The 288,358-nt window shown below is 36.2% G+C and overlaps 2 protein-coding genes and 1 pseudogene across 18 annotated transcripts; all 3 read right to left on the minus strand.

The window, feature by feature from the left end:
• Window positions 1–411: 411 nt before the first annotated feature.
• On the minus strand, window positions 412–158,047 carry SCFD1 (sec1 family domain containing 1). 14 transcript variants are annotated; one of them, XR_014810666.1, is made up of 27 exons: window positions 157,977–158,028; window positions 152,548–152,618; window positions 148,178–148,266; window positions 144,500–144,590; window positions 140,381–140,503; window positions 139,087–139,174; window positions 135,924–136,013; window positions 132,878–132,933; window positions 131,512–131,597; window positions 128,678–128,777; window positions 123,212–123,351; window positions 120,089–120,179; window positions 119,429–119,502; window positions 118,582–118,663; window positions 103,734–103,830; window positions 98,427–98,497; window positions 95,756–95,835; window positions 91,504–91,566; window positions 88,753–88,828; window positions 79,794–79,847; window positions 69,792–69,844; window positions 67,075–67,108; window positions 66,484–66,549; window positions 58,597–58,665; window positions 23,937–23,993; window positions 23,226–23,378; window positions 20,466–21,996 (listed from the first exon to the last, which is right to left on the minus strand). XR_014810666.1 is itself a non-coding variant. In XM_084969023.1 (26 exons), the coding sequence occupies exons 1-26, from the start codon at window positions 158,032–158,034 to the stop codon at window positions 833–835; spliced, it is 1,995 nt and encodes a 664-aa protein (XP_084825149.1). In that variant the 5' UTR covers window positions 158,035–158,047; the 3' UTR covers window positions 412–832. The 14 variants fall into 14 exon arrangements, 10 of the variants coding, with proteins under 10 accessions (XP_084825149.1, XP_020955561.2, XP_084825151.1 ...); XM_084969023.1 differs by lacking the exons at window positions 20,466–21,996; window positions 23,226–23,378 and adding an exon at window positions 412–847 and having other exon boundaries at window positions 23,916–23,993; window positions 157,977–158,047; XM_021099902.2 differs by lacking the exons at window positions 20,466–21,996; window positions 23,226–23,378 and adding an exon at window positions 951–1,657.
• Window positions 158,048–160,098: 2,051 nt separating this feature from the next.
• G2E3 (G2/M-phase specific E3 ubiquitin protein ligase) lies at window positions 160,099–224,090 on the minus strand. Of its 4 annotated transcripts, XM_013989056.3 has the most exons (16): window positions 223,980–224,090; window positions 213,455–213,561; window positions 210,772–210,812; window positions 205,508–205,605; window positions 202,372–202,473; window positions 197,547–197,671; window positions 196,372–196,537; window positions 185,300–185,406; window positions 184,104–184,220; window positions 181,246–181,370; window positions 181,011–181,140; window positions 179,814–180,121; window positions 177,414–177,595; window positions 172,662–172,834; window positions 164,908–165,098; window positions 160,099–164,009 (listed from the first exon to the last, which is right to left on the minus strand). In XM_013989056.3, the coding sequence occupies exons 3-16, from the start codon at window positions 210,806–210,808 to the stop codon at window positions 163,753–163,755; spliced, it is 2,118 nt and encodes a 705-aa protein (XP_013844510.1). In that variant the 5' UTR covers window positions 210,809–210,812; window positions 213,455–213,561; window positions 223,980–224,090; the 3' UTR covers window positions 160,099–163,752. The 4 variants fall into 4 exon arrangements, 2 of the variants coding, with proteins under 2 accessions (XP_013844510.1, XP_001927828.4); XM_001927793.7 differs by lacking the exon at window positions 213,455–213,561; XR_014810665.1 differs by lacking the exons at window positions 160,099–164,009; window positions 164,908–165,098 and adding an exon at window positions 169,913–171,157 and having other exon boundaries at window positions 172,027–172,834.
• On the minus strand, window positions 168,679–170,764 carry LOC106507716 (large ribosomal subunit protein uL6 pseudogene; annotated as a pseudogene).
• Window positions 224,091–288,358: the final 64,268 nt, after the last annotated feature.

Below are 288,358 nucleotides of genomic sequence, written 5' to 3' on the forward strand. Positions count from 1 at the left end.
GTCTGCTTGCTTCTGGATGCTGTCAGGCTGTATGTTCCTTTTCTGAGTAACATTTATTTGGTCAGCTTGCCTATAAAGATACTCTCAACGGACACTCTCATCTGCCTTTGCATCCTCAATAAGAAAGAGCTTTGACTAGAGGAAATCGTGAGTGAGTTAGAGAGAGCTGGTGCTCCTTGAGATCCAGGGCTAAAATGCACTAAGCTCCTGCAGGTGCAGCTCTGTCCAGTCCTGAGTGCATGGAGGAGCTCATTTTTATGTCCCCAGCAAGCGCATAATCATAGGCAAACAAACAGTCCTGCCAGAGAGGCATCCAACAGCTCCTCAAGACAGAACAACAATTCTTGGCTCCTGGATCAGTAAAATTATCTATTTTCAAAACAATCCTTTTTTAAAAAAAGAAACCAACAAAGGGGATAGTGTTGTTTATGTAACTTTTTTGTAAGGTTATAAAAAGTTTTTCTCTCTGGGTACAAAATGGGTACGGTACATGTTCCCAAGCCTAGAGAGTTTGTTTGAGAAGGAAAACTCTCTTGGGATTTCCCTTTGCTAATGATTTCAGACTCTCCCTTGTGGAAGAAAAAAAAATTATTTAAATATTCTGCTCTGAAATTCTTTGGAATGGCTGGGACCTGGATATGCCGGATCCCCCATCTTGCCTGGCAAGCTGGACAGACAGGAGTGATCCTTGTTGAAGGTGGGACGGGGTGTGGCAGAGTGCTTGCAGCAGCTCCTGGTCTCTCTGGATGCCCACCGTAACCTGGGTGGAACACACTTTTCTTTCAGATTTCCTTTTTCTTATGCTCCTTGGCCATCAGCTTCTACCAGTAGCCTAGCGGAAGCTCACCTGGAAAGAGGGCAGCAGTCAATATGGGTTGGAGGAGGGAGGGACTTCATAATAGACTTCGAGAAACCTTAAAAATGGAATTGAAAATGGGAAAATACACAAATAAGAGATTCAAAAACTTTATGAGCTCAGAAGTCTACTGTAGAGGGAAAAGCAGAGATGAAAGAGCACAAAGGGCATGCTGCCATCTTAAATAAGGAAGGCAGAATAAATTGCTGTGAAGGGCTCTTTGTAGAGGGAAGAATGTTGAAAAAGAGAGGCTGTTCAAATGAGGCTGACTTGAGGTCCAGGTGAAATGGAGTTGATCAGTCAGTGACTTCTCACCTAACACAAGGATCAGTGACCCAGCCTGGGGATGTGCAATGTGGGAGGCTGTGGGCTTCCGGTGGCTGCTGTCCCCACAATGCTGTGCCCTGGGACGTTCCCTCACTTCATGCCAGTTGCCTGGGTCAGTCAGTGGGGACAGAAATGACAAAGGCCATTATTTCCATTTCAGGCCAGCGGTATCCATTAGTTATATTCCATTTGTCTCTTTTGCAGGGAGTAGTTGTTGGCTTCATTAGTTATCGGTGAGAAGCATTTCATAACAAATGTCAGCTATATACCAAGTTGTCATCTTGGCTTCGGGCTTGGACTGGACCTGGTCTTGGGCCCCTTTGGGACCTGAGCGTGTTTTATTTCTTTGTGTTTCTTGGATAAGTGAGAGTTTCCAGATAGGTCTTAACTTTACTCATTTGTTCAGGGAGAATCTTCAGGGCACAGTGAAGAATAAGGATATTGGGCCAAAGGTCATCTGTTGGTTCAGAATTTCTGGAAAACAAAAATTTTTGTTACCACTTTTGATGATAAGTATGAGTGGAATTTAAAATGTTTTTTTAATTGTATTTTAAAAGTTTGTCCTTTTTGATTTTGGAGGATGGTTCTTATCTACCAATCATTTATTAATTTCATACTTACTAAGTGCTGTCATGGAGCAGAGTATATATAGGGCCTTGTTTGAGTTGCCCATAGATTTGGGTAAGGCTTCCATGAAGTAGGCTTTGATAAATGAGTAGGAGCTCCTCAGATGGAGGCGTGGGAGGAGGACATTTCAAGCATAGGACAGTCCATGAAAGTGAACAACCTGCAGGGGGCAGTAGCAGTTCCTGAGTGATTGCAGCCAGTCTGGTGGTGGGGTGAAAGGACGCTGAAGTTAGGAAGACAGAGTGGGGGCAGGCACTGGACATTAATGTAAAACTTTTAATCAGACTCATGATATAGGTAGAATGACCAGCTATATCTTTTTCACTCTTCTTGGCTGCGCAGCAAAGTATTATGCCAAAGAGACGGTGGGAAGCCTCTTTCCTGTGTTAGAGGAATTCCCCACCTCGTGATGCAGAGTTTGCCTCTCTGGAGAAGCTCAGAGTGTGTGTATTCTCTTTCCCAGTCTCCCTTGCAGTTGAGGAATGGGCATATGACCTGGCCCCGCTAATCAGATGTCTCCACTGCTGAACTTAAATAGTGCCACGAAGAAGCTGGAACCCCAAGAAAAATACAGTTTTGGAGATGGAGCCATAAATTTCTAGAGGCAGCAGAGGGCAAGGATCTGAGTGTCAGGACCAAGTGTCTGCTGTTTCAGGATGGTAATGAGAGCTGTAGTGTCTCTGCCCAGCACCAGCAATGATGTCTTTACCTAACTGTCACCCAAGCATGGTTTGGAACATTGCTTCTGGCTACATAGCCTCCAAACCTGGTTCTCCACCTTTCTAAAAGATCCTGTGAACCGTCCAGTCCAGTTTCTTTCTTTCCTTTCCTCTTCATTCTTTCCCCTTCTTCCCTTCCTTCTTTCTTTCCTTCCTTGTCATGTTCGTTGCGGTATAACTTACTGACAGTAAGATATACGCTTTTATTTATTTATTTATTTATTCATTTGCTTTTTTAAGGGCTGCACGTGCAGCATATAGAAGTTCCCACGCTAGGGGCTGCATTGGAGCTGCAGCTGCTGGCCTACACCACAGCCACAGCAATGCAGGATCCAAGCCACATCTGCAACCCTACGCTACAGTTCACTGCAACACCAGATCCTTAACCCACTGAGTGAGGCCAACGATTGAAACCTCATCCTCATGGATACTAAGTTGGGTTTGGTACTGCTGGGCCACAATGGGAACTCCCTAAGATAGACTCTTTTAAAATTTATAATGTAATGAGTTTTGCCAAGTGTATTCAGATGTGTAACCAATATCATAAGAAACAGACTAGTCCAATACCCCAGAAAGTTCCTTTATGCCTCTTTGTAGTCAGTCCACTCTCCTTGTTCCCAGCCCCTCATCTGATCTCATTTTTTGTCCTTGGAGTTTTGCCTTTTCCAAGTCATATAAATGGATCATACAATATGATGTTTTTGTGTCTGACTTTTTTTTTTTTTAACTTAGTGTAATGCTTTTGAGATTCATTTACGTTGTTGTGTGTAAAAATTCATTCCTTTTTCTTTTTTGTCATTTTAGGGCCACACCTCTGACATATGGAAGTTCCCAGGCTAGGGGTTGAATTGAAGCTGCAGCTGCCAGCCTGAACCACAGCCACAGTAATGTGGGATCCAAGCTACATCTTTGACTTACACCACAGCTCAGGGCAACGCTGGATCCTTAACCCACTGAGTGAGGCCAGGGATGCTGGTCAGATTCTTAACCCACTGAGCCACAATGGGAACTCCCTTTTTATTGTTGAATGATATTTGGTTATATCAAAGTTTGTTTATCCAGTTACCAGTTTATAGATATTTGGTTTCATTCCAGTTTCTGCATGAGTCCTTGTGTAGATATACATATGTTTTTATTTTTCTTAGATAATTACCTAGGAATAACACTGGGTCGGAGTTCCTGTCGTGGCTCAGTGGTTAACAAATCTGATTAGGAACCATGAGGTTGCGGGTTCAATCCCTAGCCTTGCTCAGTGGGTTAAGGATCCAACATTGCCGTGAGCTGTGGTGTAGGTTGCAGACGAGGCTCAGATTCCACGTTGCTGTGGCTCTTGCATAGGCCAGCGGCTACAGCTCTGATTCGACCCCTAGCCTGGGAACCTCCATATGCCACGGGAGTGGCCCAAGAAATGGCAAAAAGACAAAAAAAAAAAAATTGTTCATTTACAATGTTCTGTCAATTTCAGCTGTACAGCAAAGTGGCCCAGTTATACATATATATATTACATTCTTTTTCTCACATTATCCTCTAATTGTACCATCACAAGTGATTGCATGTAGTTCCCTGTGCTTTACAGTAGGACCCCATTGCTTATCCACTCCAAATGCAATAGTTTGCATCTACTAACCCCAAACTCCCTGTCCGTTCCACTCTCTCCTCTTCCCCCTCCCCCTTGGCGACCACGCATCTGTTCTCCAAGTCCATGAGTTTGTTCCTTTTCTGTAGATAGGTTCTTTTGTGCCATACATTAGATTCCAGATATAAGTGATATCACATGGTATTTGTCTTTTGACTCTTTCTGGCTTACTTCACTTAGTATGAGAGTCTCTAGTTCCATCCATGTTGCTGCAAATTGCATTATTTTGTTCTTTCTATGGCTAAGTAGTATTCCATTGTGTATATTTACCACATCTTCTTAATCCATTCATCTGTCCAGGGACATTTAGGTTGTTTCCATGTCTTGGCTATTGTTAATATTGCTGCAGTGAACATAGGGATGCACTTATCTTTTTGAATTAAAGTTTTTTGTCTGGATAGAATCTCAGGAGTGGGATTTCTGGGTTATATAGTAGTTCTATATTTAGTTTTCTGAGGTACCTCCAGACTGTTTTACATAGTGGTTGTGCCAATTTACATTCCCACTAACAGAGAAGGAAGATTCCCTATCTCCACATTCTCTCTGGCATTTGTTATTTGTAGACTTATTAATGATGGCCATTCTGACTGGTGTGAGGTGGTATCTTATTGTAGTTTTGATTTGCATTTCTCTAATAATTAGTGATGCTGAGTATCTTTTCATGTGCCTGTCGGTCATTTGTATGTCTTCTTTGGAGAAATGTCTATTCAGGTCTTCTGCCCATTTTTTGATAGAGTTGTTTGTTTTTTGCTGTTGAGTTGTGTGAATAGTTAATATATTTTGGAGATTAAGTCCTTATCAGTTTCATTGTTTGAAACTATTTTCTTCCACTCTGTAGGTTGTCTTTTTTTTTTTTATGGTTTCCTTTGATGTGCAAAAACTTGTCAGTTTGATTAGGTCCCATTGGTTTATTTTTGTTTTTATTTCTGTTGCCTTGGGAGACTGACCTAAGAAAATATTTGTAAGGTTGGTGTCAGAGTATGTTTTGCCTATGTTCTCCTCCTGGAGTCTTATGGTGTTTTGTCTTATGTTGAAGTCTCTAAGCCATTTTGAGTTTATTTTTGTGCATGGTGTGATGGTGTGTTCATTTCATTGATTTACATGGAGCTATCCATTTTTGTCAGCACCACTTGCTGAAGAGACTGTCTTTTTCCCATTTTTTTTGTTCATGGCTCCTTTGTTGAAGATTAATTGACCACACGTGTCTGGGTTTATTTCTGGGTTCTCTGTTCTGTTCCATGGGTCTGTATGTCTGTTTTGGTACCGGTACCACACTGTCTTGACTACTGTGGCTTTGTAATATTGCCTGAGGTCTGGGCAAGTTATGCCTCCTGCTGGGTTTTTGTTCCTCAGGATTGCTTTGGCAGATCTGGGTCTTTTGTGGTTCCATATACATTTTTGGATTGTTTGTTCTAGATTTTTGACAAATGTGATGGGTAACTTGATAGGGATTGCACTGAATATGTAGATTGCTTTGGGTAGTATGGCTATTTTAATGACATTAATTCTTCTAATCTGGGAGCATTAGAATATCTTTTCATTTCTTTGAATCCTATTTAATTTCCTTGATTAATGTTTGAAAGTTCTCAGCACATAAGTCTTTCACCTTCTTGGTCAGGTTTATTTCTAGGTATTTAATTTTTGGGGGTGTATGTTAAACTTAAAAGACACTCCCAAATTGTTTTCCAAAGTGGTTATATCATTTTTCATTCTTATAAGCAAAGTATGAAAGGTCAGTTTGCTCTGTATCCTCCACAGCACTTGTTGTTGTCAGTTATATTAATTTTAATTATTTGGTAGGTATGTAGTGGTATCTTATAATAGTCTTAATTGTTTACATTTTATAACATGCTTGTGAAAGATATGGGTTTTAAATTCCAGTGTGGTTCATGGCTAGTATACATAGTTGATTTTTGTATATTGACTTTGTGTCGTGACCCTGCTACACTCTCCTATCAATTCTTAAATCTCTCTAATAATTTCTTTAAGATTATGCAGATGATCTTGTCCACTGTGAATAAAGGCAGTTATATTTGTTCCTTAGTAATATGTCTGGTTTGTATTTCCTTACCTTATTGTTGTTCCCAAGACCTCTTCTTGAAGTTCATTGAATGGAATCAGTGAGAGCAGACTTGATTTTTGTTATTCTTGTTTAATGTTTAATTTATCAATGTCTTATAGCTAATAAAATTTGAAATTAATCTTTTGAGTATTTAAACATTATTTACAAACTTAAGAAATATCCTTAAATTTTTAAACTGCAATTAAAATTTTAGTATGGCTGATTCTTAGGAATATTTCAGATATCTTAAGGAGCAGACAAAACATACAAATGATGGTTTACATATGATGTCACTTATATGTGGAATCTAAAATATGGCACAGATAAACCTCTCTACAGAACAGAAACAGACTCACAGACAAGGACAGCAGACTTGTGGTTGCCAAGGGAAAGGGAGAGGGAGAGACTGGGAGTTTGGGGTTAATAGAGAAAACTATTACATATAGAAGGGAAAAGCAACGAGGTCCTGTTATATAGCATAGGAAACTATATCCAATCACTTGTGATAGAACATGATGAAAGATAATAAGAAAAAAAAGAGTATATGTGTATATTCTTCATATATACATATATGTATATATATGACTGGGTCACTTTGCTGTCAGTAGAAATTGACAGAACACTGTGAATCAACTATAATAAAAAATTGATGATTTATTATGAAGCTAATGAAGTTTTAAGTTTCAGGGCTCCTCACTTCACAACTTCTTATAAGGCCCCTTGCTTTGTCTAGATACATATTTACTCTTATACTTTACTTTGTGTGTCCTGTTTAAGAAAAAGAAGGCAAATGGTAAAAACCTAAGGCTCCACAAAATCTAGAGATTCCGGCCCTCTGCTTCCTTGAATCATTGCTTTATTTATTTAGTTATCTTCCTAGGCAGTCTGTAATATTATTTTTATTCTTTTCTGGGCTTTCAAAAATCTGATCAGACTAAAAAAAAATGTCACTTTAGTCCAATTACGGTTATTGCATCAGGGTGTTCAATTAATTTATTCTTGAGAGTTCCCTGGTGGCTCAGTGGGTTAAGGATCCAGTGTTGTCATTGCTCAGTCCTGGGCCTAGGAACTTCCATATGCCATAGGTGTGACCAAAAAAAAAAAAATTGATTCTTGGTCAGGACTCCAAACTTGTGCGGTCCAAGGGGATTTTCACTGGGCCACTGATCATCAGTTAAGCTTCCTTTTTGTTATATCTGTAAGATTTTTAAGTCATATCTTTCTCACAGGTCTTAATTTTTTGCAATCTGATGTCTTTCTTCAAAACCATGGGTTTTCAGCCTCAATTGGACAGCATTATGTAACCTATATTTGTTTGATACATTGACAGAGACTTTCGCAATTTTGAAAATTAATGTATTGCTATACTGATAGATTATTTTGCTACATTTATTGGGCCATCTGAAGGCTTTACTTCCCAAAAGAGGAGGAATTAAGTGTGTGGAGTTAGCAGGACTCTAGGAGAGTTGGCTAATTTGTTCTTGGAAGGTACTGTGACTTCTACTTGGTTATATTGTATGTGAGCAGCACTGTCCTTGTTCTGCCCACAGTTCCTATTGTTGGGACTGTTTGACTTCTCATAGGACTATGAGTTGCTTTCCTTACCTAGGTGGAAACATATACTTTTTAAATAGATGTCTACTTAATAAAAGAAGCAAAGTGTCCATGTATGTTAACATTATTCACCAAAATTAAGAAGTTAAACATACCCTATTATAGTCATCGTGTGTGTGCGCGTGTGTTTCACCTACCTTTTTGCACTCTTTTTCTATTTAGAACTTTTTGGATTGTCATCATCAATTCATGGTCTTTCACAGATTCCACTTGTCCAGTAAAAATAACAGTAGTAATCATAAAATAATTATCATGTTATTATTTATGCTGCAGGGAGAGTTTGGTTGGTTTGTTCTATTAGCACAGCTGATGTTCTTTAAAGCCTTATGGCTTTCTGACAACAGGAGAATGTTCCAACTCCATCTACCTTGATTTTTTCCTCCAAGATGTGGACTTGGTACCTTTGCTTTGAATCAAGAATGGTAACATGAGACCTATAAGAGTTGCTTATGGGGAGCAGACTTAACTATATGTGTGTGTGTGTGTGTGTGTGTGTGTGTGTGTGTGTATACAGTTCTATACGTGTGTGTGTATATGTATATAAACACATGTATTTATTTATTGAAGTATTGGTGATTTACAAGTCAGTTTCAGCTGTAGAGCAGAGTGATTCAGTTGTACCTATATATGTATACAATTATACATGTATATAAATGTATATGTATATATTCCTTTTCAGATTCTTTTACATTATAGGTTATTGCAAGATATTGAATATAGTTCCCTGTGCTATACGGTAGGTTCTTGCTGTCTATTTTATGGAGTAGACTTCATTTTAAAGGGAAAACATTTGGTTTTTCACCATTAAGTATGATGTTAACTATCGATTTTCTTACATTTTCTTTACCAGTTCAGACACTTCAGTTATACCAGTTTGCTGATAGCTTTTATCATGAATGCATGTTGGATGTTAGGTGTTTTTTCTGCATTTATTGAGATCATCATGGTATTTTTCTCTGTTAATATGGTGAATTAAAATGATTACTTTTTCAAATGTTGAACTAACTTTACATTGACCGACCCTACTTGGCCATGTTTTATCCTTTCTTTTTTGTACTGGATTCAATTGGCTAATATTTTGTGAAGAATTTTTCATATTTAGTTTTCTTATAATGTCTTCATTTTTGGTATCAAGGTAATGCTGGCCTCATAGAATGAATTAGGAAGAGACTATATCATTGGTACGATTCATCAATGACCTCATCTGGGCACAAAGTTTTCTTTGTGGAAGTTTTACAACTAGAGCAACAATCTCTTTAGTAAGTGTAGAGTTATTCATGTTTTCTTTTTACTTGAAGTGATCTTTCAAATAAATTATATAAATCAATCCATTTTATCTGCTGTCAAATTTATTTGCCTTAAGTCTTTTCTAGTTTTTCCTTATTATCTTTTCAATAACTCTAAGATCTGTAGTGATATTTCTTCTTTCATTCTGATTTACTTAATATTGATAATTTGTATCTTCCTTCTTTTAAAAAATTTTTTATTAAAGTATAGTTGATTTACAGTGTTGTACCAGTTTTTGCTATACAGCAAAGTGACCCAGTTAAACATATATAAAAATTCTTTTTCTCATATTATCTTCCATCATGTTCTCTCCTGAGACTGGATATAGTTCCTTGTGCCATACAGTAGGATCTCATTACGTCTTCCTTCTTTTTTCTCGATTAGTCTGGCTAAAGGTTTATACATTTTATTGCATTTATTTATACATTGAATTTTACAAAGAACTAGCTTTTAGTTTCATAAATTTTATTTATTAATTTTCTTTTTTATTTCTTTTGTTTCTGCTTTTTATCATTTGCTTCCTTCTCATTTTGATATAAACTACTCTTCTGGAGTTCCCATTGTGGCTCAATGGGTCAAGAACCCGACATCTCTGTGAGGATGTAGGTTCAATCCCTGGTCTCACGCAGTGGGTTAAGGATACAGGGTTGCTGTAAGCTGCATCATAGGTCACAGATGTGGCTCAGATCTGGTGTTGCTGTATCTGTGATGTAGCCTCAGCTGCAGCTCCTATATGACCCCTAGCCTGGGAACTTCCATATACCACAGCTGTAGCTCTAAGAAGAAAAACAAAACAAAACTACTTCTTTTTCTAGCTTTTAAATATAGAAACTTAGATTATTGATTTAAGACTTTTTTTTTTTCAGATGTAAGCATTTAATGCTATAAATTCTCCTCCAGATACTGTTCTAACTGCATTCAACAAATTCTGGTACATTGTTTTCATTTTTATTCCATTCAAAATATTTACTGATTTCTCTTGTGATTTCTTCTTTGGCTCAAAGATTATCTAGGATTAGGTTGTTTAGTTTCTAAATCTTCAGGGATCTTTCTATTATTGATTTCTCATTTAATTCCAATATGTTTAGAGGACATATTTTTCTTGATTTCAATACTTTTAAATTTGTTGAAAGTTGTTTCATGGCCCAAAATATGGTTCATCCTGATGAACATTCCTTGTTCACTTGAAAAATGTTTATTCTGCTGCTTCTAGGTGGAACATTCTATTAATATTAATTAGGTCAAGTTAGTTGATGCTCCTGTACAAGTCTTTATCATTGCTGATGTTCTTTTTGTACTTCTATCAAATACTAAGAGAAAAGTACATTGAACTCTTTGTATATAGTTAAGTATTTGTATATTTTTCTGTTTAGTTCTATCATTTGTCCCTTACGTATTTTTAAATCTTTGTTATTGGGTGCAAAAACTTTAGGATTGTTATACCTTCTTGATTGACCCCCTTATATATATAAGTAATGGTTCTCTTTATATTTGGAAAGCATTTTTGGTAAAGTCTACATTTTTCCTTTTCTTTTTTCGCTATTCCCATGCATGCAGAAATTCCTGGGCCAGGGATCAAACCCATGCCACAGTGGCGACCCAAGCCACTGCAGTGACAATGCTGGACCCTCAAACTGCTGCACCACAAGAGAACTCCTGTAAAGTCTACTTTGTTGGACAGTAACATAGTCTCTCTACCTCCCTTTTGAGTAGTGTCCACATATTATAGTATATCTTTTCCCATTCTTTTACAGTTAATATAGCTATTAAAAGTATGTCTTTTATTTAAAGTGGCATTCTTTTTTGAAGGCTTTTTCTTTCAATTTAACAATCTCTGCCTTTTTTTTTCAATCTCTGCCTTTTAATCATAGTAGACCATGTACATTTTATGTAATCATTGATGTGTTTGGATTTACCTTTATCATCTTGCTAGTTATTTTCCACTTGTCCCATCTATTCTTTGTTTTTATTCTCTTTTCCTGTACTTATTTATTTATTTATTTAAATTTATGGTACTTGTAATAATTCCATTTGTTTCTATTATTTGCTTATTAGCTACCTGTATTTTTTAAAACATTTGCTTTTGGGATCACAATGTACATCTTTAACTTTTCACATTTAACCTTCAAGTAATATTTTATAACAGTATGCTTTCATTTCTTCTCTTCCATCCTTTGTACTGTTCTTCTACTTTTTTGCTTCTACATATGTTATTTCCCCTCCACCCGGAAGCCATCTAGTTTTATTTATTATTATTATTATTATTTGCTTTTTTTAGGGCCACACCTGCAGCCTATGGAGGTTCCTAGGCTAGGAGTTGAATTGGAGCTACAGCTGCCGGCCTATGTCACAGCCACAGCAATGCCAGATCCAAGCCGCGTCTGAGACCTACATCACAGCTCACGGCAACACCAGATCCTTAGCCCACTGAGCGAGGCCAGGGATTGAACCTGCAACCTCATGGTTCGTAGTTGGATTCGTTTCTGCTGTGCCACGATGGAACTCCTATTAATTTATTTTTAATTTTTATTTTTTATTGTGGTATAGTTGATTTACAATGTTGTCTTAGATTCAGATGTACAGCAAAATGATTCAATTATACATATACATATATCCATTCTTGTTCAGATTCTTTTCCCATATAGGTTATTACAGAATACTTAGTAGAGTTCCCTGGGCTATATAATAGGTCCTTGTTGATTATCTATTTTATGTATAGTAGTGTGTATATGTTAATCCTAAACTCCTAATTTATATGTTGCCCCCACATTTGGTAACCATAAATTTGTTTTCGAGGTCGGTGAGTCTGTTTCTATTTAGTAAATTAGTTCATTTGTGTCTTTTTCTTAGATTACACATATAAGTGATATCATATGATGTTTGTCTTTCTCTGTGCGACTCACTTCACTTGGTGCGATAATCTCTAGGTCCATCCATGTTGCTGCAAGTGGCATTATTTCATTCTTTTTTTCTGGCTGAGTGATATTCCCGTGTGTGTGTGTGTGTGTGTGTGTGTGTGTATCTTATTTTCTTTATCCGTTCCTCTGAGAATGGACATTTAGGTTTCTTCCATTGTAAATAGTGCTGCAGTGAATATTGGGGTACATGTATCTTTTTGAATTATGGTTTTTCTAGATATATGCCCAGGAGTGTGGTTGCTGGATCATATGGTAGTTCCCTTTTTAGTTTTTTAAGGAACCACCATACTGTCCTCCATAGTGTTTGTACCAATTTATCTTCACACCACCCTTGTAGGAGGATTCCCTTTTATCCACACCCTCTCCAGCATTTATTGTTTATAGTTTTTTTTTTTTGATAATGGCCATTCTGACCAGTGTTAACTGACATCTCTTTGTAGTTTTGATTTGAAGTTCTCTAATAATTAGTGATGTTGAGCATCCTTTAATGTGCTTATTGGCCAACCGTCTGTCTTCTTTGGAGAAATGTCTTCTGCCCATATTTTGATTTTCTTTTTATATTGAGCTACATGAGATGTTTGTATATTTGGAGATGGATATCTTGTTACTTGCAAAGATTTTCTCACATTCTGTAGGTTGTCTTTTCATTTTGTTTATGGCTTCCTTTGCTATGCAATAACTTTTAAGTTTAATTAGGTTCCATTTATTTATTTTTTGTTTTATTTTCATTACTCTAGAAGATGGATCTGCAAGATATTGCTGCAATTTTTGTCAAAGAGTGTTCTGTCTGTGTTGTTCTCTAAGAGTTTTATAGTGTCTAGTCTTACATTTAGGTCTTTAATACATTTTTAGTTTATTTTTGTGCATGGTGTTAGAGAATGTTGTAATTTCATTCTTTTACATGTAGCTGTCCAATTTTCCCAGCACCATTTATTGAAGAGTTTCAATATATATAGTATATAATTTTATTTATTGAATTTATTTATATAGAATAAATTTATTTATATGTAGTATATATAGTATATATAGTTTATTTATATATAGGATATATATTTATTGAATTTATTTATTATTATTTATTTATTTATCTTCATTTTTTGAAGAATTTCAATATATAGTATCTGGTCTTATATTTAGGTCTTTAATGCATTTTTAGTTTATTTTTGTGCATGGTGTTAGAGAATGTTGTAATTTCATTCTTTTACATGTAGTTGTCCAATTTTCCCAACTCCATTTATTGAAGAAGAACAAACAAAACCTAAAGTCAGCAGAAGGAAGGAAATCATAAAGATCAGAGAGGAAATCAATACAATAGAGATTCAAAAATAAATAGGAAAAAAATCAAAAATCAGTAAAATAGAGATTCAAAAATAAGTAGGAAAAAATCAAAAATCAAATAGAAATAAAACCAAGATCTGGCTCTTTGAAAAGGTAAACAAAATTGACAAACCTCTGACCAGACTCACTAAGAAGAAGAGAGAAAAAAACCCAAAAAAACAAAATAAGAAATGAAAAAGGATAAATCACAATGGATACTGCATAAATACAAAAAACCATAAGAGAACACTATGAACAATTATATGCCAACAAATATGACAACTTAGAAGAAATGGACAACTTTCTAGAGACTTACAGCCCGCCAAAACTGAATTGAGAAGAAATAAATCAGAGTTTCCATTGTGGGCAGTGGAAACGAATCTGAGTAGGAACCATGAAATTGTGGGTTCGATCCCTGGCCTTGCTCAGTGGGTTAAGGATCTGGTGTTGCCGTGAGCTGTGGTGTAGGTCACAGATGCAGCTTGGATCTGGCATTGCTGTGGCTCTGGTGTAGGCTGGAGGCTACAGGTCTGATTTGAACCCTCACCTGGGAACTTCCATATGCTGTGGGTGCAGCCCTAAAAAAAAGAAAAAAAATAAATAAAAAGAAGAAATAGATCATCTGAACAGACCAATCACTAGAAATAAAATTGAATACATAATAAAAACACTCCCTACAAACAAAAGTCTTAGGACCCAATGGCTTCACAGGCAAATTCTACCAAACATACAAAGAGGAACTTGTACCTATCCTTCTTAAACTTTTCCAAAAGGTTGAAGAAGAAGGAGTACTCCCAAAGACATTCTATGAAGCCACCATCACCCTAATACCAAAACCAGACAAAAATACTACCAAAAAAGAAAATTATAGGTCAATATATTTGATGAATATAGATGCAGAAATGCTCAACAAAATTTACCCAACCAAATCCAACAACATAAAGAAAAGATCATACACTATGACCAATAAGATTCATCCCAGGTTCACAGGGATGGTTCAACATATGCAAATCAATCAACATCATACACCACATTAACAAAAACAAAGTCAAAATACACATGATCATCTCAATAGATGCAGAAAAAGCAGTTGACAAAGTCCAACATCTATTCAGGATCAAAACTCTTAGCATACCTTAACATACCTTAACATAATAAAAGCCATTTATGACAAACCCCTAGCAAATATAATACTTAATGGAGAAAAGCTGAAACCCTTCCCACTAAAATCTGGAACAAGACATGTATGCCCAGTCTCACCACTTTTTATTCAACAGAGTATTGGAATTCCCAACCACAGCAATCAGGCAAACAAAAGAAATAAAATGTATCCAAATTGGAAGAGTAGAGGTAAAATTGTCTGCAGATGACATGATACTATATATAGAAAACCCTAAGGACTCCACACAAATGCTACTCGAACTGATCAACAAATTCAGCAAAGTAGCAGGATACAAGAGACTGTCTTTTCTCCATATGTATTCTTGCCTTCTTTGTCATAGATTAATTGACCATACCTGCATAGGTTTATTTCTAGGCTCTCTGTCTTTTTCCATTGATCTGTAAGTCTGTTTTTGTGCCAGTGCCAAAGGTACAGATGACTGTAGCTTTGTAGTATAGTCTGAAGTCAGGAAGCCTGATTCTTCCAGCTCCATTTTTCTTTCTCAGGACTGCTTTGGCTATTTGGGGTATTTTTTTGTTGTTGTTTTCATATAAATTTAAAAATACTTTGTTCTAGATTTATAAAAAAAATGCCATTGGTATATTGATTGCATTGAATCAATAGATTCCCTTTGATAGTATAGTTATTTTGACAATATCGATTCTTCCAGTCCAAGCATGTGGTATATCTTTCCATATGTTTGTGTTATCTTTGACTTCTTTCATTAGCATCTTGTTTTTTGGAGTCCAGATCTTCTATTCCCTTAGGTATGTTTATTCCTAGGTGTTTTATTCTTTTTAATGCAATGGTAAATGAGATTGTTTCCTTAATTTCTCTTTCTCATCTTTTATTGTTAATGTATAGAATTGAAACAGACTTCTCTGTATTAACTTGGCATCCTGAAACTTTACTGAATTCATCACTCAGCTCTAATAGTTTTCTGTTAGTATTTTTAGGATTTTCTATATATAGTATCCTGTTATCTGTAAATAGTGACAGGTTTACTTCTTTCCAATTTGGGTTCCTCTTATTTTTTTTCTTCTATGATGAATGTTGCTATGTTGAATAAAACTATGTCAAATAAAAGTGGTGAGAGTGGGTGTCTTTGTCTTGTTCCTAATTTTAAAAGAAATTCCTTCAATTTTTCTCAGTTGAGTATGATATTAGCTGTGGGTTTGTCTTATAGCAGTTATTATGTTGAGGTAGACTCCCTCTATGCCCACTTTCCAGAAAGATTTTTTCATAAATTGGTGTTGAATTTTGTCCAAAGCTTTTTCTACATCTATTGAGATGCTCATATGGATTTTATTCCTCAGTTTGTTAATGTGGTGTATCACACTGACTGATTTGTTGATACTGAAAAATGCTTGCATCCCTGGGATAACTCCCATGGTATAGAATCTTTTGAATGTAATGCTGGATTCAGTTGTTAGTATTTTGTTGAGAATTTTTGTGTCTGTGTTCATCTGTGATATTGGCCTATTTTGTGTGTGTGTGGTATATTTATCTGGTTTTGGTATCAGGGTGATGGTAGTCTTACAGAATGAGATTGGAAGGGTTCCTTCCTCTGCAATTTTTTGGGAATAATTTCAGAAGGGTAGGTGTTAACAGTTCTCTAAATATTTGATAGAATTCACCTGCAAAACAATCTGGTATTACTTTTGTCCGTTGAGAGTTTGTAAATCAAAGTTTCAATTTCGGTACTTGTGATTGGTCTGTTCACATTTTCTATTTCTTCCTAGTTCAGTCTTGGGAGGTCATACCTTTCTAAGAATTTGTCCATTTCTTCTATGTTGTATATATTTTTCACACAAAGTTGTTTATAGTAGTCTCTTATGATCCTTTGTATTTCTGTGGTGTCAGTTGAAATTTATCCTTTTTCATTTATAATTTTATTGATTTGGGCCCTCTCCCTTTTTTTCTTAATGAGTCTGGCTCAGGGCTTATCAATTTTGTTTCTTTTCAAAGAATCTCCTTTTAATTTTATTGATCTTTTTTATTTTTCTCCTCATTTCTATTTTTTTTATTACTGCTCTGATCTTTATAATTTCTTTCCTTTGAATAACTTTTTTTTTTTTTGGCCTCTCTGTGGCATATGGAGTTCCCAGGCCAGGGATCAGATCAAAGCCACAGTTTTGACCTATGCTTCAGCTGTAGCAATGCTGGATCCTTTAACCCACTGTGCTGGGATCAAACATGTATCCTGGCACTGCAGAGATGCTGCTGACCTCATTGCACCACAGTGGGAACTCCTAACTTTGGTTTTTGTCCTTCTTTCTCTAGTTGTTTAGGTGTAAGGTTAAATTGTTTATTTGAGATTTTTTTTCTTGTTTTTTAAGGTAAGATTGTATTGCAATAAAAATTTCCTTTTAGAACCACTTTTGCTGTATCCTGTAGATTTTTGAGTTGCCATATTTTTGTTTTTATTTGAGTAAGTATTTTTTATTTCCTCTTTTATTTCCTCATTAATCCATTGGTGGTTTAGCATATTGTTTAGCCTCCACTTGTTTGTATTTTTTATATTTTTTTCTTTGAGTTGATTTCTAATCTTTAGACTTGTGGTTGGAAAAATGCTTGATATAATTTCAATTTTCTTAAATATACTGAGGCTTGCTTTGTTGCTCAACATGTGATCTATCCTGGGGAATGTTCCAATGCACTTGACAATAACATTTTCTACTGTACTTGACAATAATATATTTTCTGCTGTTTTAAGGTGTAAAGTTCTGTAGATATCAATTAAGTCTGTATGGTCTATGGTATCATTTAGAGCCTTTGTTTCCTTATTGATTTTCTGTCTGGATGATCTGCCCATTGTTGTAAATGATGCATTAAAATCCCCAGCTATTAATACGTTACTATTGATTTCTCTTTTTATGGCCCCATTATCATTTGCCTTATATATTGAGGTATTCCTATTTTGGTGCATATATATTTACAGTTGTTATATCTTTTTCTTGGATCAATCCCTTGATCATTATGTAGTGTCATCCTTTGTCTCTTGCAACAGTGTTAATTTAAAGTCTATTTTGCCTGAATATTGCTAATCCGGCTTTCTTTTGATTTCCATTTGCACATTATACCTAGATCTGAAGTGTAGACAATGTATACACATCTTGTTTGTATCCATTCAGTCAGTCTGTGTTTTTTGGTTGGAGCATTCAATCCACTTATATTTAAGATGATGATCAGTATGTATGTTCTTATTACCATTTTGTTAATTATTTTGAGTTTGTTTTTTTAGGTGGTTTTTCCTCCTTTCCTTTAATGCTCTCTTCTCTTGTGATTTGATGACAATATTTAGTGTCGTGTTTGAATTGCTTTTTCTTTTGTGTCTGTATCTATTGGAGATTTTTGGTTTGTTGTTACCATGAGGTTTTGATATATATATAATGGTTTAAAATTGCTGATCTCTTAATTTCAAAAGCATTTCCAATATCCTACATTTTTGCTCTCCTCTTCTCACAATCACTAGTTTTGATACCACATTTATGTGTGGATTATTTCCAACCTTTCCTGTATGTTTGCCTTAACTGGTGAGCTTTCCCATTCATAATTTTCTTGTTTCTAGTTGTGGCCTTTTCTTTTCTACCTAGAGGAGTTCCTTTAGCATTTGTCATAAAGCTGGTTTGGTGATGCTGAATCCTCTTAGCTTATGCTTGTCTGTAAAGCTTTTGATTTCAGTGTCAAATGTGAAGGAGAGCCTTGCTGGGTAGAGTATTCTTGGTTGTAGGTTTTTCTCTTTCATAACTTTAAATATATCAGGCCCTTCTGGCCTTCAGAATTTCTGCTGAAGTCAGCTGATGACATTATGGGGTTATTCCCTTGTAATTTGCTTCTCTTCTCTTGTTGCTTTTTAATATTTTTCTCTTTGTCTCTAATTTCTGTCAATTTGATTAATTTGAATATGTTTGTGTTCCTCCTTGTGTTTATCCTGTATGGGATTCTCTCTGCTTCTTGGAGTTGGATAAGTATTTCCTTTCCCATTAAGGAAGTTTTTGGTTATAATCTCATCAAATATTTTCTCAGGTCCTCTATCTTCTCCTTCTGGGACCCCTATAATGTGAATATTTGTGTGTTTATTGTTGTTCCAGAAGTCTCTTAAACTGTTCTCATTTATTTTCATTCTTTTTTCTTTAGTCTGTTCTGCAGAAGTGATTTCCACCACTCAGTAATCTGGCTCACTTATCCTTGTTCTGCCTCATTTATTCTGCTATTGATTACTCCTAGTGTATTTTTCATTTCAGTTACTGTGTTCTTCAACTCTTATTTGTCCTTTAAATCTTCTAGCTTTTGTTAAACATTTCTTGTATCATCTCAGTCTGTGCCTCCTTTCTTTTTCTGAGATCTTATATCATCCTTACTATCATTAATCTGAATTCTTTTGAGGGTAGATTGCCTATCTCTACTTCACTTAGTTGTTCTTCTGGAGTTTTATCTTGTTCCTTTGTCTCCGACATATTTCTTTGCTGTTTCTCTGTTTGCAGTCTCTGTTATGTAGGCTGCAGAAGTGTAGTTACCCTTGATTCTAGTATCTTCCCCATGGTGCATGAGGATAATCTAGAAGCTTGTGCAAGTGTCCTGGTGGCAAGGACTCATGCCTGGCCACTGGTGGGTGGAGCTGGCTCTTATCCCTCTGATAGATAGGGTCACATCAAAGGTGTGTTTAGAGGCATTTGTGGGCTTAGGACAACTTTAGGCAGCCTGTATGCTGATGGGTGGGGCTATTTTCTCACCCTGTTGTTTGTTTTGGCCAGAGACATCCCAGCACTGGAGCCTATAAGGTGTTAGGTGGGGCCAGATCTTGGTGTCAAAATGGCAACCTCCAGGAGAGCTCATGCTAAGATCTTTCTCCCTTATTATGTAATGTTATTATTTCTCTGGCTGCTATCTAGCTTTTTTATTTAACATTGGTTTCTAGCAGTTTGACTCTGATGTGTCTAGATATGTATGTGTGCTTGCATGTGTGTTTTAAATTTATTCTGTTTGGAGTTCTTTGAGCTCCTTGGTTCTGTGGCTCACTAATTTTGGAAAATATATGGCCATAATCTCTTCAAATACTTTTTCTGTCCCATTCTTTATGTCTTTTCTTCTTGCATCTTTGATTACTCTTATTTGGTATTATTCCAAAATATCCTAGATGTTTTATTTCCCCTCACACTTTTTCCTCCTTGAGCTTTAGTTTCCACAATTCCTATTTACATACTTTCAAATTTACAAATTCTTTTATCTGTTGTGTTTAGTCTGATGATAAACCTATTAAAAGAATATTTCATCTCTGATATCATGGGTTTTTTTTTTTCAGAATTTCCATATGACTTTAAAAAATTAATTTCTATCTATTGACTGAAATCCTATATCTGTTTATGCCTGTTGTTCACCTTTTCCACTAGATCTTTTAACAAATTAATTATAGCTATTTTAAAATTCCTTTCCTGTAGTTTCAATATCTGGTGTACTGGATCTGGCCTATGGGTCTAGTTCTGTTTATTGCTTTGTAACTTGAGAGTTATGTTTTATTGCTTTTTGTAATCTTGTAATTTTAAATGGCTGCTGGACACTGTTTATAGAAGAGTAGAGAGTGAGGTAAATCAGAATCAGGTGTAATTTTTATTCTGTTAGGCCATTGCTATGGAGGGTTGAGTCAGTCTAATCAGTAGTTTAGATGGGCTTGAGTTTTGTTGTTTCTATTGTTACACTGAGTGTACCACAGACTTGAAATTCCTAGTGGTGGGCTGCTGTTACCTTATGCTTTATAAGTGGTCCAGGATGCTAGAAGGCTTTTCTCAGTGTGTATCCTCTACTTTCAGCTTTTAGTGGGTCCCTTTGATCAGAAGTCTCACCAAAAGTTAAAATTTTATATACTACATTCAGTTTTTTATAGAGTTATGGTATCTGATGATTTTCTGCATTCTAAGGGAAGCAGAACTACACTTAGTATTCTTTTAATAAACCACTTTTATTTTTAAACCAGCTCTATACAACAAAGAATTTTGGCTGAGAGAAGAGGCAAAGTATAGTAGTAGTTAAAGTCATACAAAATAGGATTCTGATACAACTGGTTTTGAAACCCATCTCTACCACTTACCTTATCACTAACTTTACTTGCTAGGTGGTCTTGAGAAAATTATTTGACTCTGTCAATATTTCCTCATTTATAAGGTAAGGAAGAATAGAATAATTTATGTAAAATGGTTAACATAACTCCTGACACCCAGGAAGTGCTAAGTGAGTGGTCATTATTGTCAGATTGAATTTTGTATGAGTAAGCCTGGTGACAGAGTGGAGAGGAGCTTATAGGGAGGAGAGCCTAAGAAGATGGAAGGCCAGTTAACGAATAAGTTCAGAAGATCAGATGAAAGTCATGAGGGGTTGAAACAGGGCTCCAACAAAGGAAATGGAAGAGAGAGACTCAGTAATCAACAGTCTTATCATGTGATGTCATGTACTTTTTGTTCTTCCATCTTCCTTCTGCTTCTCTACCTTCTCCACTAGCTTCTGCTCGGTCTAGTATCACTCAACCTTATAATTTTTTTGGATGTCTTTGTCTACTAAGTAGGAATCCTCTGAGGGATTGGCCAAGTCTGATTCATTAATATATTCCTAGTGCTACACACAGTGTCTGGCATATAGTAGCATCAATAATTTTGTTATATTAAAGTTGATAAAAAGTTGTTCTGTCCTCTTCCTCTTTCAGCTACTGTTCAAATTGTTTGTATTTTAATGTGCAGTTGTTGGAATGTTTCTATTCTAGTAGCTGTGTCAAAAGCTGAATGACTCTTCCATTTTAATTCTAGCTAGTTCCTAGATTTTCTGGTGATCTTATCCTATCACTTGGTGTTCTGTAGAGAAAGACAAGGAGAGGACAGAGGCTAATTGTGAAATGTACTGGGGACTTAGTCCCAAATTAAACAGCTTGACTATCCCCTTGCTTTATTTGGTAGCTTTATATTCAGGTATGTCAGATCCCCCAAAGATACTTTTCTTGATTTAAGTCCCAATTTTATTGATTAATAGTACACAATTAACCAGTTAGTTGCCTGAGGGGCAGAAATTTGTGAGGCAGTGAGTGTCCTTTCCTTTATCATAGTAAATCCATGTGTGATTTCTAACTTCTTGGGTTTATCAATTTATTGCCCTATGCCAGTTCTACAAAGGTCTTTATGTAACAAGATGAAATTATATTCAGCAGAATTCCTTTCAGCAAGAGGAATGTTTTGTTTAAAGGAATTTCCTTGACCAAGTTTCTTGGGGTTAAAAAAAATGAGACCTCAAGGAACCTCACTGAGAGAACAAATCTGAGTGAAAAGATGAGAGATCTGTCTGTGGCCCCTGCAGGAGACCAAGCATCTGTAGCCAGAGGAATGGTGGGAAGAAGCTCATTTGTAATGTGACACCTCATGATTCCTCTTCATGATCTCCTATGTCATCAGCAAAGTTACCCTCTTCATATCATGCTTGGAATGAGAAGCTTAAAAAAAGAAAAAAAATGTAGGAAAGAATTGAAAACAAATGTTCAAACAAAAAGCTTGTACATGAATATTAGAAGTAACCCAAATGTCCATCACTGGAGGAATGGACAAATAAAATGTGGTTTACATCCATATAATGGAACATTATTTTGCCATTGAAAGGAATGAAGTACTGTTACATGTTACAACATGCACAAACCATGAAAACACTCTGAAGTGAAAGAAGCCAGACACAAAAGGCCAAATGTATCATTGTAGTATCCCATTTACAGGAAATAACCAGACAAGGCAAATTCATTGAGGTAGAAAACAGATTACTGTTGGTTGCTAGTGTTTAATGTGGTTTGACTACTTAATGGTTATGGGGTTTCTGATTGAGGTGATTAAAAAAAGTTCTAGAACTAGATAGTGGTACAAGTTGTACAAGACTGAGAATGTATTTAATATCACTCAATTGAACACTTTAAAATGGTTTTGTATTTTAACATACATGCAGATAATAGAAGGGCTAGGCTCTGAACACACTTGGGTTGGAGATGGGAGCCAGAGCAAACAAGGGAATGTGGAATCAGTGAGAAAAAGTAAACTGCAAGAACACCTAGAAAGAAATGGAGGGCTTTTATCTATTCAGCCTGACACTAGGATTTTGGGCCAAGGTTAACCAGGTCTCTGACAGCCCTGATGGAGACCCAAAGAGAAAGGAGACATTATAGAGGTTTTGTTTTTTGTTTTTCGTTTTTATCTTTTCAGGGCCATGCCTGTGGCATATGGATGTTCCCAAGCTAGGGGTTGAATTGGAGCTGCAGCTGCTGTCCTAGGCCATAACCACAGAAATGCCATTTACGAGCCACTTCTGCGACCTATACCACAGCTCATGGCAATGCTAGATCACTGAGCTAGGCCAGGGATAGAACCGCTGTCCTCATGGATGCTAGTCAGATTTATTTCCGGTGAGCCATGATGGGAACTCTGAGGGTTTTTTTAATTTGAAAGTGCAAACAGCATCTGAATGATGAAATCATGGTGTATAGGCAAATATAGATTTACAGTTATTTTAAGTTTATAATATTGTTAAAATGATTTTTACAGTGTTAGGGAGTGAATGTCAGTGTCTCCTTGGCATTGATGTTTGTTGAAATCATGATCCCCTATGCAATGGTATTAAGAGGTGGGGCCCTGGGAGATAATTAGATCATAAGGGTGGAACCTTCATGGATGGGATTAGTACCCTTTTAAGAAGAGTCTTGAGAGAGCTTGCTTCCTCCCTCTGCTTGTTGCTGCCTGAAGGTACAAGAAGACAGCCATCTGCAATTTAGGAAGCCAGTCCCTGTCAGACACTCATCAGCCGAAACTTTGATCTTGAGCTTCCCAGCCCCTAGAACTGTGAGAAAAAAGTGGTTCCTACAAAGTCTGTGGTAATTTGTTTTTTGTTTGTTTGTTTGTTTGTTTTGTCTTTTTGCTATTTCTTGGGCCACTCCCTCGGCATATGGAGGTTCCCAGGCTAGGGGTCACATCAGAGTTGTAGCCACCGGCCTACGCCAGAGCCACAGCAACTCGGGATCCAAGCTGTGTCTGCAACGACTCACAGCAATGCCGGATCATTAACCCACTGAGCAAGGGCAGGGACCGAACCCGCAACCTCATGGTTCCTAGTCGGATTCGTTAACCACTGTGCCACGATGGGAACTCCAATCTGTGGTAATTTGTTATAACAGCCCAACTGAGGAGACAGAGAGTTGGGTAATCCCACAACCTGCTGAAAATTATCATTTGTAGGTATGATTTAAGTCTGCCCCATGGTAAAACTCTCAAATCAAAGTTCAGTTTTGCACATATGTAAATAAGACCTGATATCAATCTTCATCACCATGGCTGTATCTCAAGTATGATTATACATATTTATTTAATAAGAATGGACCTGGTATAAATCTTCTCTTACAGTTATCCATGGAGGATGATGCCAGGGACCCCAAGTTAATACAGAGGCAGCTGGGAGCTGTGGAAAGAGAAGGGACTTTGTCATTAGAACACCTGCTTTTGTCCTAGCTTACAAACAACTCTGACATGCATGGTTGGGAACCAAGGCCAGCATCTTACTCTGATGAAGAGCAGAGAATGAATGAATGGATGAATGAATGAACATTAGGCCCATACATCAAAACTGTAAATTTCATACTATAAAATCTGAACATATCTGAGTTCCCCGGTGGCTCAACAGCTTAAGGATCTAGTGATGACACTGCTGTGGCTCCAGTTGTTGCTGTGGCATGGATTCAATTCCTGGATTGGGAACTTCTGCATACCACATGGCCAGAAAAGAACCAAAAACAAAACCAAAAAGCCGAACACATCCATTATCAGGTAATAAATTGATGAAGCACTAACTGCCTATCTTAGTCCTGACTTTTCCTGATATCCACAAAAAGTCATCTTCTTTCAGGTCTAGTTGATCGCCTATCTTCTTTTCATCCCCTTCTCTCTCTATTGGGATCCTGGGAGCCAGTTTATCTTGTCATGGGGGCAAGACTCGTTTAAAAAAGAAATCTCACAGCACTTCTTCAAGGCTTCCTCTCCTTCAAGTCTTTAGTCAACTCTGACCTTTTTAAACAAAGCCAGTCCTGGACTACCTAATACTACTTGTCTCCAACACTTTGTCCAGCCCCAACCTTGTAGCACTTTGTCTTTTTCCTAGAATCTATAATCTTTTAACACAGTAGGTAATTGATTGAATTTGTTGTTTATTTTCTATGTCCTCGCTCTAGAAAACAACTCTATGAAGGTGTCCCTTCACTTGTGAGGGAGTGGTATCCTTCTCAGTATAAATGGTATTGGCCTTTTGCCACGTTAGAGATGACTTTACCTACATAATGTCAGCTTGCTATGTGAGCTGTTGGGGATAGTGTTCTCACTGTTGATGTCTGCAAGGTCAATCCTGCTAAAATCTAGTTCAGAGACATCTGACTTCTGTGGAAATCTCCTCAATAAAAATTAGCTTTTATTTTGCATGTTAATCATGTTTATTTTGAACTTTACTGAAATACTGGAAAGTGCAGTATGTACAAATTTTCAACCACATTGGAAAAGCTAGATAGAGATGTTGCCAATTCTTAAAATAGAGCTGTTTGGCTAGTAAGAGTCACTCTTTTTTTCAAGTTTCAGCTACATAATTTAACATTTAAATTTTAGCTTAAAAGTAATTCATGTGCTTATTATAGTTAGTGTAGCTCTGTTCTAGCATAACTCTTAGCGGGGGGCATTTAAGAGGACACCCAGTAAAACCACACAGCCAAGTGACATCTCCAAACATTTCCTTAAAAATATGAAGAGAATAGCCCCATTGTTATAGACACAAGCGGGTCAGTTCTGGTCCTTCTTAGAGGCCAAGAACTTTGATGATTTAGTGTATTTTTTCACATTGCAAAATTTACATATTTCAAAGGATTATTAGGCCTGAAAAAGAAGGATTTTCCTGGGGGTCAGGAAAGTCAGGACTAAGATAGGCAGTTTGTGCATCATCAGCTTTTTTACCTGGTAATAGATGTGTTTTTTTTTTTTTTTTTGTCTTTTTGCTATTTCTTTGGGCTGCTTCCGCGGCATATGGAGGTTCCCAGGCTAGGGGTCTAATCGGAGCTGTAGCCTATGCCAGAGCCACAGCAACGCGGGATCCGAACCGCATCTGCAACCTACACCACAGCTCACAGCAACGCCAGATCGTTAACCCACTGAGCAAGGTGCAGGGACCGAACCCGCAACCTCATGGTTCCTAGTCGGATTTGTTAACCACTGCGCCACGATGGGAACTCCCTTTTTTTTTTTTTGGCCTTGTGGTATATGGAATTTCCCAGGCCAGGTATTGAATCCATGCAACAGCGCAATCTGAGCCACAGCAGTGACAATATTGGATTAATTTCCCCCCCCTCCACGGGACTGTCATTTATTTTAAAAAAATTTTTTTATTATAGTGGATTTACAATGTTCTGACAATTTCTACTGTACAGCAAAGCGACCTAGCCATAGATATATATATTCTTTTTCTCACTTTATCCTCCATTATGTTCCATCACAAGTGATTAAATATCGTTCCCTATGCTATACAGTAGGATCTCAATGCTTATCCACTCCAAATGCAATAGTCTACATCTACTAAACCCAAACTCCCAGTCCATCCCACGCCCTCCCCCTTGGCAACCACAAGTCTGTTCTCCATGTCCATGAGTTTGTTTCTTTTCTGTAGATAGGTTCATTTGTGTGCTGTATATTAGATTCCAGATATAAGTAATATCATATGGTATTTGTCTTCCTCTTTCTGACTTACTTCGCTTAGTATGAGAGTCTCTAGTTCCATCCATGTTGTTACAAATGCCATTATTTTGTTCTTTTTAATGGCTGAGTAGTATTCCATTGTGTATATATACCACATCTTCTTTTTTTTTTTTTGTCTTTTTGTTGTTGTTGTTGTTGTTGCTATTTCTTGGGCCGCTCCCCCGGCATATGGAGGTTCCCAGGCTAGGGGTTGAATCGGAGCTGTAGCCACCAGCCTACGCCAGAGCCACAGCAACGCGGTATCCGAGCCGCATCTGCAACCTACACCACAGCTCACGGCAACGCCGGATCGTTAACCCACTGAGCAAGGGCAGGGACCAAACCTGCAACCTCATGGTTCCTAGTCGGATTCGTTAACCTCTGCGCCACGACGGGAACTCCCACATCTTCTTAATCCATTCATCCCTCCATGGACATTTAGTTTGTTTCCATGCCCTGGCTATTGTGAATAGTTCTGCAATGAACATATTGGTGCACGTATCTTTTTGAATGAAAGTTTTGTCTGGATAGATGCCCAGGAATGGGATTGCTGGGTGATATGGTAGTTCTACATTTAGTTTTCTGAGGTACCTCCATATTATTTTACATAGTAGTTGTATCAGCTTACATTCCCACCAACAGTGAAGGAAGATTCCCTTTTCTCCACACCTTCTCCAGCATTTGTTATTTGTTGACTTGTTAATGATGGCCATTCTGACAGGTGTGAGGTGGTACCTCATAGTAGTTTTTATTTGTATTTCTCTAACAATTAGTGATGTTGAGCATTTTTTCATGTGCCTGTTGGCCACCTGTATATCTTTGGAGAAATGTCTATTCAGGTCTTCTGCCCATTTTTCTATTGGATTATTGTTTTTGTTTTTTGCTGTGGAGTTTTATAAGTTGTTTATATATTTTGAGGATTAAGCCCTTATCAGTTTCATTGTTTGAAACTATTTTCTCCCATTCTATAGGTTGTCTTTTTTTTTTATGGTTTCCTTTGCTGTGCAAAAACTTGTCAGTTTGATTAGGTCCCATTGGTTTATTTTTGTTTTTATTTATATTGCCTTGGGAGACTGACCTAAGAAAATGTTTGAAAGGTTGATGTCAGAGAATGTTTTGCCTGTGTTCTCCTCCTGGAGTTTTATGGTGTTTTGTCTTATGTTGAAGTCTCTAAGCCATTTTGAGTTTATTTTTGTGCATGGTGTGATGGTGTGTTCCAGTTTCATTGATTTACATGGAGCTATCCAGTTTTGTCAGCACCACTTGCTGAAGAGAATATTTTTTTGTTGTTGTTCTTGGTTCCTTTGATGAAGATTAATTGACCACAGGTGTCTGGGTTTATTTCTGGGTTCTCTATTCTGTTCCATTGATCTGTATGTCTGTTTTGGCACCAGTACCACACTTTCTTGATCACTGTAGCTTTGTAATATTGCCTGAGGTCTGGGCAAGTTATGCCTCCTGCTTGGTTTTTGTTCCTCAGGATTGTTTTGGCAATTCTGGTTTTTTTTTTTTTTTAATGTGTGTGTGTGTGTGTGTATATATATATATATATATATATATATATGTATGTATGTATGTATATATTTGTCTTTTTAGGGCTACACCCACAGCATATGGAAGTTCCCAGACTAGGGGTCAAATTGGAGCTGTAGCTGCTGGCCTCTGCCACAGCCACAGCAACATGGGATCTGAGCTGCATCTGCAACCTACACCACAGCTCACGGCAACACCAGATCCTTAACCCACTGAGCAAGGCCAGGGACTGAACCCACATCCTCATGGATACAGTCAGGTTCGCTAACCACTGAGCCATGATGGGAACGTCCTGGTTCCATATATATTTTTGGATTTTTCTAGTTCTGTGAAAAATGTCATAGGTAATTTAATAGGGATTGCATTGAATCTGTAGATTGTTTTGGGTAGTGTGGCCATTTTAATGACAAGAATTCTTCTAATCTAGGAGCATGGAATATCTTTCCATTTCTTTGAATCCTCTTTAATTTCCTTGATTAATGTTTTATAGTTCTCAGCCTATAAATCTTTCACCTCCTTGGTCAGTTTATTCCTAGGTATTTAATTTTTGGGGATGTGATTTTAAAAGGTACTGGCTTTTTATATTCCTTTTCTAATATTGCATTCTTAGTATACAGAAATGCAACCAGTTTCTGAATGTTAATTTTGTGTCTTGCTACTTTGCTTAATTCACTGATCAGTTCAAATAGTTTTTATGTGGAGTTCTTAGGGTTTTCTATATATATAGCATCATGTCATCTGCATTGAGTGACAATTTTTCTTCTCTTCCAATTTGGATACATTTTTTTCCCATCTTTTTGCTTTTGCTAGGGCTGCTCCCATGGGCACATGGAGGTTCCCAGGCTAGGGCTCCAATAGGAGCTGTAGCCATGGGCCTACACCAGAGCCACAGCAACTCAGGATCCAAGCCACATATGCAACCTACACCACAGCTCACGGCAATACTGGTTCCCCAACCCGCTGAGCAAGGCCAGGGATTGAACCCACAGCCTCATGATTCCTAGTCAGATTTGTTAACCACTGCACCACCACGGGAACTCCTGGATACCTTTTATTCCTTTTGTTTATCTGACTGCTATGGCTAGGACTTTCAATACTATGTCGAATAAAAGCAATGAGAGTGGGCATTCTTGTCTTGTTCCAGATTTTAGTGGGAAGGCTTTTTGCTCCCCTTTTTTCCATTGAGTATTATATTGGTTGTGAATTTTTTTTTTTTGCTTTATAGGGCCACACCCATAACATATGGAAGGTCCCAAGTTAGAGGTTGAATCAGAGTTGCAGCTTCCAGCCTATACCACAGCAATGCCAGATCTGAGCCTTGCCTGCAACCCACACCACAGCTCACAACAACAGTGATCCTTAACCCACTGAGCAAACATGGGGATTGAACCCACATCCTCATGGATACTAATTGGGTTCATTACCACTCAGACATGATGGGAATTCCTGGGCTGTGGGTTTGTCATAAATGGCTTTTATTATGTTAGGGTACGTTCCTCTATACCTACTTTGGTAAAGAGTTTTTATCATGAAAGGATGTTGGAGTTCATCACATGTTTTTTCTGCATCTATTGAAATGATCATGTGGTTTTTTACTTTTCTTTGTTAATGTGGCATATGATGTTGATTGATTTGTGTATGTCAAACCATCCTTGTGAAGTTGGGATGAATCCCACTTGGTCCTGGCATATGATCTTTTTTATATGTTGTTGGATTCTGTTTGCTAAAATTTTGTTGGGAATTTTTGTGTCTATATTCATCAAATATATTGGCCTATAATTTTCTTTTTTGGTAGTATCTTTGTCTGGTTTTGGTATTAAGGTGATGGTGGCTTCATAGAATGTCTTTGGGAGTGTTCCTTTTTCAGTCTTTCAGAAAAGTTTAAGAAGGATGGGTATAAGTTCTTCTTCCATATATCTGGTAAAATTTGCCTGTGAAGCCATATGGTCTGGACTTTTGTTGGTAGGGAGTGTTTTTATTACATATTCAATTTCATTTCTAGTGATGGGCCTGTTCAGTTTGATCTATTTCTTCTTGATTCAGTTTTGCTGGAATGTATGTCTCTAGAATGTTTTTCATTTCTTCCAGGTTGTCAAATCTGTTGGCATATAATTGTTCATAGTGTTCTCTCTCTCTCTCTCTCTTTTTTGTTTTTTTGTTTTTTGGATTTCTGTATTATCTGTTGAGATTTCTCCTTTTTCATTTTCTATTTTGTTTATTTGAGTTCTTTCTCTCCTCTTCTTGGTGAGTCTAGCCAGAAGTTTGTCAATTTTGTTTACCTTTTCAAAGAACCAGCTTTTGGTTTTATTGATTTTTTTCCCTGTTGTTTTTTGAATCTCTAGTTTATTGATTTTCTCTCTGATCTTTATGATTTCCTTCTTTCTGCTGACTTTAGGTTTTGTTCTTCTTTTTATAATTCTTTTAGGTGGCAGGTTAAGTTGTTGATCTGAGATTTTCCTTCTTTTCTGAGGAAGGCCTGTTATAGCTATGAGTTTCCCTCTAAGAACTGCTTTTGTGGCATCTCATAGATTTTGAATGGTTGCGTTCATTATCATTTGTCTCAAGGTATTTTTAAATTTCCCTTTTGATTTCCCCATTGGTTTTTTTTTTCTCCACTGTACAGCAAGGCAATCAAGTAATACTTATATGGATACATTTTTTCCCCACCCTTTGTTCTGTTGCAACATGAGTATCTAGACATAGTTCTCAATGCTATTCAGCAGGATCTCCTTGTAAATCTATTCTAAGTTGTGTCTGATAAGCCCAAGCTCCCAATCCCTCCCACTCCCTCCCCCTCCCATCAGGCAGCCATAAGTCTCTTCTCCAAGTCCATGATTTTCTTTTCTGAGGAGATGTTCATTTGTGCTGGATATTAGATTCCAGTTATAGGTGATATCATATGGTATTTGTCTTTGTCTTTCTGGCTCATTTCACTCAGGATGAGATTCTCTAGTTCCATCCATGTTGCTGCAAATGGCATTATGTCATTCTTTTTTATGGCTGAGTAGTATTCCATTGTGTCTATATACCACATCTTCCGAATCCAATCATCTGTCGATGGACATTTGGGTTGTTTCCATGTCTTGGCTATTGTGAATAGTGCTGCAATGAACATGCAGGTGCACGTGTCTCTTTTAAGTAGAGTTTTGTCCGGATAGATGCCCAAGAGTGGGATTGCGAGGTCATATAGAAGTTCTATGTATAGATTTCTAAGGTATCTCCAAACGGTTCTCCATAGTGGCTGTACCAGTTTACATTCCCACCAACAGTGCAGGAGGGTTCCCTTTTTTCCACAACCCCTCCAGCACTTTTTATTTGTGGACTTATTAATGATGGCCATTCTGACTGGTGTGAGGTGGTATCTCATGGCTGTTTTGATTTGCATTTCTCTTATAATCAGTGATGTTGATCATTTTTTCATGTGTTTGCTGGCCATCTGTATGTCTTCCTTGGAGAAATGTCTATTCAGGTCTTTTGCCCATTTTTCCATTGTGTTGTTGGCTTTTTTGCTGTTGGGTTGTATAAGTTGCTTATATATTCTGGAGATTAAGCCCCTGGCCGTTGCATCATTTGAAACTATTTTCTCCCATTCTGTAAGTTGTCTTTTTGTTTTCTTTTTGGTTTCCTTTGCTGTGCAAAAGCTTTTCAGTTTGATTAGGTCCCATTGGTTTATTTTTGCTCTTATTTCTATTGCTTTGGGAAACTGACCTGAGAAAATATTCATGATGTTGATGTCAGAGAGTGTTTTGCCTGTGTTTTCTTCTAGGAGTTTGATGGTGTCCTGTCGTATATTTAAGTCTTTCAGCCATTTTGAGTTTATTTGCATGCATGGTGTGAGGGTGTGTTCTAATTTCATTGCTTTGCATGTAGCTGTCCAGGTTTCCCAGCAATGCTTACTGAATAGACTTTCTTGTTCCCATTTTATGTTCTTGCCTCCCTTGTCAAAGATTAATTGATCTTAGGTGTCAGGGTTTATTTCTGGGTTCTCTATTCTTTCCATTGGTCTGTCTGCCTGTTTTGATACCAGTACCACACTGTTTTGATGACTGTGGCTTTGTAATATTTTTTTGAAGTCTGGGAGAGTTATGCCTCCTGCTTGGTTTTTGTTTCTCAGGATTGCTTTGGCGATTCTGGGTCTTTTGTGGTTCCATATAAATGTATGGATTGTTTGTTCTAGTTCTGTGAAAAATGTCCTGGGTAATTTGATAGGGATTGCATTGAATCTGTAAATTGCTTTGGGTAGTATGGCCATTTTTACAATATTGATTTTTCCAATCCATGAACATGGAATATCTTTCTATTTCTTTACATCTTCTTTGATTTCTTTGATGAAAGTTTTATAGTTCTCGGCATATAGGTCCTTTACCTCCTTGGTCAGGTGTATTCCGAGGTATTTGATTTTGTGAGGTGCAATTTTAAAAGGTATTGTATTTTCATATTCTTTTTCTAATATTTCATTGCTGGTATACAGAAATGCGACTTACTTATGAATGTTAATCTTATATCCTGCTACTTTGCTGAGTTTATTAATCAGTTCGAGTAGTTTTTGGGTTGAGTCCTTAGGGTTTTCTATGTATAGTATCATGTCATCTGCATACAGTGACAGTTTTATCTCTTCTCTTCCTATGTGGATGCCTTTTATTTCTTTTGTTTGTCTAATTGCTGTGGCTAGGACTTCCAAAACTATGTTGAATAGCAGTGGTGAGAGTAGGCATCCCTGTCTTGTTCCAGATTTGAGGGAGAAGGCTTTCAGTTTTTCCCCAATGAGTATTATATTTGTTGTGGGTTTATCATAAATGGCTTTGATTATGTTCAGGAATGTTCCCTCTATACCCACTTTGGCGAGGGTCCTGATCATGAATGGATGTTGGACTTTGTCAAATGCTTTTTCTGCATCTATTGAGATGATCATATGATTTTTGACTTTTCTTTTGTTAATGTGGTGTATGACGTTGATTGATTTGCATATGTTGAACCATCCTTGTGAACCTGGGATGAACCCTACCTGGTCATGGTGTATAATTTTTTTGATATGTTGTTGGACTCAGTTGGCTAAGATTTTGTTGAGAATTTTTGCATCTATATTCATCAAAAGGATTGGCCGATAGTTTTCTTTTTTGGTGTTATCTTTGTCTGGTTTTGGAATTAGGGTGATGGTGGTGTCACAGAATGTCTTTGGGAGTATTCCTTCTTCTTCAACCTTTTGAAAGAGTTTAAGGAGGATGGGCACCAGTTCCTCTTTATAGGGTTGATAGAATTTGCCTGTGAAGCCATCTGGTCCTGGACTTTTATTTGTAGGGAGTGTTTTTATGACTTCTTCAATTTCATTTCTAGTGATCGGTCTGTTCAGTTGGTCTGTTTCTACTTGATTCAGTTTTGGCAGGCTGTAAGATTCTAGAAAATTGTCCATTTCTTCCAGATTGTCAAACTTGTTGCCGTATAGTTGTTCATAGTATTCTCTTATGGTTTTTTGTATTTCTGCAGTATCCGTTGTGATTTCTCCTTTTTCATTTATAATTTTATTTATTTGAGTTCTTTCTCTCCTCTTTTTAGTGAGTCTGGCCAGGGGTTTGTCAATTTTGTTTACCTTTTCAAAGAACCAGCTCTTAGTTTTATTAACTTTCTCTATTGTTTTTTGAATCTCTTATTGATTTCTTCTTTGATCTTTATAATTTCCTTCCTTCTGCTGACTTTAGGTCTTTTTTGTTCTTCTTTTTCTAATTCGTTCAGGTGGAGGGTTAAGTTGTCAATTTGGGATCTTTCTTCTTTTTTGAGAAAGGCCTGTATCGCTATAAATTTCCGTCTGAGCACTCCTTTTTTTTTTTTTTTTTTTTTTTTTTTTTTTTGTCTTTTTGCTATTTCTTTGGGCCGCTCCCGTGGCATATGGAGGTTCCCAAGCTAGGGGTCAAATCAGAGCAGCAGCCACTAGCCTATGCCAGAGCCACAGCAACGCGGGATCTGAGACGCCTCTGCAACCTACACCACAGCTCACAGCAACGCCGGATCGTTAACCCACTGAGCAAGGGCAGGGACCGAACCCGCAATCTCATGGTTTCTAGTCTGATTCGTTAACCACTGTGCCACGACGGGAACTCCTGAACACTGCTTTTGCAGCCTCCCATAGATTTTGAGAGGTTGTGTCTTCATTATCATTTGTTTCAAGGTATTTTTTAATTTCCTTCTTGATTTCCTCATTGACCCATTGGTTTTTTAGTTGCATGTTGTTTAGTCTTCATGTAATCAGTTTTTTTCTCATTTCTTTTCCTGTGGTTGATTTCTACTTTTATGCCATTGTGGTCAGAGAAGATACTTGAAATAATTTCTATACTCTTAAACTTGTTGAGGTTATTTTTGTGCCCCAGTATGTGGTCAATCTTTGAGAATGTTCCATGTGCACTTGAGAAGAGCTTATACTGTAATTTTTTTGGATGTGATGTCCTGAAAATTAAGTCAATTAAGTCAAACTTTTCTATTATGTCATTTAGGATCAGTTTCCTTATTGATTTTCTGTCTAGAGGATCTATCCATTGATATGAGTTGGGTGTTAAAGTCTCCTACAATTATTGTATTCCCATCAGTTTCTCCTTTTATGTTGGTTAGTTTTTATTGTAAATATTGGATTCATAACCTGATGAGCCACCAAGGAACTTGGATGTGTTCAGATTTTATAGCATGAAATTTACATTTTTGATGTGTGGTCCTAATGTTCACTCATTCATCCAGCCCTCTCTCCTCTTCCTTTTCTCTCTCCCTCTGTCATTCCATTATTTCTGTCATTCTATTATTTCTTTTTCATGTATCAGGCATTGTGCTGGGGGGAGAGTGGTGGTGGGGGACTGAGAGGAATTAAATTTTGTACTAGAGGGGCCCATGGGGTAGTAACAACTTAAGGTTTAATGAGTAGCTAGGTTAGTATATGGCAAACTTCATCATTTAGATTCTCTAACAGGCTTTGTCAAGATCTGGTATGGTGGAGAGAGACTTAGGAATAGTACATTAACAGTTTCACACATGAGGAAACATTATTTTCTTCAAAATAAAGTTTTAAATATTTCTAGGTCTTCCTAATAATTATGGCCAAAAAATCAGAGTCCTGGTGAAGGGGTCACTGCAATTTTCCTAGCCATCCCAAGTCCCAGGCATGAGAAAAGTACAACATAATTTTTGGTTGAGGTCAGCAGTGTGCCTTGGAGGTGGGTCAGCAGTCATGTTAGTTAAATTTCAGAAGAAATTAAACACTTTAGTGGCAAACCTTGACTAGTATGGCATGTTCTGCAGGGCCTGAAAAGGAGGCCAGACCACTGTTGCCTTTGTTTGGTTGTCAGCTGGCCCAGGGAAGCAGACAAAAGCCAACAAAGACAGGGCAAAGTTCTTAGGAAGGAGATGGTGGTAGAAGACTCCAGCTAACATAATAGTTTTATTTTCCAGTGTTTTGCTAAAAAAAAAAAAAAAAAAAAAAAAAAAAAAAAAAAAAAAAAAAAAAAACCCACACTTACAAAAAAACCCCCAGGAGTGTCAGAATCTCACTGTCAGATAGAAAACAAGGTCATGAATGTGAACAAGTTGATGGGGGCTAAAGAGAAGTGCTCATGAGATTTGGGGTAAGGATCGTGAATATTAACAAGACAACATCAGCATGGAAAGCCAAGCCAGATGCACTCCCCATAAATCATGCCATCTGCAGCTATTGTCTGCTTTTAAGCTTCACCACTGTTGGGTCTTGAAGGTATATTGGAAGAAGTGACCGTTCTCAAAATATTTGTATTGAAATATAAACTGATGCTGGTTGATTGTTGATTGAACAATACAGTTCTTTTGATAGTTGCTAATGCGTGTCTGGAAGCTCACTCAGACTAAATCAATGACGGATGACTTCACCTCAAGGTTCACATAGACCCAGGTTGTAATCACAGTGCCAGGCCCATGGAGATCCAGGGACTGTCCTGTAGCCAGGCCTCTTGAGTCTGGAAAATAGTTCTTTCCCCAAACGGTGACTCAGGATGCCTCATGATGCTAGTGGCAGAGACTTTTCTTCTTCCAGTATGAGGACTCACTAGATCAGCTCTAGCTGTCTGCCATCACCCACACTCAGCTACTCTAGTGCTCTTTATTCTGACTACCTCTGAATGTCATTCTGCCTTAGCACCTGCTACCAACTTCTCCCTCTTTCTGCAAACCTCTTAAGAGAGAGGATCATTTGATTCGGATCCCCATCCAGTACAGGTTCCCTTCTTGAGCTAAGACTGCTCCCCACCAGATTATAGGTTGAGTCTAATCACCGATGGCCAGGGTGGTAGGTCGTGTATTATAGAACCAGGCAAGGAAGCAGTGTCTGTAAATATGGTAGTCTCCCTCAGAAAGAGCCAAAGAAGAGGTGGGTGCTCAAGATTCTTGCTGGAGCCATTTCACTGTGACTGGAAGGCAATTGGCCATTGTCTCATGCCCAGGGTAGGGAGAAAGAGATCACATGCAAAGGGATGACTAGGATGCCAGACTCTGCTATTCACAAATAGGCTGGATAGCACAGAATTCACACCAACACATCTCTTGTCTCCCTACACATCTGGGCCTTCATCCAGGTATCGTGAATTCTGCTAAGAGAATGGGCAGCAAAGTGAGGTGGAGAGCAGAGTCCCTGGAGTCATAGCCTTGGCTTCTAGCATTGTGACTTGCCTGTATATACCTATCATGTTAGAAAAGCTCACTATGCCTCAGTTTTTCTCACTTGTAAAGTGGATATATAAGTACTTGTCTCATGGGGTTGTAGTAAGGCCAGGGGAGAGATAGTACGTGTTTTTGAATGTTCTAGGCTCACCAGTGTAAAATAGTCCGCCTAAGGTCACCTGGGTGGACCCTCACCTGTTTGTTCTTGTGCTGTTTTGGAGTGTCCTCCCCGTGCCTCCCCACCCCGTGGGGCCTGAGGCGGTGACCTACCCTGTCTGGGTTACTTTCTGTCAATCTGTAGTTTGTCTGAGTTACTTTCTGTCAATTTGTAGTTCTTCAGACATGATAGTTATTTTAGTGTATTTATTCCAGCCACCTGGCCATCTTCTCACTGATGTCTTTCTCTCCAACCAGAAGGAAAATACCTTTCCCTTCTATGTCCTAGTTGGGAGAGAGCCATACCCATAGTGGTAGCAGCTTATATTGAGCACCTCACCTCCCTGGAATGGGGCACTTCCAACAGCATGGGTTGGGCTTGAATGGCATCATTTATTTTTAACCCCAGTATCCTTCCTTTCCAGGACCCCTAGATAGTTCCCAGAGGGCTGGTTTCCCTATATTTTTTTCCTCATTTAATGGTGATTTCTTTCTTTCTTTCTTTCTTTTCTTTTTTTTTTTTGTCTTTTTGCTATTTCTTTTGGCCGTTCCTGCGGCATATGGAGGTTCCCAGGCTAGGGGTTGAATCGGAGCTGTAGCCCCCGGCCTACGCCAGAGCCACAGCAACATGGGATCCAAGCCGCGTCTGCAACCTACACCACAGCTCACGGCAACGCCGGATCGTTCGTTAACCCACTGAGCAAGGGCAGGGACTGAACCCGCAACCTCATGGTTCCTAGTCGGATTCGTTAACCACTGCGCCACGACGGGAACTCCCGTGATTTCTTTCTTAAGTAATTTCTTTTGGCTCTCCTCCTTGTTCCTTACCTGTATCAAAATCCAAGTAATGACAGGGATTCATTTCTCTCTCATGTGGCTCAGAGAAAACCACAGAGGTGCTCTCTACAGGCAAGGAGTTCTTGCTGTGGTGCGTACCCAGAAGGATTCTCCAATAGTGATGCTTTAACTTCACAACTGGTGTTTTTAAATCCTCTTCTTCCTGGCTGCAACCCCAGGGCACATGTGTGAAATGCTTGGCTAGTTCCCAGCTCATGGAAGATGCTTAGTCAGTGGTTGTTACAGTCATTATTTTTACTGATGCCCCAGGCCTGCTTTGAAATTACTGTTCTCTGGTTATATCTTTCTTTCTTTTTTTCTTTTGTCTGTCTGTCTATCTATCCATCCATCCAACCAACCATCTATCATGTGTCTGTACTATGGTCTCCAGAGAAATAGGAAACAGAATCAACAGTATGTATATATATATATATATCCAGACATACCCTGTCTTATTGCACTTTTTATTGTGCTTCGCAGATATTGCTCTTTTTTCTGTTTTGTTTTTTGTTTTTGTTTTTTTTTTTTAAACAAATTGAATGTTGTGGCAAACCTATGTCAAGCAAGTCTCTTGGTGCCATTTTTCTTTTCTTTTTTTTGGTGGGGGGTGGCGGGCTGTACCTGTAGCATATGGAAGTTGCCACGCCAGGGGTTCAATTGGAGACCTATGCCACAGCAACACGGGATCCAAGCCATGTCTGTGATCTATACCACAGCTCACAACAATGCCAGATCCCCAGCCCACCGAGTGAGGCCGGGTATCGAATATGCATCCTCATGGACAGTAGTTGGGTTCGTGACCTGCTGAGCCACAAGGGGAACTTCCTCTTTGTGGCATTTTTCCAATAGCACTTAGCTTACTTTTGTCTCTGGGTCACAGTTTGATAATTCTTGGAATATTTCTAATGTTTCACCATGATTGCTATGATGATCTGTGATTAGTGATCTTTGCTACTATTTAAAATTTTTGGTTTTGTATTTTTAAATTAAGATACATACTTTTTTAAGGCATAATGCTATGACACACCTAGTAGATCCCAATATAGTATGAACATAATTTTTATTGTATATAGTGGGAAACCAAAAGATTGATGTGACTGACTTTATTGCAATATTTGCTTTGTTGTGGTGGTCTAGATCAGCAGTCTCTCAAAGGTCTGCCTGTATACACATTTATATGTGATACAGTCTTACATATATAATATGTATATTACATATATGTGTGTGTGTATTATTATGAGTAGGTTGAGAAGTTGCAAGCTGGAGATCCTGGAAAGCTGGTGGTGTAATTGCAGTGTGAGTCTGAAGGCCTGAGAACCAGGGCAGTTGATGGTATAAGTTTCAGTCCAAGGGCAGGAGAAGACCATTGTCCTAGCTGAAGTAGGTGGGGAGCAAAGGGAGCAAATTCCTTCTTCCTCTGCCTTTTGTTCTATTCATGCCCTCAAGGGATTAGCTGATGCCCACACACACTGGGGAGGGCAATCTACTTGACTGAATCCACAGATTCAAATGCCAGTCTCATCAGGAAACACCCTCAGAGACATACCAGAAATAATGTTTAATGTGGACACTCCATGCCATGGCAGCATCAAGCTGAACAAAATTACTTGTCATGCTATTTGGTATGTGTGTGTATATTTACATATTCAGAATACGCACACATTATACGCACACACACCCCTACCCACACACCTACATGTAATCAGTTCTCTGAAGTAACTGCCAACTCCTGCTGGTTCCTCATCATACTTGGTATGTTCCTGGCTTTCCATATGGTCCGTATTAAGTTTTTATTACTTTAGCAACTCTTATATGAGGCAGAAATTTCTTAAGGAAGGATTAAGTGTAAGATCTTCATTATTTATTCTGTGTGTGTATGTGTATACTATTTATTCTGAGAGAAACTCATACCTTGGAGGTAAAATAGGCAGCACTTTTCCAGAGCACTTAGATTTTCTTATTTTTCTCCTTTAGACATAAATGAATATCACCAAAAGTTAAAGTGAGTGAAATGCTGAGCCCACTGTAGTTTTTGCCTGCTGATGACCACAAGGCCCATTTCTTTAGGTACAGAGGGCACCAGAGAAAGCATAAGACAGGAAAAGGCAGGTTGGCTGCAGTCTGACACCTGAGTTTCCCATGCTGACACAGCATTTCTAGTATTTGCCTCCTTACGGCAAGTGCTTTCATGTGGGAGGAGGCCAGCAGATCTTTTTATTATAGGAATATGTCTGTGGATGCTGTTCTTCATATATACCTATGCTCTTCTGCAGAGGAGATGCTTTCAGTAAGTGGGACTCATAAACGCGGTGGCAGGATCCAGCGTGGCTTTGAAAAAGAAAACTTGGAGAATTAGTAAGGCTTCTGCTTCAAGGTGATTTATGCTTATCCATGTCCCAGCAGTTCTTGAAATACCTGCTCTCTGATGGCTGATGGATAAGCATTTCCTTCACGTCATATTGGTACTTTTATAGTCAGGTGATGAAAAGGAGCATGGTGCTGGAAGTCTGACCTGCTTGTGCATATGTGAAGGTGCAATTTCCTGAGCTTTCTTATGGCCTGGCTCAGCTGTCCAAGGATGTCTCTGGTATCTCAGGAAGAAGGTACAACCCTGATTCTGAAGGACTACTGGCTGGGGTCAGGGCAGGACTGGTGCTGGTGTCACAGAGGAGAATTGAGCAGTTAAACTGGGCCACCTGGGAGCTCCTTCAGTCCTGAGCTTCTTCAATCTTATAGTTCCAGAAGTTTTTATTTGAGAGACTTAATAAGGCAATTATCCTGATGCTCTCTATTCACTTATTACCATCCTCTCTTTTTCTTTCTGTTAAAAGGAAATAACTTTATTAAAGTTATTGACAACAAGGACACAGCCTGAGGTCAGATGATCTGATGCTCTAAGTCCTTAGTGAGCAGGCACAGGGACATGGGGGTTAGAAGGTAAATGAAGTTGGAATATTTAGAAGCAAGTGGAAAAGCTCCCTTAATTTTGCATATCCTTGGGCATCTATTTTCTGGATATATTTGGGGTCAATCTATCAATCGTGGAGTTCCCTGTTGACATGAAAGGCGGGTTTGTGAGGAGGTAAAGGAAAGGAAGAAAACATAGCTGAGAAGGGCGTTTGCCTCCTTGATGTGGGAACTTATTTCTACATCTTATAAACTATTATCCCTATTTTTACCAACTTCAAATTGAAAGTGGTCTCTTTTTCACTCTTGCCTTTGGATGACTTTCCTCCTAAACACAAGCAGTTTATTAGAAATCTGATCACCAAATACTCTGGAGCCAAAGGATTGTTTCCGGGGCTGAATCTTGATGTCAGCACAAGGGTCCTGAGCCGTCAAACATTTCTCTGAATTCAAGGTGCCTGAATGCCGGGGCTCGTAAGGCTGAATTCTTGAGATGCAGGAGCTGCCTCTTGATGTCATGTTAGGATTCAGAGTCTGTGCTGAGGCAGATCCATGGGGTGTAGACACTGACAGTTTAGCCACATGGGCAGCCAGGAGAGAGGTGACAGCTGGTACACAGTACCCACATACAGCCCACACGGGGGATCATGTCACATGGGGCCAGGATGGGGGGCAGAGCAAATCAGAGGTGACATTTGGGAATGAGAAAATTGGTTGACTTATTTCCTTCCCTTCCTGTTACTACAGCATGGGGACAACTTGGGACATTTTGTGGTTCTTCCAGAGGAGATATTTGAACTGCTGCCTACAGAGAGGCGGTGAGGGTCCTACCTTCCTGACGGAGGGAGGAAGAAGATTGTGTACATAGAGGAGGACTGTGCCTTTGATACAATGTTTAGCAGCTGGCAGAGGTGCAGAATGGGCCAGAGAACTTTGCTGTCTGCAAAATCTTGCTCCTACTCCCAAGAGCCTGTGGCCACAGAAGGCGAATGGCACCGGAGTCTATAGGAAGGTCTTAGGTATATCCCTGATGTGGCCATGTGGAGCCCAAAAGCTGCAGAGCTGAGGGCCTTGCTCCTGGGTTCCTGTCTGTGAGAATCACTCCCAAGGCACTTACAGCACCTGGTGGCAGTAGAGGTCTCTATGGGACCAACCAGCAGCCCCCTGAATGGATGGCAGAGCCCTGCCCTCCAGAAATTTACGAAGTGGGATGTGGTTATAGCTGACGTGCACTGAGCTTTGGACCTTGTAACTACCACTTTCCTGGATTTTATGTCATTTTAATCGGCATAACAATCATATGAGGTTATAAAATTCTTTTGTCTTTGTAGAGGTGAGGAGTTGAAGCTTAGAGAAATTATTACCTGGGACCACATAGGCAATAAGAGATGAGGCTGGGATTGAGTTCAGGCAGTCTGGCTCCAAAGTTCAGTTGTAGATTAATATTTTTAAATAGAGACATTAGTATCAATCAGTGTAGTGCTGAGTAGCTGTTCTTAATTTTTTTCTAATGGTAAGATAGGGTAAAACCAGCTGTCCCTATACAAAGTATTCTGTGACAAATCCGATGACACTTTCTCCCCTTGATTCTCATCTAGGATGTCTGAATCTCAGGAGTGATAGGAACAGACTACAAATCAAAAGGTACTTGGATGTCAAGGGGACTAAAGAAGGGGAATTTCAAGAAGGGAGTAGACAACAATGTTAAATGCTATAGAGACAGGAAGTAAAATGGGAATTTAAAAGATCTTATCAGATTTGCAATTAGATTTTGTGAGCTGAAACAATCTATTATCCCCTGATATATCACAAGAGCTCTCCCCCCCATTCTCAATTTTAGTGAAATAAATAACACAATATGGTAGTAAACTCAAAATATATAAAAGTTAGACAATGCAAAGTCTCTAGGTCTCCCTCCCATCCCTGTACCCCAGGCACCCAGTTTCTTTCTAGGAAGTCAACACTGTTACCAATTGATATGTATCCTTCCTGAACTACTCTATGTAATAAGTAAGTGTATTCCTTTTTCTTTTTTACACGTAGAGTATTATACTATATGCAATACTTTGTACCTTAAAAAAACGAAACAACCGTAGTCTTGTAGACTGTTTGGTGACAGCACCGCAAGTGTTTCTTTATTAGTTTTGCAGCTGCACAGGGTTCCAAGGTTTGGTTCTGTTCTAATTATTTAATGAAGGTATGTTTTGAGCTGGCCCTAAGAAAGCACCAACATCTAGGAAAGATACTGGAAAGGTCTTTCTCCTACAAGGACAGAAAGGCAGCTATCTGAAGGAACTATATGGAGCTGAGGACCATTTATGTTTAGGGGTGCTTATCCCAAGTCTAATTGAATCCAAGAACTAGCTTACTTCTGAGGGGTGTTCTTACAAGGACCACCCTGCACTGTGATTTAGAAACTTTGTTTCTGAAAATGGTGTAACTTCTTAGACATTGGCTAGAAGAAGTCAAGACATTGTCTCCAATCTTTTGGGAAATGAGGGATGTTATAATTGTGTCTTTTTGACTTTGTAACTCTAGCATCCCCAGAGTATCTTGCACATAAGAGGCTTTTCATAAAAGTTTGTTTACTTGAATGAATGAATGAGAGCACATGGCCACATTGGATTTTTGAAGTAGAGTCAGTGAATGAGGGTTTGTGGCTAGAATCTTCATTCATCTATCATCTGTCCTGTCGAATGTTTACTTTAAGGACCAGCTTCTGCTAATCAGTCCTGGTTACTGGGCAAACTTATACAGTCTTTCCTCCAGCTCCTACGAACTGAACCAATTGTGGATCAAAAATATATTTTTTAAAAAATACGGAAAGTTCCAAAAAACAAAACTTGAATTTGCTGCATACTGGCAACTATTTACATGGTACTTACATTGTATAAGGTATTATAAGTAAACTAGAAATGATTTACAGTATAGAGGAGGATGCATATAGGTTACACGCAAATACTATATACAATTTTATACAAAGGACATTAGCATCTGCTGATTTTGGTGTCTATGGGGCTCTTGAAAACAATCCATCCACCGTCCCCAGAAACCTAGGGATAGCTATACCTAGAGAAGTTATCAGGCTGAAATAACTTGGTCAAAGTATCTCTAACCTCTATGTCCTCAAATTACTACTATCGTAATACCTCGAATTCCTCATTTCAAATGGAAAAGATATAGACTCTGTGCAGTACAAATTCCACCACTTACTAACCGAATGACCTTGGATAGTGGCTGAACTCTGAATTTATATTTCCTCATATGCAAAGAAGGAATAGTATTACCTGTTTTCTTAGGGGTTTTATTAGGATTAAACGAGCTAATATTTAAAACACATAGCAAAGTCCTTGTCTGATAATAGAAGCTTAAAGCTGTTGATTTGCTCTTCTTTGCTCTTCTGTTTCTCATAAAGTATGACCCATGCAACTGACCATTGCTGACTTTTAGTGTATGTTAATTTATAAATAAATTGGAATATAGATTTATAAATCAGTTTTCTGTGTTTGGCTGTAATCTTAGAATGTTAATGATGGTAAGGCACTTGAAGATTGTGTAATCCAAGCTTTTTGTTTTCGTTTTGTTTTGTTTATTGCTTTTAGGGCTGCACATGTGGCATATAAGTTCTCAGGCTAGGGGTCTAATCGGAGCTGCAGCTGCCACACCACAGCAATGCCAGATCTGAGCCATGTCTGTGAACTACAGCACAGCTCATGGCAAAACTGGATCCGTAACCCACTGAATGAGGCCAGGGATTGAACCCACATCCTCATGTTACTAGTCAGGTGGGTTACCACTGAGCCACAATGGGAACTCCAGTTTTTGCTTTTTATTTTTTAAGTAGAGGATACATGATCAGAAATTTGTGTGAACTGAATGATGTAAAACATTACTCAAAGAATTAACAACTACAAACATTTTAGCAGCACAAAAAGTAGTCCATAAACAGTTTTATTCTCAAGAAGGTTCATAATTTTAGGCCTAGTATATGTAATTAGCCAAATATAAAAAATCAGTGAGAATTCTTATATATTTAAAAGACTAGGGAGTTTTTGAATTGTAGCTTATATTCTACAGGCATATCTCAATTCTGAATCTACATTCATGTTCCTGAGTAGGTATAAGCATTGGTTTTAGCACTTCTGTGAAAGACAATGTGTTTTCTCAGAATTGGTTAGACCGATGTAGGTATGATTTCTAGAATTTGGCAACTATTTCATTGTTTTTTTTGTTTGTTTTCTGGTTTTTTTTTTTGTTTTTTTGTTTTTTTTTGCAAATGGTAGAAAGTCCTCTCAAACTGTCTTAAGCCAAAAAGTGAATGTAATGACTCAGGTAATTAGAAAAAAAGATTCAGGCATGTCTTAAGGCTGTCACTGTAAGTTTTTGGTCACAGAAAATATTTAGGAGTCATTTTTGTTTAAAGAGTTGACTTTTGGTTCATTAAAACTAGACTGAAAAAACCCAGGTCTTAACTTCAGTATATAAATTTTATTCTTCATATATGTCTAGAAAATTTTTAATATCAGACAGTGAATTTTTTGTTTCTAGTTCAATTGAGGTTTCTTTCTTTCTTTTTTTTAAATGGCTGCACCCACAGCATATTGAAGTCCTGGGCCAGGGATTGAATCCGAGCCATGGTGCCAGGCTGGGGATTTAACTGGTGCCTCTGCAGCGACCCAAGATGCTGCAGTCTGATTAACTCACTGCACCAAAGTGGGAACTCTGAGGTCTTTTTTATATCTTCTACATATATCTATTTTAAAATGCTTGGAGGTCCTTGGTGGGAATAATTGTTTTAATGTTTCAGCTCTGGCATTTCTAGGTCTGTTTCTATTGAGAATTTTTCTCTTCATTGTACTCTTTATTGTCCTATAATCTTATCTGGTAAGTTTGGACACTGTAACTTTTTATCTTCTTGGGGGCTTAGATATTTCTGTACTTCTCTATTCTTACTTTCTTGTACATGGTAAAGTTACTTAGAAACAATTTAATCCTTTTGAGTCTTGCTTTTAAGGTTCCTTAGGTAAGACCTCAAGAGCATTTAGTTGGGCTAATTTCCTCCATGACTGAGGTAAAAACACTTCTTGAGTACTTGACATTCCCCATGAATTGGGTATTGGGTATTGGGAACACACCCTATTTGTGGGCTAACAATTGTTCCTGCTCTTGTGTTAACTCTGAGGTAGTTATTTCCCTGGGCTTGGGCAGTTTCCTTACACACTTGCACTGACCAGTATTCATCTGACCCTCTGAAGATCTCTAGAACTCTCTTCCTGTGTAGCTTTCTTCTTTCCATTACTCCACCCTATGACTGCAAACTGCCTTGACCTTCCCAGCTGTCCAACTCTGTCTCAACTGAGAGACCTGAAAATAGTCTCTTTAAGAAATAAGCTGAGCAATTATAGGGCTCATCTTGCTAAGTTTCTCTTCTCTTAGGGATCATTGTTCTGTGCTGACATCCATTATCTGAAAATCACCGTTTCTTAAGTTTTGTCTGGTTTACATTTCTTTGGCTCTCAAAAGATGTTTAAATAATCTGCTGGATTTTACTGTCTGTCTCTGGCTCCAACACTCAGATTATACTAATGATAGAGTGGGGGGTTCAAATGATGTCATTAGGATGTCTTTGGGCTCCGTATTGGCTTCATTCTCACGTGTCACATGGCAGTATTTACAGCCTCATGTTTAAACATCTCCAGTTTAAGTGTAGCAGCAAAGAGAGTACTTCTGCAGGAGTCTAATTGCCTCTCCTCGGTTGGGTTTACTTATCTATCCTGTAACCATTTACTATTGTCAGGAATGCTGTCAGCTCCACCTGAGCCATACAGATGAAAGGAAAGGAAGAAAAGATCAGGGTGACAAAAATTAGGGAAAACGATGTTGGCAGAAAAATCAACATACGTTATTTATGATAGTCATGTAGTCATGGTCCTTTCTTAGTCCTAGAATTGATGTAGTTCTCTTTGATTCTTAGGATACTTGAAACAGAGAGCTTGCTTTTAGCTCAATCTGCTTTCTTTTGAAATTGAGCCATATGGAGCGGTTGATGCTTGATAATTTAGAATCATCCTGAGGTTTCCATTATAAAAGCAGCTACCGTCATTTAAAACCCAGTACACATTCGTCAACACCCAGACATTTCTTTGGATATAAACTTTTGAGACTCCCGATTCTGTTGAACCCTGGGCAATTCAACAAAGTGAAGTTGAATGGTCCCTAGTTCTGTTAATTCTATGTCTGTTTTATTGTGGTTGCCACAACAAACCAGACATTCAGTTTCCAGTGTTCTTTAGTCATATGTCACCTCAGTACAATCTCATCAGCCTCTGGAGTCAGGTTGCTCTATGCCTAGCAATTTTAAAAAATTGAGAAAAAATTTGTCCAAATGCCCGTGGTGTGATGATTTGGCTCTATTTAGGTAAATTATAATCTCCACACAGCTTCAACCTCTTTTAACTATTACCTAAAAATGGCTAAATTTTAAGGGAATGAGTTGAAAATTTACAATATTGAGCACACTAGGATGGGAGTCTGTCTTCCAATTTGTCACAGTTATGACTTGATGGTGATGAAATGGAAGCTTTCATTTCAGGGCAAATTTCCGTTTTGACTTGAATTTCTGCAGCTCTTTTTTATTTTGCCTTTTCCCAACTGACCTTTCCCATGTTTATGCCAAACTACTCAAATTCTTTCATATGGGAGGCTAAGTCTGCTGGTTCCTTATGAGCTCAGTGGTAGGGAGTGCGTTTTGTTGAGCATCCTGAGCTGGCCAGTTCATGTGTGCTGCATTGCCTGGAGGGTGCCTGCTCTGTACCCATGCTGGGTTACCCAGACCAGGACAGATGGGACTAAACTATGGACTGTTTGAGAAAAAACAAAGTTTCTCTGGCTTTTTTTTTTTCCCCTTCATTTTAGACTCGCAGCCATGGCTGTTGGAAGTTCCCAGGCTAGGGATTGGATTGGAGCTACAGCTGCCGGCCTACACCACAGCAGCATGGTATCTGAGCTGTGTCTGTGACCATAGCTCATGGCAACACCAGATCCTTAACCCACTGATCAAGGCCAGGGATCAGACCCGCATCTTCATGGATACCAGTCAGATTCATTTTCGCTGTGTCATAAGGTAAACTCCTAGGATATCAACCTATCTACCTATATGTATTTTTAAAGGCCTCAAATCTTTATAGTATCTATCATCTATCTATCCATATGTATTTTTAAAGGCCTCAAATCTTTATAGTCTCACAGAAAGGTTTCTATCTCAGAACCTTGGCAATGACCTTTTATGTGAACTTAAGGCAAGCCTGAAAGAAATTACTGCACGTTCAGAGACTACTTTTCCAACCCATTTTAAACTGCACAAAGATAACAGGAAGAGACCACTTCCTTTTGTCTCTCATGTAGTTTTAACATATTAACATGTTCTTAAATTAACTATTTAGAGCCTGACTTCTCCAATACTGAGGAAACAGGGACACTGCTTTTGCTCTTCTGTAGCTTATCATCTCAATCAGCTGTGTTGTCTCTGCATAATGTTCTGTCCTGAAGCCCTGAGCACCAACCACTTTGACAAATGTAGTGCAATGGATTGAATGTTTGTGTCTTCCACAAATTCATATGCTGAGGCCTCAACCCCAGTGTAATGATAGTAAAGGCCTTGGGTGGTACCTGGGCTTGGATGAGATCATAGGGGTGGTACCCCCATGATGGGATTGGTGCCTTCAAAAGGGGATGAAGGGACCAGAGCTCTCACTCTACTTCTACCATGTAGGGATACAAGAAAATGACTGCCTGCAAACCAGGAAGAAGGTTCTCACCAGATAATGGATCTGCTGGGACCATGATCTTAGAATTTCCAACATCCAGAACTGTGAGAAATACATGTTTGTTGGTTAAGCCACCCAATCCATGGTAATTTGTTATGGTAGCCCAAACATACATCCCAGGACTAGGCCAGATTAGCCAACCACTACACAACTAGAATTATTTTTCTTGACCTGTGCTTTGGCATGATGGCACTGATGCATTGTGGATGGGGGTGCAGAATGTTTATTATCAGGATGTTGCCTGTAATGCTCCAGATTCCTCTTGATGAGGCTCATTAGGAGGAAAAGCTCCCTGACCTTTATAATAGGAACAGTTTGTTTTTCCAGAGTAGTTGGTTTGCTTTTATCTTATGACTGCCCTGGGCTATATGATGGATCAACATTTCTTCTCAGTGCTGCACCCCAGGCAGATAGGAAGGTTAGAACCAAATTTAACACTCACTTGTACATATTTTTAGAACTTTACAGGATAAATGGTTTGTATCTTTCCACTCTAGATGTTGTTAATGTTTGATTTTGACATTTATAAAGGAGAGACGATGTGATAAAATGTACATAGGTGTGCCAGAGGGAGAAAAGACATTTAAAGTGGCTTTAAAATCTTCACATTAAAATCTAGAGGTGTATTTCCCGCTGTAACACAGCAGGTTAAGGATCTGGTGGTGTCACTGCAGTGGCTTGAGTTGCTGCTGTGATGCAGGTCTGATTCCTGGCCCAGTAACATCCATGTGCTGCGGACACGGCAAAAGGGAAACAAACTATGTTAAGGTAATTTTATGATTAAAATACGTATGTGTAGCAGAGTCATGAGCAAATCGAATAATACTTGTGTATTCTTAAACTTGCACTAGCTTCAATCATATTAATTATATTAGTATTTTAACATTATATTTAGACAGTTTTCCTTCTGAAGCAACTTCTTTCTCACTTGTCAAACATAATAGGAGAGAGAATGTACGATGTTAAAATTTATTTCTGAAATGCTTTATTCTTTTAATCAGTACACATTATATTAAGTATAGAATTTCCTGAAAAATTAACAAATAACTCTAAACTTCACCGTTAGGACTTTGATATGGAGAAGGAAACATCGGGCTCTTTTTACATTTATCCAAGTTCTATGTAGATTCTCATGTTAGGTCCTACATTATTTTTGTCCAAGTTGTGACAGCTAAAACAAAATGAAACATAAAATCATAAATGTTACCTTTTTTTAAAATCACAAAAGAAACTTATGCATTTAATCATATTTATAAAGACCTTAAATGCACACTTTATCATGGTAAAAATTCAGGCTATTTCATTCATCACATTTTTAAAACAACAGAATATCACCACTAACTCAAATGTTTAAGATTCATGATATTTAAAAAACTCATGGCAAAAAATATGAATAAATATTATAGGTGCAAATTCAATTAATTGAAAATAAAAACCTGAGAATAAAAAAGGCCCCCTCCCCTACAGTATCTGTTAACTTTATCAAGAGAAACTATTCCTTAGCCCAGATATTCATAGCTCATAGATTCATAGTTTAGGATCACAGCTAAGTGCAAAACTTCCCCAGAACTCAACCTAAAGAAATTATATTCCAAAATCACTTTGCACTTTGAAAGATACTAGCCCTCCTCATCTCAAAATTTCTCACGGAATCCTAATTTCTGTAGAAATCTGCATATGCCTTCTTTCTTGGTTCAGCCACAGAAAACTTAGAGAAAGCTGCAACTCCCAGGGACACAATGAATTAACTCAGTATGAAAAATGTAACGAAAAATGTCGTGTGTGACTTCCCTGCTGACAGTTCACTTTTTAAATATATTTTAATGTATTTCTAAAATAAATCAGAAATATATTTAATATTTCTAAAAGTTCATTAAGAGGAAAGGAAAAGGCTTTCAAACCTGAAAAGCTAGGTAAACTCCTACTGGACCAAGTCTCTCAGAGACAGAAATGATAAACTTTAAACAAATAGAAAAAACAACTACCTGAAGGCATGGAGAGCAACTGAAAGCAGGCAGGTTCTATTACAGAATCAACATTTGGAAGGAAGAATAGCACTAGCTGAGATTTCTGGTTCTGCTCCTCTTAGTCTGAAGGCAGGCCGCCGCTGGAGCTATACTGACAGTGAAAATGTACAGAAAACTTGCAGGCTTTCTGGTCTGAAGTTTGGGAGCAACTAAAGCCACTGGAAAGTGAGAGGGAAATCCTGGAGAGGGCTGGTGTGAGTGAGCACTAAATTCTGTACAGACTTTTTCTAAATCTATGGTGAAATCTTGAACCACTCCTGAATGAGAGGGACTAAGATCTGAGCTGCTCCCCAAAAGACAGGTTTTTATTTTATTTTATTGGAGTACACTTCTTACAATGCTGTATTAGTTTTGGGTGTATAGCAAAGTAAATCAGTTATACATATATAAAGATCCATTCTTTTTTCCCATATAGGTTATTATAAACTACTGAGTAGATTTTCTCTATGCTATAAGTAGGATCTTATTAACTACCTATTTTATACAGTAGCATTCTATGTTATTCTCATTCTCCTAATTTATTCCTCCTGCCACAGTTTCCCTTGTGGTAACCCTAAGTTGGATTTGGAAAGCTGTGAGTTTGTTTCTGTGAACTTGTTTTGTTAATAAGTTCTCTTGAATCCTTTTAAAAATTAGATTCTACGTAAGGTGAAATCATATGATATCTTTCTCTGACTCACTTCACATAGTATGATAATGTGTAGGTCCATTAATGTTGCTAGAAATGGCCATTATTTTGTTCTTTTTATGACTGAATAATATTCCATTGTATACATGTACCTTTAGCCATTTCTCTATAGATGGATATTTAGGTTGTTTCCATGTCTTGGCTATTGTAAACAGTGCTGTAATGAACATTTGGGGTGCATGTCTCTTTTCAAATTAAAGTTTTCTCTGTATATAGGCCCAGCAGTAGGTTGCTGGATCATATGGTAGTTCTATTTTTAGTTTTTTAAGGACCTCCATAGTGGCCATACCAATTTAAATTCCCACCAGCCAACAGTGTAAGAGTGTTTCCCTTTCTCCACACTCTCTCCAGCATTTACTGTTTGCAGACTTTTTGATGATGGCCATTCTGACTGGTGTGAGGTGATATATATACTTCATTATAGTTTTGACTTGCATTTCTCTAATAATTAGTGATGCTGAGCATCATTCATGTATTTTTTTTTGGCTATCTTCTTTGGAGAAATGTGTATTTAGATCTTCTGCCCATATTCTGATTGGGTTTTTTTTTGCTATTAAGCTGCATGAGAAGTTTGTATATTTTGGAGTTTAATCCCTTGTCAGTTGCTTCATTTGTGAACATTTTCTCCCCCTCAATGGGTAGTCCTTTTGTTTTCTTTCTTTCTTTTTTTTAATGGTTTCCTTTCCTGTCAAATAGCCTTTAAGTTTATTTAGCTACCATTCGTTTATTTTTTTTTTACTTTCATTACTCTAGGAGGTGGATCAAAAAAGATACTGCTGTGATTTATGTCAACAAGTGTCCTGCCTATGTTCTCCTCTAGGGGTTTTATAATTTGGTTTTAAATTTAGGTCTTTAATCAATTTTGAGTTTACATTTAGGTCTTTAATAATCAATTTTGAGTTTATTTTTGTGTATGGTATTAGAGAGTATTTTAATTTCATTCTTTTGCACGTAGCTGTCCAGTTTTCCCAGCACCACTTATGAAAGAGACTGACTTTCTTCCACTGTATATTCTTGCCTCCTTTACCAGATTAGTTGATCATAGGTGTGTGGGTTTAATTCTGGGCTTCCTAGCCTGTTACTGTGTCAGTACCACAGTGTTTTGATGACTGAAACTTTATAATATAGTCTGAAGTCAGGCCTATTGGAACTGGAATTGGGTTCTTCCAGTTCCAATTTTCTTTCTAATGATTGCTTTGGATATTTGAGGTCTTTTATGTTTCCATATAAATTAAAATTGTTTTTATTCTATGAAGAATGCCACTGATAATTTGATAGGGATTGCACTGAATCTGTAGATTGTTTTGGGTAGTAGAGACTTTTTTTTTTTTTTTTTGCCTTTTTTGTCTTTTTAGGGCTGCACCCACGGCACGGCATATGGAGAGTCCCAGGCTAGGGGTCTTATTGGAGCTACAGCTGCTGGCCTACACCACAGCCACAGCAATGCCAGATCCTTAACCCACTGAGCAAGGCCAGGGATCAAACCTGCAACCTCATGGTTCCCAGGTGGATTTGTTTCTGCTGCACCATGACAGGAACTCCAGTAGAGTCATTTTGACAATACGGAGTCTTCCAACCCAAGACCATCGTATATCTTTCCATCTGTTTGTGTCACATTTGATTTCTTTCATCAGCGTCTTTTAGTTTTCAGAGTACAGGTTCTTTTGTCTCTTTAGATAGGTTTATTCCTTGGTGTTTTGTTCTCTTTGCTGCAAAGGGAAATGGGATTATTTCCTTAATTTCTCTTTCTGATCCTTCACTGTTAGTATACAGAAATGCAAGAGATTTCTGTGTATTAATTCTGTATCCTGCAACTTTACTGAATTCACTGATGAGCTCTAACAGTTTCCTGGTAGCATCTTTATCATGCCATCTGCAAACAGTGATAGTTTTATTTCTTTTTTCCAATTTGGAGTCCTTTTATTTCCTTTTCTTCTCTGGTTTTCGTGGCTAGTACTTCCAATCCTATCTTAAATGAAAGTGGTGAGTGTGGACATCCTTGTCTTGTTCCTGATCTTAGTGGAAATGCTTCAGCTTTTCACCACTGAGAATAATGTTAGCTGTGGGTTTGTCATATATAGCTTTTATTATGCTGAGGTATGTTCCCTCTATGCCTAGTTTCTGGAGAGTTTTTTTTTTTTTTTTTTTTTTAATCATAAATGGGTGTTGAATTTGTCAAAAGCTTTTTCTGCATCTATTGAGATGATCATATGGTTTTATGCTTCAATTTGTTAATCGCACTGATTGATTTGGGTATTTTAAAGCATCCTTGTAACCTTGGGATAAATCTCAACTGATCATGATGTATAAATCTTCTAATGTATTGTTGGATTTGGTGTACTAATTTTTCTTGAGGATTTTTGGGTCTATGTTTATCAGTGATATTGGTCTTTAATTTTCTTTTTTATGTGTTATCTTTGACTGGTTTTGGTATCAGGATGATGGCAGCCTCACAGAATGAGATGAGGAGTGTTCCTTCCTCTGCATTTTTTTGGCAGAGTTTCAGAAGGTGTTAACCCTTCTCTAAATGTTTGATAGAATTCATCTGTGAAGTCATCTAGCCCTGGAATTTTATTTGTTGAAAGTCTTTTAATCACAGTTTCAATTTCAGTACTTGTGATTGGTCTGTTCATTTTTCTTCTTGGTCTTGGAAGGTTGTACCTTTCTAAGAATCTGTCCATTTTGTCTAGGTTGTCCCTTTTTTTGGCATATAGTTGTGTTAGTAGTCTATGATCCTTTGTATTTCTGTGGTGTCAGTTGTAACTTCTTTTCCATTTCTAATTTTATTGAGACCTCTCCCTTTTCTTTCTTGAGTCTGGATTGAGGTTCATCAATTTTGTTTATCTTTTTAAAGAACTTCTCAATGATCTTTTCTATTGTTTTCTTCATCACTATTTCCTTTATTTTTTTGCTCCAATCTTTATGATTTCTTTCTTTCTACTAACTTTGGGTTTTGTTTGTTCTTGCTCTAGTTACTTGAAGTGTAAGGTAAGGTTGTTTGATACTTTTCTTGTTTCCTGAGATAAGACTGTACTGCTAGAAACTTCATTCCTAGAACTGCTTTTGCTGGGTCCTGTAGGTTTTGGATCATTATGTTTTCAATTGTCTCTAGGTTTTTTTTTTTTTTTCTTTTTTTACTCTTTAATTCCTTCAGTGATCCATTGGTTGTTTAGCCTTCGGGTGTGTGTTTTTTTCTTGTAGTTGACTTCTGGTCTCATAGCATTGTGGTCAGAGAAGATGCTTGATATAATTTCAATTTTCTTAAATTTACTGAGGCTTGATTTATGGCTCAAGATGTGATCTATCCTGGAGAATGTTCTGGGTGCACTTGAGAAGAATGTATATTCTGCTGATTTTGGATGGAATGTTCTTTAATATCATTTAAAGTCTGTCTGGTCTACTGTGTCATTTGAGGACTGTATTTCCTTCCTGATTTTCTGTCTGGATGATCCATTGCTGTAAGTAGGGTGTTAAAGTCCTCCACTATATTTCTCTTTTCCAAAAATTTAAACTTCAGGTCTGATTAATACTCTTTAAAGAAACAGAAATCAGTTCCAAAACATAACATTTACAATGCAAAAGATACAATGTAAAAGATACAACCTAAAATTAGTAAATATATGAAGAAACAGGAAAATGGGAGCCAATCTTTAAATGGAAAAACAATGGAGACCAGCAGTGAGACGACCCATGTAAGGTAGTTGAAAGATCAGGTTTTAAAAGCAGCCAGGACAATATCCTCAATGCTCACAATGAATGAGAAATAAGAAATCTCAGAAAAATGCAAACTATGTTTTAAAAAACTCCTGAAAATTCTAGATCTGGTAAAAACATCAAACAGCAATATGGAGAGAGCAGAACTAAAACGTAGTGAATCTGAAGACACAGCAACTGAAGTATAGACTTTAAAGAACAGAATCCTCAGGGATTTGTTAGACACTATAAAAAGTTAGTTATGTAAATGGAATCTCCAAAGGGGAGGAGAAAGAAAACTGGACATAAAAATATGTGAAGAAATAACAGCTGAAAATTCCTAAATTTGGTGAAGGTATAAACTTAGAGATTCAAGAAAGCTCAGTGACTCCCAAGCAAGATACACAGAAGTCACGCCTAGATACATCATAATTAAATTGCTGAAAACCAAAGATAATATTTTGAAAACAGCTGGAAATAGATTAAACATTTCATATAAAGTTACAGTGCTTTGAAGGACTTCCATCAGAAACAAAGAAGGGCAGAAGACACTGGAATAACATCTTTAAAGTGTTGAAAAACTGACAATCTAGGATTCCGTATCCACCAAAAATATTCTGTATTCTTATCATTAAAGAATGAAGGTAAATTAAAGACATTTTCATCTAACAGAAAATTAAGAGGACTCACTGTTAGCACACCTGAGCTACAATGAATGCTATAACAAGTTTTTCAGTCAACAGAAATTAAAATCTATACATAGTGATAAAGAGCACTGGAAATCATACCTGTATACATGCAAAAGATCTATGTCTTTACATACACAACTATTTGAAGCACAAATGATAACACTGTCCACTGTCTTGTGAGGTCAATGATGTATGCAGATGGAAAATATGATGATCACAGCACAAATGCTTAATGTCTATAATGTCTAAGTTGCAAGGTTTCTACATTTAATGCAAGTGGCGTAGTAGCCAGTCTATGAACAGTTAAAGATGTATATTAATGGGATCTCTAGAGGAACCCTAAATTAATAAAACAATTTATAGCTAAAAAAAAAAATCTGTGGATGAATTAAAGTGGAATTCTAAAAAGTGTTCAAATAATACAAAGAAAGGCAGGAAAGGAGGACCAGAGAAAATAGTAAAATGATAGACCTAAATCCAAATCATATTAATAATTTCATTAGATGTTAGTACAATAGATTACAATTAAAAGAGAAATTGTCAGAGTGGTTTAAAAAAAGCACAATAAGATCCAGATATATTCCACCTACAAGATACACACTTTACTTTCAACTCATATATGAATTTATATTTAAACATGCTGTAAGTATAAGAAGGCTAGGATGGCTATATTAATAACTGATAAAGTAGACTTTGAGACAGAAAGCATTACCAGATATGTAGAGTAATAGTATATAATGACAAAAGAGTCCATTTATCAGGAATATAGAACAATCAAAATCTGTATGTACTGAATAACAGAACTAAAAAATGGAAAAAGCAGAAATTGGAGTTCCTGTCATGGCGCACTGGTTATCAAATCCGACTAGGAACCATGAGGTTGCGGGTTTGATCCCTGCCCTTGCTCAGTGGGTTAACGATTCGGCATTGCCATGAGCTGTGGTGTAGGCTGCAGATGTGGCTTGGATCCCGTGTTGCTGTGGCTCTGGCATAGGCTGGCAGCTACAGCTCCAATTAGACCCCTAGCCTGGGAACCTCCATATGCCACAGGAGCGGCCCAAGAAATGGCGAAAAGACAAAAAAAAAAAAAAAAAAAAAAAAAAGAAAGAAAAGAAAAAGCAGAAATTGATAGAACTAAAGGAAGAAATAATCCCACAATCATAGTTGGGAGATTTTAATACCAGTCTTTCAGTATCTGATAGAACTAGATAAAAAAACAAGTGCGAGAATCTAAGTAATGCTATCAACAACCTTGACCAAAGTAATGTTTATAGAACTCTTCCCTCAACTTCTGCATAATGCACATTCTTTTTAAAGTACATATGGAGTGCTTAGCAAGATGGGCCATATGTTGGGCCAGGAAAGGGATTTAATAAATTTTGCAATAATGAAGCCATGTACAGAATGTCATATGACAACAAAGGAATTAAATTAGAAATCAATCAGATATCTAGAAAACCCACAAACACTTGAAATGACAAAAGATCTCTCTATAAATGAGGTAAAGAATAAACCACCAGGTAAATTTAAAATATTTCAAACAATGATAACAAAAATATATCAACATTTGTGGAATGTGGCTAAAGCAGTGTTTAGCAAGAAACTAAATTTTATGGTTTTCAATGATCTTTTTTTTTTAAAAAACTTGTTAATGACTTAATAATTATCCAATATCAGAAGCTAGTAAAAGCACAAAGTAAACCCAAAGTAATCAAAACACAAGAAATAATAGAGTAGAAACGAATGAACAGAAAAAAATAGAAAAAAGAAGCATTAACCCTATCTAGTTCATTAAAAGGATTAACAAAATTGATAGAGTTCCTGTCATGCCTCAGTGGTTAATGAAAACGACTAGTATCCATGAGGATGCAGGTTTGATTCCTGGTCTCACTCAGTGGGTTAAGGCTCTGGCGTTGCCATGAGCTGTGGTATAGGTCACAGACATGGCCCGGATCCCACGTTGCTGTGGCTTTGGCGTGGGCCAGTGGCTACAACTATGATTGGACCCCTAGCCTGGGAACCTCCATATGCCATAGGTGCAGCCCTAAAAAGCCAAAAAACCCCCAAAACCAAACAACAACAAAATAAAAAGAAAACCGAGAATCCTATCGTTAACCAAGAAAAATTCCACTTACATGATGTTCTAGAATAGACAAGACTAATCTATGGTGGAAAAACACTAAGACTATTTTGGAGGCAGGCTTTAACCAGGAGCAAGGATTAACTGGCAGAGGCCATAAAGGAATTTATGGTGTAATGGTTCTATATCTTGATAGGGGTTTAGGTTACTCTGGTGAATAACACATCTGACAAAGCGCAAGAACGTACACTCAAGATATGTGTATTTCAGTATTGTAAAGTTTAGTCCCAAAGGGTAAAACAAGAACAACAAAAAAACTAAACAAATAATGAAATCTAGTTAATATAACTGGCACTGAAGTATTAAGGGGGAAGTGTACTGATATCTACAATTTACTATGAAATTAATAAGGTAAACTGGAGCAATGAATAGAATGACGAATGGAGACACAGACAGCATATAAAGCAAGTATGATAAAATGTTCATGGGGAATACACATGTGTTCCCTGTAAATTGTCTTTAAATTTTCTGTATGTCTGAAATTCTCATAAAATTACTGGGCCACCATATGAAGGTTAAAAATACAAAAAACTACATAATGTGGGTAAGAAAGCTGTGCTGGACAAAGGTGAAAGGAAGAACTGCAAAAAACAGGGTAGTTATGATGCTGATGGCAGCCAATGAAAAAATAAATTATGGATATTATTGGTCAGTCTACTAAGTATCCAAGCAGTTTAAGCTTTAAAAGTTAGTTAATATAATTACTTGAGAACATTAATGAGACTAATACTAAGAGAATGTTAATACTTTGTACACTTCAGCTACTGCTGTCATTAACTGTCAAGGTCAATGTAATTCTGCTGTATCACTGAACACATATAACCACCCCCTCCCCAAGAGTTACTTAATTTCTCAGCCCAATTTGTGATATGCTTAGACAGTAAGTATAAGGAAATGCTGAACTGAATTTTGCCTGAGTACACTATACCAATTTAAAAATTTTTGAATTAAAAATAGATTTGGGATAAGGGAAATATTATTATTTATAACAGTTTTCTTTAGAGTCGTCCATGGCAAAACCTTACATTCTTTAGCTCTACAGCCTTTAGTTTCAGCTTTCAGATGAATATGATCATCTTGCTCTCTTTTGAAAAATATCAAAAGCAACTTAGAAACAAACTAAAAGGTACACTTTACCTGTTTTATGAACTGTGTAGCATTGAAAAGTTCACTGCAACCATATAAAATGTGCTTGCCTTGTTTCCCCTGTAAAAAATCAGAGAGAGAACTTAGATAAAAGTAGATATAAGTAACAAGTAATATTTTAAATATTCCCAAGAAAAGGGATTAACCGTAAGAAGACTTTTTGTTATTCTTAAAAGTTGTATTTTTTTAGAAGAGTATCAGATTTTAATGTACACATGTCTATTCTAAAATGACATGGAATAATGTAGTGAAATGGGCATAGTTTTTTCTTTCTTCTTCAAAATACATGTGTTGGGTATACTCTCAGTGCCATTTACTCTGAAAATAGAAGGAATATGGTAACTGACACATTTCATATGAGCACCAATCATTTGTAAAATCTTAGGCCAACATTCTTCCAATGTAGGATCTGTAACTACTTGAAAACATTTTTTGGAGTTTTGTTACGGTGAAAATATATAGTGTGAGTAACATGGAATGTCATTTCAGACTCATTTGTGATAATAAGGTATTTATACCCCATTCTATTCTGTAACTCTATGAATTTCATTCTTAATTTTGATAGAATGTTGGAACCAATTACAGCAGTCAAAATTTTGACTGGACTCCCAAGGCAACAGAAATGAAAGCAAAAATAAATAAATGGGACCTAATCAAGGAAACCATAAACAAGTAAAAAGACAACCCACAGACTGGGAGAAAATAGCTGCAAGTGATAGAACTGACAAGGGTTTAATTTCCAAAATATACAAACAGCTCATACAATTCAATAAAAAAAAAAAAACTCCAACCAAATTGAAAAATGGGCAGAAGACCTAAATAGACATTTCTCCAAAGAAGACATACAGATGTCAACAGGCATACGAAAAGATGCTCATCATCACTAATTATTAGAGAAATGCAAATCAAAACAACAGTGAGGTACTACCTCACACCAGTCAGAATGGCCATCATTAAAAAGTCTACAAATGGAGTTCCTATAGTGGCTCTGCAGTAACGAACTCGACTAGGATCCCTGAGGATGTGGGTTCAATCCCTGGCCTTGTTCAGTGGATTAAGGATCCGGTGTTGCCGTGAGCTGTGGTGTAGGTCGCGGATGCTGCTCAGATCCTATGTTGCTGGGCTGTGGAGTCACATCTCACTCACCTTTTTTTCAAAATGAGATGGTCATGTGCAACAATTACATAGGGTCATATAATCAGGATTCTTGAAGTGATATTCACATAAGGTTAGAGGTCACAGTACATAAGGAAACATTCCACAGGTCCAAATTCTAGACAGAGCTCCCAAGACCCTGTATCTCAGTAACACAACACATATTTCAGTAGAGATACCTTGGTCTCAGGGGAGCCCCAGTCTTGTCCAAGGAGGGGTCCTTAATGCATCTCTGATTACAGAGCTAGAAGCAGGGTGCATGACCAGGCTTAACAGCAGAATCAAAAAAATATGACACAAAACAGGAACGAACCATTGATCTTTACATTTTCTATTAAAGAATGCTGACAAGCTAGTGCCAATTTCCTCCTAGTCTATCTTGGAACCTGGCGCCGGCCTATATTAATCACTAGTTAGTACATTTCATTCAGGGTTGGCCAAACATCAGCACAGGGTATTAACTGGCTGAGATTAATCTTATATAACTGACACTCCCTCTATCCCCCCTCTCCACCCTTAAGTTTTCTTTCTTTCTTTCTTTTTTTTTTTTTTTTTTTTTTTTTTTTTTGTCTTTTTAGGGTCGCACCTTTGGCATATAGAAGTTCCCAGACTAGCAGTCAAATCAGAGCGGTAGCTGCTGGCCTACGCCAGAGCCACAGCAACACAGGATCCGAGCCAAGTCTGTGACCTACACCACAGCTCATGGAAACACCGGATCCTTAACCCACTGAGTGAGGCCAGGGATCGAACCTGCATCCTCAAGGATGCTAGTCAGATTCATTTCTGCTGAGCCACAAGCGAACTCCATGCTTTCTTAACTCTAATCATTTGTCATCATTTTTCATCTTTCACAGCATTTACAGAATACAAAAACAAGGACAGATACAAAAATTATCATTTTTGTATCATCCAGTCCTCACTAATTTAACATCGCAGCTTACCAATATTCTGGTGTAAAATTCTTAATTATGTACAAACTTGATACTTCCTCCTCCCATTAAAAACTGAACTGTATGAAATGTACCAAAATTTTGATTCAATGTGACAATTATTAACTAAACCTAGTTCATTCTCTAGCCAATCACCTTCCATCAAAAGAACAGCCTGTAATGTCTTGAGGTCAAATTCCCAATACATTTATTTGGTCACTGATATCAGTATTATCCAATGTCTGGTTAAAATACAAATCATATTAAGTTTATGAAATATATCAGTGGTATACTAAATAGCAGTTACATTATGAGCTAGAGTAACATCATTACTAAATAAATCAGCTAGAATTATTATAGTATTTTGTCTTCCCAACAATAATGCCACTTGCCTTGCCTCTTGTTTTGTGAACTTATAAATCAAGAGCCATGTTAGATTACTCTCAATTAAAAATTTCTTGGGAGTGCCTATTGTGGCTCAGTGGGTTAAGAACCCAAAGCTGTCTCTCTGAGGATGCAAGTTTGATCCCTGGCCTTGCTGAATGGGTTAAGGGTCCAGCACAGGTCACAGATGCAGCTCAGATCTGGTGTTGCCATGGCTGTGATGTGGGCCTGCAGCTGCAGTTCTGATTCCACCCCTAACCTGGTAACTTCCATATGCTGCAGATGTAGGTATACCCATAAATTTTGTCTCATACTACAAGGTTGTACCAACTTGGGTTTCTAAATGTCATGAGGGAGGCTGTCACAGACCTACTAGCTCAGTTTCCCCTGAATGAGGCTGAATGTTACCAAAAAAAAAAAAAAAAAAAAAAAAAAAAAGAGGATTATTCAGATCAAAGAAAACAGTAAGACCGAAAGGGATTTTTTTTTTTTTTTTTTTAAAAAGCATTCTCAGGATAATTAAACCAGGTAGCTCAATAGATACTAAACATTAATGGTTTTAAAGGGCATCTATTAAAAACCCATAACTAACATCAAATGGTTAACGTTTGGACGCTCAATGATGAAAGACTGGATGCTGTGCCCCTAAGATCAGCAAGATAAGGAGGTCTTCTCTGGACTCTGGACATTGCATTTGAGGTTGAGCTAAGGTGGTTAGGCAAGAAAAGGAAGGGAAAACATTCCAGATAGGTTAACGAAGACATTAAATTAACTCTGTGCACAGAAAACATGATCTTGTATACATATATATATATATATATAAAACCAATTAGAATAAATGAGTTCAGCAGGGTTGCAGAACACAAACCAAAACTTAGATTTCTATACAGTTGCAATGAAAATCCAAAAATGAAATTGAAACAATTCCATTAAAAATAACATAAAAAATACACAGAATAAACCTGATGAAAGAAATACAAAGCTTATACTCTGAAAGCCACAAAAACTGCAAATCAACAACAAAAATATTAAGATCTAAACAAATGAAAAAACATTCCATGTCATGGATTATTAGATTTAACAGTGTTAAAACACTTCCCAAAACTTATCTACAGATTCAATGCAATCCCTATCAGAATACAAATGGCATTGATACTGATTCTCAAATTCACATGGAAGTGCAAGGGACCCAGAAAATCCAAGATAATCTTGAAAAAGAAGGATAAAGTAGGAGGACTCATATCTTGATTTCAAAACTGACTACAAAGCAATGGTAATCAATACTGGCTCAAGGACAGACCTATGGATCAATGGAATAGAACTGAGAGTCCAGAAATATACCCATACACATATGGTGAACTGATTTTCAATAAGGCTGCCATGACCATTCAAAGGAGAAAAAATAGTCTTTTAATAAATGGTGCTGGGAAAACTTGGATAGCCATATGTAAAAGAATGAAGCTGGACTTACTTCGTATCATACACAAAAATTAACTCAAAGTGGACCTAAATGTAAGAGCAAAAACTATAAAATCAATAGAATGAAACTACAGAAACTATAGAAGAAAACATTAAGGGTAAATCTTCATGACAATGGCTTTGGCAAAGAATTCTCAGATATGACACTAAAAGCACAAGCAGCAAAAGGAAAAAAAAGATAAATGTTTATACTTCAAAGGACACCATGTAGAAGGTGAAAAGATCAAATAATGAGAAAAAATTTTGCAAACATTTATCAAGATAAGGGACTTGTATCTAGATTATATAAAAAACTCTTACAACTAAGCCAACTGAAAAATGGGCAAAGGATCTGAATAGATATTTCTCCCAAGAAGATATACAAGTGACCAATAAGCTCATGAAAAGATGCCTGAATCACAAGTTATCAGGGAAATGCAATCAAAACTGCAATGAGATACCACTTCAAATTCACCAGGATAGCCAGAATAAAAAACTCAGATAACAAGTGCTGGTAATGATGTGGAGAAATGAGAATCCCTATACACTGCTGGAGGGAAAGTGCATTCACTCTGCAAACAATCTGGCAGTTCCTTACATGGTTGAATAATAGTTATGATGACCTAGCAATTCCACTTCTGGGTATATACCTAAGAGAAATGAAAATATATGTTCACACAGAATTACAATGGCCTTTTACCTACTGTTCCAGGTGGAGACCAATAGGTTTTATCCAGAACACACACTCACTTTGGATGTGGATTTACATACCTGGTGAATAAAGCAAATACCTTTAACACCACAACAGGAACTGTTTTAATTTGGTAAGGAAACCCACTGTGGTGCAGGTGCAGTTCAACAGCATGCTAAGAAGCATCTTATACAACAGAATGACATGATAAAACTTATCAAACACAAAGCAGCAGACCAACTGAAAACTACAACTGACATCTGAAATATCTACTTTCTAAATTAGGCACATCCCCTTCTAATAGGAGAGAGAAAAAGCGGCTTGCATGATAGGATGTGTGTTAAAACATAACAGACATTTAATTAAAGGGGGAAGTGACAGCAGAGAGATTGTTGAGATACTGTAGGAAAACCAGGGGAGGGATGAAGTGGGATCATAACACAGAGACCAATAAAAATTTCTTCTGCATTTCTAAAAATGTTTCTTTTTCTCTGCCTGATCCTGTATACAGGAATATGAATTCCACTTACAAGGTCTGAAGAAAGAATTAACTGCAAATAAGACATCGAGATGATCTCTCTAGATCTGTCTGAGGAAGGATAGAATGGGCTGTTTCTGCTTTTCACCTGTATAAAGTGGGATTATTAGTTTCTGTATCCTTACTAACCAGTGGACAACACAGTTCTATAAACTTGCACTTATCCCACCTACCTCCTGTGACTGGGAATTGAAAAAGGGAAAGTCCTGGCCAATCTCATACTGTTGCCAGCTATATATCAGCTGTCTTGCTGAATCTGATAGTCTTTTAAACCAGGGACCAAATTCTGAGTGAAAACTATTGACACATGGGAAGATGGAGAAGTCTTAAATCTCAGAAAGGGAGCCAATAAGTAAATAATACAAAAAAATTAAAGCTAACATTATCTTGGTACCTTGTAAGAGGCTGAGAGCAAGAGAATAATGCTCTTGGCTATATTTATAGATGCCCATAAGACCTGCAGAAATAGCCTACTTTATTTGAAGCTGAACTCCAGATGGGTTCTGAGAGACTGATGGAGGATTTTATCTGCACTTTATCCATGTGCTATCTTGATGATGTTAGTAACATCTAGGGAATAAACACTTAGAATAATTTTTATGCTTTTTTTTTTTTTTTTGTTCTACAGATTCTCATTTTCCAGGTTTTATATATTCCAGAGGATCCCTTTTGAGAGGCAAAATTAGGACAGTGTTGCTGCTCAAATGAATACAAAAAAATTTTTGCCCAAAAATGAGCCAAAGGAGTTCCCATCATGGCTTGGTTAACGAATCCTATTAGGAACCATGGGGCTGTGGGTTCGATCCCTGGCCTCGCTCAGTGGGTTAAGGATCTGGTGTTGCCGTGAGCTATGGTGTAGGCCGCAGATGTGGCTTGGATCCTGCATTGCTGTGGCTCTGGTGTAGGCTGGTGGCTACAGCTCTGGTTGGACCCCTAGCCTGGGAACCTCCATATGCCGCAGGAGCAGCCCCAGAAAAGGCAAAAAGACAAAAAAAAAAAAAAAAAAAAAAAAAAAAAAAAAAAAAAAAAAAAAAAATTGAGCCAAAGACCATTGTGTAACTATGAACCTAAGTGATAACCTGTTAAGAAACATACATGGATACAGTGACATAAAACACCCACTATATCCCTGATTAGTCATAGTATCATGAGCCCTGCTACCTATACAACATGTTCTTTGTGGGAGGAGGAAATAATCAATGTTAAAAACCAAAACTCTAAACTGAAACCAAGTAAAGGATAACTTGGTGGGCTTACATATCATATCTACCATTGATAACCCTGATGTTATTCTATGAAGGTGACTGATGAAAGAACTAGACTTAGTTAATAAACAATTGTTATACTGAATCAATTTATTAATACATTTCACAAAATTAAAATTTCTGTGGTGGAGAGAAGTAAGAGTTGTGAGGCCTGTGCATTAAAAACAAGTTTGCACTGGAATATCTGGTTAACTGCAGTGTTTCTTTAACATTACACCTGCATTTCACTCACTATACTACACAAATGATTAGTATTTTGGTTTTTATCTTTCTTGTTTTTCTATTTATGTTAAATGTTAAAAATAATGCAGAAAGAATGCTGCAAATGTAATTAAGAAAGTTTATCCAAGGATGGGAATAAGTACAGGATTAACTTGCAACCCTGTGTTTATCCCTAGGAACACACCTGGAACCAGTCATGTTACTAACCCTTGGCCAAATCCGAAAGAAATAGGTTAATAAAGCCCTGCACAAGGGTCAGAGACTAAGGGAAAACCTGCACTAGCTTGTCAGACCGTTTATAGAATTGTACAGACTGACTGACGGTTTGCACCTGGTTTCTGTTATGTTCTTTTGGTTTCTGTTTTTGAGCCTAGTCATGCAGTCTGATTCTGGCTATAGGATGTTCCCTTGAGACGAAGGTATCTGACATAAATCTTGGTGATGGTTCACACCCTGAAGATGAAGCATGTTCTGAGCAACTGGGATAAGATCCTTGGAGTTGTACTGGTAGTTTTGAAGCTCTGTGACATCTGCCTATATATTTTTCCTCCTACTACACAAAAAACTTCTACCTCTACTGAAGTCATGTAATACAGGAATAAGGACTAATCATTATTTAATGTTAAGTGAATAGAGGAAGATTACAAAAGGTCATTCTAACAATCACTAATTCTGTTACCTCTCCATTTTAAATGGTGTTTTTGCTCTTCAAGTTTCATCATTTCACGTTCTTTTGCTTAGCTGTCTGTCACTCCCTGCTGCTGTTAGCTCTAAATAGCACATACTTCTAATGTGCTACCTTTAAAGTCCCTGTATACTGAAAAGGCAGACACTCCAAGTTTGTTGCAGACTTAGGTCAGTAAGATGAGACAAAAGTGCTCATTATTCAGGTAAATGGGGTTCAGGAAATCATTTCACAAAGGAGACTTTTTTGGAAGAGGAGCTTATTTGAGGTCTCTAAACATTTAAAGTCAAATCAAGACAGGTAACTGCAAAGCACATTACATCAACAAGATATATTATTTTCCAGATCAAGTACAATTTTAGGCTAGAAATGAATGTGATAGAAAAATAATGAACATATGGGCCTTTCCCCCTAACTGCCAGGTCTTCAAACTACTTCTAGAAAAGGGGTTATGTAAGACTCAAGAGAGCCAGCAGAAAATGCTAATATGTTGAAGACACAGAACAATTGTGAAACTTAAAATGATAAAAGAAAATAAAGGCCAAATGTACCTTTATGTAGTCAACAAGATTTTGATATTCAATGTAGTTGCCTCCTCCCACCACAAAAACAATTGCCTAAAAATGCAAACAGAAAAAGGAGGTCAGTTTAAAGAAATATGTAAAACAGTATTTTAGCTTTCCAGCAACATGGTGTGTATGATGGAGTCTATTCCACAACTTAGGATGTTATCTTTTGCTAGCTAGTACTTTTTTAATTACGTGCTTGACGCCACTTTAACTGTAAATGAATTTATTTTCAAAAAAGTCTGTTAAATTATAAACTTATAATGTCTAATAATAACTTATAACCTCTAATGTCTACTGAGTAGTAAAAGTAGAGATTTTTCAGAAACAATTCAGAGGAAAATAAACCTCATTCTTCAATTAAACAACACCGAATGAATCCAAAGAGCTTTTTCTAAAAGTCATTTCAATTTGATGTTATTTATAAGAATCTTGGTTACTCAGAATTGGATTTATCAAGACTGGCATACAGTAATCATCATAAAGCCATATTTAGGATAAAGATATTTTTCATGACTAATTGGTCACCTTTTCATCTTTCCATTTTAGGGGCAGAGAAGTTTTATATGAACTTACCTCTTGGAATGGATTTTTATTCCTTGGAACTGAGCTGTAACAACAACAACAAAGCCATACTGAAAATTTCACCCAAAGCTTTTCTTACAGATAAAATAGGCATGGGAAACGCAAACATGCACATGTACTCGTGCACTATTAGCTATGTATTTATAATTCTTCTTCTTTCATCTCTTTGAGCCAGGTGGTAAACTGAGATGCAGAGGAACAAATGAGACAAAGTACATGTTTCCCGTCTAGATGGGAATGGGGCAACCTGCTGACTTTAAAATTCTAGAAGACTGAGAGGAAAAAGGAAAGAATGAGCAGCAGCTTCCATAAAGAGTGGAAATCTGGGTATAAGGGGAATTGAAAAAATATATTCTGTAGTGATAAGCTATGTGAAATTTTTAACATATTCAACAGATCATACCTAGTCTGTATCTACATTTGTGAAAAAGCTATGTAAAAACATGTATGGGGAGGATAACAACTTAGGAAGGAAAGTGGGGACTGAAGGAGGGATCTGTATTTTGTTGTAGCTTATTTACTATATATTAATACTACATATATTAATTACATATTTATTTATATATTTATAGTATATTTCAAAAATACATTCTTGGTGTCCAAGAGATCATTTAATATAGACAATTATATATATAACATATATAAATATAAAATATATTTATATAAAATTTATATAAAATATATTAATAAATATAAATATTTATTGGCTGTAACCACGGCATGTGAAAGTTCCCAGGCCATGGTCTGAACCTGTGCTGCAGTTATGGCCTGTGCTACAGCTGCAGCAATACCATATCCTTAACCTGCTGCACTACATGGCAACTTCTGACACATATTTGTTTTAAGTGATAAAACAGGCTATACAAAGATAACTTAGGTTTTCTTCATAAGTCATTTTTAAAAACCTCAACCAAGGGGAGATACTTATTATACCCTCTCAATTATTCAGAGGCTGATTCCACAGTTCTGTTTTTTCCTCATTTCTGTGGCCTGTCTGAATACTCCACAGAAGAGGCCAGTACCTGCCTTGACTGAAATGCCTCATAATGTTTAACTTCCTTCCAGAGTGCTTTAAGTTTCTCTAAGTTTAGAGAAGAGATGGGGAGAGGTGAGACTTAAGTAGCACAGCATTACTAGTTTTTTTTTGGTGGGGTCTTTTTGTCTTTTTAGGGCCACACACGTGGCATATGGAGGTTCCCAGGCTAGGGGTCTAATTGGCGCTGCAGCTGCCGGCCTACACCAGAGCCACAGCAACGTGGAATCTGAGCTGCATCTGCGACCTACACCACAGCTCATGGCAATGCCAGATCCTTAACCCACTGAGCGAGGCCGGGGACTGAACCTGTAACCTCATGGTTCTTAGTTGGATTCATTTCCGCTGTGCCACAAAAGGAACTCCGCATTACTAGTTATTAAAAACCAAGATCTAATTGTGACAAGACAGCTCAGGAGAAGGCTAAGTCCATTAAAAATAAAACTGTGTTTCTCTGTCAATGCCAATATTCCTCTTCATTATCATATATAAACTAGAGGGAGGATTAAAATAATTCCTCAGAAGTTTCTGAGAAGCAAAATATAACTATTAATGCAAATGCAAGGAAGGAAAAATTGTAAGCTGGAGAACATCAAGATAGGAAAAGAGTTGTAAATCCACCATTTTAAAGCATACGATTGGTGCTCCCCCCCCGGCTCTTTTTTAGTATATTTAGAGTTTTATAACCATCACCACTAATTTCAGAAAATTTTAATCACCCCCCAAAGAAGTCCCATACCCATAAGCTGTCATTCCCCATTTTCTCCTTTCTATGATTTTATTCTTTATCACATTCTCTCCTGCCAGCTTCAGGTGTTATCAGTAGCGCTTTTTCAAACTACCAATGTTAGCATTTCTGGGGAAGTTCAGAAAAGAGAATACCAAAACAATCTAAAAATCAACTATCTAGTAACTAGATTATGTGTTCAGACTACCTACAAGGATGTGAAAGCTTGGGATAAAGCAAAGACAAAGTTCTAAAAATCCCAAACATAAGATGTAGGCAAGAAACAAGCGTCACCCAAGTTTTGGCACAAAAGATCATCCCTACAAGAAGGTTTTTATTCTTCTCCTAATGTTGCCTATTCTTTCTCTGTATCTTGTAGGCTATTTTTCATACCACTAAAAAATTAAATCTTAAAAAATAATATCCATAATTAAGTTAACAAATACCATACTATGTTTGTCATAAAATACAGAAATTATTTGTAGAATGTTTCATTGCCATAAAAAGTATTTACGGTAATGGTTCCCAGGGGCTTAGATATTATGGACAAGTTAAATAAAAAACAAAAACATCTGGTATCTAACATAAAGCTTCCACCTTTTCATTTGGTCCAATAAAAGTATACATTTAAAAACACACAGATTATTCAAATTCTCCTCCCCAACACATAGTTTCTAACACCCCATCATTTCATTAAAAACAACAAACATTTAAATGTATTTGTGTGTGTGTGTATATTTGGATGGAAAAGCATCAAAATGTTAAGTGTAATTACCAGTGATTATCTCTGGATAATGAGATAACCCATACTCTTTACTTACCAGTCTGAATTTTTAGTAATAAACAGCTACTGATTTATAACAAAAAAAAAAAATCAATAAAGTTATTTCCATTTCTGGTGGGGATGGGGACACCTACAACATATCACACAAAACAAGAACTGCTTACCTGTCATTGCCCCGTAGCATTTTGGGATCAAAATATCTATAGTCATCAGTTTCCTATTAAAAAATTGAGATTTTACCATGACTAGAAAATTTCTTGTTAGAAAGTTCAAATTTAACTTACAGTATTTTAAGAATATTTGATGAATCTACTAATGAATCTATTAATTTAGTTGAGTAGGAAACCACCGCCAACACTTACTGAACACTTATTATGCATTAAATGTTATTCTAAGTGCCTTAGATGAAATTAAATAATCCCATAACATCTGTGAGGTTGTTATTACTGTTATCCTTATTTTTCAGATGGGGTACAGAGAGGTTATCTAACTTTCCTAAAGTCATATAACAAGTGTGGGAACTCTAGGATTTGAGCCCAGGTAGTCTAGTTTCAATGCCACAGGTCTTAACCACTTTGTACAATGCTTTTCAAAAATATACCTGTTTTAGGGGGTTCCCCTAGTGGCTCAGTGGAAACGAATCTGGCTAGTAACAGTGAGGTTGTGGGTTCGATCCCTGGCCTTGCTCGGTGGGTTAAGGATCTGGCATTGCCATGAGCTGTGGTATAGGTCATGGACATGGCTTGGATTCTGTGTTGCTGTGGCTGTGGCGTAGGCTGTAGCTCCAATTCGACCCCTAGCCTGGGAACTTCCATATGCTGCTGGTGTGGCCCTAAAAAAAGGAAAAAAAAAGAAAAAAAAATACTTGTTTTATAAGCTAATGCACTTAACTATTTTTGTTTTTAGAATTTTATAGTATTATTTATGTCTATGATTTTATTGAATATGCAGAATACCTAATAACAGGTTTCATAGTCTCTCTTAATTGAAACCAGATATACTTTGGAATTCTGAATTTAAAAAATTATAGCTAAGAGTCCCCATGGCCTAGTGGTTAAGGCTCTGGCACTGATACTCCTGTGGCTTGGGTCACTGCTGAGGCACAGGTTCTATCCCTGACCCGGGAAGTTCTGTATGCCACAGACCTGGCCAAAAAAATCCTAGATAGATAATATCATGCATGAACTATATATAATCTATTAATATTTTTGTAGCCAAATATATGAATATTAACATAAAATAGGATAAATAAAAACTGTAAAGTGGTTCAAATTAATGTTAGGTATGCTACCAAATGACTTATACAAAATCTTCTGGTTTTCAGAACTTTTTGGATTTCGGAAGTTGTGGATAAAGGGCTATTGGCCCCTACAATAAACTTCTTGATATTAAAGGATTTGGAAAGTACCACTTTACAGCCTGTAATGTAATTACTTCCTAATCTCTGCCTCTCTTTCCTTCCATAGCACCATCAGCCAAAGGAACTCATTCTTTCTGGATGATAAGTGACAAACAATGCATTGTAGCCACTATCTAGTCCCATTGGATGGTGCTTATCAATCACAGAACTTATTGAATTCAAAGGCAGTGTTCTAATCCTTTAACACTTTGCTCCAGGAAACCCTATTAGCCAGAACCACAGGGAAGGTCAAACCTATCTAATATCTTACCTAATCCTTTTCTTTCAATTTATTGAATCAAGACAAATCAAAGGAGAACACTTAATGAATATAAGAATGCATCCAGAATTAGATTATAGCATTTTAAAGCCTTTGAGATAAGATATGTTCAAGATTACCAGTCAGGTCTAATTTAGTACACTTTCGTTAATCTCTTCAATGCCTCCAAAGCAGTTTGTCAATATGGGAGGGAACAAGACAGGGATGAGAGAGGCTGCAGCTATCTGATGGATAAAAAAATGCTTTCAAAGAAGAAAAATTTTACTTTTTCTAATTAATTAAAAAATATGTGTAGTAATATACCTTAAGTTAAAAAGTGAAAGTCAACAGAACTAGTAAATGAACTTATAGAACTTGAAGAAATATTTGAATAAGACCTATTCTTTAGATACCCATGTGTCTATGAGAGAAATGTGGAAGATATGTATATGTTGGAATGAGCAGCTGGTAGGAATACAGGACTAATGGGTTTTGGTTCTAATTCTGCTACTAAAAATAGTGTGTCCTCTGAAAAGTCACTTAATGTCTCTTGGTTTCCTCTCCTTCAAGGTGGTAAATCACTTCTAAAGTTTCCTTAAATTCTAAAGTTCTATGATTCCATGAAGGGCATGGCATTTCCCCTAATCAATACAGTACACTGGTGAAAAATGTGGCCTGCCTAGCTCTGCCATTTATTAGCTGAATGTATATTAACTTGGGTAAGTTAATTTTATCACAATTTCCTTGTCTATAAAATAAGAATATCAAGAGTTCTCCTGTGGTGCAGTGGGTGAAGGATCTGGCATTGTCACTTCAGTGGCTTGGGTCACTGCTGTGGCATGGTTTCAATCCCTGACTCAGGAACTTCTATGTGCTGCAGGAGGAGCAAGAATGGTTCCTGGCACAAAGTACACAAGAAATTTTAGTTATTATCATTTTTCATCATCTCAACGTCTACATTAGAGACAGTAACAAAATATCCTCAACTTGCTTATATTAACCCCTTGTGGATTGGCATTTAAAATTTTGTGCACACACCACACACACACATACATATATTTTGTCATTTTAGGGCCACACTTGCGGCATAGGGAGGTTCCCCGGCTAGGGGTTGAATCAGAGCTGAAGCTGCTGGCCTATGCCATAGCCACACCAGATCTAAGCCAAGTCTGCGACCCATACCGCAGCTCATGACAATGCCAGATCCTTAACCCACTGAGTGAGGCCAGGGATCAAACCTGCAATCCTCATGAATATTAGTCAGATTTGTTTCTGCTGAGCCACAATGGGAAATCCACATTTCTTTATATTTTTAATCTTTATTACTGTTTGGGATAATACCTTCCAGAAATTTACTGCCTATTATGAGTAATATTCCCTAAGACAATTAGTCATAAATGTATACTTTTTTCAGGATTTTCAAGATGAGCTCCTTATATATTCTAGGATGTAGTAATAACAAGGTCCACTATTACTACACTGTATACCACTTTCTCTATATTGACTCCAAGACAGAACAATATGATCCTTTTTAGCTTATCAGTACAGACAATTCTCTCATTCCTTTCATAACTGCGACTGACTCCTTTGGGGCCTTTTTTTTTTTTTTTTTTTTTTTTAATAACACTACATCTTTGTTTTCACATGGGCAGATATTAAAATTTGTTTTTGCTAAATTCCTTTAATGTTGTTATAATCATGTTTTAACAATTACAACATAAGGACACATTATTCTGAAGATTCTGTTCTCACTCTCTTTCTTAGCTTGGTATCCTAAGTCTTGATGCCAAGGTTATAGTGATCCAGATCAACCCACACTAGGGTTTTGATGTGGGCAGGTTCATCCAGCCTCTCTCTATTCCAGATAACCACCTTCTCTCTAGTTGCCACAGTAACAGGATGGGCTGGCTTATGAAACAGATTTTGATGATTTTTGCATTCCTATCTTAAATTATAAAACAGCCTAAAAACCCATTCTTTAAGTAAATGCTAACATATTTACCTATTTGTCTCTCATCAAACAATTTCTCTCTCAATTTACTTTTTTAGTTCAAAAGAGTTTAGTGCCCTCTGAACAGATACACTTTTTTTTTTTTTTTTGCCATTTCTTGGGCCGCTCTCGCAGCATATGGAGGTTCCCAGGCTAGGGGTCTAATTGGAGTTGTAGCTGCTGGCCTACGCCAGAGCCACAGCAGTGCAGGATCCAAGCCACATCTGTGACCTACACCACAGCTCACGGCAACGCTGGATCCTTAACCTACTGAGCAAGGCCAGGGATCGAACCTGCAACCTCGTAGTTCCTAGTTGGATTCGTTAACCACTGCGCCATGACGGGAACTCCTGAACAGATACACTTAAAATTTTTACTGTGCACTCCTCTCCTAATTTAATTTTCATAAAATTAAACTGATCTGGTATTCTTTATATTCTACCAACTGATCCTTACTAGATCTCTTTTATTTACAAAAAATTGCTCCTTAGGATATATACATAGAATATAATTTACACTTACTTTGGATGAGAGCTGCTACAGTGGATGCAGCAGCTGAAACAATTCCCATTATCTGATTATGGCTATAAAGGCTCTTTGAGAACATGCTGTCTGCTGTGACTAAGCCCACAACAAACTCTGAGTTAATCATCTTTCATACAGTTTGTCTGGTACATTCAAGGATTTAGAAGTACAGGACAGAGGAGACAAGATGGCGCAGTAGGAAACACCTTTCACCTCCTTTCACGAAAACACCAAAATCACAACAAATAACCATAAAAAAAAAAAAAGAAAAGAAAAACTATTGAACAAGATATTCTACACCCAGAGTCAAAGAAGGAGCCATAACAATACAGTAGGAGGAGCGTTTCATGATATAATCAAATCCTATAACTGCTTGGTGGGAGATCCAAAAACAAGAAAATAATTATATCCCAGAGGTTCTCACACAGGAGTGAGAGTTCAGAGCTCCATGTCTGGCTCCCCAGCATGGACTGGGAAGAGGAACCCTTGGACCATTGGCTTGAACACCAACAGGGATTATGTGCAGGAGCTCCACAGGACTAGGGAAAACAAAGACTCCAGTCTTACAGGATCCACACAGTGCTTCACATGCACTATGTAATGACCTACAGAAAAAGCAGTGACTCCACAGGAACCGGGCCAGACCTACCTGTGGGTCTTGAAGAGTCTCATGGTAGGCTGTAGCTCACTGTGAGGGCAAGGCACCAGGACTCTTGGAGAGTCTCACTGTAGGTTACAGCTCACTGTCGGGGAAAGGCCTGCATGAGCTCTCTTAGGGGTGCCATATTTGCACTAAGATGTAGCCCCATTCAAGTGGCCTGTAGAATCTAGCACTGGGATGGTACCTCAGGCCAATCAACCAACAGAGTGGGAACACAACTCCACCCATCAGTAGACAGGCTGCCTAAAATCACCCTGAGCCCACATCTGCCTCCAAACACACCCTCTGATAAGACCCTGACCACCAGAGGGATAAGACCCAGCTTACCTACCAGTGGGCAGGCACCAGTCCCTCCCACAGGGAAGCCTGCACAGGGCCCTGGACAAATCTCACCCACAGGGGGTAGACACCAGAAGCAAGAGTAACCTAATATCTTACAGCCTGTGGAACAGAGACCACATACACAGAAAGACAAAATGAGATGGTGGAGAAATATGTTCCAGACAAAGGAACAAGATAAAACCCCAGAAGAATAACTAAGTGAAATGGAGATAGGCAATCACCTGAAAAAAATTCAGAGTAATGATAGTAAATATGATTCAAGATCTTGGAAAAAGGATGGAGGAGCAGACTGAGAAGATAAAAGAAATGTTTAATAAAAAGCTAGATTTAAAAAATGATATAATAACTGAAATGAAAAAATACATAAAAGGAATCAATAGTAGAATACATGAGGCATAATAATGAATAAGTGAGCTGGAAGACAGTGGTAGAAATCACTGCCACAGAACAGATTTAAAAAAGAGAGAAAAGAAATGAAGACAGTCTAAGAGACATCTAGGGCAACACTAAATGCACCAACATTTCTATTGTAGGAGACCTAGAAGGAGAAAAGAAGAGAAAGGCCAGACGAAAGACCCCCTTCAGATCTAGGGACACATACAGGCTGAGAGTGAGGAGAAGGAAAAAGGTATTTCATGCAAATAGAAATCAAAAGAAAGCTGGACTAGCAATACACAAATCAAACAAAATAGACTTTAAAGACTGTTATGGGGATAAAGAATGACACTACTTAATGATCAAGAGATGAATCCAAAAAGATATAAGAATTGTAAACATTTATGCACCCAACATAGGAGCACCTCAGTATATAAGATAAATGCTAAGAGCTGTAAAAGTGGAAAATGACAGTAACACAACAATAGTGGCGGACTTATAACCAACTTACAGCAATGGACAGATCATCCAGACAGAAAATCAATAAGGAAACATGTGTATTAAATGACACGTTAGACCAGAGGGACTTCATTGATATTCACAGAGCATTCCACCCAAAAGCAGAAAAATACACATTGCTTTCAAGTGCACATGGAACATTCTCCAGGAAATATCACACACTGGGCCACAAAGCAAGCCTTGGTAAATTTAGGGAAACTGCTATCTTGTCAAGCATCTTTTCTGATCACAATGCTATGAGATTAGAAATCAACTACCAAGGAAGGAATAAACTGTAAAAAAACCCACAAACACATGGAGGCTAAACAATAAGCTATTAAATGACCAATGGATCACTGAGGAAATCAAAGAGGAAATTAAAAAAAAATACCTAGAGACAATGACAATGAAAATACGATGATCCAAAACCTATGGGATGCAGCAAAAGCAGTTCTAAAAGGGAAGTTTACAGCCATGCAATCTAACCTCAGGAAACAAGAAAAAATATCTCAAACCACCTCACCTTAAACTTATACAACTGAAAAATGAAGAACAAGCAAAACCCAAAATTAGTAGAAGGAAAGAAATCATAAAGATCAGAGAAGAAATAAAGGAAATATAGATAAAACAATAAAAAAGATCAATGAAACTAGAAGCTTGTTCTTTACAAAAATAAACATACATGATACACCTTGAGCTGCCTCATCAAGAAAAAAAAAGGGCTCAAATCAATAAAAAATGAAATCAATAGAAATAAATAATAGAAATGAAATCAAATAGAAATAAAAAATCAAATCAATAGAAATGAAAAAGTTACAACTGACACTACAGAAATACAAAGGATCATAAAAGACTACTACTAACAACTATATGCCAAAAAAATGGACAATGTAGAAGAAATGGGACACATTCTTAGAAAGGTACAATATCCCAAGACTGAACCAGAAGAAACAGAAAATATGAACAGACCAATCACAAGTCTAAAATTAAAACTGTGACTTAAAAGCTTCCAAAAAACAAAAGTTCAGGACCAATGGGCTTCACAGGTGAATTCTATCGAACATTTAGAGAAGAGTTAACACCTGTCCTTCTGAAACTATTCCAAAAAATTAGAGGAAGGAACATTCCCAAACTCATTCCTGATGCTAAAAGCAAAGATACCACACACACAAGAAAATTACTGGCCAATATCACTGGTGAACACAGATGCAAAAAATCCTCAACAAAATACAAGTAGAGCAAATCCAACAATGCAGTAAAAGGACCATGCATCATGATCAAGTGGAATTTATCCCAAGGATGCAAGGATTTTCAATATGATACATCACATTAACAAACTGAAGAATAAAAACCATATCATCTCAATAGATATAGAAAAAGCTTTGGACAATATTCAACATGCATTAAAAATTTTTTTTCCAGAAAATGGGCATAGAGGGAACCTATCTCAACATATTAATGGCCGTATATGACAAACCCACAGCTAACATACTCAGTAATGAAAATCTGTAAGCACTTCCTATAAGATCAGGATCAATACAAGGATGTCCACTTTCACTGCTTTTATTCAACATAGTTTTGGAAGTCCTAGTCATAGCCATCAGAGAAGAAAAGAAATAAAAGGAATCCAAATTGGAACAGAAGTAAAACTGTCACTGTTTGCAGATGATATGACATTGTACATAGAAAATCCTAAAGATGCTACCAGAAAATTGCTAGAGCTCATCAATGAATTCAGTAAAGTTGCAGGATATAAAATTAATACACAGAAATCTCTTACATTTCTATACATTAACAACAAAATATTAGAAAGAGAAATTATGGAAACAATCCCATTTACCACTGCATCAAAAAGAGTAAAATACCTAGAAATAAATCTAGCTATGGAGGCAAAAGACCTGGACTCTGAAAACTATAAGATGCTGATGAAAGAAAGTGAAGATGACACAAACAGATGGAAAGATATATCATGGTCTTGGCTTGGAAGAATCAATATTGTCAAAATGACCATACCGCCCGAGGTAATCTATTGATTCAGTGCAATCGCTATCAAATTACCAATAGCATTTTTCACAGCACTATGACAAAAAAAATTAAAAATTTGCATAGAAACACAAAAGACCCCAAAGAACCAAAGCAGTTCTGAAAAAGAAAAACAGGGCTGGAAGAATCAGGCTCCCTGACTTCAGACTATATTACAAAAGTACAGTCATCAAAATACTACGCAACTGGAACAAAACAGAAATACAGTTACATGGAAGAGGATAGAAAAGCCAGAAATAAACCCATGCACCTATCTATGGTCAGTTAATCTATGCCAAAGGAGGCAAGTATATACAATGGAGAAGATACTTTCCTCAGTAAGCGGTGCTGCGAAAACTGGACAGCTACATGCAGAAAAATGAAATTAGATTATTCTTGAGGAGTTCCCCTGTGGTGAAGCAAGTTAAGGATCTAGTGTTGTCACTGTTGTGGCCTAGGTTGCTCTTGTAACACAGTTTTGATCCTTGGCCTGGAAACTTCCACATGCTTTGGGTGCAGCACCCCCCACCCCCCCCCAAAAAAAGAACATTCTTCAATATCATAGACAAAATTACACTCAAAATGGATTAAAGATCTTAGAGGAAAATATAAGGAGAACACTCTGACATAAATCACATCAATATCTTTTTGGATCCATGTTATAGAGCAATGAAAATAAAAACAAATAAAAACCCCAAATGGAACCTAATTTAACTTAAAAACTTTTGCATAGCAGACCAAACCAAAAACAAAACAGAAGGACAATCTACAGAATGGGGGAAAATATTTGCAAATGATGCAACTGATAAGGGATTAATCTTCAAAATATAAAAACAGCTCATGATAGGGTTCCCACTGTGGCTTTTGTAGCTTAGTAGATTAAGAACCTGACATAGTGTAAGTGAGGATGTGGGTTTGATCCCTGGACTCACTTAGTGAATTAAGGATCTGGCATTGCTAAAAGGTGCAGCACAGGTTACAGATGTGGCTCGAATCCAGTGGTGCTGGGGCTGTGTTGTAAGCCTCAGCAACAGCTCCAAATCAACCCCTAAGTGGGAACTTCCATATGCTACCAAGTTCATCCATAAAAAGAAAACAAGGAGGAAAAAAAAAAAAAAAAAAAAAGCTTGTGCAGGTCAATTAAAAAAAGAAAAAAGAAACCCAACAACTCAATTAAAAAATGGACAGATGATCTAAACCGACATTTTTCCAAAGACATACAGATGGCCAAAAATACATGAAAAGATGCTCAATATTGCTAATTATTAGATAACTGCAAATCAAAACTACAATGAGGCATCACCTCACACTGGTCAGAATCGCCATCATCAAAAAGTCTATAAACAATAAATGATATGCACTGTTGGTGGGAATGTAAATTGGTACAACCACTATGTAGAACAATATGCAAGTTCCTTAAAAAACTAAAAACAGAACTACCACATGATCTAGCAATTCCACCCCTGGTGATATATCCAGACAAAACCATAATTAGCTAAGATACATGCACCTCAATATTCATTGCAGTACTATTTACAAAAGCGAAGTCATGGAAGCAACTTAAAACACCCATCAAGGGAGGAATGGATAAAGGATTTATGGTACATATATACACTGAAATATTACTCAGCTATAAAAAATAACAAAATAATGCCATCTGTAGCAACATGGATGGACCTAGGGATTATCACACTATGTGAAGTCTGTGAAAGTGATATCATAGGGTATCTATCATACAAATGAACTTACTTACAAAACAGAAACAGTCTCACAGACCTTGAGAACAAACCTATGGTTACCGAAAGGGAAAGGTGGGGTATGGAGAGATAAATTAGAAGTTTGGGATTAACATGTACACATCCCTAGATATAAACAAAATAATCAACAAGAACCTACTCTATAGCACACAGAATTTGCTACTCAATGTTCTGTAATAACTATATGGGAAAAGATTCTGAGAAAGAATGGATATAGGTATAACTCAATCACTTTGCTGTATACCTGAAACTAACCTAACACCATAAATCAACCATTTGCTAATATAAAATAAAAATTAAAAAAATAATTTACAAGTACAATGTTTTACGCTACTCACAGGGTTTGACTTCATCTCCATGAGATTGTCCAAAATACGAGTAACTGGTAGATTCTGTGGATGAGAATAGTATTTTGTTAAATATTAAAAGACATAACAAACAAAAATTCTTCTTAAGTAACAAAACAATCTATCTAATTAGTCTATAGTTTAGTATGCCTACCTTTCAATTAAACACATTCTAAGTTACACTTTTTGTGAATGGTGTCATAGATGTAAATATCCTTGGCACTACTAAAGTTTCCATAAATAAAAAGCAATTTTTAGAAATATATAGGTATACACCAGTTTTACTACAAATACATATATTTGAGTTTTTCACTTTTTTGGTTGGATGTTGGCCTTTTTTGTGTATGAATGTCTTTTTAGGGCCGCACGCATGGCACATGGAAGTTCCCAGGCTACGGGTTGAATCAGAGCTGTAGCTGCTGGCCTACGCCACACCCACAGCAACACAGGATTCGAGCCATGCTGTGATCTATACCACAGCCCATGGCAATACCGGATCCTTAATCCACTGAGTGAGGCCAAGGATCGAATCAATATCCTCATGGATACTAGGCGGGTTTGTTACAACTGAGCCACAATGTGAACTCCAATAGTCCAGAAATCATACACTGAAATCTTACATTTGTTAGTTTGATTTCTGTCTTTCTCCCTCATAGGAACTCTAGATGTTTGCTTTTTAATAATAGTCATCATAAGATTTTGTTTTGATCAAATAAGAATCCCATATTTTAATCTCCTTTCTTCAGATTGAAGTTTCTTTAAAACTATTATACTTACAGTTTGTGAAAATATGAGATTAAATGTTCCATCAAAATTTAAAAAAAATTTTAATGTATATTCTCCTAGTCAAAAAGATACTTGTGCTCTTTGAAAAAATGGGGAGGTGGATGCATACACAATTTTATTGACCATTTTTATTTTGCCTGGAATTAATTCCAAATTTTCAGTGACATACTGCATTGTCTTCTTATAGAACAAATCCCGCTTTGAACACGAAATGTAGAACACTGGTGTTGGCTGAAGACTGCCTCTTGAAATGCATAAGTACTCTGGCATAAAAATACTACTGTTACATTTCAGTCTGACCATTTTAATCATTATTTTGAACATAATGACACAGGGGTACAGAAAGTTTACCAAGTGACTATTATGTCTATTTAAATTACACTCCTACTGGGATGGTATTCTGCCCACTTTGAACTGCTATTTCCTTTGTGAACTGTGCGGGATATTCTGGAAAGGACAATTTTGTATCTTAGAGATTTCACACAACAGAGGCAGCAGTAAATCTGAATCATGCAAGTAACTATAGATAATATACTACCATTTTACAGGTTTTACTTTCTTTAGGTCATAAAACATTTTATTGTTACTAAAATGGACAATCACTAAGGAAAATGCTGCTTTGCTCAAACAGAAAATATGCATTTTTTTTCTTTTTCTACATAGACAAGGAAAAATCTTTTAAGATAATCTTGGGCAAGTAAAACTAAAGCTTTTTCATTATGCTCTGATATTTGTGTTGGCCAGGAACTTAATATAAACATAAGCACCAAATGTTCAAGCTGACTGAATGTACTTCCTGAATTACATTTAGAATTTTTACAAAGGTAGCCCAAAATTTTACCCTTTAAATTTTGTTTCAAACACACTTCAGTTTGTATGTTTCAAATAAACTTGTATTTGTTCATATAAGAATAAGTCTAAACCATAACTTTCTCTACAGAATAACTGGGTGCAGATTTAAATCTATAAAAATGCTTTATCCAAAAAAGTTACATATTTATTCCAAGTAACACTAAAAGAAGATGAAATACTTTGCAACATAAATGGAAGAAATAATTTAAAAAATTTTGGCATAAGGCAAAATTATAAATTATAACATTTTACTAAAATTAATTTAATATCCATTTCTCTATTTACATTTAACTCTCTGTTTAGCTCCCTGAATTGTACTATTAGATATGTACAACGGAGAAACATTCAAAAAGATTTATGTAATTGATAAAGCCGTAAGAGTCATATTACTTTTATTGTATTTGTGAAAATAACTGGAAATTTGAATATTTATACAAATATTTCATGATAATTCATTTAGTATAAAGATTTTTCTAAAAGGCACCATTATATTTTACTTTGTATTTTATAGCTCTGCTGTATCTGAACGTAAGCCTGCCAAAAAACAGTTCATTAAATAAGGAAAATTTCCTTCTAACAGTTCAAAAGTTTAAGAGTCCTGAGACAATTTTTTACGTTTTTCTTTGATCATTACAACCAGATAACACCAAAAGAATCACCTACCACTGCCACACCATACAATATTTGCACACTGTCATACATTAAGGAAAACTTTCAGTACAGACAATGATAAAGGAAATACATAGTGTCTTTTAAAAGGCTTAATAAGAAAGAGTACTTCAGGAAACAACTTCTGAGATCTGTCACTGACTAATGCTCTCCCTAGCCTAAATGAAGACTTGAGTTAATCATTAAAAATTAATTTTATATTAAAATTTATATACAAGATTTTTAACTTCTGACTAAACTGAACTGTGGCAGCTAACAGGGAGAAAACCAAAGAACAAAATGATATAATTTTCTTCACTCAACAGATGGTCTGTTTCACTCATCTTTAGATACACACAAAAAATTATGTACCTCAATAAAAGAGGTATAAATGAAATTTAATTAAAAAATTCCCAAGCATATTTTTCATTGTTTTAAGAAACTGTTTTAAAAATAAAATGAAAAACATTATTGTATAGGTTAGTAACATTGTATACACATACATATGAATGTCCTAAATTAAGAGTCCCATACACATGAATATCCTAAATTAAGGATCACTATTTCTAAAATGTTCAAATTTCAAATATATGAACTAGAAATATATATTACTTGGAGGAAAAAAATACAGTGAGAAATCCATTTCTAAAAATCTTAAATGGTTTTATGACCACAGTCATGTTTTATGATTTTAATCACTATAAAAATTTAAATAAAAACAATGTTAGCATTTCTGCTGTGGCACAACAGTATTAGAGTGTCTCTTTAGCAACAGGACAGGGGTTTAATCTCTAGCCTGGCACAGTGGGTTAAAGGATCCAGTGCTGTTATAGCTGTGGTGTGGGTTTCACCTGTGGCTAGGATCTGATCCCTGACCCGGGAACTCCATATGCCATGCCCCCTGGAGAAGTAAACTTTGTCTCTGATGATATAACTGCATAAGAACAAAATTGAAATATGCACAAATATTTTTTAAAAAGACAATCTAAAAACACTTCCCCCTGTAGTCCTAGAATTGGCTACTTACTGCCCTATATTGCCATCTAGTCTATGGTTACTATTTCCAACTACTCCTGCTGAGGAATCCCATCCTTAAGCTTGGGATGATACTCTGATGCTGAACTTGGCAGTGAAGCTGGAACAAGAGTTGCTGCTGTCTTGATTATCAAAGTCCTAGAGAATGAAAAGCAGTATGTGTACCTCCTTAAAGAGAATACTTATCTTGGAAGACTGTGTTAGCCAAGTAAAGAGTAAGACGGGAGTATGCAGATACTGGAAAGTTGTCAGGGAAGCAGATTGGAGGAAGGGGAGTAAGACAGATCATCTATTTCCAAATTTAAAATTATAAATCAGAAAAGGATCTGCAGAGTGAATACAATATCCATATCTTACAGATGAGGAAAGAATAAAATATATAATGTGGTATTTCCCCAAAAACATAGCATATTAATGGCAGTAAAATCAAGAAACAGGATTACATGGACCCAATAAAACACATCCAATATTCCATCATTCAGCTTCAACAATTATCAACTCATGGCAAATTCTTATTTTATCTATACTCTCATCTACTCCCCACTACCCTAGGCTGTTTTAAAAGAAGTCTCCAGCATCAAATAATTTTAGCAATAAGTATTTCAGTACATATCTCCAAAATATAAGAATCCCTAAAATAAAAACAAAACAAAACAAAATACACCCTTGTAACACTACTATCACACATAAAATAGCCAGCAATAAATTTTTTTTTTTTTTCTTTTTAGGGCCGCACCTGTGGCATATGGAAGTTCCCAGGCTAGGGGATGAATTGGATCTGTAGCCTGCTGGCCTACACCACAGCCACAGCAATGTCAGATACAAGCTGCGTCTGTGACCTATAGCACAGCTCACAGTCTTTTTTAATCAACTGCATTCTACTGCTTGCAATTTGTTTCTAGGGTGTTTTTTGCTGGACTCAGAGCGGCAGCTACAGGCCTACACCACAGCCACAACAATGTGGGATCCAAGCCATGTCTGTGACCTACACTACAGCTCATGGCAATGCTGGATCCTTAACCCACTGAGAGAGGTCAGGGATCGAATCCGCATCCTCAAGGATACTAGTTGGGTTCATTATTGCTGAGCCACAAAGGGAGCTCCTCTGTTTTTAGTACATTTTTAAAAGAGGAAGTATTTTAACAAACAAGCCAAAGAAAGTGAAACAGAAGACTTTTAAATTACGCAACTTTGCACTAAATTATTCATTGACACATTCTTGTACTATTAACCTCACATAAATGTATTTCAAATCTGTGACTATCATTCAAATGGTTTTATGCGATAGCTGATACTTGTGATGTACAAAATTATGCTGCCCAAGAAACAAAAAAGTAAAAAAAGCTCAAATAAGTGACCTAAAAAGTGGACATAAGATACTCTTATTCTTTCTTATAGCTTAAAATGCTTACTGACATAAAAAATCCAAATCAATAGAGATTTAAGAGGCATAAATTAATCAAAACTTATGCAAATGTAAAACAGAATTCATTTCTATCATTTTCTTCTCTGACATTTTTCTTTTCCCAACCTGCTTCATATCTCCCTGTAGCAGTTTCTCTAAATTTTAGAACTTTAGGAGAATATAACTTTTAAAACGGCTTTCTATAAGTTTAAATATTCTAGAATGAGAGTTTTTTTAAGTATTAAATTAACAAAGATTACACACATACACACAGGTCCGATTTGGGAAAGATGTCAAGAAACAGGCACTGGAAATCACTGCATATTGGTACAACTTTTCTGGATGGCACTCAGGTAGTATTTACTAAAAACAATTAGAAATGTTCACATTTTAGATGCCACTAGTCAGTTCTAGTAATTTATCATACGGAAGTAATCAGAGATGAGTATTCTCACCCAGAAAAAACTAACATTTAAAACCTCGTTGGTTGGGGAGTTCCCATCGTGCCTCAGTGGTTAACGAATCTGACTAGGAACCATGAGGCTGTGGGTTCAATCCCTGGCCTTGTTCAGTGGGTTAAGGATCCGGCGTTGCTGTGAGCTGTGGTGTAGGCTGCAGGCGTGGCTGGGATCCCGCATTGCTGTGGCTCTGGTTGTAGGCCAGCAGCTACAGCTCCTATTAGACCCCTAGCCTGGGAACCACCATATGCTGCGGGTACGGCCCTAAAAGGACAAAAAGACAAAAAACAAACACCTAGTTGGATATCCTTCAGTTTCTTCTATTTTTTCTTTTTAAAAAACAATGAAAAGATCACACTGAATTTACTGTTTTATGACTTCTATTTAACCACTGTCCGCCAAATCAAATATTGCCTTGAATTCTGAACCTAAAAAGTCTTATAAATGTCTATGTTAAAAAAATGGCATGGTTCTCCTAGTATTGGTGACAGAAATGTGACAGAGATAACCACCAATCATTCCCAATTTTACTTCTGTGAGAAACTGCCCATATCAAAGCAGTATATTATTTACTATGTTAAGAACAGGAATGGGATTTGAGGTCACAGAGGATAATCTGTTTTGATATTTATTAAACTTAACTCTAAATAAAACAAACTTTTGTGTTAGCAGAATACATATTTAAGTCAGTGAGTTTAAATACTTCTTACAAACATGATTCCAGGACATATACCATGTTACTCTAAGGCTATAAGTTCAAAAAGTAAGTATGATCATCTCAAAGATTTAAATTTATAATTTTTTTTTTTTTGACTTTTTGCCTTTTCTAAGGCTGCTCCCACAGCATATAGAGGTTCCCAGGCTAGGGGTCGAATCGGAGCTGTAGGCACCGGTCTACGCCAGAGCCACAGCAACGCAGGATCTGAGCCGCATCTGCAACCTACACCACAGCTCATGGCAACGCCAGATCCTTAACCCACTGAGCAAGGGCAGGAACCGAACCCGCAACCTCATGGTTCCTAGTCAGATTCGTTAACCACTGCGCCACGACGGGAACTCCATAATTTCTCAATGCTATCAAGTATTCGTGATAAAGATCCTTTTGTTTAGGGAATTTTACTATTCTAAAAGTGACATGTTAAGTAAAATATGTAATTCTCCTTAAAAATAAATTTAATCACATGTAGTTATACAATAGCCAGTCTATCTAGCAAAAGACAGACATAATCTTAGCAACTGATGGTTCTCCCTTTGTCTCACATACAAAATCATCTTGTCCACAGTTGGTAATAAGCAGAATGGTATGACGAAGATTTCTCTCCTACACAAGACTCTACACAGGCTTCTTCTAAACTCTTTTTCAACTGGGCCTCAACTTTTGGACTTCTGTGTCCGTCTTTGAATTGTCCAATTTTAGAAAGAATCCTGCTAAGTTAACTTATAGGTAAAATCCCTCAATCCTTGAAACCTGATCACCCTTGGTATCTCATCAGGTTTCTCACCTTCCACCATCTTCCACGCGTTGTCTGATCACACTAGCCTGCCTTTAGCAAGAATCCTGTTAGGCCGGGTTAGCTAGAATCACTTTTTTGTCTTTTTAGGGCTGCACCCACAGCATATGGAAGTTCCCAGGCTAGGGGTCAAATCGGAGCTGTGGCCATTGGCCTACTCCACAGTCACAGCAATGCCAGATCCATTCTGCATGTGTGACCTACGCCACAGCTCACGGGAACGCTGGATCCTTAACCCACGGAGCGAGGCGAGGGATTGAACCTGTGTCCTCATCATTCCCAGTTGGATTCGTTTCCATTGTGCGATGACGGGAACTCCCCAGAATCACTTTTATCCCTGATGTTTCCTCTTAATAATTTTCCATCCACTGATCCCTATACTCTGTTTCTTGACTATAAATTCAGACTTTTCCTTGATGTATCTGGAGTTAAGCCAGTCTCTCTCTCAGACTGCAAAACCCCATGGTGGTGGTCCTAACATCTTTCACAATGGTCCCCCTGAATAAAGTCTGCATTACAGTACTTTAACAAGTGTCATGACTAATTTTTTCTTTAATAGGTGCTGGGTTAAAATGTAAAGTACATTATGTTCCCAACTCAGGAAAGTACTGTGAACCAGTAAAAAAAGTGAATGAAGTATTCAGGAGTAGCCCCTTACTAGAAGAGAGAGAGAGAATGGGAAGGACTGAAAATAATTCCTAAGAGAGACAATGAAGTTTTTCGCTTTCCAAGTACTACTTAGGAAATAATGCAACCTGGAATGTCTCTCAAGGGAAGTTAGGAAGTAATAAACCTTTTAATTAAGGACAGCAAATTAGGATTTTTCACTGTTCTTTACTAACACTACATGGTTTTTACAATAAAATCTTACTTATTCAAAAATTGAAGCCCTCCTTCATGTAAAGTGCTATGGAAAATTCAAAGATAGGCAAAAAATTTTCTTGCATTCAAGGAACTTATCAAGAATTAAAACAATATATATCAACTGTATCTCAATAAAACTGGAAAAAAAGAAGTAAAATATAAATATATAACGCTAATACAAATCACCATAGGTAAACATCATTAGAAAGATCAAAAGTGTGGAGAAGTTCAGAGAAAGAAAAGATCTAGTTTTTTATTTTTTTTCCTAAAAACAAGTAAACACTCAATATTCAAATTGAAATAACTGAATAGTTAACTCTATTTCTTTTTTTAATTTGGGCTTTAAAATCTTTCTCATTACAAACTGAAGCATTTATGTGTGAAATATTCTATCTCAGATTTGCCTTAAAATATCCCAGTAAAAATAAACAAAATAAAAAAAATATAAGTGGAGCGATGAAAAAGATTAGCAGGAAGTTGTGTATTGAACCCTGGTGAAGGGTTCAGAAGAGTTTGATATACTAATGCATATTTGAAAATTTGCATAATAGGAAGTTAAAAACAAGATTTTTTTTTTTTTTTTTTTTTTGGCTTTTTAGGGCCTCATCCATAGGCACAGCATGTGGAGGTTCCCTCTAGGGGTCAAACTGGAGCTACAGCCATCGGCTTACGCCACAGCCACAGCCACAGCAGATCCGAATTGTGTCTTCGATCTACAGCACAGCTCAAGGCTACGCCAGATCCTTAACCCACTGAACAAGGCCAGGGATCAAACCCACAACCTCATGGTTCCTAATCGGATTCTTTTCTGCAGCGCCACAATGGAAACTCCACAAGCCAAGTTTGGTAAGAAACCAAATCAATTAATTAAATATCTACATATTAGAATAACAAAAACAAAAGAAATGCAAAAATCATTAAAAAAATCTTATGTTTAAAACCAAGATTATTCTAAAATGAAGTGTGAAACCAAGCTATAGTTTTATTATTCTAAAACATAAATTCTACTAAAAATATCTGCATTTGAATTTATACAGGACTTTAAACTACTAAGACTACTAGTTTATTAATATTCTCCAAACATGTTAAAATGCAAATGATATACATTTATGTAATAGTACATTATTCTAAGTTTTCATTTTTTTCACAAATCTGACAGTAAACAAAAATGTCAGCAGTCCATTGAGCTGATTTTTTTAAAAAAGCATAAAATCAGAGTTCTGAACTATACATATAAAATACTCTTATTCTTAAATAAACCAGTAAAGGACCCCCTGATTTTATTCCTAATATTTGTAATTTGAATACATCTAGGAAGCTGCTCCAGCTGAGCAATCAATCTGTCAATATTTGTTCAAAAGTTACTAGTGTTTCCCAACAAGTGTACTTACTTGCTGTTTCAATACTAGGTTCTTCACTCCTTCCATCACAAACTGTGATCCTGTATTCATGACTCGTGATAAGAGACTAGGCAAAAGAAGAGGACCACATTAAGTATAAATTACCTCTCCAATTTATCACAGATAAAATACTTATTTGATTACACAACACATGCTGATGCTCACTGCAGTGACCACCTTTGTTTTCACTAAACAAGTGTCCTGAGAATTTCTGCCTCCATGGAAATCGCTGCCACAATTTTATATAACACATTTATTTAAAATATTCTGACTAGTCAATATTAATAAGACATAAAAATAGAGCTGCCCTCAAACATTTTAATTGCTAAGCCTTAGCTATAGTATTTAGGCAAATTAATAACTGAAGAGAATTCCTTGCTTACCTGATTGTCTTAATGTTAAAACAGTAAATTAAAGATAGTAATTCAGACGACTTGCTTTAGGATTTTAAAGCACACTAACACACTGAAAATATATATGCTTATAAGGATTATGAATAGGTCAAAAGTTACTATGTTCGTTATATCACAGCAGCTAGAGCCAATCCTTTGTTGTATACCCTTTCCACCCGTACATAAAATCTGATATAAAAATGTGAAGCGCAATACACCTGGTGAATTTTATCCTGATTCTGTTTATTTATATGAATATATTTATTTGAAGAATGATTACTATCTGAATTTTTAACAACAAAATAACACACACAAATGATCTGCCTTCAAAGGATTTTTTTTCTAATTTTATTTATTTTATTTTATTTTTTGTCTTTTGTCCTTTTAGGGCTGCATCGCGGCATGTGGAGGTTCCCAGGCTAAGGGTCTACTCGGAGCTGTTGCTGCTGGCCTACGCCAGGGCCACAGCAATGCCAGATCCAAGCCGCGTCTGCAACTTACACCACAGCTCATGGCAGCACTGGATCCTTAACTCACTGAGCAAGGCCTGAGATCGAACCTGCAACGTCATGGATCCTAGTTGGATTCTGCTGCGCCTCGACAGGAACTCCCAAAGGATGTTTTGCAGGACGGAATGGTCATATTGCATTTTGATATCAGAAGGATAGAGAAAGCCTTCAAATCATCCAAGATTTTCTTAGAACACATTTTTATTAAAATCCTCAACTGTGAAATCTAAAGATATCTAATAGGCTTTTAAAATTCCAATAAGATTTTAAGACATGGGACTGGAAAAGTATTTTACTAAATACATGAAAATAATTTCCCAAATATATTTTAATTTTTCCTATCTTGTCCTACTCTCCTCTGAAACGAAGAGATGGAAATCATTTCTTGCAGGACAAAAATAAGAGAAAGTAACCTCTGTTGGAGTGACCAGTTCTGAGGCAATTCCCAGGCACCATGTAACTCTGAGGGAAGGGGTGTGCTGGACAGTACTGTCTGAAGGTGAGGCCAGCAGGATTCATTTCGCCAAGCACTTACAAGGTGCTGCCTTGCCTTTGTTTTTTGGAAACTGTTTCATTAAAACCAGCACCTCGGGGTGGGACTAGGAAAAACCTATTCTCCTCTGTGCTTCCTGCTTTTGTTCAAGGCTCTAAAAAATAAGCTAGGATTTTGAAACTAGGATGGTATGGATAAGAACAATTAGAAGTCACTTTGTTCACCTCCTTTGAAAAATCACACACGTTACACAGTTTCTCTGCAGTCAGAAGTTGTACCCAGCCTACTATTTTAGAAGTATGCCTCCTTAGTAGTAAGCTTAGTTCCATCTTTTTTGGGGGGGCCCCAGGTACAGCATATGGTTATTTTCAGGCTAAGGGTCAAATTGGAGTTGCAGCTGCTAGCCTATGCCAAAACCATACCAATGCAGGATCTGAGCTGTGTCTGTGACCTATGCCATAGCTCATGGCAATGCCGGATCCTTAACCCACTGATCAGGGCCAGGGATCGAACCCATGTCCTCATGGATACTAGTCAGGTTTGTTTCCACTGAACAACAATGAGGAACTCCTAGTTCCATCTTGAAGCTAGGCCTTGAGTGTCTAACTTCGAGTCTATATTATCAACATTGATACAAAAACAGTTTTAAGCTTCATGCATCTTCTGAAAATGAAAAATACATTTTAAGAACAAGGAAGCATATGAAACCATACCACATAAAATACATAAACTTCACTTATAATGTTTGGCTAATTTCTGCTATACAGCAAAGTGACCCAGTCATATGTATATACACATTCCCTTTATTATATTATCTTCCACCATGGTCTATCCCAAGAGACTGGATATAGTTTCCTGTGCTATACAGTAAAACCTCATTGCATACCCATTCTAAATGTAATAGTTTGCATCCAGTAACCCCAAACTCCCAGTCCATCCATTCCCTTCCCCCTCCCCCTTGGCAACAAGGCTGTTCTCTGTGAGTTTTTTATTCTGTAGATAGGTTTCTCTGCACCATATTTTAGATTCTACATACAAGTGGTATCATATGGTATTTGTCTCTTTTTTGACGTACCTCACTTTAGTATGATAATCTCTAGTTGTTCCAGCCATACATTTTAAAATGACAATTTAAGGAAGCCAAAGGCATGGTGACATTTGTTTTGTATCAAACTGAAAGAATTCTACATCCAAAGTGTCATACATTATATTTTTAAGGCATTAAAGTTCAATTATGGTACGGAGTACCAGACTTGTTTGATCAGTTATTAAAAATAACACCAAATAAAATTAAAACATTTTTTGAAAGAGGAAAAAAAATAAACAAAACAATAAAAAAAATACTTACCCCATTGGTTTAGTGGTAGTGTTGCCGTAACTGGCAGGAGCTGAAGCCATCTTGGCAAAAGCCCTATGAAATAAAAAGTTATATTTAATAACTGATTATTTGAGCTTACATTTAGTATCATGGCATTAAAATATCTACTCACTAACCATAACTTTTACTATGCAGACAGTTTCTGAAAAAAAATAATTTTTCTGGAGCTCCCGTCATGGTGCAGTGGTTAATGAATCCGACTAGGAACCATGAGGTTGCGGGTTCAATCCCTGGCCTCGCCCAGTGGGTCGAGGATCTGGTATTGCTGTGAGCTGTGGTGTAGGTTGCAGACGCGGCTCAGATCCCACGTTGCTGTGGCTCTTGGCATAGGCTGGTGTCTACAGCTCCGATTCAACCCCTAGCCTGGGAACCTCCATATACCGTGGGAGCAGCCCTAGAAAAGGCCACAAAAAAAAAAAAAAAAAAAAAAAAAAAAAGACCAAAAAAAGAGAATTTTTCAGTAAGTAAAACAGTGTTTCAGCACAGTGTTTCAATTGTCAAACAATTATACAAACATTGATTATGTAATTTGTAAACATATAAAATAATGCCCAAACATAGAATAGGTAGTAGTAAAATACTGAGATTCTTTAAAAAACAGAAATATGTTAGTTGCCCAAACTTCACAATTTTTCTTTTATATCTGATTATTAATGTGAGATGAAGACTTTATGTCTTAAAAGAACAATTGCGTACTAAGTTTAGTCTCTTAACTGTTCTCCACATTCCATACTCCCTCATTCCCAGACATATGCCTTTGCTCCTATTGTCCTTTGGGGTTATAAACTCTCCAATAAAAATTGTACATTTCCTTTTAAGATTCAACTCAAAATCACTTTCTTCATTAACATTATTCAGATTCAATGATTTTTCTTTTCAGTTACATACACACTTTTATAATGAACTGCATATAGTCATTTATTTTCAAATCTTTCTAAATGTCCGGAGTATCTTTTAACTAAACTACAGAATTCTTGAAGGCTGGGCAAAAATATGGCAGTGAGCTGTGTCTTAAATATATATTTTCCTTCTGGGAATATGTTCACTGTAGAGGATCCGGAAAACAGAATGCTCCCAGAAAAACCCTAACTTACAGGTAACCACTGTTAGGATCTTGGCATATATTCTTCTCATCTTTGGACACATGCATATATAATATATATAATTTATAAACAAAATGAGTATCTTATTGTACATACTATTCTATAACATTTGTTTGGCTGCACCTGAAGCATATAAAAGTTCTCGGGCCAAGAATCAAATCCCAGCTGCAACCGCAACCTACACACACAGCTGCTGCACTGTTGGATCCTTAACCCACTGCCCTGAGCCGAGGATTGAACCCATGCCTCAGCAGTGACCCAAACCTCTGCAAAGACAACACTGGATCCTTAACCTGCTGCACCACAGCAGGACCTGCTATTCTATAAAATTTTTATAGCAGTGTGCCACAAATATTTTTATGTGAATCATAATGATTTCTAATCATTTAAAATGCTTGTGTAGGCAGTTCTGTTGCAGCTCAGCAGTAACAAACCTGACAAGAATCCATGAGAATGCAGGGATTGAACCTGACCTTGCTTAGTGAGTTAAGGATTTGGCATTGCTGTGAGCTGTGGTGTAGGTTATAGACATGGTTTGGATCTGGTGCTGCTGTGGGTGTGGTGTAGGCTGGCAGCTGCAAGTCTTGACTTGACCACTAGCCTGGGAACTCCCATATGCTGCAGGGGTGTCCCTAAAAAGCAAAAAAAAAAAAAAAAAAAGGATTTTGTAAATGGAAAAAAAAAATCTATCTAAATACTAGAAAATCTTGTGAGAGTAAAAAAAAGAAGGAGAATAACTAAGGTGCGGAAGATGAAATGATAAAAATATTCTATTTCAATCTGGACAAAATTTGCTATAATAAATACTATTAGAGAAATCCCAAACGCACAATTCACAATTTTGTTCAGAAAGGAGGATGTCAATCAACTGTTTCTAGCAGTTGACTGGAATGTCTGCCTTTAACAAAAATGAATTTTTCACCAGAAACAATACCTAAGTGTAAATAAGATATACCCATCTTTTAATAATGAAGAAGGGTTAAAGAAAGAGTATTACATTTATATGGCTGAATATTATGCAAGCACCAATACTACCAATGAAGATTATAGCTGATCCTTGAGAGACATGGGTCTGAACTGTCAGAGTCCACTTACTCATATTTTTATCAATAAACATATACTATATTACTACATGATCTGCGATGGCTTAAATCCATGGCTGTGGAACTGAAAATACAGAGGGCCAGCCCATAGTGAAGTAATACTTGGACTTCAGCGTCCCTAACCTCCAGGTTGTTCAAAAGTCAGCTGTATTTAAGACAATGAAAAACTGGCATGAGGAAAGTTATTGGGAAACTGGAATGCAAATTGTTATCTATAACAATGATTCCCCAATTAAAAAATAAATATGTAATGTGCATATAAAAGGATATAGACTAATGTTTACTTGTAGACTCTGGATGGGGAGATTACAGGTAAGTTTTTACTTTTTTTATACCTTTATGAGTTTTCTAAAATTTCCTTTGATAAATTGGTAAAACCCTTATAATTAGAAAGAAAAATGTTACAAATTAGAAATTATATACTGTGTAACATATAAAATGATGCCTAAGACTGTCTTTCCTCTCATAAAGAATGAAAGGAATAGAATGAAACATCTCACCAATGGTTTGATTAAGGAGTTCCAACGAAGTTATAATGTAAAACACAATGAAATATACAACAACCAAATGTGTTAGTGTCTATATTTCATAAAAATTAGAAAAAAGGGTTTTTAGGTTTGTCTTACTAAACTAAGGTTTGTTATACATTTTTTCTTATATAAGAACACAATGAATTAAAAGCAAATTCAAAAAAACAAAACAGAGGTATGGATAATAAAAAGCACCCATAAACTCACGACTCAGAGATAACCACTGTGTGAACAATTTTTATAGTTCTCTTACTATGCATATTTTTTTATATAGTTGGGATCAGAATGGATATTCAATCCTCTAGCCTTAAGAAATTAATTACACTAATATCTTGAAGGTACTGTTGTAGAAAATTTAGAAAATAAAGAACCCAAAATGAAAAAAATTCTACTACTTGGAGTTACCCACTATTAGCATTTAAGTGTACGTCACTTTGCTATCCAATTATATGTATATATGTGGTATGTCTACATACACACACACACATAAACACACACAGGTGAATGGATTGGGATCCTACTGTTAAAAAAGGTCAGCTAAGTTTTAGCTCAAAAGAGTATACCTGATTTCAACAAATTAAGGTAATACTGACAACAAATTATCATCTTACCACTTTTATTTTCTTTATATCACTTAATATGGTTTAACACTATTCTGTTCATTTGTTTGCTTATTTGTTGATTTGCTGTTCCCTCAACACAAATGTAAATTCAATGAGTAGGGGCTTTCCACAGAATGTTCACTATTGTATTTTTAATGTCTAGAAGAGTTCCTGGTCACTGAGACAAAGGAAATATTTATTAACAAATTACTGACTAATAAACTGTATTTTCACTTCACCATATAACATGGCCATTTCCCAATGGTATTAAATAATTAGTCTTCCATAACATGATTTTTAATGACTCAGTTGCATTCCTTATGGAAATGACATAATTCAATATTACTGCCAGACATTCAGGTAGGTTTTCAAAATTTATTACAATAGCTTCTAAGATTTTACAACTCCAATTACTTCTTTGGGATTAACTCTTAAGAGAAGTGCTAGGTCAAGGCTGTACTTCATCATTAGGTAATTTTCCTGCATCCTTGGCACAACATTTTCTAAATCTTTGCATTATGTTAATCTGTACTTTTCTGATTACTAATGAAATAAAAAAATTTTCTTTTAATATTTTTTGAGACATTTGACCCAAAACATTTCAGTCTTTGACGTTCTCATCTCATCAGTGAAGAAAAATATAGGAAAAAATACGTCTAGGAAAGAAAGGTATCACCACTTTATATAAAACTATCGATAGGGTGGGGGAGATAAGGAAATATTTATGCCTATTAATTAAAAAAAAATAATAAGACACTGTTCAGTTTTCTTAGTAATATTCCCATCTTCTTGGAAACTTAACTGCCACTGTATTCTCTCTCTCTCTCTTTTTTTTTTTTGTATTCTCTTAAACTATAAGAACTGAAGAATAAAATAAAACTTACTTCCACTGTTTGATATATTGTAAGGGATTAAGGTTGCATCCTGCATCAGTTAAAGCTTTTTTGTACTGCTCCAAATCAGCCTGAAATAAGAATGATATAACAAAAAAATTTTACTTTCATCAAAGAGAAGACCATTTTTTTGTTCATTTGATTATTCAAAAAGTTAGACCAAAGGCATGAGTACGTAAGTAGAGTAAAGCGGTATCTTACTTAAGTGGGTACCTAAATGAGCACCTAAGACAAAAATCACATTTAATGAAAATTATTTTTGACAGGCTCCCAAATCACCTATAAAATACAGTATTTTGCCATCCCTCAGGAAGTCCAACAGTGTTTTTCCTCCACTGTTGACACAGATTGTTTGTCCCTGGGATAAGCATTAAGAAGACTGGCTTGACCAAGTATATTTCAAACTGGAAACACGAGGGGAATGACCTCAACTTAGGGGAAATGCAGATTTAAGTTATCCCACCTTATACTCACTATAAAGGTCCAAAAATATTAACTGAATAGCTGGCATCCTACAATTTTTAAATCATTTTCTCTTTCTTACTCCTTTTTTACTGATGAGTAAAGTCTAGTTGAATTCATGTATAAGAGTCTATCATAGTGACTGCACTGTAAAATTTTAAAAGAAAGAAACTCTTAAGCTCACTCTCAATCAGAGACATTCACTATTTCACATTTTGGGGGCTATCAATCTAACATCAGTAGTCATAATTTGCTTTAAGCTTCTTAATGACCACTTAAACTTATGATAAGACATAATTCTTACCAAAAATAAATAATATAACGTGGTTAAATTAAGGTAAACTGAATTAATCATAGGTTCCTAATAAATATTATAAATAGGCTATTAGAATCCCTTAAGATATAGGTACAACCTCATTAATAAGAGCAATATTTCTGGAAAAAAAAACTATAAGTAGTACCCTCTCATCAGAAGTTTTGCTTTCCATGATTTCAGTTACCTGTGGTCAAGTGATGTCTGACTAAATGGAAATTCCCAGAAAAAAAAATTCATTACATCTTATTTAAATTATGTGCTGTTTTGAATGTCATGATGAAATCTTGCCCACTGCCCCAACCAATGACATCATCTCCAGACATCTAACCATCTGTCAACCTTGTCATGGCTTGATGATACATGATCATGAAGCAGATGATCCTCCTTCATGTCAGAAGGTCAACAGCAGCCTAATGCTACATCTCAATGCCTATGTCATTCATCTCATTTCACCTTATCATGCAGGTTTTTTTATCAGGTCACATCATCGTAAGAATGAGTACAGTACAATATATTCGGAGAGAGTTGTCATTCACATAACTTTTATTATAGCATATTGTTTTAAGTTATTCTACTTTATTATTAGTTATGATTGGTAATTTCTTACTGTGCCTAATTTACAAATTAAATGTCATAGATATATATAGAAAAAAATACATGGGGGGGTTTGGAACTATCCACAGTTTCAGGCATCCATTGGGGGCCTTGGAACGTATCCCCCTTTGATAAAGAGGAGACTACTGTACTTTGTTACTGAATTAAAATAAAAGTCAAGAGATGTATACCCAGGACAAAGCTGAATTGACCTAAAACAAATACTGGGTTTGATTTGCTATTTGACATGCCAAAAACAAGAAGCCTCACAATCTACTAGACATTAGAAAAATAATTGCTACCAGCAAAGGAAAGGAGTTTCCAACAGCCATATCATTCTAAGTATCATCCCTGAGGTCCTTAGGCTTGTTGCTCATCCAGTAAAATTAAACTAAGTTAACACTAGAAAGAGTTAACAGGTCACTATCCCAGCAACAAGACTGATACCAAAGTCATGACTTTCCTTCACTGTAAGTCAGTTACCTCAACATGGTTAAAAAAAAAAAAAAAAAAAAAAAAATTTTTTTTCCTCAAAAGCATCTGATGGCTCAGTACAGAAAAACAACAAAATATCCCACAACCTACTCTTCCAAAGAGAAAAAAAATCTTCTAGGACTGAAAATTTGTCATTTTCCAATCATTCTTAGAAATTCACTCAGATATCAAAGTAGCTATTTTACTGCAATACAAAGTGTCTCAACTTTATATGTATCATATGAAAGATATGAATCTGAAGTTTAATCTTATTAAATTGCAGTATTTATATAACTTTTGAAACTTTAGGTATTTGCTTCCAAGTAACTCCTCTATATTTTATAATGGACATTAGTTTCAAAACAACTGCAAAATATTACTAAACTTTTCCTTTAGGTTCAAGATAAATTCCTCAGAAGGAAAATAGGTATTAATGGCTATATCTTAAAGAAAAGGAACTTTTAAGATCACCATGAGAAATGATAAGACCAATCTTTCAAAAAGCAGAGTAAACTTGGTTAACTTATTTCACAATAGTTATTTTCCAGAAATAAGAATTTTGGCTACTTACGCTCAGTTCACATTCCAACACTTAAAGAGAGTGAGACATTTCTTGAGTGGACAGTTTTCTGGGCCACCATAAATACTGCTATAACACTCAGCAGTAAATAGAACCAGCCTTAAGAAACTGTTTTTCTTTTAAAGGAAGGCGGGAAGTAGTTATTTGGCTATAGTGATTTTTACTACTATTTTTTTTTTTTTTTAAACAAATGAGTATTCCCCCTTCTTCTCAATAACTGAAAACAGAGAACATACCTCAGAAGGTGCTTGCTGTGCACTTATATAATAGATAAGAAACAGCCTCATTTTATCTTCTGGAGTTCCTGCTATAAAGGGGAAAACAGATAAAGAAAAAGAAACTTTTAGAATTCTATTTATGTATTATATAGTCAATGCTGTAAATTCAAGGCATACACAAATGTGACAAGACAAAATAAAGTTATTTTTTCTGTTTTTTGCTTTTTTTTCTTTTTAGGGCCACACCTGCAGCATATGGAAGTTCCTGGGCTAGGGGTCAAATTGGAGCTGCAGCTGCTGGCCTAGGCCACAGCCACAGCCACACGATATCCATGACACATCTATGACCTATGTTGACCTATGTAATGTCAGATGCTTAAGCCATTGAGCCAGGCCAGGGATCCAACGTGCATCCCCATGGATACTAGCTGGGTTCTTAACCTACTGAGCCACAATGGGAACCCCAAGTTCTTTTTTATTAGTAGTGATTTTTGGGTACCCCCAAAGCACACAGAAGTTCCTGGGGCAGGGACTGAACCTGAGCCACAGGTGTGACAACACTGAATCCTTAACCACTAGGCCATCAGGGAACTCTGACAAAATAAAGTTCTTGATTCAACTAATTTAAGACTATATAGGCCCTAAATTACAACTGTGTAAAATGCAGATGTGGAAAAAGATTAAATGCTGTAGGATTATAGGGATGAGATATGGAAGTACTTTCATTCTATCTTCAAAATTGTCTATAATGTTGAAATTTATCTTTTGGATATAAACTCATGGAGAAAATAAAGGTATAGGTAGGATAATCATACAGTTCTAAAATAGCATACTTTTGAGATGAAAAGGGAGGATACTAGTAATAATTATGTAAGGCCAACAGGTCTAAAAAATGGGATTATCCTAGGAAGCCAATTGTATGGTCTCCCTAAGTACTGGGTTATGCAACTATGCTAGCTAAAATCATCTAGCTGAACCTAAGGTCATACTTCTGAAATTGGAGCCACTAAATATACATTTACCCTCTTTCTGAAGAAAAAGGGTTATGAAGATTTGGAAAACTGCTATGTTTATGGTAAAATAAACACTGTCATATTATGCATACTATATTTGCCTGAATTTTAAGACAAAACATAAAATTTCAGTGAAATTTCTTGCTTGCAGTGGGTGCTTTGAGTTATTACCTCTATTACCCAAAGCCCAAGACTGACCTGAGAAACTTATTCTTTCTCCCCTTAGTTACTGGGTGTACTCTGGTGCAAAGTAGTAAGGCAATGGCCATGTGTAACTCAGTTGCACTATTCAACAAATATCAATATGCACTCTCACTTCAAAATGTGTCTCGATATGCAAGAACTCAGGAATGTTAATACTTTATTATAGAATAAAAAAGAATTTTTTCAAAACATATGAACATGACAGATGAACCACTGACTGTTTTGCCTTCAAATTATTCTTACTCCCTAAGTATGACAAAGACTGGTAATAAAGATCAATGACAGGTTCTCCAAAGTTCTCATGTTAACAAATAAATATTGTATTTTAGACACTTTGAAGTACGTTATGAGTCAAGGTCTTGTGTAAATACTAGGAGGAAGCTGATATTTTTATTTTAGCAGGTAATTAGCCTGGTTGGGTTCAGGCCATAGTTTCTATCAGCTTCTGTGAGTGGTAGTCCCATCATGGATTCTATTTTCTGTCCCACTGCCCGGAAGCCATTATGGGAACTGGGAGGTCATCTAGTCCGTCACCTCCCAGTCTCTGGAATGCTGCTTAGGATCAGAGTCATGCATGTACAAGTGAGAGGTGAGCCTAGGAATTCATAAACAACTTTATGGGATTGCTTTTCCGATTCTCTACAGTCTCCCTGGTGCTTCCTAGTTTCCTTGGCTTTTTCCTTTTTGGTGTTCTAGCTTTGGCTTTAGTTATTCTGCTCCACGGCATGTTTCCTGCAACTATGACAAAGCAGTTAGAGCGCAAACTGAAAAAGTCTTTGGAAGCAATGGTTCCTAAGATCCAAGAAAAAGGTTCCCCTCCCTCAGAGTTTTAGGGGTCTTTGAGTCACTGCTATTGCTTTATTAACAGTGCAGTGTTTTCTAAGAGTAGGCAGTGTTTTCTAAGTATTCTGCTTAAAGAAGGAAAGGTTTCCACTCTTCTTCAAGGAGAAACATTTTTTTTTTTCTTTTTTCTTTTTAGGGCCGTACCTGTGGCATATGGAGGTTCCCAGGCTAGGGGGTCCAATCAGAGCTGCCAGCCTACGCCACAGCAACACCAGATCTGAGCCACGTCTGCAACCTACACCACAGCAACACCGGATCCTTAACCCACTGAGCAAGGCCAGAGATCAAACCCACAAGCTCATGGCTCCTAGTCAGATTCATTTCCGCTGCGCCATGACAGGAAGTCCAAGGAGAAACATATTTTATAATGGCTGTAAGTATTAATAAATGCCCTAAAACCTCTGCTAAGGTTTTTAAGAATCATATGATGCTAAGAATTGGAGGGCATGCAGTGGTTACAATGACATTAATCACAAGGGAATCAATGGAAATTGTAAAAATTTATGTATCCTTTACAACTGTGAATACTCCAGAGCCTGTAGCTACAGCCTGGATCTTCTGCTGCACATAAGTTTCTACTGCAGCTGCTATTTTTAAACTCAGAGTTTCCTTACTGAACAATCTGATAATTTTAAGTGTAATTAAGAGAGCTTCTTCCTCCCTGGAAAATCTGAGAGTAAGCTGTTGATCTGTTGTCCCATCACTCCACATGTTGAAGACATTCTTCAATATAACTGTCAAAATCAGAAAATTAGTGAACCCTCTAATCCTCAGATGTCATTTCAAGTTTCACTTATTGTCTCTATAACATCTTTTATGAGAAAAGGATCAGTTTCAGAACCCTATGTTGCAAAGAGCTGTGATCCCTTACATAGAGTTATCTTCTCTAGGAAACAATTCAAGTCTTTCCTTGACTTCATGGCCTTGATGAAGATGACAGTTTTTTTTTTTTTTTTTCTTTTGGTAGAATACCCACAGTTAATTTTTGTCTGATATTCCTAATGATTAGATTCGGATTGTACATCTTTGGCAGGAATATAACAAAAGTGATAATGTATTTTTTTGTACTGGATCCTATTGGGTGTATACTATTTCAATATGTCTCATTGCTGATGATATTCACTGTGATAACTTAATAAGGGATCTATCAGGCTTCTCCACTGTCAAGTTTTTCTTCCTTTATAATTAGTAAGTATATTGTAGGGAGGTACTTTGAATCTGTGTAAATGATCTACAATTTTCTATTTATTCAATTAATGTATCTGTACAGATTCATGGCTTTCTATTTCATTCAGTATGTTATAATCTGTTATTATTTATTTTGATATTATCATAATCTGGCCATAGGGGGCCTCTTCAAGCTGACTTCTGGGTTCTTTTGACAAGTTCCATCATGTTTGGGTTACTTTCCTTGCCTTCTGACACAATGAAGTGTTCTAGGCTCATTTTATACTTTCTCTCCCTGGAAACAATTTCGTCTCCAATGAGTTCTAGTGGAAAGCTGAATTTATAAGCTAAAATGTACTACTGGGGAATTGTTGCTCCTAGCCCTGCTCAATTGGCAGAGTTAGGGAATACATACATTTGTGTACACACACACAGATATATCTATATTTATTTATCTATTTGACAAGTATTTAGTGAAAACATCTAGTCTACATGAGCACCTCCAATTCCAATCCAACATTACAGGGTTCATTCCAGTTTTCTTCCTTTCCATATTTATAACTTCTTCTCTGACAATGGGAAACCTGGCTCCCTTGACATTATCTGATATATTTATTTATTTAACCAGTCCTTTGTGTGTAAGAAATATCCTATCTTTGCTACCGTCTTCTTGCCTGCATGGATGCTGTCTTACTCTATTTAGGCTCTGATTCCCTTCAATGGAGCCATCCCCATGCCTGGCTATAACTCTCACACTGCCTAGGCCGATGCTTGGTTTGTCCTATGCAGGGTCACCCTCCTTAATCTGACAGGACTCTTATACTGTGTACTGAACTGCCCCCACATGTGTGCACCCCGCTCACTTCACCTGGACTTTGACACCTCATGCCAGATTACCAACCCTCCTCCCTCTATCGAATGTGTGGATGCCCTTCCCATCCCGCTCAGGTTCTGACATCCTGTTCTGGGCTAAAGTGGTAGTAGACTGTGACTTCACATGAATGCCCACCTTGCTCTGTTCTACTTAATGTCTTTAAAAATAAATGGTTTGAAAAAGTAAGGGAAAGGAAAAATAAAATTAACACAATTATTTGCTTCAACTTTACTCAAAGCCTATAGTAAATAACAAGGAAAAGCTCTGAAGTGATGGGCTTAGATGTATTTTTTTTTTCCATTGTGAAGTACATATACCTGCAAAATGCTATGTTCTCCCCACAAACGTAGCTTTCTAAAAGTGTGAGCAATACTAGGGCTTCTCAGAAGTTTTTATGAATAGAATCTTTTGATTATAAACAATTCGAAATTTTTTTTATTACTTTCCACCTTGGAATAAAATTGAAAAGTCAAACCAAAACTGTAACTCAAAAACCATGATCATTCAGCTGAAGAGTTTGTATATAAAATTATAAGCTGAATGGCTTATATGCTTTTTATTCGTTCTTGAGAAGAATATTTGAACTGAAAATTCTTCTGAAATCATCGACAGGTCTTTAAAGTTTAGAGAATTTTAGAGGCTAAAACCTATGTAGAGCTTATGATCATTATAACTGAAAGCAATAACTAGATATTTTCTAAGTACAAATAAATCTAACACATATTTCAATAAATATAAATACAAAGGGACAGACTACAGAGTTTCTTTAAAAGTGAATTTCCTAAATATTTAAAACAATTCAGTTTTACATACATCTTTTTTTAGGAAATTCCTTAGGGTTAAGCAAAGGAATCAGGAAGTGTATCACTTAGAGATGCTTGCTTTGAATGTTTTACCTTCAAATCTTGCTGGAATCAGCAGAAATTGAACTTCAAATGTATCACTTTAAACAAATGAATATAAAAAGTGCTTAAGTATCCCTCCCCGCAAAAAGGTGTTTACATACTACCAAAGAAAATTCAATAAAATAAAATGCAAATTATTTTTCTACCTTAGAACTGCTATGCAACAAACTTTTCGACAGGGATCTAGCTCATTTTAATTGTCTTATTAAGTGCAAAGATTATGAGAAAAACAATAATTCTATTCAGATTTTACTCAAATTGAAAATACTGGATTCATCAAATGTAAAACTTGTATTAACCTTAAATTTATGGTACATACCATCAGGATCTGATATTATATCTAGAAGAGATTTATCCAGAGTAGTTTTGCTCATTATCTTTTCTTCATATTCAAAATAAACATCCAATTTTCTTGCCTATTTCAAAATAAGTTTCAGATTAGAACACATAAAGTAACAAAAACATACTAAAGGCCTCTCAGCTTAAAAGTTTCTATTTTCTATGATCAATTTGAAAAACAAATGTTCACTTCCTAATAGAATTTAAATTTTCTTATTTTTGATCATACACAATGTAAAAAACAATAGACTATTTTATCTATTATATTTGACTTATAAATTCAGAATTAAGTGTGAATGTCATATATTAGCCAAGATAAAAATCACACAAATCTCAATTATTATATTAATTAGTAACTAGCATACAAATCACATCATATTCCATGCGAGTTAATGTCAGGTAATCATGTTATGTCTATTTTTTAGTAAGCAAATCCACAGATTTTCATCCTAACTGGAAAGACTGTTACTCTAATTATTTTCAATGGTTTTTAAATAAATTGTGGAATTTCCTCATTAATTTTCCTACCTAATACTTTGAAGTTTAGATAACAGAAAAGCAGTTAAACTCAGCTTTTCTGTATGGCAGCTTTTCTCATCTAAAATTTGTTGATTAATATTATCCAAATGAAATTAACATGTTAGAATATTTCAAGGTAAACAAAAATCATCAACAAGTATCAAAGTATGCTTCAGATAAGACAAAAAAAAGAACATGTTTTACTACTGAAGGTATTAACAATCTAAGTGAAAGTAGAAACCACTCATAAAATAAATGAGAATACTTAAGAGATACCAAAAAAGAACGATAAGAGAAATAGAGAATATAAATAAATACATTAAGCTAAGATGACAGAATGAGATAAATAATTAACCAACTGTGGAGAAGGAAGTGATGAATTTTGAACTGTTCTGAAAGTGACTTGGGGACATGGATAGAGTTCATTTCAGTTAAAGGGATCAGACCAAGGCATCACCAGAGTGGAGAGATCCGAATGGCAGACTCAGGAGTGCCTTCACATATGAGGCAACAGGCAATCAGAGTCCCTTATTCCTATTCCTCACAGTGGCACACAAGGCCAGAGCTTTATTATTTTTTTTATTTTTTATTTTTTTGGTCTTTTCGCCTTTTCCAGGGCCGCTCCAGCGGCATATGGAGGTTCACAGGCTAGAGGTCTAATCGGAGCTGTAGCTGCCGGCCTACGCCAGAGCCACAGCAACACGGGATCCGAGCCGCGTCTGTGACCTACACCACAGCTCACGGCAACGCCGGATCCTTAACCCACTGAGCAAGCACAGGGATCGAACCAGAAACCTCATGGTTGCTAGTCGGATTCGTTAACCACTGAGCCATGACGGGAACTCCGAGGCCAGAGCTTTAAAAGGATGAAAGGTTCAGTTTTAAAATCAAAACAGGAGTTCCTGTCGAGGCGCAGTGGTTAACGAATCCGACTAGGAACCATGAGGTCGTGGGTTCGATCCCTGCCCTTGCTCAGTGGGTTAACGATCTGGTGTTGCCGTAAGCTGTGGTGTAGGTCGCAGACGCAGCTCAGATCCCGTGTTGCTGTGGCTCTGGCGTAGGCCAGGAGCTGCAGCTCTGATTCGACCCCTAGCCTGGGAACCTCCATATGCCGTGGGAGCGGCCCAAAGAAATAGCAAAAAGACAAAAAAAAAAAAAAAAAAAAAAAAATCAAAACAATGTGGAGTTCCCACTGTGGCGCAACAGGATCAGCAGCATCTTGGGAGCGCTGGGATGCAGGTTCAATCTCCTGCCCAACACAGTGGGTTAATAAGGACCTGGCATTGCTACAGCTGTGGCTTAGGTTCCAACTACAGCTCTTCTACAGTTTTCCAGATTCTTTATGCAAAAGTAAGCAAATACTGCCTATACCCTAGCAACACGCTGTTTTTCTGACACAAAAGGTAACATACTATATTCTTCTGTCTCATTTTCATTCAACAATGTATTCCAAACCAGTACGTGGAGAATTTCCTTAGGTGAGGTTTAGATAAGAATTAATACAATTCTTCATGAGTTTTTTTTTTTTCTAAACTCTTTGGCTCTTCATATTCTTCAGATTCGCTGAAACAGGAACTATTTTAACTACTGTTTAAAAACTACTTTGAAAAACAAAATAAACAGGAGGTGAAGTTCTAGGAACTGAAAAATGTGGTATCAAAAATGAACAGAAGAAATAGATGATCATTATACAACTACAGATGTGATAAATTCATTTGAGTAATAAAAATAAATAAATAAAATAAATTTAAAAAAAAAAAGAAATAGAAAGGAAATCCTAGGAAAGAGACCATGGTGGTGACCATGAGAATGAAAAGGAAGCGGCAGATATTTAATAATTAACATAGGAATGTACATGGGAAGGAAAACAGTGAACAAAATCAAAGATAACTCCTGCAGAACTAGGATTATGACAGTAGGAACTCTGTTAATTTAAACATTAGATTGGGAAAAGCTAAATTATCTGTAGAGTAAAGCCAGGAATGGAAGGGGGAAGGTGATAAATAAAGTGTTAGGCTGACTTTCAGGCCCTTACAATCTGTTCTAGCCAACTCTTCTGTTTCCCCACTATTCACTAGGTTCAGTTCCTTCTGGTCACATCTGTTAACTCAATGACTTTTCGTTAAACACAGGATATGCTTTTAATCCTCAAGGTTTTGGCTAAGGTTAGTTTCTTAGCTTTTTTAGAATATATTTCTTCTCCATCACTTGCCCAGTGAAATCTACTCATTTTTCAAGGTCCAGCGTCTTTGGAGCTTCTAACTCTTCTGTTCTTTTCCCCTTTCTGCTTTTCCCCCAATTTTCTTCCTCACTGGAAGAATTTATTACTCCCTGAAGTGTGTACTGACAGCACTTTATACACTTCTCCATAATAACCATGATCACACCACATTACTCTCTTTGGTTTACATATCACCTTCTAAAACTGCATATTCCCTAGATTGTGTCTAATTAATTGTTTAACCCTAGGACTCTCTCTAACCAGCACCTCGCTCATAACAAGTACTTGATAAAATATTTGTTGAATTTCTAAGCTAAAAACAAGATATACACAGATCAAGTCATCATCTTTAGAAGTTATGAAAGTAGATAAATGAACTTTTAGAAGTGAAAAATGTAAAGGATCAAGTCTTTAGTGATTTAATACACAAAATTAAGTACGCTAAATGCCATAACAGAATCTAATGTCTGTACTTACATAAATCAATGAAGAAACATGACCCACTGATTTTGAAGATACAGCCATTAGATTCATTTTGCTCTTCTTGATGTATTAACTTACCCATGGTTTAACTTCTAATGAGGAACAAAAATAGAATGTAAAAGCAAGTTATTTTGACTGCTAATGGTTAGCACTTCTTTTGGAGGTGATAGTAATATTCAAAACTGCATTGTGATTATGGTTGCATATTTCTGTGAATATACTAAAAATTACTAAATTATACACTTTAAATAAGTGAACTATATGGTATGTAAATTATATCTCAATAAAGAAGTTAAATAGAAATAACGTAGCATTTCAATATACTGATTGGGAGAGAGCCCCATGTAGGAGCGGAAGGAGTAAAGCAGAAATTTTCTAATCTGCAGAGGAGAACTAGCATCTGTTTATGTGTATGCATTTTACTTACAGCTATGGCTTTCAAATGTTTTTAAACAGAGTACCTTAGGACCCTCTTTCTCAAATCAAATCTTCTGCAGAATCCTAATCATAAAATAGATACAACTGACCCAATAAATGTCTCTAAAGAGCTGTAGGGTACCAGAGAACAGTGTTTAAAAACTAAGAAACTTAGACCACCTTATTTAGTTCCCCAGACAACATTATGAGCTAGGAATTATTAGTCTCATTTTAAAGATGAAGAAAAAGAAACAAAGAAACATAAATTTGTTCAAGGTTACCAGAGTAGTAGTAGTAGAGAGCTGAGATTCAAATCCAGGTCAGACTCCAATGTACACCACAGATAAAGAGTAGGGAAAATTACATTTTCCTCAAGAACAATTTATTGCTTCCTTTGTATGTGCTTTATGAAAGAAAGTACATTTGTCAATTAGTACATATTTGGTTTTTTGGTAATACACATAATTTATGTATATGTGATAAGAGGTTATTTTGTCTAGAGATATAGTAAGTCCTTTCTCAATTTCTTGAAATAAGGGAAAATACTATGATAAACAACTTCTGTCCAAAAGATTAATTATCCTTGTACAATACAGACTTAAAGGAGAACACAAATTGGAAAATAAGAGTTACATCAAATTAAAAATATAAAATAACAAGGTCAAGATAATAAACAGATTTTGTTAGCTTCAATAAACTTCAAGAATGAACAAGAAGGGAAAATTAGAGAAAAACAAAGGACTATGTATGGAATACATATCATATCTAGTGAATATAAACTCTGAGCCATGGATTTCTTAAACATCTCTTTAGAAGAGCTATGGGAAGAATCTGATTTTTAAAAAGTCCTAGCGTTTTTCGCCAAATTTCAGAGTTATCAGTGGACAATCAGGCTGATGTTTTTCATTTTTCAGTGCACTGCCTCAACATTTACATCAAATTAACCATATATATTATCCAACTAAATGTACTGAATTTTCATCTACCTATAACTGTGTTTATCACTTTGTCAATTTTAAATAAAGTATAAAGTGTTATGTGTGTGTGTGTGTGTGTGTGTGTGGCATTTTTCGACTGGCAACAGTCAATAGCCTACTGGGTTTGGAAGTTCCCACTGCAGCTCAGCAGGTTACAAACCCGACTAGTATCCATGAGGATGTGGGTTTGATACCTGGCCCTGCTCAGTGGGTTAAGGATCTGTTGTTGCCCTGATCTGCAATGCAGGTTGCAGATGCCACTTGGATCTGGCAAGGCTGTGGCTGTGGCATAGCAGCAGCTGCAGCTCCTATTTGACCCCCTAGCCTGGGAACTTCCATATGCCAAGGGTATGGGCCTAAAAAAAGAGAATGGGCCACAGACCCGAACAGACATTTTTATGAAGGAAGATACACATATGGCTAATAAGAGTATGAAAAGATGCTCCATATTATAAGATATCAAAAAATTCAAATTAAAATAAGACACTACTATATACCTACTAGATGACTAAAATCCAACACTGGCAACACCAGATGTGGAGCAAAAGGAACTCTCATTCGTTGCTGATGGAAATGTAAAATGGTATAGCCACTTTGGAAGACAGTTTGACAGTTGGCAGTTTTTTACAATTCTAAACATACTCTTGCTATATGATCCAGCAATCACATTCTCAGGTATTTACTGAAAGGAGCTGAAAATCTATGTCCACTCAAAACACATCACATGGGTGTTTACAGCAGTTTTATTCATAAATGCCAAAGGCTGAGAGCAACCAAGATGTCCCTCAATAGCTGAATAAATACACAAGCTATCGTACATCCAGACAAGGGAGTGTTGGTTAACAATAAAAAGAAATGAACTATTAAGTCATGAAAAGACATGGAAGGGTCTTAGGTGTATTTTACTAGGTAAAAGAAACTAATCTGAAAAGGCTACATATTGTATGATTCCAACTCTCTGACGTTCTGGGAGGTAACACTGTGAAGACAGTAAAAAGATCAGTGGTTGTCAGGGATTTGGGGGAAGGGAAGGAGGAATATATATGTGGAGCACAGAGAATTTTTAGAGCAGTTGAAACTATACAGTATGATATTGTAATGACAGATATGTCATTAAATGTTAGTCAAAACCCATAAAATGTACTGCACAAATGTGTACCCTAATGGAAACTACAGACTTTAGTTAGTAATAATGTATTAGCTTATCAATCATAACAAACATACCACATTAATGTATATGGGAAACTGGGGATGGATGGATGAGAGGATATATGGAAACTCTCTGTATTTTTCACTCATTTATCTGCAAAAATAAAACTGCCCTAAAAATATAAAGTTTATTAATTTAGAAAACAAAATCCCAGACAGACATGTATCTAATGGAAAAAAAAAGGGCGGGCCACATGTAAAGAGCGGGCCACCATCCTCATTACAGTTTTTGGTGGTTATCTTTTAAGGAACTATAGTATAGCAGACAGACTGTGAGATTTAAAAGTCAAAGCCAAAGTTCACTTTCAGGCTCTGGCAGTTGGTTTCAAGTATTCAGTACCTCTAAGATTCATTTTTCTCCATAGAATGAGGGAACATCTATTATGTCAAATTAACTGACATATAAGTGCACAAAAAAAGTTTGTTCTCTTTAAAAACAAAAACAAAAAAAATCACATATTCTTATTTTTCAGCCAAGGATTATGATCTGAGGATGCTATGTTTGATAACAAAGTATTTATGAAGTACAAAAGCACTCTGTAAGGCACTGTAGTAAAAACAAACTCATTTATATAGTATCTTAAAATGTCATTTTTAAGACACTCTAATACTCCTATAACAATCAGCGTGTGAATATTTTCACTGGATTAAAATACGAACCATCCACGGTTGGAGTTCCCGTCGTGGCGCAGTAGTTAACGAATCCAACTAGCAACCATGAGGTTGCGGGTTGGGTCCCTGCCCTTGCTCAGTGGGTTGACAATCTGGCGTTGCCATGAGCTGTGGTGTAGGTTGCAGACGCGGCTCGGATCCCGCGTTGCTGTGGCTCTGGCGTAGGCCGGTGGCTACAGCTCCGATTCGACCCCTAGCCTGGGAACCTCCATATGCCGTGGGAGCGGCCCAAGAAACAGCAAAAAGACAAAAAAAAAAAAAAAAAAAAAAAAAAAAAAAAGAACCATCTATGGAACTGTACATTGCAGGTAATCAATATGTATACAGGAAAGAAAGCAAAAATGGCACTATTAGAAGGAGTCAGGTGAAAGAACGCAAAATTCTTTAAGGCATTTCATTAGGTGAGACATTCTTGCTTCACCTGATAAAATGAACTGGACTGAAACTGAGTAACAATGATAAATGGCATGGTAAAAAGGTAGCAAGACAAGATACAAAACATTCCAGATCTGAGTTTCAACTCTGACATTAATTAGGGAGCATTTTAACATTTTTTGGAGATAAGAGAAAGGTATCTTAGTAACTTCACTGATTAACTGAAGAACATTTCACAAAATATGTTCTGTAGAATGCTATTTCTCAGATTGGTTATAATAAATAATCCCTAAAAGTGTTCCAAAGTCAAAGAGTTTGAGAAATACTATTTAAATAAGTTTTTAAAATGAACACATTACACTGCATTATGAACCTCCAAGAGGAGCATACAGTAAATTTACTTCTAGCCTTATTTGACCAAGGAAGAAACCTCACTAATTTGTGGAATCTACTAAGAAATCTGTCCTAAGGTTCCTTCTAGCTTGAAAGTCCTAAGTCCCAAAGGAGGTTCGCAAAGGACTCTAGGAAATGGAGTCCACAGGACTAAGGAATTAAGTGCTAAATTTGATTTTTTACTTCTACTCTGATTTACACATCCTAGATGATAATTTTTCTCCGTTCTGCTATTCTTGGTGTTATGATAAGGGACCGCAAATTCTGTAGAAATCAAAGTGTAAATGAATAAGTAAATGAAATTTGAGAAATTTTTAAAAATAAGCAATATATTTGACTGTTCATCACAATTCTGCTTAACTCTCTGCATTTAACCTTCTGCATATTCCTTTAAGGGAAAAAAAAAACTGTAAAAAGAGATCATTTGCAACAGATCAGTCAAAATCTAGACAGGGAATTCTGATTTATAGTACAGTAAATTTCTTCCCTCCTGTGATTAGCAGGGTAGGGATCAGTTAATCAAAGTCAGTTAATAAAAAGAATAAAAAAGGATCTGTGTTACACATTTTAACACTGCCTTTTAACTAAAGATCTAAAATGTCTGTTTGTCAATCTTGATGTAGATCCAAGAACTTTCCCTTGAGTACTGAGGTCCATTGTCTGAAATTTTTTTCTTTTCTTGCTTTTGCACACCTATCAGCAATCACCTTCTAGTTTGTCTCTTTGAAGTGAAATAAAGAAAATTATAGACATTTACAAAGCAATTTTAATTATTTTTTCAAGATTTTCCAATGTTTTACAGTCTTTTTACCTGATAAAAATTAAGTCATCATCTTTGAGTCTAACGCATGTAAATTAGTTTTATAGAAACAATCCTCTTTTTCTACTCATATAATTGACATAGATTGGAGTCAAATACAAATAACTCTTTGGTAAGCAAAAAATTCAACCTACTAAAATTCATACCAGCTGTCAACTGTCAGCATGTCAATAATGTGGCTAGCTACTTCTGTTTTATCAAGGGAATAAAGGGCATCAGTTAATGTAATGTGTTGACTAGTGGAGATGAGTTCAGTTTCTACTTTATTTTTCCCTAGGAAAGATAAAGAAGTTGAGCCAAAGAAAAAATAGTCTTCTGAAAGAGGGGTTGTAGTTAAAAGACAGTATTGCTACCATGGGCTAAGTTTTCTTTAGAATGTAGATCTAAGACAGTACATGTTTGCTTGATCAGATGCTTGCTATCTTTAGACCTAGTTCAAGACTTCTTAACTTTCTCTACAAGAAGAAGCAAAACAATAATGAAGATTCAGTACCAACGAAACCTTGATCCAAAATAGCTTACTAACAGCTTACACTTTGCCAGCTACCTTGGGATGGAGCATTCAATGAGAGTGCTTCCTCTCCAGTGTGAGCATTAGGGGAAAGAGCACCTGACACCATTTCTTTCTCTCATCTACTATGTCTTATATGCAGGTGACTTTTCCTTTTCTTAGGTTTCTGATGGTTAGAGAATATCTAATTCAGTGTGACTATGCAGGTGAGATACAATGATTAAAATACATTAAAATTTGTTTACAAATTATTTAAATAATCTTAGAATCCACCTAACAACCAGCAAGTACAGAAAAGTCTTAAAATATAGATTCAACAAATGAGGATTCAATAATTTAATCTATTAGATGAAAGTCAACTATCCAAGCCAATAAAATTCTTAGAACATCAATAAATTTACATGATAATATTTGCCAAATTTGTCACAAACTCCTGTGCTCCTTCTAACTTTCCACCAAAACATCAACTGCTGGACAATTACCAGGATGTCTAAAGAAGTTAATCTCTTCTAGTATTCTGCTTCAGAAAATGATCTAAGGAAATATATAAAGCATGCACTCCCCCAAATTAAATATCTAGGAATAAACCTGACCAAGGAGGTGGAATACTTCAACACTGAGAACTATAAAACATTAATCAAGGACATTAAAGAGGATTCAAAGAAATGGAAAGATTTCCCATGTTCCTGGATTGAAAGAATTAATATTGTTAAAATGGCATACTGGCCAAAGCAATCTACAGATTTAATGTGATCCTTATCAAATTACCTATGACATTTTTCATAGAACTAGAACAAGCAATCCAAAAATTTATATGGAACCATACAAAAACCAAAATTGTCAAAACAATCCTAAGGGAAAAAAGCAAAGCTGGAGGCATAACTCTCCCGGACTTCAGACAATATTACAAAGAAAGCTACAGTAATCAAGACAGTGTGGTACTGGCAAAAAACCAGATATATGGACCAATGGAATGGAATAGAGAACCCAGAAATAAAACCAGACACCTTTGGTCAATTAATCTTTGACAAAGGAGACAAGAATAAAAAAAAAAAAAAAAATGGGAAAAAGACAGTCTTTTTGGCAAGTAGTGCTAGCAAAACTGGCTAACTGCATGTAAATCAATGAAACTAGAACACACCACACACCATGCATAAAAATAAACTCTAAATGGCTTCAAGACTTAAACATAAGACAACACACCATAAAATTCCTAGATGAGAACAAAGGCAAAACATTCTCTGACATAAACTGTACAAATGTTTTCTTCAGTCAGTTTCCCAAGGCAATAGAAATAAAAATAAAAATTTAAAAATGGGGACCCAATCAAACTTATAAGCTTTTGCACAGCAAAGGAAACCATAAAAACAAAACCAAAAAGACATCCTACAGAATGAGAAAATAGTTGCAAACTATGCAACCAACAAGGGCTTAATCTCCAAAACATACAAACAATTCATACAACTCCACAGAAAACAAACAAACAAGCAAACAAAAAAACAACCTAATTGAAAAATGGGCAGAAGACCTGAATAGACATTTCTCCAAAGAAGATATATGGATGGCTAGTAGGCACATGAAAAGATGCTCAACATCACTACTTATCAGAGAAACGTAAATCAAAACTACAATGAGCTACCACCTCACCCCAGTCAGAATGGCCATCACTAATAAGTCTACAAATAACAAATGCTGGAAAAGGTGTGGAGAAAAGGGAACCCTCCTACTCTGCTGGCAATGTGAATTGGTACAACCACAATGGAAAACAGTAAGGAGGTTCCTCAGAAAAATAAATACAGACTACCATATGATCTGCCAATCCTACTTCTAGGAATATATCCAGACAAAACTACAATTCAAAAAGATACATAATCCCCTATGTTCACAGCAGCACCATTCATAATAGCCACAACATGGAAACAACCTAAATGTCCAGCTACGGATGAACTGATTAAGAAGATGTGGTACATATACACAACAGAATACTACTTGGCCATAATAAAGAAAGAAATAATGCCATCTGCGGTAACATGGATGCAACTAGAGATTCTTACTCTAAGTCAATTAAGTCAGAAAGAGAAAGACAAATACCATATGACATAGCTTATATGTGGAACCTAAAATATGGCACTAATGAAACTCTTTACAGAACAGAAACAGACTAGAGACATGGAGAACAGACCTGTGGTTGCCAAGGAGAGAGGGGGAGGGAATGGGATGGACTGGGAGTTTGGGGTTAGTATATGCAAACTATTACATCTAGAATGGCTAAACAATGAGGTCCTACTGTATAGCACAGGGAACTATATCTAATCTCTTATTATGGAACATAATGGAATATGGGGAAAAGAATATATATATTCTTTGCTATACAGCAGAAATTGGCACAACATTGTAAATAGCTATACTTTAAAAAAAGGAAAAAAAAAGACAGAAAAAAAGGGAAATGTAAGCAGCTATAATCTAATAAACATCCCAAAATAAGAAATACGCAAAAGTGCAATAAAGACAAATACTAGGAGAAGGGTTCTAAGATCTCTGCATAAAAAGTCATATTATTCTGGCTAATAATAATAATAAACATTTACTCCTTAGTTGAATAAATGTTTACGAAGAAGTGATGGTCACCAAATTTTAGTAAAAATAATAAGAGATACTGCAGAAAAATACTTCTTTATTGACATTACAGTCAGAGGCATACTGTATGACAGTAATGGCGTACATAAACATGCCACTTAAAAGTAAATATTTTAAAGTTGGAAATGTAATAATTATGAAAAACTGTAAGAACAAATTTTATAATTAGGAGTAATGAGAAAAACTGGAACCAAGAGCATTTACGGAGTACAACTTTAAAAAGATAGTCCATATTAAAACAGGACTCTGCACAGAAACAAACTTCAATTTTTCTATACTAATAGAATTTCTTCTGTTAGGATAACTCAGAGTATGTGGTTTATTAAATACAACTATAATTTACATGTAAATATTTTAAATAAATATGCTTATCTATGACTGAAAAAAAAAAAGCCTTCTGATATTAATTGGGTTTCCTAGAATGACCCAATGAGGAATACTGTGTCCTACACATATTATTTTCCCTCTGCAAGTTTATATAATGTCCTTTGAAGATGCTTTATATCAGATTCGATCAGGAAAATGGTTCTTCCTTGAGTTACAGCAAAACAATTATTCCAAAATAAGTAGCTTTTACATACAACTACTTAACAACTTGAACAACAAAGTAGTTTCTTAAGATGAAGGACCATTAGCAGCCCTGAAGAAACAAGTTATTTGAAGAGAGCCAAGCGACCAGGTCTTAAAGCAGAATTTTTGGGTGAGGCATGGTGGCATCCATTAGGACAAACTGACTCTGAAAAACTCATATAAAATCATTAGTGTAAAATTATAAATAAGTATCACAGAAAACTTCATAGGTAAATTTTGCCTTAAAAAACACCATTTTTCACCTAGATAGGTGTAATGGCCATTTTCCAGTTCTCCATTTACTTCTAGAACTCACCCATCCTTTACATCTTCAGGCCATTCTCTAGTTAAAACATAAGTCAGATCATGGCATTAACCTCCAGTGACTTCCCATTACACTTAAATCCCTATTTCTCTTGATCCCATAGTCTATCACTCTTTCTCTCCTCACTGTTAAGTACATTAGTCTTCTTCTAGGTCCTGCAAAACACTAAATTTGTTCCTGTCTTACGTCCTTGGCAGCTTTATTAGTCCCTCTGCTTTAAATGCTTGGGCCCTGAGACTTTCACTAACAGGCTCTTTACTGTGATTCAGGTCTCAACTTAATCATCACCTCATCAAAGGTGATTTCCTTTGATGGTGATTTCACTCACTCTAGAACAGCTCTCTAAGCCCTTATCACTTCACATCACCCCATTAGCCTGTTTTCACATCATCTAAAAGCCAGACATGACCCTGTTTTCTAATTTGCTTACTTTGTTTACTGTCACTATAGTATTAGCTCCAAGAGAACTTTTCTGTCTTGTTTACTATAGAACTCTTGGGCCCAGCACAATACCCACAGAGCCACTAATAATACATAATTAAATAAATAAATACTTTAACCAGAATTTTCTCAAACCATAAGCTCTGGTCTCTGACCTAGAATATATTCATATAAATTTGTGGCAGAATAATGTATAAAGTTTTATGAATTAAGATGAAAACTGTGAACTTTCCAAAGGTACAGTAATTAGTTACTTTGGGTTACACAATTCAGTTTGGAAGTGGAGCTATGCTTGGTACTTTCCTGGTTTTATAGTTGCAAGAACTGAGGTCAGAAAGTAAAATATAAGAATTAACAAACTTGGAGTTCCCATCATGGTGCAGCGGAAACGAATCTGACTAGGAACCATGAGGTTGCGGGTTCGATCCCTGACCTTGCTCAGTGGGTTAAGGATCCAGGGTTGCTGTGAGCTGTGGTATAGGTCACAGATGCGGCTTAGATCTGGCATTGCTGTGGCTGTGGTGTAGGCCAGCAGCTACAGCTCCAAACTGACCCCTAGCCTGGGAAACTCCATATGCCACAGGTGCGGCCCCCAAAAAGACCAAAAAAAAAAAAAAAAAAAAAAAAGAATTAACAAACTTTTAATAATAAAAAAAACTAAATGCTAAAAAAAAACCCCCACAGAATTGTTTCAATTTCAAATCACTCGAAGGACTATTAACAGCTATCATAAACAATCAGCATGTACTCAAAAAATATTTGTTTAATATACCATGAGATCTTGATTGCATAATTAATTTTAGCTGATGTAAACTAGAACCTATATTTTGTTTTAATGCAATAAATTTTTGTTTAATGTTTTATATTAGGTTCACAGTCTTCATATTTAGCCTTGTAAGCTAAGCCTTTACTCTCCTACTGAAAGAAATTCTCAATATACCTCTCTGCTGCATTTCACTGGTTATATATATTATCTCCACAGGAGACAAGACTTTTTCAACTTCACAGAGATGCTACATGTGAGGGTGAAACTAACAACAGCAGAAATCATGTACAGACTGTACTATTATGTTTCTATTTCTATAGGTATATGAATATAGCAAGCACCAATATCAAGATGTAGAACAGAAAAAAATCAGGTTGTCACCTCAGAAATTATGCAGGTTGAAATTCTATACAGTATAATGTTCATTATCTATATTAGCTCCTTTATAAGTCATTTTAAATCATTTAAAAAAAGTTTAGGAATTCCCGTTGTGGCACAATGGGAACGAACCTGACTAGCATCCCTAAAGATGTGGGTTTGATCCCTGGCCTCACTCAGTGGGTCAAGGATCCGGCATTGCAGTGAGCTGTGGTGTAATTTGCAGAAGTGGCTTGGATCTGGTGTTGCTGTGGCTGTGGCCGGCAGCTGTAGCTGATTGGACCCCTTGCCTGGGAATTTCCAAATGCCACGGGGTAAAGCCCTAAAAAAATAAAAAATAATGATAATAAAGTTTAATCCCCTTTTCCATAAATCCAAGTTGTTATTGACACCTTGACAGGCAGCAAGCATATTCAGTTTCTTTACACTGCTTTTTCAAATGTATCATCTCAAATGGAAAGCAGGGGGTCAGTAATAACCACGTTCTGGCATAATGTCACTCTGTCATTGGAATTCAGTTCCATGTCCAGAAAATAAATGATAGTATAATACTGAAGAATGGATTAAATCAAGCCAATACACATTAATCATCAATAGTTGTGAGAAAATGAACTATAATTACGTATACAGAAAATCCAATGCATTTGTTTCAAAATTACAGTTTAGCAGGAGACAGAAGCTGTAATGCTAAACAGACTAATCTAAACCTAAAAAGTTCAGAACCAAGTTACATCATGAAGCGATGTTATTAATAGATATTTTAGAAAGTACTATAGTAAAAGGTGTGTCTAAATCTGTATTACTGACGTTTACATACAGGTCTACTGTTAACAAAGTAATTATGTGTAGAGGCAGTTCTGAGGCAGTAAAACAATAAAAATACCACAGATGCTAACTTCTCTTTATTGGAATGTGTGATCTTGGACAAATCACTAATCTTCCTAAACTGGTTTTCTTATATGCAACAACGAAGGTAATAATGCTGCCTTTGATAATGAGATCTCATAACATTATAGTGAGGGCTCAACAAGATAATGAATATGAAAGAATCTTAAAAGTCTAAAACCCTACAAAAACAGTAGTTATATTGTGGGGAGGGAAAAGTTAGATTTACCTTTATATGTTCTAAAACAGCAGTGGCAACATTTGTATGGAGATCAATAAGTCTTTTTTTTTCAAGAAGTTCTGGCAAAGAACTACAAGTATCAAAAAATTAAAAGTTAAACATTAAATTAGCTAAGGAGATAACATAAATTTTAATAAAACCCACACATGTCTGTTTCCTATGATGAAACTTGGAATAGTAAAACAGGGACAAAATGACATGTTAAACTACCAACTAAATTTAATCTCTAAGCTTGAACACATACAATATTTACCACTTTAATACAACTGAAGTGCTTCTTATTTTGAAATAATCTGCCTTCCAAATATCATTATTCCACCTAATACAAGTGAAGTGCTTCTTATTTTGAAATAATTTGCCTTCCAAATATCATTATTTCACCATTTCACTTTCTGATTCCAAAATTTGGAGGTTTAGAATAAAATCAGATTAATGGAAAAATTTTAGCTATATTTCTATAAAGCACGAAATGTTCTCTCCCTGATGACATGTAAAGTATCACAAAGATACTGCTTAAATTTTAGCTAATTAAGTAATAGAAGTAATAATCAAATTAACAATAACTCTCATTACTGTATTACTTATATTATCTTGTTGGCAAAATTATTCCCATTACACAATTCTAACTAGTAAAAGAAACAAATGATCTGCTATATAAAGGAGAGAACTGAAATCAGCTTGAACATGTTAAAAACACATTTAGTTCTTTAGCTTTAAAGGTATATGCCATAACTATTATTTCCTATCATGAAAAACACTAACCAAGTTTTTAATCTGAAAAATAAATCTTATCAACAGAAAGACTTCAAAGAGGATATATATACTGCTTACTTACCTAACAGCTGATGTTAGCTTAGCAGTATTGTCAGAAAGCATACTTATGGCGCCTTCATCTTCCCCTTCTAGTCCCTGGGAAGAGGAAAAAAAAAAAAAAGGTACCAATAACTACCCAGAAACCTCAAGCCCAAGCATAAAATCTATATAATTTTAATAAACAGATAAGAGTTAGGCCACCCAGAATAATAATAATTCTAAGGAGCAAGCATCTGCATTTTTGACAGTTATAGAAAAGTTCTAGTCACCATCAAGTTAATGAGTGGTTTGATGATTAAAATAAGGATCAGCTGGCATTTTCAGATAAATAAGCCCAGAGACTTGTCACAGGTCACACAATAATAAACAGTAGAGCTGAAATTTGAAGTTAGATCAAAGTATAGGAAAACAAAGAGCACTGGAACATATATCTCTAAAATAAAGTCATATTACTTTTTCAAATCATAAATTCATATTATTCCTTTAAAAATGTTTGCTATCTGCACAGAACTTCCATTTCTTTTTTTAAAAAAAAGATCTTTTATATACATTGAGAATATTTTTGTTATTATTAAAGCAATGAAGAGCCTTGAATTTTTGTAAGGAAAAAAAAAGTTAATCTTTCTCCCTCTAGATGTCCTTTTGCTTCCCTATATTTTCTAGAAAGCAAACAGAATCCTACCATAATGCTTTTAAGTCGCTTAACTTCATCTTCCTGTGCTCTGTAAGATTCCAGTTCTTGCTGAACTGATTCTGCTACTTCTGGAAATGGACTGAAACAGAGGAACTGAGTATGAGATTAAAAAATTTATTTTTGTGTGAATTTTGAAATACATACAATGAGGATTTATTATTATTTTAAAGGTACTTTTTTGGATTTAAACACATACATAATAAATATAACTATCATTATATCACTAACTTGTGATATCTTTAAAATGTATATCATAATGCTTATATATGTAAACAAATTTAAATTTTATTTCCTTTCTTTTCATTACTCTATTTTCTCTTCCCCTAAAAACTATTTGGGAAAAAAATACATTTAGACTGAAAAACAAAAGAAGAGAAGCCATGGCATATTAAACATTAATTTAATATTACCACCCAAATGAACATATAGTGTCAAAGTACAACTACAAAGATGCATTAAAAATATCATATGCAAATATCTGTGGAAAAAAACTTTTATTTCTGTAAATTTGGTATCTAGAATACCACTGGTTAAAAACAACATAAGCTACAGTTTTGCTGCTGCAGGCCTGATAATCTTCCCAGCCAGGGCAGTTTAGCAGTGATTTCCACAGATTTCATATATAACTGATCTGTAATCATTGAGAAGCTCAAGTAGAAAGTGTCACGCAGCATTAATCTTGAATAATTCTTGATGAATGTCTGTTTACCATGAAATGGTTCCTAAGTATTTTCATTTACAGCCTTAGGGGAGGCCAGAAGCTTTTTCTCTTTCAGGAAAGAAACGGTCATGTCTCACCAGCAATGAAACAAAAACCTCTCCCCTTCCTCCATCCTGACACTTCCTAACACTCCCTCCTAATGATCAGCACAGAAAGGACAGAAGTTCCTGAAAGGACTTTGAGAAACAGAATCCAGTTTTACCTAACAACTGCAGGCCCTAACCCCAGGTCCAGCAGAATCTGTTGGAACAACATACCTTAGAGTGCAAACAGCAGTGAGCCTGGGCTGGCTGAATTAAACAATCCTTAAAATCTTCAGTACCTTTAGGTCTCAGAGCTAACAGACAATAACAACTGCTTAAATTTACTGAGTGCTTATGTATGCCAAGCACTATGCTAAGACTCTGTCTCTATGGTCTCATTTAATTTTGATCACAATCTTGGTGAGGTACATACACATTACTGATAATTAAGACCAGGGATTTTGGAATCTGCCAGAACTGGGTTTTACCCCTGGTTTTACCAATGAAAGCTGGATGATTTGGGGCAAGTTACTTATTTATATTATGTCAAGCTTGAAAACAACCTTCTGAAACAGGACAACAGAATTATCATTCCACATTTTACTGATAAGGACATTAAGTCACTTGTTAACTCTATGCTTGTCTCCCAGTGTCTATTACCACATCACTACTGTAGCATGATATTCAGAGTGAGGGCTATTGAGGAGGGCTATTCCCACTTACCAAATAAAAAAAAATTAAAGTTTTTACTATTTAACTGACCTCTTACTTTGTTCCTAACCATAAGGAACAATGTTTCTTAAAGAAAATGTTCAAAATTTCCATATTTGAATAAAGAAGCTGTTTTATTAATGCTTTTTTTTTTCTATTGGGGAATCCTGCATCCTTCATAAACACTGTAAATTCCTATACTTTACCATTCTAAAAGGAAATGTAGACTATGCAATTGCAAAGAAAGAAAATAATTTAAAATAAAGTTAATTATAACAGTACCCAAAATTTCTATAGTCAGAGAAAAGAAGATAGTGACTTCTCACTGTAGAGTAACCAAAATTCTTTGTTATAGCAACGTAATTTTCCAGTATTAAAGTCTATATTTTACTTCTCTTTAAACATTAATGAGACCGAAAAGAACAGCCATGTCAAGGACATAGACATAAATGTATAGATACAGTAACAGCTGAAATAGTGAAAAAAATTATTATTAACATGGTATTTCCATAATTGTTGATGAGCAATATTCTTTTTTTCTCAGAGGAATTATTTTTGTTTGTTTAGAATGATTTTTCTAGCCATAACTGGATAACTTTTTGTTTTTAATGGCCATACCTGCGGCACATAGAAGCTGCAGACCAGGGGTTAAATCCAAACTATACCTTCGACCTCTGCTGCAGCTGCTGCAATGCCAGATCCTTTAACCCGCTGCGCCGGGCCAGGGATAGAACCCCTGCCTCTGCAGCGACCTGAGCCACTGTAGTCTGATTCTTAACCCACTATGCTACAGCAGGAGCTCTAATAGATAATTTTATGGCAGTTATTGAGCTCATGAAGTACCCTCAATTTTAAAGGGACAAAGCCATAAACGGGATCTGTACATTTGCTTATAATAAATTACATGGTAAACTGCTACAAATTTTTTCACCTATTATTTCTAATGTACACTGAAGAAATCTGGTTCTCATGCTTAGGTATTTCCTCCACAGATATGAGTTCTTGTTGTAGCTCAGCAGAAATGAACGTGACTAGCAGGTTCCATCCCTGCCCTTACTCAGTGGGTTAAGAATCTAGTGTTTTGTCGTGAGCTGTGGTACAGGTCGCAGATGAGGCCTGAATTTGATGTTGCTGTGGCTATGGTATAGGTAAGCAGCTACAGCTCTGATATGACCCCTAGCCTGGGAACCTTCATATGCCACAGGTGCAGCCCTAAAAAAAAAAAAAGCAAAAAATAAATTTAAAATTAAATAAAAATAAAAATAAAATAAAATTTGCATGAAGGCAAACATGGAACAAAAAGGGAAAATCACAACCTGATGTCTCCCTACCTCAAAAACTAATTTTAAGACAAAAATAGTGCTACAGAGGGTGAATGGGGATAGAATGGAAATTTAGAAAGACTGCCTATAAATTGTCAAAATTATATGGTATGAATTTTGAAGAGGGAAACAAAACAACAAAAACAACATAGAAACTAGGAAATGAATAACAGAGACACAGGTCCATAGACTATTTAATTATAGTTCTTATTCATTGTGTAAGATATACTCCCATGGCCTGTTTAGATTTTTTTTAATTCAAACTCATTAAGTCAGATGACATCTTCATTTCTTTTAACGGGGTGAATCTTTCACTTATTAATGTTTTTCTTACCTTCCTTTATGTTTCTGCCAAAATTTATCAACTGGAGTTAAATCATAAGACTTCTTGTTTTTTCTCTTTGGTCTAGCACCAGCTGGAGAAGTCTCTGTTCCTGAAGACTCTTCCAAATTAACTCTGTTTAAATGGAAGTCCTAGGAAAAAGTAATCCCGTTTTAAATAACAGTTTTCCGAAATTAAGAACCATAATATTTCCTACAAGAAAAAAAACATAGATTCTTGCTGCCTTTTCTACTATTTCTAAGGACATAATACAAATCTGAAATTTAAAAAAACCTTCCAATGTTTGTTACATAAAGGTACTTTTAATTATTTATGTATTTTTAATTAAATAAGTAGATGCATATGATACCAAATTCAAAATATGCATAAAACCATGTTAAGGTTCTTGTATATCCTTTTAGAAAAATATTTTTGCATGTCAGCAGACACATATCCTTCAAATTCGAAAGAATAGGACTACATTATACATACTTTGTATTTTTACTTTTCTCATTTAATGATGTACTTAGAGACTTCCTCTATCTTACATGTACATCTACCTCATTTTTATCACAGCTACACAGTAGGCCAATATTTGGCTGTATTTATTTGACCAAGTCTCTTGATGCCTAGTTGTTTCCAGTAACAAACACAATGTTAAACGTAATTTTTAAACTCTTAGAGAGTCTTTAACACTCTGATTTGTTACTTGATGGACTGCACTAAAAAACTGCAACAGAAACTACAATAATAATAACACTTCTTTTCATATAAATTTTAAAAGGTAGTCAGACCAATAGGTACTAAACTTTTTTGCCTAGATGTAAGTTTACTCATGTGAGGCTTGATTTTTTTCCCTTTCTCAAAAAAATGTATGAAAAACAAGATAAAAGTGAGTTATCTTTTTAAATTTTTCTATTATAGTTGATTTACAATGTTCTATCAATTTCTGCTCTGCAGCAAAGTGGCCCAGTTACACACACACACACACACACACACATACTCTTCTTCTCAGAGTTATCTTTTCTTTAATCTCCCCTTGATAAAAAAAAGGTCATTAATACTGAGTTTGGATCCTTAAACATACCCTGAAACTTTCTCAAATCCTTTACAAAAGCTTACTTCCTTGCGCTTTTCCCCTAAAACAAAAGAGTGCAAAATATATAGATGTCTGAGAGTATTAAGTCTATTGACAAAGAGTACACTACATTATATTTCAACCTGTTAATATTATGTCTTTCCTACAGACTCCTTATATTATCATAGGATAAACATACTATAACCCTATTTAATTTCTTTTCCCATCCCATATCTCAAGCTCACCTTTGCACAACAAATTATCCATGTGGGAAGAAAGTACAATAAAAAGATAGCAACAACTACATTTTTTGTTTTTAAAAATTATCTAACAAAACAAAGATACTGAAGAAGAGAAACATTTTTAAATAGTTATGCTTTATTAACTATAATTTCTAGTGAAGTACTATTTCCATGATGATGACACAGTTCATCCAAATAAAAGTAACTTGTTTGCAAAATTACTGCTCTAAAAATAGGAGAACATAATATTACGAAAGTATGGGTGGAACACTTAAAAGCACAAAATGATAAAGGAATAAAAGATGTTAAGAGTTTTGAGAAATAATGTAATAGCAGCAAGAATATTCCCATTGTTTGCATAATAGCCAGGCAAATAAAGAAAAGTAACTTCAGTCTTGAAAATTGGGAAATCAAGACATTCTGTGCTGTACTCGTTCTTGTTAAAGAAACTGAACATTTATACACAAAACAAAAGAATTAGTTTTAACATGGCAGAGTCTAAGATTATTTCCACTGGTGTTCACACTTTCCTGACTTAGAAAACTGGACAACAGTATGCCATTACCAGATATAAATAAATCCCAAAGGGAGGAGCTAAAAAGATGGCTATAAGTCTTCAGAAGTCCTGTTTCCTTTCACAGGTTAAAGCAGATCGGTAGAGGCAGACAGAGCTACTGTTAACAAAATTACATTTGTGTAGTATAGGTGACACCTATTTATGCAGAGCTAAGATTTATATTCGCATGAGATAAAAGCCAAGTAAAGTACAAGTAACTTAGCAAGGAATTGAGACCAATCTAATTAAGTCTCTAAATCTATCAGTTTACAGGAAATTCTGGGGAAAAGGGAAATATGTCAAATTGTACCCAACAAGGAATCCACCAAATGCAAAAATGTCATATATCTTTAAGAAAATGAGTGCTTCTAAGATGTTCTAATAACCTTTTAAAAGTATACATTAACTTGGAAATGACTTCCTTTTTTGCCTTAGTGTCAAGAAAAAAATAAACTTTATTAAAATTTTTATGTGTATCAGTATAAATTCTGACTTAATGTTTTAAATAGTCAGAGTCAGTAGCAGAGGGCCAATGGCACAAAAAGGGCACCTAAAATTTGAAAGAACAAAAGACAACTAAAGGACAAGACACTGCCCAAAACAAAATAATTTCCATCCCTTTGCTTAAAACCAATCACTGCAGTCTAACAATCAAATCTACCCCTCCTGCAACCAAGACACAATAAAAAGGAATCATGATTTCCTAAATATTTTCTTTAAATAATGATTTTACTTCTCACATCCTGATAAAAGTAAGGAGACACTGCAAAAATTTTCATCAGAAGAGTGTTATTTCCCATGTTAAACAACAACAATCACCTTTCTGACACAGTAGTTTCCAAGGTCTGATATATAAATATTATCAAGGTTCTGGATTTTCAGGCAAAGATATATAATATAAAAAGCAACCTCTAATTTCAAGTTAATAGTTCCCATCTAGAACATTTACTCCATCTTGTGGAGGTAAAGAGTATAATTAGTAAAGGATTTTAAAAGCTTAGAAGAAACTTCAAAAACAGCACTTGTACAATCAATAGAAAATGCCTTCTTTACAATTGGTTATGCTATCTTGGTTGTAGTTTTTTCACATATAGAAACTATATTAAAATTAATGAACAGGATTAAGTCAATATAAGTTGTGTAGGTTAGTAAAACCAATCCTTTAAAAGAGACTTTTCATAGGACCTAAGTATTCTAATAAGAATGTCACTGAGAAGAGACTGCTTAAAGAGAACCTAGCCTAAGAAAGTTAGAGATGTGCACTGCACTTTTGTAACAAAAAATTTAAAAAAATGATAACCCAAATGTCCACAGGAATCCACCATTCTAAACTCCGTATGTTCCATTTACCTTGTATCCCACTGACTAGCACAGTGTCTGGCACAGAAGAGGCACTTAATATTTGTTAAACTGTATTCCTTGGAAATACATGGTTTCCAACTTTTTATTCTGTGAGGATTAGTACAAAGTCCCAAAACCCCTTCCATATTCTTTTATCGTCTTGTATTTTTAAAAGGATATTCTAACTTTAAAGAGTAGGAAATAAAAATTAGTATATTATACCTTACAAGGATACTAAAAGGTAAAGCACTAAAAAAAACTACTATAAAGATCAGTCTAAAAACTCATTTCATATTCTTTAGTATTCTAATTTTACTCTGGAAGAGTTAAAACCTCAAAAACAGTATTAACCTTGTCTAGTTTTGGGGAATGTCTGCTCTAAATTGTTTCCAAATTTATCTTCTGACAATGGGGACTCAGCATGTTCCTTTATATTGCAATTACCTGTATATATGTCCTATCTCCTGTACTCAAAGTGTATTTATTTTCCTCCAGGAACTCTTCAAGTTCAGAAATTAGAAAAGATCCCAGGATCTCAATGCTCCATAAGCCTCCATGCACTACTGGCAGGAGTGAAGAAATGACCCCTGGTCTGTATTCCTTACTAAGACCCTTGCTCCCACCCAATAGTCAGAACCAAATCTAACTTGAGACTATCAAAACTATCTGATTATGCCCATTAGTGCCTGCTTGCCTCTATACTACCCACTCCCACTTCAGATACCATCTCTCATTCTGACCGGATTCCTGAAACTATTTTGCCTACTCTCTGGAAATCATATTCAGTCATCAGCAAAATCTCCTACTCTGAACATCTACCCTCAACTTCTACTGTACTTTCTTGTACTTTTGCTTTTTTTTTTTAATTTTAATTTTATTTTTTGCACTTCTGGTCTTCCACTGTCCTTTCTGAACTTGAACTGGCTATCCCCTATAGCCTTCTCAGATGGTAACCACCTTTTTCTTTCTTTTTTTTTTTTTTTGGCTTGTCACACAGCTCATATCACTAGACCTGGGATTGGGCTATCTTCCTTGTTACTACCAGACTCTTTACTTGTCCTCTTCCCTAAAACAACTCCAGCTTTGAAACACTTGTCATCAGCCTATAACAGTAGTTCTTGATCAGAGACAATTCTGCCCCTCTCTCCCCCTCTGGGTATATTTGGCAATATTTGAAGACATTTTGGTTGTCAGAACTAAGGATTGCTACTGGTAGCTAGAAGGTAGAGGTCAGGGATGCTGCTAAACATCTTATGATGCACAGGACAGCCCCTACAACAAAGGATTATCAGGCCCAAAAATATCAATAGCGTCAAGGTTGAGAAATACTGGCCTGCAGGCATCCTGGTCACTAATGCCTCCCAGAGACCTACAGGACACATGTATCTCCACAATCAACTCTTCTTTCAATCATCTTCCAATAGGGAATATATATAAACATGCTATACTTTCCCTCATTTAAAAATCTTTTTGACCTTATGCCCCCTGCCAGCAGTCACATCTTTTCTCTCCTATATAGCAAAACTCTTTTAAGATTTGTCTATATTCACTCACTTATGCCTCTCCTTCCAGTCTCTCTTAAACTCACTTCAGTGTTTAGCACCTATACTGTGGAAACCTGGTCTTACCAAATTCACTAATAACCCTGACACTGCCAAATGCAATGGTGACTTCTTAGTTCTCAGCATTTGCACAACTTAATTTTTGCCTCCTGTTTGAAACATTTAATTAATTGGCTTCCAAAACAACAGACTGTTTCCATATTGCACTGGAATCAGATTACAGCTTTAAACATGAAATTACCTATGTGGAATTCTTCAGAAAATATATGGTGTAATATTAAAAAATACTATTTACTTTTACCATAAAATGAGGCTTAATTTTCAGAAAAAAAAGGGGGGGGGGGATAAATTACAGCTTTTCTCCTCAAGGAGAACAAATTTATTTACTTACTCAGTATGGGGGGAAAAAGCCACTCATTTTCCTGTTCTTTTTTTCCCCATCATTCCAACAATACCACTGATTTACACTGTTATTTAAAGACCATAAATTTGGAGCTTTAAACCTCAAGGTCTCACTATTCTTTAGCATCCACATCCAGTGATACCAAATCCCATTGTTCCTATTTCTTTTTGTTCCTATTTCTCAGCTCCATCCTTCTCGTGTGTGTTTCTATAACCCTGATGCTAATTTTAAATTAAGAAGACCACTTACTGAATGTTACTACATTTTAGCAAAAAGTGGTATATTTAGCCTCTTACCAGTACATCATGCACCAAGGCTTGATATGTCCAAGTATGGTGTAAAGGAGTTGCCAAATCTATGTTTCTGTCAACAAGGACTAATAAAGGCCTTTGGAAGCTGTAAACATATTAAAAAAAATATGTAACTCTTGATACCAGTGTATACATCTAAATTATTCTAATACTTTCAGTATATGTCATTTTGATATGAACAATAAGCAAGCTAATATTGACATTTCATAATACTTAGCTTTCTAAAAAAATTCTAATACAATCAGTCAAGTAAAGGAATACTTTGGGCTACTTAAGAGTCTGAATATGATGCTAGATTATAAGTCTTACTCTGGAAACTCTTTTAAATGAAAAAAATCTATACAACTACTTTTACAGAATAACTTTTATAGTTACCAAAATAAGTTCTACTCAGATTTATATTTTACATTTTTGAATAAAAGGAAAAAAGCCTTTGTCAGTTTCAGGGAAAACAATTACAAAGAGTATGATCTTAGAAATTTATACAAATGTTGGATAGTTTCATAAATTATCAATTCTAATTTTTTCTATAAATACAAATTGAAAAAAGCAGACTTAAGAATAAAGCCTCACAAAACCCTATCCCATTATAATACATGAAGCTAAAACATCATGCTACAATGGCAACTAATTATATAATCACTCACTTACCAGACATTTCATTTATTGTTTAACTCCATCATTATCATTTAGATGTGAAATAAACTACACTTTGAGCAAATTGAGGCACAAAGTCATCTGGTTACCATGTGTCCCCAAAGTTGTAGAGATTTTGCTTCAGAGGCACTATACTGTGTCAAGAATGCACATCAAATTTCAATAAGCACTGGTACCTGATTATATTAACTATATATTTACATATAGAGGGGTGTGTGTGTGTGTGTGTGTGTATTCTCCTGCAGGAGACCTCTAACCATTTCACTGCACCCTATTATGTGTAAGACAGTGAACTTCCAACTGCACTGACTATAACACTTGGCGATAAAAAGTAGGGGTGGTACTCTTACCATCTATGATTTATTACCCCAGAGATACGTGGAGGATGGGGAGGAGAGTCTACGAAGGCTTTCTTCACTCAGCAATATTGACATTGGGGGGTGGGATAATTCCTTATTATGGGAGATGTCCTGTGCAGTTCAGGATGTGCAGCAGCATCCCATAATACACCCTGCTAGATTCCAGTAGCATCTATCCAGTTGTGACAATTGACATGCCTCTAGACATTACCAAATTCTTGTTGAGAATCATCAGCCTACAACTGGGTACAAATACATTTAACAATAGTCCAATAATGCTGCTGACCCCTAATTCAAATAATTTAGAAACGTACCCAACAAACTAAAAATAAGGTAACTACATTATGCTTATAGTGAATACACTAAAAAAAATTATCCAAATAAAACGGTGCTTTTTTTTGGTCTTTTTGTCTTTTCTAGGGCTGCACCTGCGGCATATGGACGTTCCCAGGCTAGGGGTCTATTTGGAGCTGTAGCCACTGGCCTACACCAGACCCACAGCAACACCAGGTTAGAGCTGTGTCTGTGACCTACACCACAGGTCACAGCAACCCCAGATCCTTAATCCACTGAATGAGACCAGGGATCGAACCTGCAACCTTATGGTTCTAAGTCAGATTCGTTAACCACTGAGCCATGACGGGAACTCCAAAACAGTGCCTTTACATTGGTTTCTAAGACCTATACCAGAGCACAATAAAAAAGGAACTATTAAGTAAGATATGACATAGTAGTTGCTTCTGTTACCAAAAAAAAAAAAAAAAAAAAAAAAAATCAGGTGAAAATTTGATGTGTCTGCTCTACTTAATAAGAAATATTTAGAATATTTAATGAAGTTACAGAACAGTTTACATAGGAGGTGAAACAGCTGAACAAACAACTGAAACACAATGTTAGTGACTCCAAATTGTAGAAACAGTATATAATACTGCAGAGAGCCATCGAAATTGACTTGAAGTCTATAGAAGGTTCCCATAAAATTGTTATTCCTGGAAGGCAGATATACTGAGTATCAATATATTTTCACAGGCTGTATTTATTAATTCACCCAAAACTAGGGGTAAAAATTATTTTTCCAAAATACTGTCTATTCCTCTTGAAATATTTTTTATGTACTGGTTTAGGTTTCTTTACTTCTTCGTTCCAATACTGTTCATTATTTTTAATAATCAAAAGTTAAATGTACTAAGATGGATGGTTTTTTGTTTGTTTGTTTGTTTGGCCACACCCACAGCATGTGGAAGTTCCGGGGCCAAGGGTCAAATCCAAGCCACAGCAATGACAATGGAGGATCCTTAATCTGCAGAGTCATCACAGAACTCCAATGGATAGCTTTTTTAAAAAGGATTTCTTTCCAATAATAATTGAGCAGTCAGTAACTTTGTCATTATCCATTCATGCAAGACATGCTAACAAAAACAAAAATATGATTATTTTAGTGTAAAAATGGAAATCAATTAATAGATAGGTAGAAATAGACATGGAATCACAAGTTTTTCACTTACTTTTTTTTTTTTAATAATAAAGAGGCTTAACGATAATTAAAAAGAAATGTCTTTTGACTGTTAAAGCTGTATGTCTAAACAGAAAAATTTCTCCTACAGATGAAAAAAATGCAAAACAGGAAATTCAAACAAAAGAAGGTAATTTAAATAAAATATTCCATTTGTATTTTTGAGAACTATCTCAGTCAAAACTCTGGTCCTGATTTTCCAGTATAAGGGTATTCTATTAGAAAAGGAAAACAATGCAAAAAACTCTAAAAATGTTTCATTTTCAAGTGTACATTAATTAACATAATACCTGAATTGGCCAGCTCCAAGTGTGTCACCTGTAAAAAGACTGTTTCTTGCATCTCTTAGATTTTCCCGAAGTTTCTTATCTAGTTTCTGAAAAATGAAATTTTAAATTAATTCTTAAAGACCAGTTTCAGCGAACTTCATACAGGGTAATACACAGGTGTTCTTCATTTCATAACTAAGGAACTTAGAATTTACTTATAAAACAGCAATTCTAACATTTTAGCTTCTTTACTATTCAATATCATCCTAACTTGGACTTGGAAAGACCAATGCTTTTTTTTGTTCTATTCTGACTCAGACCTGATTTCACTAACAATGACTTTCTGCTGGTTATTTTTACTTTAGATACAGGAAACACTTTGCAGTAATGACCTATCTTCTCTCCCAAAGCATAACTCTCCTGTACCAAGGAAGCTATCTAAATAGTGGTGGCTGCAAGTGGCTCCAGAATAGAAATGGAGTATGTGAAAGAAACCAACTCTCCATCAGTCAATGATTCATTTAGGCTAATAAAAACTCAAAAATCTTCCTCTAGCTTTCCATACCATTTACCTTCTTTTCAGTAATTCTGTAATTTCTCTAACACCTTATTTATCTTTTATATTTAAAGCAAAATTTTTTTTGGGGGGGGGCAGTGCACGTCCATAGTATGCAGAAGTTCCCAGGGCAAGGATCGAACCTGTGCCACAGTTACAACCCGAGCCACAGCAGTGACAATTCTGGATTCTTAACCTGCTGTGCCACCAGGGAGCTCCTAAAGCAAATTTTTGAATGCTTATTTTATTTTATTTGTTTTTTTGGCTGTGCCTGTGGCATGTGAAAGTTTCTAGACCAGGGATCAAACCTGCACCACAGCAGCCACCCAAGCTGCTACTGTGACAATACCGAATCCTGAACCTGCTACAACACCACAGGAGATTTCAAATGCTTATCTTATACTGAATATTTTACCCCAGTATTATGGAAAAGCAAAATATAGTTCACCACTTCAAAAAATGATTATAAGTATTAATAAATGTCTGCTAAATGAAGTTAAACATTAAGTGATTTAGGGGATCAAATAAGTATAAAATAATACTTAGAGACACAAATCTGAATGAGGAATATACACTTTAGTGAAAAAGAAACAGGGCTGAAATAGCACACTCACATTAGAGTAAATCATTTTACTCCATCCTATGATCACAATGATTACTTTTTATTTTTGGTGGAATCCCAATGTTATAAAATAAAAATATTTGCCTTTGGTTCTTAATAACCTATAACAATTATATACATAGTTAATATTAACAAAAACACTTGAGGTAATTAGGGAAAACAACTGAGACAATATTATTTATCTCCAATGGATATTTGCATGAACTCACCACTGCTACCATTTCTGCTGCTGTTCCTCTTGAACATCGGATTATAGGAACAGCACCTATTTTAATAAAAGATATTAGCAATGATCTCAGCTCTTAATAATTAAAATGGATACATATACACTAGCATCAAATAATACCATATGAGAGATGCATACAAATTGAGGCTACAAACATAAATGGATTTATAATCTTGAGAGTAAAAGCAAGGTATCAGAAATGGACCTTCCCATTTATAAAGACAACATTGGGGGTCAGAAAAAGATGATTTTTATATTGTGTGGGCCAATCAGTGTGACCGTATTTTTTCAATGGGTTGACTGATCCCCCCAAAAGCAGTTTCGAAAAGTCTACTCTACTCACAGGGTTCACTACAGTACTTAAAAAAATGAAAAGAGCTTATCTAATTTAGCAATTTGGCATTATTATTTTTTTGTATTAAAAATTAATAATGAAGGATTATGGCCTTTTAAAAAAAATACTAATTTAAAAGATTAAACACATTCTATGCATAATGTAAAATGCTACTCAAGTTGATTTCAATTTATTATCAAATCATTTTGGACATTTTAATTTCTCTTTATTATTCCAAGTTTTATTGAAGTCTGAAATTCTAAAATGAGAAAAAAAAATCAAACTGCATCAAAAATCTCATAAAACACAGAACATTGTAATATTTATATAGCTAAGTTCTTCCATTTAACCTCTATACAAGGCATGTTCAGTCAATTGCAAAAGTAAACATGTGAAATATTAGTACATTTTTAAAAACTGTTTTCTTCTGATGGCATGCTACACATGTCTGTCCTAAGAAAATCCAAATATGAGATGTATAAAGTTAAACCTCTTGATTCTAGCACCCCAAAATAATCCCCTAAGAATTAGATACAAATGTTTTCAGGTTATATTCTATATACAGTCTAAATAAGTGTGTATGTGGAATGTACAAAAAAACAAAAATAGGATATTTTACATACCATCCTTCAATTTGCTTTATTTATTTATTTTTTTTTGCTTTTTTTTTTATTTTTAGGGCCGCACCTGTGGCATATGGAAGTTCCCAGGCTAGGAGTCCAATCGGAGCTATAGCTGCTGGCCTACACCACAAGCCACAGCAGCGCAGGATCTGAGTTGCATCTGCGACCTACACCACAGCTCATGGCAATGCCAGATACTTAAACCACTGAGCGAGGCCAAGGATCAAACTCGCAACCTCATGGTTCCTAGTCGGATTTATTTCTGCTGTGCCATGATGGGAACTCTAAATTTGCTTTCTTTCACTTAATTTATTGATATCCTTCTATGTCAGATTGGCAGTAATTTCAATTTTTCCTCTGGAAAAAAATCACTTTCTGACACTCTATGTAATAAAAGTGGCTTCTAACACTTCAGTGGTCTTTGTATTTCTTTTTCAATCTACTCTTCTTTTGGAAATACAGTTATCATCAAGCAAAAATAACCTTAATGTCCACAATAAACATAGTACGCGGCAAAATTCTGGATACTGTGTGGGACGGCAAAAAAGAGAGATTAATTATGTCTGTTTAATGACTAAAAGTGGTATACATGAGCTTTCTTAAAAACAAACAAACAAAAACCAAACAAAACCTAAGATCAACCCCCATTTGAAGGTACTGAAAGCAATCAAAGGCAGGCAGAAAGTAGAGGAGAGTGAAACTTATCAAAGAAGAAATATATTTGAAAAGTGAGAGATAACTTCTAACCACCTTTCCTCCTAAAGGTACTTTTCAATTTGCACGGCACACAGGAGAATAATCTCAAGCAGAAAACAGAAGACTTACTGAGCTGAGAAATCAAAGACTGGAAATTAAAGGGAAAAATCCTTGAAAGGAAGGAGCCCCCAAACCTGTACACAAATTCTTCTCAAATTTTTGTCTATATCCTAAACTATGCATGTATCTTTCTTAATTTTCTCATTTTTGAAATGGAGAGAAATTTTATTAAGTTACTGTAAGGATCATTTTAACTGAAAGGTTTTCTGTGTCTGAAAGATTAAAACTGCAATGAGAAGGCTTCTAAACAGATTCATTATTAATGAATAGTAAAGAATAAAGTCATACAGGCTTCTAAACAGATCCATTATTAACGAATAGTAAAGAATAAAGTCATACATTGGATACTAAATACAGTGTACCTATAAGTAAATTTAGATATTCCAAAGAAATGCTTAAATTCTGAAAGTATGTTGGATTAGTATTATACGTAAATTTAGCGTTTCCTAGAGCCTTGGAAGTTTGCCTTAATAGTTACCGGACATACATCTCTCTAATTAGAAGTATATTTTCAAAATCAAATATCAACAGAAAATTAGAAGGCATACAGGTAAAGTCACCAGCAAATATTCGAACAATAGAAAGTTACAATTACCAAAGACATCTAAGGTGGTAACTCGAGATCTGCTAAGTGTTAGCTACATCTAATTATTAGAAGAACCATGGTTTTATATACAGTACAGAATGTATATTTTATTCTTTTGTGTGTGTGTGTGTGGCCCCCTTTGTTTTTTGGCCTAGCCTTTGGCATGTGAAAGTTCCAGGGCCAGGGATCAAACCTGTGCAACAGCAGTGACTCAAGCTGCTGCAGTGACAACACCAAATCCTTAAACCGCTGTGCCACAAGGGAACTCCAGAATGTGTGTTTTATTCTAATTCCAGAGAAGGCCTTTAGAAATCCAGATAAATAGGGGGTCATATCACAGTATAACAGGTTAAGGAGTTCCCATCGTGGCTCAGTGGTAACGAACCCGAGTGGTATCCATGAGGACCATGGGTTCAATTCTTGGCCTTGCTCAGTGTGCTAAGGATCTGGCACTGCCCTGAGCTGTGATGTAGGTTGCAGATACGGTGGCTCAGATCCTGCACTGCTGTGGCTGTGGCCCAGGCTGGCAGCTTAGCTCGGATTGACCCCTAGCCTGGGAACTTCCATATGCTGTGGGTGTGGCCCTTAAAAGACAAAAAATAAATAAATAAGGTTAAAAAGAGTTGTTAATTTGCTTTGAAGAAATAAACAGAAAGATCTGAAAACTTACCCAGTGTGACAAAAAAGCAGAAGAGACTGTCAACAATAGTGTCCATAACAGTTTCCATTTCTGTGTCTGTGATATCTGTCCTGTTAATGGCTAAAATGACATAGGTAAAGGAGAAAAAAACAACCAAAATTTGTGCCTTATTTTTATTAAATTCTTAAAATTATTACTAAACACCTAAGAATATGCAATTTGATATTTATAAACTCAAGTAAAAATTTTTATGCTTTAAACTTTAGGTGAACAAGTATGCACTAAAAATTATAATACCTGAAAAAAATTCCACTCAATATCAATAATGAGTAGCTCCAAAAATAGAATGAAAAAAACTCACCACATAAATTATACAAAATTTTTGCCAGAATAGGAAAATAAATATCATATTCTATAATTTTATTCACAAACATTAGATTGCCTCAAGAAACTAATGATCTTATTCAACTACTGCCAGAAAAACACAATGCAAATCAGTATCTAAGAGTAACATCACACACATTTTCTTTGTATTATAACAAATTATATGAACTTCTTTTCTAATCTACTAGACTGTACATAAGTGGTTCTCAAGCTTTAGTGGGTATAGGAATCACTCTAAGAATATATGAGAGAAGAGAAGGCATTTTCTCTGGAAGCTATTAACAATTAAAGATCCTTAGCTCTTTCCCTCAGGGATTCAATTCAACAGACTTGGGACAACTCTAGGAAATCTAAAATTTTGGCAAACTCATCAGGTGATTCCTGGAGCTACATGTTTTTTTCTTTTTTTATACTATTTCTTGCTTAGAACTTTAAAAACCAACATTTCAAATGTTTTTAAAAGATAAAAGTAATAATCATCCATAGCCAGGAGGGAAGAATAAGTGGAGAGGTAGTAAGCCTACTTACTTTGACAAACAGTGACTGTGAGGTCCTGACTACTTTACTATACCCTGGCTTCCATATTTGAAAAATAATTTGGTGGGGCTACGCTTTAAGAAACATTGCTGTGAAGACTGTGTGAGACCCTACCTTATTCATCTTCCTGCCTCTCATAGTACTCAGGCCCAGTGTCTGACAAGTAGATGCTCAGTGATTACTTGGTAAAAGACTTACCGGGCTAAAATATTATCTATTTAATATTTTTTAATTTCCCAAAATCCTGAATATGAAAACAAATATAAAATTCAATACAACTCATGGTCAGCATGAGAGGAGAAACAATATTAATACCTATTTCATAAAGTTATTCTGAGGAGTAAATGAACTTCTATTGTAAAGTGTGCACAGGGCAATCTATTATTATTATGGTACTATCATTTTATTATTGAGAATCTAGGCAATTAACTGTGACTATACTTTAAAATTAATAAATTAAATTTATCCTTTAAATTCAATAATTAATAATTAATTTCAAAGGTGTGATTTTGTTTTTGTTTTGGGTTTTTTAAAATCGTCACACCTACGGCATGAAGTTGCTCCCTAGCTAGAGATTAAACATGCACCACTAGTGTCAATGCTGGATCCTTAACCTGCTGAGCTACCAGGAAACTCCCAGATGTATGTTTTTAAGTTGAGAGATAAAGGAAGATAAATTTATGTAAACACTTGAATGTTTAATGAACTCAGACTCCCCATAAATTTATCTTTAATATTTATTAAAATACTTGGACAAACTTTATTTGACTTATAAATTTGTCTGCTCTGGCATATAAAGTACCTAAAACTGCTCAGTCATTAAAAAAAATCATGAAATTTTACTGTTTGCAGAAACATGGATGGACTTGGAGGGTATTATGCTAACTAAGTCAGTCATACATAGAAAGACAAATATTGCATGCTATCATTTATATGTGGAATCTAAAAAAATACAACAAACTAGTGAATATAAAAACAACGAAAAGCAGACTCACAGCTATTGATAACAAAAGAGTGGTTACCAGTGGAGAAAGGGAAGGGGGTGGGATAACTTAGCAGCAGGGATTAAGAGGTACAAACTATTACATATAAAATAAGCTATAAGGATATACTGTACAACACAGTGAATATGGCCAATATTTTATAATAATTATCAATGGAATATAACCTTTAAAAACTGTGAACCACTATACTGTACACCTGTAACTTACATAATATGTACATCAACTACACATCAATTAAAAATAATCAGAAAATTAATGTGCTGAATTTATAAATGCAACTTATAACTGTTTAAGCGAATTTAACAAACCAAGTTTACTAAGTTTGTTAAATCAGACTGATCAGAATTCAGTCAGTTCAATCTGAGTTAAAAGATCAAAGAAAAAGTAAGGTATTTGTTATCATGTAAACCAGATTTATAAATAACGGCACAAAATTTACAAGTTTAGCTTAAAGGTTTAAGGAAACCAGGTTTTAAAATGTAATTTAAGTAGGTAATTAATTTAAAAGTCAACTATAAATAGACTTCTGTAAATAACTACAGTACTGTCAAAAATCTATTACATGGGCACATTAGCAAACACACTGGAGTTTAGAGATGTTGCTTAATTTCAATAACAAGGCTCAATGAAAGCAAAAGGAAACTAAAGCACAGAAAAGCAAAGTAAGCTCCTCTGTCAAGTACTAAAAGATTACCTGAATCCTACTACTAATATACCGTCTTGTCATGAGTGAACCCATTTATTCAAGTTGCTATGGTCAAATAACAGGTGTTTCATTGAGCTGACAAAAGATTTAGTAAATGCTGTTTATAAGTGACAGAATTCAGTCTGAGGAATGTTTTCTTTGTGTGCTTAAAAAAATCTTTTAGGGGAGTTCCCGTCGGGGCTCAGTGGTTAACAAATCCAACTAGGAACCATGAGGTTGCAGGTTCGATCCCCAGCCTATTTCAGTGGGTTAAGGATCTGGCGTTGCCCTGAGCTGTGGTATAGGTTGCAGATGTGGCTCGGATCCTGCATTGCTGTGGCTCTGGCATAGGCCGGTGGCTACAGCTCCAATTGGACCCCTAGCCTGGGAACCTCCATATGCTACAAATGCGACCCTAGAAAAGACAAAAAGATCAAAAAAAAAAAAAAATCTTTTATAGCTCCACTGCTTACAGCAGTAACAAAGCTGGTTCTGGTGTTCATTAAACATGTTCACTATTTTTTTTCTCACTACACTGTTCATTCTGTTAACAATGAATTAAAATATTCCTATTTTTACATACCACGATATGAAACAATCTCCTTATTTTGATTACATAATACAAACATATCATCTTCCAAAGTAATAAAGTTGAGATATTGATCAAAAACCTAAAAACAAAAGAAAAGGTTTTCAAATCAGTTTTACAATATTGAACACACATTTAGTTTGACTTAATCTACCACTGGTAAAATGGAAAAAATTACAATTATATTCAATAACTAAAAAATATGCAATGTAACAGATTATCTAATTGGGCAAGATTGAGAAGTTAACATTAAAAAGCAATCAAAAACAAGTCTTCAGGCAACAAATCATTAAGGACAGTAGTATTTTGAGAAAACAAAATTTAAGAAGATATAAATTTTTTTAATTGTGTCTGGGATGGGAATGGATATCAATTTTGAAGATAAACCACAATATCAATTTTTATATTCATTTTAATCACACTTTCCTAAGAAAGTCATGTCAAATGTTTTTCAACTGTAAAGGATATTTATAGATGGGGAAAAGTTATACCAATTCTTTAGAAATGCAAATCAGGAGGAAAAAATACGAAAACTATTTGAGATGTTAAATTTAGTTAAATTGAAAACTATTCCTATTACTTCATGAAAATTAATGATAAAATTTTGGAAGAGAAAGAATAATAAGACACAAGCCTCAAGAACTAGACAGAAGTAGTAGTGGCTTATCTAAATCTAGGAATTAAAAAAATCTATTAGTGTGGAAAAAATGGAAAATAAAGGCATGGTTTGTCCTACATCATTCTGTAGAATTTTCCATTGTATCTTGCCCAAATTCAAGAAGGGCAAACCAAGAATATATTTTACAAATTTATTTATGATTAAGCTGAACTTGACTAAAAGTCACCATGATATAAAATTGTTGGCCTGTTGTGAATTCCTTCTTTTAATATGCAGCACAGCCGTTCTAGATACTCTCAAATTAAAAGGGATCTGAAGATGGTATGGTAACTACAGTGATTGTAGATAAAACAATGTCAAAATATTCTGAGTATGATTTATGACAACACAACTAAGTTGAGCTATAAAGATAATGCAAATCCCAGCCTAAAACAAAAATTGATTCAGCTTTTTATTTTTATATTTCAAATTAACTAAGTCCCTTTAGTTTGGTTTATTTTGCCTAGTTCAAGCTGAAGATAATTTACATGATCAGAACTCTTTCTAAAAGTATTGAGTCTTAATATTTCTTATATTGTTCTGGTCCTACGTAAATTAGACACCTATAATGATTTTACAGGTTTCAGAATTACATTAACAAAATGCTGTCAACTAACCAAAATCTCTTACCTTGGCTACTTGCGTTACTGCACTAGCTGCTAATGCTGCATTTGCAATATCTTCCAGTTTACTTCTTGAAATAGCAGAAATAAAATTTAAATAATATGATTCATAGAGTTGATTTCGAAGATCCTAAAAGTACAATGAATACTTCATTCTTATAGGATAGTATAAAGGATGATGATAATTTAAAATCTTTTAGACACATTAAGATCAAGGTTTTAGTGGGTAATATTCATATTTAAAAGATAAGCTATATAAATGATACAAAAAATGTATCCCAAGAGAACAAAGTTATGAAGAGGCACTGGTTACTTCGTTATCAGATGTAACTGACATGTACTTTAATAATTAAAGTTATGATATTATATTAGTAATAAAATGTTATCAATTACAACAGTGCACAAAACTGCTCTGAAATAGCATATCTGTGTTTTTCTTAAAAGTATCCATAAGTGGCTCTCTTATATAGTTTAAATGCTTATTATATTTAGCAGACACTAGACACTACCTTCTACTTCTTCAGTCATGTGATGAAACAACAAATACATCTTTCACTGTACACAGACATGTTACAATTCCAAAGCAATTCTAAAAATATTCCTTTTGATCATCCAAAAATATTGTCATTTAAAATTATGTTAACACTTAAATTTACTTATCTTCTTAAACTCTAGGCAAATACATATCTAAATAAGCATTCTTCTTCAGATCCAAGATATTGTCAATTATAACAGGCACCATATTTCATGGAACATTAAGCAAGAATTAACACTGTCGATATTATACGCACCATCAATTTTAAAATGCTATGATTTCAGAGATGGTGAAAGGTGAAAAACTGAGGGTTTGAAGGCTGGGTGAAGAAGGTGGCTAAGCAGTGCAGTGGTTCAACGAAACCTGAGAGGTTGGATAAATGGAGATTGATAGAACTAAGAAAATAGTATGCACATTGAGAATATTGGGAGCCTGCTTCTCACTGTCAGAGAAAGGAGAAAGGAAAAGCTGGAATGAATCCAATACTTCTGAACTAAATCAATTTTGGAGGTTATCTGTCTGTCTGTCTATCTTAGATAAGTAGCAAGATTTACAGCATTAAATACTGATACAGACAAATTACCCATGATATTTTTCACAGAACTACAACAAACAACCCAAAATTTATATGGAACCACAAAAGACCCAGAATTGCCAAAGCAATCCTGAGAAACAAAAACCAAGCAGGAGGCATAACTCTCCCAGACCTCAGGCAATATTACGAAGCCACAGTAGTCAAGACAGTGTGGTACCGGTACCAAAACAGACATACAGACCAATGGAACAGAATAGAGAACCCAAAAATAAATCCAGACACCTACGGTCAATTAATCTTTGACAAAGGAGGCAAGAATATAAAACGGGAAAAAGATAGTCTTTTCAGCAAGCAGTGCTGGGAAAGCTGGAAAGCTGCATGCAAATCAATGAAACTGGTACACACCCTTATACCATGCACAAAAATAGCTCAAAATGGCTTAAAGACTTGAACGCAAGACAAGACACCATCAAAATCCTAAAAGAGAACACAGGCAAAACATTCTCTGATATCAACTGTACAAACATTTTCTCAGGACAGTCTCCCAAGGCAACCGAAATAAAAGCAAAAAAACCCAAGGGGACCTAATCAAACTGACAAGCTTTTGCACAGCAAAGGAAAACACAAAAAAACCAAAAAGACAATTTACAGAATGGGAGAAAACAGTTTCAAATGATGCAACTGACCAGGGCTTAATCTCTAGAACATACAAACAACTTACACAACTCAACAACAAAAGAGCCAACGACCCAATGGAAAAATGAGCAAAAGACTTGAATAGACATTTCTCCAAAGAAGACATAGAGATGGCCAACGAGCACATGAAAAAATGCTCAATATCACTAATTATTAGAGAAATGCAAATCAAAACTACTATGAGGTACCACCTCACACCATTCAGAATGGCCACCATTAATAAGTCCACAAATAACAAATGCTGGTGGGGGTGTGGAGGAAAGGGAAACCTCCTACACAGCTGGTGGGAGTGTAAGCTGGTACAACCACTATGGAAAACAGTATGTACTTCAGAAAACTAAATATAGAACTACTATATGCCCCATCAATCCCACTCTTGGGCATATATCTGGATAAAACTTTGATTGAAAAAGACACATGTGGAGTTCCCGTCGTGGCGCAGTGGTTAACGAATCCGACTAGGAACCATGAGGTTGCGGGTTCGGTCCCTGCCCTTGCTCAGTGGGTTAACGATCTGGCGTTGCCGTGAGCTATGGTGAAGGTTGCAGACACGGCTCGGATCCCGCATTGCTGTGGCTCTGGCATAGGCTGGTGGCTACAGCTCCGATTCAACCTAGCCTGGGAACCTCCATATGCCGCGGGAGCGGCCCAAGAAATAGCAACAACAACAACAACAAAAGACAAAAAGACAAAAAAAAAAAAAAAAAGAAAAGAAAAAAAAGAAAAAGACACATGCACCCGTATGTTCACTGCAGCACTATTCACAATAGCCAAGACAAGGAAACAACCTAAATCGCCATCAACAGATGAATGGATTAAAAAGATGTGGTATATATACACAATGGAGTACTATTCAGCCATAAAAAAGAACAATAATGCCATCTGCAGCAACATGGATGGAACTAGAGACTCTCATACTAAGTGAAGTCAGAAAGAGAAAGACAAACACCATACGATACCACTTCTATTTAGAATCTAATATATGGCACAAATGAACCTTTCCACAGAAAAGAAACTCATGGACTTGGAGAATAGACTTGTGGTTACCAAGGGGGAGGGAGTGGGATGGACTGGGAATCTGGGGTCAACAGATGCAAATTATTGCCTGTGGAATGGATAAGCAATGAGATCCTGCTGTCTAGCACTGGCAACTATATCTAGTCACTTCTGATGGAGCATGATGGAGGATAATGTGAGAAAAAGAATGTATATATGTATGTATAACTGGGTCACTTTGCTGTACAGCAGAAAACTGACAGAACACTGTGAACCAACTATAATGAAAAAATAAAAATCGTTTAAAAAATAATAAAAGGAAAAAAAGAAAAATGGCATAGTTGGGTTTATGCAAGATAAAAGAGAAAGCTGAGCATTATCAGCTATATAGGATACAAAATATGTGACCTTCACTAACAAATAATAATTTGATTCAACAGTCAATAATAAGTAAAGATGTCTGTGACTTCTGGGAGGCACTGTTAGCTACTTATCCAGTATCAACTATTTTCTCCTTCTCCCTTGCTAAAAGGATACAGATTTTATTTGGGGGTGGCAATACACTCATCGAAATATTAATGTGTACTCCCTTGAAGCTAATTCTGTCCAGGGAGACATAAATGGAAGTTTTGAGAGTTTCTAGGAAATTTTAGTTTTCCTGATCAAAATTAATACAGCTTGCATAGTCCATTTCCCCATTCTTGCCTTGAACATATATGTGTTGTCTACAGTTGCATCCATGAAGCAACAGGCAAGACAATGAAAAACAACAAACTGAAGATGACACAGATCATCTCGTTGGAGTTTCTGCTATGGCATCATGGGCTAAGAATCTGACTGCAGCAGCTCAGGTTGACCCTGAGCTGCAGGTTCAATCCCCAATTCCCAGCCCAGCACAGTGGGTTAAAGGATCTGGCATTGCTGCAGTATGGCTCAGAGTCAACCCCTGGTCCAGGAACTTCCATATGCTGAAGGAATGTCCATAAAAATTAAAAGAAAGAAAAAAAAAAAGACGGCAGATCAAAAAGATAGAAGGGCCCTGAATCTTTAATTATCTTTTAGAGCTCCTATACTAACTTGGACTTCCTATTATCTTTGGAAACTAAAACCCTATTTTTAAAGCTAATATAATTAGGTTATCTATTTTTTAAAGCCAAACTCAGTCTCAATCAATATAATGCTTCTTCAGTCAAAAATTTTTAAATCTTTCAGTTTATTTAAAATTCAAAAGGAATCTCAAAGGTCATGGTGGGAAATTGGGTGAGGGAATTTCTGATTTTCTGCACTGGACATCTAAGAACTTTTTTGAAGAAAAAAAATCTGTTTCTACCTTTAAGAATCAGGAAAACAAAAACTCATATTACCTGACACAGTCTGTCAATATTTTCTTCAGTTGGCATTACAAAATACACTGCAGGAACATCTGGAATAGGATCTCGATCAGAGTGCAGAAGCCTAAAAGACATAAAGAATGTAAAACAATTTTTTCTTAGTCACTTATCTAAAAAGATAGATAAAACAGTATTTCTCAAACTGGAAGTTCAGCAGTTCAAGGACAGTGATCAGCTCTTGCTGCAATTAATCATTTAACCCAGCTTTCTCCTTGTATCAATGTTAATATTATTTATTAGTAAAATCCTAAAATTAGTCTTCATTTCTACTCCAATCACGTTACTTCTAATATCTCTTATGGTCAGGCAGTCTCTTTTACCAATATTCTTCTTGATGAAAACTAAAGCACATTCAAAATCAACTGTATTCCCAATTTTCATAGGAATATGTAAATTTTATATGTGGGGGAGTAAGTGGGAGGAAAGTGCAGCTCTCCATGAGAGGAAAATAGAAAGCTAGAACTGTCTTTAGAAGCAATGAAAAAACTTAACCACAAGTAAAAATAAATATTTTTAATTTTTTAAATAAAAGGTATATGAATGCTTCTTTTACACTTTAATAAGACAATCTATATTTTTCTATTTACTGATTTATGTGAGAATGCAAAAGATTCAGCTAAGCATTTCATAGAGTACATCAGTTGATAGTTTTCTCTTTTACAATTCAGGGAATCTATTAATTCCAATATCACAATATCAAACAACAAAATGTCCTTGGTAAGATTTTACCACGCTTCAGGAATTCCCATTGTGGCTCAGTGGTAACGAACCCGACTAGTATCCATGAGGATGCAGGTTTGATCCCTGGCCTCGCTCAGTGGGTTAAGGATCTGGCATTGCTGTGAGCTGTGGGGTAGGTCACAGACGCAGCTTGGATCTGGCGTTGCTGTGGCGTAGGCCAGCAGCTGCAGCTCCGATTATATCCCTAGCCTGGGAACTTCCATATGACACACATGAGGCCCTAAAATGAAAAGAGGGAGGGAGGAAAGAAAGGAAGGAGGGAAGTAGGGAAGGAAGGAAGAGAGATTTTACCATGCTTATATCAGGAAATATGAGTAACTTCTATTTCTGAAATATTCAAGTCCCAATTCTACAAGCAATATTCTATATATAGTCTTCTATATCCATCCTTCAATATGTACATTTATTTAAGTCATCCTTCTATAAAGAAGAGAGTCAAAGAGGCACGTGTTGCCAGTGAGTTCGCATTTAATAACTTTTTTCCATCTGTTTGGCCTCAGCTACTGACACCAGGATTACAATGTGCTGGCAGTCATTGGTTACTGTGTTCTTACACTGGCTGTCCAACTACCTAAAGGGCTACAAACATCATTTCATGTTCTGGGAATTTGTAACTACTGTTTCCTACAAATCATCCTAAATCGGATTGCAGAATATAAAGTAACTAATGAAGTATTCTCCAACAAAGAATAGTCAGAGGCAGAGTGAACAGAAATTTACCAGAGTATCTGTGTAATCTTTTCATGCTCTGATAGCAACAGCAACAGGTGGGGAGAGAGAATGCACAACTCTCAAATTGACAGACTATCTTGTTACTCTTTAAGGAAGTACTGAGGCCTCGTTTTTGTTAGTCACTGTTTCTGAGCCACTATGGTTCAGTAGATAAACAGCCCAGAATCAGTGGTTAAACAACCTGGCCACAACTATGCTATGAATTACCTGTATAACTGGGGGACAATCACTCACACTCTATAAAATTTAGTCTTTTCATTAGTAAAATAAAATAAAGGAGTTAAGTAGTAGGGAAGCAATAGCAACCAATTCTTATAATAAACCATCATATCCAAAGATGGCATCAAGCTTAACTTTAGTTCAGCTCCTAAGTATTAACATGTTACCAACAACAAATTTGTATTTTAAATCTGACATAAAAATGAAAGGAAAAACCTGTCAAATACCATATTTCATCAAACTTAAGGTGCTACTGATTTTAAAACATATTATTATTATTATTATTATTATTGGCTGTGCCTGTAATTTAATTCCCAGGCCAGGGATTAAAGCGGTGCCACAGCAGTGACAATACCAGATCCTTAACCTGCTGAGCCACCAGGGAACTCCAAAAAATATACTATTAAAACAGGCAGAAAAACGCTGCCAATTAAACTATGTCATGGCATTAATGGGAAGAGAGACTCTAATTTCAGAAACATGAAAAAGTAAAAAGTGTATTTTAGAGTTAATGCAATGTTCTATTAAATTAAAACAAATATGCAATATAAAATTGAAGTGAACCAGATTCTGATGTTATTCACTGGAAATCTAAAACCACATTCCCAAGAAAAGAACACATTGTATTTCAATATATTATAATATCACAAAATGAAAATAGATAACATCATAAAAAGAACTACAAATAGGTTAGAATACCATAAATTTGGACTCCTTTAGTACATAAAAGTATTAGTATCTATTCATGAATATAGCTCCTCTCTAAATGTTCTCTTAGGCTAATTCTACAAAATAATGCAATCTGTCTTATTTATCAGAGATGTCATAAGCAATATAATCAAATAAATTCAGTAGTTTAGAGGACAATATAAATAGCTCCCTAAGGTGCTTAACAGTCATTACTTCCTACTTACTGAAATTTTCCATATTAATGATACACTAATTTAGATATTCCTCTTTTTAAAAAGTCTATTTGGGAGTTCCCGTCATGGCTCAGTGGTAATAAACCCTACTAGCATCCATGAGGATGAGGGTTCAATCCCTGGCCTTGCTCAGTGGGTTAAGGATCCAGTGTTGTTGCAAGCTGTGGTTTAGGTCTTAGATGTGGCTCGGATTTGGCACTGCTGTGGTTGTGGTGTAGGTTCGTCCTCTGACTCAGCTCCTAGCTTGGGAACTTCCAAATACTGTGGGTGCGGCCCTTAAAAAAAAAAAAAAAAAAAAAAATATATATATATATATATATATATATATTTGCATTCAAGGAATAAAAAAGTTTTTAGAGCTGAAAGAGACCTTGAGACAACCAGTTCTTTCCATTTATGTAAGAGAGTAAATGAGTCTGTAGGAAAAGACACAAGAGAGAAAATTTAAATTCTGAAATTTTAAAGCTTCAGACTGGACCTCCCCTGTGGCCTACGGCTTAACTATATGGTGCTATCTCTGCAACAGTTCTGGTTCTGGCCTTGGAACACCTACATGCCATGGGTGGGGGGAAAAAAAGCTTCAGACTGAGGATTATTTTCAACTTCAGAAATAAAAGGTTGAATAAAAGAGGAGGAAAAAATGTTGTTCTCTTAACAACTTGACACTATTTTCTTGGTAAATTTCCCTTAATAATTTGATTTCAGGGAGTTCCCTTCGTGGCTCAGCAGGTTAAGAACCCAACTAGTATCCATCAAGATAAGGGTTCAAGCCCTGACCTTGCTCAGTGGGTTAAGGATCCTGCATTGCCATGAGCTGTGGTGTAGGTTGCAGATGTGGCTTGGATCCCACGTTGCTGTGGCTGTGGCATAGGCTGGCAGCTGCAGCTCCAATTTGACCCCCAGCCTGGGAACTTCCATACGCTGCGGGTATGGCCCTAAAAAAGACAAAAAAATATTTGATTTCGGGGTGGCTAAAGGCATTTTTAACAATGTATTTGAAAACAAATGCCTTTACGGGAAATAGGTTAAAACTCACAGATGCAGAGTGATTCCCATATCTCTCAGCTCCTTCACAGATAGCAGAGGAGAAATGATATCTTGTCCAAATCTGTCATAAATGAGCACCTAAGAAAAACAATCATGTTTTTTAAACATCATTATCAGTGAACAGTCAATAGAACCCAATGTTAAGATAATGCTGAAGTACATTTTATTTTAATATACTGAATTCTTATACTTACTGCAATTTAACATTTTCTACAATTATTTACTAAAATGTCCATTCATCTAGTAATCCATTCTTTTATTTTTTGGCCATGCCCACAGCATGTGGAAGTTCTCCCTCTAGGAAGAGAACTAGAACCATAGCACCAAGTAAAGCTGCTGCAGTGACAATGCTGGATCCGTAGCCTGCTGTACCACAGGAGAAATCTCAGTAATTCATTCTTAAAGGCATTATTACTCAGGCTAATGTAAATTGTAATATAAATATCTACTTATAAAATACTTCTTCTAGGTTAAAAAACAGAGACTATAAAATCTTTATCTTAAGCTAAAATAAGACTTTGAATATACAACAAACTCCCCTATCTAGTTCATATATAACCTTTTCTAGAAAGAGAAGTAAAAATACAGTTACTCTCAAAACTAATGCTTAATAAGTTCTAAAACTATAAAGAAAATTTGTTAATTTAAGTATCTCAGGTTAGTAGATATACATTTTAAAAAGTAAGTCCCTAAAACTTCCTTATTCTCTCACAGTTATTTCCTCACATTCTAAATGCATTAAAACTGATAACTTTGATGAGTAGTAAGGATTCCAGCTGGGTCTTCTAACTCAAAATTAGTTTGAGTTAAGGCAAATAAAAAAGACACTTCAGCCTAGTAGATATTTTTCACAACTACATCAAAAATCCATTATGAAGTAAGAAATTGCTAATGAGAGGATGAAACATACAAAAATATGCTTTTCTTGAATGCCAGCATGTCCTTTAGAAAAGCTAAAAATCTTCCTGCTCCAGTTATAAATGACTGGATGTTGCAACCTTCAAAAATATTCCTTCTTTAAACCTCAATATATGTGTATTATTAATCCTATGATAGAGAAGTGATAGGGGAAGAATTTAACACAAATCTGTACCCAAGAAATTATCAAATTATTTAATTCAAATGCTCAATATAGGCTCTAAAAACAATAAACAAGTATAGTTTATACTAGGAGCGATAAGATGCCCACAAATAAACAGGAAGAAAGAGGAAAATGAGGGGACACGCTGAAGCCTTAACTATGAATTCAAATAGATGACTTTAATTACCTTTACAGTTAACCCAAAGGACTTATAAGAACTCATGAGAGTTTTCAAAACAGTCCAAACTGTAACAAGTTGATTTGTTCTTTTTTTTTTTTTGTCTTTTTTTTGTCTTTTCTAGGGCTGTACCCACAGCATATGGAGGTTTCCAGGCTAGGGGTCTAATGTAGCCACCGGCCTACGCCACAGCCACAGCCACAGCCACGCAGGATCTGAGCCGTGTTCTGCAACCTATACTACAGCTCATGGCAATGCCAGATCCCTAACCCACTGGGCAAGGCCAGGGATCAAACCCGCAACCTCATGGTTCCTAGTCGGATTCATTAACCACTGAGCCACGATGGGAACTCCTGATTTGTTATTAATTCTTAGAAGTATAAAGTGACTGTAAACTAGTAAATTTCAATCTAATCCACTGTTTTATAATCTCTATGAAAAAAAGATACATTCATCATGCGATTTAGAATGAAGAAGCTCAAAGATAGGAATTTTTAAAGGTTCTCTAGCATTTCTTGAAGGAGAAAGATTATAGATTGCCTTTTGGTCCAATTAACAGTTTTACTCACAGTTTTATAAATCATAAATTAATAAAATGGCATGCTCGTTTATAGATCACTTTCTCATGAATTGGTTAAAATGGACCAGTCGCCCTAAATCTGACTAATCTTAAGGAAGCTTGCAAGATCCAAATTCTGGATTTGCAAAGATAAGGAACAAAACATCAACTGGAGTAAAGACTTATCAGTGAGGCCCCAAAGAAGAAATCAGTTGGATTCTCTCCATGAATATTACTATCACTGCCTGTCTCACTCCATAAAGTATTTACCCAAAATAACTCACGTGAGTTCCCAACGTTGCTCAGCGGAAACCAATCTGACTAGCATCCATGAGGATGCAGGTTCAACCCCCAGCCTCACTCAGTAGATTAAGGATCTGGTGTTGCCATGAGCTGTGGTGTAGGTTGCAGAGGCGGCTCGGATCTGGTGTGGCTGTGGCTGTGGTGTAGGTCAGCAGCTATAGCTCTGATTAGACCCCCTAGCCTGGGAACTTCCATATGCCGCGGGTGTGGCCCTACAAAGACAAAAACAAAACAAAACAAAGCAAAAAAACTCACATTTTTCTCTCATCCTTTAAGATGTCTTTTTTGTTTTGTTGATGGTTTCCTTTGCTGTGCAAAAGGCTGTAAGTTTGATAAGGTCCAATTTGCTTATTTTTGCTTTTATTTCTTTTGCCTTGGGAGATCCATAAGAAAATACCCTATGATTTATGTCAGAAAATGTTTTGCCTATGTTCTCCTCTAGGAGTTTTATGGTGTCATGTCTTATTCTGAGGTCTTCAATTCATTTTGAGCTTATTTTTGTATATGGTTGTGAGGGGATGTTCTAATGTCATTGATTTTCATGTAGCTGTCCAGCTTTCCCAACACCAATTGCTAAAGAGATTATCTTTTCTCCACTGTATATTCTTGCTTCCTTGGTCATACATTAATTGACCACAGGTGTGTGGGTTTATTTCTGGGCTCTCTACTCTGTTCTATTGATGTATTTTTATGTTTTTGTGTGTAGTACCGTCTGAAGTTTGGAAGGGTTACGCCTCCAGTTTTGCTCTTTTTGCTCTGGATTGCTTTGGTGATTCTGGGTCTTTGGTGGTTCTATGTAAATTTTGGAATTATTTACTATTACAGTTCTGTGAAAAACACTACAGGAGAAAATATTTGCAAACGATGTGATCGACAAGAGGTTAATATCCAAAAAATACAAACAGCTCAAAAACTCAATATATAAAAAAAATAAAAAAATGGACAGACATCTCTTCAAAGAAGATATACAGATAGCCAACAGGAATATGAAAAGATGCTGAACATTGCCCATCATTAGAGAAATGCAAGTCAAAAAACCACAATAAGGTATCACCTCTCTTCAGTCAGAATGGCCATCATCAAAAAATCTACAAATAGGAGTTTCCGTTATGGCTCAGTGGTTAACGAATCCAACTAAGAACCATGAGGTTGCGGTTTCGATCCCTGGCATGGCTCAGTGGGTTAAGAATCCGGCATTGCTGTGAGCTGTGGTGTAGGTTGCAGACGTGGCTTGGATCCCACATTGCTGTGGCTCTGGCGTAGGCCGGCAGCTACAGCTCTGATCGACACTTAGCCTGGGAACCTCCATATGACGCAGAAGCGGCACAAGAAATAGAAAAAAGACAAAAAAAAAAAAATCTACAAATAATAAATTCTGGGGAGGATGTGGAAAAAAGGGAACCCTAGCACAATGTTGGTGGGAATGTAAATTGGTGAAGCCACAACTGAAAACAGTATGGAGGTTCCTTAAAAAACTAAAACTACAGCTACCATATATGATCCAGGAACCCCACTCCTGGGCATTTATCAGGAAAAGATGAAAACTCTAATTTGAAAATTTACAGCAATGTTCACAGCAGCACTATTTACAACAGCCAAGATATGGAAACAAGCCAAGTGCCCATCAACAGAAGAGTGGTTGAAGAAAATGTGGTATATATACACAATGGAATATTACTCAGCCATAAAAAGAATTCAGTGTTACTATATGTAGCAACATGGATGACCTAGAGAAAATCATACTAAGTGAACTAAGACAAAGACAAATATTATATGATAACACTTATATGTGGAATCTAAAAAATAATATGAATGAATCCATACATAATTCAGAAACAGACTTACAGACATAAAAAACAAACCTATGGTTACCAAATGGGAAAGTGGGGAGGAAAAAACTAGGAGTATGGAATTAACAGATATAAATTACTATACATAAGAAATATACAACAAGCATTTCCTGTACAATACATGGAACTATATTCAATATCTTATAATAACCTATAATGGTAAATAATCTGAATAACTGAATCACTTTGCTTTACAATTGAAATTATCACAATGTCATAAATCAATTACGAAAAAAAAAACTCACATTTAGAAGCCACGCTAAATAAGATATTCATGCATTACAACTAAAATGTGCTACTGTTCAGTATTAACAAGAAACTCCACCCAATCACCATCAATAAGAGCTAAGAGAAAGAAAACAGTCCCCACTAAAATAACCTTTCTTACCTTCCATACTGGTTCTCCAGCGCTGTTTTTAACATGAGGCACATTGAAATTCAACATACGCTTCAAAGCCACTGGAAATGAAAAGTCTTATTAAATATTACCAAAGTTTTTTAGGATTTCATTTCCCCAACATTTATTACCTACTACCTCAAAACAAAATGCATAAACCACTCTAGTAAAACTAATACATCAAATGGCTGGTGTGTAAAAGTAGGGTCAGACTCTGTAAGACCATTTCATGAACAGCTAATGGGCATGTGTCTGGAAGATTTTCTAACATACAAAAAGTATCTGCCTCCAGATGAAAATGTGCAAAATGTTCAGGAAGAAGCCTTTTCCATGTCTCCTGATGATATCACACCACATTTTATATGAATGCAAAAAGTAATTCTGCCAATTGTGAACTTGCAGTGGCCTCAATATATAACTAGTGCTATTGTCTATTTACTGTGTGACTGAAAGCACAGATTAAGATCAGTCTTTCTAAAAACAAAAAATCATGTATATTTAATTGATTCATATACAAAATCTTCCTACAGCAGATCTATTTTTCAATTATCCTGGAGTGTATTCTATGACCTATCAGATTCACTCTCTAAATTGTTAGATGATGTTATGATGGTAACTGGTTAACTCCTGCTAAAAAAAATATACAATTCTATAATCATGGCACTTATACCCTATGGGTTACAGTATTTTGTAGTTTTAACTGTTCATCTGTTTATGTGTTACAGCAGACTCAGAAATATATTCAAAGGAAAGCAAAAATCTTGATATACTTTTATATGAAGTTGAGATGGCCAAATATTCAAGGGCTAGTACTGATTAGCTGATTTAATTTTTAAGAGATTGGTAACCCTAAAATCTACTTGATTTTTAAAAGCACTTGGGTTAGGTTTTAATAATACAAAATAACCTACAAGCTAAACACCTACCAGAGAACTTTAAAATACTCAAATCACCTGGTTATGAACTTATAGCATATTCATTCACTCACTAGTAAAACTTCTATTAAATGCTTATTTCCCAGAGTTCCCATCATGGCACTGTGGAAACAAACCTGACTAGGAACCATGAGGTTGCAGGTTTGATGCCTGGCCTTGCTCAGTGGGTTAAGATATTCACGCATTACAGTGCTGCCGTGACCTGTGGTGTAGGTTGCAGACATGGCTCAGATTCCGCGTTGCTATGGCTATGGCATAAGCTAGCGGCTATACCTCTGATTCAACCCCTAGCCTGGGAACCTCCAAATGCCGGAAGTATGGCCCTAAAAAGCAAAAAAAAAAAAAAAAAAAAAAAAAAAATGCTTATTTCCCCTTTTTTGGCTGCGCTCATGGCATGCAGAAATTCCTGGACCAGCAACTGAAAATCCATGACATAAAAGTGACAATGCTGGATCCTTAACCCACTGAGCCACTGGGGAACTCCAGAATGCTTATTTCTTGAGGCAGGTAAAACAGTAAGAGATTGTACTTGAGTAATATATTTATATGTGTGTAGATAAAGAGATAATTTTTTGGTTAAATGTTAGTATCTAATGTCCAGCCAATAATACATATTGCCAATAATTTAGACCTACCAAAGAAGCACCCAGGTATTATATTACACAAAAAATACATAAATAAAAAAAACTCTTTGGCACTTAAAACTGAAATAATGCAGGAAGAATACAGGGTGCTCTAGAATTAATTCTTCTACTGGGCTTCAGCAAAGCTCTTCCTCCCACCATCAGGCAATACAGACACTACCACCTGGCTGGCACTCATGGCCCAAGAGAGAAAAATCTTGTTTTTAGAAACAGCTGTTCACCCTTTTGACATAGGACAACTAGGAAGAATCACAGCCTGGGTTGCTTATGAGCCCCAGGTGAATGGTGTTCTCCAGAGGTAGGTCTTTGTTAACTCAAAGAAGCCAGTATCAGCAGATATTCCCAGAGCTACCTTCTCAGATCCATCTTAATGAATTTCCTCAATTCTGAGCCTTGGGTAACTTGCTAATAGGGATTCTGACACAGTGGATTTGTTAACAGAGTACATGGCCAATATGTAAGAATGAGGGGTTCCTGTTGTGGCTCAGGGGTTAAAGACTGATGTTGTGTCTGTGAGGATGTGGGTTCAATTCCTGGCCTCACTCAGTGGGTTAAAGATCCGGTGTTGCCACAAGCTGCATGCAGCATAGGTCATAGATGTGGCTTGGATCCAGTGTTGCCCTGGCTGTGGAGTAGGTCACAGCTGCAGCTCCAATTCAGCTCCTGGCCTGGGAACTGCCATATGCCACAGGTGCAGCCTTAAAAAGAGAAAAAAAGAATCTTTAAGAATGTAATTTTACATTATTTTACATTAGAGTAACTCTCTAAAGGCTTAAATTATTGCTTTTAACTGAAATGATTAAATATACCATACACACCTAGACTTGGCTAATGTACTTTCACCCTCACCTGGAATGTTTTTTCTTTGCTCACTATATATTCAACTACACGTACTATCACTCAGCAAATGTTTAGTGAGTGTTTGCCACCTGCCAGACATAGCTCTAGCTGTTGGTACTAAACAAAATGGACTGAATAAAAGTGACCTATCTTCAAGTAACTGTCATTCTAGCTGGGGGAGAAAGACAACAAAATAGTAAAACATATGATACGTGAGATCATGATAAGTGCTATGAAGGAAAACAGGGGAGGAAGGAGGAAGAGGGAGTTGTGAATTTTAACTTAAGTAGTCAGGAGAGGCCTCCTGAGAAGGTAACATTTGAATAATGACCTACAGGAGGTGACGGAGTGAGCCATGCAGATATCTCTGAAAGAGTATTCCAGAAAGAACACAAAAAGGCTCTGAAGTGGAGCACTCTGGTGTGTTCAAGGAAAGGGGAGAGTAAAAGGGATTGAATCAGAAAGTTAAGTGGAGAGCAGATCATACAGAGCCTTGTAGACCACTGTCAGATTGCTTTGGCTTTTACCATGATTGAAACAGGGAAACTAATAAATGACTTAAAGTGCTAGAGAGTTTTGAGCAAATATGTAACATGATCACTTGGGATACTATGTGAAGAAAAATGAAGGGAAACAGAGTTTTAAAAGCAAGGAGACCAAATAGGAGATTACTGCAGAAACTCATGGTGGCTTGGACCTGTGTGATAAAGGTCAGATTCTAGGCGAATTTTCAGAGCAAAGCTGGCAAGATTTACTGACAGATCTGATGTGAGATATAAATGACAGAAGTCAAGAAAGTGTCAAGGTTTTTGACCTGAACAACCACAAGAATGGAGTTGTCATTACTTGATATGGGGTAGACTGAGTCTGAGGAGAGGTCCAGGCTAGAAATATAAACGTGGGGATCATAGCATATAGAAAGTACTGAAAGCCAAGAAGCTACATGAGATCACTGTAAGAGAGAAAGCAGTTGATTTGGGGTTCTCCTCTAAGAAATGGGAGAGTTGAGCAAGAACCTGCAACAGAGAGGCATGCATGAATGACAACGGTAACATAGGATTCTGCCTGTTGAACTAAAGGATAAGACTAGAGTGTTTCAGGAAACTGTAACAAAAGACATGATTTTTGAAGTGACTTTAAAAGATGAATAAAGACTCTTCAGGCAGGCAAAGCAAAAAACTGGCTAGTTAAACTTTCTATAACTTAATTACCTGGAAAATGGAGATAAAAATACATGTAAAAATCACTTAAAACAGTCTCTGACAATACTAAATGTTCAATAAATATCAGCTATTATCTACCCAAATAGACTGCAAACTCCTTTGTACCAGAGTCTTATATCTAGAATATTTAAGAATCAACTGTGATCTATTTTCCAAAACATTCTCAATGGGCATCAGGCAAATGTTTACTTCTGCCACTACAGCACATATAAAGATGTCTGCCTTTCTCCCAAAATAAGACAGAACTCAACTGTAGTACTAATTTGATAAATCTGGAATAACCTATGTAGTAATGATGTGAAATATTGCTACAATTAAATTTATTACTGCAGAAATCCAAATTATGTGCTATTAGATTTTAATATTCTACAAAGTTTCTGCATATAAAAATTACTAACAAATTTAATTTTTCAAAAAGCTCCTTTATATTGGCATAAAGTCTTTCTTAACATGTTTTTTATTTTAATATGCAGTATGACCTAATTCACTGAGGTTCAGTAAGATGTTGGAACCATACTGCAAAGACAAGTGGGGTTTCTATTTGTTTATACAAATAAAATGAATGGCAGGTATTCCTCAAATTTTATTTGGACTTTCATGTATTTAAGTTATGCCTGACTTCATCTGATAGTTTACACTAAATTATCCATTGGTGGAAAGCAGAACATAACTCATTATGCACTGTGTATCATTACTACATTAAGGTCTACCATTAATTTTTTCTTTGAATTCCAAAGGAAGGAATCAAGCATAGCCAAAATCCTTTCTATAGACCATATTAATTGTAATCAGTTGTTTTCCTACACAGATTTATATGCAAAAGAACATAATTACAAGAGACAGAATTTCCAAATATGCATATTCTTGATGGCTTATTTCTACTAGCTCCTCAGAATTAACAGTTTGCCAATTTTCGAGACAATTAGCTAACAGGTATAATCCATTAGTTTGTAGCTAACAGGTATAAACCAAGTTGTCATCACAAGTTTCCAAAAAATATGGCAAAACTAAAATTATCTAAGATGGAAAAAATACCAAAGCTCAAAGAGAAGGAATGTGTATTTTTTAAAACCGTATTTCACAATATACACAGGAGCTATATAATTACGTTCTATTAAACATGAAACTAATAACGCATAGTTTAAGAACACTAATTTGCCAAATAATTAAAATGGGAAAGGTTAATTCATTTATTTTGCCATTCTTATACCTCATTCCAGCATGCTGAAGACAGAAATCTTTTAACACTGAGCATTTCTCATCTGGTACCCCCAAAGATTGGTCCAAAGGAGAGAAATGGCAGAATGTAATCTGCTCTGAAAAGAACACTTAAATTTTGTTATTGTGGTGGAAGTGCCGGAAGATGCAACTCTAAATATTGAAATGGGAGAAAACTGAACCATGCACAGAAACAAATCCGAAAGACCTCATAGGCAGCAACACAGGGAGGGGAAATGCCAGCTGCTAAATCTTGTCGTAAAGGCCTTCTGAGGTCCAGTAGGAAAGCGACAAGTGCAGGACAGGACCGTAGCAACCTGCTCACCCGAGAAGCCACTTCTCTGGCACCACTTCCGAGGGCCGAGTTTTCAAGCTAATGGAATCTCTTCCCTAAAAACTCAAGAGGGGAGGGGCTCTCGATGCTCGGAGAACAGGATTAAACTTTTGAAGGTCCACCTCTGAGCTGCACGCACCGCGACCGAGTGAGGGCGACAAGCATAGGAAGCTTGTCCTCACTGCAAGCATGAAACCTCAGGGAAGAGAAGAGAATAAGTCGGTACCTGTTTGTCTCTCGCGAATACTTGCTGCCGCGGCCGCCGCCATCTTGACTCCCACCATTCACTGCCCGGCTGGCAAGCGGAGCCTGTGGATGACGTGGCCGCCCCGACCGCCCCGGAAGCAAAGCCCGGAGGGGCGGGATCATAGAAGGCCGAGCCCCGCCTCCCCTACGGTGACCCTTCCGTACCCTCAGCAACAAAACTTGCCGAACAAAGAATGAGGGAATCATTTTTGGACACCTAGGCAGTTTACTTTTCGGAGGCGGAACAGTGGGAATTTTTATCCTATCAAGCCGCAGGTTCTTAAAGAGTAGCTGCCTTAAATTGAGCTCTTAGGGTAGAAACGTGTTGTAGTGCCAAGAACATATTGACTGTTAGTTTGGTCGTTTGCATATCTCTTAAGTGTGATAATACTCCTGGGGCTTAAGGGTCACAGGACTAAAGTAAATGAAGCTCCTGGAACAAAATCGGCACTTAAATGCCAGCTCCCTTTTCTTTTTACCAGCGCAGCTTGTTTCCCTTTTGCTCCCCTTTCCAGGGAAACGGTCAGCTTTGGTGTATTGCTCTCATTTGGCAGATTTCTCAACCTCACGTGCAGGTGTCTTCTTAATGTACGCTTAAAGCCATGTGATAACAAAATATATCCGATATTGATGACTTCTAATCCATAGATTTTTTATTGGATGTCAAAAATGGACACACAACTCTGTGCATTAGCTATTGTTTGTTCTGAAGCTGCACCAAATTCTGAAATTACAGACCCTGTACCTTAAAAACTGGTTTGAAAACTTAAATTTTCAAATTTTTGAGACTATGTTTAACAATTACATAAACAGCAAAATCTATAATAAAACACTACTCCACAAATAAGTTTTTATGAAACTTAAGACTGATAACCTTAATGTCATCAGGGAACACCCTAGAACTGAATCTATTTTTTTTTCCTTCCATATTTTTTTCAGCTTTATTGAGAGTGTAATTGACAAAAGTGGAAAGATCCTTGAAATGTACAGTGACAATTTGATATATATACACATACATTATGAAATAATGTCCCTCCATCTAGTTAACTATCACATCTATCAACTCACATATTTTTCTTTGTGTGTGAAAAATACTGATTTCTCCTCTTAGCAAATTTCATGTATACAATATAGTTATATCTAGGAGTTCCCATTGTGGCTCAGCTGGTTATGAAGCCAACTAATAGCCATGATTAAATGAGTTCAATCCCTAGCCTTGCACAGTAAGTTAAGGTTCTGGCATTGCTGTGAACTGTGGTGTAGGTCACAGACATGGCTGGGATCCGGTGTTGTGTGGCCAAAGAGCTGCAGCTCTGATTTGACCTCTAGCCTGGGAACTTCCATATGCTGCAGGTGCGGCCCTAAAAAGCAAACAAAACAGTTATCAACTATAGTCACCATGTTATATATTAGATGCTCACACCTTATTCATCTTATAGCTGAAAGCTTTTTACTGTTTCATACATGTGGAATTTAAAATATTAAAGTTAAAACTCATGGAAACAGCAGAAAAATCACTATCATTTTTACAGCTAATTGGCATATTCAATAAGAAATTAACTGGAATATTTACTGCTTTATTCAGTGTTATCAGTAATATTTTGAAGGAATCACCAATGAACTAGGTGTGCTATAATTAAACAGAAATGAGAGTTCCTGTGCTATGTGAAAGTTTTACTTCATTTTTTGTTTTCATGGAATATATAATAAACAGGCTTTCCCACCTTCAACATCTGAGAGCCTAATCTTGTTCATTTTGGTGCTTCCACTTTCAAGTGCAAATCTATAATGTAACCATTTCAGCTCCAGTATAGACCTCCCAAAATTTGAGTCATACTGATATGAAATAAGACATATTTAATGTTTATATACAGCATATACATTTGAAATGATAAAAACTGTCTTGACCAAAGAGTGCACAGTGTGGGCAAACAAATGTATAAAAAAATATGTCCCACAGAACAGTGGCAGTAAACATAGCTCCTGTGAGGCTAAGACTAAGGTATTTATTATGTATTATTACACATAAGGAAAGAAACTACAGCTGTTAAAGAGTGTCAGTTAACCCAACTTAACCTTTTAACTGACTCAACTTATCCAGATTTTTGGCTCAAAAATTTTTTTTATTTTGGCAAACTATTATTTTACATTGGGGATAGACAGTTTTAACACAAAAAAACCTCAGTTCATTCAAGAGAGTTTCCTAGGTGTCAGCCAACAACTGCTTGCTGGATCTCTCAAATGTGTAGAGGAAAAGATCTTGTATCTTCCTAGTATTGTTTAGAATCTAAACCTTGTTAAATCCTAACAAGTTACTTAATTTAGTTCACATAAGCATTTCACATTTAGTAGCATAAACATATTTATTTAGAAAACTTCATTATAAATGTTATATTTGAGGCCTTTTTTTTTAATTTAAAAAAAAGGACTAGGCTGACATATTATCACCTAACATAATACCCAGCACAATATTGGAAGAAGTTTGGCAATTTGAAATAACAGCCAAAATGAGAACTTGAAAATTGAGTGTCTTGAAAGCAATCCAAATTTTCCTAAAGTACAGGTAATACATATTCAGGTAATCCATCAATATGTTTTTATGCTTTACATTGCATTATTTAGAGCATAAAACCTAGTTTAATAGCTTATTTAAAAAGTAACAAAAAAGAAGTTCTCTTGTGATGCAGCAGATTGGGGATCTGGCATTGTTGCTGTAGCTGCCTAGGTCACTGCTGTGGCACAGGTTCAACCCCTGACCCAGTAACTTCTACATGTCCAGGGCATAGCCAAAAAAAAAAAAAAAAAAAGAAAACAAAAAACCTACAAAATAAAAAACCCAACAACAACAACAAAAAAACCCAACATAATATGTGATAATCGCTATACACATGAATTATGTATTTATAAATAGAATCTTCTAATCATTTTCTTATAATGACTGACTGTAGAAGGCAAAATCACTGAGAAAATCTACTTTACACTCTTTTACTGCATATTTAGCATTGAGTATAAAAGTTCCAACAGTTTCCATACAACTGGGGGGAGGAATTATAAGAAGTTTGGAATAAAGCAGAAGCCAAAGTGAATTCTCAGGTTAGTAATCAAATGACTTTTTACTTGACCCAAATAATGTCTTATTTATAATATGGAAATTAAATATTATAAAGTATAAAATCATGAGCTAGCTTATGTCTTAAAGAATCTTTACCTTAAATACTAAAATAGTAGAACAAGAATAGTAAGTACTTGTACTAAGCTCAAGAATAGAGAATTGTATAAAATGCCTTAAGATGAAGTTCACAAACCAAAAAATGTAAAACTGTTTAAAAACAATGAATATAAAACTAACCTAAGACCATTATCAATAGATGCCTAAGAGGTGAATTTATAGTTTTTCTTGATATTGAGGGCAAAAGAAATCAAGCCTGAAATATGACATTTAGATGATTGAAATATTTAAGAAATACATACACACATTTTAAAACTTTATAATTCCTTTTTTAAAATCAATGTCAGTAAGAACCGTGCATTGGCTATAACAATGAATAGAAAAAGAACAATTGTAATACCAACCATTTGACACAGCAATGCAGCAGAAAATAAATTAACCTACAGGTTTCTGATATATCTTGACTATAAAAATTAATCTAAAAATCACCCTTCTGGAACATCCTTAAAACCAGAAAATATTTTATAATATGAATATTTATACTTCATTTTAACATATGAATATCCTAAATTATTACTTATACCACCTATCCCTAAGTCTCTATTTACACATAGAAGAGGAAATGAAATACTGTTAATTGTAGCTAACCCAAGCACAATGGATCCCTAACAGCCCTCCCCACTCAAAAAGCATGTAAGTATTTAACAGCTTTAATGCTACTGCAGGAAAAATTAATTCAAAGTACAAATAACCAGAATATAGCTTTAATTAGGTTTTCTGGTTTGTACTGGTTTAAGGGCTTTTTAAACTTTAGAAAAACTAGGTAGGTTAAGAAATAAAATGTCCAATTTATCAACACATTTGGAATAAAAGCTATACAGTGAGGCTGAGGTTTATATTATATATTAAACCTCTTTTTTGATAACTGATGCTTTAATTACTTTTGATAATGTAACAGAATTCAACACGAGACAAAGAAATCTTTAATGTTTTAAAACCTTCAACTTAAAGTGTTACTTTAATTGCTGCGTCTGTTAATAAATGTAACAAAATTATAACAGGATTGTTTTAGCTTCCCTTTGGTATTAAGAGAAATATTACCAGTAATAAACCAATCCTGTCATTTGCCTTAAAAAAATACCAGTAATTTGGGAGTTCTCTGGTGGCTCAAGGGGTTAAGAATACAGTATTGCCACTGCTGTGGCATGAGTTTGATCACTGGCTTGCAGAACTTCCACATACTAGGATGTGGCAAAAAAAAAAAAAAAAAATCAGTAATTTGTGGATGTTTCTTGAGGATTAGAATATGATGGCTGATACCTGCACCTTATACAGCAAGAAAAATGTGTTTAAAACCAAGCAATTTACCTCTTATTTATTTTGGTGAAAAACCCATTTATAACATAACAGATTAGGGATATTAGACTTTTCCAATCTCTTCTTTTGCAAGAGTACAAATATGGAGAAATAAGTATGGCATTATGTATCTTCAAATTGTTATTACATAATTTCTTGTTACTTCTAGATGTTCTTTGACTTTTAGTAGCATTAGTAAGGTTAAAAAAGAAAGGAAACAAAGTGTTTATGGACCGCTACACAGGGACACAATAGTTAATTCTGCATGGTGAGATTACAATGGGTTTTTTCATTCCACTTCTTACATATTTCTACATTGTTTATATAACAACTAGATTTCAAAAGCAAAGATAACTATAATGCAATGGTGCCAGCTTACCTATCATACAACCATCTTGATAATAAATAACTGTCAAATAGCAAAGCCTACCAAATGGCAATCCAGAGATCATTCTATTCAAATACCTAAGTGATTGTGGATCAGACATAATGGGATAAAGAAACAACAACAAAATGCCATGATTTTAAAGCCAAGGCTTTAAAGACACTTACTTAGGAATTTTCAACTATATTCTAATCTACCTCACAAGTGTTTCAAAACTAAGGAAGGTCCATAGATTGTAGAATATTTGTGCAATTCTGCTTTTTATATAATACTTCCCATTAGGTATAATCAATTGCAGTGTGGATCTATTTTAATATAACTCAGTAATCTAAAAACATGTTTAACAACTAATTTAGTGCCATCCCAGAAAAGGATACATATAACATATACCCCAAAATATATGCCTTTGATTAACATAACAAGATTTATCATTTAGCTTTCCTTATTTAATGCTTTAAAATAAAATAAGTAGCAATTTGAAAATTGCATAAAATTAGAAAAGTCATTGTGGCATCCTATAGCCACAAGTTATCATCCTAATTTACAAAAACAGTGAGTCAGGTTTTTTTCTTATATATACCACGCTACTTGGAGAAAATCTGTACAGCCATTTTAAAAGTATTTATATTGAGGATTATGAAGCATGTATACTAAGAAAATAGAAAAATATTAACTTTGACTGGTACATCTTAACAAAAAATTTTTTTAGTTTAAGCGGCCAAAACATTCCTTTATATTCGTATGGTAATTTTTATTGGGCCAAGCTGGTTTAAAAGTGATGATGGACAGATCACTGAAACAAAGTGTCAATAGCAGCTTTTAAAGAAGCATCTTTGTTCAAAACATTTAATGTCCACTGAAGTGAGAATTTTCTTCCTTTTCTAATCTTAGAGTGTTTTTTATGGCAAAGTCCATATTTTCTTGAAATTCTTTGTATGTACTGGTGATTGGAAGAGCTAAACAGTTATTACACTTGTTTCCGACAGGAAAATCCATATGAAGGCACTCAATTGAAGGAGTAGGTTTAAATCCAGCAGGTGGAATGGAATTGCAACCAGTTGCAAAAATAAGAATATCTTCCATTGTTACTGTAGACTTACCATCTGAAAAGAACACCAAAAAAAAAAAAAAAAAAGAGAGAGAAAAAGAAAACAAAAATCCATGTTATATATTGCTACCATCACAGACATTTCCCCAACTAAACTAGAAATGTTAAAATGGCAGACTCCCACATTATGCATCTCCACAGAGTAGATGCATAAGAGACAAAATCACCAAGTACAATGACATAACAGGAAAACAGACTATTGAATACATGTAAATTTGAATTTCCAAGTAGGACTCATAGACATAATTTGGTTGACCCACTCATCGTATATCTGAATGCCTTCCTTAATATAAAATTATCATATAGTCCAGAGGTTCAGGGAGTTTTAAAACTCTATCTTTAGGGGATATGATACTACAATTTAAAGCCATTTCTAGATCATTACTATTTGATCAACTATTTCAACAAATGCAGAGAGGAAAAACTAAGTTGTATGAAACATCCAAACAACCTAGCTAAAATATTTTCAACTGAAAGTTAAAATTTTTGACTCCCTATTACAAGGAATGAATTTACATTGCTAACATTCAATGATTAATATTATCGTTCTCTGACCAATGGATGAGAAATTCAATTAACTTAAAATTTAAAAAGATGAAATAGATGACTAGCTTTGAGACTATGCTGTGGGAATCACCCATACTTAGTCTTCTAGGAGGAATGCTTTTCATCTCAAATTATCTAGAAGAAAACACGTGAAAAACAGTACTTTAACTTTTTTTCATCCTCACCACTTTCAAGTCAGTCATATAAACTTGTTTTGAAGAAAGTTTTATAAATAAGTACAAATAAGTAATAGATCAAAGTCTTACCATAAATACAAATCTCAAATAAGCTAATATCCCAAAACAAAATTTCTAACCCAGTTAAATAAAAATAAAAAATCCACATACCCTCAATAGCCTGTAAGTAACTGTTCCAAAACCCCAAAGCCTGTACATCAGATAATGTATGTACTGTAAATAGATCACTAAGAATTTTTGCAGAAAGACTCTCAGGTTTATGACAGAAGATGTTACAAAATGCTTCTGGATAAGTCTGAATTTTCTCCAAAACACCAAGAGTCTTCAGACCCTGTTTAAAACTTAAGAAAAATAATGAGTCAACATTCATACACATGTGTTTAGAATGAACATTTCCAGCAATTTACTACCACATAATTGGGTGTGAGGAAAAAGAAAAATATGGATACATTATACATATTTTCAAATCAGTAATAGAGAAATGTATTAATATTTTGCATGCCTACAATGCTTGGCTTTATAGAAGTTTCTGAATTAAGCTAATAATATTCTCTATTAAGAGGAATAAAGCAGACATCTACAATTTTACACTTCAAAACTAGTTAGTATAAAAATGAAGTTTTCAAGAGATTGCAAAGAAAAAGAATGATAAATTTTAGCCACATAAAAAATTTTAAATTTATGTATTGCTAAAAATAAATTAACAGACAAAACAAAGTGGGAAATATTTTTAATATACATGACAGAAAACTAAATTTCCTAACATACGAAAAACACAAATCACTTTTCTAAAACAATCCAACATGAAATACATAAAATATTAATGCACTGTTAACAAAATACTAGTAAGATAAGAATTTTTTTAAAATTCACATTTTCACTAATAAGCAGGGAATGGAATACCACTTTTGCTTACCAGACCAAGCCCTTAACTGCGGCTCTGGATTCCCTACACACCTCCTTTGGTACTCTGCTACACTGACTCATCTTCCTTCTATTACCTCTTCTTCAAGTACACAAAAATCTACTTCTCTTTCCCATTTTTGAATAAGGAAAAAAAATTCACTAAATCCCGTTTTCCTTTGAGACAACCTATGTGAAAGACCCTCCTACATTTGCTGTTTCCTTATTTTCCTATTCACTTTTCCTCCACTTCCTTCTACATCTCAGGAATAACTGCCCTAAGTTCATGAATGATGGCATATTTGAAATTTAAAGCCAATCAGGTATTTACTCTCTTCCTGGACAATACAAAGACCTCAAAACACCTGCAACTCTAGTAGCTTCCACTCTATCTTTGCTATGAAACATTCTTTTATCCCACCTTTTACCATAAATCCCCAAATCAAATTATGAATTTTTGCACAGTTTATTCTAATATTAACCGTTTTTTTAACCATTCCTCTCATCTACAAACTTCCCTGCTACAATCTTTTAGCTCTTGTATACAGTAGCTTTGCTACATTCTTTATAGAAGAATTCCTAAGGCTATTTTTAGTTAGACAATTATGTAGACTACTAATGATAATTTTAGTTCTTTCAACCCTTAGTAACATTAACTTATTCATTTAGTCTTGTTGCTTCGCTAGGACTTCCAGTATATTGTAGAAGGGAAGAGGGTGATTACATGTATCCCTCAGGCTTGTCATGGCCTTAAGATGAATGCCTAATCACACTTCACAACTAAGGATAATGTTTTGGACATTTAGAAGATAATCTTTATAAGGATGTTTCAAATTGTGAGCTTAAAATCATGTATAATATTTAAATGTTATCAACTGATTTTCTTGCATCTACATCTGTATGGTGACTGTTTTTTTTCCTTTAATTTATTAGTGGAGTGCACTAAAGCAAGATTTTTTTTTTTTTTTTTTTTTTTTTTTGTCTTTTTGTCTTTTGTTGTTGTTGTTGTTGTTGCTATTTCTTGGGCCGCTCCCGAGGCATATGGAGGTTCCCAGGCTAGGGGTTGAATCGGAGCTGTAGCCCCCGGCCTATACCAGAGGCACAGCAACGCAGGATCCGAGCCGCGTCTGCAACCTACACCACAGCTCACGGCAACACCGGATCGTTAACCCACTGAGCAAAGGCAGAGACCGAACCCGCAACCTCATGGTTCCTAGTCGGATTCGTTAACCACTGCACCATGACGGGAACTCCTTTTTTTCTTGCTTTTTTTTTAGGGCTGCGCCCGTGGCATGTGGAGGTTCTAGGCTAGGGGTCCAATAGGAGCTGTAGCTGCAGGCCTACGCCAGAGCCATAGCAATGACAGATCTGAGCCGTGTCTGCAACCTACACCACAGCTCAAGGCAACCCCTAACCCACAAGCCAGAGATTGAACCTGCAACCTCATGGTTCGTAGTCGGATTTGTTTCCACTTAGCCACGATGGGAACTCTTTTTTTAAATGTTTTTAAAGGTTTTTAAATGTTTTTAAAGGTTTTAAAGGTTTAAATGTTTTTTAAAGGTTTTTTTAAATGTTCTACTTGCCTTGTTTCCTTTTAAATACTCCTAAAAAATGGTAGTAAATTTTGAGGCCATGTTATTAGGCACAAACAGATTCAAAACTGTTTAATCTTCCTAGAGAATTTGTTCTTTTTAACACTATTAGGGTCATTTAAGGACAAAGCTTTTAAAAAAAATTATTAGAATTTTTTTTTTTTTTTGCTTTGAAGTCATTTATTTGCGATGCAATTTAATCCTGTCTTTTAATACAAGAATTTAAGCTATTTACATGTATTATAATTATCTATATGTTTAGATTATTTTTCTACCTTTGAACACGTTTTTCTTTGAACATTTTTTTCCTTGCTTCATTTTACTCCTCTTTTTCTGTTCACTGTATGATTAAATATATTTTCCTGATTTCTGTCCCCACTCCCATCAAACTGTTTTGGAAGTTAACATACCCTGTTCTTGTTATTTTAAAAATTTCCCTTAAAAGATACATACTTGGTTTAACACTCTAAAAGCTAATTAATGCTTTCCCACTACTACCTCAAGAATACAAGCCCCTTAAAACAATGAATGCAGTGATGTCCCTTCTTTTCTTATAGATTGACTAATCGCTAGTATTTTAACTATTTTTTACCAAAACTTGGTTTTTAAAGGTCAGTACTTGTTTTTATTTATTCAGATTTTTTTCACTTCTTTGCTGACTGGTGCTGCTTGTGTCTTATTTTTTCCTCTGGGTTCAATTTCTTTCTTCCTTATTTTATTAATCTCTTTAGAAAAGAAGTAAATCTGTCTCAAAATGTTTTTACTTCCCCCCTCAAAGTTATTATCTTGGCTATTTTCAATGTTGTTGTGACTGAAAAAGGTTTTCAGTATAATTGATGATATATATATTTTTAAATAATGCCTTTTTGCTCAGAATGCAGTTTCATCACAAAGTACACTAAACTTTAGCACGTTAAGCCCTGTGAACCTGAGAATTTCTCAGGCAGCATTTTCTATAATATTGTCCTGCCTCCATCCTTTCAAAGCTAAATACATGTGTGGGTTCTCTTACTCTGAAGTTCAGGACAACTTGTTTTCAAACCCTTTCTTTCTTTTATGAGAAAAATCCTCTTATTTCTCCTCTAGATCTTTAGTTTTCTTTCTTCCTTTTCTCTTTAAATGGCCATAATCAGAGCACATGGAAGTTCCAGACTAGGGACTGAGTCTAAGCTGCAGCTGTGTTAACGCCAGATCCTTTAACCCACTGTGCCTCTGCAGAGACCCATAGCCACTGCAGTTGGATTCTTAACCCAGTGCACCAGAGCAGGAACTCTTAGATCATTGGTTTTCACTTCAATTGCCTCGCATTTAACAAGCATCAAGTGTTCATTTCCATGATCATTTTTGTTTCTTTCCTTTTCCTTATTTTCCTGTGGGTTACTTGAATACTTTTTCTTCTTTGGACTCCATATTTATCTGTAGTGTTTCAAGTGTGTCTCTTTGTATAGATTTTTTTTTTCAAGTCAATAGAACTTTATCTTTAAAAATCACAAATAAATCTGAAGAATCATCTGGCATCTTGCTGTTTCTGTAGCCATACAACTCATATCTTCTTACTCATCAGCCTGCTTAACTGCTTCCTTTTCCAGAAACAGAGATAATGCCCAAAACTTTTCTGATATCCTTGTTCTTAACTGTTGTAGCTTACTGAAATCAAAGCAGCTGAATTTGATAATGCTGTTTCCTTCAAGAATCAATTCATCTTTCTGAGCTTCAGACACTAAGCAAGCAATGTTTGGCCTCATCTGCATCCTGCAAATGCATTTTTCACACCTCCCCCCCCCCCAACTTCTATTTCAATAAGAGACCCAGTCTCCTGAATAATGGCACTGATGGTGAAGTGAACATACACAGACCTCATCTTGTAATGGAAACCCAGTGTAATACCCTTGATCATGTTCTGTACATAACTACAGATAGTGCAATCAGCATCCAGTTTCTATTTGCCCACTACTTGTCAACGCTGAGCCTCTTCTTTTTATTTCCAAGAAAGCCAATTTCTACGTTGATGTGGTTGAAGTCCCTCTTCAGAGTGCCTCTGGGGGCCTTTCACAATAACTGTACATCCTCTTAGAGTGCTGTCAACTTTTTTTGGAATGTCATTCTGACAGTAAGGTGGCAAAGAGCCAAGATTTTATCAGTTCAAGAATAGAAACATTACTTCCGTTTAGGTCCCATTGCCTTTTGCTGTTTATAATTTCCTAAATATTTCTTTTATATACACTGTGAACCACATTAGAGAATATTAAATTTTCGCCTCAACCATCAAATAAATTTAGCAAACCCAAGAGGAGAAGGAAACGTGCTTTTTATTCTTTTCATTATTCTATCTTCCTTCCTGATTTTCCAAGATTCCATCTTTAATAATTTGCTGCTTCAAAAAATTCCCACAATCACTCTTAGGACAGGTCTGATGAGGACAAAAACTCTTAGCTTTCCTTCAAATAAGAATATCTAGACTTCTTCTGCTATGTCCTTGCTGAGATTCCTAGCTGGTCTGTTTTCACCCCACTACCTTTCAAATTTTGAAACTAAGATAGTTTCAAAATTTTTCTTAAGTTTGTTTTATATACAATCCAAAGTATTTAACTATACTTATCAGGAAAAACAGAGGGAGGAGTGTTGTTAGCACATTATCCAGAAGTGGATGTCTATGATCATTTTTCTTTTTTTTGTCTTTTTTTTTGCTATTTCTTAAGCCGCTCCCGCGGCATATGGAGATTCCCAGGCTAGGGGTCTAATTGGAGCCGTAGCCACCGGCCTACGCCAGAGCCACAGCAACGCGGGATCCGAGCCGCGTCTGCAACCTACACCACAGCTCACGGCAACGCCGGGTCCTTAACCCACTGAGCAAGGGCAGGGACCGAACCCGCAATCTCATGGTTCCTAGTCGGAGTCGTTAACCACTGCGCCACGACGGGAACTCCTATGATCATTTTTCAACTTAGAAGCACTATTTGATGCATTTCACATTTTACGTTTTGTGTGTTTTTTTTGATTGTTTTGTTTTCAATTTTTTTTTCTTTTTTAAATCACTATAAGAGCACTTCTTTGCCTCATTCAGTTTGTCCTATTATTTAAATCCTTGATTTGCTATTCCCAGTACTTGCTGTTTTGAATGGTTGTGTTGTTTTGTCTTTTACTGGGAACTCCTCTTCTGTACTAATGTTTCTTTAGCATTCGTATTAAGCTCTGGCCATAGACATTTCCCTAAATATTATGTATTTGCTTTTTTACCTCGCACTAAGTACTATATCCTATGACCAATACTTTGTTAATGTCTTTGCTTTAGATTAGGGTCCATTCAGGATGCCAAACCCACATTTGGGGCAAACTGAGGGTTCTGATTTCATATGACATCTAGGGTACTATGGCTTTCCATTTCCATGTTATTTCTGATATATATAGAACTCTTATGAGCTCAGAGTTGTTAAATATTGTTCTTTGCTCTCTGATTTATCTTTCACATAAAAGGAGGTATCAGTGCTCAGCTTTTCTCTTGCTCTCTTCATCTTCTTCTGTCTAACTCCTATTTAAAATTCATGTTTTATTTAAACACCACTTATATAGGGAAGCTTTTCCTGACATTTATACTACTCCTACCTATTAAAACAAAACAAAACTAAAAAATCAAAGTAAGTAAATACAAAAATTAACAAAGAGAATGAATTCGGATACAGCAATGAAAAAAAATACATCTGTAGATATATGAACTACTCGGGGAGTAGGAGAGAAGTACTATGTACATCTATGTCATTAAGAAATACATTTCAAATAAGTTTTAAAATAACTATCAGGGAGTTCCTATTGTGGTGCAGCGATAACAAATCCAACTAGGAACCATGAGGTTGTGGGTTTGATTCCTGGCCTCGCTCAGTGGGTTATAGATCTGGCGTTGCTGTGAGCTGTGGTGTAGGTTGCAGATGCGGCTCAGATCTGGTGTTGCTGTGACTGTGGTGTCGGCCAGCAGCTGTAGCTCCAATTCGAACCCTAGCCTGGGAACCTCCATGTGCCACAGATGCAGCCCTAAAAAGCAAAAATAATAATAATAATAATACAAAAAATAAAATAACTAAAAACTTATACATTTGGATTATTTTGTCTATTAATCATAATTATGAATGGTAATTCTAACTGTAAGAAAAGGTTGCTATCTGAGAGTCTTATAGTCAGAAGACATTTGGATACATTTTAAAGAGCTATGTAACAGTGTTATTTTAAATTGCAATATTCAGGGAACTATATCCTCCTAGTCACTTGCGATGGAACATAATGCGAGAAAAAGAATGTACACACACACACATATATATATACACGTATGTGTGTGTGTATATATATGACTGGGTCACTTTGCTGTACAGCAGAAATTGACAATGTTGTAAATCAAGTATAACAGAAAAAATAAAAATCTTACCGAAAAATTACAGTATTAAAAATACACTGGAAATTATATCCTTTATAATTGCTTAAGCTTATGATGTCATATTATATTTTAATTTGGAAGAGTGCTGAAGTTCTGTAGAGCGCTTTAAAAAAGAATGAAGACTATGTCTACTTACTATTATGGAGTGATCTCCAGAATATATAACATCATCAAGTAAAAAATGAGTAGAAAAAAGGGTGGATGGTATATTACTATTTATCTAATAAAAGAAATAAATACATACACATACTATTATATATATATATTTATCTGCAGCAGCTCAGGTTGCTGGAGAGGTGCAGGTTCAATCCCCAGACCAGCAGAGCAGGTTAAATAATCTGGTGTTGCTACAGCTGTGGTGTAGGTCATAACTGCAGCTCAGATTCAATTCCTGGCCCAGGAACTTCCACATGCCACAGGTGTGGTCATAAAAAGAATAAGTAATGGAAAAATAAACTATAAGCCATTAAAATGGTTACTTCATAAAGGGATAGAAGGTAGATGTGATAAGGATGAAAGCTATACTTATCTGAATACAATTTGTATAATAACACAGTGATCTGATTACACAGTTTGAGAACAAAGAGAAACAGAAACATAACTTTGTTTTTCAATAAAATTGTCATTGATGATAATGTTAGTACTGCTATTCTGTGACTACTATTTAAGAAATGTGGAATAAATCCAGGAATTATTTCATACTCTAATTCACCATTGTCTCTGAGAACCCGGATTTTCTAAAAAATTTTCTAAAAAATTTAAAAAAAAGTCTTTTAAAAAAAATTGAGATGATTACTTTTCCTACCTAAATAACACACTTTTAAGTAATTCTGTAGAGTATCGCCTGAATAGTATTTATGTTTAAGAGGTTAGTTTTAAAGCATTACTTTAAAACAGCATTTCAATGTTATCAAATATATCTCACATTATAAGATAACCACTTAAATGTGTAATTTGAGAGAACCTTTCACATTTAAACAACTTACCTTTCAAAAGGTGCTTGGACTCTCTTAATTACATGATAAACAAGTATGTCCTTTGCCAACATATATTTATCACTTATTGATGTTATAAGTCTTAGACAACCAATAAGTTCTAGGTAGTTATAACAATCATTTATTAAAGAATTTAAGTCAGCTACACTTGTTGCAGTATTTATCTGTAATGAAGAAGAAAACACACTGGGTTTACTCATTTACTTGTGAAAGATATTTACATTTTAAAGAGACCTTTCACTTTCTACTCAACTCCTGAATACACCAGGGTAAAGTAAAAGTATACTAAGAACTATTTTCCTAAAATAAATGCCTGACAATCCAGTTTAATAAAAATTACAATCAAAAGGACAGCTGAAACCTTAAAAAATGGATAGATTCAAACAGAGGATTTGAGGGAACAGCATAAACAAAGAAATATTTGACCATATATGTGCCAGACATTTTTATGTAGGTTAGCTCCTGAACAAAGTTACAGAAGATACAAATAGGAGGCAGACAATAGTCCATGTGAATGGAAAATCTATTTCTTATTTCGAAAAATCTCTTCCCCTAGGTATTTACATGATTCCATAATATCACATCACTACTGTGATCTTAGAAGCTTTTCTTGACTCCAAGCTCAAATAGTTGACCATAAGTTGTCTCATCTTCCCTAACCCACCACTCCAAGTTTTATCTGGGCACAAAGCCAAAGATTCCTCACAGCTAGATGTGGCCTTATGTGATTAAGAGCTGTCCAATGGGATACAAGTAAAAAATGTGTTAAATTTTCTTGCACTCTACTTCCACTTTCTTCCTTGAGAGCAAACTTCAGCTACGAAGACAATATCCTAAATGACTTTACAAGGAGAGGAAGGAATTCAATTCCCTAGATGACTTTGTCTATCACAATTGTACCTCTGAAACAGGAGCCATTTCTGTAAAGGCCAGATAGCATTTTACGCTTTGTGGGCCATATCACAACTTATTGCAACTACTCAACTCCACCAGTGTACCATAAAAGCAGTCATAGACACCTAACAAATGGGTGTGGTCATATTCCAATAAAACTTTAAAAAGGCAAGACTTGGCATATGGCTATAATTAGCCAAATCCTAACTAAAATTTAGATTTCAGAGAAAAATAACTATCTGCCTTTTTTGAGCCATTGTTTTTGGGGTTCCTTTCTTACAGAAGCTTAGCCTACGCTCTAACTTATTATGGCCAAGCATTATCTTGGAAGAGATATCCTGCTTCATATTCTGCACTACTATTTTTATAATACATTTTACTATATAACAGTATATTACACATTGTTCATCTTGTCTTTCCACTAATATGTAAATTTTCAAGGAGGCAGGGCTTTGTTTGGTTCATTACTCTATTTCAGCGATAGAACAAAAGGGGGTAGAAAGTATATTTGGACTAAATTAATGAGGAAATACTGGCTAGGAGTATAGAAACTCCTCTATAGATAAAGCCATGAAGAGGGAGTTCCCATTGTGGTTCAGCAGTAACGAACCTTACTAGTACCCATGAAGATGTGGGTTTGATCCCTGGACCCTCTCAGTGGGTTAAGGATCCACTGTTGCTGTGAGCTGTGGTGTAGGTCATAGACGCGTCTAGGATCCCACATTGCTGTAGCTGTGTAGCACAGGCTGGCAGCTCTAGCTCTGATAAGACCCCCAACCTAGAAACTTCCATACGCCATACCTGCAGCCTTAAAAAGCCATGAGGTGTGTTGGAAGTCTTACACAATGAGAATCCATTAGGATTCCTGAGGAAGAAAGCAATGTGGTCAAATCTGTACTCATGAAAGAATCATCCTGAATTAAGATTAAAATAATGTCTTAATAGTTTAAATTTAGAAATAATCTTAGTTTGGTATAGTAGCATACTATAAATAAGCAGGCCAGGCCACTCTCAGAGACAATGACTTGACATAAATTAATGAATGAAGTATAGAAGAGTAAAATGACCTTGTCTCTAACATAACTTGGAAATATGTCTCTTGAAAAGAAAAGGAAAATCAGGCGGGGGGGGGGGGCAAAAATAGTTCTGTCAAATGTGTTGGGCTCAATTCTGTAGGAAGACCCAGATCTTATCTGGATATAAAACTCTATAGAGGCTCAAAAATATAGGTCTGTAAATCATCAGAAAGATTAAGGATCAGAAGATGCCTTCCAAATGGTATAGAGGAGGGAGTTCCCATTGTGGTTCAGCGGTAATGAACCTGACTAGCATCCATGAGGATCTGGGTTGGATCCCTCACCTTGCTCAGTGGGTTAAGGATCCAGCCTTGCCATGAGCTGTGGTGTAGGTTGCAGATGTGGCTCGGATCTTGTGTTGCTGTGGCTGTGGTGTAGGCCAGCAGCTGCAGCTCCAATTTGACCATAGCCTGTCTGGGAACTTCCATATGCCACATGTGTAGCCCTAAAAAAAACAGAAACAACCCCCCCCAAAGCCAAGACAAACAAAAAAATCAAATAGTATACAGAAGGACTGTTAAGACAACAGTGAAAAATACCTAAGTTTCAGGGACAGAAAGAAGTATTAAAAAAGACAGTAGCAGAGTTCCTGTCATGGCTCAGGAGAAACAAATTCGACTAGCATCCATGAGGATGTGGGTTCGATCCCTGACCCTGTTCAGTGGCTTAAGGATCAGGCGTTGCCATGAGCTGTGGTGTGGATCACAGACTCAGATCAGATCCCGCACTGCGGCGGCTGTAGTTCTGACTGGACCCCTAGCCTGGGCACTTTCATATGCCATGGGTGTGGCCCTAAAAAGCAAAAATAAATAAATAAAACAGAAGTAGTCAAAAGTAGAAGGGGACAGAATACTAAAGAAAACAGTAGGGGGGAATTCAAATACAGTAGTTACTGCAGAAGTCAGGGGAGGTGAGGAATTAGGAAAGAAAGGCCTTTCTTTGCACGTGGAGATTTAGATCCATGGGTATCAGTCATGAAGTAGCTAACTCAGAAGAGTGGTAACGCGAACAGGAGTCTGACCATAGGTTAAAAAATTAGTAGGAAAGAGGAAGTGGAGACAACAAAGTTGAAATACATTTTGGTAAAGAGGTAAAAAGAAAAAATAAATTGAAGAGCTAAAGGGTTAATTGAAAATATCATTTTAGGAGTTCTCTTGTGGTACACAGGGTTAAGAATCTAGCATTGTCACTTCAGTGGCTCAGGCTGCCACTGTGGCTTGGGTTCAATCCACAGCCCAGGAACTTCCACATGCCAAGGACACGGCTAAAAACAAACAAACAATGAAATATCATTTTAGAATGAGGAGTATTGGACAAAATAAATAGAATTATTAAAACAACACACTTCCATGTTTCTTTGTGGTTTTGGTTTTTGTCTATTTCTGGATTTTTTTTTTTTTTTTTTTTTGGCTGCACCTGCCTCACACAGAAATTTCCGCATCAGGGATCAAACCTGAGCCACAGCAGTTAACAATGCCAGATCTTTACCCCACTGAGCCACCAGGGAACTCCCCTTACTTTGCATTTTAGAAACTAGGGCTTAACAGAATTAACCAACATTTCCAAGGTCATATAGCTTATACCACTTACTGCAAACTAAAATGTAGCTTCTGAGCATTTATTTTTAACCATTAAACTATAATGCCTATTAACTGAGAAAATGGATAGAGTGGGCTTGAGTAGGTAGGAGGTTAAGGGAAGAAAATTTAGATGGATTTCATTATCTTAGTTTCTAAATCAGTAACATGATAAATCAGGGCAATGATACTTATAGGGTATTATGACAAATAAATTGAGTTAATACATGTAAAATGTATTTGTACATCTAACAGTCTTAATAAATGATAACTATTTTTAGTAAGGAACACTAGTCTCCCCAGTTGTTTCCATAAAGAGGAGATTCTGTCTAATCTTGCTCTCCACCTATCACTCATATCTCCCAGGAAGAGGAAGGATAAATTCTCTATTGGTAACCTCCTTCTCGATAGATTTATCTGCCTACAGGAAAGTGTACTTTCATCTTCTCTCTCATATGCAACAAGGAACTTGCCTTATATCGATTCTGGCAAGGCGAATACATCCGTTTCAGTCTGAGGAGTGTTAGCAAGCCATTTCGACCACAGATCTAAATCACATTATCCAACTGGTTTTACTAACATTAAACCTGGCACTTTGATCTCTAGCTGTCTGGCCTTTACATCTATTTTTGTTTTATTTTATTTTATATTTCTAAAAATAGAACAAGAACCTTTTACTCCTAGTAAGCACTTCCTGGGGCTTTGAGTTAAGTCATACATAATTTGAAAAATATCAGGAGTATTCTTAATCTCACTGACCATCTTTAACACCATCTCTACAGGGACCTTGATGCCAGGGGTTGCAGGTACACCATTCACAAAATCACTAGGAATAAAGGGTCAAATAACCTCAGATCTCTGGCACTAAGGCTGCATCTGAAATGGGTCCCAATTAAAATGTAACAGTATCAAAATCCACCAGCACCTGGTTGATTTTTCCAGCATACCCAAACTCTGAGAATGTTATAGGCCTCAAAATCAGCCTGGTGTAAAGTACTGAGCACTCCTGCTATCAAGAAAGTGGGAGTGACACCTGTAGTAAGTTTAAGTGGTTGTTAACCTGCTGATAAACAAAAACATTGACACCCCTTAACTACTTCACAAGAGTATTATTCTATTGCATATCAATCATTTATATTTAAATATACCTAGAAAGTAGGTATATTTACATCTGAACAAACAGGTATATTTCTTACCCTGATTATAATCTGTGCCACATCAAAGTCTGAAACATCATCTAAAATTGGCTGAGTATTTTCTGGTCCATAAACAAGACAGTTAAACAAGGTTTTAGAAAAGAAACCAGGGGAAGGACCACCATGAACCAAAGAAATGGCAAGCATTTTGCCAGCTTCATAGTAAAGATTCTCTTTCAGAGCTGTAAATACAGATAAAAACATATCAAATATACTTTTATTATTATATGATAACCATCATATATATGAATACATATATAACAGTTATAAAAATCTAAGCATTAGATAAATATTAAAATAACCTAATTAATAGAAACTATAATGTATGAAATACAGATTTCAACTGAAATGTACAATTTGACAAAATTTTTTTCTGAATACAAAGTAACAACCTACTACAGAAAAAAATGTAACTACAGAAAATCTTTTTATAAAATGACCTATAATCCAAGAGTTCCTATTGTGGGTCAGCAGAAATGAATCTGACTGGTATCCATGAGGATGCCGGTCAGATTCCTGGCCTCGCTCAGGGGTCTAAGGATCTGGTGTTGTCATAAGCTATGGTGTAGGTCACAGATGCTGCTTGGATCTCATGTTGTGTAAGTTGGCAGCTGAAGCTCCGATTTGACCCCTAGCCTGGGAAACTCCACATGCTGTGGGTGCAGCCCTAAAAAGAAAAAAAAATAAAATGAAATAAACATAAAACGACCTATAATCCTACCATCATAATAACCAGTGTACACACTATGGTGTATTTGTGTCTCGTGTCTATATAAATATAAATATAGTTTGACTTTTTTTGTCCCACTTACTGTATTACAAACTTTTAAAATATTATTTGAAATTATTCAAATCTACAGTTAATGAATGAATTAAGACTAATGTACCGATATGCTGAAATGTAAACCATGCCATTATTACTCTGGCTACCCTGGCTGTTAACATTTTCAACTATATGTGACACAATGTTACAATCAACATCTATTTATATGTTGTTATTTATATATACTTGATTATTAGGATAGATTCCTATATATGGTATTAGTAGTTTAAAGGATATGAACAATTTTAATGTTGTTGATACACAAAATGGCACAGATTTAGTCTCAACAGTATATGCTACCTTATCACATCATCACAGCTTTTAATTTTTTTTTCTTCTTGGCTGTGCCTGCATCATTTGGAAGTTCCTGGGCCAGGGATAGAACACCACAGCAGTGACCCAAGCCACAGCAGTGACAACACTGGGTCCCTAACCTGCTAAGCCACTGAGGAATTCCCAAATACTTTTTAATATGTCATGTAACATGTTTCAGTTACTTTGACAAGTCACAAAGATATATATTATTTTTTTTCTAAAAATTGTTCAAAGCAGTTTAATAAGTAACATTGCTAATACCTGAAATAGTATCTCCTCAATAACAATCTCATATGTTAACATATTAGTAGTCATATCTTACAGATGAAGAAACAGATCCAGAGAGGCTATGCAATTAATCTAAGGACATAAAGCTACTTTAGTAGATGTGTACAAACTGAATTCAGATTTTGTGACTTAAATTCATATACTATCCACTGCATCAAAACTGTCTTGAATTAACACACTGATTATCTGGAGGAGTTTTTTTTTTTTTTTTTTTTTTTTAATGAGAGTATAAAATTGAATTGTGTTTACTGTAGATAGTACAAATGATCCTTTGCAGTTTTTCAATTATTTCAGTGATTCTTTAGGCAATGGTGGGGAAGTTCTAAAGAAAATATAGAAGGAAATCAGATGGAATGAAATGTCTTCCCACTTTCTCTCTAAAATTTCCTATTACAGCAGAAGTAGTATAAAAGCTGCTAAAAAAAGAATGCTAGAATTTAGAATTAACCAGTATTTTGAGATGTTTATTTTAATCATATTAATTCCCCACCATAAGTAAAGACATGAAAGTATCATATACGTAAATCTGTGGGAAAAAAAAAAATTCTTGAAAGCAAAACTACATTAAAAATCTGTTACATATGGACCAAAAAACTACATTATAAAAATCCTAGGTTGTGAAGAAACATGCCAACTGCAAATTCCAAATATATGAACATGAAGAGCTTAAAAAATTACCCATCTCATTTGGCCACTCTGTTCAAATGAATTAAAAATAAACGTACATTTTCAAGAAGTTATACTTAATTATGGAATCACATCGAGGAGGATACTGTTATGAAGAAATTAAGGACATTCATAAATAAAAAAAGGTTTCACTACAAAATTTAAATTTTAAAAATATCACTTCCCCTCTTTTTTGTGATTCTGTCATTATTTTATTAACCACAGGTATTAAGTATCAATTCTAACCTACTATCTCTTTCTTAATACATGGAACATTTAGTATGTACAATAATAAAAAAAATAATTACCTTGAGAATTTAGAGACAAGTTCTTTGACAAGGACCCTTCAAACAATGGTGAGTTCTCAAGTTGCTGCATTAAGAGACTTAGGAATTCTTGCTTTGATCCAGGCTGTTCTCTTCCAAAACGATCATTTTCATTAATATATACTACTTCAATTGTGTATGAAGGATTAAAGCTTTGATTTCTGAATCCGTCTAAGGCACTATTCCATATATTGGCTTTGTTGATAAATAATCTTTTAGGTTTTTTTTTAATTTGAAATCCTAGCTCTATTATTAGAGTCGAAATATCTCGTCTAAATTTGCTGCCTTGCCTATAAAACATGAATTTAAACACAGAGGTAAATACTCTGAAGTACTTTATGTGACCCAGAAGTTATACAGCCATTAAAAAAATAGGAAAAAAGATTAGAAGGAAGTTCTTCCTCAACTCCCACCCAAACATAGACAATGGCTGCCAATGGAACCCAAAACAGTTATTTGATAACCTTCATTCCAAATTCTTGAGTCCCTCTAACCCAATCTTCTATCAAATTCAAATCACCTAATGTCATAAATGATATATAAAAATGGTGATAGACGATTATTCAAAATTTGATCTGTTAGGTGGATTCAGGTATAAGGGTCAAAAGCTCAAACCTTCCTGGCCATACTTGCTTAACTGTATCTCATTGCACGTTCACCAGATCCTTTAAAAATAGAGCAAACGTAATCTCCACTTACTATATAAGAAAACTATAGTTGCATATTTTAAACAGAATTTAAATCTTTTAAAGAGTATTTTTTAGTCTATATTAGTAATTCTCAAAGTGTGGTCCCAGATATCAGCCACAGCACTAGCATCTAGAAACTTGTTAGAAATGCAAATTCTTGAGTCCCACAGCAGAAAACAGAATCAGAACCCCTGAGCATGAGGCTGAGCAATCAGTGTCTTAAGAAGACCTCCAGACATTTAAATGGACTAACTTAATTGTTCTGTGCCTCAGTTTCTCCATCTGTAACTGGAAATAACACACTCAAAATAATTTTGTTAGAGGCCATTTCCATGGATCATCTTCTTGTATGAAATTGAGGACTGCAGTTTGAAAAACACTCTTCCAAACTATTGTAAGATTAGCTAATACTATAAATCTATATAGCTACTAACTGTTGTAATTTTCTCAAAATAGACTTTTATATTTTTTAGTAATTCAAAATACACACCTCAGCAAATCTTTACGCTGTGCTCCAGGTGACTGTCTGGATAATTTCGGTGAGGACTCTTCCAACAAACAATCAGTTATTCCCACATTAGTGTTGGGTAATGCATGTTTTTTGGCTTTTTGGAAATCGCCTACAGATTTAAAACCCAATGTTAGCATAACAGAAATACAGGTAGAAACTTTTTAATAATATACATTTAAATAAAAGCATCTATTTAAAATTACAAAGTTATTACCTGAATTGTAGAGAATACCTCTACATTCCAAACACTCCCAATTTTGTTCCCATGACTGTAGCGAAGAACAGGCTAAATGTGTACCGCTAGAACCACAACACTGACAGCGCTTTATTTCCCATTTGCTGAGGACATAAAGAGAAGTAGGTATTTACATTTGATATTAAAACTTAGTTTAATCCCAACCATCAGCACTACCACAAGACAGCACTGTCTTACCTCACATATATATAACCAATCTTTTTACCAAAGTTAAATAATCTACTTTTCCCTAAAGTAGTATTTTCTCTATTTCATTATGTTTGTAACCTCCTCCTTTAAATATTCTGTCTTAAAATACCTAAACTAAATATCAACACGTATATGCACATATACCCAATTACTATAAGTATTACAAAGAATATGATTAAAAAGGAAAAATTTTTTTCTTTTATACTTGGAGATGACTATGCTCACAGAGAGACTGCCATGTCAGTATGTCTGCTGTGGAAGAAGCATTCAGTAAACACATTATCTTACCTAAAATACTATCTTTCCTGTTAATGGTGAGGAATTATTTCCTATAATAAGCTTGCTCAGACACCTCAGGTACTGTGCAGCTCAACAGGATCCAGACTTAATACCTGACCCACAATCATATTCTCTCTCATTTGCTCTCCTCAAATTCCCACTCCCAATGTTTCCCCACTGCATTGTGTGACATGTGCCCATCCACATTCACATTTTCTGTATGGGTGTGGGTTATAGTCTGCAGGTTCTGCTTTGGTTATGAGTACATGCTCTCTGTGTAGAAATGGATATACTCGCTGGGTGTTTGCATATGTGGGTGATAAGACAGATAGCTAAATAACTTCCCCTCTGGTAAGTAGGCAAACCTCCCTCTCTGTGGATATGGATATGTAGGTGTGTCCTCTCTGTGTCTCCCTCTCTTCCCCAGGTAGTTCTGCCAAACGATGATAAGGAAAAAGAAGAAAGATAACAGTTAACATTAGCGCTTATACACCAGGCCCAGTTCTCACTCATTATACATGAAGTTTAAACTTCACAACTTAATGAAGCTAGATAAATCACGACACCATGCTGCCTTTCAGCAAAATAGCCTTCCTATCACTAGAATGAGAGGAAGTGAGATTAAAAGAAATAATTCAGACAGCAGGTACCCCTGTCCCAGGAGAAAAGGTGAAGTAGCTGCCAGAAAGAAAATGCGGTTTAGTAGCAAATGATTAGGTGACTAGTCGTATAAAAAAAATATATTTATCAGTTAATCAAAATAGCCTAGAATGAATTTAGAAAATCCCAATATTAAAGAATGTATTGCTTCTTAGAATTCTAAAGTGCTTTACTATTTATAAAGCACACTTATATACATTATCTTCATCTATGCCTCAGCATAACTCTTGAGTAGGGTATTTTTAGGGTATTCGCAAATGAATAATCAGGGTCACCAGATCTGGTAACTTAGGCAAGAATACACATTACTTGACACGTTCAATGAGATCTCTGCCCTTAAAGAATCTTTAGTCTAATGGCAAAGACAAATTTAAATAATGTCAATTGTATTATAATAAGCATAATGAAGTGTAAACAACCCAGAATGGGGAATCAGGAATAATAAGAGCTTCTTAGGGGAAACTTTCCAAAACAGGCAAGCTGAGTCTTCAAAAAATAAGCAGTAGCTCACCTAGCCAAATCACTTTCCATAAGAAATCAGGCTCCCAATATTCTGCTATACACTTTAAGTTTTAAACTGTCATGTTAATTAAGACTACATAAGAGGGATAAAAATTTATCAAAAATTCCTATATAAATTTCAACAAAATTAGATGTTACTTTTCATTCTGCATCTTAAAAAAATGAAGATATTCTTGATTTCTAATATCCCACACAGTATAGCGTACCCAAAAATCACAAAATGATTAAGATTATTATAGCCAATGTCTACTTCTACTGATACTACAAAAAGGTAATCAATAAATAACAAATGCCGAACCCTTTTCATTGTGATCCAAAACAAACACTGATATATTAATTTGATTTCCTAACCTCTTAAAACACTGTCCTTCAATAGAAATATAATACAAACCATACATAAATTTAAACTTTGACATATAATCAATATAAAAAATTATTAACAAGACATCTTAAGGTCTTTTTCCTTACTGTTAGGGGTTGAATTATGTCAGCTCCAAAATTCATGTGTTGAAGGCCTAACACCCAGTACTTCACAATGTGACTGTACTTGGAGATAGGGCCTTTAAAGAGATAATTAAGATAAAATGAAGTCATATGAGTGGGCCCTAATCCAATATGACTGGTGCCCTAATAAGGAAAAGAGATTAAGACACAGATAGAGGGGCTGTCAAGCGAGGACACAGCTAGAAGGGAGTCATGTGCAAGCCAAGGAGTGGCTTCAATAGAAATTAAACCTACCGATACAATATTAGAGGCTAGAAGCCAAAGATAAAGGTAAGAAGACAAATTTCTGTTGTTTAAGCCACCCAGTTGTTGGTATTTTGTTATAGCAGTCCTAACAAACTAAAACACAAGATAAATCTTCAGTATATATTTTACACATACAACACCTCTCAATTGGGAATAGCCACATGTCAAGTGCTAGTAGCTGCCATATAGAACAGCAGAACTCTAGAAAACAGAGCCTCATGAAAATACACCACAAAAATAGGCCAACTGCAATAATTTCTCTGTAAACAGATGTAAATAAAAACTTAATAAACATACCTCAAGTTAAAACTTCAAATATCCTAAGAGCAAAATTACATTTCACTAACTAGAACATCTACTTTCTCAGCTAAAGGTTTAAAAAAAGACACTGTATACAACCGAACTTTCCCATATACCTATCAGGCACATTATAGTCTCTCCCTTCTTTGCAACGACATCTTCGGACATCACAATGCTCATAGTGCTGCAGAAGCTCTTGAAAAGCATTTTCCTCTAATTCCCAAGATGCATCTCTGTAAATGAAGCAAGATATAAAATACACTTTGTCCTAAAATGTCACATGATTGATAATGAATTTAAAAACCCTTCACAAAATCAGAAGAAGGATAATACTATTCTTTTTAGAAATAATCATTTATTTCAATATATAAATCCATCACTGTCATTTCATCTTACAGTTAATTATCTCACAGTGAGCTTCAAATGCTAAAAGAAAAATTAAGTAGAAATTTTTCAAAATTTACATTTTTCCAACATTTCACATTCAATTTTTAAAATTTAGTAATAATTCTGGAATTCTCACCTTTATGTATTAAGATTTTTTTTTTTTTTTTTTTTTTTTTTTTGCTTTTGAGGGCTGTACCCACGACATATGGAGGGTCCTAGGCTAGGGGTTGAATCAGAACTACAGCTGCTGGCCTATGCCTCAGCCACAGCAATGTGGGATCTGAGCTGTGTTTGCAACCTACACCACAGCTCATGGCAACGCCGGATTCTTAACCCACTGAGCAAGGCCAGGGATCAAACCCACAACCTCATGGTTCCTAGTCAGATTCATTTCCGCTGAGCCATGATGGGAACTCTGTAAGTATTAAGAATATTCTTCAAATACAATTTAAACCACACCTTGATTCTCTTAATTTATACATACCATTTTGAAGCCTATTACACTTATGTATAATCAAGTAATATTATACACAAGTGAGGTGTACAATTAAGAGACTATATAAACAACTAATGAGATATTTTAAGTCACAGTACCTGGTCTTAAGAACTATGAATCTTGGGAAGAGGAGGAAAAGGTGGCAATGGCAGCTTTACATTTCCTTATTTGAAACAGCTGCTTGTCAGAATTCCCTGGAAGCTGAGTGGGTTAAGGATTTGGTGTTGTCACTGCTGCAGCAGCTCAGGATTACTGCTATGCTATGGGTATGATCCCTGGCCTGGAACTTCCACATACTGCAGACATGGCCAACAGAAATAAAAAGAATAGCTGCTCATCCATGAGTACTTACTTAGACATGATTAATTCCAGCATTATTAAATCCTACATTTAAAATGTCTTTTTGTCAATAGGCTAAATGTTACTCACTTTTCAGGAATATGAATTCCCATTCTCAACATCTCTTTCTGAAATATATCACTATTATTGCATATTGTGCACCTAAAGAAATACACTCCTGCATTTATTGCTTGAACCTATAGTGGGAAATAGAAAATCTATGGTTAATAATTTAATAGGTTATCCGGTTATGAATTATATAGCTAATAGAACATGCTATTTTTTACATATAATTATGAAAACATTTTTTATGTTAGTGGCTCTCAAAGCTTGATAAACTAAGTTATCCCACTGCTACACTTTGGACATATTTTTCCCAATGGGTAAAAAAATCAGGCTAATGAACTATTATTTATATCTATCGACCATATGTTTCTCAACCTTTTGAATCTAAGTCATTTCTGTCTGTCCCCAAATGTGTTATCCATTACTCTCTGTCAATAAACAGTAAAAATCTTGAGTTAGTTTGCCTAGGAAGGATGTTTAAATCAATATTACATATAAAGCACCCTTGGTTCTGTTTATAACTCAATGTTCAAGTTAGTTTTCTTCCTAAGAGGGGAGAAGCATAAAATCTATTCTCACTGCTTCAGCAAATACAAATACAGAAGCAGCAGGCAGAGGGTACCCAGGAGAGAAAAAGAATAGCCAATCTCTAATTTAAAAAACGTGTAGCACACAAACATACAATGACTATTTAATCCCTACTATATAGGTCCAAACACAATGCCAGTACCAAAAATTGAAACATTAAGTGACTTATATCCCATTTTAATGAATTCTTGGTGAGTAGGCATACAGTGTAAAAGTACTTTTTAAAAAGTAGATATATGGGAGGAGCGTCCAAGATGGTGGAGTAGTAGGACATAAGACTCACCTACTCTCAGAAATACATTGAAAATACAATCACATGTGGAACTATTGGCACAGAAAATTTGCAAAAAACTCACAAAAGATTATGCTAGAACAAGAAAAACATTACAAATAGGACAAAAGAAAGAAGAAACAACAAGAGAAAAAGAAGTAGAAGGAAAAGAGATGGGACCTGCTCTCCCAGGAGGGAACTGGAGAGAGGAGTAGCTCCTGCACCCTGGGAAGTTCCCCTGTCAGTGAAGAGATCAGTCAAAAACAGAGGAGGAACTCTAGACAAACCATGTGAAGCAGTTAAAAAGGAGACAGTCCTCCACAAATGGTCAGTGCTACTGGCAACAAGAAACCATAGGTGGGTGCCAGCAGGTGATGGGAACTAAAACTTTGGCCTTAAGAGATCAGACGTAAAGAGGGAGTTGGGGCTGATTATGTCGGAGGAAAAGACTGGGACTAGCTGTGTCTAAAGAACCTGGAAGGACTAGAGTATAGAGCAGTCACAATGGAGAGCATCTAAGCAGAAGCAACCCAGTCAGGCTTAGAAAGTAGACACCACTGTTTGCGGGTCTTAGAAGGAAGAAGCAGGATCCACCCCTACATCCTTGTTCCTGTGCCGTCTTTCTCAAGCTGCAGGACACTGTCTTCTTCAGCTTGGGGAACTACTTGGGGGCAGTGGCTGTCTAGCAGTGGCTGGGCAGCAGCCCTGCCCGTAGGGCTACAGGCGGAGTAACCACCTGGGGGAATAATACAAGTTCCTGCCAGTGGCCCCCACGATAGTGGAGCCCAACCTGCTCCAGAAGAACTGCCAGCAGCAGCACCTATCCCCTGAGAGATCAGGGCAAACACAGGTGCCTTGGCTCTGCCTAGAGAATCTGCAGAGGCTCATGCCAGTGGCACCCAATCGGCACCAGAAGAGCTGCTGGCAGCAGCGCCCATTCACTGTGAGAGTACTAATCTGTTTGAACAGGGAAAACACAGGCATCTTGGCTCTGCCCAGAGAATCTGCAGAGGCTCACACCAACGGCACCCAGCCAGGACCAGAAGAGCTGCCAGTGGCAGTGCCCATTCCTGTAGGAAGGCCACCAGTGCTCCCTCCCTGATAGGAGCTGTGGGTTGGCCAACTGGAGAAAAGCACAAGATGCAGGGCCCCTGCCAGTGGCCCTGCAAAGGCCCAAGTCAGTGGCACTTGTTCCAAACCAAGGGAGCTGAAGGAGTCCCATTAACCCACATTCTGATCTGCAGCAGCTACAGAGAGTATTCCTACCAGCAGGAAGGCAAGGGAAGGGACCACCAGAAACACATCCTGAAGCTACAGAGAGAGCCTTTTAGCAACAATTAGGGTGAAGCTCCCCTGCCCCTGGATCTTTAGAGAGAGAGATCCCTAGAGTGGCCAAGCAAGGAGAGTGCTGGCAGAAGAGCGGCACCTGCTCCTATACCTACAGGGAACAGTCCCTAGAGTCTTCCCAGGAAAGGGAGGGGTGGCAGGAGAAACTGCTGACATTGCAAGTTAAGAAAAATAGCTCTGGAAACTGCCTGCTAGCAGGAGGAGCTGCAAAAGACACTGCTGCCCCTACAGGCTACAAAAGCAATCCTATGAATAGAGAATCACTGTCACCTTCCTCACAGACCCTATCCCTAGCAGCCACCCAGCTACAGGAGAAGTGTGAGACCACTGCTGACAACACATGCTCTGGGTACACACGAACCACTACCATCCTGAGACCTCCAGGGCTGGACACCTGCTTTGACATCTACATACCAACTGCCAAGGGGATGATAAAAAGAACGGCAGACACTATAAGATGACAAAGCGGCAGTTTTCAGACAAAGGAACAAGACAAAAGCACACCAAAACCACTAAATGATAAGGACACAGGCAATTTACCTGAAATGAATTCCGAGTGATGATAGTAAAGATGAACCAAGATCTTGGAAAAAGAATGGAGACACCTATGGAGAACTTAAAAAAAAAAGTTTAACAAAGAGCTAGAGAATTTAAAGAGCAAGATGCATAGCACAATAGCTGAGATGAAAAATAATCTAGAAGGAACCAAAAGCAAGTTAAAGGAGGCAGAAGAATGAATAAGGGAGGTGGAATACAGAGTGGTGGAACACTGCTACAGAAGAGAATAAAGAAAAAATGAAATAAACTGAGGAGAGTCTAAGAGAGTTCTGGGATAACATTAAATGTACCAACATTCACATCATAGAGGTTCCAGAGGGAGAGAGAGAGCGGCACAGAATATATCTGAAGAGATTATAACCAAAAATTTCCCAAATATGGGGAAAGGAAATACTCACTCAAGTGGAAGAAGCACAGAGAATTCCACAGAAAATAAATCCAAGAAGAAACAGCAAGACACATGCTAATCAAACTGACAAAAATTAAGTTCAAAGAAAAAAATATTAAAAGGCACAAGGGAAAAGCAACAAAATCACATATAGGGAAATCTCCATAACGATAACAGCTGATCTTTCAGCAGAAACTCTACAACCCAGAAGGGAGTAGTGAAATATACTTGAGGTAATGAAGAGGAGGAACCTAGAACCAAGAATACTCTACCCAGCAAAGCTCTAATTCAGATTCGATGGACAGACCAAAAGCTTTACAGACAAGCAAAAGATAAGAGAATTCAGCACCTCCAAACCACATCAACTACTAAAGGAATGTCTCCCAGAAGAAAAGGAAAAGCCACAATTAGAAACAATATTACAGGAGTTCCCGTCGTGGCGCAGTGGTTAACGAATCCGACTAGGAACCATGAGGTTGCGGGTTCGGTCCCTGCCCTTGCTCAGTGGGTTAACGATCCGGCGTTGCCGTGAGCTGTGGTGTAGGTTGCAGACGCGGCTCGGATCCCGCGTTGCTGTGGCTCTGGCGTAGGCCGGTGGCTACAGCTCCGATTCAGCCCCTAGCCTGGGAACCTCCATATGCCGCAGGAGCGGCCCAAGAAATAGCAACAACAACAACAACAAAAGACAAAAAGACCAAAAAAAAAAAAAAAAAAAAAAAAAGAAACAATATTACAAATGACAAAGCTCACTGGTAAAGGCAAAGATAATATAAAAGCAGGAAATCACCCAATGACAAATATATCTAAACTAGCAAGCATAAGGAGAGGACAAATGCAGAACACTGAAAACGCATTTGAAATTAAGAGACCAGTAAGCAGAAACAATTCTGCACACATATAGATGGATATATCAAAATATAATAAGAACCACAAATAAAATAACCATAATGGTCGCACACATAAAAAAGAAAATGCAAGCCAGACATAACAATCAAGATGGTCAGCAAATCACAAGAGAAGACAACAAAAAGAGGAAGGGAAGAAAAAAGACCCAAAATAGCAATCCAAAAAAAAATTAAGTAAATGACAGCAAGGAATACTTATCCATAATTACACTGAAGATAAATGGATTAAGTACTCCAACAAAAAGACAAAGCCTGGCTAAATGGATTAAAAAACAAGACCCATATATATGCTGTCTATAGCAGTCTCACTTCAGATATAAGGACATATACAAACTTAAAGTGGGAATGGAAGAAAATATCACATGCAAATGGAAATTACAGAAAAGCAGGGGTAGCAATACTTATACCAGACAAAACAGATTATAAAAGAAAGGTCACAAAAGACAATGAAGGACATTACACAATGATTAAAGGATCAATACAAGAAGAAATAACAACTGTATATGAAGAAATAACAGTTGTATATGCACCAACACAAGAGCAGCTCAACATATAAGGCAACTACTAACAGACATAATAGGGAAAATTATCAGCAGTACAATAATAGTGGGGGACCTTAACACCCCACTTACAGCAATGGATAAATTATCCAGACAGAAAGTCAAAAGGAAACAGAGGCCTTGAATGATACACTAGACCAAACAGAGTTAACTGATATCTATAGAACTTTTCACCCCAAAGGCAGCAGAATATACTTCTCAAGTGCACACGGAACATTCTCCAGTATAAATCATGTCTTGGGCCATATACAGATTAAGCCTTGGTAATTTTTTTTTTTTTTTTTTTGTCTTTTTGCTATTTCTTGGGCCGCTCCCGCGGCATATGGAGGTTCCCAGGCTAGGGGTCTAATCGAAGTTGTAGCCACCAGCCTACGCCAGAGCCACAGCAACGCGGGATCCGAGCCGCGTCTGCAACCTACACCACAGCTCACGGCAATGCTGGATCATTAACCCACTGAGCAAGGGCAGGGACCAAACCCGCAACCTCATGGTTCCTAGTCGGATTTGTTAACCACTGCGCCATGACGGGAACTCCAAGCCTTGGTAAATTTTAAAACATTGAAATTACTTCAAGCATTTTCTCTGATCACAATGCTATGACACTAGAAATCAACTACATGAAAAAAAACAGCAAAAAACCCACAAACTCCTGGAAGCTAAACAATATGCTACTAAACAACCAATGGATCACTGAAGAAATCAAAGAGAAAATTAAAAGATACATAGAGACAAATGACAGTGAAGATACAACCCAAAACCTATGGGACAGAGCAAAAACAGTTCTGAGAGGGAAGTTTATAGCAACAGAATCTCATCTCAGGAAAGAAGAAAAAAAAAAAAAATGAAATAAATAACCAAGCCTTACACCTTAAACATCTAGTGAAGGAAGAAGAGACAAAGCCCAAAATTAGTAGAAAGAAAGAAATTATAAAAGATTAGAGCAGAAATCAATAACATAGAGACAAAACAATTGAGAAGATCAATGAAACCAAAAGTTGGTTCTCTGAAAAGATCAATGAAATGGATAAACCTTTAGCCAGACTCATCAAGAAAAAAAGGGTTCAAATCAATAAAATTAGAAATGAAAAAGGAGAAGTTACACCTGACATTGAAAAAAACACAAAGGATCATGAGAGACCACTATGAGCAACTGTATGCCAATCAAATGGACAACCTAGAAGAAATGGACAGATGCTTACAACCTAACCAAGACTGAACCAGAAGAAATACAAAATATGAATAGACCAATCACAAGTACTGAAATTGAAAATATGATTAAAAAACTTCCAAAATACAAAAGTCTAGGACCTGAAGGCTTCTCAGCTGAGTTCCACCAATCATTCAGAGAAGAGGTAACACCTCTTCTGAAACTTTTCCAAAAAACTGCAGAGGAATGAACACTCCCAAACTCACTATGAAGCCACCATTATCCTGACACCAAAACCAGACAAAGATACCACAAAAAATTACAGGCCAATATCACTGATGAAAATAGATGCAAAAATCCTCAAACAAAATATTAGCAAATGGCATACAAATATACATTAAAAAGATCATACACCATTATCAAGTAGGATTAATCCCAGGGATGCAAGGATTCTTCAAAATCCACAAAGTTATCAATATGATACATCACATCAACAAACTGAAAAATAAAAACCATATTGTCAATGGATGCAGAAAAAGTGTTTGACAAAGCTCAACAGCTATTCCCAGTAAAAACTCTCCAGAGAGTGAGTATAGAGGGGAACTACCTCAATATAATAACTGCTGTTTATGACAAACCCACAGCTCACATCATTCTCAACAGTGAAAAACTGAAAGCATTTCCACTAAAATTAGGAACAAGACAAAGTTGTCCTCTTTCACCAATGTTATTCAACATAGTTTTGGAAGTCCTAGCTATGGCAATCAGAGAAGAAAAAGAAATAAAAGGAATCCAAATTGGAAAAGAAGAAGTAAAACTATCACTGCTGTGGATGACATGATACTATACCTAGAAAATCCTAAAGACACTATCAGAAAACTATTATAGCTCACCAATGAATTTGGTAAAGTCGTAGGATACAAAATTAATACACAGAAACCAACTGCATTTCTATATTCTAACAATGAAAGATCAGAAAGAGAAATTAGGGAAACCATCCCATTTACCACTGCATCAAAAATAACATAATACCTAGGAATAAACCTACCTAAAGAGACAAAAGACCTATACTCTGAAAACTGTAAGACACTGATGAAAGAAATCAAAGACACAAACAGATGGAAAAATACAACATGTTCCTGGATTGGAAGAATCAATATAGTCAAAATGATAACACCACCTAAGGCAATCTACAGATTCAATGCAATCCCTGCCAAACTATGATTGACATTCTTTACAGAACTAGAAAAAAATATTTTAAAATTTGTATGGAAACACAAAAGACCTCAAATAGCCAAAGAAATAGTGAAAAGAAGAAACAGAACTGGAGGAATCAGGCTTCCTGAATTCAGACCCTACTACAAAGCTACAGTTGTCAGAACAGTATGGTACTGGCACAAAAACAGAAATATAGATTAGTGGAACAGGATACAAAGCCCAGAAATAAACCCAAGCACCTATGGTCAACTAATCTAAGACAAAGGAGGCAAGAACACACAGTGGAAGAAAGATATCTCTTCAATAAATGGTGCTGGGAAAACTGGACAACAGCATGTAAGAGAATGAAATTTGAACATTTTCTAACACCATATACAAAAACAAACTCAAAATGGATTAAAGACCTAAAAGTATGGCCAGATACTATAAAACTCCTAGAGGAAAACATAGGCAGAACACTCTTTAACATAAGAGTTAAGAGTTAACATAAGAGCAACATCTCGTTTGACCCATCTCCTAGAACAAAGACAATAAAGACACAAATAAACCAATGGGACCTAATTTAACTCAAAAGCTTCTGCACAGCAAAGGAAACCATTTAAAAAAAAACAAAGAAAACCCACAGAAGAGAGAAAATGTTTGCAAATGACTCAACCAACAAAGGTTCAATCTCCAAAATATACAAAAATTCACATCACTAAACAGCAAAAAAAAAAAAAAAAAAAAAAAAAACAAAACCCAATCAAAAAATGGGCAGACAATGTAAATAGACATTTCTCCAAAGAAGACATACAGATGGCCACTAGGCACATGAAAAAATGCTCAACATCACTAATCATTAGAGAAAAATAAACCAAAACCACAAGATTCCACCTTACACTTAATAGAGTGGCCATCATTAACAAATCAAAAAACAACAAATGCTGGAGAAGATGTGAAGAAAAGGGAATCCTCCTTCACTGTTAGTGGGAATGTAAATTGGTACAACTACCACGGAAAACAGTATGGAGGTACCTCAGAAAACTAAATACAGAACTACCATATGACCCAGCAATCCCACTCCTAGGCATCTATCTGGACAAAACTTTCACTGAAAAAGATACATGCACCCCTGTGTTCAGAGCATTACTTTTTATTCTGCGTATGTGGAGAATTCTTATGCAGGATGAATTTCCCCATCATTGCTATTGTCTTGTTGGTATCTTTCATATGTCCTATGCTGTTTTTTTTTTTCCTACATACTAGACATTTCCTTATATCATATCCTATACTTAATAAGATCTTGGTATCTGTGTACAGTTGTTCAAAGATCCTTTAGGTTCAGAGATTTCAGTACCTTGTTGCTGCTTTCCGCTCACCTGTTGTGTGTGCCACCTACTAGTTGTTTGAACCTGGATTCCTCTTTATTCAGATCTTTCTTCACCGTCCACAAATCATTCCCTAAGTCATCATGTCTACTTAATATTTTTTGTTTATCCCTTTTTGTTGCTGCCCTCTGCCTTATATCCTATGTAATTTCACTTCAGACACTTTTTTTTTTTTAAATCACGGCAATGCCGGAATTTCAATCAAAAGTAGTTTTCTTTTGGTGTTCACTAAAAGTCCTATGAATACTAGGTCAAAGTCTGAGAAACTTTCTCTGTTTATTAATGCATAATGAGGCAAATCTTATTTGTCTTGAAAAATAACATAGTGCTACAAAGTTTACAATGTGATACATTTGGCAGCAATTACATTTATTCAAATACAAGCCCTTAATTAAGATAAATTACTTTTTAAAGATTCTCATATAATGTGAACTTCTTCCTCAATAGGTAAAGATAGCACTTCATGATCTTTATGAACTGCACTCTCCAGATCCTTTTACAAACACTTGTTTGTGAAAATTAACAGAATTTCTAATAGTTACCCAAGAAATTAGGCTCTATCCTGCCCCTTTTAACTAAATATTCCTAAAAATAACAATATAAGGCTCATATAAAAAAATAGAAAGTATTCAATAAAGCTTTAGTAATTTTTGACTACTATACTACTCTTAAGATTTTATTGAATTATGAGACTTTTTAATAAAACCTTTTTATTTAATTAAATAATTTAATTTTGCTTTTGCAGGGCTGCAGTCATGGCATATGGAAGTTTCTAGGCTAGGGGTTGAATCAGAGCTACAGCTATTAGCCAACACCACAGCTATAGCAATGTAGGATCTGAACTCCATTTGAGACCTATACAGCAGCTCATAGCAACGCTAGATCCCTAACCCACTGAGCGAGGCCAGGTTATCAAACCCACGTCCTCATGGCTACTAGTCAGGTTCATTACCACTGAGCCAAAACAGGAACTGCGAAATATGAAAGACTTTATATCTCTTAATTTAAAAACTTTTGTAGATAATTTGTAATCACTAGCATTTCATTTTATTAAACAATAATAAAACCCAAGCTTTAAATAACAGCATAAATTTAAGTTAATCCTTTCATATTTGGCATTCTATTAACTATAACTGTCTATCAATTGGCACTTTCACACATTATATAATACTACATACTGGATGTTATTAATAACTGGGATCTTCTTAAATTTTAAATTATCTTCTGCATCAAAGATACAGTAAATTGGTTAATGCTGTGTTTTATGATAGTTCATTTACTTAAAAACTTGCCATCAGTTTTCACATACAATGTGGCTCTCAAGGGACTTTTTTTTTTGGCTGTGCCCATAACATTCAAGTTCCCAGGCCAAGGATCAAACCCATGCCACAGCAGCAAGCCCAGCCACAGTAGTAACAACACCAGATCCTTAACCCACTCAGCTACCAGGGAACTCCCTCAAATAACTAATATTAATTTCAGTAATCCATCCACTGACAAAAAGTTAGGAAAAAGTATTTAGCATAGTTTTTAAAAAGAGGCTCTTAAAAAAAAATAAAATTCGGAGTTCCCGTTGTGGCGCAGTGGTTAACGAATCCAACTAGGAACCGTGAGGTTGTGGGTTCAGCCCCTGCCCTTGCTCAGTGGGTTAACGATCTGGCATTGCCGTGAGCTGTGGTGTAGGTTGCAGACGCAGCTCGGATCCCGCGTTGCTGTGGCTCTGGCATAGGCCGGTGGCTACAGCTCCAATTAGAATTAGTATGGTGAATTTTGCATGCAAAATTTGATTCAATAAAGCTGCTTTAAAAAGTTATAAAGAGTAAAAGCTAAATAACACATGCCAATTTTTTCTGAATCAAAATTCAAATCAGGAGTTCCTGTTGTTGTTCAGTGGGTTAAGAACCCAACATAGGGGAGTTCTTGTTGTAGCTCAATGGTAATGAACCCAACTAGTGCCCATGGGATTGTGGGTTTTGATCAATGGCCTCGATCAGTGGGTTAAGGATCCACTGTTGCCATGACCTGTGGTGTAAGTTAAGAACAGACCTCAGAAGTTCCTGTCGTGGTGCAGTGGTTAACGAATTAGACTAGGAACCATGAGGTTGCGGGTTCGGTCCCTGGCCGTCTTGCTCAGTGGGTTAATGATCCAGTGTTGCCGTGAGCTGTGGTGTAGGTTGCAGACGCGGCTCGGATCCTGCGTTGCTGTGACTCTGGGGTAGGCTGGTGGCTACAGCTCCGATTAGACCCCTAGCCTGGGAACCTCCATATGCCGCAGGAGCGGCCCAAGAAATAGCAAAAAAAAAGACAAAAAAAAAAAAAAGAACAGAGCTCAGATCTCCTGTTGCTGTGGCTGTGGTGTACGCCGGCAGCTGCAGCTCTGGTTTGAGACCCCTAGCCCAGAACTTCCATATGCCACAGGTAAGGCCCTGAAAAGCAAAAGAAAGAAAAGAAAAGAAAAAAAAAAAAGAACCCAACATAGTGTCCCTGAGGATGGTAGGTTCAATCCCTGGCCTAGTTGAGTGGGTTAAGGATTCAGTGTTGCCACAAGCTGTGGTGTAGGCTGCAGATATGGCTTGTATCCAGCATTGCTGGACGTAGGCCAGCAGTTGCAGCTCCAATTCGACCCCTAGGCTGGGAACTTCCATGTGCCACAGGTGCAGCCAGAAAAAGGAAAAAGAAAAAAAGAAAATTCAAATTAGCAAGCCCTACAAACTTTGTGTAAGAAAAAAGCTTACAAAACATCTTACCTGTAAACAGTCTCTATGAAACCAAGCATTCTTACAACAAGGACTTCGTAATATGCTATAAGTTGGAATAGGATCAATAAACTCTAAGCAAATGGTACATGGTAAGGAGTCTCCATAATTATTAGATGTAATCATTTGAACAGGTCGATGGTTCCAACAAAATGACCTAAAAAGATAAATTATTTAAAAACATCTAATAAATTATAAAGCACAATACAATTAATATTTATAAGAGAAAATCCATTCATCTGTCTCTTTCATAATTAACCTACAATAGACCAGAATAATGATACCATAAAGTCTCATAATCATAACCAAGGAGAGGTGGATTTTGAAGATGAATCTTTTGGTGTTGAGACTTACCTCACAGAATTTCAGTAACTAATATTATGCTGAGAATCCTATGTAATACTTTAAGCAACAGAGTAGACCATTTTATTCAACCTTGCACAAAAATCAAAGGAAGAAACTTAAAAATAATGTTTTAAACATATGACAAATAAAAAGCAAATAATAACTTATTTCTAACCAACTAAGTTTATGTCCATTTGATTTTCCTAAACTGCAGTTTTCATATATGATAACAATCCATTAAAAACGTCAAGAGCACAGACACTAAAATAAATAGAACACTCATGATACCAAAACCCAATACCCATAAAATCTTGATGTTTAGACTCAAAAAGCAAATATTTTTAGTGGCATCCCAGGGCATAATACTTATTTTTTCGACTCCATCAAATTCACATGCTTTCAATTTATTCAATGAGAAACATATATGGCCCTATGAAAGAAAAATGGACTATTAAATCTAAAGAGTAACATAAAGTCTAGAATTATGTAAGGTGGAAATCTTCACTGAATATGTATAAATTAACAGTTCCATCTTATATTCTAGAGCTGAAAGCTAGAGGTGAATGTTAATCATCAAGCCCACTACAGATAGTGCAATTCTCAAGACTTTGCAGATAGAAATAATCATAAAGGAAGTGTGGAGAAATTATTCTAATATACACATACACACACACATATATATAGTGTATACATATCTTCAATGTATAAACTCAGTGCAGCTTTGAAAAGAAATTTCACAAAGGAATTATATAATTTGGAGGTTCATATCCATTTTCTTCTTTAACATTTATCTTTCACATTCAACAGTTTAATTTACTCACGCAAAATTGCCAGTGAACTGGAAAATACATTCTCTCTGAAGTCCACATGGGAAATGATAACTTCGTTTACATCGGGGTGCAACACATCCAATTGAAGCACCAGTTTTCTTGCAAATACAACATTTCTAGAAGAAAATACAAAAACAGGGGTTATAACATAAAATTTGAGTACTATATATTACAAAATCAAGGGATAAATGACTATTCCTTATTCATCAAGGTGGGGAGTCTGAAAACTATTTTTGTTATACAAGAGCTATTGATGATGGTATGTTAAAGAAATTTCTCGAAAAAAAATTTTTCTACCCAGAAACAATCTAAAGAGACTAAAGATTCACTCCTATAAAAACTTCTAATAAATGAAATATCTCTAACCTAACATGTGGATGAGGCAAAAAAGCTTTACCTCTTTCCTCCCTGCTGAAATACTTTAAACTGAAGGATTTATAAACATAACGGTTATACATGAAAGTCTCATTCAAATCTCAATAGAATATTTAGGAAATATTTACTAAGGAGAACAGCAAAACAATACTAAAAACCAATCCATAAAAAACTGGCTAGGATCACTCTACCCTAATCAAATGAAAAGGTATTAGATACCCACAATAGGTTAAGCAGAGATCTCCTAAAAGATATGTTCGAGTCCGAATTCCTATTACCTTTGAATGTGATCTTATTTGAAAATAGGGTCTTTGTAGATCTAAGTAAAAGCTCTCAAGATGAATTCATCTTGAATTTAAGGTGGTCATTAAATTAAAAGACTGGAGTCCTTATAGGTAAAAAGGAGGAGATTTAAGACACACACAGGGGAAGGCCACCTGAAGACCGGAACAGAGATAGTAGTTGCACTGCCACAAACCAAATGCCATCGGAAATTCTAAGAGAGACATGAAAGAGATTGTCCCTTAAAGTTTCCGGGAGGAATCAGTCCTTCTGAAGCTTGACTTAGAACTTCTCATCTCCAGAATTGTTAAGAGAATATACTTCTGTTTTAAGCAACCCAGTCTGTAGTAGTCTATTACAGCAATTTAGGAAACAAATACAATAATACTGCCACTAACTTAAATGCAACAGTAGTATATAAACAGGAAGACTAGTACATGAATCAATCATTACTAAAATACAGAACAGTACCTAAAGTACCCTGGAACCCCTGAGATGACCATTATAATGGCCAATGATTAAGAGATTATACAGTCTTACTGCTGACCTACTGAGCACCACCAGGTTTGTTGGATACGTTGCCATCCTGAAGCTCTCCCAGTAAACTGACATATGGAATTCTAGCTTAAGGTCGCAAATAGAGACATCTCTTCAGGATCTTAAAAGTTTACAATATACTCAGAGAGGATACAAACGTTTTAAGAAAATTTTCAAAACTGCAAGGGGACTTTTAGAAGTCATCTTTCATGACAAGTTCACTACCATCAAGAGATTAAGAAATTCTAATACTAATTCTCTCACATGGCCCTCAAGTAAATGCCTCTGCTAACCTTCTCCACACAGTCTCTCCTTGTTGCCTTACAGCCTCTATTTTACCATTAACTCCTTGGCATCTTTAACATCTTTAAAAATAACTGCCTCCATTTCTTTGCCTCAATTAAAATAAAGGTTTCCTTATAAAATTCTTGAATGAATCTGCTTATTTTCCCATCCTCCTTAATTTCCAGACTTTGCAAGGGGTGGGAGTGGAATATGGATAGAGGCAGGAAGGGGACAAACAGAACACTATTTCAATTCTGCATTGCGCACTGTAGGCCACTACTCTACTCTATCTTCATACTTTAAAAGATCTGGTCTTTTGGGCCTAATGACATCTACTCTCCATCACCTACTAACTTCCTGGTCAGTCTGCCAGCTGTAAACACTGACACCTTTCTCTGTATCTTAATTCTTGCTGTCATTTGAAATGACTTATGTATTGATGAGGCAACCTTTCTTTTGACTTTCTAAACTAAAATATGTCAATGTACTTCACCTCCACTCCAGTGTAATGAAGAATCTTCTCATTACCAAAAACTGTTCCACCATGGAAATCATCAATTCCATTATCACCTTCTCTGGACATATCCCCTGTTCTTCCAATCTTCTCATTCTTTAACTCTCATTTATTTCCTTTTATTTTCATTTTTTTAAATTATAGTTGATTTACAATGTTGTGCCAATTTCTGCTGTACAGCAAAGTGACCCAGTCATACATACATATACATTCCCTTTCTTATCTTTCATCATGGTCTATCCTCCAAGAGACTGGATATAGTTCCCTGTGCTATACAATAGGATCTCACTGCTTATCCTTTCTAAATGTAATAGTTTGCACATCTATCAACCCTAAACTCCCAATCCATCTCAATCCCTCTGCACTTCCCTTGGGAACCACAAGTCTGTTCTCTATGTCTGTGAGTCTGTTTCTGTTTTGTAGATAAGTTCATTGTGCCATGTTTTAGATTCACATATAAGTGCTATCATATACTACTTGTCTTTCTACCTCACTTAGTATGAAAATCTCTAGTTCTATCCATGTTGCTGCAAATGGCATATTTCGTTCTTTTTTATGGCTAGGTAGTATTCCACTGTGTATATGTACCACATCTTCTTAATCCATTTATCTGTTGTTGGACATTTAGGTTGTTTCCATGTCTTGGCCATTGTGAATAGTGCTGCAATGATCATAGGGGTGCATGTATCTTTTTGAATTATAGTTTTGTCCAGATATATGTCCGGGAATGGGATTGCTGGATCATGTGGTAGTTTCTATACTTAGTTTGTTGAGGAAACTCCATACTGGTTTCTAAAGCAGTTGTACCAATTTATATTCCCACCAACAGTGTAGGAGAGTTCCCTTTTCTCCACACCCTCTTCAGCATTTATTATTTGTAGACTTATTTAATGCTGGCCATTCTAACCAGTATGAGATGAAACCTAACTGTAGTTTTGATTTGCATTTCTCTAATAATTAGTAATGCTGAGTATCTTTTCATGTGCCTACTGGCCATTTATGTGTCTTCTTTGGAGAAATGTCTATTTAGGTCGTCTTCCTATTTTTCAATTGTTTGGTGTTTTTTTCGTTTTTTTTGGAATCGTATGAGTAGTTTGTATAGTTTGAAGATTTAAGCCCTTGTTGGCTACATCATTTACAACTATTTTCTCCCATTCCATAGACTGTTTTTTTTTGTTTTTTTTTTATGGTTTCCCTTAAGGTACAAAAGCTTAGAAGTTTGATTACAAGCTTTTATTTTTCAATTTTTGTTTTTATTTCTATTGCCTTGGGAAACTGACCTAAGAAAACATTTGTACAGTTTATGTTAGAGAATGTTTTACCTATGTTCTCTTCTAGGAGTTTTATGGTGTCTTGTCTCATGGTGAAGTCTTTAAGCCATTTTAAGTTTATTTTTGAGCATGGTGTGAGAAATGTGTTCAAGTTTCATTGATTTACATGCAGCTATCCAGTTTTGCCAGCATACTTGCTGAAGAGACTGTCTTTTTCCCATTTTATATTCTTGCTTCTTATGTTGAAGATTAATTGACCGTGTCTCGGTTTATTTCTGGGTGCCCTATTCTGTTCTGTTTGAACTATTTGCAGTTTTTTAGAAATAGCGTTAGTGTTTACACAGCAGATATTTCTTGAAATCTGTCCTTTACAGAGCAGACATTTATTTCTGCAGCCCAAACTTTGAATTCTTTGGGGTGTCTTAAGCTGCATTTTTATTATTTTTTGTTGTTAAACTGAGTGTTGACTCTCTAGATGTGGGTGTTCAGAAATTGAAGACTTTCTATCGAAGGTGTTCCATTGATCTGTATGTCTGTTTTTGTACCAGTACCACCTCAATGCCTTGATTACTGCAGATCTGTAATATTGTCTGAAGTATGGGAGGGTTATGATTTGTGCTTTGTTTTTATTCCTCAGGATTGCTTTGGCAATTCTGGGTCTTTTATGGTTCCATACAAATTTTTGGATTGTTTGTTCTAATACTGTGAAAAATATCATAGGTAATTTGATAGGGATCTCATTAAATCTGTAGATTTCTTTGGGTAGTATGGCCATTTTAACAATATTAATTCTTCCAATCCAGGAGCATGGGATATCTTCCATTTTTTTTTGAATCCTCTTTAATTTCCTTGATTAATGTTTTATAGTTCTCAGCACATATCTTTCATTTCCTTGGTCAGGTTTATTCTTAGGTATTTAATTTTTGGGGGAGTGCAATTTACTCTCATTTCTACTCAGACTGCATGGAGACCCACAGTCTGTTCCCTGTATGTAATATAACAGCTACCATACAGAAGATCCATTAATTATAACTGGATGAATAACAAGTTAAGTTTAGAACACTAATCTTGGAGAACAGGAAGAAACACTGAACATAAACATACTATGTCACAGAAGAGCCACAAGAGATGCAGAGATCATAAATTACTGGTCTGTACAACTGCGTAATTTCCATTTCAATCTACCATTTCAACCCAACAACTGAGGTGTAAGAATGAAAAGTGAATAGTTGGGTTGACCTGGAACTAAAGGTTTGAAGAATAGCAAAGTGGAAATATGGTCATAATTCTGATGGTAAGAGTGGGTGAAATGATGATTAGGTTGGAAGATAAGGAAATCAGTACTGTCACATATCTCACCCAAGGTCAGTTTAACTCTTTGATTTGCAAATATGTAAAACGTTCTTCTAAAAGTTACTGTATGTGACAAAAACAAGCAATGAAACATAAAATCAATGTCATAAATTCAAGCAGAGAAATTGATGGAAAAGACTTTCTTAGTATTTTACAATATTTATGGAATATAGTGTAATACATAAAATAATTTACTTACCAATTTAGAAGCTCTAGTTACTTCTTTCTTGATGTCTTCTATTAGAAAACCATAAACTCCTTCCTCTTCTTTACCTCTCTGCCAAATTCCACTTGACATTAACTATGAACATATTATCAATTAGAAAATAAACTCTAAGAAACTAGATTGGAATAAATATACACACACGCACACACTCACACAAACCCACACACACAATATTCCAATTAAAAAGTGGACATAAAACAACTCAAATTTCAAGTATCTCTTACCTATAATAGCTTATTTTTTCATGGTCAAAGTAAGAGGCTACTCATATTCTTCGATTTGGAAGACAATGTGTATTAACAGTTCATAAAACCAAACTGGTTTCTATGAGTATTCCAGAAAATAACAGAAAAAGGAAGAATAAAAACACTTATAATCAAACTTTAGGAGGAAAAGTTTTTAATAGGAAGAAAAAAACAGTAAATACTGAAAGATGTAAATAAATAATATGGAGATAATTTAGATTATCAGTGATATTACAGGCAGACTTTAAATCTGGAGTTCCCATCATGGTTCAGCAGAAATGAATCTGACTGATATCCATGAAGATGCAGGTTCGATCCGTGGCCTTGCTCAGTGGGTTAAGGATCTGGCAAATTGCCATGAGCTGTGGTGTAGGTCATAGATGCGGCTCGGATCTGAAGTTGTTGTGGTATAGGTCAGCAGCTACACCTCCGATGCAGCCCCTAGCCTGGGAAACTCCATATGCTGCAGGGGTGGCCCTAAAAAGCAAAAAACAAAACAAAAAAAACCTACCTAGATTCTGAATCATAAAAGGTATATTTATAGGGAAATCTACTGATTTATAGGAACACGAATAAAGCAAAAGCATGAAACTAAATAAAAAACCTAGCCTCTGGAGTCCCCACTGTGGGGCAACAAGATGAGCAGCCGCTTCGGAGCACTGGGACACAGGTTCGATCCCCAGCCTGGCACAGTGGGTTAAGGATCCTATGTTGCTGCAGCTGTGCAGCTGGGGCTTAGGTCATGACTGTGGCTCGGATCTGATCCTTGGCCCAGGAACTCTCTAAGCCATTGAGCAGCACAAAAAGAAAAACAAATTCAGGTTCTACATGTCCAACTTTCTGGAACCCTAAGCAAGTAATTTAATGTTTCTAACATTAAACACAAAAATAAAACACTACTAGATTGTCTCCAAGTCTCTTTCAGCTCTAATATTCCATTACCATTTATAACATCACTATACTCGTCACAATGAAATAGAATCTTTTAAGTGTTGAGCCTAGGAACAATATGTTTTGAGATTATTATACTCACTAATAAAATAAGGCAGATTATAAGGAAGATTTTGATATATCCATCTTAAATATATTAAATAATTTAAAATACTTCAAGATTGTTATTAGAGATTTATCTTATTTAAAAAAAATTTTTTTTAGGGCCGATCCATGGAATATGAAAGTTCCCAGGCGAGGGGTCGAATCAGAGCTGGAGCTGCCAGCTTACACCAGAGCCATAGCAACACCAGATCTGAGTGTCTGCAACCTACACTGCAGTTCACGGCAACATTGGATCCTTACTTAACCCAATGAGCATGGCCAGGGATCGAACCCAAATCCTCACAGATACTAGTTGGGTTTGTTTCCACTGAGCCACAATGGGAACTCCTAGAGATTTATTTTAATCAGTATAATATAGTCTATAAAAAAATAAAAAATGATATATATTAACTAAGAATTATGGAAAAATAACTCACTGATTAATAGCTCTCCTAACTCTACTGCAGAGAAAGTAAACTCCTAAGAAAAATGAAAAGGCTTTCTTTTGTGATGCAAACTATAAGATTCCAACTTACAAATAAATTTGGAATGCAACTTCATGTTCCCTTAAGTCCTGGTCCTAGACCAGTCTACAAATCTTAAAGGTCCACCAAGAATTTACATTAGATGATTTCTCAAGAAAGCATCTAAAAGAGTTTTAACATGGATGCTGTAGAGGGTATAAAAATATATCCACATATTTGTTGATACTCATTCCTTAAAGAGGTAGAACATAATTCCCTTCCCCTTAAGTGTAGACTAGATTTAATGACTCACTTTGAACAAACAGAATAAAGTAGAAGTGACAGTAGTTATGTGACTGTGAAAACGACGGTTCCAACTCAGTATACATCTATCTGCCTCTTTCTCTTTTAGCACTTGCTTCAGAAGCAGCTAGTTGTTACGCAATGAGCAGCCCTACAGAGACACTCAGGAAGTAAGGAACTGAGGCGTCCTGCCAACAAGGAGAAACTGAGGCCAAAAGCCATGTGAGTGAACCAATGGAGGTGGATATTCCAGCCCAACATGCCTTTAGATGACCTAACCATGGGTGACACATTGATTTCATCCTCATGAAAGACCCCGAGCTAGAATCACCCAGCTCAGCCAATACCAGATCCCTGTCCCTCTGAAACCATATGAGATAATGAACGTGGTTTAAGCTGCTAAATTTCAGGATAATTAATTAAGCAGCAATATATAACTAATACAAGTGCCAAAAAATATCACATGTACTCACGCAACCTTGGCATGCTAAGGCAGTGGTGATACCACTAATAGCTTAAGGCAGATTCAGTAAGGTGAGAAGTTGGTGGAAGGAATGAGGAATAAATGAGACTAATTCTCAATATGATATTTTTTTCTTTCTTCTGAGTGACCTATACATTAATCTATTTCCTTTTCCATAAATATTTATTATCTTTAGTCAGAACTTTTCTTTCCAGGTTCTCTGTGAAATAAAACATTTTTCTTTTACTTCCTGAACTGTCAAATGAATCTTTTCTGAGTTATCACTAGCAACCATGTAAACAACAAAGTGGTAAAATGAACAACTCCCTGAGAAACCTAACCATTTTCTCCTTTTCCTACTTAGGCCCTAAAGAGTTAGATAAAAACAAGCAGATAATGATGACAGGTATTTCTACATATCAAATAATTTTAGAATCTCAGAATTGGATAAGTGAAAAACCTTATTTGTACATACAAGCAAAATGAGACCCAGAAAAGTTAAATGACTATACCATTTCTCAGAAACTAGCCATCAGTATTGAATTCATTTCTTTAGAAAAATATCACATTTCTAGGATTTAATTAAAAACTGTACTCACCAAACAATAGTAATGCACGGTGAGATTCCATTTCTCATTAGTTTTCTTTTCTCCATATTTAACAGGACAGTCATCATTTTTTCGACAGAAAACACAAGCTAACAGTGAAAAAAGTAAAGGTATGAAAAATATTTTAAAAAAAAAACCCATGGAATTGGAGGAATGTGTTCAATTCTTTCTAGGAAAGTAAATCACATTATATTACTATCAGTAAATTAAAATTTCTAATACTTCTAAAACAAAATTGTGACTTTACATCTTTTAATTCATCTTTTTTTTTTGGACTGCCTGTGCAGCATGTGGAAGTTCCCAGGCCAAGGATCAAACCCATGCCACAGCAGTGAACCAAGCCACTGCAGTGACAATGTCGGATCCTTAATCCGCTGCAACACAAGAGAACTCCTTTTCATCAATCTCTTCCTTCCTTCCTTTCTGTGGCACACCTGTGGCATATGGAAGTTCCCAGGCGAGGAGGTGAATCAGAGCTGCAGCTGGAGGCCTATGCCACAATCACAGCAACACCAGATCAGAGCTGTATCTGCACCTACACCACCACAGCTCACAGCAACACTGGATCTTTTTTTTTTTTTTTTTTTGCTTTTTAGGGCCACACCCACGGCATATGGAGATTCCCAGGCTACAGGGTCAAAACGCAGCTGTAACTTCTGCCCTTCACCACAGCCACAGCAATATCAGATCCGAGCCGCCATCTGTGACCTACACCACAGCTCACGCTAACGCCAGATCCTTAACCCACTGAGCAAGGCCAGGGATCAAACCCACAATCTCATCGTTACCAGTCAGATTCGTCTCCACTAAGCCACGACGGGAACTCCTGGTTCTTTAACCCAGTGAGGACAGGGATCAAACCTGAATCATCAAAGAGACAATGTCTGGTCCTTAACCTGCTGAGCCACAATAGGAAATCCCTTTTTACTGATCTTTCATGATTCATCCCAGTGTATAGTTAAAATGGCAACTTGTAGGGTGACATAATTGAAAATAATAAATTTGGAAACTAAAACTCCATTTCTCCACTAAAGCAAATTATTAAGCCACCAAAACCATCAGAACCAACTTTTCAGAAACTCTTAAATCTTATTTAAAAACTTAAAACAATCAGAAGAATGCTTAATAAAGAAACAAGCTGCCAAATTTTGATGTGGCATTTTAACTTACCTGCCTACCACTCCCCACCCTCTAGCTAGGCAATGGCCTTTGGCCCACATTCAATGTGTGTTGCTTTCTTAGTCCCGTGTTCCTAGTGCAGCTTGTCTAGGAGTAGATAATATGCACCTTGTTGCCAAAGAAATATGATTGTGTATTTTTACCTGTGTGGTGGCTCCCTGAGGGATGGGATTAGACACCTGCCCTTGTTTCACCTGCCTCAGAACTTTCTCTGGGCTGGAGTCTGATTGTTAAAAGCACTTAAGACAAATATATTAGAGGCAGCAGCTTGGAGCAAAGGATAACAGACATAGTAAGCAGGTGACAGAACAAAAAGGTTAGGAAAGAAGAGGCTGGGAAAGGGGAACAGATGGGAAAAATAAGAGTTTTAAAAAGCCCGACAGGAGTTCCTGTCGTGGCTCAGTGGTTAGTGAATCTGACTAGTATCCAGGAAGACAAGGGTTCGATCCCTGGCCTTGCTCAGTGGGCTAAGGATCCGGCATTGCCATGAGCTATGATGGAGGTAACAGATGTGGCTTGGATCCTGCACTGCTGTGGCTATAGTGTAGGCTGGCAGATGTAGCTCTGATTCAACTTCTAGCCTGGGAACTTCCATGCGCCATCAATGCAGCCCTAAAAAGCAAGAAGATTAAAGCAGAGATATGCATAGAGAATAGGAAAACAATACAGAATAGATAAAAGCAAAATTTCTTCTTTGAAAAGGTAAACAAAACTGACAAACCATTAGCCAGAGAAGACTCAAAACTTACAACAAAGTTACAGAGATCAAAACAGTGTGGTACTGGCATAAGGATAGACAAATAAATCAGTGGAAAGAATCCAAAAATAAAACTCATATAGTCCTGGTCAGTTAATTCTGAACAAGGATGCTAAGATCATTCAATGAGGAAAGAATAATCTCTAACAAATGGGGCTGAGACAAGTGGGTAGCCACATGTAAGATAATAGAACCAAATCCCTATCTTATACCCTACACAAAAATTAGCTCAAAACAGATCAAAGACTTAACAGAAGTCTATATACAACTCTTAGAAGAACACATGGGGTAAATCTTCATAACCTTGGTTTGGCTATGGTTTTTTAGATATCACATGACACTTAAAGCAAAATTAATAAAAGAAAAAAATAAACTGAACTTCATTAAAGTTTAAAATTGTTGTGCACTAAAGGACACTATCAAAGTGAAAAGATAATCTACAAAATGAGCAAATATATTTAGAAATCATATACCTTTTAAGGATCTAAATGTCCAGAATGTATTAAGTCTTAAAACTCAACAATAAAACAACTCAATTTTAAAAAGGGACAAAGGACCTGAACAGACATTTCTGCAAAGATATATGAATAGCTGATAAGCATGCTAAAAATGTGTAGTATTATTAGTCATTAGGGAAATACAAATCCCATGGTGAAGATACTACTTCATACCCACTAAGATGACTATCATCAAAATGTCAGATAATAACAAATGTGGGCAAGGATCTGGTGAAATTAAAACCCTCACACACTGCTGGTTGAAATGTAAAATAGTACAGCCATTCTGGAAAACAGTCAGCAGTTCCTCAAAAAGTTAAACACAGTTACCATATGATACAACACTTTTCACTCCTGGTATATATACCAAAGAAACAGAAACAGATGTTCAAACAAATACTTATACACTAATGCTCAAAGCAGCACTGTTCATAATATCCAAAAAGAGAAAACAAATGTCCAACATTTGATGGATGATTGGATAAATAAAATGTATATCCTTACAATGGAATATCATTCGGCTACAAAAAGGAATGAAATATTAAGGTCCAACATGCTACAAACACAGATGAGCCGAGAAACTTTATGCTAATCAAAGAGTCCAATTACAAAAGGTCACATATTATATGATTCCATTTATATAAGAGATTATATTATCTGAAGTAATCCAGAGATAGACAAAAAGCACACTGGTGATTTCCAGAGGCTGAGGACAGGGGAAATGAGAAATGACTATGTAATGGATACAGAGTTTCTTTCGGGGATAATGAAAATGTTTTGAAACCTGATAGTGGTAATGGCTGCACAACACTGTGAATGTACTGCCACCAAATTGTAAACTTCAAAACTGTTAAAATGATGAATTTTATGTTATATGTATTTTACCACAATAATAATAAAATTTTAAAAAGGTGAACTGTAGAGTCAGAGAGATCAGAGTTAAGACTCAGTTCCACACTCTTGCTGTGTAACCTTGGACAGGTCACATAAACATTTTATGGATCTGGTTCCTCATCTTAAAAACTTATTTATAACAGTAACAACAGTACCTACCTCAAACTCTGCCTTAATAAGGATTCAGTGGGATAGCATATAGCAATATATTAAATGGTATGACACTTAGAACTGAATGTTAGTTCTATAATTACCCTGTCTGGCAAATCTTTACTTATATAGCAAATCCTTTACTTCTACAGCAAATCCTTTATTTATACAGCAAATCTTTACTTGTTATAGCAAATATTATAATGCAAATCTTTTACTTGTATAGCAAATCTCTAATAACATACTAATAAAAACAGAAAATCACTAGCTAAAAAGACCCTGGGCATCTTAAGAGGGCAGATCAATACAAGATGGAATGAACTTGAATCTCTAAATGACTGCATGGAGCAGAAACTCTCTGTTCAATCTCCTCTAACCAATCCACACTGGACTGTAACATGAGCAAGTGATAAACTCTTATTGTGTTAAACCGTTAAGAGTTCAGAGTTTACCTATTACAGTAGCTAGTCTTATTTACCTTAACTAATACATGTAATAAACACTGGACATTATGGAGTTCCTATAGTGGCTCAGTGGTTAACAAACTCAACTAATATCCATAGGGATATGGGTTCAACCCCTGGCCTCACTCAGTGGATCAAGGATCTGGCATTGCCACGAGCTATGCTGTAGGTCCCAGACATGGCTCGGGTCCTGCACTGCTGTGGCTGTGGTGTGGGTCAGCAGCTGCAGCTCCAGTTTGACCCCTACCTAGCCTGGGAACCTCCATATGCTGTGGGTGCAGCTCTAAAAAGACAAACAAACGAACAAAGGACATTATGTGCTGAAGGCTTACTTTGTTAAGAGGCAACTCACAGAACAGATTTCAGGACTGGAAAGAAACAGCATGAGCTAATACAATACTTAGTATTGTGAAATATACCCCTACATTTGCCCTCCCTCACTCCAGTTTAATAAGCAGTAACTGAAAACCCCTTTCCCCAATCTTTTAAAAGGTTTCAGTTTCCCTCCCTTCCCCAAAGTAAATGACCACATTAATTTTAGCAAATTCACATTTGTTTGCTGGACATCTCACATTAGCAGCTCCCACCATAACTTCTTCATCCCCAATGACTACACCTTCAGCTGTAAATGTGAATGTAGCTATCAATAAGAAGAGGAATACAAGGAATTAGCTGAGACCACAAAAGAGGAGTCCTTAGCATGAATGCTGTATGGAGCTGCATCTACTATGTGTTGTGGACCTGTGCTTTCCATCTGATTCCCTCCTCCCTTTGCCCAGTATAGAGACCCTGGACACAGAAAGGACTAGGTTTCAGCATGCATGCATTTTTCTAAGTAGGTTACTTTTGTACTTCTTATTTGTACTTGTTTTTAAAATTGTACTGTTTAAAATTCAGTAAAATTGTTCTGATTTCTTTATATTGATTTATTTATTTTATTTTTTTGTCTTTTTAGGGCCACACCTACAGCACATGGAGGTTCCCATGCTAGGGGTTGAATCAGTACTCAAAAAGGTGAAAAAATGTATTTACTAAAATAAATAATACTGTTTTATTCAGATACAAACTATTCCTGATAAATACACATAGAATACAAATACAATCTGGCAAATTATCCTCTTCTAGCTGATTTTTGTTGAAATGTATACACCCAACATTATACTTTAGTACATGGAAACATGAACTAAGCATGGATCAGGAAACTCCTATTGTTTGAGAAGCAGTCTAAAATGATTTATTGTAATAAAAAAGCAAGAATAAAATATCTTAATGTTTTTAATTATATTTGAAAATATTTTAAATATGATTACTTACCGAGGTTCTGTGAGCCCCCAGGTTTATTTTCATTCATTTTACTAGGAAAAATAAGAATATAGCCATCTTAATTTTAAAATTCTCAAATTATCCATTTTAATTAAATTTAGTCAACACATGATTAAAAACAAGTTGTATAATCATTTTTTACTCTAGTACTTAATTTCCTCGCCTTTCCACTTCTAAGACCAGTAGTTTTCAACAAGTGTGGGAGAACCTGGTGAGACTAAGGTGACTACTGGCATTTAGCGGAAAGTAGGAAAGGAGCCAGGACCTTCAAGACATATTAGGAACAGACCTAGACTTTCAAATTTCTAGCAGTTTCACAAATCTATTGCAGAAAATCCCATTAGCACATAACAGCACCTTACCTAAACAAATATTTTAATTTGCGAACGATGTTTAGCAGTATCCCAACACAGATTTATATTTGATTTCTAATCTCTCCAACTTATAATTCCTTACCCTCTCTCCTCTGTAGGTGAGCTACAGCTATTGCTTACTTTTTTGATAAGTATTTGATTTATTGTAATTCAGAATAATGACTGAGGTCCACAGTATAGGTAACTTGCAAGGTTCTAGACTAATTTATAAAGAAATCACAATTTTATTTTGTCTTTTGTCTTTTTAGGGTCATACGGAGGTTCCCAGGCTAGGGGCTGAATCAGAGCTGTAGCCGCTGGCCCACACCACAGCCACAACACCACCACATCCAAGCCACATCTGCGACTTACACTACAGCTCACAACAACGCCAGACCCCTTAACCCAATGATTGAGGCCAGGGATTGAACCTGTGTCCTCACTGATGCTAGTCAGATTTGCTTCTGCTAAGCCACTATGGGAATTCCAGAAATCGCAATTTATATATGGCTACTTCTTGTCTTCTGCTTTTCCTTCCCACTACAAGGACCCAAGGCATTTCTTAGTTGGACAGTACAATTAAGTTCAGTCTAAATCTTTATTTTATTTTTAATAAATACTGTACTTAATATGTTTTATTTTGCCTTTTTTTTTTTTTTTTTTTTTTCTGCACCTAGGACATGTGGAAGTTCCTGGGGCCAGGGATCAAACCTACACCACAGCAGTGATCAAGCCAGATCCTCAACCATTAGGCCACCAGGGAACTTCTGTCTAGATCTTTATAATATATGTACAGACAACTATGCTACATCAAGAAAGGTACCTGAGGTTTCTTAACTACCAGCCTTAGAACTCTGTACTAAACAAGTGCTTCCTCATCTTTAGAAATAAACAGAAAAGAATAAAAGTGAACATCAATCTCCATGTCACAAAAAAAGGAGCGGAGGAATATGCAGAGGACCATGCTGAAAAGCCTCCAAATATCACTGGCTACCAGATGACCATAGGAGAACTCTCTATTGCTATCAAAACATACACAGGAAAGATTTTTCCTATTTGTACCAATCTGACATACTTTATATTTCAAATTGTACTAATATACAGTACTCCAGAGACTAACGGAACAAAAATAAAGATCCCAGAAAGAGATCCACACTTTTCTAGTCATTTGATTTTCAATGAAGGTACCAAAGCAATTCAATTAGAAAAAGAAGTCTTTAAAAACAAAAACCAAAGAACAACCAAAGAAGAAATCAAAGTTTCCAAAAGAGGTACAGAGCTACAGATCAGAGCTTTCTGAATATAATATTCCTCCTCTTAATTTTGTAGTTTGCAAGGAAACACCACCCTAGGCCCACTTCATAGTTCAGACCTGATGTCGAATCATTTACACACAGTCTTGGCTTTGTTTTGACACTATCAAAATACTAGTTCATTTAAATTTCACCTCAATGCCATTTTTTCAGAAATGTTATAAGAACTCTATTTTACGCTTTACCTGTGAGACGCCCTGTGGTTTTCCTGGTAAGCAATCTTTCTCATTGCAATGACCTAACTTTATCACACTAAGGTTTATCCCTGGTGGTTTTAGGGTGACTGAGCTAAAACAGGTGAAAAAATGATGAGCCAAATGTCATGAACATAATTGGTGAATCTAAAGAAAGGGTATGTGAGTTCCTTTTTTATTCTTATAACTCTTCTCTAAGCTTAAAATTCCTGCTGTGGCACAGTGGGTTAAAAATCAGCATTGTCTCTGAGGTGGTGCAGGTTCAATCCCAACCCAGTGCAATGGGTTAAGGACCTGGCATTGCCACAGTTGTGAGGCCATGGCTGTGGCTCAGATTTGATCCCTGGCCTGGGAACTTCTATATGCTACAGGTGAGGCCAGAAAAAAACTGTATTAAAATTAAAATTGCTCCCAAATGGAATAATGTTCTAAAGATATTACAAAACTCATACTTTACACCAGTTTACATAAACTTTCTTCCTAACCCACAGCATTTGAAAGAGAACTTTTGTTTCTAAATCTTGACTGGTGTTTGATTTCAAACAACCATCTTGTTTCTTCAGAAAACAAAAACTGATATATTTTTAGTTGGATTTTATCATTTTTTTTCCTAGTAAATGAATTTTAAGACTTCCTAAGTAGAAAAAGGAAAACAAGTCTAAATCTCAACAACAGCCTAAGTCTTAACAACAATCTTGGTCTTAGAAATAATACTAAGAGCATTCTCCCTTTTCTTGAGAAATCATTAACAATTTAATGAAGAGCTCCAGGAAGCCAATGTCAAGAGGTATTCTGAGTCTCCAGCACTGCTTACCTCAGCTGGCTCAGTCAGTGGTACCCACAGTTGACACTCCTCCCTTCAAAAGATGGAGTCTGATTTCCTTCTATTGTAGTTGTGCTTAGTAACTTCCACCAAAAAGCCTGGCAGAAATGACATGTGTTAACTAGGTCATAAAATGCATTATGACTTTCTCCTTGCTCTCTGTCACGGATCATCTGCACTGGAGGAAGCTGGTTGTCATAAGGACTTTCAAGATGCTCCTTGGAGAGATCCACTTGGCAAAGAACTGAGGCATTTACCCACAGTGAGCCATTTTAGAAATAAATCATCTGACCCCAGTCAGGCCATCAAATGACTGCAGCCTGGCTGAGAGCAACTTTAAGGGAGACCCTAAGCCAGAACCACCCAGCTTAGGTGTTTCTGAATTTCTCAACTACAAATACTGTCAGATAATAAATATTTGTTGTTTTAGGGCACAAGTTTGGGGGTGATTAATTACACAGAAATAGACAACTAATACAATAAAGTAAGCCAAATTCCCCACTCGTTCTACTTGGGTGGCTGTTCTAATAGTTTTTTGAAGGGATCCTTAGGAATGTTCCCATATATAACATCAAGTCTTCTGCAGTTTCACTTCCTCCTTTCTAATATGGGTGCCTTTTACTTCTTTTTCTTGCTTGACTATTCTGGCTAGGACTACACTGAATCGGAGTGTTGAGAGAGAGTACCCTTGTCTTGTTCCTGATCTGAAGTCTTCAACCTTTCACCACTGAATATGATGCTAGCTATGGGCTTTGTCGTGCATGGCCTTTATAATGCTGAGATACATTGCCTCTATGCCCAATGTGTTGAGAATTTTTATCATGAAAGGATGTTGAATCTTCTTACATGCTTTTCCTGTACCTTTTAAGATAACTAATTTTTATTTCTATTAGGGCAATGTGTTATATTTATTGATTTGCATATATTGATCCATTCTTGCATGCAGGAAAGAATCCTACTTGATCGTGGTGATCCTTTTTATGTGCTATTGAATTTAGTTTGCTAATATTTTGTGAGAATTTTTTTTTTCTTTTTTCTTTTTAAAGCTGCACCTGTGGCATATGGAAGTTCCTGGGCTAAAGGTCAAACTGGAACTGCAGCTGCTAGCCTATATGCTACAGCCACAGCAAAGTGGGATCCAGATTGCATCTGTGACCGACACCACAAGGATGGATCCTTAACCCACTGAGTGATGGCAGTGATCAAACCTACATCCTCATGGACACTATGTTGGATTTTCAGCCACAATGGGAACTCCTGAGAATTTGCGTATCTATACTCATCAGGGATATTGGTCTATAGTTCTCGTTTCTTATAATGTTCTTATCTAGCTTTGGTATTAGGGTAAAACTGGCCTCAAAAACACAAGCTTGGGAGTTAAACACAGACTTTAGAAAAGAAGTACAACATGGCCAACAAGCAAATGAAGGAAAGAATACTGAAAAGTTCACCAAAAATGTAGATATTAAACAAAACAATTTGAAGCAAGCAAAGAGTGAAGAAGAAACCACAAGGGAAATTAGAAAATACTTAGAGATGAAAAAAAATGAAAACATAACATACTAACACCTGTGGTAGACAGCAAGTGATCAGAGGCAAATTTATAGCTATAACATGCAGACATTAAAAAAGATTCCAGGGGAGTTTCCATCGTGGCACAGTGGTTAACGAATACGACTAGGAACCATGAGGTTGCCGGTTTGATCCCTGGCCTTGCTCAGTGGGTTAAGGATCCAGCGTTGCTGTGAGCTGTGGTATAGGTCACAGACACGGCTCAGATCCCACGTTGCTGTGGCTCTGGTGTAGGCCAGCGGCTACAGCTCCGATTAGACCACTAGCCTGGGAACCTCCATATGCCACGAGAGCAGCCCAAGAAATGGCAAAAAGACAAAAAAATTAAAAAAAATAAAATAAAAAAGATTCCAGGAATTCCTGCTATGGTGTAAGTAGACTAAGAATCCAACTGCTATGGCTTGAGTCACTGTGGAGGTGTGGGGTCAATCCCTGGCCCAGCACACTGGGTTAAATGATCTGGCATTGTTGCAGCTGTGGTACAGGTCACAGCTGCAGTTCAGATTCAATCCCTGTCCTGGGAATTTTCATATGCCAAGGGTGTGGCCATTAAAAAAAAAAAATGACCACAAAACAATAATTTAACTTTGTAATTGAAGGAACTAGGAAAAGCACAAAGCGAAACCAAACCTAGTAGAAGAAAGGAATTCAGAAAATTGGAACGGAGTTAAATGTAAAGAACAGGAAAACAAGAGAGAATAAAATCAAAAGTTGATTCTTTAGCTAGACTAGCCACCTAAGCAAATCCGATGCTCTTTCATGATAAAAACACTCGTGGATCTAGAAATAGGAGGAAATTTCCTCAGCATGATAAAGAGCACCTAGGAAAATTCCACAGGTAGCATCAAACTCAATGGCAAAAAATTGAAAACTTTACCTACATAAGATTCAGAGCAAAGCAATAATGCCCACTCTTATCACATCTATTCAACATTGTACTAGAAGTTCTAGCCAGAGTAAGGCAAGAAAAGAAATAAAGCCATCAAAATTGAAAGCAAGAAGTACCTCTATTTGCAGAAGACACGATCTTACAGGTAGAAAATCTTAATAAATTCATAAAACACTGTTGGATCTAATAAATTCAGCAAAGTGGCAGGATGCATGTCAAACAAAAAAATCAGCTAAATTTCTATACAATAGCAAAGAACAATCTATAAAGGAAATTAAGAAATCTATTACATTTGTAATACCATCAAAAAGAATGAATTTAGGAATAGACGTAACAAAGAGGCACAAGATTTGTACACTGAAAACCACAAGGTATAACAAAAAGAAAATAAAGAACCCAAAGAAATGGAAAGAACTCTGTTCATGATTGAAATACTAATATTGTTTAGATGGCAATTCTCCCCAAAGCAATTTACGGATTCCATGCCATCCCTATCAAAATCCAATGGTTGTTTTTACAGACATGGAAAATCTGATTCTAAAACTCACACAAATTACAAGGGACTTTGAATTGACAAAACAATGTGAAAAAGAAAAAGGTAAGTAATTCTTACTTTCCAACTTGAAAACTTACTACCAAACTAAAGTGATACCGGCATAAGGATAAACATAGAAACAGGAAAGGAGCAGAGTCAAGAAATAAACTCATACATCTATGATTAGCTTTCAACAAGGTTATCAAGGAGTTCCTGTTGTGGCTCAGTGGTTAACGTATCCGACTAGGGACCATGAGGTTGCAGGTTCCATCCCTGGCCTTGCTCAGTGGGTTAAGGATCTGGCGTTGCCATGAGCTGTGGTGTAGGTTGCAGACGCAGCTCGGATCCCATGTTGCTGTGGCTCTGGCAAAGGCTGGCGGCTACAGCTCCAATTCGACCCCTAGCCTGGGAACCTCCATATGCCGTGGGAGCGGCCCAAGAAATAGCAAAAAGACAAAAAAAAAAAAAAAAAAAAAAAAAAGAACCATCTACGGAACTGTACATTGCAGGTAATCAATATGTATACAGGAAAGAAAGCAAAAATGGCACTATTAGAAGGAGTCAGGTGAAAGAACGCAAAATTCTTTAAGGCATTTCATTAGGTGAGACATTCTTGCTTCACCTGATAAAATGAACTGGACTGAAACTGAGTAACAATGATAAATGGCATGGTAAAAAGGTAGCAAGACAAGATACAAAACATTCCAGATCTGAGTTTCAACTCTGACATTAATTAGGGAGCATTTTAACATTTTTTGGAGATAAGAGAAAGGTATCTTAGTAACTTCACTGATTAACTGAAGAACATTTCACAAAATATGTTCTGTAGAATGCTATTTCTCAGATTGGTTATAATAAATAATCCCTAAAAGTGTTCCAAAGTCAAAGAGTTTGAGAAATACTATTTAAATAAGTTTTTAAAATGAACACATTACACTGCATTATGAACCTCCAAGAGGAGCATACAGTAAATTTACTTCTAGCCTTATTTGACCAAGGAAGAAACCTTGGTTTCTTTTTTTTTTTTGTCTTTTGTCCTTTTAGGGCTGTACCCACAGCAAATGGAAGTTCCCAGGCTAGGGGTCGAATTGGAGCTACAGCTGCCGGCCTATGCCACAGCCACAGCAATGCCAGATCTGAGCCGCGTCTGTGACCTACACCACAGCTCATGGCAACGCCAGATCCTTAACCCACTGAGCAAGGCCAGGGATGGAACCTGCAACCTCATGGTCCCTAGTCGGATACGTTAACCACTGAGCCACAACAGGAACTCCTTGATAACCTTGTTGAAAGTTAATCATAGATGTATGAGTTTATTTCTTGACTCTGCTCCTTTCCTGTTTCTATGTTTATCCTTATGCCGGTATCACTTTAGTTTGGTAGTAAGTTTTCAAGTTGGAAAGTAAGAATTACTTACCTTTTTCTTTTTCACATTGTTTTGTCAATTCAAAGTCCCTTGTAATTTGTGTGAGTTTTAGAATCAGATTTTCCACGTCTGTGACCTACACCACAGCTCACAGCAACACCACATCCTCCTTAATCCCACGGCTTGGATCCCACGTTGCTGTGGCTGTGGCGTGGGCCAGCGCTACAGCTCCAATTAGACCCCTAGCCTGGGAACCTCCATATCTCATGGGTTAAGCCCTAGAAAGGATAAAACAAAACAAAACAAAAAACAAGGTTATCAAAAACTGTTCAATGGTGAAAGAACAGTCTCCTTGACAAATGGTGCTGGGACAACCGGGTAGCCAACTACAAAGGAATGAAGTTGATCTCTACCTTACACTATTTTTAAAAATTAGCTCAAAATGGATTCAAGACTTAGTATGTAAGACCAAAACTATAAAATCTTAGAAAAAAATTAAGATTATGTAAACCTTCATTCATGTCCTTGGATTTGGCAATGGTTTCTTATACATGACACCAAAGTCGAAGGCAGGCAGGAAGGAAGGTGGGGGGGAAGGGAGAAGAAGAAGAGAAAGGAAGAAAGAAAGAGAAAGAAACAAAGAAAAAAAAAATAGATTGGACTACAATCTAGAGCGTGAAACCACATCCCCCAAATGGAAAAAAATATTTGGAATTCATACACCTGATAAGGATTTAACATCCAGAATATATAAGAAACTCTTACGACTTAACAAAAGGACAAATAGCCTGACTTAAAAACAGGGAAAGATCTGAATAGATATTTCTCAAAGAAAAATTTAAATGATCAACAAGCACGTAAAAAAACACTCAACAGCATTACTTATTAGAGACAAGCAAATGAAAACTACATAGATACCACTTAATGCCCACTAAAGTGACCATAATAAAAAAAATAAAAAATAAAAAGGAAAACAAGTAATGGCAAGGATATGGGGAAACTGGAACCCTCTTACATTTCTAACGGGATTGTTAAATGGTACAGCTACTGTGGACCAACAGTTTGGCAGTTGCTTAATACATCACAGAACTACCATATCACCCAGCAATCACACTAGGAATAGACATCTCCTGCTTTTCAAAAGTTCCGTTTACGCCACTTCACTTTTACAAAAGACCTACATGAATACCTGTTTGAAAGCCAATCTGAAAAGGCTACACACTGTATAATTCCAATTATATTGTATTCTGGAAAAGGCAAAACTACACAGACAGTAAAAAGATCAGTGATTACGAAGAGCAGAAGAGGAATGAATAGGTAGAACACAAAAGGACTTTTAGTACAGTGAAAATACTGTGTATAATACCATAATAATATATACAAGTCCAAACCCATAGAATGTACAACACCAAGAGTGAATTATAATTTTTTTTTTTTATCTTTTTAGGATATATGGAAGTTTCCAGGCTAGAGGTCAAACTGGAGCTCTAGCCGCCAGCCTAAGCCACAGTGACAGCAACGCCAGATCCCAGCTACAGGGCAATGCCGGATCCTTAAACCACTAAGCAAGGCAAGTGATCGAACGTGCATCCTCATGGATACTAGTCAGATTCATTTCCACTGTGCCACAACAGGAACTCCGAATTATAATTTAAACTATATATTTGAGTGATTAACATGTGTCAATGTAAATTCATCATTATAACAAATGTACCACTCTAGTGGTGCGGGGAAGGTGGGAGAAGATGATAATGGACGAGGCTATGTTGTGGAGGTGGGGGTACAAGGGATATCCTATTATCTGCTCTAAAAATATATAAAGTCTTGTTTAAAAAGAAAAAGCAGTAGTTATAAGTTTATATTGACTTTATAACTAATTCTCTAAAAAAAGGTTTTCCCTCCTTCCCTCTAAATACATCCGCTCCCTGTTCATGTTTCTTCATCATTGCATTGTCATCTCAGCACATAGAGACATTTCCAGCTTGGTTCCCAATAGTCTCTTGTATTCCAACTCCAAAATTCAAGAAGAAATAATGTGAATGGTTAGTCAGCATCAGATCTTCAGCTCTGACTCAAATATGTGGTACAACTTTGTCTGGAGAAGGTTTGTGTAATGAGAGCATATTAGGATCATACACTCCTTAGCCCAGGCCCTTACCCCACTGGTCCTTAGAATGATGATGCCTACAACGGTGACAGGTTGTAGGCAAGGAAGTCAGGTAAGTCTTAACTGATCAAACTCAAAAGGAAAGGCATAAAAAACTATTGATTACATCTTCAAACATTCCACAGCCTGTTCAAGTAGTCACACCAGAATTACACTCATGGGGAGTTCCCTTCATGGACGAGAGGGTTACAAGCCTGATGAGTATCCATGAGGACGCAGGTCTGATCCCTGGCCTCACTCAGAGGGTTAAGGATCCCATGTTGCTGTGAGCTGTGGTGCAGGTTGCAGATGCAGCTTGGATCCCACCCTGCTGTGGCTGTGGTGCAGGCCAACAGCTGCAGCTTGAATTCAATCCCTAGCCTGGGAATTTCCATATGCCACAAACGTGGCCCTAAAAAAAAACCACACACACGCACAAAAAAAGAATTACCCATATGACCCCTGACTTTCTAAAACTATGGCAGGAATTAATGGATACTACTTCAGTTTCCTAACTGTAGAAGTATTCTCATGGTCTAGATAAACCTGTTGTGTGACCATACATCTTATATGATCTGAGTAATGGGCAAAAATTGACATCAAACTTCTCTGTTACAGTAAGAGTAGTGAGCAAAAATATGGTGATAAATAAGATGCTTATATAATCTCAAATTATCTCCCACAAGGTATTCATTAATTGCAAAGCAAAACAAAAGAAAAAAAGAACTTTACTGTAGAGACACTTGGCAGACAACACCATACTCAAGTGATCAAATGAACTATTGACGAAATAGAACAAATGTAAGTCATGCCCACCCCATACAATGCATAAAGGACACAACATCACTGCTCTAGTATTCCTGCTCCTCCCACATTCCTGCTCCTCCCACCCCCAAGCACTGCCTGAATATAGTCCTGAGCAAATACAAGACAAACCCAAATTGAGACACATTGTATACAATAACTGGCCTGTACTCTTCAAAACTGTCAAGACCATTAAAAACAAACCCAAAAAAAGGCAAGAAAACACTTCCAAAGTACAACATGTGAACCAGACTGTTTTTCTTTAATTACAAAGTGCATTTTACCACAAAGTATATTTCTGGAAACAAAAAAAGTAGGGCAAGGCTGGCCTGGGGAAGGAGAAGGCAAGTATGATAAAACTGTAACACCTGGAGAAAATGACTGAAGGATATATGGGAAATTGTTAGCATTGTTTTTGTACCTTTTCTGTAAGTTTGAATTTATTTCAAAATAAAAAGTTTAAAAAAAAAAGGAAAGGCAAACTTTTCTGTTTTTAATTTCCCAATATTTTGTTAATTTAAAATTGAATCCATGTAGAAGTGTAAATCTTTTGGTGCCTCAGTTTCTTCACCTTAATATAAGGTAATAGTAATAAAATGTCTGCAAAGATTAAAGGAGAAATATGTATAAAGCATTTGTGAGTTCTGTGAATACTAGCAATAGTGCTCTTGATTATTTTCCCATGTGAAGGTCTTCTGATCCTACAATTTCAATACATATTTTTCCATGTTTGTGAAATTTGCAAACTATATTGATATCACTAAACTCTCTCTAAGCTACACAGAATTATATTCCATCATCTTAATTTTTAACATTTTCAGTGTATTAAAATTTGTTAAAATAACAATTTTAATAAATTTTAAATAAATTTAAATGTAAATAAAATTTAAAGTATTAAAACTGTTAAAATAACAAGCACTCGAACATACACTTTCAGAGTAAGGATACTTACTCCTCTCCATCTAGAATTGCAGATAAAAAGACAAAGAAGACAAGAGCTCTTAGTTTAGTGCCATTTGTTAACAACTGAAAAGCACTGAGGAAGCAGCACTCTGCTTGAGGAAGTCTGGAAAGGTTTCTGAAACCCACTGGGTAAAATTTTAAGAGGAAATACAAAAGGTCAATGGCTAGGTACACATAAATACAACAGAGAATAGATTTGGAGAATTATAGCAGTACGACACAACATCAGTAAAAGAATGCTGGAATACCATGAAGATGATTACTGAAAACAGTTTGGAACCAGATTGAGAAGAGCTTTGTGGAGAAAAAAGAAAAAGCTAAGAAATTTGAATTATATATGGTAGACAAAGGAAAGTCATCAGAGATTTTTATGGGGCAACACTTGGAAGAAGAAACTGCAGACAGAAGCAGAAGGCAATACAATCAGTATAAGGTATAAACTTTCTAATTAAATCTAATTTCTGACCCCAGTAAGAACATTTTAATTGTTGTTTGAGAACAAATTAGTGAACCCCCTTGGATTCAGTTTTCTTATCTGAAAATACCAGTACATATCACAGTGTCACTTGTGCAGATTAATGAAATAATGTATATAATACAGTTTGTACAATGCTTAATAACATAACAAGAGATACATGTTTCATCTACTAAGTGTCACACAGTATTCTAAGATTTTTAAATGTTTGATTCTCACAGCAATCCTACAAGATAGGCACTGTTATTATCCCCGCTATACTTAAGGGAATCACAGCACTAAAAGAAAGGTTAAAAAATGCTTGCTTAGGGTCACACAGCTACCAAGTGGTGAAGATGGAATTCAAACACAAGCAATACGAATCAGCACCTAACAAACCTTTCAAGGTAATAAGTACACAATAAAAATTGTAACTCACTGATTTAGGTAGAGCAAAAATGCAGGTAAGGAAAAGGAACAGATTAAAATGTAGACGCTAGTACTTTCAAATTATCATTTGCTTGTAGTTTACATGAAATAAGCAGAACAGCTATCTGCAAACCTCAGGAAAGTATAGGTAATGTCTTTGGTGCACTCTTAAACAAAATGTTTAAATTTCAACAATCATAAACAGTGAATATTGAAATCTATTTTTCCTGGCTAATAATGAAAAAGTTCATAGCAGATATGAGAGAGCAGGATTCTTACGTCCTACTTTTTAAGAGAAAGTTATACATTTATATGATAGGTTACCCTGCTGTTAATAATTTTAAACATAAAATATCTTATACTATAAAGCAACACAAAACTTCTGACAGTTCAGTTTTCAATAAGGCAAGATATAAAATTTCTATACATTTAAATGCTCACTACAGATATAGGGTAAACATTAAACTTTTTCAGAAGGCGCAACTTTGTTAGGAGGTTAGATAGAATTTGGTAATTGAGGTAGTTATCAAAAAAAATAAATAAAACAAAAACACTAAAAAACCAAAACAAAGAAAACCCGATGCTGGAAACAATAGTACTTTCGAAATGAATCCACAATAACCCAGTTGCCCAATGAATGAATGAGGTGAAAAGGCAGGTCTTATCCCTATTGTCAGCAAACTAAGATCCTTGTGAATCACCGCTGTTACTATAACCAATTTAAATGAGCAAGAGTCTCGGATTTTGCGGTACATGAAAAATGTCAACGGTGAAAGAAAAATATCCGAGTTTTGAATACAAAGGATACTCAGATTTCAGTTTAAATCCCCACCAGGCATTTCAAAGACTGTCAATTTCCTGCGGTCCAGAGTAATAAAGACTACTCTCAAGTATCCCTCTGGGGAGGAACTCGGAGCCACGAAGAGCATCCCTTCATTCTAAACCTGCCTCAACCTCCCATCTTTAATAAAGGAAGATTCTTTTGCTTAAGGTAACAGTTTCTCAATAACTGCTCTTGAAGCTTCAGCATTCTAGTCGAACTGAAGGAAATACTTAACTGCGATTACCACAGAGTCAGAGATTTAAAAAGGTTTAATCTCAGGGGCGGTCGGGCCTCGGTATCCCCAACAGTTAGAGTTGGCCTGTGCGCGCCACCACCGGGAGCGGGGGCCCAGAAGAGGGTCCCCGCGCCCTGACTTCCAAAACTTCCTACCTCCGGCCCCACCACCCGACACCCACCCCGTAAAGGCACTCCGAGGCCCCCACTAACTGTCCTGTCTCCCGACGCCCTGTTCCAGCCGACAGTTCGGTTTCTCTCCCTTGAATACTCCGTTTCTTCCCGTTACCCATCCACTCACCGAGGCGCGCTGGGCAGAAGTTCCAGAGCGGCCGTGTCACCTTTCTCTTCTCGCGCTGCGCCACAGGCCATCCGAGAACACCCCATCCAACGGCCCGCACAATTCAAATTCGTCCACTTCCGCCCGCAACCCGGAAGGAGAGTTCAGCCACGCCCCCCAAAAGGCGGGGCCCGCGGCGACCCGGAGGTTGGGGTGGGTCCTGGTGTGGCCACGCTCTTATTCCGCGCGGTTTCTTCTTGGTTCTGTAGTAGTCGCTACAGTCTTTTTTTTTTTTTTTTTTTTTTTTGTCGCTTTCCCTACATAGGTCACAGAGAAGTGCGGGCGGGTATGGTGTTTGTGTCGGGTGGATCAGGAGAGGCTCCTCTTCTGAAATGAATTGAGACGTGCTGAATTTTCATCCTTTCAAGGCGAGGAAAAAATAAAAGCGCTAACCGAGCCAGGACGTTTTTATCCCTCCTCTCGCGTAACACCAGCTACAGCCAGAAGGAAAAAAAAAACCTTCTACGTACTTAGTCCAAGGTTTTCCTGGGTCTCCTCAGACCTTTCACTGCACAGTAGGGACTTTTAACCTGATTCCCTCCCTGTTTGAGGAAGGCAAAAAGCCAAGTGCACCAGTCACCTTTATTCTAACAACAATTAAAAATGAGTGGTGGGAAAAGTTCCTGATCCCAAATAATGTTTTTATAATTATTTTTATTTTTTCCATTATAACTGGTATACAATGTCCTGTCAATTTTCTACCGTCCAGCAAGGTGACTCAGTTACACGTGCATGTATACATTCTTTTTTCTCACATTATCATGCTCCATCATAAGTGACTAGATAATAGTTTCCAGTGCCATACAGCAGGATCTCATTGCTTATCCATTCCAAAGGCAATAGTTTGCATCTATTAACCCCAAATTCCCAGTCCATCCCACTCCCTCGCCCTCCCCCTTGGCAACCACAAGTCTCTTCTCCATTTGCATGATTTTCTTTTCTGCAGAAAGTTTCATTTGTGCCATATATTAGATTCCAGATATAAGTGGTATCATATGGTACCAAATAATACTTTTGAGGATAAGTGTTAGCAACGTTCCCCCCCACCTCATAGACCATTTTATAAGATCGCTATGTAGCTGTCCTGTCAGATTCTTGGGACAAGTGTTGGACCACATATAATATGTCCTTGATCCAAAAAGTCTCAAGAAAGAAAAGGAAGAACTGAACTTGTTCTTAGGGGGGAAAAAAAGAAGGAAACTAAACATCTCTGAACTTGGTTGTTGCTACCAGATCATCTTCACATTACTAATAGCATTGCTTTACCTAAACTGATCAGTTCAAACTGAACCAAGTTGTGACAGAACACCTTCAGCCTTCATCAAAATTGTGATTTGAAAGATTTACTAATTTCTAGAAATTTATTTTATAGATAATCTGACATAAGAGAGTGTAAAACTATTAAGTGATGTACTGTTTTAACAGTGGGAAATAGGAAATAACCTAAGTATCTACCAATAAGGAAGTGATTTAAAAAGTTATGATACTTTAGTATCTGATACACTGACACCTATTAGGCACTAAGAACAGTGATGTACATCAGCAGGTACTCAAATGAAATAAAGAAAAATATCTTCTTCAGAACTATATACAGCATCCTTTTAAAGTATGTATGGCATACAAAGTTTCTGTATGGATACATACATAAACTGTAAAAAGTTAACCTGTGGAATTCACATTGGTGAATGGGAATGGGAAGAAACTTTTTAACCTTTTGCTTTACAACCAGTTGAATTTTTAAAATAATAAGCATGTTTAGAGTTCCCTTGTGGGGCAATGTGTTAAGGATCCAGCACTGTCACTGCAGTGGCTTGGGTTGCTTCTGTGGTGAGTATTTAATCCCTGGCCAGGAAACTTCCACTTGCCCTGGGTGCAGCCCAAAACAAACGAAAAAGCATATTTTACTTGTGTAATTGCAATTGTTTTTAAAAGAAAATTGTTATAAATTGAGTGTATTCTAGATATGGGCTCAGGTTTAATAAATGTATAATGTTTGAACAGTCTGTGTCCATTCATTCACTCTCCAATCCATTTAGCAGTTATATAGTAATGATCTGACCACACATTTTGTCACTCATAATATGCTGTATTTTTAATGTTTGATGTTTCTAATATTGCCCCATTAAATAGACTGCTCCTTAAAGTTCCTTGAAGGTAGAAATGTTGTCATATATTATGTCTTTCATAATTCTTGGCACAATCCCACCATTATGTTTCATCCTTCATAGGAATTAAATTTCTCAAATTAATCTGCAAGCAAAAGTTAAAGTTACCCAAGTTGCCCTTGAAAAACTCCCAAAACAATCATAAATTGTATTTACTTTTATATATAAAACCTTTATTTATATAAAATATATATGACTATATATTCAAGTTGTTCGTTCGCTGTTGATGTTTTAATGTTTGTCCTCCGAGGGCTTTTTTAGTCAGTCCTTCTTTAGGCTCCTTAATGAATTCTTCAATTTTTTCCACCAAAATGTTGACAAAGTTATCATCACCTAGCAGCCCTACCATCAATCAGTCCAATGAGATTAATTTTTCAGCAGTGGAGAGCCCTTTAAAGTCACTGATGTATTTTTCTCATAGGATAGTCAGGCTTCATGTATAAATTGCCTACAGCTAGTGCTTATTGAATCTACTATCAAGTTATTTCCATATTTTTTTTAATTTGCTTTTTAAGGCTACACCCATGGCATATGGAAGTTCCCAGGCTAGGGATGGAATTGGAGCTGTAGCTGCTGGCCTATATCACAGCCACAGCAACTCGGGATCTGAGCTGCATCTGCTACCTACACTACAGCTCTGGACAGGCCAGATCCTTAATCCACTGAGCGAGGCCAGGGATCAAACCCAAGTACTCATGGATCCTGATTGGGTTTGTTACCACGGAGCCATGACTAGAACTCCTATTTAACTCCTATTTGCATATTTAAATTGTTATTCCTCCCCGCCCCCTCAGTGAGAATAGGTGAATTTGAATACAATTGGTATTCAAATAATGCTATAGCATTTCATGAACAAAGAAGATCTGCAATAAATACTCACTCACCGACTATATTAAAAAGCCTGAGTAGATCCGGATTTAAGAACTTTATTTAAAGAAAATCTTCATTATAGGACATATTAAAATCTAACAAATCCAGCCATTAGGTTGGATATTCTGATAGCTTAATAATTTTTTAACTGACTGAAATATATTGATGCAAATATTCCACTTAATAAAACCTGCAAAAACAGAAAAAAAAGGACAAAGACTTTTATTTTGTTTCTGATAACCCCTCAGTAACCTGAACTACACGAGAACTGAATTCATAGAAAATTTGAATCATAGCTATTTTAACTTTCTCTAGTCTCTGCCTTCCTCCTCCTATTCACCCCTTAGGCAGAAGAAAATGAAACAAAAACACTCTTGGAACAATGGTCATTGGTTCACACACAAGAGCCAATACAAAATGCTTTGGCAGAACGGCTCCTAGATCCTACTTGAAAAGTCCTTATCACAAACAACGTGAGTTACGATAACAATAAAATGCCTAAAAATAAATTTTAAAGGCAAGTATGGGACCTGATATTATAAAAATTATAATTGGAGAACATAAGTAATTTGAATACTTGTAAATGGAAAATGAATATTTAAGAATCGTTAAGACATTTTTAAAAAGATTGGCAAAGGCTGAGAATAGATAATTTGCATTACTAGATAGAAAAACCTAGCTACAAAACTACTATGATCAAAGAATGATAGTGAAAAAATTTTGAAATATAGAGAAAATCCAGAAAAATTCAGTTATGCATTAAATATTGATTTAAAGGTGGCATTTCAGGTTAGTGGGAAAAGAATGTTTTCATTCATAAATCAACAGCAAATGTCAATAACTGGCCATGTGTATGGAACATACAGGCTACCATGGGATTCAGTTCCCCAAATTCAATTTCACCAACTTCTAACAAACATTTGAAACCGTGAAATAGAAGTAATTATCTTTTGGCCAACTAACTATATCTTAACTATTCCTATTCTCTCCACAATCTTGTCACTGCTTCCATATTCACCTCAGACTTTTTTTGCACTCCCTCCTTTAATGATTTTTTTTTACCCTCTCTAGTCTCATTCATTTTGCCTATTCCTTAAGCTTTCTTCTATAATTTTGAGCAATATTTGAATACTTTGAAATGTATTTAATATCTATAATTATGGCATTAATGCTTCAGAGGTTTCATCCCATGCTTACAAAACAAAGTAGTCCAATTAATTGATCACCCCTTGTGTATAATCATAATGAGAAAAATGTACAAACTGAAAACTGACCACTATTAGTGTATGGCTCCATGGTCAAGATGTATTTGTGAAGCATCTACTATGCAACAAGCAGTGCTAATAAATAAACTCTAAATGGGGAGGTCCCCTCATGGCTCAGTGGTTAACGAATATGACTAGGAACCATGAGGTTGCAGGTTCGATCCCTGGCCTGGCTCAGTTGGTTAAGGATCCAGTGTTGCCACGAGCTGTGGTGTAGGTCGCAGATGTGGCCTGGATCCTGTGTTGCTGTGGCTATGGCATAGGCCAGCAGCTGTAGCTCCAATTTGACCCCTAGCCTGGGAACCTAAGCCATAGGTGCGGCCCCAAAAAGACCAAAAAAAAAAAAAAAAAAGATTTAAGAAAACTAGGTTGTTGTTTGCTGCCAAACAAAATTCTTTTTCTTAATGTTTCAGTCACATGAATGTTTTGATCTAAATTTTTAATCTTACTCTGGTTCAGTGACTTTTAAGTCAAACATACCACCTCCTGGTTGTTCTGATAATAAGTATATTTATTAACAGCAGTTATTTGGAATGATACCATTCTTGCTGGATAACTGCATGATTTTTAACAAGAAGGGCTCAAAGATTGCTTGTAGCTAATACGAAACACAGTGTTTCAATATAAGTCTACAGTATAATGTTTATATTATCTTTCCTCCTCTCCAGGTTGGTGTTTCAAATAAATGATTTCCTGGATTTCTTTTCTTAATTGCTGTCCTTTGGCCTGAAGTGTTTTCATGGAAATCAGAGCCTCTTTCCAGTTAAGAGTAACTCTGAGTGCAAGCGTTCACATTGGTAATGCCTCTCAGAATAAATCAAGTCATGAACAATATGTTTGAACTGAATCTTAAAAAGTTCTTGGATACAATTGCTGGCAATCAAAACTGTTTTCAGTTTATTTTGTGGACTTTGATTTTTTTTAATCCCTCCCAGAATACTCCAGGAAAATGACTTCTCAAGTTGATAAAGCAATTCAGTTGTAATGACACTGATTCTTACCTGCATGTCTTGAGGAGGTGGAAGAAAACAAAATTCTCACAAAGGTCCAGGGCACAGAATTACCATTTAGGAGCAGACACTTGCTTAAAGCTTTATGGCTGTTCTTCAGAGAAAATTTTTCAAGGGTACCAAGTAGTACAACGTTAAGAGCCTGGACTTTAGATGCAGACAGGCTAGGATTTAAATATTAGCACTATTAGGAGTTCTTTTGTGGTGCAGTGGGTTATGGATCCAGCATGTCATTGCAGTGGGTTGGGTCACTTCTGTGGCATAGATTCAATACATAGGGGGAAACTTCCACATGCCATGGGTGCAGGCAAAATATATATGTTAGCACTATTACCTACAAGCTAAGTATGAAGACGTCAATCCTCTGAGCACCACTAATGGTTTAAAAAAATGTAAATTGTAATAACTACCTCACAGGTTTATCGTGAACTTTAAATGAGAGGATGTTTTTAATGGTAATTGTGTCTTAGCCAAACCTACAGTCAACATCCCTTTCTTCTCCTCTTGGTGGCATGTGGCATTCCTTGTCCAGTCATTCTCAGCTAGTGGGCACTTTAGAGTCACCCAGGACTCTCCTCCAGAGTGGATCTTAGCCTCTCGTTCCTTTCTTCTTTCCTTCAGTGCCTACAATAAATTCGTCAGTGACTCAGTCTCTACCTTCCACCCTAGCAGCTAAGTTGAAAAAGTTAACCAGGTTAATATACAGAGCTAATAATAGATTAGCTTTAACAAGCTATATGTGCAGCTCAAATAGATATTGTGAATTTGGGGGAGTAGAGGTTATGTTTGCTATCTAACTCTTCTTTTTTTCACTAATTTCAGTTTGAAACTCTGGAATCTCAGAAGTAGCTTATTTTCATTGTACAGTAATAGATATTAAATTTCAATATGTGGACAGTGATTATAAATGGCAATCAAATTTCCTGTAAATGAATTAACTAATGAAAGGAAATTGGAAAAGAGAACTAAAATTCATTCAATATTTTTTGTATTCCAAACACTGTGCTAAAACTATCCAAAAGCTGATTTAGATTTACTTAAACCTGCCTAATATAATAGGTGATAAAACTGGGATTTAATTTGATTAATTTGCCCAAAGCCATAGTAAGCAGAATTGATGTTTTAACTCAAGCTCATCTGCATATAAAGCCTGTTTTTATTCATCACAATATTTTAATTCACACACCCCATGAGAAATATGAGGAGCTGTAAGAAACTTATCATTAATCTAAAACAATAATCTAATAGCACAGTTTGGGTTTTATGGAAAAATCTATAAAATTGTAGAATGTTGATTTGGTAAAGAACCTTAAATATAATCTACTTTTTAATTAATTACTTAATTTTTTCTTGAGGTTGATTTACAATGTTATATTAGTTTCAGGTATACAACATAGTGATTCAAAATTTTTATGGATTATACTCTATACATTACTATAAAATATTGGCTCTATTCCATGTGCCGTAAAATATACACTTCAGCTTGTTTATTTTATACATGGTATATATGGCTCTTAATCCTCTTTCCTTTCCTCAGTGGTAACCACTAGTTTGTTCTCTATATCTGTGAGTTTGTTTCTGTTTTTTTATAGTCATGTGTTTGTTTTATTGTCTAAATCCTAAGTGATAACTTAGAGTATTTGTTTTTCTTTGGCTGACTATTTTATTAAGCACAGTATCATCCAGATTCATCCATGATGTTGCAAATGACAAAACTTCATTCTTTTTAATAGCTGAGTAATATTCCATTATCTATATATAGTATATTATATACATATAATATAAAATAACATAATATGGAGTTCCTGTTGTGGCTCAGTGGTAACAAACCCAACTAGTATCCATGAAGATTCAGGTTCCATCCCTGGCCTTGCTCATTGGGTTAAAGATCTGGCATTGCTGTGGCTGTGGCTGTGGCTGGCAGCTGCAGTTCCAATTCAACTCCTAGTCTGGGAATCTTCATATGCCATGGGTGTGACCCTAAAAAGAAAAAAAACAAAAACAAAAAAACATAATGTTATCTATGTGAGACTTCAAGGACTCTTCAATGAGAGAACTCAAAGCCTCTAGCCAAGAATCACCAGACCCTTATCATCACCTCACCTGTCTCATTGTAATGCCACATCCCCACCTTCGAGCAACTTGGACTACTCCTCCCGCCCCCTTTTCTAGGTCCTTATAGGGACCTTGTATGTCCTCAACCAACCAGAAACCAACCAGGGTATCATAAGATCCCTCCTTCCCCAACCAATCAGCTGGTCAGCAGGTATATCATAAAACCTCTCCTCTCCCTATTTTTATAAAAACAGACATGACCATGTGTTCAATGTTGGCTCTCTCTGGTCATCAGGAAGTTGTTCTGCTGTGGTAGCAGTGTCTCTTACCTCAATAAACTCTTCTTTCTTTTCACCCCTCTGTGTCTGGAAAATTCTTTTTCTGACCTGTGTGCATGGACCATGACTATCTATGCATATATAGATACATATATATCTATTTATATACCACACCTTCTTTATCCATTCATCTGTTGATAGACACTTAGATTGCTTCTATATCCTACTATTGTAAATAACTCCTCTATGAACATTGGTGTGTATGTATCTTTTCAAATTAATGTTTTCATTTTTGCCAGATATATACCCGGGAATGGAATTGTAGGGTTTTTTTTTTTCTTTTTTTCTTTTTAAGGCCACACTTATGGCCCATGGAAGTTCTCAGGCTAGGGGTTGAATCAGAGCTGCTGCTGCTGGCCTACACCACAGCAACAGCCACACCAGATCCAAGCTGCATCTGTGACCTACACTGAAGCTGTACAGTAGGACCTCATTGCTTATCCACTCCAAATGCAATAGTCTATGTCTTTTGATTGGAATAGTTAGTCCATTTACAATTAATTGTTGATAGGTATGAACTTACTGCAATTTTAAAATTGTTTTGCAGTTCTTTTTGTTCCTTTATTCTTTTTTTCTCTTCCCTTGTGAATTTCTTTTGGGATACAGAAATATGTAATTTTATTTTTTTCATTTTTTAAAGTTGTTTGAAGTATAGTTGATTTACAATGTTGTGATAATTTCTGCAGTATAAAAAGTGATTCAGTTAAACATGTACACATATGCATTCTCTTTTAGATTATTTCCCTATATAGATTATCACAGAATACTGGGTAGGGTTTTCTGGGGCTACACAGCAGGTCCCCATTGGCCAATAATTCCATATATCTCAGTATGCAAATGCCAATCCCAAACCCTCAGTCTACTCCCTCCATTCCACTTTGGTAACATAAGTTTGTTTTCAAAGTGTGAGTCTGTTTCTGTTCTGCAAATAAGTTCATTTGTATCTTTTTTTAGATTCCATATATAAATGATATCATATGATGTTTGTCTTTCTCCCCTTGTGATTTGATGACCATCTTTAGTATTTTGTTTGGAATTCTTTCTCCTTTTTGTATTTGTATCTACTGTAGATGTTTTGTTTATGGGTACCATGAGGTTTATATATAGCAATCTATGTATAGATAGACGCTTTATTAATATTAGTACAGAGAAGATTTCAGTACTAGGTTAGAGTTTGAATTATATCAGCAATTCTTAAAATGTGGTCCACGAGGTCAAACCATTTACATAATAATACTAAGATTGCTTTTTTTCATGTGAATTCTTTCATAAGTGTACAGTGGAGTTTTCTGGAGGATACATGAGGTGTAATATTGTGACAGATTGAATACAGTAACTGCTATGAGGATCTAATTGTTTTAATTAATTCCTATATTAATGCATAAATATAAAATAATGTTATGCTTCTCACTAAATTATTTTTGTTTTGGAAAACAAAAATATTTACATTAACATGTAATGGGTTTATTATTATGATTAAATGAATTCAATACCCATTTAAAAATTTCTTGGATTTAATTTTTGATATGGTAAATACCATTAGATGTAAACCTCATGAACAAAAATTTTGTGTGCCCTAATTTTTAAAAGCATTAAGAAATTCAGAAAGTTTGAGAGCTACAGAGTTAGACAATATCTAAAGCATATTTTCTAGGCTTCTGATTTTGGGGGCCAACAAACATGCAGAAAAAGGTACAGCAAGTCTTTCCTAAATTTTGAGGGCCAACACTATTTTTCCAAGTGTTATTAGTTTCCTAGGGCTTCAGTTCACAAAGTACCATACACTGAGTGGCTTAGACAAGAGAAATTTAGTCTTGTCATCCTGGTAACTAGAAGTCTGAGATCAAGGTGTTAGCAGAGTTTGTTTCTTCTGAGGGGTGTGAGGAAGAATCTGTTCTATGACTCTATCCCTTTTTCTGGTGACTTGCTGGAAATCTTTGGTATTCCTTGGTTTGTGGAAGCATCTCTGCCTTCATCTTCAAATGGCATTCTCCCTTGTGCTTGTTTGTGCCCCAATTTCCCCTTTTTATAAGGACACTTGGTATATTGAATTTGGCCCCACTCAATGATCTCATTTTAATTTGATTACCTCTGTAAAGATTCTAGTTCCAAATGAAATCACATTCTGAGGTATGATGAGTTAGAATTCCAACACGTTTTTTGGGGGCGTACAATTCAACCTATAATACCAAGTAAGAACATTAAAAAGAAAATAAACTTTTTCCATCATTATCAGGAGCACATATTTTCCATAAAATACAGGGTATTTTACTACCAAAATATTGAAAAGAATTGATTAAGAAGACCATACTTTGTTATATTTATCTCTCAAGCAAAATTCAATAAGATGAAATCATATCATATAAGAGAATTAGGTTCTAAATTAAGCACAAAAAGATAAGATTAAACATAGTAAATGTTACTCTAAAAAATTTCCATTAATTCCAATGTACAGTAATATGAGTGTATAAATGACTAAGGTACATGTAATGAACTCCCTATTTGTTGGGTCTATTCTACACATCTACGCTAGTTCAGTGATGAACAAGCAAGGCAAGGCCTCTATTCTCACAGGGCATACATAATAGTGAAAAAGAAAGACTATAATCAAGCTTTTTAAAGGCTCATTCAAAATATTGCCAAACAGCTTGTTTTTAGGAGAAAAATTGAATTTACTCTTACCATGGTAAGGGAGAGCACAACCTTACTTGAGTCTTCATTCTATCTTCACATGGATAGAGCAAGAAGTTTTAGAGTTTGTGTTAAAGGAGGTTGTTCAATGAAAGTAAGAAGACTTGGTTACGATATGATAAGGATCATAATGTAACTACTTAATGTTAGTGGATAAAGCAAGGTGATGATTTTGAAGCAAGAGTTTCAAAGAGTTTCAAAATTTGGTGGGTTAACGGTTATTTGATATTATCTATTGAAAATTTAAAGAGTTTGATCTCATTTAGATGGATTTTTCTGGCAAGTTTCTGAAATAAAAATAAAGTCATTTGCAACATTTATCTTCTGGGCAAGAGATTTCCTGAAATTGTAAAATCAGGTTGAAGAAGATAGTGGAAAATTAAGTTATATTAGTGAAGACACATTAATGTAGATAATAAGCTGGATGCATGTAGATGGTTCCTCTTTTCATTATTTCCTAATGATCAGCTTTGATCATTTTCTGTCAAAGCTGAAGGAGACACTGTTCACATTTGGGGACATATTAATCCATACCTTCCACTCTATTTGAGGCATCATGCTTACAAATCAGGTTTCTATTGTGGTTTTGGTTTTTCAATCTCCATAAATATCTAAGTCCTCTGTTGTTTTTGTAACATTTTAGTATGATTATTTATTGAATCATTTGATGACACACTGGCTATGCAGCATCACTTAACACACTGGATACAAAACATGTGAACTCTACATCACAGATAAATGCGTGATCAGTGATCGAGGTCTACTTTTCACCAAAAATCAAAGGTGCCACAATTAAACCAAGACAATAGATTTCAACCCCAATGTGAAGATACTACAGATTTGCTTCCTTGATCATTTTAGTAATATAGAGCATGTAAGCACAACATTCTTCCCTTAAAACAGCACGCATTTCCCCTTGAGAGGCTGATATCCCATGTGTCTCTACTATAAAGCATGCCTGTCCAATTTTATGAATCTCTAGTTCAATAGCCCAGATGGCACTGTCTAACACTTATGCTATTCTCCAGCTCATAGCATGTAAAATCCTCCCAATTTTCTGGGCCTATTATAAGCATGTATTCAAGAGAATTGAGGAGAAAAGAAAGCAGTTTATAATTCCTCTTGAGTAGATAGGGTTTGGATCTCAAATTAAGCTCTAGTTTTTCTGCTCATTTAATTATGTTATCTAAAGGTTTATTTTTCTAAGAGGAGATATCAATGTCTAAAATGAACCCCAAGATGTCTGGCGTTATTTTACCAAGGTAAAATCTTTGCCCACTTTTTAGGTAAAAGCCAGTGAACTTTTGTACCACAAACTCTATACCAGTCATTGCGGGCCACTTGATGATCTGTTTTCTGCTAAAATAGCCACAGGAGTTGTCAAATAGTATGGTGACATTTTGGCATCACTCAGTGGTCTAGTGTTAGGCAATGCTAGTGGTAATACTGAGATGCTGAGATAGATCTAAAGCAAAAGGGCTGTAATGTCTTATTATTTGTAAAATCTGTACCTGTGAAACTGACTTAAAATATACACTATCTGCTCCCTAGTGCTCTTTGAAGCTCTTTTTCTGTAAATAATTGATTACAAAAGCTGACTTCTATGAAAGTACCCCACTTACTGTTTTCAGCAAAGATACAAAACTCCATTCCTATCAAAGGGATGATATGATGGGGAATTTTAAATTTATGTCTGTTTGGTCTATTATGCTATTTAGCATGTAAATAATGACTGAGTCCAGTTGCCCAGGAAACCAACTGATTCATTACAATAAACTCATGTCAAGGAAAGCCAAGCATTTCCTTGTATGCAATGTATACAAACCCAAGAGTCAGGAATACGATATGCTTTAGTCAATTCACAAGTAAATTGCAGCCAGGTGTTAGATTCACACCAAGCGACTAAAAACACAAAAACTAATATCAAGAAGAAAGGCTTTAAAGAAAAATAAAAGGCATTTAGATAGGAAAGAAAGAAGTAAAACTTTACTTACAGATGACATGATTGTCTTTGTAAAATTCTGAAGGTATCTACAACTAGAGCTAATACACAAATTAACAAGATCTTTGCGTATAAGAGCAGTGCACAAAAATGAGTTGTATTTTTATATGCCAGAAATGAATAATTAGAAATAGAAATTTATAAAATTACCTAGGTTAGGCAATAATTTCTTATATTCAACACCAAAACACAAGCAATAAAAGAAAAAATTGATAAAATGAACTTCATCATTGCTAAAGACACTTGCACTTCAAATAACACCACAAGAAAGGTAAAAGACAAACCCACAAACTAGAAGAAAATATTTATCAATCTTATAATTTAATAAGGAACCTATATCCACCATATATTAAAAACTTACAACTCAACAATAAGAAGACAAATAACCCAAGTAAAAAATAGACAAAAGATCTGAATGAACAGTTCTCCAAAGAAGATCCACAAATGGTCAATAGGCATGTGAAAGAATGATCAATATCATTAGGCAGTAGGGAAATACTGATTAAAACCACACAAGATACCACAGGAAATACAGGCACTAGAATAGTGATAATCAGGAGTTCCTGTTGTGGTGCAGTGGAAATAAATCCAACTAGGAACCATGAGGTTGCCAGTTTGATCCCTGGCCTCGCTCAGTGGTTTAAGGATCTGCCATGAGCTGTGGTGTAGGTTGCAGACGTGGCTCAGATCTGGCGTTACTGTGACTGTGGCAGAGGCAGGCAGCTGTAGCTCCCATTTGATCCCTAGCCTGGGAACCTCCTTATGCTGTGGGTGCGGCCCTAAAAAGTCAAAAAGACAAAAAAATTTAAAAAAAAAACAAAACCCTATACAAGACACTACAGGAAATATAGGCAAACAGCAAATAATAAGTGTTGGCAAAGATGCAGAGAAATCAGAACCCTCATACATTGCTGGTGGGAATGTGAAATGATGCAGCCTTTTGGGAAAAGAGTTTGGCAGTTCCCTGTGGTGTTAAACACAGAGTTACCGACAATTCTACTCCTAGGAACTTCCATAAGATAAATGAGATTATATGATCATATAAAAACTTGTATGCAAATAATCATGGCAATATTATTCATAATAGCTAAAAAGTAAAAACAATCCAAATGTTCAATTGGTGAATGGATAAACAAAATTTAGTATACCCACGCAAAGATTTCTATTTAGCAATTAAAAGGAATGAAGCATTAGAGTTCTCTTGTGGTGTACCTGGTTAAGGATCTGGCATTGTCACTGCAGTGGCTTGGGTACTGCTATGATACAGGTTCCATCCCTGGCCCGGGGAATCTCCATAAGTTGAATGTGGCCAAAAAAACAAACAAACAAAGGGAATGAAGCGCATATATATGCTACAACATGGATGAAGCTCAAAAACATTATCTTTAATGAAGGAAAGAAGATACAAAAATGGAGTTCCCACTGTGGCACAATGGGATCACCAGCATCTTTGCAGTGCCAGGACTCAGGTTCCATCCCTGGCCTGGCACAGTGGGTTAAATGATCTGGCATTGCCACAGTTGACATAGGTTGCAACTGTGGCTGGGATCTGATTCCTGGTGCAGGAACTCCATATACCACAAAGATCATATACTATATGAATTCATTTACATGAAATGTCCAGAATGGGCCAATCTATATAAATGGAAAGTGATTAGTGGTTGACTAAGGATGTCAGCAAAAGATGAGGATTGACTGCTGATGGGCACAAGGTTTCTATCTGGAGTGATCAAAACAACCTATAATTAGATTGTAGTGATTTTTGTGCAAGTCTATAAATACAAATGCCACTGCATTATAGATCTAGTATTGGTGAAATTTATGGTATGTAAGGCATATCTCAATGCAGTCACTTTACAAATATTGTTTATAACTTCTATCTTTTTGGATAAGAGTTTCCTGAAAAAATAAACCATGTCAATAAAGATGGAAGAATAAAGTTTTTTTTTCAGTGAAGACAGCAGAAAAGTAGTCATGTTTATGTAGACAGTAACTTATGGGTGTATATTGTTTCGATTTTTAAAACCAATAAAAATCTCAAACACACCAGATAGTTAAAACAGCAGTGCAAGAGTTAAAATATAGTATGTGACAAAAAATGAATAAGTAGCTAGTTTGGAATAAGCACTCACAGAAGACTTTGATGAAAAGGTGATATGAAACTGGAGCTATAAATGATAGAGAGGAGCCAGTCTTGTGAATTTGGTGGTGGGGTGGGTGGAGGAACGGGAAGAGTATTCCAGCAAAGGAAATAGCCAGTGCTAGTGGAGGGCTCTTTGTTAGTCAATATGTCTTCAAAACTCTAAGTTAACTCTTCAATATCCACCCATCTCTCCAGACAGGAGAGCAATGCATCTCTACGTTGTCAGTGCTCAGTACACTCTTGAATTAATGTCTTTGTTTCTTTTTATTTTAACTCTAAAAAAAAAAATCTTTATTGAGCTGTAATTCACATACTGTTAAATTTACTCATGTTAGGTAAACAATATAATGATAGAATGTTTACATATTTGCTCAAAAATCACCACAATCCAAATTTTAGGACATTCTGATTACTTCAAAAAGAAAAGTTGCAATAATGTGACTCCTCTTTTTACTCTCTGACTTCTATTTCTTTCCCCTACTCTCATTTAATCACAGGTTGGTGAAAATTTTCTCTCTTCTGCATTGGCCCACTGACCAGTAGCTAGGCACCACTAATTTACAGCATCTACCAACACTAAGATTTTATGATTCTCTGACCTATTCATTCCTCCCTTCTGTTTTTCTTTCTTTCTTGAACTTCTAACTTGTTCTCTGGTTGGTGGTGTTATCTTTATTATCTTGAGGGGGGGGAATTAAAACTGTTACAGCAGTAACCAATGGAAGTTTTATTATTTTTAAGACTTTAGCTAAGTCCCTTAAGAATAAAATATTAAGGAGTTCCCGTCATGGGTCAGCAGAAACAAATCTGACCAGCATCCATGAGGACACAGGTTCAACTCAGTGGGTTAAGGATCTGGAGTTGCCATGAGCTATGTTGTAGGTCACAGATGCGACTTTGATCTGGGCATTGCTGTGGCTGAGGCATAAGGTTCTGAAAGGATAGAAGTACATAATTACTGCCAAAACAAAAGATAAGAGACTAAAGTAGATACGGATATACTTGATACCCTCCAAAGCCCCTTGCCACCTCCTCAAGACAACTATTTCTGCCCTGAGACTTTGTTGAGGATTGAATTTAATGCGTTTGTATGAACACTTTCCTCTTATTAATGAAACACCAGCAAGCTCCTTACTCTGTTGGAAGATAAGGTCCTTTATCTTACTCTACTGGAAGATAAGGTCCACGTGTGATGGTTTAGAAGGGGAAGCCCTAGTAGAATCAGAGGAAGTCAGGATAGTTGGGAAACCTCCCTGATTCTAATTCATTTAGTAAATATTTATACCAGGCATTCCAGACTCTGACTGTGTTATGACTTTGACAGTGAAATTTTAGGAGAACAATATAAATAATTATAATTTGGTAGGTTTTCAATAAATATTCATGAAATTTATTGTTTATAACATTCTGGAATAAAAGTTTCACTGTTTCCATCTATTCAAGTAAATTAATGTCAGTAGCCCTTGTCAATGTTTTTACACTAAAAGTAAGCTATGTAAAAACTATTAAACATTCTACTAAGTAAATTCCATACTTCCTCATTTCCCTTTAATAAACAGTAAAATCAGCAGGAGGGAAGTCATTGCCAGCATTTATTCAGGTTCCCTCCTGCTCTCCTTCTCTTGCCTCCAATCAACCCTTGCTAACTCTTGCTAGCATTTTGTTTATAGAAAGAGGATGTAAATAAAAATTTTCACTGTAGAAGAAATAATAGACATTCTAATAAAGATTCTGATTAGAAGCCAAATACTACACATGGTGTTTTTCAAGGCTCCTAATTTTAAACAAACATTTTAAAATTATTAGTAATGTATTAGTAGTCTGATTTTTCTAGACTACTAATACATTAGTACATTTAGTCAAATATATGCCAGAAAAAATTCTTTATTTTTCCCCTACTGTACTATGTGTATTCATTTTTTTCAACACACTGTTATTAACCAGCCACACTCAGATGAAAATGAGAGGGATATAAAGATGCATAGCCTAGAGAGAATACCAGACTCCTCTTCTCTTCCTTATCTTCAATTCTTACTCCACTTAAGTTTTTCCTGAGCTTTAGTTTCACTGAGATGTTTCTCTCTCCACCATGTGACAGGTGAGGTAAGAACTGTGGACAATGTGCCTTGGAATTACTGCTGGAGGAGTTCCCGTCGTGGCTCAGTGATTAAAAATCTGACTAGGAACCATGAAGTTGTAGGTTCGATCCCTGACCTTGCTCAGGGGGTTAAGGATCCGGTGTTGCCGTGAGCTGTGGTGTAGGTTGCAGACGCGGCTCGGATCCCCTGTTTCTGTGGCTCTGGTGAAGGCCGGCAGCTACAGCTCCTATAAGACCCCTAGCCTGGGAACCTCCATATGCCTAAGAAATGGCAAAAAGACAAAAAAAAAAAAAAAAAAAAAAAAAAGAATCCCTGCTGTAGAGACAGAAGAAGAGGGTATTTATTCTCAAACTCTGTCCTCCCATTTATCAAGGGTTCTTTTAGGTGCTCTAGAATGGCTGAGAGGGCTCCCAAAGGCATTCCATGTTATTCCATGGAATTCCAGAAGAAAAGTCTGGCAGAAAGTAAGAAAGCCTTGCTGTAGCCCAGATAAGGTGCTACCAGGCTACACATTCCTACAGTTTGTTGCATTAACAGTTCTGGAACCAAAAAGTGAGCCAAGAGGATATCAAGATGAGACATAAAAGATGTCCAAAGCTGTCTAAAAGTTCTGGACCCAATTCCAATGTGTGTGTATATGGTGGTGGTGGTGGTGGTTTCCCATACCACCAAGCAACTCAGACCCTGCTGGGTGTCCTTCAAATCAACTCAATTCTGACACTATCTATGTGGAGAGAGCATCAGGTTCCACAGGCTAATGGCTCAGTTCCATGAGACTGTCCCCTCCACCAACTTCAGACCCCAGTTACAAGCCCATGTTATCACTTGTGCTTCTGACCAACTGGCTATTAATCAGAGATTCCTATGGCTCACAGACACCTGTTCACTCACTAACTTATTAGTTTATTATATAAGGTTATAACTCAAGAACAGCCAGATCAAAGAGATGCATAGGGCGAGGTATAGGGAAAGGACTCAGCACTTCCATGCCTCTCCAGGCACCACTCTCTAGGCGCCTGTATGTGTTCACCTCCTGGCAGGCTTTCCAAACCTCAATGTTTGGGGGTTTTTACGGAGGCTTTATTTCATAGCTTTCAATCTATTCAACCTCCAGCTTCTCTTCCCTACCCTCTAATTACATGATTGGATGTCCTGGCAACCAGTCCTCATCCTTAGGTTGAGGTTCAAAAGTCACTTCATTAAGATAACAAAAGATAGGAGTTCCCATCGTGGCGCAGTGGTTAACAAATCCGACTAGGAACCATAAGGTTGCAGGTTTGATCTCTGGCCTTGCTCAGTGGGTTAAGGATCTGGCATTGCTGTGAGCTGTGGTGTAGGTCACAGAGGCAGCTCGGATCCCACGTTGCTGTGGCTCCGGTGTAGGCCAGCAGCTACAGCTTGGATTTGACCCCTAGCCTGGGAACCTCCATATGCCGTAGGTGTGGCCCCAGAAAAAAGGCAAAAAGACCAAAAAAAAAAAAAAAAAAAAGATATATTTTAGCTCTCATCACTTAGAAAACTCCAAGGATTTTAGGAACTCTGTGCAAGAAATAGGACAAAGAATATGGATTTCTTTTTATAAATCACAATATCACACAACTGCTTCTAGCCTAGGCAAAAGAAGACATCAGTGGGTCATGACCACCTCATCTGAAGACTTTTGAGTTTGGAGCAAAAGCCTCATGGAAGCAAAGAGTGTAGGTTTGTCTGGTATCATCCTTTCAGCATATTCATCCCTGGGGAGTCTGGCAAAGAACTGTAGCTGTGACACAAAGGGAGTATGGTGTTTGGGGGCATGGACTCTTGTCATTTCTCAGTCTCATTCAACCTAACAGATGTGACTGAAATAGGCCATGGCCCCTGACCTCACACAGCACAAGTGTTTCTGTCATATTGTCAAATGAAGTGTTTTATGATTGAGGAATAACTGTTAAAGAAAATATATTATAATCTCCTTGAAAAATATGCTCCATACCACAAACATTTTTAAATGTGTAAAATTATTTTTTTGGTATGACTGAAAAGAAAATTTCAAAGACAATTTTTTTTTTTTTTGTCTTTTTAGGTCTGTACCCACAGCATATGGAGGTTCCCAGGCTAGGGGTTGAATCTGAGCTACAGCTACGTCATAGCTACAGCAAAGCCAGATCCTTAACCCACTGAGCGAGGCCAGGGATGGAACCTTAACCTACTGAGCGAGGCCAGGGATGGAACCTGTGTCCTCATGGGTGTTATTCAGATTCCTTTCTGCTGAGCCACAATGGGAACTACAAAGATAAAAAATTAATTATTGAAATTCCCACTGTGGTGCATTGGGTTAAGGATTCTACTGCAGCAGCTCAGGTCACTGCAGAGACACAAGTGGGTAAAGGATCTGGTGTTGCTGCAGCTGCCACACAGGTTGCAGCTTTGGCTGGGATTCAATCCCCAGCCCTGGAACATCCATATACTACAGGTGTTTATACAAAAAAACAAATTTTTTTTGTCTTTTTTTTTTAAGGCCACACCTGCAGCATATGGAGGTTCCCAGGCTAGGGCTCTAATTGGAGCTGTTGCTGCCGGCCTATGCCACAGCCATACCAGATCCGAACCTCATCTGCGACTGACACCACAGCTCACGGCAATGCTGGATCTTTAACCCACTGAGGAAGGCCAGGGATTGAACCCACAACCTCATGGTTCCTAGTTAGATTCGTTTCTGCTGTGCCACAAGGGGAACTCCCTAAAAAACAACTTACTATTAGTGTTCATGATTTTCTGTTGATGGGCTGGCAATACAACAAAAAAAAATCATATATCTTATAATAAATAAAAATAGTAAAGATTTATGTATGTGTCTATATAAACATTATATTTGTATAAATATATACATTTATATAATAAAAATATTTTATATCTATTGTTCTAGAGTATTTTTTCAAACACATTTTAATTGCTTTTAATTACTTAATTTCAGAAATTCCATCTTCACTCACTTTAAAATCCTTTAAAAGAATGTTTCTTTCAATGACATCCAAGCATTATATGACAATTATGTTTCAATAAAGCTGGAAAAAATTTTTTAAAATATACAAGCTATTATTTGTCCTATTAGATCCATTTTATCAGTTTTATTGAGGTAAAATTACATACAATAAACTGTACATATTATGTATACACTTGTGAAACCATCACTACATTCAAGATATTAACATACAGAGTTAGTGAACCCAACTAGCATCCATGAGGATGCAGGTTTGATCCCTGGCCTCGCTCAGTGGGTGTAGGGACCTGAAGTTGACGTGAGCTGTGCTGTAGGTCGCAGATGCGGCTTAGATCCCCTTGTGCAGTGGCTCTGGCGTAGGCTGGCGGCTACATTTCCGACTGGATCCCTAGCCTGAGAACCTCTATGTGCCTCGGGTGTAGCCCTAAAATAGAAAAAAAAAAAAAAAGATATTAACATAGTATGAACATATCCACTGTGCCCCAAATTTTCCTTTTATACCCTTTTGTAATCCCTCGCCTCTGTTCCTCCCTGTTCTACTGCCCTACCCTGTCGTAAAGCACCAATGATTTGCTTCCTGTCACTATAGATTTATTTATATTTTCCAGAGTTTTATAAGAATAGAGTTAAAGAGTATGTATTCTTTTTGTATAGTTTTTCACTCAGCATAATTATTTGGAGATGCATCCATGTGTTTGTTTTGTTTTGCTTTTGCATATTCCTCTGTATGGATATACCATTTATACTACTGATAGGCATTTATATTTTTCCAGTTTTTGGTTATTACAAATAAAGCTGCTATAACATTTACATGCAAGTCACAAGTTTGGATATAAGATTTCAACTCTCTAGGATAAATACCTAGGATATTGTAGGTGTATGCTTAACTTTTTAAGTTTTCCAAAACAGTTTATACTTTTTAACATTCTATCAGCAATGCATGACAGTTCCTATTTTCCTATATTCTTGTCAACACTTGGTATGATAAGGCTTTTAGATATTACCTATTTTAATAGGTGTGTAGAAATGAAAGTTGTAGTTATTCCAGTTAAAAATTTTTCATCATTCTAATAGATGTGTAGTGACATCTCATTGTGGTTTTAAATTTCACTTCCGATAACAAATGATGTTGAGCATCTTTCCATGTATGTACTTCCTTTGATTAAGTATATGTTCAAGGAGTTCCCGCCTTGGTGCAGTGGGTTAAGGATCCAGTATTATCTCTCCGGTGGCTCAGGTTTGATCCCAAGCCTGGTGCAGGGTGTTGAGGATCTGGCATTGCTGCAGCTGGGTCACAGCTGGGGCTCGGATTTGATCTCTGGCTTGGAAAATTCCATATGCCACAGGTGTGGTTGAAAAAGAAAAAAAAATTTATGTTCAAATCTCTCATCCATTTTGGTTTATTTTTTTATTGCTGAGTCTTGAAAGTTCTTTATATATTCTGAACTTAAGATATTTATCAAATGTATAATTTTAAAATATTTTCTCCCAGGCTATGGCTTGCTTTTTAATTCTTTTAGCAGTATCTTTTGAAAAGCAGAATTGAAAATTTTGATATGTCCACTTCATCAGTTTTTTTTGTATGTGTCCTTTTGGTGTTATATCAAAGTAATCTTTGTCTAACCCAAGGCCATTAACATTTTCTCTATATTTTCTTCTAGAAATGTTATAATTTTAAGTTTCACATTTTTTTCTATAATCCATTTTTAGCTAGTTTTTACATATGATGAGAAGTATGGACTGAATTTCATTTTTTTTTCCATGTGGATATCCAATTGTTCCATTTATTTATTTATTTATTTTTTTCTTTTTAGGGCCACACCTGTGTCATATGGAAGCTGCCATGCTAGGGGTTGAATTGGAGCTAGAGCCGCTGGCTATGGCCACAGCCACTGCCACAGCAAACCAGATTCGAGCCACTTCTGCGACCTACACTGCAGTTCACTGCAATGCCAGATCCTTTAATCCACTGAGCGAGGCCAGGGATTAAACCTGCAACCTCATGGATACTATTCAGATACTTAACCCAGATTCTTAATCCCCTGTTTGTTGCAAAGACGATCCTTTCTTCACAGAATTGCCTTTGCTCCTTCATCAAAAATCAGTGTTCAATACATATATGGAGAGTTCCTGTTGTGGCTCAGTGGGAACGAATCCAACTAGTATCCATGAGTAGGTGGGTTCTATCCCTGGCCTCGCTCAGTGGGTTAACAATATGGCATTGCCATGAGTTATGGTATAGGTTGCAGTTGTGGCTTGGATCCCACGTTGCTTGGCTGTGGCATAGGCCGGCAGCTACAGCTCCAACTCAACCCCTAGCCTGGGAACCTCCATATGCCACAGGTGGGGCCATAGCAGGCAAAAAAGAAACAAAGTTACATATACGGTATGGTTCTATTTCTGGACTCTGTATTCTGTTCCACTGGTCTATTTATCTATCTTGATGTCAGTACCATACTCTCATGATAACTGCAGGTTTATAACAACTCTTAAAATCAGATAATTTTTATCCTCCAATTTTTTTTTTTTTTTCTTTTTTAGGGCCGCACCCACAGTATATAGAAGATCCAAGGCTAGGGGTTGAATCAGAGCTGCAGCTGCCGGCCTATGCCACAGCCACAGCAATGCGGGATCTGAGCCACGTCTGCAATCTACACTACAGCTCATGGCAATGACAGGTCCTTAACCCACTGAGAGAAGCCAGGGATCAAACCTACATTCTTATGTGTACTAGTTGGGTTTGTTACTGCTGAGCCACAACGAGAATTCCCAGATTTTGTTCTTTATTCTAACAAAGTTGTTTTGGCTATTCTTTTTTTTTTTTTTTTTTTTTTTTTTTTGTCTTTTGTACGGCTGCACCCACGGCACATGGAGGTTCCAAGGCTAGGGGTCAAATTGGAGCTGTAGCCACTGGTCTATGCCACAGCCACATCTACAGCAACACCAGATCCAAGCCGTATCTACAGCTCTCCACAACACCAGATCCAAGCCGTATACCACAGCTCTCCGCAACACCGGATCCTCAGCCAACTGAGTGAGGCCAGGGATCAAACCTGAAACCTCATGGTTCCTAGTTGGATTCCTTTTCATTGCGCCACCATGGGTACTCCTATTTTGGCTATTCTTGCTTGATCTTTTCATTTCCATATGAATTTTAGGATAAGTTTGCCTATAGCTACAAAAAAGCCTGTTGGAATTTTGGTTGAGATTACATTGATCTGTAGATCGAATTCGGAAGAGTAGGCACATTAACAATACTGAATCTTCTGACTCTGAATGCAGAACACAGTATATAACTTTACATATTTGGTTTTTAGTTACTATATCTCAGAATGTTTTACAGTTTTCAGTGTACAAGTTTTACACCTTTTTTTAGATTTTCCTCTTAGTGTTTAATATTTTTTGGTACTATAAATGGTGTTGTATTCATTTTAATTTCTAATCGTTATTCCTAGTGTCTAGAGATAGAAATATTTTTTGTGGATCAATTTTGTATCCTGAAAAAAATCATTCAGTCTTTCACCATTTAAACGTGTGATATTTTTCATTTATATTAAATATATGTAATTCATAGTCAGTGTTTCCTTTTAAAATCACTTTACAAGTCCCTGTGTTTTTGTAAACAGAAATATAAGTCCTATGACTAACATTATTAACTAATGACCTGGGGACAATCAGAATGAATATAAATAGAATCTTGACTGAACAAAATACAATAATTCATGGTTTTAAACCATTTGTCTTGGATTTCTTCTTCAAAAGTATTCATTCACACATACAATGAGCAATGATTGTTAAGGGCCAGATATTCCAAGTCCTCAGGACTGAGTAGTAAACAAAGTCCTCATGAATCTCACATTCTACTGTGAGGAGACAAAAAATAAACAAGTAAATAAATACATAGGTAATATGTCAGAAGATGGTAGGTGCAGTGAATAAAAACATAACTGTAAATTAATAGAGATGAGGGGGTTTTATTTTGTTTTTCTTTTTAAAAAATCGTTTTATTTTTCTTTCACATTTTGGCTGCACCTGCAGCATGCAGAAGTTCCCAGGCTAGGGATGGAAGCTGCACCATAGCAATAACCCATGTCACAGCAGTAACAATTCCAGATCATTAATTGCTTGGCCACTAGGGAACTCCAAGAGAACTTTATTTTATTTATTTATTAAAGTATAGCTGATTTACAATGTTGTGCCAATTTCTGCTGTAGAGCAAAGTGACACTATATTCGGTGATATCACAGATTAAAATAAAATTCCCTCAGAGTTTCCACTCTTGTGCAGTGGGTTAATCATCCAGCTTGTCTCTGTGGCAGTGCCAGTTCAATCCTCAGTCTGGTACATTCTTTTTTTCTTTCCTTTTAAGGGCCCTACCTGTGGCATATGGAAGTTCACAGGCAAGAGGTCAAATTAGAGCTGCAGCTGCTGGCCAACACCACAGCTACACCAATGCAAGATCTGAGCCACATCTTTGACCTATGCTGCAGCTTGCAGCATTGCCATATCCTTAACCCACCGAGTGAGACTAGGGATTGAACTCCAGTCCTCACAAATACTATGTCAGGTTCTTAACCATCTAAGCAACAATGGGAACTCCACCAATGATATTCTTCACAGAATAGAACAAAATATTTTAAACTTTATATGGAAACACCAAAGACCCCAAATAGCCAAAGCAATATTGAAAAAGAAACAGAACTAGAGGAATCAGCATTTTTGACTTCAGACTATACTACAAAGCTAAAGTCATCAAAACAGTATAGTACTGGCACAAAAAGAAACATAGATCAATGGAATATATATATTATACATTATATATATAATCCCAGAAATAAACCCAAGGACCTATAGTTAACTAATCTATGACAAAGGAGGCAAGTACATGCAATAGAGGAAAGACAGTCTCTTCAATAAGTGGTACTGGGAAAACTGGGCAGCTATATGTAAAAGAATGAAATTAGAACATAGCGTCTGGGAGGATGTGGGTTTGACCCCTGGCCTCGCTCAGTGGGCTAAGGATCTGGTAGTGCCACAAGCTGCAGTGTAGGTCACAGATGTGGCTCAGATCTCACATTGCTGTGGCTGTGGCATAGGCCAGCAGCCGCAGCTCCAATTCAGCCTCTGGCCTGGGAATTTCCATATGTTTGAGGTACAGCCTTAAAAAGAAAATCTAAATAGACCTTTCTCCAAAGAAGACAGACAGGTGGTCAAAAACGCACAAAAAGATGCTTAACATCACTATTTATTAGAGAAATGCAAGTCAAAACTACAATGAAATATCACCTCACTCCACTAAGAAAGGCCATCATCAAAAAGTCTACAAACAATAAATGCTGGAGAGGATGTGGAGAAAAGGCAACCTTCCTACACTGTTGGTGGGAACATAAATTGGTGCAACCACTACGGAGGTCCCTTAAAAAACTAAATATAGAACTGCTATATGATCCAACAATCCCATTTCTGGGCATCTATTCAGAGAAAACCATAATTCAAAGAGATATGTGCACTCCAACGTTCATAGCAGCACAATATACAATAGCCAAGACATGGAAGCAACCTAAATATCCATCAACAGAGGAAAGGATAAAGAACATATGGCATGTATATACACAATGGAATATTATTCAGGCATAAAAAAGAGGCATAACCTGAAGATTATCATACTGAGTGAAGTAAGTCAGACAGAGAAAGACAAACACAGGATATCAGTTATATGTGGAATCTAATAGAAAATGTTACAAAAGGACCTATTTATAAAACAGAAACAAACACAGATTTCAAAAACAATTTATGATTACTATCTTATTGTTATAGAAACCGTTGCATGGAGGAAAGAATTAGGAGGGTGGGAATAACATATACACACTACTGTATAAAATAGTTAATTAATGAGAACCTACTGTATAGGACAGGAAAATCTACTAAACAGCTTGTGGTCACCTATATGGGAAAAAAGAATGGATATATTTATATGTGTGATTTATTCCGGTGTACACCTGAAGCTAATACAATTATAATCCAATCAAATTAAATTAAAGATAAGACAAAAATAAAATAAAATTAGTACTTGAAATTGAAAAAAATAAACAGAGATATGAATAAAGTAAGGAAAATAAACAGACATATGAATAAAATGAGGGAATGAAACCCTGAGACAGAAACGTGCTTGGTGTGTTGTAGGGATAGGAAGGGTGTCATCTGGCTGAAACAGAGCAAATGAGACAGAGTTGGAGGAGATTAAGTAGCTGGAGGGTCAGATTATGTTGACCTTTGGCTATACTAATGATTTTAATTTTATATTGTGTGAGATGGAAAGCTACTGAAGGTTTTGGGGGCAGGAAAGTATATTATTTGACCAATGTTTTAAACATATAACTTTGGATTCCGTGCTGAGAATAGAGCACATGGGGGTCAAGAGAAGAAGCAGGGAGACTTATTACAAAGATAAATAACATAATGTAGAAAAGCTTTAGATCAATTCTATGTATCTTGTGCTCTGCTGATAATATAATTCAAGCATAAATTTAAGGAGTAACTGAACCCATGCTACTTTGGAGATTTCTGGGTGTGCAGCTCTGCCAAATGGCCTTTGAGTCTATTTGGCAGCCTGTCTGAGGAGCTTCTCTTAGCTTTTGGGTTGCAGTTTATTTCATTGTTATTCCAGTTCTCTACTGCTACCTAATAAATATCTCTCAAACTTAGTGGCTTAAAATAATGACATTTGTTTTACTCACAGATCTGTCATTTTGGCAGGGCTCATCAGTTCACACCTCCTTCATTTGGCATCAGCTGAGAGGGCTAGAATCATTTGAAGGCTGTGTCACTCACATCTGGCATTTGATGCTGTCTGTCAGCAAGGGTCTTCGCTACAGCTGTGGTCAGAACACTTACATGTGATCTTTCCATGGAGCTCCTTGGCGTCCTAACAGCATGGTGGCTTAACTCTGAGATCCAGTGTCCCAGTGGTGGCTGGTTTCCAAGAATGAGCCAAGTGGAAGAATATCATCATTTCTAACCACCTCTAGAGTCAGGCAGCCTCCCTTCTGCTGCCTTCTATTCATTAGAAGCAAGTTTGTAAGGTTGGCCCATATTCAAGAGGCAGGGAATTATTTACCACTTTTTGATGGGAAGAATGTCAAATCACACTCTGACGCAAATTTAGTTGGCAGACTGGATGGCCTTAGTAATATCTTTTATGCCTTCATCAAATGAAGGAAAACCACACAAATAGATTCTGAGGTCTTCAATAGAAGGGCCCATGTCTCAGTCATGTATTCTTAGGGCCTAGCACTGTGCCTGCAATATAGTTGACAATAAACATTAGGTAGTTGAATATTCTACACTAATAAGTGTTGTATTAAGTTATACACAAATATTTAAAGGGACACAGAGGAGGGAGAAACATACCATAAGGGAGTTCATGAAAGGCTTCACAGAGGTTGTGGGCATTTAAATTAGGTCCTGAATGATTGAGAATGTGAAGTAAGAAGCACCAGAAATATCACGTGCAAAGATATAGAAGCATGAAAGACCATGCTTGATTAAGAAATGGTAAGTTGATGACTCTGTGGCTAAAATATATCCTTGACAAAGAGTAGGCACTCAAGAAATATTTGCTGAGTAAATGAATGAGGGAAGAGTGTTGGATGGTTAACCTAGAAAAATGAGGTTTATGTTGGGTTGTGAATCTTTATGCCACATAAAGAAAAGAAGTATGTCCTATATCCTACATGCATTAGAGAGCTATATGATTTTTAAATTAAATTAATTTTTTTTTTTGGCTGCACCCACAGCATGTGAAGTTTCCAAGACAGGGGTTGAACCAGTGCCCAAGATGCTGCAGTGACAAAGCCAGATCCTTAACCCGCTTTGCCACAAGAGAACCCCTATATGATGTTTTTATACAGGAAAATGCTATAATTAGAGGTGTGTTTAAGGAAGAAAACTCATGACAACAACAAGGGATTGAGATGGGGAGAGACTGAATCCTGGTAGGCCAGACTAGCTTAGAAGCTACTGCAAAAGTAAACTGAGCCAGTAAAGAGGAAGCGAGAACAGACAAAAAAGACAGTTTTCTTTTCTTTTCTTTTCTTTTTTTTTTTTTTTTTTGTCTTTCTATCTTTTCTAGCACTGCACCCACAACATGTGGAGTTTCCCAGGCTAGGGGTCTAATCAGAGCTGTAGCCTCCAGCCTATGCCAGAGCCATAGCAACACCAGATTTGAGCCGTGTCTGCGACCTACACCACACCTCAAGGCAAAGCCAGATCCTTAACCCGCTGAGTGAGGCCAGGGGTCGAACCTGCAACCTATGGTTCCTAGTTGGATTCATTCCCACTGTGCCATGACAAGAACTCCAAAAAAGATAGTTTTGATGGCAGAATTAGTAATATTTGGTAGTCTGATTAAATTACGGGGAATGAAAGTAAAGGAGAGAAGGATATTTCTATGTTTTTTAGCTGAGTGACTAGATGATGATTACAATGGTTATGCCATCAAATGAGATAGAACATACAGGGGTCAGGATACATTTTGCATGTTTTGTTTCATGTGGCTGTGTGATATAATCTCTTCAGTTCTGTGTATTATATACTAGGTCCTTGAGTGAGACATTGAAGGGAAAATGAGTTTATATTTAGAACCATGTACAGCCCAAGTTCTCCCAGCCCATAATGAAATAATATTCAAACAAGAGACTTAAAATTGGATCTCATCTAACTAGCTGCAAATCTAGCCTCACATTTTTCTTCTTGGTTCAATGATATTTCTGAGCTGTTTCATGTGTCCTAACATGAAATGGTAATCACCCATTTTCACCCTATAGCATTTTCTCAGTATTCCCTTGCATCTACCCATATCACAGACTGTCCTCCTGGTTAAGCACTGACTCTTTATGGTCTACTGTCTCTGTTTCATTTCTTGATTTTTCACATCCTCTATGGGGATCTCACTGGGCTCCCATGACAATGCTGAGATGACAATTCCAGATTTCTAAAGGTGGCATAACTATTGCTCCATTCTAATTCAAGAGTCATCATCATGATGCAATAAGAAAAATACTCTCTCCACAGCACTTGTGAGGTGGACATGAAAGTACATCCCTGAGACCTCCCTTTAAGAGAATCTGTTGTTGGGTGCTTAGTTGACTGACAGCCTCCATTTGCTGCATCTTTGGATCCACTGTGGCATTTATGATGAGGTCATGCTCCTCAGGGGCTGCTTTTGGTCAACAACTGAGCATGGCAGAGGTACCAGAGCTGAGCTATTTATGCCCAACATGGGAATCCTCTAATGGCAACTGTTGCTCAGGGATGCTCGATTGGCTTGGTCAACTCACAATGACACTATAATCTGAAATCTTCTTGCATTGTGTTATGAAGGCTCTCCTCATTTACAGCTGTTCTCATCACCACAGGTGTTTTTGTTTTCCCCAATAAATTTTGTATTTATCTAAATCTATTTGGGCATTTGATTTTTGGAAGACCTGAACTGATAAAAGTGATACTGAGCGTGGGGTTATAGAGCAGGAATTCCTGCTATCTATGTGCTCTTTCCCTTAGTATCCAAGGGGAGATTCTTTTTTGGCTGCTGCACAGCATATGGAATTCCCGGGCAGGGATCAGATTTGAGCCACAGTTGTGATCTAAGCTGCAGCTGTGGCAATGCCGATCCTTAACCCACTGTGCCGGGTTGGGGATCAAACCTGCATTCCAGGGCTTCCAAGATGCTGCCAATCCTGTTGTACCACAGCAAGAATTCCCAAGATGAGATTTTTTTTAAAAAGTGTTTCTAGGTTATAGTTCTCATAGACATTTAGATGTAAACCCACATCTTTTGGAAGAAACAGCTTAAATTCGGTCCTGTATTTCATACATAAAGTTCAATAACATGAATTTGCAGTTTAAAAAATCACAAAACAGGAGTTCCTGTGTGGTTTAGCAGGTTAAGGATCTGGCATTGTACTGCACTGGCCCAGGTCACTGCTGTGGTATGGGTTTCATCCTTGGCCCAGGAACATCCACATAGGGTGTGGCCAAATTTTTTTTTTTAATCACAAAATATATGAAACATATGCTTTTCAAAAATGAAAGTCATGGAGTTCCTGTTGTGGCTCAGTGGAAATGTATCTTGCTATCATCCATAAGGACACAGGTTCGATCCCTAGCCTCACTCAGTGGGTTGAGGATCTGGCGTTGCTGTGACCTGTGATGTAGGTCGTAGACACGGCTTGGATCTGGCATTGCTGTGGCGTAAGCCAGCAGCTACAGCTCCAATTGGACCCCTAGCCTGGGAACCTCCATATGACGTGAGTGTGACCCTAAAATAAAAAAGACAAAAAAAAGAGTGAAAATCATACCCTTAAATTGGAAAAAGTGGAGGCAATTGTTCTATACAAAGATTCACCACAATCAATGGTTTGACAATATATATGATGGAAGAGAAGCAAGAATTACAGATAATTTTATCAGAACATAGAGTAAAATTTCCTGGACATTTTAGTTCATAACAATTGGACACAAAAAGATCTTTGTAGTCCAATTTTGTCAAAAGAAGTTGCATGGGATGATAATGAGAAGCAATAAATAATTAGTAAATTCTTCAATGCCTAGAAGAGTTTGGAAAATATGCCCTCTAAGAGTACTTGCACTCTCCCAATGGTATTTTTTAAATCACTTAATAAAACTTCTCTTAAAAATTCTTTTATATTTGCAGAAGTTTTGACACTGATGTCTAGAAAAATCTAATAGCCTTGAGATTGGTATAACTAATTAATAAGATGCTCTTTACAAACAAAATAAATTCAGAAGAATTCATGCCACAATTATAATATTGAGATAAACATTTGCATCAAAGCAATCTGATTTCAGATGTTGTATCAAATAACAAGCTGAACACTTCACACTGTATTTATAGATCTTCCAAGAGACTAAATTATGCATAATTTATTGTAACTTTGAGCTTGCCACTCATTATGTAGTGTTAGCAGCAAACACTGTAGGACAAATATAAGTATCAAAATAAATTATGGAAGGTGGGAGACCGTGCTTTTAAAACTAAGAACTTCATCAGCTCTTTTGTATTTTCTATAAAGCAAGAATGAAAGCACTGTCCATTAAATTACCAAATAATGGTAAATAAAAATACCCTCATGATAAATTCCTTGTGGAGTTTCTCACCACAAAGATATGTGTTTCTCCTCCAGGCTGACTTGACAAATACTTTGGTAAGGTTGAAAGTGTGACGCTTTTCTTGTGTTTTCTCTCTCTCTTTTCTGCTGTGTTGTTGTTTTTTTTTTTTTAAGGGCCTCACCTGCAGCATATGGAGGAATTGGAGCCATGGCTGCTGGCCTGTGCCACAGCCACAGCAACGCTGGATCTGTGACCTACACCACAGCTCACAGCAATACTGGATCCTTAACACACTGAGCAACGTCAGAGATCAAACCTGCGTCCTCATGGATGCCAGTCAGATTCATTAACCGCTGAGCTATAATGGGAACGTCTCTCTCTTTTTTTTAAATCTACCTTTTTACTCCAGATAACTTCTGTTATAGACTTTAGGTGAAAACAGCAATTCAGGTCTAGGTTGCATTATGAGCACATGGATATCATTAGACCTCTTAAGCTGCACTCGCAGGTCCAGTTCAGAAACTGCTGAGTGATTCTTTTCAGCCGGGGCAAATGTTGGGTAAATGCACTCTTTCTGCTAGGAAGATGGAAGGACTTGCCTTGTGGAATTTCCGAGGAGAAGGCAGGGGCGGCAGTCTCTTGGCTGCTCTAGACCATCAACATTGTGGGATCTCACTGGGAATGAAGAAACACAGCAGGAAGTGTGGGAGATTAGGACTGTGTGAACTGTGTGATATAAATGTGGTGTTCTTGCTCATAAGAGGGCAGAGAAGCTGTTTCCCAGAGGGAGACCACTGTTAACTTTGACTCAGGTGCCAGGAATGCAGGGACCTGTGAGGTAGAAGGAGAAAATTTGAGGCTTTAGATATAGATGGCTGGTGGAAAATGGGACTTCAGCAAAGACCTTATGAGTGGAGATACCCCAAATGGAATTTCTAAAATTTGAAAGAAAACAGGAGTGTCTCAAGTGCTCTCTGAAAAGGCAGTGTGGGAATGTGCGTAAGTGATGGATTTTCCATTTGCTCCCCCTTCCTCTCAGGATATGGAATTCTAGGGTCACAGTTAATCCCCTCACAGGCTCTTTTTTCGAAGTGAAATTTAAGTTCACAGATGGGACACATGAAAGAACTGTTATGGATTGACCAACATCCCAGGGAAGCAGAAACCAAGTTTTCTTTCTTCTCTTCTGTTTGTTATAGTTTACAGCTGGTAAGGAATCATATGGGTCTGGATTTTAATATTTCCTGATTTGCTTGCACTCGTTTTGTTTGGGAAATGCTGTTTAAAAGTAATTGATACTTACATTGTAAATCGCTGAAGCAGTGGTCACATTTATTGTGTAATTTAACTGTGTTTTGTAATTTTTTGTGAGTATGAGGCTTGCAATCATATTTTTTATGCACCACACTGCCCCACCGGTATTTAGGAAAAGTGAGCGCATGAAATATTTTGGAGTTAGAGAAACTCAATTTTGTAGGTGCTAAAGGAGCTACATTAATTCCAGTAGAAGACTGGAGGGAATGTATTTTTAACATTGCAGCAAGAGAACTTTTGGTCAAACAAGTTTGAGAAAAACTGTTTTGAGCAGATTTATCCATTCTTTCTTTTCCTGTGGGATTTTTCAGTTTTTAATCTGTTAATGTGAGTTTTTACACACCAAGAGGAAAATATACAGTGCAATAATTTCATGATATTTTGGACACAGGATATTTTTTGCTTCTTGTTTTTGTTTGTTTGGCTGTGTCCATGGCATGCAGAAGTTCCCGGGCCAAGGACTGAACCCATGCTACAGGAATGATCTGAGCCACAGCAGTCACAATGTTGGATCCTTAACCTGCTGAGCCGCCAGGAATTCTTGGTCATAGGATATTTTAATACGACATACTAATTAACATCTTTTAAACAGAGAAACACCAAGCTATGAAAAGGGACTTGGCCACTGGTTCTTGCTTAATTCACAGTCTGGGGCTTTGAACAAAAGTTTCATAGTAATAAAGAAAGTATATTTACTTGGCTTTGGGCTCTGTGCCTAAATCCTTTGGGCATTTTGCGGGGGGGCTAGAGAAGTTTGGATGGAGGGAAGGGAAGGGAAAGGAAAGGTATTGTTATGGAAGGACGAGATATAGGCATTCAGAAACCTTGCATCCTGGCCAAATATTTTTTCAGTTCCACCTTTGACATATCTTACAGAATCAGAGAGAGCTAGGTTGAAATAAAAGATGTATAGTTATCAACAAGTGACTATGAGAATGTTACTCCTCCTTTGATCTTGTTTCCTCATTTATAAAACTGGAGGACTATACCTAACTCATTAGATCATCAGAAGAATTACCAATAACCTACCTGGCACATAATAAGCACTGAGTAAGTATTCACTGAACAAATGTACTTAATTTAGTGCCTGCTATATAATCCTCAACAAAGGGAAATTTTATGATTACTACTATCGTTATGAGGTCTGAATCCCAAATATAAATGCACTCAAAATGGACATTAGTGTTTAGGAAGATATACTTACTAAACCTAAATTTTAGACATGCTTATGGATATTTTTGAAGGGATCACTTATACAAGTTAAAATTATCACAGAGCTAATTCTAGACTTATAATGTCCCATAAGGAAGTGTTACATGCCCAGAGAGGACAGGAACAAAGTACCATGTAACCAGGGCAGCAGCAGATATCTCAGTATTGCTTGGGGAATGTATGGACTCAAACATGATTCTCTGCCCACATCAAACTATCCTATACCCCAATGCTGAAGGATCTTCCTAGAGCTCAATCTGTCAGTTTGCTGTTCAAAATCTTTAATATTTGCTTATTAACTGATTATATAATTCCTACCATCTCTTTAAAGACCATTTCAGTTCAATGTATTCTATCATTCCATGATGAAAAGCATTTTCATTCAATGGTGACCACAAAAAGCCTCATCTTCCTCAGAGTTCTTGTAGTATACACCTTTAACACTTATTTGATAATTAGTATGTGCTCCTTTTACTGCCCCTCCCCTTTTATACATATATGTCAGGTCTCCCTGACTAGATTATAAACAGTGGTTATGTTTTAGTCATTTTGGCTCAAAGGTGAAATATTGCAGATGGTACTGCCACATTTCTTCAGATTCTCGTATAGTCTTTCAGAAAACTATCAAAATTTAGCTTAATTTTCCACACGCACACAAGTATCTGACATAATCATAAGTATAAAAACAAAATGACATTTTCATAAAGTTAAATTGTGAATTTGGGAGAAATTACAATCAGTTACCACTAGATGGAGAAAGTGAATTTCTCAGTCTCAGTGAATTTGAAGTTTTTCATTTGAAGAATTACAAATGCTTGATTAGGTTATCAATGCCGACTTATCAGATTATAAATATCTTTATGAGGACTAGCCTTCTTAATAAGTCTATAAAAAGTATTTTCTACCTTTCTTTTTCAAACCCCCACCCCCAACAAAGGCAAAAGACAAACAGATATAACTAGTGAAATGAGTTTGCCTAAGTAAGTGATTTAAAATATACCTTTAAACTCCGGGAGAAATTGCATATAATTTCATTACACATTAGCATAATTACCGTGTTTTTATAATATAAAATAAATGTTCTGATGTTTCTAGACCTCTGTAGACTTCATTGTCTTTCAGGGTAACATGCTGCTTGACTATATTTATTGCTATTGTAGCATGTTGATGATATGACTGCATTTTAGATATCAATCTTGACAACTTTAGCTTCAATTGACTTTTGTTTTAAAAAGCCTTTGTGTTCCTTCAAGAGGGTAAACTTGCAACTTAGAAAAAAATGAAATCTACATAACTATGAAAATCATTTTCCACTAAGGGCAAAATTGATAACATTGCAGTTAGTTAGAAAGTGAAACCCTCCAGCTTTCTTTCTTTTTTTTCTTTCTTTCTTTCTATCTTTCCTTTTTTGGGGGGGTAAATGTTGTTACTTTTATATAACTCTAGCAGAAATGTTAGAATTATCATAAATGAGCTTTTGTGCATGCTGCTATTTCATCTTCTGTAAAAAATTTCAATCATATTCTTAATGTTTCTGTTTCCAAGCCAACTGTTTAATGCACAAGGCTTTATTTCAGACTGCAGCTCAGACTATTCATTTATGCTAAGAGTAGAGCTTGAACAATACTGTAAATTAAAGAAAATGTAATTCTGGGATTTGTCTTATAATTTACCATTTTCAAAAAGCACTCTCTGGAGAAATTAATAGCTTAAATATTACTGAAATAATGAGGATCAAGTTTGAGGAAAATAAAGCTTGAAAGTCTATTACTGAAAATGATGGAAATAGACATTTTGTATTGCTATCTGAGCAAATATAATACCATACCATTTATCTCTAATTATCCCTATGAAAAAGAACAAGAAGCACTGAAAAAACAAAGAGTAAGGATTTAAATGGATCTGTTATTCTCCTGCTTTCCCTTACCTACTATTTCTGTTATGATAAATATTAACAAAAATCAGCAAATAGAACTAGAGGATAAAAACAGAAGGCAGAATGATATAGTCTTTAGGTCAAAAAAAAAAAAGTTCTACGTAGCACATCAAAAAATCTTGGGCCTGTTATTTTGGGAAAATATCCTCGCATATAATCCAAATGTTCATTTTCAAATCCATTCATGTTCAATGAAGTGTGTGATTTTTCTATTCAAGTAAAAGAAAGCCAGATTGAGAATTTATCTAAATTCAGCTAATTACATTTGGTCAAGCATTGTCCTTGGCACAATTATTTTCGAGATCTGAATTTTTGTACTTTTAATCAGCTATGGCTGCAGGGGCCATTGGCTTCAAAAATAGAAATTATAATTACCTCAGGATACAGTGCTACCTCTAGACCTTTATATTTTGTGTTGCTTTTTCCTGTCCAAATAAATAGTTGGGTTTATGCAACAATGTGTCCTAAAGAGGTAAAACAGGGACAAACAACATGGAACAGTTCAGTGAGTTAATTTGAATCTTAGTACAGCTCTGTAAAGTTTAGAACTTCATTTCTGAATATTAGGTGGCTTTTGACAGCCATTGGCATTGTATCTCATGTGGCATAGTCATCATTTGGGCTGGGTAGTTTCACCACTATCCAATTAATTTTTAAATTATACCAAAGGAATTGACACATTGTCTTGATGCATTTATATCTGTGATCTTGGAGCTCTGATGCCTCACTTATCACCACCCTCTCCCACTTGTGAGAAAAACTTCTCTCCTATGTAAAGAGAGGGATATGAAACAGAAAAGAAGCAGGCAGAACTTTCACACCTCCTCTTGTCAGTTTGGATGACTCACTAAGCTTGGTAGGCTGTATGCCTTGTGTCAATACAATTACATAATCATTACCTGTAAGTTAAATCACTTCACACACCCACTGGCAAAAATATAACAGTAAAGTTAGTCTCATGGTTTTTCCTCTTCAAAGTATATAGTTGAGAAACTAAACTACATTCAAACTAATATAACTTCAAACATTACCTTTCTCCCTATAAAAACTTTTTCTCCTCTTATCCTGCACTATACTGAATTAAAAAAAAAATTGTTTGAAGAGATCTTAATACAAAGAGTAAAGAGATAAAATGAATTTCTAAGCTATTCAGCAGATACAGTCAGAAAAAAAAAAAAAAGAAAAGAAAAAAAAGAAACCAGTAGCATTTTCACATTGCCTAGCAGGCAGTGGGTGCTCAAAAAGCACTCACTGAAATAATGTCAAACATACACATTTCTTTCAAAATGACTTGAAAAATGCCAAGATTTTCAAGAATAAAAATTTGCTTAGAGGATTATTTTTCTATAATAAATGGAAGCATTGGTAAAATTTCCATGAATTAAAGGAAATGAGGATTACTTTCTGATTTTATTTTATTTTACTTTCTGATTTTATAATTAGTTAGATTTGAAAATTAATGTGCCTAAATTCTGGGCATTTAAAGGATTTAGTGATAGGAGAGGAAGTCATGTAACCTCCAAGGGCATGGGTTTGAATCCAACACAGGTTGTCAAAGAAAGTTGATACCATTTGACAACTGCTTTGTGAAATGAGCTGGTCTCAGTCCAGTGGACAGATGTCCATATCACAAAATGCTCTAATTGGCACTATTATCAGAGAAGCCAAAAATTGAATGGGCCTGGAATCTGAACCCTTTTCTCACTCTCTAGAGAGGCAGACAGAGGTTCACTCATAAAGAAAGCTTAGAATTGCTGGTGGCAATCATGTATATGTTTTATGGATAAACAGAAGACTTTGTATTTCAAAGCTGTAAGTCTAATTTTTCAATACACTTAGGTACTTTGAATAAGCCTTTCCCAAGTTGATGCAAGTGTTCTTTACTTTTTTGCTGCAAATTAATGATAATGATCTTGCATGTTATTAAGGAAAAAGCAGAGATGGAGAGTATTTAAAACAGTAGAAACAGATTTTATTCAGGAACTATTGCAATATGGGGAAAGAGACCTCCATATAGAACTGGGCTCAATTCTAGACACAGTGTGGTGAAGTAGGGTTTTATAGCCATGGAGCTGGGTAGGGGTCAGTAGATGGAAAATTACTGAGAAGAAACAACAAAGGTAAAGGAGAATTTTGGCTTGACTGACTAGATAGTATTCTTCCTGAAGACAGGACAGGGTGATCAGATATCACCTGGGCAAAGATGGGGGAATAAAGGAATTTGATCAGATATTGAGTGTGGAGATTTCTATGAAACTGACTACACAGGGTTTTTAATAAAATTGGGTGATATAAAGACAGAAAGTCCAAATGTTGAGACCTACTTAAGAAAATAGTTCAGGGATGCTGACTAAGGTTTGGTCAAGGAGAGAGTTTTTGTCAATCTACTGATGCATTTCTCATATAAAATGTGTATTGTTGGATTGAATGAGTATCACTAGTCAGCTAAAAATATCACACATGCCACAAAAACTGGCAAGTAAAATTCAATAAATGCTTGAACTTGAGATATTTTGCCTGTGGCTCAAAATATGCTCAATCTGCTATAGCTTTTCTGGGTACCACATTGAAGAAGATATTCCCAAGGCCTGGGAAATCAGATGGACTGAATTACTAGCTATATCCTTTTACAATTAATGACATAGCAACAGGCTTGAGCAGGGTCTTTATAATGAATAATAACAAATGATTGCCTACTGATATAATTTTAGCAGCTATGGAAATGCCTACTGTCTCCATATGCCTGAAATTCTCGGCCTGAAGGGTCATTCTTTTAGCTTTGGTTTTGATTTCTTTGAGAGACATCATTTTCCAAACCATGTTCCAAAGAGCACTGCTTTAGATTTACCACTAAAAAAAATCCCCACAAACACATACACATACTCCCGTGTGTGTGTGTGTGTGTGTGTGTGTGTGTAACATTTCACAGTCCTATAAATTTAGGAAATACTATTAAATAATGTTAAATAGGTTTACTTATGCAAAATGCACAGAGTTTTTAACATACAAATATGTCTTTTGACTCCTGGAGAGAGTATGAAGCATTTCATATATCATTACTAAAACTAGTGTTCCAGGGAAAACAGACTGAGAAATGCTCTTCTCTGTCATTTAGACTTTGGGGTACACTAATTGACAACTGTTGCTTGTCAACAGGATTTTCAAAGGACAGGAGGAAAATAGGCAAAGCTTGTTATCTGGAATTACTGGAAACTGTTTTTCTACAATTTTGCTGACATCAAAACCACTAAAAAAGTAAAATATTCCTCAGAATGAAAAGACTTTGCTTTTTTGAGAAGCTTAGTGTATTCTCAGTAGTGTGTTGCTCCTGGTAAACTTTATTTTCAATAAATCATCAGGATAGTACAATTCTTTGCTATCAATTTCCTCTGAAATATTCATTAGATGAGTAAGCACTGTTCAAAGTCCTTCAGTGCCCTTTCTGTTTAAGGCTTGTAGTGTTTCCCCTCTGCTTGGGATTGTCGTGGAAGGCTTCTACCAGTAATAACACAGGTAGTGGAGGAGAAATACGCTGGAAATGTATTGATGAAAACTAATCTGTGGAAAATTCTTCCAATCATCATATGTGGAAAATTGTACGATTTGGTTCTTAGGACTCCAATCAAAATGCAGTTTTTCTTTTGTCAGGAATATTTGATAATGGAGCAGAGGCAGTTGCAAATGTACCACTCATTATGTTGTTTATTAGTAGGAGTTGTGTGAGATAGGACTTATTCCACGTTTTCTTTGTAGGCCACAAACTTGTAGCAATGCTACTATTCTTTCTATAGAGAATACTGAAAAATCATTGCGATATGAAGAAAGATCCAAAGAATATGAAGCCACAAGATGTAGGCAAAATTATCACAGAAGTGAGTCAGGTAGTTAATTCATACTAAATATATTCTGTTTCTGACATTTGAGATATTTATATTATTTGTAAGGTTTAAAAGTTTTTCAATCTGTTTTGATTGCTCTTGTTAAGAATAAATATTTACTTTCATACCTAACTTTGTACCATTTACTTTTAGGCACCAGAAAACCTGGCTCTATTCCTTATACACTACATATAAAATGAATTAAAGTAGTATTCTATTGTATATTCCCATTATATTGATCTAGCCTGCTTTAGGTTAAAAAACTAGAAAATAATTCTCTATGTCTTTATTTCTCTCCAATTTAAAAGGAACATTTGGTTGTTGAAAGTTAACTTTTAAAAAAAGTTGTGATTGTTCCTCACAAAGTCATGTGTTTGACAGGATAAAGGAGAGCTAAAAATAGGACTAGAAATAAGGAAGATGATGGGAAGATGAAAAGAGAGATAATGAAATTTGGAAAGCAGAAGAAAGATAAGGGAAGAGAGAAATATGAAACTAAAGGAATTAGCAGAGAACAGAAAAAAAGGCAAGAAAATGAGGATGGATAAACTACCAACTGGCTTTATAAATAGTCACTGATGACAACTCACTTCCATAAATTACAATCACTATAAGTAGCAAACTGTATGACATAAATTACAGAAATATTTTTTGGGGAGCTATCTCCTAAAAGGCAAAGGAAATAAAAGCAAAAATAAATGGGACCTAATTAAACTTAAAAGCTTTGAATAGCAAAGGAACAGAAATAGAAAATCAACGAAATGAAAAGATAATGTACTGAATGGGAGAAAACATTTGCAAATGCTATGACCAACAAGGGATTAATATTCAAACTATATAAGGAGCTCATTCAACTCAATATAAAAAAAAATCTGATTTAAAGATCAGCAGATGACCTGAATCGACAAAGAAGCATACAAATGGCCAATGGGCAAATGAAAAGATGCACAACACTGCTAATCATCAGAGAAATGCAAATCAAAACTACAAAGAGATATCACCTCTCTCCTGTGAGATTGGCTATTACCAAAAAGACCACAAATAACAAGTATTAGCAAGGATGTGGAGAAAAGGGAACATTTATACACAATTGATAGGACTGTAAATTGATGCAGGTCCTGTTGAAAAGAGTATAGAGGTTCCTGAAAAAACTAAAAATAGAACCATCATATGACCCAGCAATTCCAATCCTGGGTTATTTATCTGACAAAAACAGAAACACTAATTTGAAAAGATATATGCACTCTAATGTTCAGAGCAGCATTATTTATGATAGCCAAGATATGGAAGCAATCTAAGTGTCCATCAACAGATGAATGAAGATGGTGTAGTCTGTCTATCTATCTATCTATCTATCTATCTATCTATCTATCTATCTATCATCTATAGATAGATATGGATATACAATGGAATACCTCTTAGCCATAAAAAATAATGAAATTTTGCATTTGCAACAACATGGATGAACCTGGAGGGTATTATGCTTAGTGAAATAAGTCAGACAGAGAAAGACAAATACTCTGTTATCACTTATGTTTTGAATGTAAAAAATAAATGAATGAATACAACGAAATGGAAAGAGACTCACAGATATAGAAAATAAACTGGTGCTTATTAGGAGAAGAGGGAAGGTGGAAGAGGTAAGGTAGAGGGGAGAGATTAAGAAGTGCAAACTACTATGTGTAAAATAAGTAAGCAATGAAAATACATTGCACAGTGCAAGGAATATAGCCAATATTTTATAATAACTTTAAATGGAGTACAACCTATAAAATTTTTGAATCATTATGTTGTACACCTGAAACTAATATAATATTGTAAATGAACTATACCTTAATAAAAATTTAAAAAGTCAAAAGTTATATTGCTAAAACTTGGTTAATTAAAAGACTCAATTTGGCTTGATAACATAAAATGAGTGGTTTTTTTTTTACATTCTAATAAACCTTTACCAGGTTTTTTTTACAGATAGAGCTGAGTGCACAGAATAATGTTATGACTTGAGAGACCTCACATTTCTTATGTGGTGATCAAATTAAATCCTCTGAATCTAGATAACTAACAGATGTAATGAATATACCTATGAAAGCACATAAAGTACATCACACAGTAAATAGCCATGCAAAAATATAAATTATATAATATTAACTGAAAAAAAAGAATATAAGAATACATATTCGACTTTGGCTTTTAGAAATAGCAGAGTGGAATTCTTGTCATGGCTCAGCAGTTAGCAAACCTGACTAGCATGCATGAAGATGCAGGTTCAATCTCTGACCTTGCTCAGAGTTAAGGAACTGGCTTTGCCATGAGCTGAGGTATATGTTGCAGAGGTGGCTCGGATCCTGAGTTGCTGTGGCAGTGGTGTAGGCTGGTGGCTATAGCTCCAATTGGACCCCTAGCCTGGGAACCTCCATATGCCACAGGTGCGGCCCTAAAAGGACAAAACAAACAAAGAAAACCCAAAAAAACCCCACCACCAAATAAACATTATTGAACTGAAGACCTAACTAATATGAAAAATTCACTGGATAAGACTGAAAGCAAAAAAAAAAAAAAAAAAAGAGTAAGTAAACTTGAGGATAGAGTGATAGAAGTTATTAATTTAAAGGGCAAGGGAAAATAAAACATTAAAGGAAAATGAATAGAGTCTCAGAGCAATTAGGACAATATCAAAAGGTCCAATATATCTAAATGTCTTTAATTGAAGTTCCAGAAGGTGAGGATTGAAAATGAAGCAGAATAAAACAAAAGCAAAAACAAAAAAACACTTTGAAGACATAATGGTTGAAAATTACACAATCTTTTTTTTTTTTTTTTTTTTTTTTTTTGCTTTTTGGGCTGTACCTGTCACATATGGGATTTCCCAGGCTAGGGGCTGAATCAGAGTTGCAGCTTCTGGCCTACACCACAGCCACAGCAACACTGGATCCTTGACCCACTGAGTGAGGCCAGGGATCAAACCTGCATCCTCATGGATACTAGTTGGGTTTGTTACTGCTGAGCCACAATGGGAACTCTTGAAACTTACATGGTTAAAAAAAAAAAAAAAGCAAAAATGCATGAACTTGATGAACTTGCAGATTCAAGAAGCACGAACCCCATAAAGAATGATTACAAAGAAAACCACACCAAGGCACAACATAGTCAAAACTAAAGAATTCCAAAGATGAAAAGAAATTCTTGAAAATACCAGAGAAAAACAATATATTATATTCAGGGAAACAATAAGCATTTTTAAATAATGATAAGCATTCTTATTTTACTGCCTTGTGACATGTAACAACTAAGGTCAGTTGACAATGGACAACATCTTAAAATCACTGAAAGAAGAAAAAATATGCTCAACCAAGAATTCTAAACTAGACAAACAAAGGTGATCATAGTGTATGATCCTTTCAATTATAGTTGGATTTGGTTTGCTAATATTTTGTTAAGGATTTTTTCATCTATGTTCATCAGTGATATTGGCCTGTAATTTTCTTTTTTTGTGGTATCTTGTCTGGCTTGGGTATCAGAGTGATGGTGGCCTCAGAGAATGAATTTGGGAATATCCATTCATCTGCAATATTTGTTAAGAGTTTCAGAAGAATAGGTGTTATGTCTTCTCTGAATGTTTGATAGAATTTGCCTGTGAAGCCATCAGGTCCTAGACTCTTGTTTTTTGGAAGTTTTAAAATCACATTTTCAATTTTAGTGATTAGTGTAGTCATATTTTCTATTTCTTCTTGGTTCAGAGATCGTACCTTTACAAGAATCTGTCCATTTCTTCTAGGTTGTCCATTTTATTGGCATATAGTTGCTTATAGTAGTCTTATGATCATTTTTATTTATGTGGTGTCAGTTGCAAATTCTTTTTCATTTCTAATTTTATTGATTTGGGCCCACTCCCTTTTTTTTTCTTGATGAGTCTAGCTAAAGGTTTATCAATTTTGTTGATCTTTTCAAATAACCAATATTTGCTTTCATTGATCTTCTCTATTGTTTTCTTTTTTTCGTCTTTTTGCCATTTCTGGGGCTGCTCCCGTGGCACATGGAGGTTCCCAGGCTAGGGGTAGAATCGGAGCTGTAGCCGCCGGCCTATGCCACAGCAACAGCAACAGCAACGTGGGATCCTAGCCGCGTCTGCAACCTACACCACAGCTCACGGCAATGCCGGATCGTTAACCCACTGAGCAAGGGCAGGGACCGAACCCGCAACCTCATGATTCCTAGTCGGATTCGTTAACCACTGTGCCACAACAGAAACTCCCTTCTCTATTGTTTTCTTTGTCTCTATTTCATTTATTTCTGCTCTGATCTTTATGATTTCTTTCCTTCTACTAATTTTGGGCTTTGTTGGTTCTAAACTCCTAGAGGAAAACATAAGAAGAATGCTCAATATAAATAGCAGCTTTATCTTATTTGATCCACCTCCTAGAATAATGACAATACAAACAAAAATAAACAATGGGACTAAATAAATTCAAAAGCTTTTGCACCATAAAAAAAGAAAAGACAAGCCATAGAATGGAAGAAAATCTTTGCAAATGATACAACTGACAAGGGCTTTGTCTCCAAAATAAACAAACAACTCATACAACTCAAAAAAAAAAATAAAATAAAATAAAATAAAAAATAAGAAAATGGGCAGAAGAGGTAAATAGAAATTTCTCCAAAGAAGACATACAGATGGCCAGTGGGCACATGAAAAGATGTTCAACACCACTAATTATTAGAGAAATGCAAATCAAAAACTATAACGAGGTACCACTTCACACTGGTGGAAGGGCCATCATTAACAAGTTTACAAATAACAAATTCTGGAGAGGGTGTGGAGAAAAGGAAATCCTCCTTCACTGTTGGTGGGAATGTAAATTGTTACAACCACTATGAAAAACAGTATCAGGAGTTCCCTGTCATGGCGCAGCAGAAACGAATCTGACTAGGAACCATGAGGTTGCGGGTTCAATCCCTGGCCTCGCTCAGTGGGTTAAGGATCTGGCATTGATTGCCCTGAGCTGTGGTGTAGGTCACAGACGTGGCTCAGATCTGGCATTGCTGTGGCTGTGGCATAGGCCGGCAGCTGTAGCTCCAATTAGACCCCTAGCCTGGGAACTTCCATTTGCTGTGGGTACAGCCCTAAAAGGACAAAAGACAAAAAAAAAAAAAAAAAAAAAAGAAAAAAAAAAAGAAAAGAAACAAAGACAAAAAAAAAAAAAGAAAACAGTATTAAAGATTTCTCAGAAAACTAAATATAGAACTACTATATGATCCAGCAATCCCACTCCTGGGCACATATCCAGAGAAAATTATAATTCAAAAAGATACATGCACCTCTGTGTTCATTGCAGCACTATTCACAATAGCCAAGACATGAAACAACCCAAATGTCCATCAACAGATGCATGTATTAAGAAGATATGGCGCATATATAATAGAATACTACATATCCATAACCATTTGTAGCAACTTGGATGCAACTAGAGATTCTCATATTAAGTAAAGTAAGTCAGAAAGAAAAAGACAAACGCCATATGATATTACTTACATGTGGAACCTAAAATATGGCACAAATGAACCTATCTACAGAACAGGAAAAGACTCACAAACATAGAGAATAGATTTGTGGTTGCCAAGAGGGAGAGGGGAGGGAGCGGAATGGATGGGGAGCTTGGGGTTTGTAGATGCAAACTGTTACATTTCGAATGCATAAGCAATGAGGTTCTGCTGTATAGCACAGGGAACTATATCCAATCTCTTGGGATAGAACATGATGGAAGGTAGTATGAGAAAAAGAAGGTAGAAATATGCACAGCTGGGTTACTATTCTGTACAGAAGAAATTGCCACAACACTGGAAATAAACTATACTTTAATTTAAAAAAGAAGGTGAAATAAAGACTTTTGAAGATATACAAAAACTGAGAGAATTTGCTACCACATGATTGCACTATAGGAAACACTTGAAGTTCTTTAGGTGGAAAGGAAATGACACAACTGTAACTTGTAGGTATAGGAACAGATGAAGAGTATTAGAAATGATAAATATTTGAGTATATGGAAAAGGTTATATGTATTTTCTTTTTAAAACAGACATTTTTAAAGGCAAAAATCATATATTGCTTTCTGTATTATATTTTATAAGAATTATAGTACAAAATATAGAGGGTAAATAGAACTATATTGTTGCACAATTCCCATATTTTACATAAAATAGTATAATATTGATCCTAAATAGAATGTGATAAGTTAAAGATGCATATTCCTAGACCAACTACTAGAAATAAAAGAGGTATAGCCTGAAAACAAATAGCAGAATGGTAGATCTAAGTCCAAACATCTGAATAATTAAATGAAATATGGCTGGCTTTAGATCTAGCATTAAATAACATTACTGCATTAAATAGGCCAATTAAAAAGCTTAGATTGTCAACCTGATTAAAGCAAGATCCTATTATATGCTGTCTATAAGAAATATGATTTTAAAAAAAGACCATAATAAATTGCAAAGAAAGGAGAGAAAAAAAATACATACCAGGCAAACAACAAGCATAAAACACATGTTGGGTAAAAATATTGATAGAAATAATATCTGGTGATGGAGTTCCCGTCGTGGCTCAGTGGTTAACGAATCAGACTAGGAACCATGAGGTTGTGGGTTCAATCCCTGGACGTCTTGCTCAGTGGGTTAAGGATCTGGTGTTGCCATGAGCTGTGGTGTAGGTTGCAGATGCGGCTCGGATCCTGCATTGCTGTGGCGTAGGCTGGTGGCTACAGCTCCGATTCTACCCCTAGCCTGGAAACCTCCATATGCCACGGGAGCAGCCCAAGAAATGGCAAAAAAGACCAAAAAAAAAAAAAAATAAATTGGGGGGAAATACCATACAGCAATGAAAATGAAAATTACTATGTGCAACAATACAGATGTCCCTTACAAAAAATACTGAGTGAAAGCCTGTCTCACAAAAAAATTATGTTTTTTTGTCAGCATGGTGATTACCTTTCGGGAGTAGAGCAGGGGTAGGGCAGGATGAGGGCAAAAGGGGATGTTTGAACTGCAGAATAAAATTCTAACTTCTTGATTTGGATGCTGTTGATATGGAAGCTTACTTTGTTATAATTCATGGAACTGGACACTTATGATTTATGTACTCTATGCATGCTGTATTTCAATAATAATGTTTATTTATTGAAATGGGTAAGGATTAAAGTATGTAAATCTATAAAGATACTATACAATTATTGAATCATTTCACTAGTAAAAACTTATCAGTCCAAAGAAAGAGTATATTTTAAGGCAAATATATAAAAAGCAGTGTTCAACTATAAAATAAAGTTTTAAAAAAAATCTTCATAGGTTGAAGCTATAGATACTGAAACTCAATTATGGATTACACTAGAATCATTTGTAAATATTTCTAAAGTTCATTAAAAAAATAAAGATAGGGAGTGCCTGTTGTGGTGCAGTGGAAACGAATCTGACTAGTAACCATGAGGTTGTAGGTTTGATCCCTAGCCTTGCTTAGTGGATTAAGGATTTGGCATTCTGTGAGCTGAGGTGTAGGTCACAGATGCGGCTTGGATCCTATGGTACTGTGGCTGTGGCGTAGGCTGGCAGCTGTGGCTCGGATTAGACCCCTAGCCTGGGAACCTCCGTATGCTGTGGGTGAGGCCCTAAAAGACAATAAAGAAAGAGAGAAAAAAAGAAAGAAAGACAGTACCATAAATAAGGTCAATTTTGTGTATCTTGAATTTGTAATAATGTTTTTATTATCATCCATGCTCTTTAAGATCATATTTCTTCTACATTCTTTTATAAAATACTTATAAATTTGTACCACGTTGCAGACAATATGCATAATAGGAAACATTACATTTTTCTGTGCTTAATGCCTTTGTGATATTGTGACTGAGAACTGTGAACTCCCACTTATAGGGTCAAGTTTTTAGTGTCAGCTATAGAGATCCACAATTATTTGGATATTTGAGATGGGAAAAATCTTTGGATAATCTTTATCTAATTAACTTGGCTTAGCTCCTTTTTTTTGAGTTGAAGAAATTTGGCTTTTAAAATTTTATGTTTATATTCATATTTTTCCTTTTTTCGTGGAGGGGGGGGCGGGGGCTCAGGCCACAGTACCGGTATGCAAAAGTTCCCAGGCCAGGGCTCAAACCTGTGCCACAGCAGTAACAGCACCGGATCCCTAACCTGTTAGGCCGAGCTGGTTATTTTTTAAACCTTCTCCTCAATATACAAGGTTATTCGATGTCTGGTTTAATGGTATCCTGCCAAAGCACATGACTTCGTCTCCTCTTTCATCTCCAGTCCCCTTGAGCAAACTGCAGAAATACAGTTAGGAACAGAGTTCTAATTTCTGAATTTATTCTCTTCCAGCTTTAGCTATCAAAGAATTTACTGCTAATCCTCTACTATTTCTTAGCCAAATTTATTGACTTTTCCTTTTGAGTTCCAAGTTCTTCTCTTTCTGATGTTTCCATTAAACTGGAGTGATTCCAGTTTAAAAATACATTGAAATTTCTATGATTTCCAGAAAGGTATACTGAAATAAACCCAGATATTCTAGAATTCCACATAAGGGCTACTTGTGGTAGGCACTAGTACCATATATCATATTAAGAATGACGATCTCTTTAGACTTGTGGTGGCCAAGGGGGAGGGGGAGGGAGTGAGATGGATGGGGAGCTTGGGGTTAAGATGCAGACTATTGCCTTTGGAATGGATTAGCAATGAGATCCTGCTGTGTAGCACTGGAAACTATATCTAGTCACTTATGATGGAGCCTGATAATGTGAGAAAAAAGAATGTATACCTGTATGTGTAACTGGGTCACCTTGCTGTACAGTAGAAAATTGACAGAACATTATAAACTAGCTATGATGGAAAAAAAAATCATTATATATGTATATATAAAAAAAAGAATGACTATTTCTGGAGTTCCTATTGTGGTTCAGCAGTAATGAACCCAACTAGTATTCATGAGGATGTGGGTTAGATCTCTGGTCTTACTCGGTTAAGGATCCAGCATTGCCATACACTGTGGTTTAGGTTACAGATGTGGTTCAGATCATCCCATATTGCTATGGCTGTGGTCTAGGCCAGGCAGCTACTGATTCAACTCATAGCCTGGGAATTTCTATCTGCCACGAGTAAAGCCCTAAAAAAGCAAAAAAAAAAAAAAAAAAAAAAAAAAGAATGACTATCTTTGACTTTTAGGATACTAGGATTATTTTTTTCCACTTCTGTTTACTATTAATCATTTCCAACTTTGCATACTAATTATCTTTATAATCAGGCAAAAGAAAATCTTTAAAACATAGCCAGCAACTAGCTGTGATGTGCTGGAACTGCTCTTGCTGGATCAGAGGTGCAGATTATGTGCATATCTTCTTGACTTCCAGTTCAGTGGTCTCATGTTGGTAGTTTGAAATCAGGCTTGGTGGGAGCATTTACACCATGAAAATTGGCAACATTAAAAATTAGGACTTTGGAGTTCCCCGGTAGCTCAGCAGGCTAAGTACCTGGGTGTTGTCACTGCTGTGACTCAGGTCATTGCTGTGGTGAGGGTTCAATCCCTCACCCAGGAACTTCCACATGCTGTGGGTGTGACCAAAGGAAAAAAAAATCAGAACTTTATTTCTAGACAGTCTACTTAACAGTACACCATAGGCAACCAGCCTCTTCATATGAGTTGAAGGAGTAGTCAGTTGGCTCCATAAACAACAAATAAAGTCCACAGAAACTCAAGAGTTGGGACAGAGTTGCCTTTATTCATCACTCATTTCAGTAAAACTCAGTCACAAGTGACCTTGGTGAATGGCTCCCTGGAAAATGCTGGCTGAATGGTTAGCAAATTCTGGGATAAGAACAGCATTTGTAACTGTCAATTCATTGGCCTACTATGAACAAAGCCATAAAAAAAAAAGACCTAAGAATTGACCTAAGAATTATTTTGTTTCTTACCTAAGAACCTTACTAACTTTATAGAGTGTTAAATCAGGAAATGTAAGTTTACATTCTAGCTGTATTTGCAGTTTGGGTTATACATCAGTGTTGTGAGTCACTAGAATATGTGACAAAATTAATCAGCTCAAGTCTCCTTTGTTGATTTTTCAGATAATAGAATGCTGGGTTTTGGGGTTTTGGTTTTATTTTTCTTGAAGGAAAAAGGTAAATTCCATGGTGTTTTCATTGTTTTCTTTGGGCTTCTGTGCCTGTAAAAACTTTTTTTGGTGGACGCATTTTTGTAAGAATTATATTCACTTAAAAATAGTGAGAGAAATGATATTTTCTTCTCAATTAGAGTTACTGGGTCTTACAATAGTGCTTTTCTCACCATGGTAGTGCCAGGAAAAGAGACTACTGCTGAGGATGCATTATTACTATTCATAGGAATATTCAAAGACATGAAAATAGAAATGTTGATACTCAGCTTTAATGCACTAATCAAAGTGATTGGAAGTTGCTTAAGTGGACCAATTTTAATTCTAAATGCAGAGGACTTCTAACTCAATACCAAGCAAGAAATGGGCTAGAACCTAAGGAATAGAATGTTGTGCTTGGAAGTGATTTTACTTGGAATTTAATTTGGTTAGATTAAACAGACATTTCTGAGGGTTTTTTGTTGTTGTTGTTGCTGTTGTTTTTTGTAGTGACCACTGTTTTGAAATTAGAGACACACAGTACTGATGCTCAAGGAGGTCAGACTAGTTGAAGGTGCTGTCATGTAAACAAAAAAGCCACATTGTTGGAGTTCTACCCAAATCCCAACAATGCTAAATTAATGATATTTTATAGTGTGCTTATTTGCCTAATCTCTTAGAACTCTGAAAATCAATTTGCCTAGTTGTCTACATTATCAAATAATAATTACTACCCTTGAAATTATTTTTATATGCCCACATAATCAGTCAGTTCAAGAAAAACAATCTAGTTTACTGTACAAAAAGAAATATTACTGAAATTGGATTTTTGCAAAATTAATAAAAAACCAATAAATTGATTTATTTTAATAATATGTTTTTTAGTGTTTGATAGGGTATTTGCATAACTGCCTTTCTGATTCTGTATTGGTTGTCTGACATAACGAATAGAGTGAACATTTAGGAGCCTGAAAATACTGCGATTGTGGTAGAGAAGAAAGTAAAATAGACACATCATCCTGTGCAAGTAAAGACAAAAATGAGTGGCTTGTGGACATGATTAGTTCAACCAATCTGAAACTGTCTAGACAGGAGAAGTCACGGCTAGAATTTGCGTCCAGATTTTTTTAGCTTAGAGAAGTTATGACTATATTTATAGTGCCTTTGTCAAAGTTGTTTTCATTAGCTAGGGGTTATTATATTCAAAAATTTTTTCCTGAATATATAAGGGTTTTATGATATACACAGTAATTAGCATCACCTTAAGTCTGCTAAGTAAGCAAGAGAGTAAATAAATCATTTAAAAAAGGGAACTGAGACATGAAGGGAGAAATACTTTTCATAAGAAAGCAAAGCATAATCTAAAAAAGTAAATTGTGGACTTCTCTTGTGGCATAACGGGTTAAGGATCTGGCATTGTCACTGCAGCGGCTTGGGTTGCTCCTGTGGCTCAGGTTTGATCCTTAACCCTAGAACTTCCATATGCCTCAGGAGCAGTCTAAAATTAAAAAAAATTTTTTTTAAAAAGGAAAATTGTGATCTGTCTTGGTTAGAAATTTCAATGGCCTGCATGCTGTATCAGATTCTCTGATTTCAAAGATCTTTCCCTTCTGATGATCTTCTGATCTTTATAGATGCCACCCTGGACTGCTAATTTAGAAAGAAAGTAAGGTTCTATGCAATAAACCAGTTGTGGTCCTGTTGAAAAATGAGACGTGGATAAACCAAATCAACAGACTCTCAAATCTCATTTTAGATATTACTTTTATCTTCCACCCTGGCATCTTTAAGTAATGTGGGCAGAGGAAATCACACCCTGAAAGTTTCAGATTTTCTCTTCCAGTTCTTCCTGATCTATTCTTGATTGTACGAATAAGCAACAAAATGAACAAAACCTGTGTTCTACAGATGTCAAGAACCAGAACAATCAACAAACCTGTCAGTCTTACCCTAATAATTAGAGAATTGTCTTCAACAATTGAGAAAATAAACAGAAAATCCTAAGTCTACAGCAGCATATTTCCCCCTGTGGTAGAACACCAGCAACAACTAGGTCTAAAGTGCACCACAAGAAAGTATTATTGATACAACACCCAGGAGGGTTTTGAAGGTAGTGTCTCTGTAGCATTTCACACTGAAGAAGGTATCAGTTTCAACATCTATTTCAGAAAATCTTTTGGTGGCTTATTGTGTGGGTGTGCTATGGATATAAAGATATAAATTAAGTTCTTTCTCAGTTCAATTAATTAGTTTTATAGGGAGAACTCAGAGTTATTTAAAAGAAAGGTTTTTTTGGTGTTTAGAGCAGGTGATATTTATTAACAAATAGACTGTGTGCATAAAGAATATGTTTGTATGCATGCAAAGTGGTATTTTATTGAAGAATGCAAGGTAGGTTGTCATGGAGATTAAAAGCCTTGAAGTGCTATTCACTGGTGCTAGTTATGGTTGCTGGGCACTAGGATATTAGGTTCTGGCACCCTGAATCTTTCATTGTTGTAAAAATAATTATGCTTTTATCTTCACTGTAAGGGCTATTCAAGTAGGATAAATAAATACAGACACATGAATAAATCTAACTTAAAGGTAAATATAGCAACCCTATAACCCATCCCAGTGTAAAATTATGTAGTTGTAGTTACTATACCATCAAAAGGCTAAATTTTCATTGCAGGGTCATTGATGCTGTTTATAAGATGAAATTACAAAATGCACACAATCTACACTTATATTAAAAAGCAAAAGAAGAATGAAAGCTATTGACCATTAGTATGGTCACTGGTAAATATAAAGCTTTCCTTTAGAAGCAGAGGAAACAAATGAAAAGTCTGTAATATGTTTTGCTGGCATTTTCTTGAAATACTGTATTTATATGAAATTTCCAAGCTCACTTTGAGCACTATGTTGCACACAAAGTGATTTTTCTGGTGTTCTTTTCTCTTCAACGATTAGATAAAATGGCCTTGACAAGTTTACCTCAGTGAGAAACTATGTATTTTTTTGAATAAAGAGAACACTTAGGCCTGGCAGAATCAGTATGGACATTTTCTTAACCAATAAATCAATTGAGAGAGTAGCAATATAGCAAACCATACAACATATACACTACAACATTGAAATTTGCAGCAGTGAGTAATGTGATTTTCCAAACTGCCTTAAGTAATGATTAACTAGGATTATATATATTTATATTTAAACTGACACTACAGAATTCTTTTAAGTCTTGACAGATATGAGGAATATTTAAATGTAGTAATTGCAGTTGCTAAACCTCCTGGGATTAACCTGCTGGAGAGATAGTGACATCTTAGGCAAAGAAAAATGATTTATACTATGGGGGAAATACTGAAAATGAAGTAATTCCATGTGTATTTTATATAACTCTTTGGAAAGAAGTTTACTGTAACTAATGAGTTGGTAATATTCTGTAATAATCCACCATATGAACAATTACATAATTTGTATAAATGTAGGCATATAATTTAGTTTTTCAACATTGATTTTTAGATTTCACAATATAGCACAGTTCACAAAAGTAAAACAGAGTGAAAAGTAGATCAGCGCTGTATTAAAGTTAATGGTAGGAACCTTGGATTTTTGTATAAAGGTAGGCTCTATATTACTTTACCTCCCATTCATGGGGAATGATGTAACACAGTACTTCTCAGTTCATTTTAGAAAATATTTACAAGTGCCTGTATGTTTCAAGCACATATTTCAGTGAATTTAATTGACGTTAAGGATCAGAATCATTAATAAAGGGAGATAATGTTGATATGCTTTCACCAAATTAAATAATTTAAAAATAAGGTCACAGTGTTACCGTCCTGTCTGTAAATAGCAGATGTATTAATTATAAAGACTGTCTATTGTCCGTAGTGTTTAGAACTTCTGGGGAAACTCTTTGAGTTATATCCATATAACATAAGCAAATTGCAACTTGAACTTCAGAACCAATTTTAATGACCTTGACAAGATATAAATCTTTTTGCGTAAGAATGGAGGGAGAAGATCTCAGCAGATATCTACTTGGCTAGATACTTTCAAAGTCTAGCCTCTCTAGGTTTCTGCATATCAGATTGTATCTCAAAGCTTTAAAGTAATTTCAAAATTGGCAAGTTTACATCTGTAATATAACTGAGATAGTGGGATAATCTGTTTCATATTAAGGAAGACCAAGGTGTGTGTGTATATATATATACACACACACACATATATATATATATTTAGTGGAAGTGTATTTTACAGCTGTGTAACAGAGAGAGAATCTACTGGATAGAGAACCACAACTTTTAATTACAACTGTGCTATAAGCCAACTGGATGACGTAAAATAATTTGTTGGAGTTCCCGTCATGGCTCAGTGGTTAACGAATCCGACTAGGAAGCATGAGGTCGTGGGTTCGGTCCCTGCGCTTGCTCAGTGAGTTAACAATCCGGCATTGCAGTGAGCTGTGGTGTAGGTTGCAGACGCGGCTCGGATCCTGCCTAGCTGTGGCTCTGGCATAGGCTGGTGGCTACAGCTCCGGTTGGATCCCTAGCCTGGGAACCTCCATATGCCGTGGGAGCGACCCTAGAAAAGGCAAAAAGACAAAAAATAAAATAATTTGTTGATTGCTTTAGTGGAACAATGCTGGGCCACCATGCAACAGAAATTTCTCTAGCATGGTTGCTGTGATTGCCATTGGAGAAAAGGGATATTTTTCTATTCAACAACTTGAGGTCTGGCTTTCCTGATTACTCTGTCCCCAGAGGACCTACACTCTAGGAAGTCTAGGGAGTCTTTCCTAAGAATAGAGCAGTACTGTCTTCATGGAACTTATAGCTGAGTGGGGGAAGATCAGCAGTGAACAAGTTACTACAAATGTGAGAAGATATACAAAAGTTAAGTCCTGGATGCACTGATAGTGTATATCTGCTCTACTGAGCTGTACATAGAGTATCAGACACCATTAAAATGACTCCAAAATGGATTTATTCTAACCTTAGACTCTTTTCAGAATTACAGACCTGTATTCCCAATTACTTGCTTACAGTTTCAATTTAGATGAATCTGGCTTCTCTAACTCAACATATTTAAGTCCAAATTCATCATCTCCCTATCCAAACAACCCCTCTTTTGTTAACTTTCCTGCTTATTTGAGTGGCCTTGTCCTTTTCCTAGGTACTTATATCTGAGTTATTAGCTATAAAATCCATCTTTCATTCCTTCTTTTGTTTTTCACATCCATTCTGTTGACACATTATCAAAGATTCTATTTTGATTATGTCTCTCCTGTTCGATGATTTTTTCCCATTCCTATACTCACCAGGCACTGGTTCCAAGTAAATTCAAAATCATCATCAATTTGTTAAACAAATTGCTTATTCACCAAATATTTGAGAGCCTATTATAGACTATGCTCTCTGCCGGGAATACAGTAACAAGCAAAACATCCATTGTCCTGCTTTCATGGAGTTTACAGAGTCATAGATGAGGTAGATATTAATAAATAATCTTAGAGTATACACATTATCTATCAAATATAAACGCTACGAAGGGAAAGCATAGGATATACTTTTGTGGGGCAAGTCTTCTCTGAGACCCAAGAGATGAGTAGCATTTAGCCAGTGGGAAGGAAAGCATTCTGAGTAGAGGGAAGAAGTCTTGCCAAGTTTCCATTTCTAGAGAGAGTGTGGGGTCTTTGAAGCTGGAAAAGAAGGCAGAAATCAGATTGTTCAGGGTGTATCCACTTTTATAAGAAATTTAGATTTTATTCCAAGTGAGATGGGGAGTCACTGAAGTATTTTCAGTAAGAGAGCAGAGACAGAGATGTATTTGAGACACGCGTAGAAAGTAGAATGAACAGAATTTTTTGTAAGATTGTACGTGAGAAGTAGAGGGGGGCTAAATTTCTGACAAGGGTAATTGGTAGATGGAAGTATCACTTGGTGAGAGAGGGAACACAGGTTTGGAAGGCAAGATGATGAGTGCTGTTTTGGACATGTTAAGTTTGAGGAAATAGGGCTATCTAAGTTACTCTTTAGCAGGTAATAGAATATATACAGACATGTATCTGTTGTCAAGGAGAGGACTCATTTAACAAGCATCAAAACAGAATAACTACACAACAAGGCAGATTATAGTTAAGGCCACATTAAATTGAAGCCTCATGGAGAAAAGCTCATTGAGAAAGTGACATTTGAAAGGGCCTTGAAAGAGTGACAGGTTTTTGACAAATCCTCCTTGAATGTCCACATTTAAGAATAGTGCACTGTAATGTTGATAGAATGTTCTAAATTTTGAAGTTGGTGTTTACTAACTGGAGTAAGAGAGTAAGGCATGTATTGACCTTTCCCTTGAGGGGTCCTCAAGTGATAGTTTCTATAGATTTTTTTAGAAATTTTTCTATAGGTCAGTTTTTTTCTAATTTCCTGCCTTGGAGGCTATAAAATTAGCTGCCAATATTCTGGAAGTTAAATGAGGGAGGGAGTTATAGGTGTTTACCATTTCGTGAGTGGACTTTAAGTTAAATTCTGTTTTAATTACCCCACCTCTGCCCTTAGCAGTATCTGATGACAGAAGACTTGAGCTCTTTAGGTTTAACTTCTCCAGTGAGTGATTTCTGCCAGGATAGGAAAGAGGAGTTTGCCTTGCTCCTTGCTGAAGGGATCTGGGAATCTCATTGCTATTTAGTCTTAAACAAATTCTCTAGTCCTTAGCCTTATACTGTAGTATTTGCAAAGCTCGAAGTGCTTCTAATTCCCAAGCCTATCAGAAGTTCTGAGGGAGAGTTAGAACCAACTTGCTGTATATGAGCTTCTTCCTCTAGGCTTAAGTTGAGACTTTCTTTGGCCTGCTACATAAGTATCAGCATCCATCATCTACTTTCTTTTCAGCTTCCAAACTTGTCTACTTCTATGATCTTTGTCTTTGCATGCAATGTTTTCAATATTTGTACCCCTTCCCCTCAATGTATGTGTTGAAATCTTAATGCTCAATGTGATGGTATTAGAAGGCAGAAACTTTGGGAGGTGCTTAGGTCATTAGAATAGAGCCCTCATGAACAGGATTAGTGCTGTTATAAGAGAGACCTCATAGAGCTCTCTTGCCCCTTCAGTCATTCAATGACATTCAGTTAGGAAGACAGCTCTCACTTGACCATGCTGGCAACCTATTCTTAGACTTTCATCTCTAGAACTGAGAAATAAATTTCTGTTGTTTAGAAGCTATCTAGTGTAGTATTTGTTATAGTATCCCAAACAGACTATGATTGTCACTCATGAGGGAATTGGAATAAACTTGAGTTAATCTGTCATGTGTAAGAGTAATGCAATCTCTAAAACATGCTTCACTATAATGATAGTAATTACTGGAAGATAATAGCTTAATAAAGTATATACTCTAATTTCCTCCTATAGTAATAACATAATTTTTGTTGTAAAGAACTACTCCATAAAATCAGTGTTTTGAGCTTCAATTATTTTATAGTTGTTTTTGTGTCATTAATGCCTTATAAACTTTCAGGCATCCTTTTTCTCTCTTAAATCCATTTGCACTAAATTAATGAAAGCATATTTACATAAAACAATTTTTAGAGAATGGGCTTACTTTGGTTTTTAAAAAAAAGCTAAAGCTTTTAGAAATAGAAGGTACAAGGACCCAAACACCTGCATTTAATTAACGCTAAAGTTGTACAGTCAACTAACAAAAAAATAATGAAACTGGGAATTTAGGCTGGTACCATAGACTTAGGTATAACAACGCTGTGCTTGGGAATGGGACTTGGAGTAATGGCATCAGGCAATGTAGGTGATGGGAATATAAGAATGACTTCTCAAGCTCCCGAGTTAATGGCAGCCTTGAGAAAATAACTGAAGGGGTGTAGCCAAGATGACAGAGTAGGAAGACCCTGAGCTCACTTCCCACAGGCACACAAAAATTACAAATATTTATAGATCAACTAAATGATGAGAAAGATGGGAATCTAGAAGAAGAGTTTTTCTACAACTAACGATATAAAGAAGGAACCACAAAGAGAATGGATAGGAAGGGTAGAAATATGGTGTAATTAAGATTCATACCCCTGGGTAGGTGATCCACAAACAGGAGGATAATTACAATTGCAGATGCTCTCTCCAAAAAATGAGAAGTACAAACTTCACATTGGACTCCCCAGCCCAGGGGTCCTTCCCTGGGAGGATGATTCCCCCCACAACACTTGGCTTTGAAGACTAGGGGAGCTTACCTTCAGGAGAGCCAGAGGGCTGTGGGAAATAGAGGCTGCACTCTTAAGATGCACACATATAATTTCACATACACCAGGACTCAGGGCGAAAGTAGTAATTTGAAAGGAGCCTGGGTCAGACCCACTTGTTTGTCACAGAGAGCTGCCCAAAGAGGCAGGAGGCATTTGCAAATCACTCTGGGGACATAGGTACTGGCAACAGCCATTTTGGGGAGCTTGTTCTATCATGAGGACACTGGTGCTGGCAAGTGCTGTTTTGGAATCCTGCCTCTAGCTTAGTAGTGAGAGGACCTAGCCCCATTTACCAGCCTGTTGCATCAATACTGGGATGCCTCATGCCAATCCAAACAAAAAATTGGGTGGGGACACAGTCTCTTCCTTCCTACCTCCCCAAAGCAGGCTGGCTGGCTTAATACCATCTGATTCTACAGCTACCCTGGGACACAATTTTGTCTACTAGAGGGCCTAGGACCACCCCACACACATAGTGTTCAGTCACTAGCCCCAGGGTCCCTAGGGCATTGTAGCTAGAGATAGCAGGACCCAGCTCCATCCCCAGTGGGCAGGCACCAGCCACAGCACCCCCTGCACCCACTAGGGCACAGACACCAGCCCAAGACACCATGGACCCCTCAGCCAGCCACCCTAGGATCCAGCCTTACTCATCAGTGGGCTAACATTAGCTTTGGGACATCCTGAATCCCACAGCCACCCATGTCAGGAACCAGCTCTGCCCACCAGCAAGCTGACATAAATCAAGGATCCCTGTCCCCACAACCACCCACCCTAGAATATGACTCCACCTGCTACTGGACCAGCATTAGCCCTGGGACCTCCCCAGGCTCTATAGACAGCACTTGTGACCCAGTCCCACTCAGCAGAGGCCATCAACTGCTGCACAAGGCAGGGGCTGGCAAATAACCAGATTGGGGGCCAGTCATACATACCAGAACACCAACGGTAGTCAGCCTAGTAACAATAGAAGGACCCATGCAGCTTGCAAAGGGGGCATCCCTAGAGAGCATACAGCTTTGGTGACTAGAGGATAATGTGCTGCAGGGACACATAGGATGTCTCCTACAAAAAGCTACTTCTTCAAGGTTGGGAAATGTAACCCACTTACCAAATACATAGAAATAAAAATGGTTATGAGAAATGTGTTCCAAATGAAAGAACAACATTAAACCTCAGAATAAGAAGAAAGTGGAGTGGAGATGAGCAGTCTATCCAATAAAGAGTTCACAGTCATGATCATGAAGATGTTCAAAAAACTTTGGGGAATATTAGATGAACAAAGTGAGAAGTTAGAAGATTTTAACAAAGAGTGAAAATACATGCAACCCTATGTTCATAGCAACAATATTCACAATAGCTAAGACGTGGAAACAACTTAATGTCCATCTACAGAGGAATGGGTAAAGAAGATGTGGTACATATACACAATGGAATATGACTCAGGCATAAAAAAAAATGAAGTAATGCCAGTTGCAGCAACATGGAGGCAAATAGAGATAATCATGCTAAGTGAAGTCAGAAGAAAGAGGGACAAATACTATATGATGTTCTTATATGTGGAATATAAAATATGAAACAAATGAACCTATCTATGAAACAGAAACAGACTCACAGACATAAAGAATAGACTTGTAGTTGCTAAGAGGGAGGGGTGGGGGAGGGATGGAGTGGGAAGTTGGGGTTAGCAGATGTCAGCTATTATATAGAAGGAATCAACAGTAGATTATATGATACAAGGGAATGGATCAACAAATTGGAAGGCTGAGTAATGGAAATCACTTTAGCTGAACAGAAGAACAAAATAAGAATTAAAAAATGAGAACATTTTAAGAGACTTCAGGGACAACATCAAGTGCAATAACATTTGCATTATAGGGGTCCCAGAAGGAGAAGAGAGAGAGAAAGGGACAGAGAACTTATCTGAAGACATGATAGCTAAAAGCTTTCCTAACTTGAGAAAGAAAACAGACATCTAGGTCCAAGAAGCACAGAGAGTCTCAAACAGGAACAACACAAAGAGGACCACACTGAGACACATTGTAATTAAAATGGTGAAAAAATAGAGATTATTAAAAGCAGCAAGGGAAAAGCAACAAGTTATGTATAGGGGAATTCCTATAGCTACTTTTTCATCAGAAGCTCTGCATTTCAGAAGGGAGTGGTATGATATGTTTAGAGTCATAACAGGGAAAAAACTAAAACCAAGAATATATTATCCAGCAATGTTTTAATTCAGATTTGATGGAGAGAGAAAAAAACTTTACAGATAAGCAAAAGCAAAGAGTTGAGTGCCATCAAACCAGCTTTACGGGATATCTAAAGCTTCTCCAGGTAAAAAATGAGAAGCTAGAAACATGAAAATTATGAAGGAAAAAAACTTATTGAAAAAGGCAAATACACAACAAAGGTAGTAGGTCATCATGTATAAAGCTGGTAGTAAGGTTAAAAGACAAAAGCAGTAAAATCTATATCCACAATAAGTAGTTAAGAGCCACACAAAACAAAAAAAATGTAAAATATGATGTAAGAAACAGTAAATATGGGAGGGTAATAAACATGCAGAGTTGTTAAACTTTGAACTTAAGAGATCAGAAACCCAAAATAATCATGAAAAAAAATGTGTGTGTGTGTATGTGTGTAGATTTTTGGTTTGTGGTTACCATGAAGTTTATATATTGCAATCAGTTTGTTTAACAAACCAAGTGAAAAATCTATAATAGATACACATACAGCCAAAGAAAGGAATCCAAATATAATACTAAAGATAGTCATCAAATCACAAAGGATGAGAACAAAAGAAATGAACAAAAAAGAATGATGAAAACAATTAATGAAATGGCAATAAGGAGACAACTATCAATAAATATTATAATTTTAAATGGACTAAATGATCTAATCAAAAGACACAGAGTGGCTCAATGGATACAAAAACAAGACCCATATACATGCTGCCTACAAGAGATTCACTTCAGATCTAAAGACATACACAGACTGAAAAGTAAGGGAATAGACAAAGGTGTTCCATGCAAATGGAAACAAAAAGAAAGCCAGAGCAACAATACTTAGACACAATAGACTTTAAAACAAAGCCTGTAAGAAGAGACAAAAAAGATACTACATAATGATCAAGTGATCAATCTAAGAAGATACCACAATTGTAATTACATATGTACCCAAAAGAGGAACACCTAAATACATAAGCAAATATTAATACATATGAAGGAAGAAATTAAGAACAATGAAATAATAGGAGTGACCATTAATATCCCACTTACATCAATGGACAGATCATCCAGAGAGAAAAAGGAAACATACCCATAATGACATATTAGAATAGATGGACTTTATATATACATATATAGAACATTCCAACTAAAAGCAACAGAATACACATTCTTTGTGAGTGCACAGAAAACATTCTCCAGGATAGACCCCATCTAGGCCACAAAGCAAGTATTAGTACATTTAAGAAAACTGAAATCATATTGAGCATGTTTTCTGACCATAATGCTATGAGATTAGAAATCAACTGCAAGGATAAAGCTACAAAACCACAAACATGTGGAGGCTAAACAATGTGCTACTAAACAACCAAGGGATCAGTGAATAAATCATAGAAACAAAAATATACCTGTAGACAAATGAAAATGAAAACAATAATCCAAAACTTATGAGGTGCAGCAAAAACAGTTCTAAGAGGGATATTTACAGTAATACGATCTGAGAAAATAAGAAAAGTATCAAATAAACAACCTAAATTTACATCTAAAGGACCTAGAAAAAGAAGAAGAAGAAGAACAACAAAAACCCATGGTTAGTAGAAGGAAAGAAATCATATGGTCAGAACAGAAATAAATGAAATAGAGATAAAAATCAATGAAAACTGAGAGCTTGTTCAAAAGATAAACAAAATTGATAAAGCTTTACCATATATATATATGTATATATATATATATATAGAGAGAGAGAGAGAGAATAAATAAAATCAGAAATGAGAAAGGAGACATTACAACCACCACCACAGAAATACAAAGGATTATAAGTAATTACTACAAAAAACTATATACCAATAAAATGGACAACTTAAAAGAAATGGAAAAATTTCTATAAATGTACAATTTCTATAAATGTACAATCTCCAAAAACTAAATCAGGAAGAAACATAAACAATTGCCATTAATGAGATAGATTCAGTAATACAGTAATTCAGTAATAAAAAACCTTCGACAAACAAAAGTTCAGGACCAGATAGCATCAGGGGTGAATTATACCAAACATTTCAAGAAGAGTTAACACCTATCCTTCTCAAAATATTCTCCCCAAATTGAACTAACTTTTACAAGTTCTGCATCATCACCCTGGCATTGAAACCAGATAAAGATATCACAAAAAAAAAAAAAAAAAGAAAATTACAGGCCAATATCACTGATGAACATAGATGCAAAAGTCCTAACAAAATATTAGTAAACTAAATCTAACAATACATTAAAAGGATTATACACCATGACCAAGTGGGATTTATCCCAGGGATACAAGGATGGTTCAATATCCACAAACCAATCAATGTGATACTTAACATTAACAGACTAAAGAATAAAAATCATATAATCATCACAGTAGATGCAGAAAAAGCTTTTTGAAAAAATTAAACATCCATTTATGATAAAACACTCACCAAAGTGGGTATAGAGGGAACATACCTTAGCATAATAAAAGCCGTATATGAGAAGATCATAGCTAACATCATACTCAATGGTGAAAAGGTGAAAGCTTTTCCTCTAAGATAAGGAATAAGACTTTTATTTAACATAGTATTGGAAATCCTATTCACTACTGACAGAGAAAAGAAATAAAAGGAATACATATTGGAGAGAAAGAAGCAAAATTATCACTGCAAATGACATGATACTGTAATAGAAAATTCTTAATTAGGAAGGGGTTAAAACACTTGAAAAGTAGGGCAACCACAAAACAAAAACAAACAATAGATTGACAAAAACAGAAAAGAAGATGATACAAGTATAAAATAAAAGTAAATTACCCAACCACAAAAAGAAAAAGAAAAGAACAAAGGAGAAACATAGAATCAACTGGAAAACAAAGTTTAAAATGGCAAAAAGTACATGTTTTTCAATAATTACCTTAAATATCAATGGACAGAATGCTCCAGTGAAAAGAACAGAATGGCAGACTGGATTAAAAAAAAAAAATAAGAGCCTACAGTATGCTGCCTGCAAGAAGCCCACTTTGGGCAAAGGACACTTATAAATTCAAAGTGAGGGGATGGGAAAAAATATTTCATGCAAATGGAAATGACAAGAAAGCAGGAGTTGAACTACTGATATCAGACAAAATAGACTTTAAAACAAAGCCCATAAAGAAAGATAAAGATGGACACTATTTAATGATAAAAGGATCAATTCAAGAGAAGGGTATTACAATTGTCAATATATATGCATCTAGTATAGAAGCACCCAAATACATACAACAAATACTAACAGATATAAAAGGAGAAATTGGTGGGAATACAATAATAGTAGACTTTAACACCCCACTCATATAAATGGATAGATCCTCTAGACGGAATATCAACAAAGCAACAGAGATTTAAATGACACAATAGAAAACTTAGACTTAATTAATATTTTCAGGACACTACATCCAAAAACCCCAGAATATATATTCTTTTCAAGTACATACATTGGATTGACCACATACTGGGACACAAAACTAACCTCAACAAATTGAAGAGTATCCACTTCAAATTACTTCAAGTATCTTCTCTGACCACAATGGCAATGAAACTAGAAATCAACTGCAAGAAAAAAAATGAGAAAAAAACTGACTGCATGGAGACTAAACAAGATGCTACTAAAATACCAATGGATCAACAAGGAAATCAAAAAGGAAAGTAAAAAATATCTTGAGACAAATGACAATGAAAACACAACCATTCAAAATCTATGGGATGCCACAAAAGCAATTCCTAGAGGGAAGTTCATAGTGATACACTCTTCCTCAGAAAAGAAGAGAAATCTCAAATCAACATCTTAACATACCACCTAAAAAATTAGAAAAAAGAAGAGCAAACCTAAAGTCAGTGGAAGGAAGGAAATCAGAAAGATCAGAGAGGAAATCAATAAAATAGAGGTGAAAGAAAGAAAGAAAGAAAGAAAGAAAGAAAGAAAGAGAGAGAGAGAGAGAGAAGAGAGAGAGAGAGAGAGAGAAAGAAAGAAAGAAAGAAAGAAAGAAAGAAAGAAAGAAAGAAAGAAAGAAAGAAAGAAAGAAAGAAAGAAAGAAAGAAAGAAAATAAATAAAACCAAGAGCTGGCTATTTGAAAGGGTAAACAAAATTGACAAACTTCTGGCTAGGCTCAGGACTCACAAGAAGAAGAGAAAGAGAGAGAGAGAACCCCCCCAAAAGAAAACCAAAAAAAAAAAAAAAGTAATGAAAAAGGAGAAATCTTAATAGATATTGCAAAAATACAAAAAAAAAAAAAGAGAGAATACTATGAACAATTATATACCAACAGATTTGAAAACCTAGACGAAATGGACAACTTTCTAGAGACATGCAGCCCATCAAAACTGAATCAAGAGGAAACAGATCATTTGAACAGACCAATCCCTAGAAATGAAATTGAATATATAATAAAAAAAGAAAAACACTTCCTACCAACAAAAGTCCAGGACCAGATGGTTTCACAGGCAAATTCTACCAAACATACAAAGAAGAACTTATACTCATCCTTCTTAAACTTTTCCAAAAGATTGAAGAAGAGGAAGCACTCCCAAAGACATTCTATGAAGCCACCAATACCTTAATACCAAAACCAGACTAAGATACTACCAAAAAAGAAAATAAT

This window comes from Sus scrofa, chromosome 7, assembly GCF_054392235.1.
Source record: "Sus scrofa isolate SSC_HxYL_T2T_F1_AM1 chromosome 7, Sscrofa_HxYL_maternal_Yorkshire_Landrace_v2.0, whole genome shotgun sequence".
Classification (NCBI taxonomy): domain Eukaryota; kingdom Metazoa; phylum Chordata; class Mammalia; order Artiodactyla; family Suidae; genus Sus; species Sus scrofa.

Bases quoted from the DNA above. Each gene is read 5' to 3' on its own strand.
- SCFD1 (XM_021099899.2), bottom strand. From the start codon at position 158,034: ATGGTGGGAGTCAAGATGGCGGCGGCCGCGGCAGCAAGTATTCGCGAG. The intron at 144,591-148,177 runs GTGAGTTTTAAC...TATGTCTTTTAG, and splicing joins ATGGGAATCACTCTGCATCT to GCTTCTGCACTCTGATCGAG. The intron at 21,997-23,915 runs GTCCATTCTTAT...TCTTTTTTTAAG, and splicing joins TAAGAGAAGATTTATACCAG to CTTCTCATTCCAAGCATGAT.
- G2E3 (XM_001927793.7), bottom strand. From the start codon at position 224,065: ATGGGGTGTTCTCGGATGGCCTGTGGCGCAGCGCGAGAAGAGAAAGGT. The intron at 210,813-223,979 runs GTGAGTGGATGG...TATTTTTCCTAG, and splicing joins CTTCTGCCCAGCGCGCCTCG to TAAAATGAATGAAAATAAAC. The intron at 202,474-205,507 runs GTGAGTACAGTT...ATATGTTCATAG, and splicing joins CCGTGCATTACTATTGTTTG to TTAATGTCAAGTGGAATTTG.